The sequence below is a fragment of the Gobio gobio genome (assembly GCF_949357685.1).
Source record: "Gobio gobio genome assembly, chromosome: 15".
Taxonomy (NCBI): Eukaryota; Metazoa; Chordata; class Actinopteri; order Cypriniformes; family Gobionidae; genus Gobio; species Gobio gobio.
The window spans coordinates 37,692,440-37,898,429 of record NC_137108.1 but is presented as its reverse complement, the minus strand read 5'-3'; the positions used below and the strand labels follow the sequence as shown (position 1 = coordinate 37,898,429).

General features: G+C 38.3%; 7 protein-coding genes across 17 annotated transcripts; 2 read left to right on the top strand and 5 right to left on the bottom strand.

Moving 5' to 3' along the window:
* Window positions 1–9,557: 9,557 nt before the first annotated feature.
* prune (prune exopolyphosphatase) lies at window positions 9,558–32,860 on the bottom strand. Its single transcript, XM_079837405.1, has 8 exons — window positions 32,680–32,860; window positions 21,931–22,035; window positions 21,584–21,786; window positions 17,372–17,556; window positions 16,990–17,148; window positions 16,782–16,876; window positions 14,860–15,018; window positions 9,558–11,763 (listed from the first exon to the last, which is right to left on the bottom strand). The coding sequence occupies exons 1-8, from the start codon at window positions 32,716–32,718 to the stop codon at window positions 11,353–11,355; spliced, it is 1,356 nt and encodes a 451-aa protein (XP_079693531.1). The 5' UTR covers window positions 32,719–32,860; the 3' UTR covers window positions 9,558–11,352.
* Window positions 32,861–33,021: 161 nt separating this feature from the next.
* On the bottom strand, window positions 33,022–58,942 carry myo1eb (myosin IEb). The gene is made up of 27 exons (XM_079838050.1): window positions 58,578–58,942; window positions 57,268–57,405; window positions 53,283–53,372; window positions 52,854–52,948; window positions 52,661–52,748; window positions 51,108–51,197; window positions 48,645–48,776; window positions 48,267–48,401; window positions 48,031–48,163; window positions 47,709–47,905; window positions 46,394–46,474; window positions 46,221–46,307; window positions 46,050–46,136; window positions 45,793–45,960; window positions 43,656–43,741; window positions 43,261–43,342; window positions 42,800–43,005; window positions 39,308–39,452; window positions 38,111–38,225; window positions 37,720–37,889; window positions 37,403–37,548; window positions 37,088–37,234; window positions 36,810–36,967; window positions 34,880–34,954; window positions 34,596–34,788; window positions 33,966–34,141; window positions 33,022–33,871 (listed from the first exon to the last, which is right to left on the bottom strand). Exons 1-27 carry the CDS (start codon window positions 58,578–58,580, stop codon window positions 33,795–33,797), a joined length of 3,300 nt encoding a protein of 1,099 aa, XP_079694176.1. The 5' UTR covers window positions 58,581–58,942; the 3' UTR covers window positions 33,022–33,794.
* A 1,274-nt stretch (window positions 58,943–60,216) lies between these two features.
* On the bottom strand, window positions 60,217–86,104 carry pi4kb (phosphatidylinositol 4-kinase, catalytic, beta). Of its 2 annotated transcripts, XM_079837905.1 has the most exons (12): window positions 85,960–86,104; window positions 82,465–83,489; window positions 72,463–72,507; window positions 68,795–69,022; window positions 68,445–68,672; window positions 68,237–68,346; window positions 66,562–66,666; window positions 66,345–66,468; window positions 65,489–65,754; window positions 65,267–65,399; window positions 62,200–62,320; window positions 60,217–62,094 (listed from the first exon to the last, which is right to left on the bottom strand). In XM_079837905.1, exons 2-12 carry the CDS (start codon window positions 83,482–83,484, stop codon window positions 61,913–61,915), a joined length of 2,562 nt encoding a protein of 853 aa, XP_079694031.1. In that variant the 5' UTR covers window positions 83,485–83,489; window positions 85,960–86,104; the 3' UTR covers window positions 60,217–61,912. The 2 variants fall into 2 exon arrangements, with proteins under 2 accessions (XP_079694031.1, XP_079694032.1); XM_079837906.1 differs by lacking the exon at window positions 72,463–72,507.
* Window positions 86,105–86,486: 382 nt separating this feature from the next.
* selenbp1 (selenium binding protein 1) lies at window positions 86,487–96,024 on the bottom strand. Of its 2 annotated transcripts, none has more exons than XM_079836894.1 (12): window positions 95,767–96,024; window positions 94,651–94,707; window positions 94,003–94,115; window positions 93,722–93,907; window positions 90,489–90,609; window positions 90,233–90,415; window positions 89,980–90,161; window positions 89,756–89,834; window positions 88,696–88,817; window positions 88,490–88,582; window positions 88,157–88,275; window positions 86,487–87,329 (listed from the first exon to the last, which is right to left on the bottom strand). In XM_079836894.1, exons 1-12 carry the CDS (start codon window positions 95,768–95,770, stop codon window positions 87,167–87,169), a joined length of 1,422 nt encoding a protein of 473 aa, XP_079693020.1. In that variant the 5' UTR covers window positions 95,771–96,024; the 3' UTR covers window positions 86,487–87,166. The 2 variants fall into 2 exon arrangements, with proteins under 2 accessions (XP_079693020.1, XP_079693021.1); XM_079836895.1 differs by lacking the exon at window positions 95,767–96,024 and adding an exon at window positions 94,950–94,984 and having other exon boundaries at window positions 94,651–94,860.
* A 321-nt stretch (window positions 96,025–96,345) lies between these two features.
* On the bottom strand, window positions 96,346–109,893 carry pogzb (pogo transposable element derived with ZNF domain b). Of its 7 annotated transcripts, none has more exons than XM_079836887.1 (21): window positions 109,741–109,861; window positions 109,139–109,239; window positions 108,871–108,983; window positions 108,595–108,711; window positions 108,072–108,241; window positions 107,875–107,983; window positions 107,532–107,783; window positions 106,477–106,656; window positions 106,270–106,370; window positions 105,906–106,189; window positions 105,582–105,736; window positions 104,337–104,437; window positions 104,094–104,240; window positions 103,724–103,858; window positions 103,436–103,635; window positions 103,202–103,342; window positions 103,029–103,079; window positions 102,834–102,946; window positions 99,909–101,561; window positions 99,636–99,669; window positions 96,346–99,462 (listed from the first exon to the last, which is right to left on the bottom strand). In XM_079836887.1, the coding sequence occupies exons 3-21, from the start codon at window positions 108,977–108,979 to the stop codon at window positions 97,647–97,649; spliced, it is 5,868 nt and encodes a 1,955-aa protein (XP_079693013.1). In that variant the 5' UTR covers window positions 108,980–108,983; window positions 109,139–109,239; window positions 109,741–109,861; the 3' UTR covers window positions 96,346–97,646. The 7 variants fall into 7 exon arrangements, with proteins under 7 accessions (XP_079693013.1, XP_079693016.1, XP_079693015.1 ...); XM_079836890.1 differs by having other exon boundaries at window positions 96,346–99,429; XM_079836889.1 differs by having other exon boundaries at window positions 109,162–109,239; window positions 109,741–109,851.
* Window positions 109,894–110,479: 586 nt separating this feature from the next.
* On the top strand, window positions 110,480–120,113 carry LOC307138479 (retinol dehydrogenase 12). Of its 2 annotated transcripts, XM_079836795.1 has the most exons (8): window positions 110,480–110,839; window positions 110,950–111,019; window positions 111,739–111,873; window positions 111,945–112,136; window positions 116,576–116,737; window positions 117,222–117,341; window positions 117,753–117,969; window positions 119,244–120,100. In XM_079836795.1, the coding sequence occupies exons 1-8, from the start codon at window positions 110,795–110,797 to the stop codon at window positions 119,371–119,373; spliced, it is 1,071 nt and encodes a 356-aa protein (XP_079692921.1). In that variant the 5' UTR covers window positions 110,480–110,794; the 3' UTR covers window positions 119,374–120,100. The 2 variants fall into 2 exon arrangements, with proteins under 2 accessions (XP_079692921.1, XP_079692922.1); XM_079836796.1 differs by lacking the exon at window positions 111,945–112,136 and having other exon boundaries at window positions 110,568–110,839; window positions 119,244–120,113.
* Window positions 120,114–149,891: 29,778 nt separating this feature from the next.
* plekho1b (pleckstrin homology domain containing, family O member 1b) lies at window positions 149,892–179,470 on the top strand. Of its 2 annotated transcripts, XM_079836542.1 has the most exons (7): window positions 149,924–150,339; window positions 151,350–151,496; window positions 151,653–151,757; window positions 163,674–163,814; window positions 170,060–170,164; window positions 174,382–174,483; window positions 175,059–179,464. In XM_079836542.1, the coding sequence occupies exons 1-7, from the start codon at window positions 150,313–150,315 to the stop codon at window positions 175,722–175,724; spliced, it is 1,293 nt and encodes a 430-aa protein (XP_079692668.1). In that variant the 5' UTR covers window positions 149,924–150,312; the 3' UTR covers window positions 175,725–179,464. The 2 variants fall into 2 exon arrangements, with proteins under 2 accessions (XP_079692669.1, XP_079692668.1); XM_079836543.1 differs by lacking the exon at window positions 151,653–151,757 and having other exon boundaries at window positions 149,892–150,339; window positions 175,059–179,470.
* Window positions 179,471–205,990: the final 26,520 nt, after the last annotated feature.

The following is a 205,990-nucleotide window of genomic DNA, read 5'->3' as shown; positions in this document are numbered from 1 at the left end:
CTGTGTGGTTATACCACTGCGTTCTCTTGCGAGCAGACGTTGGATGTTTTGTTGGAATCTTCCCTTGCTCGATGTCCGCTGCAGCTCTAAGCACCACCTACTGGATTCTGTAGGCTTGAAATAGGGTTTAACTTGAAAACTGGTTGGCTCAGCACCACGTTGTGCCAGTGTCTCTGCTCCTGAGATGATAACGGCAAATGATGTTTATATATCTGCCCGCACAGACGTTTTCCTCCTGCTTCTCTCTCCTCTTGGCTCCTCCTCCCCGATCACTGTTGGGACCTTTCTGCAATGGCTCGCATGCACCCACGTCGCTCTCTCCGCTTCTTTGACGGCAGTGTCGTCAGAAGCCTGACAAAAGGCCCTAGCCACCTTTCCGCCTTCCAGCTTTTCGTACTCAGGTCCTGTTTTACCACGTGATCTCCTGGCTTGATGTTGTGCAAGGGAGTCTCAGCCGGTTTTCCCCTGTAGCAGTTTTCGCCTGCACACATACACCAGACAACAGAGAAGACATTTCTTTGCAATAATTCACAATTCTATTGATGCAAGCTATTGTTTACCCCCTTCCATTCCCATGAATGGTTGTCTTCCAAAAAAAATGTCTCAAACGGGCTCAGATTTACTCAAGGCCTTTTCTCGTTTTCATGTATTTCAATATGCATCAAAATGCGAAATTTTCAGCAAATATTGTAACCCCCTTATAAACTTCATTCATTTGAGTACCATTACCATTACCATTCCCCCTTTGGCTGCAGGCTCGCCCATGCAGCCATTTATCATAATCATTGAAAATATTGTTGGGGTAAACAAGGCTTGCCATCACTTCTTGTCTAGACGCCATTTTGCACATTCACACATCATTCATAAGTTTCCAGCCACGTCTCCACAGGTGCTTCTCCGCTGCTGTGGCAAATGCCTGCATACTCTGAAAGGAAATCAAACCATTTTTGTTAGTTTCAGATAATAAAATACATTCTGGTTCCTTTGACTGCTGTGCTGCCGCGGCCTTCGCAGCCGCATCTGCTCTCATGGTTTTCTGTTGAAATAAACTCTTTGTTGTTAGTTACGCTGCGCATTTAAGTCTTAACTTGAAAGTTTCCCATAAACATACTGAAAATATCCAATAAAAATGGAAGACAAATCCGTATTTCATCTCTGTAAGCCGGGCTAAGTCAGTAATCAGTGTCACTGCTCTCCCATCATGTTAGGGGTGTGTGATACCTCCAAAATCCAAACATTCCAACTTTCTGCTATCAACCGTTTGACGACACACACATCCCTAGGTCAGACCCACAGTCACCCCTCAGAGACTAAACACTTTAGAAAACATATATGAAAAACAAACAATCAGTGGTTCTTTTGATTAATCAAAATCATAACAGACCTTTTTGGCATTCACTCAAACTCAAACTAAACAATACAAATAAGTAAGATAGATAATAATCCATCTTAGCGCTTTAAATCTCTACATAAAACATCCTTCAGTTTACATTTTGTGCTTTGCCCACAGTTTCTCACTGTGCATCACATTCTTATCAACCTTCCTTCAGTCAGTCATTTCAACACAATTCTTCACAAACTACCCTACTTACTATTTCCAACAGAACCATTTTCACTCATCATAGCCCACCTCATATTTAACCATTAACAAATATAAATCTAAATTTGTTAATGTTAAATATACTTCATCAAAATGACAAAATTATCAATTTGTATTACGTTCAATCAGCTCGTTCACTCATCTTTATCTCGTGACATCATACTTAATCATACTCAATACCCAATTCTTGATCAAAATCTTTTCAGCTCCTGTTATCAATAAACAAAATTAATTAATTAATCAATTAGGATTTCTTTTAAAGTACCCTTTTCTCCATGCCCTGTCCATTAAAACTCCTCTTATATCATGTAATTTGGCAGTGATTCTTATCATCAAACTTGCCACATCAATTTCTTTAACGCTGGTTAAAACCAGTCTCTATTTTAAAAAGCATTCGTATTTCAATATCCATTTTAGCCTAATTTGACTTTGATTGTTCACAATCCCTGTCAGAAATCCTAATTTTTATTTTTATTTTCTATTTATTTTTTTGTTTCCTGTATGAATCAAAATATGTCTAGAAGTTATCTAGATATTCTTTTAGAAGTTATCTTTTTGGTTCGCCCTCCGGCCTTTCATAAATATGAGTGAGTCTCTAGATCATTTGGATAGTGACTTCGGTTAAATTGTCACTTTGTCTCTTAATTAATCCAAAGATAAATTAAAATAGTCTTCATCCATGACAAATTTGGTCATAATTACTAGTGACAGACAGAGCTGGATGTCCAATCCACTTAAAGCTCGTCCCATGTTCTGATCATCTTTTCATCAGATTCACTCAGAATAATCAACTTCCTCTAAAGTTTTTTTTTGTTTTGTTTAGCTTAACTCATCTGTAATGATAAAGACACTAATTCCAGAGGTTACTGACACACTACACTCAATCATGACACATAAATATGAACTGCTCATTCTCAAGATGTGCTTTTACATGGTCTCTTAACCAGTTTCAAATATGTTCGTTCATTAGTTGTTTATTTTTAGAAAAGTCAGCTGGGTTGTTTTGTTCTGATATCATTGTTTTTGTGTAGTCTCAGCTTTAACTGAGCAATAACAGATATAGTACAATCCCTGTTTCCAGCCTCTCTCTCTCTCTCTCTCACCCAGATAATCTTTTTAACAGTCTTCTAAGACTTTAACTATAATGTTAAATTCATTAACCCTTAAATCATTAATCCTTCACAAAGTTTAGAAATTTCATAGTGTAACTTATTGTTTCAAGTTATCTTTAGTTTAGATTTCTTTGTTATTCAGACCTTCTCTTTAAACTTCAAAAGCCATCCTCATCTTAAAGCCATCACCATGTCTCCAAATTATCCTCTGCCATCCTAATGACCTGCAGGATTAAGACTATGATAGAGACATATTAGTTCAATATCATACAGTTTTACTAATCCAAATAAATTTTGTTCTGCTCCACAAAGTTATCAATCACAATCACAGCATGGTCTCAGCTGGCTCTTGAATGCCGATCTCATTCATAGCTCTTTTCCTTCAGGGTGTTTCCTGGCTCTCAATTTATGCGGTATTTGGTGAGCGGTATAGAGGGGCCAATATTAGGGCAGGGGCTGCTGTGTCCAGTCTTGACCTTGGCCCTTACGAAACACAGCTTCCCCCCCCAACAGAGATGCTGCTGGCCTCACAGACATCTGCCTCACCTCTCATACACACCTCACATAAAACCCCCTCCTCCTTTTTTTTTTTTTTTTTTTTTTTTTGGTAGGGGGTCCAAGGCGACTTATCGTGATTCCCCTGGCTTGGGTTGCTATCCTGTCAGGCCGTAGGAAGTCTTACCCGTCATCGGGAACAACCACATCGTGCTCAACCTCGTCATCGCTTTGAGATCTTTGACCCTAAACAGGATCCGATATTTTCTAGAGCCTTTCGGAAAGTGCATTCAAGAGTCATCAGAGCCATCTGGTCTGCTTTCAAATTAGCAAAAACATGGAGACAGGTTAATTATAACACAACTTAATCACTAAAATCCATCATACTTCTTCAAAGACGCAACCTAACAGTGCGTGGATTACACTCAGTGAATTTAGCCAAAACAACTCTCCATTCCATTTAATGTTCTGCTACATCTGTGACTAAGGCCATCAGTTCTGTACATGGTGAAGGCTAAGAGTAGACAGAAGTTACTGGTCATATCATACATTAATCAAAATTTCAGTTCAATTTCCGTCTTATTGCCCTCTTGATGGCACCTTTTTTATATCTTAACAAATAACTGTCTATTGTGTTCACATAATGCCCTGTGCTTTTACTCATCAATATCTTCTATCATCTGTGGCACAGGCTCAGATATCAGCTTTGAGCTGGTCTGGGATGAGAGAGAGAGACTCTGAGGCCTTCAGGGCTGGTACACTACATTTTCATAAACCTTTCACTCCTCACACTAGCTCAGCGTAAGATCTGGCTTTGTTTTCAAATAAATGAGACATTTTCCTTTTAACTCTATCCTTAGACAGAAATCACATTTTCAAATGATCATAACTTTATATTTGTCTCTTGCCCCCAAAATGAATTCAGAAACTTTAATTTCCACTCAGATTGAGTCTCTGTTACTCAAATTAGGCCACGTGGTGGCCGGATTGAGATTACAAATGGTTTATTTCAGATCAGCACAATCTTATCTTTTGAAACCAAAACATCAATTTCTAGGGTTTTCAACATTTTAACACCTATAGTTATTTCAACAACCCAGTATTCAGTCAAATCATCATTATCAGAGTTTTGCAAAGGTGAGAAGAGCAAGAACATATTTATTATATCTTTTTCATTTAACTCGGTTAATCAGGATTTATATATTTTATATATCTTTTACAACATGTTTTATCATCTTTAACTTTAATTTTAACCTCATATTAAAATTATCTCAAATCCTTCCTTCAATTTATCAAGCTTATTATTTTCTCATTTTCTTAGTGTAAATCTCTGTTTTATTCTTTTTTTTTTTTTTTTTTTTTTTTTTTACTGATTTCATTTACAGAATTTAGTCTGGTGGCCTGATTTGCCACACTTTTTTACACCTTATGGGTGTTCAGACACAGTTACGCGCAAAATCAATGGCCCAGCTGAGCACAATTAAAACGCTCTCATCTTTAGCTTATGGAGCAACGTTCAGCAACCTGTGTGCTCCAAAAGTGGCAGTCTGTCTGAGAACAGAGCTCGCTCGAGGTCCAATAAAACAGACAATGGCTTGCAATTTATGGTGCTTTATCAAAGTTTATCTGCTTTTTTTTTCACCAACATTATTTTTAGTTACTCAAATTATATATCTCCCTTCGGGTATGGCACCTCCCCCATTTTATAAATTAATGAATACGCACAAACATCTACAAATTTGAATTCTCTTGTTCTCTCTTTGTTTGTAGCTAGTTAACTTCCAATTACAATAAAAACATTTCTGCCCATTATCTTCATCAGTCCAGCAAATTTCTTTGAAGTCAGGGTTTCAGAGCGGAGCTGCTTACAGCATTTGCTCTTGTTCATCTTACAATCTTTATACCGACTAATCAAATTACTGATCATATCACTCAAATTGTTAGCTAAAATTTAGTCAAAGTTCATACTCACCAGCGATCTTTAAACAGCTGTGGCATTTTAATTTCTCCGTTTCATTTCTCCACAGTCAAGGCCTCTCACACCCAGCATTTCGGTGTCTGCTCACAGTTCTCACACACGTTCTCACAACAGCCCATCGATTTATCCTTTTCCTTCAACTGACTCTTTCACAGTCCCAGTCCGGTCACTCAGCGGTGACACTCAAATCATGACATTTAATGAACTTCGTATACGTTGCATGCATTTCTGGCCATATAATTTTCTCATTTGATAAAATACCGGTGTCTCATATTCAGCTAGCTTGCTTTGGATTTCCCCATATTGGCAGTCTGATTCTGTGTCTTTTTCGCGCGCGCGCTATTAATCTGTTGGACGTCTCCGTACAGATCTGATCTCTTCACCCAAGATCAGCCGGGCGGACACTCGCAATAGTGCCCTTTTCGGGACTGCACACAACTCAGTCCCCGGACCGCACACAACTCAGTCCCCGGACCGCACACAACTCAGTCCCCGGACCGCACACAACTCAGTCCTCCAATTCGCCCACGTGATTTCAGTTTCTATCCCATAAACATATCAACCACGTTGCATTCGTCACAGAGTCAGACTCCCCCTATGGTTTATCCCTATCAATTCAATTTTCAATTTAACCAAATTCTAAAAAATAAAATAAAATTCCCCCTGAATTTTTTTTTTTTTTTTTTTTTTTTTTTTTTTAAGTTTGTCTCTTACCAGAAGCGCCCCGTTGCCATCGGATTCGTTTTCTCTGATTCCAGTGGCTGGACCCTCCGGACACCCCAGAGCAGTCAGGCCCTTCTCCCTCAATCCTACGGGGTAAGGCTGTGACTCTAAGTCCAGGATGATCATTCACCGATCTGCTCTCGGGGTCCAGAAGGCACATCCAAGGAATCCCAAACTTCTGACACCAACTGTAATGGCAAAAATTAATTCATCGACATCACTAATAAGAGACAAACCATAATCCAATTGTCTTTATAAAGATTTATTTTCCTTGCAAGGAAGAGCCACGGTCAAACGCAGCCGCTCGAGGCTACCTTGAGTGTGAACTGGAGACACAAAGAAGCCACAAGCTTCTTATACCCCCAATGTCTAAATAACCCCCTCAGTAATTTCCCATACATCTGGCGAAACCCACTGAAGGTTTCGCCTTGAGCAATTAAAAGCAAGAAACACAATGGTCCTTCATCTGTAACAACAGACAGAGTATCACCTACTCTTAATCAGCATATCTATTCAAACGCATAGATGCTAGTCAGGAATTCCAATTCCAGGAGCCATGAAAGATAAAAGGGACAATGTATGGCCTCCACAGGTGAGGCCTCTTTGATCTGACTTATTTAAAACACAATAGAGAAAACAGGTCTGGAAGATTAAATCTTCTGTGATTAAATTTTTCCCCAACAGGTACATACACTACTAACAGTTTGGGGGTTTTGAAAAAAAAAATTAAGACTTATACTCACGTTTACATGGTTACAAAAACACTATTTTAAACAAATGCTGTTCTTTAGAACTTTCTATTCATCAAAGAGTCCTGAAAAAAAGTATCACGGTTTCCATAGAAATATTAAAGGAGTGATGAATTGAGAAATCAACTTTCCCTTGAGCCTTCGATATATAAAAGTTCATTGTGATATAAGAATATCCTGTAAGTTTCAGAGATGAAACGTCCTTGTTAGTCAAAGAAAAGCCTTGGCCCAGAACACCAGGCCCAGAAAACGAGAGATCTCAGAATATGTCGTCCACTGACGTCATAGAATGCAGAAGCACCGCCTCAAGCCCGCCGACTGACTCGTGGAGCTAAACGGGTCGCGCAACAGAGCAATAAACATGACGGTTCCAGCTCACGTGCGTAAGACATTGCGCGTTTGTTCGCTTAACCCTCTGGGGTTCTTCATTTATGGGTCACACTCAGGACCTCCGGGTCAAAAATGACCCATTATGACCCATTTTTTCCCATTGAATATAATAAAAAAAAAAAAATAAAAAAAAAAATATATATATATATATATATATATATATATATATATATATATATATATATATATATATATATATATATATATAATGAAACTTGAAACTTGGTGACTTTATTGGTACTTGGTATATAAACACCCAAAAACATTGGGGACAGGATTTGAAAAGTCTAAGTGGTCGTAAAAAAAAAAAAAAATCACACTCATAGGAAACCCCCATAGGAAATGAATGGGAAATTCGTTTTTTTGTGCATACAATCTACAAATCAGCCAGGATGCAGAAAAAAAGGGCTCAACAGTGAAGGGGGTGAATCTCTAAAACATCAAGAGTGCAAAACAGACAAAAAAACTCACACACACTTATACACACAAAAACACATGCACACAAATTAACGCGTGCCATTCCAAAAGCTAATTGTGTGTGTGTGTGTGTGAGTTTTTTTGTGTTTTGCACTCTTGATGTTTTAGAGATTCACCCCTTCACTGTTGAGTCCTTTTTTCTGCATCATGGCTGATTTGTAGATTGTATGCACAAAAAAACTCTGCATTTTCATATTTTTGCCAATTCCCCATTCATTTCCTATGGGGGTCATTTTTGACCCGAAGGTCCTGAGTGTGACTATTATTTTTACGACCACTTAGACTTTTCAAATCCTGTCCCCAATTTTTTTGGGTGTTCATATACCAAGTACCAATAAAGTCTCCAAAAAAAATTCGGGTCAGAAATGACCGAAGAACCCCAGAGGGTTAATTTCACCACAGAATCGATTGTAAACAATATAGAGGTCGAGACTGGATTTGCAGACATATTGAGATTAAAACACAATGCTGTGCCTTCTATATTGGATCCAACAGGATCGGTGCAACACACTTATGTGAGTAAAACATGTTTTTTTTATACGTGTTAGTATTGCATTGTTACAGATCGTTTGATATCTATTGATTACATACCTTAGCACGCTGTCACAGGCTGGAGGTGGTGTTATTGGTTCATTCGTGATCAGACTTGTTACGCCAGTGCTTGCAAAGCCCAACGTCCCGGGGCTATGTATGTGTTTTTCAGACGGGCTACCAAAACGTATCACCGGCCTGACGACGGGCTATCTTAAATAGTGAAATAACATTCCTTTCTTGCGCGCGTACCGTACAAAAAGAGGGTGAAATATGAGGACGTTACCCATGTCCTCACTTTTGAAATGCTTATAAATCATACAGAATGAGGGTTTTTTTTTCACAGAAAGTAAACTGCACAGTCTCCTGTGATGGGTAGGTTTAGGGGAAGGGGCAGTGTAGGGGGATAGAAAATATGGTTTGTACAGTAGAAAAACCATTACGCCTATGGAATGTCCCCACATTTCACAAAAACTCCCCTGTGTGTGTGTGTACGGGTCGCAGTTATCCACCGATCGGGCGGGCCAAGTAATACAAAAATAACATTCCAATCAATCTTGGGTGGATGAGAGATGAATTATTGTGTTTGTTTGATAAAGGCATTTTGTGAGTCCTGTGAGCGTTTCCCTAGACGCTTTCAAAAAAATCCCCACATGTACTGAGGGAACTGAAGCTCATTAAATATGCAAATATTATCCAATCCTAGCCGTGGGAGTTTACTTCCAAGTCTTCAGTGCGGTACGCCCATCAAAACAGAGCGTTTTTCAGAGAGCCTCAAAACCATGGCAGAAAGTAGCCTATTACTTATTCATTATGATGTTTTTGAATGTAAAAACCATGCAAACATCATAAGTTGACCTCAGACAACAGTATAAAAAAAATGTAAAAAGCCAGTTCATGACCCCTTTAAGCAGCACAACGGTTTTCAACATTGATAATAATAAGAAACGTTACTCTAAAAAATCATGTGACACTGAAGACTGCTGAAAATTCAGCTTTGCCATCACAGGAATAAATTACATTTTAAAACATTAAAGCTGCAGTCCGTAACTTTTTTCGCGCGCTAGCGGTTAATAAACAGAACTGCATTCGGCTTGCGGAAGAACATTGCAGCCGGAGCTACTTCTCTCTGTTTATGTCTATGGCGAGTCACGCAGGGACTGTGCTCCTCCACAGCGTATCCTACCAGACCGGTCTGAAATAGTCCCAATATAAACACTTATTATAAGTGTACCATAATGATTCAGGTTAAGACAAAAACATGGTTTGGAAAATGGATTCATGTTGTACATCCTCATTGTATAATTTTTGTAAATCTTAAACACAAAAAGAGTTACCGTCAGCAGCTTTAAAGTAGAAAATATTTATATTGTAATCAATATTCAGTTTTTACTGAATTTTGTATCAACTAAATGCAGCCTTGGTGACAATTAAGAAAAAAAAAATTGACTGCAATGTACAGTAACTATGCCTTTTTATAAATAAAGCTCAAAAACCAAATATAGAACAATATGAAACTGTTTTATTGATATGGAGTAAAGGAATACTTGAAATAAAAAAGGCCTTGGCAATAAAATACTTGACAGAGGATGTGCTCTTGAATATCCTGCTTCACAACCATAGCACATTAATACATTGACATTAAACCAACATTTCATACAACATTATTATGATATTGGCATTATTCATTGTGCTTAATTCTCCTGAGGCAGCATGCAGCAATCCTCACCATGTCAAATCTCACCAAACTATCAGGCAGGGTTCATTCACAACACCTCAAAATACCATCTAATATTTCAAGTCCAATATTAACTGATTATTTTGTTTAACGGTTTTATTTTTGTATGTGTGAAGTCCTGACTCATGACTAGTTATTTTACTTCTATGGGAAAAAAAACATTGTTATAAAACTGTCCAATAAAACATGTAATTATAGAAGATTCATCCAATTAGGCCTTTGAAATGCCTTTTGTATTTACTAACATAATGAGAACTATAATTTTAATGCTAGTCCAGTACGAATTGATCTTTAGATTCCAATTATGAATGCCAGACGGCGACAGATCTCTAATAACTGTTAATAAGCTGAAGGCCATATAACAAATCAAAAGGACAGTTCATGATAACCATTTTTAACCCAACTCAAAACCTAAATCATCAAATAAATTATATAATATAAGATCATTGAAAATCAACAAAATACTGAAGTTCTACATTTTAAAACTCAAGTGATCAAATGCTTAAACATGCCTCAAACACAAATACAACCGAGGTCTTTGGTAGGTAATGGTTAAATGTCAAGAGTAAAATACAGGTGCCCTGATTCTAACCAGGAGCAGGTCAGTCAACACCTATAACATGCAAAAGGCCACAGAGGGGTTACACTCACTTTTCATTTACCAACAATCACTCTTTTACAATATTAAAGGGGAATCATGACAAGATGTGCTAATCCAACGCATCTTCATTTACATTTCCTGCTGCGCAAGATCAAACGAAAAGTGTTTCAATCATCAATTTAAGATCAGGAAATGCTTATATATGCACATTGGAAGCCTAGCAGACAAGCAGGCAGCACTGTGAACAGTAGTATCTAGATGAGATTAAAACTTCTCTTGCCTGCCAGGCTAACACTGCATTTTAAGTGCATTTTCCATTCGCTTCTACAAATCAAGGGACAAGTCCAAATCATTTTAATGCGGGAACCAATGCCATGCTACAGACATGGTCTGCAGACAAGTTGAAAATAACTTCTTTAATACTACAAAGAATGACGTTTGTTAGTGGCACCAAAAGCAGTGATAACTAGCATGTTATAATGACTTTTTGTATAACGGAAATTAATTCGGAACTAGTTAATTCTATCAATTGTCAGTCGCTAGCTGGCACAGGGTGCAATTTTAGATCTGAATAAGTTCATATTTACCTGGAAATAGAGTGGACCACACACAGTCAATGGCTTTGAATCAGACTTCTGAGTAATTTAGAAGATCAAATGTGACTGCTACTGCGACCAATAAATAAACTAAACCTGAAATTTTACTTTATGACACCCAAACTTTAAAAATCTTACATATGATGCATTTATGTAATGCTCGATTTGAATCATCATGTACCAGAGTCCTTAGAAAGTCAAAACAATTGTCTCTTCAGACCTTATCGTACCTTTGTGAGTTAACCAGATAAAAAAAGTGCCATTATTTTCTCACGCCCTGATGCACCGCATCCTCTTGAAGATGCAGAAGCACTTTTCTTCTCCAGCTCTAATCCAAGACTCTCTTGAACAACAGATCTTCATCATTGTCCCTCAGGAGACGTGTCCTCCATGCTGGCCATCTTGCTAACTTTCTCCACCAAAACCTCAGGGCTGATTTTTGGTAGGCCATTATCCAAGGGACAACCCTCGACCAGACTGTTCATTGGCGTTGGAGGAAATTGAGTATCGTCCTCAATCCCAGCATCCTCAGCACATTGCTGTGAGTCACTCTGGTCCTGATTGTAATCATCGTCCAGATCTAGGTCCTCTAAGTTCCCAGTCTGAGCCACTTTCCTTTCCCTCTCCTTCAGGAAGTCTGTGATTATGGGCATAACCTTCTTGCGGGACACCAATGTGTTACCCTGTATATAGGCTTTCACATCCGGATATGGACTGCTCATTGGCTTAAGGTCCAGACTGGGGGATTTGGCTTTTTCTAGTGCTTTACTCATCTATGAAAAAAAAACAAAAAGAAGATATCATTTAGAACAGATCCTCACCTTATTTTATACACAACCTTTCCAAAGTTTGGGGTCTGTAAGATTTTGTAATGTTTTGTAAAGTTTGATTGACAGCCGATCTGACCAATCACATCGCAGAATCTGTCGTTTAGTCCAACAAGGCAGTCAGGAGAGTTAGTAGATTAACGTTGGTGGACTTGAACTTGGAAAAACGGTGTGTACTGACTAGGGATGCACCGATTTGAAAATTTTGGCCGATACCGATAACCGATAATTCTTTATATTTGAAAGCCGATACCCGATATATTGGCCGATAAATCTAAATACAAATTTTAATAAACTTTGAGAGCCTGATTACAAAAACAAAAGGCTCACCATTAAAAGCCATGTCCCAAACACTTCAACATAAATCAAACCTATACAGTACAGTAGCCTATTTGAACCAGTGCAAGATTCCTTACCTTTTCAAATTAATTTTACACTCCTATGGCCAACTTACTTTATAAAAAAAAAAAATGGTAACACTTTACAATAAAGTTTACACAAGGTTTTGCACATAACTGTATTTTCCTTTTCGAAGTGATTCCAATCATATTTAGAGCAATTCAAAACCCATCATGGTGGACAGCGCGTCTGTCTCAGCTGAAGGAAATAATACATTATCTATCGGCTTGACTATATCGGTCAAATTTTCTTATCGGACCGATAACGATAACATAGAAAATAATAATTTATCGGCCGATAACGATATGTTGCCGATCGTGCAGCCCTAGTACTGACGTCTTTCCGCGGTTGAAACAACATTTCTTTTAGTGTTCAGTCATGTTTATTTCGTGCTTAAAGGTCCCATGGCATGGCATTTTTCTATTATTTTATAGTGTTTTCTGAGGTGTACTTATATTATTAGTATGATTTTTACATCATGAAATGTCATAATTTAGAAATAAAAGGCATTTTTTCTATACTGCTGTTTGCCCTGTGGCTGAATGCCCTGCTTCAAGAGGCGTGTCTGCTGTGAGACTTCAGTAAAAACGCCCACTGTTGTGATTGGCTGACATCTTTGCATTTTAAATGAGCGGAGGGGGCGTGGTTTAACGAGGCACGAGCAGGCACGAGTCTGCCAGAGAGACGGATGGACCTGTGTTCACTTCTCATCAGTTCTCTCAGCATGTCTCAGTTCAGGGTGAACTGTTGTAGTTACTAGAATATACTTCAGGTTATTAGTTTATTTCTAGTCGGAGGGGCTGTCACTCATGTCAGAAAGTTAGTAACTTCAGTAAATTATGGATCAGCGCTGACTCGAGACGCGAACCGTTTAGAACGATTCAGTCCGATTTGGTGAACTGGTTCGGTTCACTAAAAAGAACCGATTCAAAAGAATGATTCGTTCGCGAACCGGACATCACGGAGACGAAGCGATTGCTAACAGAGTTATTTATAGTAACTACTGAGTTATGAGAGCGCTGTCTGTCAGCGCGAGTTTATTGTGTTTGTATCTGAGAGTTCTGAATAAACACGAGTCCCAGTCAAGCCGAGTCCGACTTCATCATTATTCTACCAACTTTGTAACACATGCAATGTACCATTACAGCGAGATGAACGAGTTAGTAAGTTTGATTAAAGCATTATTTCTACATATGTTCCAATCATATGAAAAGCGTCAGTGACGCGCATTGAGTAACGTTACACAGCGCAAACAAAGACACAACAGCAGTAATCGAATGTAATCCAGTTTATTGTGGGGAAAGCTGGCTAGCCTAGCCGGATACCCTCACGCTTACCCCCCTTCTGCTTAATCTCACGCCGCGTTTGGTGCCTCCGCTGTGGGCCAGATGCAGTACTGGGGGTCGGGGATGTTGGAGGCCGAGCTTCGGCGTGTGTGAAGTTTATCTCTAAAGATGTGACTCTGCTGATGTTAAACAGAAAAGACTGTATGCACATTTTAGAACAGATAGACGCGACAAGGACGTACAAAAACACTGACTCACAAGATAGAAAACACGAAAACACTGTTCTGTCGGGAGAGAGAGAAGCCGCTGCGTGTCCACAAATAATAAATAATTAGCTACACATAAGAAATCAATGATCACAGATCAGAAGGAACTGAAGAAAGACTTCTGTTTTCATTTGTACATCCAAACACCGAGAAACTGCCAGCATTCACTCGTTCACAACCCATGATCTCTCGAGCGCTTGCATGGGCGCGCCAGATTCTCTGGGTGGAGGAAAGGGAGGTAACCGTTCCTGCTTGGACGTCAAACCAGGAGACTTCAGGATTGGCTCGTCTGGCCTGTCATTTTCTCAAAGGCAGAGAAAGACAGCCAGAACTCGGTTTTACACCGATCAACATTTCTATCCACTTGGGGACAATATTCAGGCTAGGGGAACTCCTATTAATGTTGAAATACCTCATAAAATGAAAATTTCATGCCATGGGACCTTTAAGAATAAACTACAAGGAAGAGATAATCGGTTCACGAGCAGCTTTAACTGAGGTGCTACAGCGATCACGACACATTAAAGAGCCACAAAACGGTATTTATTGTTTAAATTTTTTTTTTTTAAATGACAATTTCAAAGTTTAGACTTTGTTTCATATCAAAAGTAGCTTGCTCTGTCCTGTCTGTCGGCGTGTTGTCAGTGTCCTCTTTGCTCCGCGATGTATTTTCTCTACGTGAGAAAGTGTGTGGTGTGAGAACGCCATGGCTTGTCGGACATAGCAACAGTAACTAAAGGGGGCGGGTCTTTGCGAATGGTCAATTCAGAATAACTTTTCTATTTTAATATATTTTAAAATGTAATTTATTCCTGTGATGGCAAAGCTGAATGTTCAGCATCATTACTCCAGTCTTCAGTGTAACATGATCTTTCAGAAATCATTCTAATGTGCTGATTTGGTGCTCAAGAATGTTTTTGTTTTTTTTATCAATGTTGAAAATAGTTGTGCTAATTAATATTTTTTGTGGAAAGCTTTTTTCCCCCAGGATTCTTTGATGAATTGAAAGTTCAAAAGAACATCATTTATTATATGCAGAGTAAACTATAAGAAAAACATTTGAAGGTTGATTTCCCTAAAAAGTTGAGTACCTCTTCTCTGTAGGCAGTGCTTGAACTGTAGACGGCTAGCTGTCGGAAGGGCTCCTTGTTGTCGTTGAAAGAGATTGTCATTGCGACCAGCAGGTTGTATCTGTGATTGTGGCAGAACTCACAGAGGTCCTGCTGTAGGCCACGCCTCTGAAGAAAAGCCTAAACATAGAACGGCTCTTTTAACATATGAGCATTACAAACACAAACTGATCTGGAGATACGCATTTTCAACGCCCAATATTTTTCCTCTGGTGTTTAGAGTTTTGATTCCTTTGAATTCCAACATATATCTTTTTATTTTATTTTATTGTATTAGTACTATGGTATTTTAATGAAATTATTTATGCCTGAAAAATATAATCTTTAAAATATGCATGTCAAACATTTCTTCTTAGGACACTTTTCTGATTCTTGTCAATCAACTGGACAAATATTTCTGAACAAGTTTAATGGCCACTCACATTATTTCTGACATTTAAAATAATAAAAGTAATAAACATTAAATTGATGGAATTATTACTTTGACGTAATAAAGTGAGATCAAAGTAAAGTGTAAAGAAAAATTAAAGTGTTATAATTAATATACTGGGACCAATTTTGTAACAAAACAACAACAACAAAAAACTGCAATTGACCCCAGTCTCCTGTACTGTGAACAAAGTTCTAACACACACGTGCCTTACTACTGTATGAGTACTAACAAGAGAACAGGAGAGTCTGTCACGGAGGCTAATGTCTGGTGTAATCAATGGGTGTGCTAGAGAGGCCGCCTAGCCCTGCGGTGAGTCTGGGTGTGTCTGACTTGGATTCGGTTGTGCTTCAGTATTAATGAGGAATTCACATGAGTCATGAGGATGGGCACATGAGCACATTTTGTGCCCACAACAAGAGCTCCTTACTTTTCAGAATCTACATATCCTCTTTGTGGAACCAAGTACTGAGGCTAAATGCATAGCACAAACACAAGATTCACTTCATTCAGGGAGCATGTCATTTGCATGTGATGTTCTAAATTTAAAGTCCTGCCAGGGTGTTTCAGAAATGCTGCAAGTATGTAATGAGATTCCAAACATAATATGTTATAGAGATTATACACCAATACAATCACCAATATGTATTTATGGATCAAAATAAAAGCCATTGCAATTAGCCAGAAGCATGAAACAATCAAAGGTTGCTATTTAAGTATTATATAATTTCAAGATGAAATCCAAAGATAATTTTAAGAACACAAAAAATACATCCTTCAACAAACAATTGTTCAGTATTGAATCTCATTTAATAGATAATAAAATAGACTAAGCTTCCTGTGAGTCATTTGTAATGTTCCATCACAACTTCTAAAAAGTGGGTTTATTTGTGCCTATTTAATATTGCAATTAAAAAAATAAATACTACATTTTATCTGTTTTAATAATTACAATATTATGCATAAAAGAACAAATGAAAATTCAATGGACATTACTTTAATTCATTAACTACAACAGTTAAAAAAGTTTGATAATTTATTTTACAGTGTCCTAGTTACATGTTATATGTAGTATTACTGTAGTAATAACTATACATTATGCATAATTACATGCAGCTTAAACTAAAAACCCTAATTCTAACCCTTACCTTATAGTTAGTAAGTACATGTAGTTAATTATTATTACTTAGCACTTAACACTGTAACAAGGACACTTTAAAGTAAAGTGTAACCAAAAGTTTTTGAACTTCTATGTAAGGGTGTAATTAAATCCTTTAAAAATCATAATACAAAATGGCAATTTGATGACATAATTTCAAGAAATATGCAAAGAAAGTGGCAAAATATCAGAATCTTTATATATCTGTAAACTGTATCATCCAAAAACGTCCAAATCAATACAGATTGTAGACGCTTTTAGTGGTCAAGTGAAAGATGTCATAACAGTACTGACCTCTAGTGTCATGTAAATGACACTGACAGCCAAGTTCAGATCCCCAGTGGATGCAGCTTTCATGTCTTTCAACAGCATCTGCTCCGTGGAGAGGCCTGAAATACAGAGCAGTATTGTAAGATTTATTTTGATGAACACATGCTTTAATGTTTTAATGAGTCTACAAGCAGTTTGTTTTATTAACCTACACAATGAAAGATTCTCTCACCTGACACGTCAAACTTGGCATTCTGTAGCGACTGAAACAGAGCGCCCCTCGGGGGCAGCTTTGGAAAACGTTTCTCCAAAAAGATGACATACTGGCTGTCCTTAGGGGTGACTTTACCTGCCTCAGGTGCCATGTTAACACAGTCAAGGATAATGGTACCTGTCAACACAAGGCAGTAAATACATTCTGTAAGTTAACAAGGTTTTATCTCACATCTCGATGATATTGCATGTACAAGTCAAATGTATCTGCTCCAGCTAAATGCCACTGAAGGCCATGCTGAGCCCATCTGATGTCTAACAGTGTCAAGCAGATTGAACAGCAGTCATGCTGTGAGAGCTCACATTCCTCTCTGTGTAAATCATGTCACCATGACACTCACCGAATAAAAGCTGAGCCACTTGTTGGTCGAGCACCTCAGGCGCTTTTTGGGCAATGAGCTCCGTCACCAAGGTGGCACATGAGCCCACGGTCTCCACGGTGATGGGGCAGGAGGGAGATGAGGGCTTCTGTAGGAGGTGATGGTCAATCACTTCTACAACTGCATCCTCCAGCTCACTGTCAGCACTAAAGAATAAAACTGATTTATTATAAAAGAACAGACCTTGGTTGATAGACCGAAATAATTTCTGAAATGTACAACATTTTTATTTTAGAATATATTTTATAATATTTATACATGATTGCATATTATAATATTTATTCACACACACACACACACACACACACACACACACACACACACACACACACACACACACACACACACACACACACACACACACACACACACACACACACACACACACACACACACACACACACACACACACACACACACACACACACACACACACACACACACACACACACATAAATATACATTTTAAATAAATATGAAAAATGTCTCACGGATCAGTTTGTATAATGCTTCTGTGGTCATAGGTTTGGTTCAATAAATACTTTTTATGTTGCTATTAGTGGTGTACTAATTAGATTAATTTGAGGTAGATATAAATAACCATTATTGTAACATCATTCTGATATTTATTTTTTGTTGCCATTTATTTACATACATTTAGCCATATGGTGCAGTAAAATGCACCACAATACTATTGCAATTAATTATTTGTGGTTATTATTTTTATTTGTATTATTAAAATACATGTATGGAGATATACAGCTATCATAAATATACCCGGTGCAATGCGGCAAGTGTTTTTTGCTAGTTTCAGCCTGACGCAGTTATCATTTTCACGTCCAGTGCCACGTTGTTTAAATAGCAAATGCACTGTTCGCCCATGGCTGAAAACGAGGCGTGTTTAGGTGCATTTTTGGCGTGTTGCTATTTTGAGGTAACTGAAAACGACTGCGCCATTGACCAACAAAAACCTGGTCTAAAGTCAATAGTACAGTATTTTTTGTGTTATTTAAAGGGAGCGTTAGTAAAATGCGCCTATAGGCGAGTACACAACACGCACACTCTGCTTATTACACACACAGGGATACACAGCAGCACATAAAGATTTTTAAATATAAATATATAAAACATTTGAAATATTAAAGAATTCCTCTCTGGAGAAGCGTTCAGTCTTTCGGATGTTAAATTCCGCCATATAAATAGCGAATCCGCCATGGTGCAAGCACAACTGGCTTTTAAAGGGAATGGGAGATGAGACTCTGATTCTTACGCCCAAAACACACCCATGACTCATTAAGAGGTACATCCCTTTTGGACCATGTGCCTGACACGTAGGCATGTGCCAGTATCAAATTTTCATGTTGTGATTAATTGCTGAAGCTTTTATCACAGTATACGGTATTATCACGATATTGAAATAAGTTGCAAAAAAAGTGTTGTCATGCTATAACAGGTTTAATAACTTTCTTATAACAAAAGAATCAAACATTTAAATACAATAAAGCAATACACAAAAATGTGTAAAGTAAACAAATATTTAAAACAGATTAAGTGCAAAAGAATGATAAAGAACAATAGGTAACACTTTACAATAATGTCTCACCAGTTAATGCATTAACATTAACAAAGAATGAATAGCTACATTTTTACAGAAGTTATTCTTCTTTGATAATGTTAGTTTAAAAAAGCAACTGTTAGTTATTGTAAGCTCAGGTTCATTAAAAATTACAGTTACAACTTTTGATTTTAATAATGTGTTATTAAATGCTAAAATGTACATTTAACTAAGATTAATACATGCTTTAGAAGTATTTTTCATTGTCAGTTTGTTAATGAACGAACTAATGTTAAATAATGGAGCCTTATTGTAAAGTGTGTGATTGAACAACAGTCAGAACATATTCAAACAATATCTAGGGCATGTAATTTAGTCCAGATTAAAATATAAACTGTTTAAGTTTGAAAATGAATAGCCTTAAGTCTTTAAGTATTAAAGGGGTGGTAAACCACGATTTCACTATTCTAACTTTAGCTAGCGTGTAATGTTGCTGCTTGAGCATAAACACCATCTGCAAAGTTACAACGTTCAAAGTTTAAAGCAAAGGGAGATATTTGCTTTTAAAGAAATCCATTTCTAAGGACTACAGCAAACGGCCAGCAGGCGACTACAGACATTCCTCCAGGGCTGGTGACATCACCAGCCCCAATATTTACATAAACCCCTCCTTCGAGAATATTAAATATGGGGGGTGAGGCTATTTTGTATCGCGGCGCTGTTGTGGTATAGTTAGGCTGGAGTGTTGTTGCCGCAATGCCGACGAAACGCTGTTATTTTCATCAGGATTGCAGGTCTGGGGTACTTACTTTGTTCAGCCTTCATAGGGACGGGGGTGCGTTGCAGAGCGTTTAACATACAGCATGTTATATGCACATTTGTGTTTGAGACTGAGGGGAACAGGCGCATGCGGGGCTCCCGCAGCAGATTTCACGGAGGAAAACTTCCACAAACTTCGCGAGTTCAATACAGGATATGCACAACGGCTTGACCTGAAAGCTGGATTTACAAACAGAAGCTGTTTACGGGCCACAACCTGTAAGTCTGATTTATTTTTCATCGATGTGTTTTCCTGTAATACATTGTACGTTGTAGCAAGGAAGATGACAACGCTGTTCTGCAAACCAGTCTGTTAAATGCTCATTCATACTTAACGTTATCCGACGAACACCTAACGTTACAAACACTAACGTTAAAATCTCAACAGCGAACTTGGCATTAGTGTAAATTATTCTTTGATTAGAGCTTTTAAGTATTGTTTATCTACAGGCATGCTAAACATGGTTCTGTGTGTGATTTGGCTACTAGCAAAGCCAATGTTTTGGGTTAATAGTTCTTGCGCCAGATATTTGGCTATAATCGTTCTAAAAACACAAAAGTAACAGTGCCATTCAGTAGCGATCACTATAGACCCGCAGTCTTTACTCTTGAGGAATGAACAGGTTCTGCTCGATCATCTTCACTAAAATGTTCTGGGTCTGATTCGGGCTCAGATTGGTATGGTTTTGACACCATTGTTTCTAATACTGACCAAAGCACAGCCTCCAGGTAAGGGGCGTGACGTTTCCGATAAACGTGCACTAGGCGGTTAGCGAATCAGAACACACTGGGCCAGCTAACCAATCTGAGCCCATCGCGTATTTTTGAGGGACTGGCTTCATACAACCCGGAAAGCATCAGACCGTTTTACAAGGAGGGACAGAGCAGTGTAGAATAAAGGTCAAATATATGAAAAATAATGCAATTTTTTTTTAAACGAAGCATGAACTCATGTTACAGTGCACCCCACAAACACAATCAAGCCTTCAAAAGAATGTGTTTTACCACCCCTTTAAGTATTAGGTTATGTGATGACGAGCACCGTATCGTTTTGTTTACGAGGGTTACCGGGGAAACGGCTGCATTTCTGCTGTTCCGTCAGCGCCCTCTGCTGTCAGAGAGTGAATGTGCACTTCAGCATGTCTCCTTCACTCATTCCACCATGTGCACGGCTCATGCACGGTCTGATTACATGTGCATTCCTCTTTGACGTTTAAACGGTTGATGGGTAAAGTATTCTTAAAATGCATTCTAAAAATCGGAATAATTCGTAATAAATAATTATTCATGGTATTTTGAAGTGCCCACGATAACAATCATGTTCATTATTGCGGTATATCGTATTACCGTTTACCGGCACATGTCTACTGACACGCCGGTTTTTTTTCCGTCATTAAACTAGCAAAAGTGGATTCGGACATGCCCTAAATGCACCTGCGCCACACGCTTCAGACCATGCGCTCAGATCGTTAAAATAGGGCCCATATACTGTTCAAGTTTAGGCAATTACGATTTTTCAATGGTTTTCTGTTATGCTCACCAAGGCAGCATTTGTTAGATCACAAATACAGTAAAAGAGTAATTTTGTGAAATATAATTTAAAGAACTATTTTCAGTTTGAAATTTAAAAAAATCTTACTGACCCCAAACTTTTGAACAGTAAATATGAAAATTCACTATACTGTATAGTTCAAGTTCATTAATTAGTTAAAATTTGACTCCTTTATCATTACTTTTTTTATGTGAAGATGGAACATGGTGTAATACATGCATTGAACAGAACAGAACATAACACTGACCTTGGCAGAACGTTGTGGTCAACCAGGGTCAGCGTCAGCTGTTTGTTCTTGTGCAGGCCGTGGAGGTCCACCTCGTCCCTGAAAAGCAGGTGGTCCTGCGACAGACCGGTTTCTCTCAGCAGAAAGATGCTGTCAGAGCGCAAGGGAAACTCAGCCCGTGGGATGTTGAGTACAGGCACCGGTAGCCTTTTACAATCAAGACTCTACAAAAGGTCAACAATAATGATGAGCAAAACAATAATCCTCAACCTCCAGTACAGAATTATCACGTCTATTATCTCCGCCACAATTCTCAAGCTTTCCAAGAACACCACAGTATACAGTTTGTTAGGTTGGCCGTTGCATACCTTTGAAAGAAAGTAGGCGAAGGTCAGGGCTGATACCATGGAGTCCATATCACAAGCCTCATTTCCCATTACGACATGCAGCCCTGGGCTGTTCTTACTACAACCCTGAGAATGAAGGAGAATAATGTCACAGGCTAGTGGACAAATATAGGACAAGAATTCATAACATATAACTGCAAGCCTAGATCTTCATAATGAGGCTTTGGTGGCCTCTATTAAACTGGAGGCTGAAATACAAACCCGAAATGTCAGTGGTTTCTGTGACTACCTACTGTGTATGCACAAATATTTACAGCAAGTAAACTACACGACAAGCTGAAAATGCATCCAATAGGCTGTGAAGACTTCCAGCTCCATTCAGAGCTTCGTCTGACAAACAATATTGAACTTATGACCCACAAGTCACTCTTTATCACTGACAGCCGGTGTACGGTGTGGTGCAATGTGTCAAAGATAAAGCACATTCTGTGGCTTCTCAACAGATATAGCAGCAGTGTATTCCTTAACAGTTGATAACATGGACAATGACAAAAAAACATCTTATTTTATACTTAATATTTGTTGGTAAAAAAGATAGCTCACCCAAAAATGACAATTCTATCATTTACTCAACTTTTTGTTCCAATCCTGCATGATTTTCTTTCTTCCCTTTTGTTTATTATCAAGAAATGACAAAAAAAGAAGCACAACTTAAGTAGCCCGTACAACTTATGTACAATACTCCGAAATAGTTTATTTGTGTGAGGAACAGACCTGAAATGCAAGTCTTTCTTCCAAGTCTAATCTTCTTCTCTGCCATAGCTTTCAATTATCATTTGCGCTTTAACAAATGTCAAATGGCTGTAGATTTAGCATGTCTTGTAATCGATTACATTGCAAGTATGAAGATAACAACAGAATCAGCTGTCAGTTTTGTATTTGAGTCGCTAAATACAGTTACGTTAACACACAGTTCAGTTATCTTCAGAAAGCACATTCACACTCTCGGAAAACCTGCGCCGTGTGAAGGCAACAGGACTGGGCAACTAGTTGTCAGCCACATCATAATAATAATAATTTGTTACATTTATATAGCGCTTTTCTAGGCACTCAAAGCGCTTTACATGGAAGGGGGGAATCTCCTCAACCACCACCAATGTGCAGCATCCACCTCAGGGCTCGACATTAACGCTTGTCCGCTTGTCCGGGACAAGTGGATTTTTTGAAGGGGCAAGTGAAAGAGAATTTTACTTGCCCGAGGGACAAGTAGCCTGATAAAACTTCATTAACAAAAATAACTAGGGAATCACCCAAATGCAATAATGATTCTGCATTCATTGCTGTAAGTGGCGATTGACAGTGAATGATAATAATGTATAATGAACTGACGGTAACTAACACTGTTTACGCTCGCGCTGCCTCTCGAGGAGAAATCGAGACAAATGTGCACCGCTCACACAGAGAAACTCAGTTAACACACTGCAGTAAAAATGTAGAAATGTGGAGTTTATTTATATTTATAACATGATACAGTTGCAACGTCACATTACCAAGAGTGCTGTTTTCCTGAATAACATCACGACTGAAAAGGACACTGATTTCAAATGACAGCTCCATAAACAATGATTAACATTAAGTCACTTACATTTTAGATGCAATATTGAGTGTTTTTGTTCTATTTCAGCAGCGAAAATAGTTCCAAAAGATCACAGCAGAACGCGTATCACAGCAACAGCGTGTTAGTGAATGATTCAGCGTTTTGAATGAATTGATAGAATCGAAGATTCAATGAACTATTCGTAAACGATTGCCTCATTCTTGAATGAATCAGCGTTTGATCGAATCGACTCAATGACTCACTCATTCAGACGGTCACCTGCTGCCACCTACTGGTGGTTTAGTTTCATCTTTCCAACATTTCTTATTTGTATATTCAAAAAATATTTAAAACAATCTCATAACATTATTTAATGCAGTTGTAATTTTTCAGTGTAAATTATTTAATTGGTAACTGTTTAATTGGTGACTGGTAACAGCCAGTGTCGTCTTCTAATTTAATTTATTGATCCAATTTAAGAATATAAAAGGAAATCTGAATCATAGCCTATATTTAAAAAGATTAAGGGAAAAATGCCCTTTATAAAAGGTAAAAATATCACAAATATGCATATGTCAAAGCTGATTGAACACTGGTGAGAATATTGCTACAGAATAAATTTTATTTACAACACACAAAAAAAAAAAATAATAATAAATTTCCGGACAAGCACATTTTTTACTCGGACAAGTGGATGACAGATTTACTTGTCCAAAGGACAAGCACGTGAACATGCTTAATGTCGAGCCCTGCACCTGGATGATGCGACGGCAGCCATATTGCGCCAGTACGCCCACCACACACCAGCTGATTGGTGGAGAGGAGACAGAGATGATACCAATCGTGTATATATATATATATTATATATATATATGATGGACAGAGGCCAATGGGCAAATTTTTAATGACCACAGAGAGTCAGGACCTCGGTTTAACGTCTCATTAAAGGACGGGCAAGTACAGTGCAAGAGAGCCGCTCTGCGCTTCACAAACATGGGTCTACCATGAGTTGCAGGTTTTCATGTGGGGTTTTGCTAACTTTTATGGAGATATGAGCTGCGTGTCATAGGAAGGTTTTAGATCCAATAACTTTTCTCCCTTCAGTTTTGTGTTTTTGAGACTCAAATGTTCCACTTCCCATCCAGATATAAAAGCTGCTGACAGTTAAAGGATTAGTTCACTTCAAAATGAAAATTTCCTGATATTTTACTCACCCCCATGCAGGGGCGTAAATCGCGGGGGGGACGGGGGGGACAGGACCCCCCCAATCTGAGGGCTGTCCCCCCCTGAAAACCATGCTGAGTATTGTAAATAATATAATGATATATACTTAAAATAAATGTGTAAGTAGTAAAACAATACAAACGCAAACGGGACAAAAAAAATGCGTTTTAAGTTTAGAAACATTTTGAGTCCCCCCTCCCCCTTACCCCACAGTGGTTTGATCCACCGCGCACCTCAACTAACGTTAAGGCCCATTTATACTTCTGCGTCGAGTGTACGCCGTAGTGTACGCCGTAGGCTACGCGCGTAGCCGACGCCGTCGTGAGCATTTATACTTCTGCGCTGTTGTCTGCGTCAATGTGCAATTCCACATGCAGACACTAGAAGGCAGTGTCCTCGGGCATGTTGGTGTAATCAAGACAACAGCCGAAGAAGAAGCAGCTTGATGTGTAGAATCTGTACATTCATGTCGGAATATCAGCAGCAGTGAGAGAGCGGCTTTTCTTGCAGCTTGAGTTGTTGTATCTAATACAAATTAAGCATCTCTAGTTGATTAGTAAAGTTAAATAAGGCGATCTGGCGCTGGAATGCATTTGTGAAACCATGCGGAGCTCGTGGCCGCTGTTTTCAGCAGCGGTGGCTCAGCAAGCGATTGTTGTTGCGGAGACTTCATTCACGAAATATACCCGAATGTGTCCCTGTTCTTGATATACAATTACTGATTAACATCTTTGGGTTTTAATGAGAAAATAAATAAACTATACTCAGCGGATCTATGTATTTATTTACTACCATAAAGAATCGCTGGACTGCAAAATAGTGTGTTATAGCAGACGTAAGGAACTATCATCCAATTTCTGGACACACACACACACTCCTATCGCAGATTTTTTATTTATTTATTGACCTGAGGGAAGGGTTCTGGCAGACCAATCACAGCGCTTGCGTTCCGCGTAGAATTGACGCGTTGTTACATTTTTGGAGAGGTGCGCGTCAGGCTACGGCGTAGGGTACGGCGTATCCAACGCGTCTATGCGTAGGGTACGCCGTACCCTCTGCGTGCACTCGACGCAGAAGTATAAATTGGCCTTTACCCATAGACCGTAGATAAAGTACCACACAATTTGGGGAGAGAACAAAGCTCTTCAGACAGCAGTTGTGAAACTCCAGTAAGCTGTTTTATTCACTTTAAACATCAGATGAAGTGATTATTTTCTCTTTAATACAGATTAGGCAAAACACTGTTAACAGCACTTGCCCACTGCGGCACTGCCCCGGGCCACCGTCGTTTTAATTTTTATAGTAATAAAATCATTTGACACAACTATTACAAACTGAACGTGTCTGCTCAATACAGCACGAGCCGAACGGGCAAACAGCTGACAGACAAGATGATCGCGGAAGATTTGGTTTCAAAGTAAAAATGTAAAAGCGCCTATTTAAGGGAGTGTGTCATTGTACTGTTTTGTAGTTGTGTTTTTCATTACGAATAATTGGCTAATGAACCCAAAATACAAGCAACCCGCCCCCGAATTGGCGCTCATTCTAAACCTAAAGGTTTTGCTCAATATGAAGTGGCAGATCAGAGGGCTTGCTGCAGTTGAATATCTAAAGATCTGAATATCATAGTATAAAATACTTTGTGGAGGACGCAAGATAATTTAATATTTATAATATGACTGCGTGGTGAACCTTAATCGTATTTAAACAACTATCACTTTGTGTTGTTGGTCAGATAAAATGAAAGAGAAAAGAAAAATGGACATTACATAATTTTTCAGTGCACCAAAACGCCAAGTAGCCTAAGTAGGAAATGTTTTTTGTTTTTTGTGGTACACATATCCTTATAAGAAACGATTTTGGCTGTATTATTTGTGTCCCCTTCAAAATTTGCTCTTGAGAAATTTCATGTTTATTGTCCCCCCCAACTGTTAGATGAAATTTACGCCCCTGCCCCCATGTCATCCAAGGTGTTCATGTCTTTCTTCAGTCAAAAAGAAATTGAAAGTTTTTTGAGGAAAACATTCCAGGATTTTTCTCCACATAATAGACTTCAATGGCAACCAAAATGTTGAAGGTACAAATCAATGAAGTTTCAAAGCGCTTTGAAGGGCTTCAGAGGCTCTGCACGATCCCAGAAAATGAATATGCTCTTATCTAGCGAAAACATCGGCCATTTAAAAAAATAAATAAATAAAAAATTAGGTATACACAGGTATATAAAAAATTAATATATATATATATATATATATATATATATATATATATATATATATATATATATATATATATATATATATATATATATATATATATATATATATATATATATATATATATATATATATATATATATATATATATATATATATACATACACACTTTTTAACCTAAATTACTCATCTTGTGCTGCTCTGCGGCACGCCAGTGATTTGCGTAATCATGCCGGAAAGGTCACACTAGACATAGGCGGAAGTACCGCCTAGTGCTGGGCGGTATACCGGTTCATACCGAATACCGGTATTTATTTTTTTTATGATATGAATTTTGATGATACCGCAATACCGGTATATGTCGCTTAAACAACGTTCGGAACGCGGCGCAGCGCGTCATTGTTTGAGAGGGGACCCATTTCATTGATGCACTGTAGTAAGAGCAGTCAGAGCACAGTTGAGATCGCATTACAGCACAGCCTATGGCTGTATCCTATACTCTCATTCACTATTCCCTACGTTATCACTTTATTTGAAGGAGTGAATGAAAACGTGCGTGAAGTCGGACAACCGTTGTGTGTACATCGGCTGTACACTCGTTATTGCGGTGCAATGGGATAGAATGAGTGCACTCAATAACGTCCACTAGGGTTTCAGACACCACTAAAAAGCGCTGTGCCCTCCAAATAATGCTATATTTGAGGTTATGGGAGCGATGTCGGATTCAGCCCTTGATTATAGTTGAGAATTCAAACTACACGCGGCGCGCCAGAGAGAGCGGTTTCTGCACGGAGCGCTGCGATGAGTTTAACAACGCTCACCACATGGGTCATATAGCACTGATATAGACCGGAGCGAGCGCGTTTAAATTTTTTATGGACATATTTCATAAACTCTAGTGCTCTAGACATGAACTAGAAGCGTGTATGCGCGCATATTTCATCACGTCTTATTAAAATGAAATGTATGCACTGATTACACTGATAACCTATGTCTGATCACGAACGCGCTGACACGATGGATTATTCTGCTACACAAAAGACAATGATGTACGTTAAGTTAATAAATAAACTGACAATTCAAAGAAGAATGGGCCAAAAAGTAACTGCTTTATTCTTTCTGTGTTAAACTGATGTGTGTCATTCGTTCAGAGAGTCCTCTTAAGTGTATTGCAAATATCCGCGTTTCTCCTCGTTTTGGCAGTTTGTTGTTACAGAGGGTTAGATTTTTAAAATGCTTAAGGTGCCCTCAACTCAACTTTTAATATTCAGGTGTCTGTAAGTATGATTCTGAGCGTGTTGCAGGTCTGTGTTTTATTGGTTGTTGTCTCTCCACAGCATCATTTTGTAAACCTGTAGACCTATTAACTCTAGTGTGGATTTTTTCTACAATATTCACACGTCATGACAGTAAAACAGGGCAGTCTAATCAATCTGCTGCAGTATTTCCTCTCTCACTCAGGAGAAAATGTGATTAACACCCTGTCATGCATAGGGGAAAAAATACCGTCATATACCGTGAAACCGATATAATTTAGAAAAATACCGTGATAAACATTTTTGGTCATACCGCCCAGCACTAGTACCGCCCCAAGAGAACGCGCGAGGACTAATACAAACGCGCTTCACCAAAAACACTCCATCTTCAACTTCAAAATCGTCCGACATCGTTGTTTTACCTTTTTTTGCGAAAGGACGTTTATATTAGTCTTCACATGTGCGCTTTGTAAACGGGGGGCGGTACTTCTGCCTACGTCTAGCGTGACCTTTCCGACGTGATTACTTAATCACTGGCTCAAGCAGAGCAGCATAGGATGAGCAATTTAGGTTAAAATGTATATACATTTTTATTTTTGAAAATGACTGATGTTTCGCTAGATAAGGCCCTATTCCTTGTCTGGGATCGTGAAGAGCCTCTGAAGCACTTCGAAACTGCATTGATTTGGACCTTCAACATTTTGGATGCCATTGAAGTCTATAATGTGGAATGTTTTCCTCAAAAAACTTAATTTCCTTTCGACTGAAGAAAGAAAAACACAAACATCTTGGATGAGTAAAATATCAGGAAATGTTCATTTGAAGTGAACTTTAATGAAGTTTTGACGGCTGAACTCGCGGCCTGATTGGACTCTTGTCGAATCAAAAGTGCTAAGACTTTTCAGTTTTATGGACATAGCCATATTTGATGTTAGAAAATACACATTTGACTACCGTTGCACATTCATACAGACAGTATTCAGGAAGCTACTGAAAGTTGCTTTGTGAATGGGCCATTTCGAGACTCACACTTGTAAGTAAATGCAGTTGTCAATCCCAAACACTAATAGTGTGAACGTAGACATGCAGAAGTGCAAATAGGATTTGAGAGATATTGTGGAGGACTTAAATAGCCTAATAAATAACCTAACAACCTAAATTTCAGTGTTGTTCCTAACATTATATAGACTGGGTAAAACCAGCCTGATCTGCCGTCGATTTGATTTCGCCCTGCAACTACTTAATTTCTACTGCTTTTGTTACACTTTTGCAGGAAACAATCACAGCCTGGCTTATCCACCTGGCGCGCTATTGGCGGGTTTAACACGATGACGGATAGAGAAGCGATGGGCCGTTGATCAAGGACTATCCAATTGCGTACAGAGTCATTTAATTTATGCTCGTTTATCACGCCTCTTGTACAGTAGAAAATACAGAGCAGATTCCCCAGACCAATGTTCAATCTTAAATTGAGCTTGGTCTGGTGACAGCCAGAAAAAAAATATATAGTTAAATAAAACTAAAACCATAAAACATTTTTATAAATGAAATTTAATCAATTTTAAATAAAAGTTGAAACTGAAATTGATGTGCTTTATGTGCTAAAATAAAACAAAAACTGAAATAAAAATGAATAATAACTATATAGACATACTATTAAAAAATAATAAAAATGTATGATAAAATTACTAAAACTTTAAAAAGAAAATCAAAAATATAAAAACTAATAGTATCTCAATGATACTAAAAAAAACACTGGCTTCAAAAGACAGAAGGAGTCTACACTACTGTTCAAAAGTTTGAGGTCTGTAAAAGTTTGTTTTTGAAAAAAGTTTCTTATGCTAAGGCTGCATTTATTGATTTATTATATTATACATTTATATGAAAATACAGGGGAAATAAATTGTGAAATATTACTACAATTTAAAATATTTGTTTTGTATTTTCGCAATTTCCAGTCTTCAAATGGTTCTTCAAAAAAACGATCCAATATGCTGATTTCGTGCTCAAGAAAAATGTCTTATTACTAATAATGTTGAAAACAGATGTGCTGAATATTTGTAGGGAAAGTTGGGAAACCAAACTATTTTTTTGGAATGAAAAGTTTAAAAGAACAGCTTTAAAGGTGAACTATGTAGGATTTTTGCAGTAAAATATCCAGAAACCACTAGGCCAGTGTTATATATTTTGTTCAGTTGAGTACTTAGAATATCCCAAATGTTTTAAACTATTTGTAAATCGTGAGAAAATTGCTATTTTAACCAAGGAACCGGGACGTGTGAGCTATGCTTGTGAGGGAGTCGCCTGTCGATTGCGTCATATCTGCGTCACCCTCGGTCTCCGGTTTTATTCAGTGAAACACTTTACTCTCACTGCAGTGTGAACAAGTGTCATAGCAGCCGCCGAGCGAACGTCATAACTTCCTTTTCAACACACTCAGATATATCTAATACGATAAACAGAGTTGGGTTACCTCAGACTCATGACTGGAAAAGAGGAAGTAGCGCCGGCAACCGTGTCATAATAAAAGTCCCGCCAGCGACTATGCCATAATAACAGTCCCGCTCTTCAATCGCTCCTGCGGCCTTGCTCAGCTCCACAACACTCGCTCCTGCTCTACTTCAGACTACAGTAATGTTAATAATCACATCCATGAACATGATTTCTGCTCGAGTCCTATCCTGATTATTTTCCACCGGCTGTGAGGTGAAGACCACATGTCCCGAGATTCTGCGCTCAAACGTGCCGTCATCAAACTACGCCTTTGTTTTGAACAGGCGACCTCTAGTGGACGGAAAAGTTACATAGTGTAGCTTTAACTGTAAAAAGCATCTTCGCCAAATACAATGATTACTTTCTAAAATAAAAAATACTGACCCCACAATTTTGAACAACAGTGTAGTTATGGACTACAGTTATGTTATTTAAAATATGCTTTCAATTTTTGGAGCTTGAGAACCCTCAACTCTATATCGAAGTCTATTTGCTGGACCACTTGTGAGACGAAGAGCTATTTTAATAGAATAACACTGAATGCATCACCCTAGATTCAATAAAGCCTTTTATCTCTCCCCGTGATGACTTCTCTTCCAGCGTTAATTAGCATTTGTCCTTCTCCATTGCTCCAGCCGAATACAGAAGCCATCTGTGACGTTAGCATTAAATGATGTACTCTGATCTGGGCAACCAGCTGGGGTTTGTTTTAAATACTGAACTACGGACTGTCAACACAGACTGACTGAGCTCACAGCTGGCGCAGACCAGGGGTGAGGCTTGTTTAGGGTGAGCTTTTGCCAAGCTCTCTCTCGCTCATGTGATAATCATCACCAAAAACCTTGTTAAATGGGGAAGTGCAGGAAAAACATGCTTATTCAGGCCCTTATGTGCATGGCCGGTGGGACAGCGCAGGAAGTTAGTCACCGCAATGTGAAATGGACCACGGGATGGTGAGTAAACAGTACAGAACCTGTCGGTCTTGGGGCACTGTGGAAAGAACTCTAGTGTGCACACTATTTGCAACCTCATGCTTCAATGCAGACAAAAAGCACTTTAACCACAGGTGCAACCGTATATTTCTTCAATCATTGACTGAATTAGTTAAAGAACCCATCTCTGCTTGCTTCCATGAGCCGAGAGTCTCAAGGTAAACACAGGACTTCATATTATCTGCCCAGCAGTTGGCGAGCGCTGGTGTCAGGGTGTTTGGGTTTAAAACAACAGTGTTTAGGGTAGAGAGATGCACTGCTGTTGGACAGATGCTGTCAGGATCATATGCAATGGACAGCAGGTGTTATTGTCTCAGCAAACAGGGCGACCTTCAATCTCGAAACTGAGCACATTGAGCTGTAAAACTAGAAAAGTGGGAATTGTTCTTATTGACTAAACACACTGCCAGAGTATAGTCAACATACTTCAGATGAATTTGCACCAAACAGACCTAAACTGACTTTTTTTTTAAACTGCTAAGCATGGCAAAACTGTGTGTGTGTGTGTGTGTGTGCGCATATATACAACTTTGGGAAAAATTAAGAGACCACTTAACATTGAGAAATCAATGTTAAGTGGTCTCAATTTTTTCCAGAGCTGTATATATTATATACACAAATATGACAGTTAACTCTTTACGTATAAAAAAATACTATAATATAACTTGTTAATATTATAAAAAATAATACATGTAAACAAACAGACTTGTGTGCTTTCTTTCTTTCTCTCAATGCATGTGCTCGTTTCTGTCATTGGCGCATGCGGCCAGGGACAAGCACGCGCGTCATACAATATGACTTGTGTCAATATCAAGTGTACATCAAACAAAGCATACATTATTTTTCACACCAAGCTATCATATACGCCAAAACACACTCATGTTTGTGAACGTCTCAACACAGAAAGTGCAAGAACTGGCCACATTTTAAGTGGGTAAAATGGTAGTAGCCAAGCCAACATACCACGCGCAACCCTAAGCGTACAGTAGTCTTACCTTAATCACATCTCTACAGCTCCGTAAATATGCCTCCATTGTTACACGGAGCCCGAAAGTGTTTACGTAACGGAATATCCTAACGGAGTATAAAATGCCCTCCAGTGCCTCTGAAATGTGAAGTGTCTCTGCGGTTCACTGTGTGCAAGTTGCCACTCGGAATTCAGAGGTTTGTGAGAGCAGACGTAATGCACGTCTCCTCGAATTACGTCTTGACGTCACACTGTGTGCTGGAAAGTGTAGTTCTGCGGAGTCACGAAAGACCCTAAAATGAGTGGGCGTTTGTAGTTTTTAGTCCATGTGTGTTACCTTTGAGACCAAGGATAGACTAGTATACTTATAAACGTTGACACAATTATTTTATCCATTTTTAAATTTTTACATTACAGTTTCTCTTTGAAGAAAATAAACCAAAAATGTATCAAAGTCCTTTGCTCTAACACCTGCAACTTACAAGTAGTAGCACATTATGGCTCACGACTGTGATGTAAATTAAAAGCAATAAATAAATAAATACAACGGCAATGAATTCTTTAATATGTCCCACTCCATCTTAGTGCATTATTAGGAAATGTGTCTATGAGGGAAAATGTGATTGCCAAATGAACTAACATAATACTGTTCATGATGCGCATAGTGGAAAAATGTACCAAAAAATTGTTCCATTTTATTTTTGTACTCCGAGTATCTGAAAACAGCTTTTTTGATTTTATACAATTGCACAATATCGGTAAAAAAAGAAAGACGTAGAATTTGGATCTTTAAAAATACAACTTAAGTAAAATACAGTACATTAAAATATTGATTTACCCATTCTATTCTCCAAACACGCATTTAAAAACCTATGGTGAAACAAAGGTATAGTTTTTCTTCTACGTTTGTGTCTAAAATCACTTTCTATAAAAAATTAATCACATAAAAGTTCATCAGGGGTCTAAAGAAAGATCTTACTGAATATTAACACATTTTTGTCAGAATGGCACCTTTTCGCAGTGAACATCCATGCACTTGGGGATATGACTTGGCAAACAAGCTGCTTTGATATAATGCTGATGCTTTGTTCTTCTTGATCTAATTTCTGCAACGAATCACATTTTGTCCAATAGCATGCCAGTTCAGATCTTCTCAACGTAGTTGCCAGGAAACATGCCTTCCTTTCCTCGAAGACGGCCACTCCACCAACCTGAGGGGTCTGTTCAGACAAGCACATCTTGGGTTAGTGCAGAATTCACTTACTCAGTATAGTCTGTATAAAGATCACTTTTAATGGTATAAAAATAGATTACCTTCACTTAGGATTTCTATGATTTCATCTGCTTGAAAGCTGAGCTCATCTGTGTCTTGAGCATCATAAGCGTAGAGTGCTCTGCATTGTGGGGTGCGAGGTTTGGGTTTGGGTTTGGGTTTGGGTCGCCCTGACCCTGGGAGAGGCTTGTGCTCTTTCGAACGTCTGCGATGCATCCTGAGAGAAAAGAGAGTTTATTTTCTTTGAAAGACTGAAATAACCAGAAACAAAAACCCTGGTAAACTAAATATTAATACATTTCCAATACCCCAAAACTAACTAAATATATTAACATATATTAATATATTTATATAAAACTATATTTTTAGTTTAAGGTATCTCTAATAAAACTAAATACTAAAATTCTAAATGACAAACTGAAAATAGAAATAAAAAAATAAAATAAAAAAATAATTAACCTAATTGACAATTGATTTGCCCAAAACAAGTTTGAGTTACAATTATTAACATAACTGTGTCATATACACAATTGTCTGTCATGTACTGATCTGTGAAAACTAGTTCCATCTGAACAGGTTTTAAGATTGTAAAGTCTTCAGTTAGTATGGTTAAAATACTGATAATGGCTTTTTATCTGAACTTCCTGCTGTCATATGATCCATCATCTCACCCTGCCACGCCTTGATCAGGAACTTTCATAAAGCCCATATCGGTGTAGATCTGGCTCTCGCACTGACTGCGGCGAGATCCCTGGAGTCGGGGAAGAGTGGGCTGATCCATACTGGACTGCTGACGGAGCAGAGAGTTCCTAATGGTGGTCTGCCCTTTGGTTCCTCTGCCTCGACCATCAGACTTGGGAGCTTCTGAAAATCACAAGCCATAAAAACATTTTAAAACCATTTCTAAAACAGTTCAGTAGCATTTCTTGTGAAATACATAAAACTGTGGTCTTACCACGTGAATACTGGCCTTCATTGCGATTCTGGTTTCCTATGTACCTGCTCTTTCGGTTGTCACGCCGAGTGGGTCCTGTAGAATTGATAAATGTGTTACCAAAAATGTAGCACAGTTTCCCACAAAAATATTAAGCAACACAACTGTTTTCAATGTTTTCTGAAGGATTATGTGACACTGAAGACTGAAAATTCAGCTTTGACATCACAGAAATAATTGACATCTTAAAATATACATATATTAAAATAGAAAACAGTTATTTTAAATTGAAATAATACTTCACAATATCACTGTTTTACTGTATTTTTGATCTAATAAATGTAGCCTTGGTGAGCATAAAGGACTGTTCACACCGGGGCGATTTTCGCGTGCGTTTATCGCCGATGTTTAACGATGTTTGTGACTAATGCCGCCTTCACGTGCTATCGGAAATGTGATAATTCCCACTTCTGAAGTCGTGATTACGAGTTCATCGCATTCAAATTTTGAAGTGGGAGGGCGTTCATGTGCAATTTTTACGTAGGAAACTCATATTTACGATAATTCCGATAGCACGTGAAGGCAGCATAAACAAAGGGCGCCAATGTGAGTGTGCACACCAACACGCAAAACACCAGGCATAAAAGCGTAATTTAAAAAAAAAAACGCCTTGGGTTCGTTTTTTTGTTTCAAAAACTTGCCAACCAATGAGATCGGCGCTTTTGTTCACATGCCTGGAGCTGCTGAAGTTACAGTAAAACACAACTCAAAGGGGGTGCTCGCGAGCACCATTCTGAGACCTAAAATGACAAATGGGACACCCTACAGTCTCGTGGACTTAATGGACACACGCACACACAGGCCATTGTAAGTCCACAAGACCGAAAGTGCACATGAAGTGTGCCATTTGGGACGGGGCCAAAGAAGAGGAGCTGCTAATGCTGCTTGCCAGTTAGCAAAAAGTGTGTGAATGGTTTTGGCAAGGTCTCTCTTCTTCTTCTGTGTGACAAGTGAGTGTCAGAAGCGTAAAGTGGCGCAGCCCCACCTTGTGTTCCGGGAGCGCCATCTACTGAATTTGCACGTTCACTCATCGCCAGTGAAAATCGATTGGAGAAACGCTGGCGATAAGAACGCGCGATAAGCGCCCCGGTGTGCACAGGCCTTAAGAGACGTTTTTCAGAAACATTTCAAAATCATACCAACCCAAATATAATCGATTATAGCCTACTGACGTTTCTCTGACATCATACGCATAAAATGGGGGAGGGAGACTAAACACAAAAGCGAGTAATAAAAAAATGCACCTACTATTTTAACATTTACAGCATGTGCGTGCATTTGCGTGCGTGCAAGGCTGTGAGGCTGCATGCGCGTGTGCGAGCGTTATTGTAACTTAAGTAGGCCTACATTACTTTCATGCGATTTTAGTATTTACTACTGTTTGTTAGTTTTAAATGGTCCTGTTGTCTGCTGTGTTTGATGTTTGCTCCATCAGGAAGTGCACTTTCTTGGTGCAGATCAAATAAAAAGGGAGTTCATATATATCTGACTGCTTGTAGTCTTTGACAAAAATGGATGCAATGCATCATGATATCGAATCGTTGACATGATAATCGTCATCGAATTGAATCATGAGACCAGTGACGATTTACACCCCTACCTTCTGTTGAACACAAAAGAAGATATTTTGAAGAATATGGGTAACCAAACAGTTGATGGGCACCATTGACTTATAGTTTGTGAGAAAAAAACACTATGGAAGTCAATGGGGCCCATTAATGTTTGGTTACCCATATTCTTCAAAATATCTTCTTTTGTGTTCAGCAGAAGGAATAAAATCCATACAAGGGTGAATACATTATTTTTCATTTTAGGGTGAACTATTCCTTTACCCATGGTCCTATAATCCCCTAAAACTAGTTTTACTAAAATACATAATTTCAACACTCACTTGCGTTTTTAGGCAGACCGGGGCCAATACTGACAGTCAAGGCCTTGCTGCTCGGCTTGAGAACTGCATCGTCCCCCTGACCCATCTGAAACTGGATCTGTCGAGAGCCAGCAGATGCAAACGGGCCCCATCCCCCTTTCTTTACCTTAAATTCGAGTCTGAGAGAGAAAATTTTTGAATGTTAGAATTACAAGACCAACATATGCGCATGATACTTTTTCTGAGTATGATGTAATACAGCACATGATACATTTCACAGTGAGTGAAACATTGCTCACAGGTTGTTGAACTTGAGCGGCAACTTTTTCTGTGTTTTTTCCTCGTAGCGCTTGTACAGCAGACTGAGGAACTCCGTTTTAAAGACAGACTGCAGCACACTATCATATTGATCCTCGTGCAGTATGAAGAGGTCATCCTGTAGTGTGCTGAGGAAAGAGATCCACCCATCATCATTATGCAATTCACAAAAATGACAAAAACTTGCTTAAATGCTTGCTGAAGTACTTTAGTGTTAGAACAATTTTCATTCTGCTGTAATGTAGGGAGAACATTCAAGTCATAAAGGTTATCATGCATTTTGCATGATAAAGTACCTAAGAGAGACAGACTGGATCTTCTCCACCTCAATCTTCCTCTTCAAGACCTCCTGGATCTGGCCTTTCTCAGGACCCTGTTTCACCTTCTCGCGTCCAATCAGATAGAGGAACTTAGGGGTGAGAATGAGGTCACGCTTGACGTTCTGTGGGTGTTGAAACAGCATTTGAGCATGTGATCACATGAAATATGTCAGATGTGCAGAACGAAACATCTGTTGTGGAGCAGCTTAAGTAATCTAGTACAAAACACTACTTGACAGTTACAGGGGAAGTGACCCATGAGTTGCAGTATCAAAGGGGATTTTGAGTCACACCTTAAATCTGCGGTCGTATTTGACCACCACGTCAGCAAAGTCAATCCTCTCCCTACGACCCACAAACTGCCGAATCTCCGGATGGTTGTCTGTGCCGATGTAGTCTCCCATGAAATTACGGTTCAGACTGTTCTTTCGTCTCTCCTTCTTGTTCAACAGGAGGTCAGAGGCTGGAATCAATAAAGCAGTAAAGTGATTTAATTTGAATTTCATCTGATTGTATTCCCAAGGCCTTATAGTTTATTTGAGGCTTTTATTGATTGATACAGAAGAAAGAAGAGCAATGGGATCCAGACAGAATTTACACAAACTTGGCCGTCTTTATACATCAACAAATGTCTAAATTATTATTATGCAGATATCAAAGTGAGGAATTTGAGTTAGCGCTTACCTTCCTCTCGCATGCGGACATACTTGCGCACAGCGATGTGTTTGCGCCAGGCTTGTTGAATTACCCGAGCATATCCATTGTATTTTCTTTCCCTCATCTCCTCCAGCAGAAACAACTGAAAATCGAGATGTCATACTTATTTTTCATAGTCATCATCGTGTTTTCAGAATATCAACAAAATGCAAAGACAAGCCACGAAATGACCAAAATAACTGAGAAGTGTGTGTGAACATACAAAATATCCTGTATAAACAATGTTTTGGAAAAATACGAAGCCATTTGAACAACAGCTGAAGAATATTCACTTAATACGACTGAATTACGTTTAATCTTTTGCACAACGGCAAAGGAATGCATTTAAGTAGCTAAACTGAAGTAATTCAATTTGTCCATGATGAATATAAACAGACCCACCTCTGAAAAAAAGGAGTTACAATGGCAACACAGGAAGATAACATGGTTCCAAATGGTAATGTAATTAATTGGATTATTATATGGTGGAGGGGTATCCAAAACTTTTTCCATAAGGCCAAATACAAGTTAGAAAGAGCTTTAAAGTATGGACTTTCTTTATATTATTGACTAAACAATTGGTTTGTCCCATGTGTAAAATGTGTTTTACTAATAAATGTCAGATATTCCAAGAGATGACAGAAAATTTACATTTTCAGTATAAGAAAATTGTAAGTAAGTTCTTTGAGTAAAATTATACCACAAAAGACCATTTTGCAAAAACAAAGCAACAAACAAACAAGCTAACAAATGTATCTAATGAGGGAGAATGCCCTGGGACCCGGCTAAACAGTTCACACTTCAACCCCCCAATGTTCAAACCAAAACTACACCCTTGATTCATATGCATGCAAATGCGAGAGACAGGAAAAACATGCTCAAGCGAAGAAGTTTAGCATTTTTTTAGCAGTTTTTGTTGAACTCTGCCCTGTGAAATCGTATCACGTGAAGACATGTAACCAGTAGAGGACTGATATGCCACAGCGTGACATTTTAGCCGAATTAAAATAATGAAATTTAAAATTTGCAGGATTGCAGTATATCGCATATTTTAAAAATGTTTTATGTATCATATGTTGAATTATGTAGAAGTAATCTGCAGAGTGTAATATCATTTTGCAACCGCTGCAGTGTCAGTAGAAATTTGCATGCTCATATTCTAATGTGACACGGGATAATACATACAGATTCCGGGGCCTTGATGAAGATTTTGGTCTTGCCAAGCTGGTACTGGTCAGAGTCCATGTTGACAGATTTTAAAAGGTGCAGGGCACCCTGTTTCTCATCTCCGCTCCACTTGGGCCATGTTTCTTTGGTCAAGATGGCATATCTGAGAAAATATAATAGAACAGTTCAATACAGTCAAACCAAAATTTATTCAGACACCAGATATAATTTTTTACTAGTGGGTGCAGGACACCATTTTGCGATCCTCACTTACATAAATTAACTATAAAGTAAACTGTGACATATACCAAACAATTCTTCAAACCGTGGACTACCAGTAAAACTGATACAAATTTGGGACCAAAATTATTTAAACACTTTGACCTGACCATGTTTTGCTTAATGGTCCCATGACATTAAAAGTTCACTTTATGAGGTTTTTTAACATTAATATGAGTTCCCCTAGCCTGTATATGGTCCCCAAGTGGCTAGAAATTTCGATAGGCGTAAACCAAGTTCTGGGTATCCTGCTCTGCCTTTGAGAAAATGAAAGCTCAGACGAGCCGATCTGGAATCGTCCCTGTATGCCGTCATACAGGGAAAGGTTACCTCCCCTTCCTCTGCTTTGCCCGCCCATAGAATTTAGAGAAAATGGAAAATTCAAACAGACTTTCTTTCTAAATCGTTTAATACTGTTTATGCATCCGTGAATCAAGCCAGTGACTAAGCGATCAACTTCACATCGTTTCTGTTAGTAGCATGAAACAAATCTGTTATTTAAATTTTGATTAGACGCTAGATTAGCGATCAAAGAACACTCTCTTTATAATGTTCGGAGCTGTCAATCACACATTGCGAGTGTATCTGCACACTTGCCCAAACTGCTGTTATAACGAATGACACTGTTATGCTGCACAATGAAGCTCTTACTGTATTCATGTCAATATTGTGTTTGCTGTTAGTTGTGGTGAAAGCATTTTGTGAGAGAAATAGCGCTGCAATGACGAGATCAATGCATTCAAGATATAAACAGACTGTCTGTGTACTCAAATGCTCATCACTGCAGCTTTTCATGTGATGGGAAAATATCTAAAAATAATGCTATAATCAACACTTTCACGATTCGTTCATCTCGACAGCTGTAATAGTAAAAAAAAAAAAAGTAGTAAAAGTATTCGAGAGGGGTTCAAATGTTACAAAGTTCGTAGAATAAGGAGGAAGAAAACAGGGTCGGCGTGACTGGGACTCGTGTTTATTCAGAACTCTCAGATACAAAAAAAATAAACTCACACTCTCAACAACTCAGTAAATCTTCTCAGCAATCTTTCTCCAGCTGTCTTTCTGGTCTACAAGTGCCCAGTCCGTCTCTCTGGCCCTGTCCCAAATGGCACCCTAAACCCTCACGGTCTTCCTCTGAGTCCACACATTTACGACGTAATGCCGCTTTGACTGCCGGGAAGAAGTCCGCTGCGTAGCTCGCACCAGTGCGGGCTCGGCAGAAGTGCGCATCGAGGGCGCATATCGACCTAAAAGGGGGCACTCGCGAGCACCCTTCTGAGCCCTAAAATGACAAATGGGACACGCTGCGGTCTCGTGGACTTAACGGACACGCGCACGCAGTGGCCATTGTAAGTGCAAAAGACTGAAAGTGCACATGAAGTGTGCCATTTGGTAGGGCTGCTCGATTATGGAAAAAAATCATAATCACGATTATTTTGGTCAATATTGAAATCACGATTATGTAACGATTATTTGGGAATGTGTTGCATTTATTAAAAATACACCTTTCAACAATTCAATTGAAATTGTAACATTTGTTGTACTTTTTGAACTATTAAAATAAATAATATAACATATATTCAAATCAAAAGTATAAAAGTATTCACGTAAAAATGATAACCACAAATAAATAAGATTAACAATATGGTTCGGCTAGATATGCTTTTCAGGTATGTCTAACATTAGTTTTCAGGTACAGAAATGTATCAAATGTAAAATAACATTGCATATTTAAGTGCATAAATTAAAGATGAATCCTATTAAACTTACAAAAGCTATTCAATCAAGAGCGGTGAGTGATGTCCTTGTCTTTTGTTGTTTGACATTAAACAGACGGCAGTAAAGGCTACTGCCTCTTTAAGACCTAATGATACTGCCCCTTTAAGACCTAAAGCTCGGATATGCGTCGTCTTTCTCGACTGTATAAAGTTCACTTAAGGCATATACAGACTATGTCTGCTAGGATACTCATCAAGATGGACATGTTGACATACGTTTTGTGTGAGTTTGTCCGTTCAAGAGCAAGACTTGAAAGAGAACTCAATATTTGCGCGCTGTGAGACGTGTGAGACGCACATTTTCTCACAGCGCGCGCGTCTTCTCATTCGCGTCTTCTGGCACTAAACCTGGGTGAAGACGGCGAAATGGCAGCACTCGCATGCATTGAACAAAGTATACAAAGAGAGAATTATTTGAAAAATATGAAGGAAAAAAAGGACGTTTACACGGCATCCCTGCTCTCGTCAGTTTTTGTTTCTATATTAGATTGTCATAGATCACTCTGTGTTTAATTTTCAAGTGGTTAAACAAATTCGTGATGTTCCCTTGCGTTGCAGCCACTACCATGTAGCAAATCTTGCACGTAGCATGTTTCTGCTCGTCGTCTGATTCCTCGAAGCCAAAGTGTTCCCAGACAACGGAGTTGGTTTTGCCTTTTTTGCTCACCAAACGCTGCTGTAACTGCCCTCCTTCTGCCATCTTTACTCGCGCCGAGTTTTTACATTCCAGCGGATGATATGCACACGTGACTCACGAACTGAGAGAGATTGTGGCTTCGGGAGGGGCGGATGTGCGCGTGCGCGTTTCATTCAGAACGCAAGACAAAATAAGAGTGTTCTTGCAAAACTGAACATGGCAAAATAATAGTTTTTTCTCGAAATCGAAATTCGATTAATTGCACAGCCCTACCATTTGGGACAGGGCCTCTCTTGCAGTGCCTGCAGACCCCGCTAAATCACGCCCCCTCCGCCACAAACTCTAATACTCATTTCAAATGCAAAGATGTCCACCAATCACAACAGTGGGCGTTTTCACTGCAGTCTCACAGCAGACACACCCCTTCAAACAGAGCATTCAAGCCAGAGGGCTAATATCAGTATAGAAAAAAATGCCTTTTATTTCTAAATTATGACATTTTATGATGTAAAAATCATACTAACAATATAAAAGTACACCTCAGGAAACATTATAAAATAATTTTTAAAAAAATCCATGCCATGGGACATTTAAGTGTTTTTTCTTGAATTGCTAATTTGACCCTTTGGTTAACCCAAATTGGTATTATCTAATTGTGTCCTTAAATTTAACAGCTGATTGGTTGATTGCAATCCATTACATACCGTTCTAACATTGATATCTGACATTATCAAGATGAATTTGTTCTGACACATTTTAACTCTGAGTTCTTGTTCATTTGGTGTCTTGACAGGCATTATTAATTGGTGATTTTACCTTTGCAAGAATTTCTTGAAGACACGTCGGAAGGCGTAGCCGGCCCTGCGCACACGGATGTTCTCTCGCAGTCCCAGATATTCCACCTGGTGTTTGACACGGCTTTCCTCCCAGTCGCGAGGCTTTTTGGTCTCGTTGGGCTTGATGCATCGAATATAGTGAGGGGTGCATTTCATTAACGTCTGGACAAGATTATTTGCTTGTTTCTGAAAGGGGAGAAGACAGAAAATGAACAATAGCATTACATAAATGTATGAGCATAATGCAACATTCATATATAGCACAAAACTGTAGGTTTACACACTGGCTCCAAAACACTCGCCAGGCACAAAATGCAAGTAAAGTTGTCCAGTAATTTTGTTAGGAACTGAAACATAATACATGGTTTAAATCAAATTGTAGGAATGTTTCTAGTTCAGTTAAGTGTGCATTTCTCTATTTTCTAAATCAGTTTATTTCACCTTAATCTTTGAACCTGCAGTTGTGGGACGGCCTCTTTTCTCAGCCTCAAGGTTCTCTGGGAACAGATCTTTGATGAAGGCGCTATGCAGATGAGCAGAAAAAGGGATTAACCAAACATCTCTGAAACCATAATACCGTTTATCTTTTAGCAGCACATGGAAGACATAATCAGAGCTGACTCTATCGAAGTAATACACAACAGAATATCTCTCACAAGAAGAAAAACAACTCCTCATCCTCCATAAAAATGCTACACCATATTGATTTTATGATTTATTTATACGACTTATTTCATTACGGAATTACAGCTGAATTGCATCGGTGCATGAGTGCATTTAGAGGCTTTTAAAAAGCTTCAGCTGACATGGGCTGAAATAGCCAAATAACCACTTACAACTCACTGCTCTGCATGAGCTCGATGATGTCACTGAACAGCACATCCCTGTTCCTCTCACAGAAGCCGCTCACATCATAAGACACCTGGAAATAAGGGCTCTCATTACTCACACCAGGAAGACAATCAATATCAGTGTGAATCTACTGGCTGAAAGCACTCCCTAAAACGCATCTATATTCAGTTATTTTTCAATCCACCCATTCTCCAAACTGCTTTTCCTCTGTTAATGTGCAGGGACAAAGAACTTGATAAATTATTGCTGTTATGGAAATTATCAAGACAAACTGATTTGAAATAATATAGATTCAATCAGTACATTTAATTAGTAAAAAGACACAGCTATGAGATACACACACACTGCATCCACAGGGGGGCAGTGTTGTAGCCACACTAAAGGTCTACATGAGTCCGCTTCGATCCGAAACACCTGAGGTCTGACCCAAGAGGTTTCGGGTCCAAAAATTTGTTTTGTGCATTTAAAGATGCAGTCCGTAAGTTTTGCCTCTTTGTCGCCATCTCTGTTTGAAACCTGCAATAGCAGTTAGTTGTGGAATTATCTTTACGTGGGTTGTGCATCGTCCCGCCTCCTCAGCGTGGATGAATCTAATGTTTTGAGTAATATGTATAGGCTGTCACTGCACCGATGTGGACACTATACTTCAGAGATACGTCTGAGTAGGAAGTATGACCAAAATAATAAGTTTCAACAGGAAAATTTCATCTGTGAGTAAATGAGTATGTAACATGTCTGCCAGTTTTGTTCTGAATGACTGAGAAAAAAAGCATTACAATAAATCACGCTACCAACAGTGATTAAATCCAACAATCGCTTAGTTCAGATCCCATCAAACTGTGCAAATTATTATTATTATACTTTTTTCTCAAATTGTTAAATGTTAACAACACCATCATTGCGTGACTATGAGTATTTAGTGTGTATTAGCATAATGTGTAGATTTTAATTTCCATACGGTCTAGTCTTATTGACTACGTGCGAATCTCCAGTTGTCACGGATTGTCGTTTGGACCTTTCTGGATTACAATCCGCCATCAAAATTATGTTAAATTATTCCAGTTGCTGTGAGAAAAGGCTATAAATGATCCACCACCTGCAGCATCCTCACATGCGTTACTACTACTAGCCGGACTCCTTCTTTATGTATACAGACGTGACGTAATGACGCAAAGACATGCTTGAATTTCCTGCTGAAATCCACCATACAACTCAAATTATAACACATTATTACAAGCTTACCGTTCTGAATCGGGCTAAGGTAAAGGGATAGTTTTGAACACTGGCTGGTTATGTACTTGCTCAAAATTAGATTTTTAATCTAGTTACGGAATGCAGCTTTAACAATACTTTAATATTTAAAACAAATATTAAATAATTATATGACTACATTATTATCCCCCTTCCTCTCTGCTTTCTGTCAGTCTTCACTTATATGTGCAAAATTACTACACTGGAAAAATGCTTATTTCTTATTTTTATTTTTTATTTTTTGTATTGTTTTTAGTATAAATATCAAAAATTTCTTAAATGAAGATGCATTTACTAGATAAGTAAATTGACAAGATTTTTTTCTTGTTTTCTGGCAAATAAAAGCAAAATTAAGTTTGCTTAATTTTTTTTGTTTTTGCTTAAAACAAGCACAATTGTCTGCCAATGGGGTAAGAAAAATAACCTTGTTTCAGTTTGAAATCTGTTTGGGACAGAAACAAGATAATTTTTCTTACCCCATTGGCAGATAATTTTGCTTGATTTAAGCAAAAACTCTTTTCATTTGGATTTTCCCCCCAGAAAACATCTTGATTTAAGAATTTTTAGATATTCGGACTGGATACAAAGTAAGTGGATACAGAGTAAGTGCAGGGATTTGCTTATAAATATTAACTTCAATATAAATTTCCTTGACATTTGGAGTGCAACATAAATATTGTGAGCAGTTTATCTAACCGGGTCTGACTTTTAAATTTTATTTAAATTTTATCTATTTCTGTCTGGCATTTTATACAGTTTGATTATGTATACCATTTATTCCTGAGATTGATATTTTGCTAAAGATGTTTGCTAAATAGACATTTACCAATTTATAGAGCTCTACTTGAACATTTGAAAAGTGTCTCTTACCTTGCCTGCGTAGTGGTGCACTATAAAACCTTTGTTCCAGCTGTTGAAATGCTCATGAGTGCCAATTTGTGACTGCAGTTTTTGCAGCAGAGTCTGGTCTGCACCCTCTCCTTTTGCATGCATGGTGGCACACACATCATCCAAGATGCTCATGATGCCAATTGGATTCTGGGTTATTAAGGTGCCCATTAGATGCCATTAGTAGAATGGGTGTTATGCATGACAACCATTTTGACACAGAAAATGTGTAAACTCACCACTTTGGACTCAATTAAATCACATACAACTTTGTTGTTAAAGTACTCAATGGGGGTCCATTTGATTCCCTCCTGCACGTACTCTTCCTGCAAAAGAGATAGTGGAAAACATCAGCAAACACTTCCATAGAGGCCTATTCGTATTGGCTTATTAAAAGTCATCATTCTCACCTGCTCCGCTTTTAGTGTGAGCTCGATAAAAATCTGCTGCAGTTTTTCATTCACAAAGTTAATGCAGAATTGTTCAAATCCATTTTTCTGGAGAGGAAAAGGCATAAGATTATTTAAAATGAATATGAGAAGAAAAAAAAAGAAATGCATTTAGAAAATACAACTAAATTCACCTGAAAGATTTCAAAGCCATAGATGTCCAGAACTCCAATGTTTAAATCCTCACGGTCTTTCTGCATTGCCTTGTTTATGGCCTGAAAATGCAAGCAGAAACAAATTTAATTGAATTTTTCATTATCCCAATGTCCATACTATCCATCCTAAATAGTATGTGAGATCAGATTAGTGTATCCCAAAGCATAGTATGTTGAAAAGAGTATGTCAAAAGTCCCCAGATGGACTACTATTTCCGGTAGATTTTCGAAGTGTGGATCTGTGCACACTATAATGGCTAATATTCCCCACAACCCATTGCGCTTTAGAGGAGGATTCGGTTCAGAACTACAAACATGACATGAGTAACTACAAAACATGGCGGATATGAGCGACCGACAGTGAGAGGTTTAGATAAAGGTTTTGAGGGACTAATAAAGTTTAATCTATCTATGCATTATTATGAGGAGAGTTCACCGCATGAAAGACCCGCGACTGGAGATAAACGTGCTACTGCATTTCTCTCTGATAAGGTAGGAAATTAAATTGAAATGAAATAGAGAGGATTTTAACTGTGACAAGATGATTGACAGGCCAGTTTAAGGTGACAGAATGCGTGTCAGGATGCAACAGAGAGCAAAGATGCAATTGTATGACGTGAAAGTATGTCCCCCAAAGCTTGTCTACTCTTTTGCTACACATTCAAAAGTATGTACTTTTTCTTCACAAAAAGAGTACATACTTTTAGGGCACTTCTGAAAAGTTTGGGGTCAGTATAATATTTTAGTGTTTTTAAAAAGAAGTCTTTTACACTCACCAAGGCTGCATTTATTTGATCAAACATACAGTAGAACTGAGAAATATAACAATCGAAAACTACCATTTTATATTTTACTATATTTTAAAATGTAATTTATTCCTGTGATGGTAAAGCTGAATTTTGAGCAGCCATTACTCCAAGTCTTCAGTGTCACATGATCTCTCAGAAATAATTATAATATGCTGATTTGATTCTCATTAAAAATATTTCTTATTTTTATCAATGTTAAAAATAGATGCTGCTTAATATTTTGTTTTCAGATTCTTTGATGAATAGAAAGTAAAAAAAAAAAAACTGCATATATTTGAAATAGAAATCTACTGTAACATTTTTAATGTTGTCACTGTCACTTATCATTTCAATATCAATTTAATGCAGCTTTCCTTGCTAAATAAAAGTATTAATTTCTTTCAACAAAAAACTCCTACCCCAAACTTTTGAACAATATATACACCACACGTGGGAACACAAAACACACACTTTTTTGGGGGGTAATTTGAATCTAACTGACTTACATCAACCAAGTAGTCAAAGAGTCTAGAATACAGTGCTTTAGACAGGGCGTCTCGAGTGAAGGAGGCCTGCTCCGTGTTTAGGGTGACAGAAATAGTCTCCGTCTTGCCACCCCACTTGCTGTCCATGATGCGACTGGTCAATTTGCTCTTTAGACCATCCTGATTGATTCCCAAAAGGTACGACGGGAATGCCAGGACTGCAGCAGAATGAGAAAGTGAATTCATTACATTAGGTAAGATATTTATCCATATACAAGAATTTCTTGTTTTGTACTTCTCACTTGGAATCGGATACACAGATGTGCTAAATGAATAAACTCACAGTCTTCACTCTCCACCATAGCATAGTTGCCCTCCTCTCTGAAAGCGATGTTTCCAAGATGGAGGATTGCCGCCACAATCTGCAGCACAGTATCCTGGGCATCCACAGATAGGCCGACCACAGACATGGCTGCCTAAAAATGTTATATGTATAATTTATCATTATGAGCTAGTATATTTTGAATGGCAGGAACACAACCAGATGGTTTGTATTAGGATATAAAGCTTTACACCCACCATTGTGTCTCCAAACTCCTTCTTGTCATTGACGTCCTCCACAGTGTAGGTGCTGGACTGGTTTAAGTAGAAGTAGTAATCAGGGGTTGTGACGCCCAAATTCTCTCTCTGATCCTTGGTGGCTCCTTGCAAGAGCTGACACGGAAACATCGGAGATAAAGTGGTATCAACAACATACAGGACTTTTATGCAATTTAAAAACTCTAATCTTAAATACCGCCCTGATTAAGTAGCATAAGCTACTAGTATGACACAATACAATTGGCCTTCAAATCATTCTGTCCTAACATGACACACAACAATGTGCCAACTTGCATTACACATCATTCCCTGAAATGACCTTTTCTTGGACTTGTTTCCATGAGTTCACTGATTTACCTGGTAGTATATATGGAAATTCCTTTCCCCATGGTTCTGAGACACTACTCTGGATTTTTCTAGTAGGAAGTTAGAGATCTTTCCACCATCAGGTTCTCCTCCTCGGCTGAACTGTATTTCAAAGTATTTTCCCTGAGGTAGGAAATAAACATACAGTATCATGCAGTGTGAACTCAAAGCTTGTACACTGACATTATTACATATAATGAGATTTGACATACAGTACCACTGCAGAAAAGGGAATGAGCAGTAAAGCCTACTGAACTACAAATTCACAGTCTACCCACACACACACAAACTGCACTCCTGCAAACAAATCGTGCAACAGCCAACAACAAGCTATAACATGTTGAGAACCAGCATGCCCCAAATGGCATTCTTAAAACTAGATAGCATACCGATTCCAGACTGAACAGCGGAGAGGCTAACATGCTCCTTTTAAAAAGATTAATAACTATTATTTTATTTTATTAAAATTTCAATATCTTATCATTTGCAATTTTATATATATATATATATATATATATATATATATATATATATATATATATATATATATATATATATATATATATATATATATATATATAAATAAAAATAATAATAATGATTATATGTACTTTTAAAATGAAAGACAAATACATTTTACTCTTTAAAATTATATTTACATATTATACAGGTGCTGGTCATATAATTAGAATATCATCAAAACGTTTATTTATTTCAAAATTCCATTCAAAAAGTGAAACTTGTATATTATATTCATTCATTACACACAGACTGATATATTTCAAATGTTTATTTCTTTTAATTTTGATGATTATAACTGACAACTAAGGAAAATCCGAAATTCACTATCTCAGAAAATTAGAATATTGTGAAAAGGTTCAATATTAAAGACACCTGGTGCCACACTCTAATCAGCTAATTAACTCAAAACACCTGCAAAGGCCTTTAAATGGTCTCTCAGTTTAGTTCTGTAGGCTACACAATCATGGGGAAGACTGCTGACTTGACAGTTGTCCAAAAGACGACCATTGACACCTTGTACAAGAGGGCAAGACACAAAAGGTCATTGCAAAAGAGGCTGGCTGTTCACAGGGCTCTGTGTCCATGCACATTACTAGAGAGGCGAAGGGAAGGAAAAGATGTGGTAGAAAAAAGTGTACAAGCAATAGGGATAACCGCACCCTGGAGAGGATTGTGAAACAAAACCCATTCAAAAATGTGGGGGAGATTCACATAGAGTGGACTGCAGCTGGAGGCAGTGCATCAAGAATCACTACACACAGACGTATGCAAGACAGGGGTTTCAGCTGTCGCACTCCTTGTGTCAAGCCACTCTTGAACAACAGACAGCGTCGGAAGCGTCTCGCCTGGGCTAAAGACAAAAAGGACTGGACTGCTGCTGAGTGGTCCAAAGTTATGTTCTCTGATGAAAGTAAATTTTGCATTTCCTTTGGAAATCAGGGTCCCAGAGTCTGGAGGAAGAGAGGAGAGGCACACAATCCACGTTGCTTGAGGTCCAGTGTAAAGTTTCCACAGTCAGTGATGGTTTGGGGTGCCATGTCATCTGCTGGTGTTGGTCCACTGTGTTTTCTGAGGTCCAAGGTCAACGCAGCCGTATACCAGGAAGTTTTAGAGCACTTCATGCTTCCTGCTGCTGACCAACTTAATGGAGATGCAGATTTCATTTTCCAACAGGACTTTGCACCTGCACACAGTGCCAAGGCAACCAGTACCTGGTTTAAGGACCATGGTATCCCTGTTCTTAATTGGCCAGCAAACTCGCCTGACCTTAACCCCATAGAAAATCTATGAGGTATTGTGAAGAGGAGGATGCGATATGCCAGACCCAACAATGCAGAAGAGCTGAAGGCCACTATCAGAGCAACCTGGGCTCTCATAACACCCGAGCAGTGCCACAGACTGATCGACTCCACGTCACGCCGCATTGCTGCAGTAAGTCAGGCAAAAGGAGCCCCAACTAAGTATTGAGTGCTGTACATGCTCATACTTTTTCAGTTGGCCAAGATTTCTAAAAATCCTTTCTTTGTATTGGTCTCAAGTAATATTCTAATTTTCTGAGATACAGAATTTGGGATTTTCCTTAGTTGTCAGTTATAATCACCAAAATTACAAAAAATAAACATTTGAAATATATCAGTCAGTTTCACTTTTTGAATGGAATTAGTGAAATAAATCAACTTTTTGATGATATTCTAATTATATGACCAGTACCTGTATATATTATTTTTATGTATATATTATTTTTATGTGTGTATATATATATATATATATATATATATATATACACACATACATACACACACACAATATATACACACAATTATTATTTTATTATTAAATACACATACATATATCCTACACACACACACTTATACACATTAATTGTTTGCGTGTGTGTATCAGTCTGAGACTAATCATTGCAGCAAGACTTACAAAGCGACTGGAGTTGTTGTTGCGGGAGGTTTTGGCATTCCCAAAAGCCTCCAGGAGGGGGTTAGACTGGAGAATGATGTCTTTAACATGCTAAACAATGAAAGAGGAAACAACATGACATCACAGACAGTTAAAGTATGCACACTAAACACTGTTCATTTGTTTAAACTATGAAAAGCAGTTTAAATTATTATTTTTTTACAGTTCCTGATTTCTTCCATTTACTTAGTCAGACCTGGTAACAAAATGTTCAATGTCACAGAGTAACAAAGAGATCACTGTTTTTGATCTCGGATAACCGACTAGTTGATTTCAAGGGTGCAATGTTTCACATACAATGAGCACAAAATGTGGGAAATAATAACAAAAGAAACAACCACACCCATGAGTTCACATGAGCCATGTTCAGACGGCCAGCGGAAATTAGATTTTTTGCATATCCAGATGGGTTTTTCAAAGTCTGGACTGCAAAACACACATGAAATCAGATTTGAAAGGCGATTCCAATCCAATTTTTTCAGATGCGGCTCAGTCTGGATGCTCTGGCTGCTCAAACTGTTTTTTTGTCACTCTTAACGTGACACACAGCAATAATGTCAAAACTGGTGATGGAAATGCAGGAAGTATTCAGATGGTGTTAAAAAATTCATAATTTTGACTTGACAGGGCACTTATTTGGAGAGCGAGATGATTCATTTTTTCTGCATCTGTTTTGAAAGCCTTGTCACATACGTGGCTACACTTACGTCGTTACCAAAGCAACCCATGTAGATAGGTTGGTTATGTCTAGACACAAATCTTATTTGATCACTTGCAATTAATAGTGCACACAGTCTGACTGAAAAGATCTGATTAGAGAAAAAATCTGATTAGCCTACAGTCTGAACATAACCATAGATTTTGGGTTGAGTTCAATCTGGCTCACTTTAGGCAAATGGTCATCTAGCCCAGGGATTCACTAACTTTTTTGTTAGCCACACCTGTTTGACCTAATGGCTCGTTTCCTCCGAGCAGTACAGTACAGTACAGTACTGGACAGATCCGGCTTGCGTTTCCACCGTCAACAGTACCCTTACTTGATAGGTGTGGTGTATATCAGAAAGTAGCGATTGACAACATTCTCTCGCGAAGAACAAGCAAGCGACACAGTAAACAACAATGAAGGACATACAGCAGATCTTGTTCTTACTTCTCGGCATGTGGCTGTTTATCACAAGACAAAAAAACATTGTGTTGCAACGGTATTGTGTTTTAACTGTATATTAAAACATGGTGCCTCTTGTGTCGTCATTCCCCTTGTAGCACACACAAGTGACAATTCTCCACCCTTTAGGTACTGGACTACTGTGCTGTACGGTACGGTATTTGGTACCACTCCCAACTTCTGGCCATCGAAATGGAAATAATTGCGTACTGTACTGTTGTGTACCATACCACTCAGTGGAAACAAGCCATAAAATATTTACTTGAAGTACCCCCATGAGATTTTAAGTTAATTTAGCAACACACCAGAAACCCTAGTTAAACCCTGATATAGCAGATGATAAACTCACCTGAACTTTAGGCCCGCCTCCTGAGACTTTCGAGATGTAGCTCATAATGTACTTGGCTGCCACTGTCTTTCCTGCTCCACTCTCTCCGCTGTATCACAGACACATTCAGATCACATATAATGCAAACATTTGATGCCACACAAATACTTTAAGGGTGCCTCATGGTGAGGGCGTCAGATCCTTGATCCCTGACCTGATAATGACACACTGGTTCTCTGAGTCAATCATCATGTTGCGGTACACATTGTCAGCCAGAGCATAGATGTGGGGGGGATTCTCATACTGTGCCTGGGAATGACAGAATACATGTGCAGTTTAATACGGCTGTCTTGGAAAATTAAAAGTCACATTTGCATGAAATTGAGGCAATGATATTATCTGTAACCAGTAACACTTTCTGATTTGCATATGTGCTTTCTATGATTTGGCCATCCATGGGAAGATACAGATAATAAATACAGATCCGTAGGCAGTCTTTGGAAGCACAATGGCAAGACTGGACATGTAATGGCATTTCTCTACTCCGTCTGGCCATGTATAAATGTCTTATCCTGCAGAAATGATTATTTATCTGAACTTTAATTCCATTCCGTACTCATGTATTTAGGTATGCTGTACTTACGGCTCCCTGATACAGTTCAATCTCACGGTCTGTGAAATACGGCAGCTGTTTAAAGGGGTTCACTGATATCAGCACAGGACCAATGTATGTCTGAAGAGTTGTGGTTAGGGCAAAAACAGAGGCTGGTAGGTTGAAAAAAAGACGTGAGATGAGCTATTAGAAGTTTGGTTCTCTTAAATGCATATCGATGACATACGGAGAGCAGGGAAAAGGGACAGATGTGTCCAAATCAGATATACATGTATATATTATACACATATATATATATATATATATATATATATACAGTGAGGAAAATAAGTATTTGAACACCCTGCTATTTTGCAAGTTCTCCCACTTGGAAATCATGGAGGGGTCTGAAATTGTCATCGTAGGTGCATGTCCATTGTGAGAGACATAATCTAAAAAAAAAATTCCAGTAATCACAATATATGATTTTTTAACTATTTATTTGTATGATACAGCTGCAAATAAGTATTTGAACACCTGTCTATCAGCTAGAATTCTGACCCTCAAAGACCTGTTAGTCTGCCTTTAAAATGTCCACCTCCACTCCATTTATTATCCTAAATTAGATGCACCTGTTTGAGGTCGTTAGCTGCATAAAGACACCTGTCCACCCCATACAATCAGTAAGAATCCAACTACTAACATGGCCAAGACCAAAGAGCTGTCCAAAGACACTAGAGACAAAATTGTACACCTCCACAAGGCTGGAAAGGGCTTCGGGGAAATTGCCAAGCAGCTTGGTGAAAAAAGGTCCACTGTTGGAGCAATCATTAGAAAATGGAAGAAGCTAAACATGACTGTCAATCTCCCTCGGACTGGGGCTCCATGCAAGATCTCACCTCTTGGGGTCTCAATGATCCTAAGAAAGGTGAGAAATCAGCCCAGAACTACACCGGAGGAGCTGGTCAATGACCTGAAAAGAGCTGGGAGTCTGGGACCACCGTTTCCAAGGTTTGAAATCATGCATGGCACGGAAGGTTCCCCTGCTTAAACCAACACATGTCCAGGCCCGTCTTAAGTTTGCCAATGACCATTTGGATGATCCAGAGGAGTCACGGGAGAAAGTCATGTGGTCAGATGAGACCAAAATAGAACTTTTTGGTCATAATTCCACTAAACGTGTTTGGAGGAAGAAGAATGATGAGTACCATCCCAAGAACACCATCCCTACTGTGAAGCATGGGGGTGGTAGCATCATGCTTTGGGGGTGTTTTTCTGCACATGGGACAGGGCGACTGCACTGTATAAAGGAGAGGATGACCGGGGCCATGTATTGCGAGATTTTGGGGAACAACCTCCTTCCCTCAGTTAGAGCATTGAAGATGGGTTGAGGCTGGGTCTTCCAACAAGACAATGACTCGAAGCACACAGCCAGGATAACCAAGAAGTGGCTCTGTAAGAAGCATATCAAGGTTCTGGCATGGCCTAGCCAGTCTCCAGACCTAAACCCAATAGAGAATCTTTGGAGGGAGCTCAAACTCCGTGTTTCTCAGCGACAGGCCAGAAACCTGACTGATCTAGAGAAGATCTGTGTAGAGGAGTGGGCCAAAATCCCTCCTGCAGTGTGTGCAAACCTGGTGAAAAACTACAGGAAACGTTTGACCTCTGTAATTGCAAACAAAGGCTACTGTACCAAATATTAACAATGATTTTCTCAGGTGTTCAAATACTTATTTGTAGCTGTATCATACAAATAAATAGTTGATAGTTGACAACATTGTGATTTCTGGATTTTTTTTTTTAGATTATGTCTTTCACAGTGGACATGCACCTACGATGACAATTTCAGACCCCTCCATGATTTCTAAGTGGGAGAACTTGCAAAATAGCAAAATTACACTGATATTTACATTTTCTGAGGAAAACATAAGTGATTGCATGCGCAAAACTCACCACCACAATGTTAAGGTACTGTGGGCGGTTGCCAGGGTGTTGCTATGCAGTTGCTAGGGCGTTCTGGGTGGTTGCTAAGTGTTCGCTTTTTGGTGCAAGTCAAATGAGCCTACCCCCAAATCCCTGTAATATTCAGATATGATATACCTGACTCCCTAAATAAAGTCTGTTTTGCTAACAAGGCTGCATTTATTTGATCAAAAATACAGTAAAAACAACAATATTGTAAATGTTGTAAATTGTTACAATTTAAAATAAGTTTTTAGTTTTAATATATTTTTACATTTAATTATTCCTGTGATGGCAAAGCTGAATTTTCAGCAGTCATTACTCCATTAAAGGTCCCATGGCATGAATTTTTCATTTTATGAGGTATTTCAACATTAATATGAGTTCCCCTAGCCTGAATATTGTCCCCAAGTGGATAGAAATGTTGATCGGTGTAAAACCGAGTTCTGGCTGTCTTTCTCTGCCTTTGAGAAAATGACAGGCCAGACGAGCCAATCCTGAAGTCTCCTGGTTTGACGTCCAAGCAGGAACGGTTTCCTCCCTTTCCTCCGCCCAGAGAATCTGTCACGCCCATGCAAACGCTCGAGAGATCATTACTTGTGAACGAGTGAATGCTGGCAGTTTCTCAGTGTTTGGATGTACAAATGAAAACAGAAGTCTTTTTTCAGTTCCTTCTGATCTGTGATCAGTGATTTCTTATGTGTAGCTAATTATTTCTTATTCGTGCACACACTGCGGCTTCTCTCTCTCCCGACAGAACGGTGTTTTCGTGTTTTCTATCTTGTGAGTCAGTGTTTTTGTACGTCCTCGTCGCGTCTATCGGTTCTAAAATGTGCATACAGTCGGGAGTTTCTGCTTAACATTGGCAGAGCCACATCTTTAGAGATAAACCTCACGCACGCCGAAGCTCGGCCTTCAACATCCCCGACCCCCAGTACTGCATCTGGCCCACAGCGGAGGCACCAAACGCGGCGTGAGATTAAGCAGAAGGTGGGTAAGCGTGAGGGTATCCGGCTAGGCTAGCCAGCTTTCCCCACAATAAACTGGATTACATTCGATTACTGCTGTTGTGTCTTTGTTTGCGCTGTGTAAGTTACTCAATGCTTTGACGCTTTTCATATGATTGGAACATATCTATAAATAATGCTTTAATCAAACTTACTAACTCGTTCATCTCGCTGTAATGGTACATTGCATGTGTTGATGAAGACGGACTCGGTGTGACTGGGACTCGTGTTTATTCAGAACTCTCAGATACAAACACAATAAACTCGCGCTGACAGACAGCGCTCTCATAACTCTGTAGGTACTATAAATAACTTTGTTAGCAATCGCTCCGTCTCCGTGATGTCCGGTTCGCGAACGAATCATTCTTTTGAATCGGTTCATTTTAGTGAACCGAACAAGTTCACCAAATCGGACTGAATCGTTCTAAACGGTTCGCGTCTCGAGTCAGCGCTGATCCATAATTTACTAAAGTTACTAACTTTCTGACATGAGTGACAGCCCCTCCGACTAGAAATAAACTAATAACCTGAAGTATATTCTAGTAACTACAACAGTTCACCCTGAACTGAGACATGCTGAGAGAACTGATGAGAAGTGAACTCAGGTCCATCCGTCTCTCTGGCAGCAGCTCGTGCGTCGTAGACCTCGTTAAACCACGCCCCCTCCCCCTGTCAGCCAATCACAACAGTGGGCGTTTTTACTGAAGTCTCACAGCAGACACGCCTCTTGAAACAGGGCAGTCAGCCACAGGGCAAACAGCAGTATAGACAAAATGCCTTTTATTTCTAAATTATGACATTTTATGATGTAAAAATCATACTAACAATATAAGTACACCTCAGGAAACACTATAAAATAATAGAAAAATGCCATGCCATGGGACCTTTAATGTTACAATCCCTTTTGTAACATTATTAATGTATTTATTGTTACTTTATAAATATAATGCATCACTGCTGAATTAAAAAAATATATTTAAAAAAAATCTTACTGAACTTTAGAAAGTTTGTGTATATTGATGCATACCACACCGAATAATTCTTGTACATTACAGACATAAGGATACAAAAATGTAGTCATCCATGTATCTTTTCTTGAGGTTATCTGTGATGGCTTCTTCACTGATCTTGGAGAGGAGGACCATGTCGTCCACACCACTGACCTTCACATTCTGGGTCTGCCAGTGATATTTCTCTTTGCTCCCCTGTGCGAGATAGAAAGAGGACAGGTTATTTATTCAAACACATCTCTATGGTCACCTGTGATCGAATGTTGACACACTGTTGGGTAAATAAAGCTTCATATGCATCTTACAACTTTAAACATTTGCATCTCACTGCATTAGACAGAAGAGCTGGTGTTCAGCAGAATTTATAAGTTAACAAGTTAATTAAAGAGTTAATAAGTGTAAGAATATACTGATTAACTGAGAGCCAGTGGTAACCATGCACACAGGAGGAAATTACATTTATAAAATGCTTTCTATTATGAGTGCTTTTATAAGACTTATGAAATGTTAAAACCTATGACACTTTGACAAAACTGGACTATGACAAAAACAAAACTACTGCCTTTGAGCTCCTGTATAGATTCGATTTACAAGAATATTATTAAGTCAGACATATGCAGTCCAGGTCTACAACAAAACAAAGTATGTAAACCACATTTCTACTCACCCCCAGGCAATATACTTTTGGTAAATGCTTAGTCAGGTGATTAAGAATTAAGTATGACAATTAAAATAAAGGAGTATCTCCTCCCTTCTCAAGTTATAAACAGTAAATCTGAGATTATGTGTGCTCCCCTCCCAGAATCTGAATAGAAAAATTAAAATCCACAAATGTTATTTTCAGGGATTTTTTAAATATTGTTTTTGAACTCAAATTACTCTAAAGTTAATTAATTTTTATGATTTTGTCCCCCCTCACCCACTGACATTTTCATCATTTGATTTGTATAAATAAACTGGAACGATTTCCTTTTTTTTTCCTCCAATGAATCCTGGGATTTTATGAAGTTGTGCTTCAGATTTCCTTGATAGAGATTTTTTCTTTGATAGTGTAGCAAAACTTTATCCACCTAATATCCTAAATGTATTTCAAAAGTTATTCCGGGCACATTGGGCCATATCCTCATGATTTGGGATTCACTTTGGCATGAAAAAAAAAAATAATGGCAAAATAATGGCGTAAATGTCTTATAAATAATCATTTGTTTTGTCGAATCATTGTTGTTGTTGTAGTAGCCATACCTACATATCGAACAATTACAACTTTGTTAACACGATTCAGAGCAAGCTGCAGCTCTTAATTTATTAACTCTAGCTACCTTAACAGTAATTTTAATAAGTAAATTCGAGATGTTAAAAGCACTTACCATGATAAATTAGAGGTACTTCCTGTATCACACCCTTGATACCCTGTGTGGACTCCTCGAGGAACTCTTGCAAGCTTCAGGTGAAACTCCAGGATTTAACTAGTCGTCCATTTGTTATTCCATCTATAACCTCCGATACAATTTAATATACAAAAGCACAAAAGCGTAAACCACTCTGGATATAGTGTTTCATGTATCGGAAACACTGTAAAACGATTAAATAATTGGCTACACGGGTGTTGTCCATGCAGCAGCAAGTGTAGGCAGGTATCGGAGTTTTTTTCCTTCTTTCGGTTGCGGAAGGAATCGCAGATAGCCTACTCGCATATAACGGCGCCACCCCACGATCCTGAACGGATTTACCTGCGCAACAGGTAATCACAGCACAATACAAGCACAGGAAAATCAGCCTCTGGGCCAGCCCAGGGAAGTAGGTGAGGTGAAACTATTGTAGCGGCTTTCAAAATGTTATTTATAACACGGATCAATTTCTAACTACAACCCTGTTAAGTAAGACATTATTTCGGAGATATCCAACATCCTTTAACCCGATGAAACCCATCATTTTTTTGGTTTACATCACCCCTTAAAAGCGTTTCAGTTAACAGTTTCGACCAAAACTCTAAAAAGTAATTCAGGGGACCTGTTACCACAACTTAAATGCATGGTTCCAAGTTGCAAACATTATTTTGTGTGAGTTATATCGTCATATCGTCTGTAGTGTGTGTGTGTGTATATATATATATATATATATATATATATATATATATATATATATATATATATATATATATATATATATATATATATATATATATATATATATATAAATAAATAATTTGTAGTAACTTAATGAAATTGTCTTGATAACTTAGAAATAGGCAGTGGATTTCTAGTTCCTAGCATGCTTTGCTTAGGAATGGATAAGGAAAATAAATGTTGAAATGTACTTGTTTTTAGTAAAGGGAAAACTGTTTGTGTTTATTGCTGTTATGTCTGACATTTAAAAGAGTTTCTGTAATGTTGAAGTTTCTGTGGTTACCATTGTGTTGAAGAGACAACATGAAGGTAAACACAACATTGACTCAGTAAGCAATGTCTGCGCAAATGCCAGTGACTAGTAATAGCTTGTACATTAAAAATGTTACGTAAGTTGTTAGCATGTGCTTTGATAACTGTTGATTTGAACTGAAATGGAATACATTTATTGGTTCCAGGGCTACAACTCTGGTAGTTGGAGTAATTTTGGAGTCAACTTAAAATTAAAAGTTCCTCTAGCTTGTTGGTTAAATGTAAATTCACTCAAAGTTGTCATAACTCAAATTATGCAAACTGTTGTTAATTTTTGTTGTTGAGCCAACACATTTTTTCCCCCGAATCAATTAAATCGCATCTAACATGTTTTAGTTTACGTGTGTCTAATATATATATATATATATCATTATTTATACAAAAACTTTTATGTTAATGAGATTAAACGATTTGACAGCGCAATTTTTTTTGTTAAGGATCCAAATAGACATACACAACACCAGAACTTAAAATAGTGACATGTAGGATTTGTGATATTCATAATGTGCAATAATAAATAAATAATAATATCAACTACTTGGTCTCAAAAGAATGTTTGAAAATATACAATTTGTGTAACGGGAACATTTAATTTATTATACAAAGGAACATTCACAAGGAAGGTTATTCACATGATCTTAATAGCTGGTCCGTTTTACAAGTTTCAAAGGAAAGTTTGACGTTGAAACAATAGAAGTATAAAATATTAAAGAGAAAAGACAAGCTGTTGAAAACGTACACATCGTCTAAATTGCCCTCGCCCAGGCAAACAAATGAAGGGAAATTGTGGCTTCCGCTGAGAGGATGAATTAAAACTATTAAGAGAAGCACTGATGTCACAGGGAAAGAAGACGAGGCTCAACACACGCCCCAGTTTCTATGAAATTAAAGAATAATATTAATAATAAAAACCTAAAAAAAATCTAGAATTTTTACGCAGGGAATTTTACACCTGTACATGTGTAGGAAATAAAAACAAAGAATTAATGTGTTGATTTCTCTCGCTTTTTTTATAGCCCTTTCCATTTCTCCTGTGCAACAGATCTGAACTTCTCGCTGTTAAAAAAGAAAAAGGAAAAAACTCCAGTGGCTCACAGTCACACATTTAAACATGGCTGCCCACCTCAGAATGAGGTCAGCTGTAAGAATGCACATTATAAATTCAGGTTAGCTGTACAAACTAGCTTGCATTGTAACTTGTGCCAAACAAAATGACAAAAATGAAATGAAATCCACAGAGAACATGTTATTTCATACATGTCATGTAAGTATATGAAATATTTGTAAAAGGGCAATAAATAGTGTTCATATCTCTCAATCCACCATATTTCAGTATAGAAACTCACAACAGTTTCTTTATACATTTATTTTGACCTAGAAAATAGACCAGGATATTTGAATTAAGTCCTAATTATTTTATATTAGCTTTTGTATCAATCAAAGATTAATACTCTCATATGATTGGCAAAGCCACTGGTCTGTGTCTTTGGTGTTTTGAAGTTTAACAAATCCATAATGAGTTTAAAAGCTTCATTAACCCTGTTATGGGCAAAGCACTCTCCATAGGGTCGAATGAGAGCCCTCAAGCAAATGTCTCATGGCTCTTTGTGTGGCACTGAGCTGAAGATCTCTTAAACGGTTAATGTAACACTGACTTCACAAAGCTGAAAAATGCAGCAATGTTTACCACCTGATTCCCTCAATTTACAATGCAATTTACAGGCGTGGATACAACATTCTCCTGTTTCCCGTCCCATTGTATGTGTGTGTGTTGAAATTCTGTCAAAGTATACAGCATAAGTGGTAATGCAACAACAAAAGCTGCTGCTGCTGATGATGATGATGATGATATTGGGTGTTGAAGTCAGTCAGTCAGTACACAGGTGAGAGTAAAACCAGAAGTCACAAAGCAGCTTAGTGTTTAAATGAGGCACTGGAAAGCTGGATAAAATTCAACTCTGGGCATCCAGAGTCCTGCACGATGACATGACAAAACAGAAAAGGGAAAGTTTAAACAAAAGTAAAGGCTGTTGAAAAAAGATGACAAGGTTACTTCACAGCTAAAGACCTCTTCAGTCAGGGTAAAAAAAAAACAAAACAAAAAAAAAAAAAAACACATCCATCTTTAACGCTAATCAGTCTGAAGGGTGCAGAAACCCAGGGTGGTTATGGGAAGCGGGCATTGGGAGTGGTTTTTAAAGTGGTGCAGCCTTTTATTTTCTCCAGTTTTAGCTCTCTAGTCTCTATGCACCCCAGGTCGCTGCTCACATGATGCCATTGGTGAAATACTGGAAGCCGTCGTACAGCTTAGTAGTGATGGAACGCATGGAGCCGTCCACCATCTGCTCCACCAACACCTGCAGCTGCTCCTCCGTCAGGTTCATGTGGAAACGCTCCTTCAGGTTACGGATGGTGCTGGAGCCGTGGAAGCAGGGAAGCTGAGAACCTGCGGAAACATACAAACCGTTCTGTAACAAAAGCTGCGCGATAACGTGTCATCGGATGATAATAGAAAGATGCTCCATCCCCTGAGGCTTCAGACTAACAGTACCTTGCTGCATGATTTCTACAATCTGGATGACCTTCTCCATGTGCTTGCGTGCAGCGATGAGGCCTTGGAGCATAAGCATCTTGTAATAGTTGAACATGTCTCCATCCAGACCTCCCATTACCTAAAACAAGAGATGCGCTGATATTACAATTCTGGACGATATATTGAAATATTAACAGTGTTATTGAATTAATAAAGTTTTAAAGAGCGTTAGATGACAGTATAAGTAACCTAAATGTAAAAATAGTGGAAATATAAAAAATCTAGACGCACTAGCCTGGATGCCAGCCGAACTTAGCCCCGCCCACAATTTTTACTCGGGCAGTTCGGTCTGGACTTGATCGGTAGAGAAGTAATTATGTCCGAACAGAAACTGTTTGGACCAATGAAATTGTCAGGGCGGGCTTTAGACGATGATGGACAGATGATAAACAGTAATGTAATCATCCACATCATCAAAGGCGCTTGGGTTGAATTTGTTCTAATCCTAAACGGAGAACTATGCATTCACCTTTACTATTTCTCTCAGAAATGATGATCGTGTTGGTAAGTACTCTGTGTATCCTTAAATTCTTTTTTTACAACACCGGCAAAGATCGTTTACACTCATCTTATTCTTCTAACGTGACTTACTCCAGCGTGCGTGCAGACAGGGTTGCCAAGTTTTTACAACAAAACCCGCCCAATTGCTAACGTTCCTCAAAACTAGCCAAAAATAAGCCCAATAGCTTTCTGGGGGGGTTCTCCGGGGAAAAACAGATATTTAGGGGGTAAAATATGTGTTATTTTGGTAGGGCTGCCTGCTAAAATTCGCATTCCTGGGTCTGTATATCACATAATTGGGGTCGCTTCAACCCACGGATTTGGCAACACAGTGCAGTTGAGTTCTGTTGACATTTGACAACTAACGTTATGCGTCGCTCCGTTGCTCTGATTGGTTGTAGGTCTATCTAATTGAGGTCTTTCCTGGTTTGTTTGAAACACGCCCCATAATCACAGCCCAACGGAGCAGTATATTCTGACTAGAATTGAGTATGACGACGTCAGGCTATAGACGCACCCTAGCGGCAGAAAATTTATTTTGCCGCGAGTGTAGTCTAGCAACTCTCGGTAGACCTGAGAGCTGGAAAAACCAAACTTGGTTAGGCCAATCACAGCGTGTAGAGTCGGTGGGCGGGCTTAACATAATGACGGCACATCACGGCAGAGTTGCGGAGGTTCTGCGTGCTACTCGTAAACAAAGCTGACGAACAGCTGTCTTTTGAATCGGCTTTGGCCGTGACTCTGGAAGACTTGGAGTTAAGCTTTTCTTTGAGAAAAGAACAAAGAACGGCACTGAAGTCCTTCTTAAGAAAAGAAGATATGTTCGAAGTTTTGCCGACCGGATACGGCGAAAGTCTATCAACTAACGTTCGCTCGGCTTCAACTTTCTTCGCTCTGGTTGGTTGTGGCGCTCATGGCGCTATCCAATTGTGTGCAGAGGGAATTTGAAAGACAACCGTTTATCCCACCCCTCGGATTGAGCCCTGTCAATGGTGAGTTTCCAGACCCAACATCTTGATGTGGGTCTGGCTTGTCAGGCTAGTGGAAATATGCATGCAAAATGAAATGTACAATACAAAAATCTGCATCACGGTTGGTCAGTGACTAGGGATGCCACAATTCTCAATATTGAACCGTTCGGTACGGCATTCACGGTTCAGTACGCGCTTGTGAATTGCGTTTTCCTCGGTTTTGCATTTAATTATTTTTCAACAAATTCTATCATTTGCCTCCATCCCAATATACTGAACAACGCAACATACATTCACATCACACGTTAGTGGTAGAGTTATACTCACGGAACACTATAGTTATTCACAATCATCAAAGTTCATTATTTGCATGCGTTTTAAATCCTTCATTCGTGTGCATTTGCACTGTTTTAACATGCGCTTCTCCGAGCGCGCGCACTAAACGCCTGTCAAACACGTGATTACTGGACTAAGTAGTCTGTCTTACTGTGCTAATACTGTCATACACACAAGTTTAACAAACACAGTCGGTTATGTCTAAAGTGAAAGTAAAATCGGCGTGTCTGTATCAGATGCACGCAGGTCTTAAATTGACAGCAGCGCAGCCTCATAGTGAACACGCTGTCCTTAAAGGGACAGTTCACCTCTAAAATGATGTAATTATTTACCCACTCTAATATTGTTCCAAACCTGTATTAATTTCTCGATGACAGAATTTTCATTTTTGAGTGAACTATCCCTTTAATGTTAATACAACAACAAAAGACAAAGAGAAAATCCCTCACTGCTCTTGACTGAAGAACTTTAATACAGTAGCTTTAATAAGAATCAATGTATATTTTATAGTGAAGTCTATGTAGTGTTTTATTTTTACATTTATTCATTAAATTTCATACTTAAATACTGCTGTACAGCTCTGAGCTGCCAGTGTAAATCTTTATATACATTTATTTTATATTATACAATACACTAGGAATGTGTACATGGGTTTTTTTTAAGTAAAGTTTTAAGTTTAAGTAAGGTTTTTCAACTCTAAGTAAAATAAAGAAAGAGTATTGCAATAAAAAAATAGTATTTTTTCTCCTAACCTCTTGCTGTTCCTGTCGCTTAAGAATAGAATAACAAAAAACTGATGTGACAAGCCATCAGAACCAAACCGAACCGAAAACCGTGGTTAAAAACCAAGGTATGTATTGAACCGTGGACTAACTGTATTGTTGCATCTCTATCAGTGACCATCCTGAAGAGAAGAGTTGACAAAGGAGCGGAGGGCAATACTGACAAGCCAACCGTAGAGGAATCCAAGCAACCACCGCAACCGCAATGTTCACGTGGTTTCTTTTTCTTATAAGGCTATGTCATACTTGTTTTACACTTCTCATGTGTATTGAATGTTAAATAATGATAATTTTTCTACTAAGGCCCTGTCCCAAATGGCACATTTTATATCCACTTTGCATAAAACCTAGAGCAAAGTCATCATCCTTCTCCAAAATTAGGACACGAGTACTACATCAATGATAACTATTTCCTATATAAACATAGCTACTTACATCAACAAATTCACTAGTTAGTTTGAAGGCAGATGTCTCGAAGCCTAGGTTTCGTGGAGAGCTGGAAAGGATGAAGCCAAAGTCGATGTGAATGATGTGGCCCTCAGAGTCCAGCAGGATATTTCCATTGTGCCTGGAAAACATGAGTTGTTACAACTTATCTACATTATTTGATTCCCAACATGATTCAGCAATGGTTTTGCCATCCATGGTCTCTCTCACCTGTCCTTGACCTGCAGCAGATAGCAGATGAGACAGTAGCCGGCGCAGCTCTGAACAAAGTTGCGCTGAGCAGTAAGGAATTCCTCTGTAGTGTAGTTTCCGTGCTCTTGCCGGAAGTAGTCGAGCAATAAAAGCTGACTCTGTTTCTTCACCTGGTGAATGGACACAGCGTTGACCACTGGCTCAATCATGCCACTGTCTGAAGAGATGACCAGGATCTTGTAGGGCTTGATCCACAAGGGAACCCGTTCTTGCTCCCAAATAATCTGGAAGAGCACAAAGATGGTGAGAAGATTCATTATAGCAACACTGCCTCAGCAGACAGCACTTGAATAAACACTTTTGTAAATTGTAAAAAGTTTACACTTTTATTCAGCAAGGATGCATTAAATTGATCAAAAGTGTCAGTAAAAGACATTTACAATGTTACAAAATACTTGAACTTGTAATCAGTTTTTCACACAAAAATATTAAGCAGAACAATTGTTAACATTTTATAATAAGAATTTTTCTTATTTGTATATCAGAATGATTTCTGAACAACACTGAAGACATATTCTGATATAACTAAAGATGCACCAATATTAAAATTCTGGGCAATAACTATAAACCGCTATTTTTTGAAAATGCTCTGGCTGTTAACCAATTTTGTTTAAATTTGTAAAAAGAAAAAAAAAATGCCATGAGTGAATTTGACCATTATAACATTCTAATGAAAAGTGTAAAAATGGAGAATTTTTTTTGTTTAAATGTAAAATAGGGGAAATGAGCAAGCACAATTACATTTATTGGCCAAAAACCAATATGATACCGATATATTGTGCATCTTTGAAAGACAAAATACAAAGAGTGCAACCTGCAGTTGTTGCAGAACTTGATAAGCGAGAAGCTCTTGTCTCAGGTCATCGCCACATTTCACAATAACAGAAAGTAGACGCCAGTTGGGCAGGTGGCCATAGGGGGAGCCCTCCCTGATCCGTCTATTGAACAGCACAGGAAAGACAAAATCAGACTCAACAAATTAAGAAACCAACGAAAGAAACCAACCCTGGTGGAGAATATTGTACACATACCTCACTTTCTCCTGCCACGGTTCCTTTAAGGCTACAGCTGAGGGATCCTCTGGGTCCCTCCTAAATGTTGTGGGGGTGTGGGCGAGTTGCTCGGATAGTCGTCGTCTGAAATAATGAAAACATTTCAGTTAAATTAGAATTTGTCTTTCTTAATACCAATTCACACTGCATCCACAGACGTCGGCCTAACAGATGTTGGCCCCAACCCTAATGCGGACAATCAGTAGATTACAGTATGTCACTTCTCAGATATTCCACAACCCGATAATAGGGTTGGGCGATGTCCCCTAAATTGGCAGTTGACGATTTTTACAGTAAAACATTGCAATGGTTGATGATATCGTTTTTTTAAGGAAGGTAATTTACTACATCTCTTTACATAAATACTATTTTCTACTTAAAACTATAATTTTGTTATTTTACTAACCCAAATAATGACTCATCTGCTAGGTTGCACGTGAGGGGAAAAAAGTAGCTTCCTTCCACTTAAGAAGAGTTGTGCTCTTTTTATTTTAATATATCTCTTTAAATAAATACTTTTTCTACTTTAAAAATATAATTTCGTTATTTTACTAACCCAGTGTTTTGTATGTGAATGCTGTTTCACGTGAATATTACCACAGGAGGGAAGCACAAAGCTTTGTTTAGCCTACAAAGGAAATAAATTAGCACATTCTTTTGCGATCTGGTCACCCGATTTTCCATGAATTTTAACAATAGGCCTAGTCCATTTTATCCCAATGGACATGGACATCTTGTTTCCTTTCCCAAATCTTCACTCGCGCTGCACCCATTTTCGCAGGGGATTATAAACATTTCTTCCTTTTGTTTGCTTATAATTAAGTCTATTATAACTATTCACATCCTTTATTGTGGGAAAGTATAAAAAACACTGTAGGACGAATACCTTTTTCAAATTTTATTTAACAGTTTGTTCTTGTTATTAAACTTGGTAAGGCGCGTCAAGTTTATTTGAATAGCGCATTTCACACACACACACACACACACACCGTTTAGTTTAGTTTTCTCTGGCAGTGAATAATCAAACATTGCCTAAATGTCTTGACCCTGTCGAAGATAAAATTAGAAATAGTATGAATCAATTTTTTTTACTAATATTTAATTTTCTTATATTCTTTCGGGAAGGCCTACCATTATTTACTGATTATCGTTTAGATGTTTTATAGGCTGTAGTGTGTTAATAATAAACATGCATGCTTATGAAATGGATATTTCAGTCTCAAATAATTTCAAAATGTAAGCTATATATATCTGGCATAGACTACAGTATTTAAAATAGCATATGCATTAGTTATATTCTCAATTTAATTTACAGAGCAATCCCTGCTGAGTTTTTAGTTTAACTATAGAAGAGGATTAGTGCGTGTCGCAGTCACAACAGACTCGAAACGGGGGGCGTGGCATCACGATGGTGGCGCTCCATCGTGATGTCGATCAGCCATTACGATGGATGATGATATCGTCCATCGGCACAACCCTACCCAATAAGCGCCGATTCAACATGTTCAATCGATGAAAACAAGCTCTGACATACGCCAACAGCGGTAACACACTATTCCGACAAAACCAGATGTAGTGTCTGTTGCCGTCTGTCGGTGCAATGTGAATTGGCTTTTACTGTATGCAACCTCACATACACCGGCTCCAAATGTACCTGATATCTCCAGCTGCAATAAAAATAGGTTCTTTGCTCTCCTGGCTAGTTATGCTATCTACTGAGAATTGGGAGATGTTGTCACAGCTGTTGGTGTGGATCTCTGGAAGCTTAAGAAAAAGGGGGAAAAAAACAACATTTCAGCTCTCAGAGGATAAAGACCACAAATTTGTAAGAGGTTGTTTTGATCGCTGCACTTTCCGAGTACCTCCACTTGCAACTCTCCAATGTCATCTACAGACCATGCCTCATCATCGTTATCATAATTGGGAACCGTGGAGAAGCTACTGGCACGCTGGTCCGGTGTGATGCCACAATCCGGAAGATTCTCTACGGATCGCGTACTGCGGATCCGTGTTTCCGGGATCCTCACAGGCACACTTGACGTCTCAAAGTTTTCACATTCCAGAACTTCTACATAGATTAAGTAAGGTGCCTGAAGAAGCAGATAGAGGCAGTTAGCACTGAAATTAGGAACGAGTCTTTCAAAACCCAATAGAACAAAACAAAGATACTCAGTCTGGATTCATATCCACATCGATCTGAGAAACATCTCACCTTATCCTTTGAGTTGAGCACGACGGCCTGCGTGTGGGGCACGCGCACCACGTGGTGGTCAAAGGCAGCTGTGGGCAACCAGACCCGGGCAGGCAGCTTGTGGTTGAGTAGGGACAGCTCTGAGATGAGCCTCTGGGTCTTCTGTTCTTTAGTGGGCAGAGTGGCCAGTCTCTTCCCGATCCCCATCAGAGACTTAATGAACTCCCTCTGAGGGGTCAGACGCACAGGCTGAGAGCGGAAGGAAGATTGAGAGAATAAAGAAAAGATGAGGGGAAAAGAGAGATACATCACTGTAGCACACATAATGAAACATATGCAAACAGATTTAGGCATTTGCAGAGGAATTATTCTACCAAAAAGGGTTGTATAATATACCGGTACAAATTTTTTTAAATGGTTTAAAAAGTACCACTGATTTACAATGGTATGATACCAATACATCACATTTTTTGTTAATGTACTGATATTCAGCACAGTTTGTCTATTCAGACAGTGTGATGGGAAGGAAAAAACCAAGTTAAAATGTGATGTCGTTTTATCCCATTTCATAATACTTCTATCCCAGCTAAATGGCATCTGTAAATATTTCAATTATTATTGGTATACAATTATTAATGTAAACATGTGAATCACTCTCAGTCTGATTTAGTATCAGCTGGTATCTTACCAAAGCCTAAAATTTGGTTTAGAGTCAGTCAACTGTACAACCTAACAATACCAATCACTTAATTTCTATGGATGTATGAGTTATTGCATTTTATTAATCAGCGCAGGAATGTGTGGAGCAGTGCTCAAAACTGCTAAAAATCTGCATGCATGATCGGAACAGCATTCTAAACTTAAAAGTGAAGCATGGGCGTAAAAACAAATCAGAAATGGTAAGAGAGAGTGTTTTAGCAACAGCTGACCACAGGGTAGAGCAAGTGAGTCATGAATGAATAACATCACCTGAAATGAGGAAAAAGTATTAACATAAAAACATAACATCATCAAAGGACAGGAAAATGTGGAGAAAGACTCATCAAACTCCTCCACATGTGCAACCTATGGTTTATAGATGTCAAATAATAATGTAATCCATGTAGAAGGGGTTAAAGAAACAAAATGACAAGGTCATAAAATAATTTTTTCATACAACTAATACCACTTAATCCTTTGCAAATATGCAAAAGAAAACCCGAAGCACCCATGGAAAGGATTCAATCCACCAAATTAAAACACTTTACAGAGAACCCTCCTTTGCCCAGGTTTACAAAGTCTCTGTAAGAAACCACAGGTCTTGTAGTTGATCACAGAACCCAAAACAAATTGAATTGTCCCATCTTTATTGACTTTATTAGTCAAAAATATATACACTTATACATTGATTGATTAAATAAGAGAATGAGGGGAAAATGTCACATCCAAATAATTACAACTAAAACTGAAAAGAACAACCACACAAAGAACAAGTGTTTGCAAGTATGCCATCAGTTCACAAATGAAGACGTATTGTTCATATGCAACATGCAATAGGCATTTCCCCAAATTAGGTAAAATTGGTGTCTCTTTATTTTAGTTTTGTTTGATATTGTACAACCCCAAATCAGAAAAAGTTGGGACAGTATGGAAAACGCAAATTATAAAAAAAAAAAAGAAGTGATTTCTAAATTTACTTTGACTTGTATTTCATTGCAGACAATATGAACACAAAATATTTCATGTTTTGTCTGGTCAACTTCATGTCATTTGTAAATATGAATCCTTTCCTGTCATTCAGACCTGCAACACATTTTAAAAAAAGTTGGGACAGGAGCAATTTAGGGCTAGTAATGAGGTAAAATGGTTAAATAATGATGTAATTTGAAACAAGTGATGTCAACAGGTGATTTTGAACATTGTAATTATGATTTGGTACAAAAGCAGCATCCAAGAAAGGTCTAATCCTTTTGGAGCAAAGATGGGACGAGGATCGCCAGTTTGCCAACAAATACGTGAGAAAATTATTGAAATGTTTAAAAACAATGTTCCTCAAAGAAAGATAGGAAGAGATTTGGATATTTCATTCAACAGTGCATACCAGGATTAAAAGATTCAAGGAATCTGGAGGAATTTCAGTGCGTAAAGGACAAGGGCGCAAGCCTAAGCTGAACAACTGTGATCTCCGATCCCTCAGGCGGCACTGCATCAAGAATCGTCATTCATCTAGAAGCAATATCACCACATGGGCTCAGGACTACTTTGGCAAACCTTTGTCAAGTACCACAATACGTAGTTACATCCACAAATGCCAGTTAAAACTGTTCTGTGCCAAAAGGAAGCCCTATGTTAACAGTGTCCAGAATCGCCGTCGACTTCTCTGGGCTCGGAGGCATCTGGGATGGACAATCACACAGTGGAAACGTGTACTGTGGTCAGATGAATCAGTATTTGAGGTATTTTTTGGGAGGAATGGACGCCGTGTGCTCCAGACCAAAGAAGAAAAGGATCATCCAGACTGTTACCAGCAACGAGTCCAAAAGCCAGGGTCTGTCATGGTATGGGGTTGTGTCAGTGCCCTTGGCAAAGGTAACTTGCACTTCTGTGAAGGCACCATTAATGCTGAAAAGTACATAGAGATTTTGGAGCATAATATGCTGCCTTCAAGAAGACATCTTTTCCAGGGACGTCCTTGCATTTTTCAACAAGAAAATGCAAAACCACATTCTGCACACATTACAAAGTCCTGGCTGCGGAGGAAGAGGGTACGGGTACTTGACTGGCCTGCCTGCAGTCCCGACCTGTCTCCAATAAAGAATGTGTGGCGCATTTTGAAGCGCAAAATGCGACAACGAAGACCCCGTACTGTTGCCCACCTTAAGACTTGTTTGCAGGAAGAATGGGACAAAATTACAACTGAAACACTTCATCACTTGGTGTCTTCAGTCCCTAAACGTCTCTTAAGTGTTGTGAAAAGGAATGGCAACATTACAAAGTGGTAAATGCTTTACTGTCCCAACTTTTTTTTTAAATGTGTTGCAGGTCTGAATGACAGGAAAGGATGCATATTTACAAATGACATGAAGTTGACCAGACAAAACATGAAATATTTTTTGTTCATATTGTCTGCAATGAAATACAAGTCAAAGTAAATTTAGAAATCACTTCTTTTTTTTTTTTGCGTTTTCCATACTGTCCCGAATTTTTCTGATTTGGGGTTGTATGTAACATCTAATCAAAAGTAGCTAGTTATTACATTGCAGTGATGACTCCATTCAACATTGTTCCCAAACGTTATTGTAATAAAAAATAATTTTAAAATATTTATTTTAAAAAAAAAAAAAGAGAGAAATCTGGTTTTATACTCTAATAAGACACCAAATGTCCCAAATTTTGGTAACAGGGTTGCAAAAAACAATATTTAAAAAAATAATAATAATCATTGCACTACAATAAAATAACAGTTAAATAAAAATAAAATAGAGATTTAACTCCAGAGGTTTAGAACCTCATTGAAAAAAGGGGGGAAAATATCCCTATGTTCATGTAAAGTGCCAATATTATGCGCAGTTTGTGATGTTTGATGGCATGATTGCAAATCTTGAAGGTACACATTTGAAGGAATCTGTGGAGTCAACCCCGCCTGCAAACAGACACAGCCATCATCCCACTACGCACAGAGGAGCGTTATTAGACGGTGAGAGACTTACTGTACCAGCCTCTAGCTCGAGACTGTCGGAGCTGGAGCTCAGATCCTGGGAATAGGGAGGGATGGGGGGGGAGTTACAGTGCAAGAGCAGGGGAGGGTGGAGGGGGGTCAGAACAAGACAAAAACACATCTCAAGGTTACACTCATCCCATCTGTTTGAGCAGCCGGGCCTGGCCATGACTCTGCAGGCCTGAAAAATGTACTGTGTCATATTTATCTCTGGCTGCTGATGTGACTGGGCCTTATCTCTGAGAGCTGCTCCGATCAAACCCATGTAAAAGCACCACGATTGGTGGTGAGGACAATCTGAAGGATTACAGGAGGCACTCAAACATATACACACTCCTCCGACAAGGCCACGGCTTACAGCTGGATTCGTTTTATCATCTACAAATTAACATAAAACTGGCATGATTCAGAAGACGGACCATAAAGCCTTATCATGTATTGCCAAGCAAACACTCCCCATGATCCTTGATCATACCGGTTACTATTTCCCCAAAAAGCTGTTGATCACAGCCAATCAGAAGATATGTGAATGAGAAGCAGCAGTTTTCACAGTGGGTGTGGCAAGGCCACGGGAATAACTGTCATTAGTTGTGGCTGGTTTGGACATGAAAATGAAAGAGCATTAAATCGCATGTTAATTTTTCACACCACGCCTGGTTAAAACGCAGAGCTAAGCATGAAAACTTTTACTAATATACTACTAACATTAAAACTACTATTATCCTATGGTGAATTATCCAAATTGTAATAGTACTATATTATTATAACATGCATATATTATTGCGGACAAAAATGAGTGGTAGACTGGAGTCTGTGGACCTGATACACAGATAAACACGTTGTGCTAACGGCACTATTCATTATTGCATTAACCACCAGACTGCATAAATTAATCATGCTTTTACTCACATGAGACAGGCCATGTGCTCCTATTCACTAACACTCAACAAGAGCTAAGAAACCACAAACATAAAATGGATTACTTCCTCCAAGATACTGAAGCAGTAAATCAAAAAAGTCTGTGTGTTATAGTGGTTTGGCCGATGTAAAGGTGTTTTGACCAAAAAAAATGTCAAACAGGGTTAAAATGTTCAATGCTTAATAGCATAATATAAACCAAATACAAACTAATAAAATATTTTAATATATGATACATAACTGTTCAAATGTTTGAGGTCCGTAAGATTTATTTAATCAAACATTTAGTAAAAACAGTAAAAAAAAATGTAATACAACATTACAATTTGAAATAATCGTTCTCTATTTAAAAATATATTGCTGTATATAAGCTGAATTTTTAGAGAATTTTTTTTTTTTGGAGCAAAACAGCTGCTTAATACACTATTGTTGCCAAAAGTATTGGGACACCCCTCCAAATCATTGAATTCAGTTGTTCCAATCACTTCCATTGCCAAAGGTGTATAAAATCGCAGCAGCTCGAATTCTTACTAGAACCAGGAAGTATGACCATATTAGCCCAGTTCTGTCAACACTGCACTGGCTGCCTATTAAACATCGCATACATTTTAAAATCTTGCTTATTACTTACAAAGCACTAAATGGTTTAGCTCCCCAATACTTGAGCGAGCTTTTAACATATTATACTCCATCACGTCTCCTACTGCAGTCTCAAAATTCTGGCCAGTTGATCATACCGAGAATATCCAAATCAACTGCAGGCGGTCGATCCTTTTCCTATTTAGCACCTAAACTCTGGAACAGTCTTCCTAACATTGTACGGGAAGCAGACACACTCTGTCAGTTTAAATCTAGACTAAAAACACATCTCTTTTCTGTGGCATACACATAAAACACTTCTTCAATTAAATGATTGTTAGGCTGCATTAACTAGGTCAGCCGGAACCGGGAACACTTCCCATAACACCTGATGTACTCGTTACATCATCAGAAGAATTGCATCTACGCTAATGATAGTCTCTCCGTTTTATCCGAGGTTTACTGCAGTCGGCCGGATCCGGGCCGTATCCAGATCAGATGGTGGACCTGCACCCAGAGAAGGCCAACACATGACCCTGAAGTGTCTGCCCCAACCGTGTCAATTAGACTCCCCCTGAAATTGCTTAATCGACACGGCATCCTCAATAAACCCGCCTCCGGTGTGATGACTCCAATTGTTTGAATATGACAATTTAATAATACTTAAATCGATATGTCATCCTCAATAAACCCGTCTCCAGCGTGTTGCCTCCGATCTTTCGAATATTCCGATCTATTATGACCTCTGACCTGTAAAGTTTCCAGAATAATAATCATACACTGCTAGTTAATTGGCCAGAGGAGAACTGGCACCCCGACTGAGCCTGGTTTCTCCCAAGGTTTATTTTTCTCCATTTGGTCACCTGATGGGGTTTTGGTTTCCTTGCCACTGTTGCCTCTGGCTTGGCGTGCTCAGTTGGGGACACTAAATCTTTCTAAATTTTTCAACTAAATATCCAAATAAATATAATTATTAAACTAAATTAACCATATAAACTAAATTACTGAACTAAGTACTGATCTAAAGGCCACACTGTCACTGTATGATAATTTAAATGAACTGATGACATAACCGTTTTCTCCAGAATGGCTAGACGGCTGAATAAAATTATGCTGCATTATTTTCCTGTTTAACACTGTAAAGCTGCTTTGAAACAATCTGCATTGTTAAAAGCGCTATATAAATAAAGTTGACTTGACTTAAAATCAAGCACCTAGGCATGCAGACTGCCTCTACAAACATTTGGGAAAGAATGGGTCACTCTCAGGAGCACAGTGAATTCAAGCGTGGTACCGTGATAGGTTGCCACCTGTGCAATAAGTCCATTCATTAAATTTCCTCACTACTAAAAATTCTGTTAGTGGTATTATAACAAAGTGGAAGCAATTGGGAACAACTTGCAACTTGTAAAATCCAAAATCCACAGTGCGTAGAAGTTGCTAAATTGTAGTCAATAGCTACAGACCTCCAAACTTCGTGTGTCCTTCAGATTAGCTCAAGAACAGTGCGTAGAGAGCTTCATGGAATGGGTTTCCATGGCCGAGCAGCTGCATCCAAGCCTTACATCACCAAGTGTAATGCAAAGCGGCGGATGCAGTGGTGTAAACACGCCGCCACTGAATGAATCACGCTTCTCTGTCTGGCAATCTGATGGACGAGTCTGGGTTTGGCAGTTGCCGGGAGAACGGTACTTGCCTGAATGCATTGTGCCAAGTGTAAAGTTCGGTGGAGAGGGGGGATTATGGTGTGGTGTTGTTTTTCAGGGTTTGGGTTTGGGCCCCTTAGTTCCAGTGAAAGGAACCGTTAATGCTTCAGCATACCAAGACATTTTGGGCAATTTCATGCTCACAACTTTATGGGAACAGTTTGGAGACTGCCCCTTTCGTGTTTCAACATGACTGTGCACCAGTGCACAAAGCAAGGTCCATAAAGACATGGATGAGCGCGTTTGGTGTGGAGGAACTTGACTGGCCTGGACAGAGTCCTGACCTCAACCCGATAGAACACCTTTGGGATGAATTAGAGTGGAGACTGCGAGCCAAGCCTTCTCATCCAACATCAGTGTCTGACCTAACAAATGTTCTTCTAGAAGAATGGTAAAAATTCCCATAAACACACTCCTAAACCTTGTGGAAAGCCTTCCCAGAAGAGTTGAAGCTGCATAGAGCGGGCCAACTCCATATAAACCCTATGGATTAAGAATGGGATATAATTAAAGTTCATGTGCATGTCAAGGCAGGCGTCCCAAAACTTTTGCCAATATAGTGTATATTAATAATTTGTGGAAATGATAAATAGAATGTTCATAAGAACAGCATGCATTTAAACTATATATATATCTTTTGTAACAATGTAAAAGTCTTTACTATCAATTTTGATCAATTTAATGCGTCCTTGTTGAGTAGATGTATTCGATTCTTTCCCCAAAAAATTCTTCCTGACCTCAACCGTTTGACCACATTGGTTCTTACTAGTGCAGCACTGGTCTTTGCTGCACTAGTAAGAAATGTAAATACAGATCCACACTACTCAGCTGGGTGCACTAAAAGTGTAAGCACAGTGAGCACTGGAGCCTGACAACCCCCTAAAGCAGAACATCCTGCAACTGAGGAAAGCATGACTCTTCCCCTTCCTCTCTGCCATCTGAAAAAAAGATACCAGAGCATCTGAGCTTGATCTGCCAGGCTTCTTCCCCCACATCATATGACCACTGGACACCTAAGCTGCTTGCCGCCCACCTGAAACTCAACGGATCTGCAATCGTAATTACAAACCTGCATTGGACACCAATAAACACTTTGCGTTCAACTTGCATGGACCGAACTCTGTTCTCCAGGGTCATGTAACAGCTGTCATGTCTCAGTTCTCGGGGAGTGCCAAACAGCGGCCTTGCTTCAACTATTATGGAGAAACAAAGCAGCTGTCATGTTTAATCGTACTGTACCTCATCCAGCAAACAGTCACTTTACACTTCGGTCTTGTTTACAAGATGTGGTCAAGCGTCCTGTGTAGGCAACTCTTGGGGGGGGGGAGAATCAAGGTTACAGAGTGACACTTACAATAGAATTAAATGCAGTGTTGGGGAGTAACTAGTTACATGTAACTAGATTGTGTAATTTAATTACAAATTAGTAGGATATGTTGAATAATATCAACTTGTTGCTTTGCACAATATATTAACGTTTCTGATGTGCACAATAACTCCTGCCATTTAAAGGCCGTTGAGTAAAGCAATGCTATTCTGATGCTTTTGATTGGTTCTCGCACCACGTCTACCAATTACATCAATCCACATTGCCGCCGGAAGTTTTAGGCTACAACCTGTCGGAGAGTTGCCACTATGGCAAGTGATAAAAATGTGGGACCCACTTTATATTAGGTGGCCTTAACTACTATGTACTAACATTTTAATTACTAATTTGATACAATGCACCTATTGCGTACTTACATTTTTAAAAATACCTGCATGTAATTACATCTGTAATTAATTTCTGTAGTTACATTTGTAAGTACACTGCTGACCTTTCCCTTACACCTAACCCTACCCTTAAACTTACTCATACACCACACCTGTCCCTAACTTTACCCGTATCCCACCTCAATATCAGCAAAAGTGTTTTGCAATACAATATGAACACAGTACATTGTACTTATTTTTTTGATGTAAGTACATAGTAGTTAAGGCCACTAATATAAAGTGGGGCAAAAATGTGTTCCAGCATTGGAAAATAGAAAAGTAATCAAATGTCAGTTACATTACTTTAATAAAGGATTTCAAATAGTTACACTATTTATTACATTTAAATAGGGTAACCTGTAATATGTAACCTATTACATTTCCAAAGTAACATTCCCGACAGATTAAATGGTGTCATTTTTTGGGGGGGAGGAGTAAAAAGGAAATGTGATATGTGAACTAAGGTTATCATTTTATTAAAGCACTTACTTATTATTCAATTTAAACTAGTGATTTATTCAAGCTGTGAAGTTGTTCTTGTCATTTTTAGGATCATTTTAGGGGTTTGGCTATTATATTGTCATGCCAACAAAGTTATGAAAATTGATATAACTTGAGGTTATATTATTATTACAGAGTATTTTAATCTTCACAAATTGGCCCTATTTATTTCCATTGTAAATGCCTCACCGTAACCCATTTTCTGCTCCGTGTGCTGGTTAAATTGGCATGGAGAAAGAGTTGTCAGTGACCACACAGGGGTCCAAATTCCACATGATGACACACAGTGGACTTTCTCTCATGGAAAATCTCTATCCTGAAAAGCTTTTAAAAAGAGGGAGATAAGAGTTGTTTTGTCTTTCTAAAATAAATCTTCACTGTTTTGATAAAGAAAATCCAGCAGACTGAAATATTTACATGATTAGGTTGACAAAACGGCAGGTTAAATGTGCAAATAAATCACAGTGGAGCTGATTACCTTATCAGAGCAGCTTGCATGGGCTATGAGATAAGGCTCAACACCCGTTCCACCAATAGAAGAGTAAGCAAGACGCACAGCTAAAAGGTCAACGACCCAAAAAAAAGCCGTTTTTTTTAAATGCACATTTGTGCCCAATACAGCATTTCTGGAATTTCCATTTACATCGGTCAGCTGTTCTCTCTCAAAGAAAGGCCATCATGCCTTTGAGCAGCTCTATTCTGATTAATGTTTTTTTCAGGCTTAGTGCAATTCACATTAGACACCTACACAGCACTTCACAAGGTGGAGATAAAACCACAAAGTGGCATTCCTACGTTAACACCTTCAGCTTCAAAAGAAGTGTGTAAACAGAATGGAAGACTTGTGGAGCAACGTATTTCATAATCGCTGATCTTTACTCTTTACTCCATTTACCAGTGGAGCGGCTCACTGCCATGTGAATGGCAACATCGCAGTTGCCATAGCAGCACATGCTGCACCAAGATCACGTTCGACGAAGAAGGAAGGGAAAACTATGCTGCAGGAAGATAAAAGAGGAAGGCGAGTGATCATGTGCACATCACTGAACGTCAGAACAGAGGGCGTGCTGTGTGACAAGGCTAAAAGAGAGCTCTAAAGTTACACATCAGAACAGAACTTGATCCATGGTAGGTTATTACATAACGTTCTGCAATAGTTTCACTGACACAATATAATGGTCGGGAAATACAAACGACAATGGGCAGGACTATACTAACAAACAGTTTTCCATCTAGAAAGGTGAAAAGCACTTAAGCCATAAGCTCAGATGTTACTATAAACTAGACATTGACATATTGGCAAGACCAACTAAATTAGGTAATTTTGTCAAATGGGTTGATGGTTGGGAAGGACAAGCTAAGGGATTTTAGTACACATGGTTGCAAAAATCACACTGATACACTAGGGAATTATCTACATATTAAACTTCCTCTCAAGTACAAAAACCCATAAACCCTTATCAGAAAATAATTATAGTGTATTATGGTGCATTGCTACATTGTAATTACTCTCCCCTCCCTTTGACCACACCGATTAGCCAACTATTAAGGGGGGAAAAGATAAATGCACAATCTGAACTTCTAAGTCATCACAAGTCTTCGTGTTTGACAGAGAAAATCTACTTTATATAATATTGCATTAGGGTAAAAACCATATACTCTACTAATACTAATGATTGATACACTACCATTTGGGGTTACTACGTTTTTTTTTATTTTTTAAATTTACGTTTTTTTGTAAAGAAATTAATACTTTTATATTCAGCAAGGGTGCATTAAATTAATTAAAAGTGACAGTAAAGACATTTACATAATATTATAAAGATTTATATTTCAGATGAATGCCTTTCTTTTGAACTTTCTATTCATCAAAGAATCCTGAAAAAAGTTTCACGGTTACCACAAAAATATTAAGCGGCAACTGTTTTCAACATAAATAATAATAAATGTTTCTTGAGCAGCATATTAGAATGATTTCCGAAGGATCATGTGAAAGTGAAACTGAAGATTGGAGTAATAATGTCTGCTGAAAATTCAGCTTTTTGCGTTTTTATCTTTTATCAAAACTGAAAAGTTATTTTATATTGTAATAATATTTCATACTACTGTTTTTCTTTTTCACACAATTTACTTATCTGTATACTGCTGTTTTCACTGTCCTCAAAACGGCTTGAAAGATTTCCCTGTTCTATGAAGTCCCTCCTTCAGAAATACGTTACGAGTTCTGATTGTGCCAGCGGTTCCCGTGTTGTGATTCGACAGCAGCTTAGGGCACGCAGAGCGCACGTTACCGGAAAGGTCACGCCTCTCACCATAACGGGGATGCATGCGCTCAATGATCTCTAAGTACAGCGTCCCTGGGAAAGCCAAACAAAGGTGACTTGACTCCGGGATGAAAATAACAGCGTCTCGACGACATGGCAACAAACAAACTATACGAACGCAACACTTCCTATTCTCCACGCGGGAGCAACAAGACCACGCCCCCTTTTTCGTGTGTTCTTGTGGGCGGAGGTTAGTCGACATTCTGCTCTACTGACGTAATTAAAGCAGGAAATACCAGGATGTAGTCCTAACCAGCCGTTCGCTGTAGGCTTTGAAAGGGAACTTCTGTTAAATAAAATATCTCGCTTGGCATTGAACTTTGAGCTTTATAATTTTACAGCTATTATAAATGCTCTAACAGCAACATTACACACTAACTAAAGTGTGAAAAATGGGATCACGAAGAACAGGACCTTTAATAGGTGCATTTTGGTCTATACTTGTTCATTTGATTAAATTAAAGTTTTTAAAGTATGTAAATTTTAGCGGCATCTAGCTGTGAGGTTGTGAATTGCAACCGCTCACCTCTCCCTTTCGAAGCACATAGAGAAGATACAGTGGCCAACACAGGACAAAGATGTTTCCGTCTGAGACAGCAGAGAGTAGCTAGCGCTCTGTAGAGCAGTTTGTCTGTTTAGGGCTACTGTAGAAACATGGCAGTGCAAAATGGTGACTTCACTGTAAGTGGACCTGCGGTGCATGTATATAGAAATGGCTCATTCTAAGGTAATGAAAACATAACGGCTCATTATGAAAAGTCTTTATAATATACATAACTATGTTTTCAGTGTTGTATATTGCATGTCTGTCAATAGAGCCTCATAAATACTACACACTGCACCTTCAAATCAATCAACAGTAATTCACTTGACTAGCAGTTCATCTACCCGCAGCTGTCAATGAAGACATTTTGCACATGCTTTGAGTAAATACAGTGTTTAAGCAATTTGTCTTTATCTAGGTCTCATCTGCTATCATTAAAATTTACTGTCGGCACCCTGGAATCTCCCATGATAAAATAATTATCCGATGCATATGGTACAAACAGGATCTGATCTGTCTGCCACACTGACCTCGGATCTAATCCTGGAGCTGTGATTCGACGTGCCACTTACTAGCAGCATGAAAGGTGATTTGTTAGCGGCATGACATTTAGCCCTGAGGACTATTATCATGACTATGCAAATGAACACAAATATCTTCACAGAAGAGCTGCATCATTCTTCTGGAAATCAGCCAGCAGTGGTAGTTAATTATTTTCTGAGAGCTATTAATCTCCCTGTTGGCTTCTGCCCTCACTGGGATTAGCACTGAAAAATGTATATTCTTAGCTGCCACGTGGCAGACCAACTCAAACACAGCAAGACGACAGCTCTGTTTCAAAACCTAGTGAGCGACCAACCTAGTAGACAGCATTTTAGAGTCTGGATGATACGGAAGTAGTGACAGATCATTTTCTTCAAAATTGTGACGTACATCTGAGTAAAAAAAGGAAAAGGTAGGGTGGGGACTTGTTTTAATCCATCAATTGTTGATTGGATGAAAGCAGCTCTGAATGTGAGCTTGCAGTTGATTGTGAAAAAGGGAGGGGGAATAAAATGATTGTCAAAGTCTGTTGTTTCACCGGAAAATCAAGCGATGACATTGATTAAAAATTAAACATTGCATCGTTTTAATTTCATGCCAACTTTAAGGCATTCCAGGCGTACTCCTGACACCAAGTCTATTCTGAAAAGGCTGCCTTCAAAAAATTGTAAGTCATCATAACAATATCAGTGAAATTATATATCAATATTAATTTAGCAACTTAACTTTTACATAAAGAGTGTTATTTGTCTATATTGTTACCTATGAAGATCAGTCATTTTTTTAGGTTCTATTTAAGCTAGGATGCTCCCTAGGAAGAAAGCTAACATTGTGTTTAAAATAGTAGCTCATCCATCTGTCATTAAAGTAACTGCATGAAATTCTAATTTTTTTTTTTTTACAGAGCTTGTCTGAATGTCAGCTTCACAACATGTGGCACATCGACACACCTTTTCCAGCGCAGCCATAGAAACCACACAAATCTGAGCTGTTTGCCTTCCTTATTTGCATGAAACAGCTGAGAAACACCATCTGTGGGAGGTGGAAGTGACAGCCAGAGACGAATCAACTAAAGCTTACATGTAACTAACTAGGTAAGCAAGCATGTGACATCACCGGTGTCTCACCTCATCCTGGCTGGTCTCTACTTTGGGGTTGCTGGCGGTTCGCTTCAGGTTGCTGCTGAGGCTGATGCTGACCGTGGCGTCAGATTTGGAGCGTTGGTGGGTGCGTTTGGAGGGCGAGAGGCTGTGTTCGCTCATGCCCTGACCGTGGTGGAGGGGTGGGGGGCAGGAAGGGGGAGGCTGCGGCACCTCCCTGCGGATGCGCTGGCTGGAGGGCTTGAGCTCGTCTGACAGGATGAGTTTGCGCAGTTTGGTGCCACGGGAGTAGCGCTGCGTGGAGATGTGCATGTCAGAGGAGTAGGCCCCCAGCAGCCAGGCGCACTGCAGGGAGAAATTTATGCTCTGCCGGCAGCGGTGCACCACATAGGGCTTGATGGCGTCGCCCACATCCTCGTCCATGTGGATGTACATATTGAGCAACTGGGGCAGGTAGAAGTCTACTTCGTCGTTACGGAAGCTGAAGAGCCTGTTGCCTATGTAGGCTTGCACGCCGGGCTCCTTGGAATTGTAAAGATAGGAGATGGCCATGGAGATGTCAAACAGCTTGGACTCGAAGAGCCGCAGGAGCCAGGACTGCTTGGAAGAGTTGTTCTTCTGACGCCGCCGCACGCTCTTCACGGGCTCCACTTCCTCCGTGGTGATCTTGGGAACTTTTTCTCCATCAGTGGACTCGGGGTGCGCTGTACCGTTCACCAAAACGGGCTCTGAAGTGGCTGAAGATCCTTCTCCATCAGGCTTCAGGAACTTCACCTTTTGAAGCACCTCCTGGCAGGCTTTTATAGCCACCTCAGTATCAATGACCAGGCTGAGTTCGCCCACTCCCTCTGATATGACATCTAGAGTGGGGCTGGAGGTGGGCAGGCCCTCGCTGGTGCTCGGGCTGGAGCTGGTGAGGGGACGAGGGCCAGAAGAGGGAGACGAGGGCAGGGACAGCGAGGAGGTAGTGGAGGTGGAGGAGGTGGATGGGCTCTTCTGTAGCTCCTCAAGCCGGGCGGGAGAGAGCTCCAGCTCTGTGTCACCCATGGCCACTGCAAAACACAGAGAGACACACAATCAGCAAGCTTGACAAAGCAGGAAACATGCTGTAATGTGACGTTGGTGTGTGAAATAGGAAATTTAGCAGGAAAAAATGTGGGGCAGGACATGATCTTATCCATCAAGGTTTGATAGGATCATGTGAAATGTTATATCATGGTATATTGATTCAGTTTTACCAGACTGCATTTGTCCCTTAGTTATGTCAGCAAAAATATTATTAGTGGCCGAAAAATATATTACCTACACTACCATTCAAAAGGGGTCAATATGTTTTTTTTGTTTGTTTGTTCTTTAAAGAAATCAATTATTTTATCCAGCAAATATGCATTAAATTGATGAAAAGGGACAGTAAACGTTAACAAAACAGATAACATTTCCTTTTCAAATAAATGCTGCTCTTTTAAGCTTTCTTGTCATCAAATAATCCGGAAAAATTGTATCACAGTTTCAACAAAAACATGAAGCAGCACAACTGTTTTGAACATTGCAAATAAAATAAATGTTTCTTAAGCACCAAATCAGCATATTAGAATGATTTCTGAAAGACTGGAGTAATGATGCTGAACATTCAGCTTTGACATCACAGAAATAAATTACATTTTAAAATATAATAATTATATTTTTTTCTTTACAATATTACTGTTTTTACTGTATTTTTGGTGATGCATGCAGGCATGCAGCCTTGGTGAACATAGAAGAGGCTTTCTTTCTGAACCCAAATTTTAGGTGTACATTTTGATGAAAGAAAACTGAAGTTTTGATCAATATATGACCACAAATCCTCTAAACATCCATAATAAGGAACGGTCTTTACTAACAGCCACTTCCTCAGGGTCACGGCGTCCAACTGATCCACAGCTACGCGGGACAGCGCCATAATCCGTCTCCAGCAGATTACCTCACCATTACCAGCAGGCCAATATCAGATAAAGTGAAGCATCAGTCTCAGATTCCACAAAGCTGCTACATTGCAACCCATTGTGCTCATTCTGTCAGAAAGATGCAGTTCACCAGAAAAGGTTGTGAACCTAATGCAGATGTGCCCCTGGTTCTACTTTCATGTTGTTAGTGGTAATGATGGAAAGTCCTCAAATTAACAATGGAAATTCAGATGAGTTAGATTGGTTAGTTTAGCTAGATGAAAGTGAAATCAGCATGAGCTAAAGTGGCCGTTCTTAGATCACTGAAATGTAAGACCAGGAACTATAACAGAACAACTGAAAACTGATTCTGAAAGTGATGAGATTAAAGCTCATGTCAACTGGTGGAGACTTGAGTCAGCTTTGAGGAAGATGCCAGCTCTCCTCTCACATATCACACGCTGAATCCAACTCCGGCAGATAGTTTACTCTGAACTGAGCTTGTGTGTTGTTCTAGCTTGACAGCTCTTTCTCCAAGTTAAATTCTGCACAACTGAAAGGGGAAAAAAACACTGTTCTACAACAAGCCTAAAGTGAGTTGAAACACTGATTCACGCAATCGAATCACAAGCACAGGCCTATTTCTGGTGTTAAGTATCAAAACGTTTCACTGAACCTCTCCGATTGCAATGGAAAGAGTACATTCAATCAGCCTTTGCCCTGAAATGTGAGAGCAAGACAGTGTGAAACAGAGAGGAACACAAAACATGTAGATCATGAATGATCAGTCTCAAGAGTCTTTTTCTGCCAACACCCACAACACTTTCCACAATCAAAGCCATTATCGAACTATTTGATGAAACCCTTGAGTAACTAGATTACAATAATGTAACAGCGTAAATAAACCATGAAATCTAACATTCTTCAGATCAAACACACTGGAGCAAAATCAACAAACTTAAAGCCAAGTCAATAAAGGCAATGGGTAGCGATAATTTGGATAGACGTGATGCATTTTATTTGGCTCGATCAGGACATAAAGATCTAGATAAACTGATATTATAATGGGGAACTAGTTAATCAAATGGCCATCAAAACAGTATCAATGTTATTTCCTTTCGTAGTTGTAAGTCTAAAGCCAAGCACATCAAGGTAAATATGCGCAGTTAGGGGAGCCAAACCTCGTAATAACGCCCATATTTACACTCTGATACATTTTATAATCATAACATTACCCGTTTGTTTTCTTACCTCAGACGTTAAATGCAAGCAATCTATCAGTCAGATGACTTTTGCACTGAAGTTAGCATCTGAGCATGTTTAGCTGAGCCCTTTAAGAGACACGTCAACTACTTTTCTCTTCTAGTGCTCTCAAGCTCAATTTTGATGAAAAACAGTGTAACAGTAAGTGTGCTAGACTAGAGAATAACTTAATAATTACATTATAGCATTGCTCAACTGTTATTAAGGCCTGCAAGGATAAGCCTCATAAAAACACAAACGGATGCTACTTAGCCAAGCAGCTAACGCAACGTCTCTACTTTAAAACGTTCTTTTACTTTTGAACCGACCCAATGGATCATTCATTCATTTGACTTACCTCAAAATATCCGGGTGAAGGTTTAAATAATCGGTTTATCTGTGTTTTAACAGCCCCATTTGGGAGGTGCGCTTCTCCTGTTGCTGAATAGCCGGTGTTGTTCGCTAAGAAAGTGAGTGGGGAGATGACACACACAGGGGCTGCCCACATCAACTGCCTGATTCCAGCATACACACACTTACATCCTGTGTCTCAAAACACAAGATAGCATTCCCGGCCGTATACGCAATGCCCACAAATGTTAGCTAGGTAGGAAGCTCTCTAGGTTTTGAGACACAGGTAAAGAGTGTGATAAATATTTTACATGCTTGTTCTTTTTTTTTTTTTAATGATATTAATGCATTTTTGACAGAGTAAAAACATGTTGAAACGTTAACCTAAATATTTATAATAAAGAACAAATAATACTAATAATGATAATATATTAATTATACTTTATATATATAATGTAATTATTGTATAAATAATAAATAGTAAAATATAAATACATTTTCACTAGCACAATCATTACTACTGCAGATTTCATTTGGTTTGTTAGATTATTTCTTGTTGTAATGTATTTATTCACATCACAGTACTTTGTTAAAAAAAAGTGTGCTTGTGTACAAAGTAATATTCTGTAGACTTGGAGAGATACTTTTTCATACTTGTATAGTATGAATAGCAATAAACCTAACTAAACTAGCTGACATAACTCCTTGAAAATAGTTTCCGCTGTTGTATTTATTCTCTTTCTCAGCACATTGATGAAAAATATGTAAAAATATGTAATATGTAAAAATATTCAAATTTGTTATTAAATGTCCATATTGAGTTTCTAAAACACTGAAAACCAAAATACTACATAATTGCTTTATGTTAGAACAGGTGAGCTTGTCCTCTCTCTATGCACTTGCATCACGTGTTTAAAATCTGCTTTGCAATTCTAATGACTTGGAAAGCGCTTACAACAACAAATGACAAGGCCTTTGAGTTCATTGGGATACATAATATGTATTTAAAAAAAAATAGTAGAAACAGCACAAAGACAATCAAAATAAGTTTTTCACGACATAATTCACTCTTGGAATCACTAATAGACACATAATATGATTAAGGATTTGGGCCATACATAGACTAAACACGATCATAATAATGATGATATATCTCCACTCCATTGTGAGAATAATAATTTGCTCCATGGAACATGATGGCTTGGCCCCAATTATTATAACCAGATATCAGAAGTGCAGTCTCCACCAGGATATCTGAGCTCATGAGCAAGTGCAGGACCTTCTGGCTCTGCTCCGAAATCCACAAGGAAATTCTCATTGAGCTTCAGGCCGCCTTTATTGGTGTCCACATCAATCTGCATCATGACTGACCCTTCCCTAAAGTGAAATAAGAGTCAGAGGTTATTTCTAAAAAAGCCTATACTAACCCATTATACAGAATAAAAATAAATAAATAAAAAGTAATTGTGAGTTTTTATCTCACAATTCGTACTTTATTTCTCAGAAATGTTAGATAAAAAGTATCAATTACCTTAAAAAAAAATGTATTCCATGGCAGAAACAGACTTTCATACCTACCTATATTTATATTTCATCTCTCAGAATTGCAAGTTTACATCTAAAAAAAGTTATAAAGTCAGAATTCCGAGATATAAAGTCACCACTCTGGGAGATAAGATATTAATATAGGTATGAAAGCCTATTTTCGGCACAGAATAAAATAAAAATAAAAAAGGTAATTGCAACTTTTTATCTCACAATTCTGAGAAATAAACTCGCAATTCTGACTTTATAACTTGCAACTCTGATTTTTTTCTCTCAATTGCGTGTTTATATCTCAAAAGTTATAAAGTCAGAATTCCAAGATATAAACTCACAATTGAGAGTTAGAAAGTCTTAATTGTGAGATATAAAAGGTCACAATTCTGAGAGATAAAACATTAATATAGGTATGAAAGCTTGTTTTCGCCATGGAATAAAAAAAATGTAAAAAGGTAATTGCAACTTTTTATCTCACAATTCTGAGAAATAAACTGAGATGTAAACTCACAATTGTAAATTATAAAGTTGGAATTGCGGGTTTATATCTCAAAATTGTGAGAAAAATACATTTTTTTATTCCGGGGCAAAAACAAGCTTTTATACTGATACTTGACACAAAACACTCAAATAACATTTCTAAAAAATATTTTTTTTTGTCTCACTTGACAAGGTCAGGGTAGAACTGCTTGTCCCAGGCACTGTATAAAGAAGTGGTGACATACAGTCGTTTTCCATCCAAGCTCAGCTGGAGCATCTGAGGGCCTCCCTGTACCCGCTTTCCCTGATGAGGAAAAGAACATTTAACCTCCAGCAAATGATGTGCTCTAATTGCTCTGTTTAGCTCTGTATGACCTAATGATTTGGAGGACAATAAGCTGGGTCATCTATCAATTAGTTAGTTGCCAGCAGCTTTAGGCTGTTTTCCGCTGCATAAATGGCTAACTCAAATGTGTACACAGAGCTCACATGAATCATTCTTGGAAATGAAAAGGTACCTTCAGTATCCGTGGGGTTGGCTGGCTGTCCAGTTCTTTGTCCTCCAAAACTTTCACTGGTCCATCTTTCAAAATACTGCCTCCAAGGAAGACCTCAAAAATGCATTTGATGAATTAAAAATGCAAGTTCTGCCGTTTCAACATATTTATTGTTTCTATAAATGTAAACAAATGCGTATTGATCGTGCTAATTGAAGTTGTCTTACCTGACCAACCATACGTGGATTCCTCCTGTCAGTGACATCATATTGACGAATATCTCCATGCAACCAGTTACTGAAGTAAAGGAAGCGATCATCCAATGAGATCAAGATATCAGTAATGAGACCTATGCCAAAAAAAAAAATCCATGAGTAATGAGGTCTTTTACTTTATATCAACTTTTTGACATTATAGCACATTGTCAAACTGAAAAATCCAAAAGGGGGAAAACATGGAGTGAAAAAAAAAAAGTTTTACTGAATGCATTTTCATATATTAAATGTTTAATGCAATTTAACTTTTACAAAATTTTACATTATTACAATTTCATTCTTTCAAAAAAAATGAGTGCAAAATTGAGAAATAAATCCCATAAAATATATATTAAAAAAAGAAATAAGGGTTTATTCATCCTACATTACACTAAAATATATAGATTATTTAAATATTTTCACTTTTTGCCATTATAGCAGATTGTTCAACTGGGGTCCAAGGAAAACCAAAATCCAAGAATTTTAATTATGTTAGATATCAGGGCTGTTAGATATCAATGTTTAATACAATATCTTTTTTTAAAAACATTTACAAAATAAGTTAAGATAATGAATAACTATAATCATAACTATTTTATTGACAGCCCTAGTTTTTAACAGTCAGATATAAAGGTTGATAAATCTTACATCAAATTAACAACATGAAGAAAAAAAAACACACAAATGAATCCAGACAATATTTTAATAATTTATTTAGACTTTAGTACAATGACAAATAAAAGCCAAATATTTAATTTATGTTATGTGTATAATAATCACACTTAATATTTTTTTCTTTTGGGTCTTTAAACACAAAAACATAGTCGCCTTTGTTTTTTTAAAGGGAGTCCTTTGCAAGGGGATCATCATATTTTGGGATTATTGATCTACTAAAGCATTTTTTTTCTCTTTCTGAATATCACATTAAGCATATAATATTTTTTTTTACTTGTTCCTTCCCTGAGTATTTCCATTAATTAAAAAAACGTAACAAAAAAAATTATACTAAAAGTACATTTCTAAAACCACTTACCTGGCATTTCAGGAAGAGCCCAACCTTCCACTTTTTTACTAGGAACTTTGATGACTTTCTCTGCAGCCCAGTCCCCTTTCTGTGAAACACAATTTGAAGCTAAAAACATGAATTGCCTAAAAACTGAAAAAGAAAAGAAGCCTTTACAAAGGCTTTCCTGTTTTTAGCCTTTGTAAAAAGGCTAGAAAAGATTTTAACAGTGAAAGGGCTTTTTATGTACTTGCCGGAGTCTTGTAGAAGCGGTAGACAGTGCTCTGAAGTGCACAGCCCACAAATCCTTCAGCCGCAGCAGGGTCGTGTAGGAATCGGATCTCTAGAGGAATAGCACCCTCTTCCCCTAGATCCAAAGTCTGAATCCGCTTGTGTGTGGTCCAGTCCCACACATGGAGGCGCTGCCCATAGTGACCTGCAAACAGATATGATCATCACTGCCAGTCGGCTGCAATGCATCAAACATACTGTTGAAAGTGCACATACCAGCCTTGACATCTGCAGGGTTGAAGCCATTTCCCAAAGCTTTGGGTGCTCCCCACTCAGTGCTGATCATGACATTGTGGCGAGGCTGGTACCAGAAGTCATAACCAAATGGTGCTGCATCACCTGGCTGTTCCCAGTTGCCAACGACTTCAAAAGTCTCGCCATCCAGCAACACAAAACCACCTAACAATGAACACAAACAAAAAGTAAGCCTAGTGTGTATTGTAAATACACTGAGGTAAACACAGCATCTTACCCTTGCCATTGCCAGAGGGATCGCCCATGGTACTTATCATAATTTGTCCACTGCCTAAGCAGTGAGAAGTGTGGGGGTTGGCAAGGCCGCATTTCCAGAACAGATCTGTGGGCTCGACTGTCTGGAGGAGGACAGAGATGTAAAGAAGTCACGGGTTTGGCAAGAGCAAAACATTCTCAGAGTCAACAGTCGTGCATGATGTTAAACATTGTATTGTAGATGTTAAACCAAAATTACTTTGGACCTCAATCAATAAAGGCATCAGAACATGTCGTCATGATGATGTCATGCTTCTCAAATAAAATTAAAACCGTTAAAATGCACTCAAGTTTGCTGTTGTACTACAAAACTTTCTTCTTAACTGATGTTCTGTGGGTAAACAGATGAATAAAGTCATATACACCTAAAATGGCTTGAGGGTGAGTCAATTATGGGATATATAAAATTATTGGGTGACCTATCGCTTTAAGGTTTAAATTATGTAATTAATTACTCACCCTCAGGTCGGTCCAAACCCGCAAGACCTTTGTTCATCTTCGGAACACAAATTAAGATATTTTTTATGAAATCCAAGAGCTCTCGGACCCCTCCATAGACAACTATTTAGTTAACACTTTCAAGGCCCAGAAAGTAGTGATGTGTCGTTCATGAACGATTCGTTCATTTTGAACAAATCTTTAATATGACTCGAGAACAATGGGTTGTCTCAGAGAGCGATTCGTTCAAAACTGATTAGTTCACCAGTCTCGAGTCTTCGGGTTTGAGTCATTCGTTCATCAAGTCCCAGACAAATAGGCAAGGCTATGCAGTCACCGGAAACAGAAAAGATTAGTTCATCTCTCGAGTCTTCTCGTTCAAGTCCCCATAGGCTGAATGCAGAAACAGTTCATCTCTCGAGTCTCGTTCTTTTGTCACGTGACGTGACAGCTGTGTTTGATACAGAAATTAGTTAATTCCTTTACAGTCTATGGTTAATTCACAACCTTCCTTACAAGGCATAACAAATGTTTATTGCACATATCTTCTGATGATTTTATAATAATAAATATAATTACAACATGCAGTCAATAATACGACTGTAATATTGTATATGTTGCAAGACACTGAACAAGGAAGCGGTCACGTGAAAAAAGAACGAACGACTTGAACGAGAAGACTCGAGAGATTAACTAATCTTTTCTGTTTCCGGTGACTGCATAGCCGTGCATATGAGGCTGGGACTTGATGAACGAATGACTCAAACCCGAAGACTCGAGAGGTGAACTAATCAATTCTGTTTCCGGGCGCATGTATTGCATTTGAGGCTGTCACAGCCCAGATCAGACATGATGAAGGAACGGCTCATACCTAAGACACGAGAGGTGAACTAAACTTTCCAGGGAACAGACGTGATTAAATGTGAAGTTACAAAAGAAAGAACGATTTGGATCGGGAGGTGAGGTGAACAAACAGACTGCATACATAGACTGAAGCAAGCAAAGCAATTAATGAATCATTTATTTCTCAAAGTTTGGCCATGGCTGCATTAGCTTATAGTTAATTTTTTTTCCAAAAGTACTAAATGTGTTGAAAAATGTAGTATGTAACATTTTAATTAGATTCTGTTGAAATGAACTAAATGACTTGAAAAAAGATTTGTGCATTTTTGCTGAACAAGATTCAAAGATCCGAGTCAGTAAAATGATCCAAACTTCCCATTACTAAAGCCTTGATCTCTCGAGGACAAACAAATATGGCGCTCGCATGGGCGTGCCAAATTCTCTGGGCGGAGGAAAGGGAGGTAACCGTTCCTGTTATGACATCATAACAGGAAAATTCAAGATCAGCTTGTCTGAGCTGTCATTTTCTCAAAGGCAGAGAAAGACGGTTTACACCGATCAAAATTTCTAGCCACTTGGGGACAATGTTTAGGCTAGGGGAACTCATAAAATGAAAATTTCATGCCATGGGACCTTTAAAGGAGAACCATGTAACATTTTTTCAGTAAAATATCCAAAAACCACTAGGCCAGTGTTATACATTTTGTTCAGTTGAGTACTTACAATATCCCAAATGTTTCTAACTATTTGTAAATAGTGAGAAAATTGCCATTTTAACCAAGGAACCGGAACATGTGAGGGAGTCGCCTGTCAATGGCATCATATCTGCGTTACCCTCTGTTTCCGGTTTTATTTTGCAGAAACGCTTTACTCTTACTGCAGTGTGCCGCCGAGTGAACACACAGAGTAACGTCATAACATAATTTTCAACACACTCAGATGTATCTAATATGATAATCAGAGCTGCGTCACCTCATAGTCATGACCGGAAAAGCGGAAGTAACGCCGGCGACTGTGGTATAATAAAAGTCCCGCTGCTTGCGAGGTGTGTGTTGCGTTCATCTTATTAACAATCTTTCCAGCGGCCTTGCTCAGCTCCACAACACTTGGTCCTGCTCTGCTTCATACTACAGTAATGTTAATAATCGCATCCATGAACATGATTTCTGCCCGAGTCCTATCCCGATTCTTTTCCACTGGCTGTGAGGTGAAGACCATATGTCCCAAGATTCTGCTCTCAAACTTGGGGTCATCAAACTACGCCTTGGTTTTGAATAGGTGACTTCTAGTGAACGGAAAAGTTACATAGTGCACCTTTAAAAACATCATTAAAGTAGTCCATGTGACTCCAGTGGTTCAACCTTGATTTTATGAAGGCGACGAGAATACTTTTTGTGTGCAAAAACAACTTTTGTTATTTTAGTTCGTTTTTTTGCGCACAAAAACTATTTTTTTCGTCGCTTCATAAAATTCTTACGGGTTTGGAACGACATGAGGGTGAGTAATTAATGACGGAATTGTCATTTATGGGTGAACTAACCCTTTAATAGAGCTTTTAAATCAAGTTAATATCAATTCACTAAAATGTTTTGTTTGATGTTCACCCAAGTGGTTCATCGTTAGATTGTAACATCCATTGGTTAAACATCATTTCATGATACAAATTTGCTGGTCTGAGTTTACCAAACTTGAAGTATGAAGTACTTTAGCAAGCAGTAAAAGATCAAAATCGCAAGTATATTGCCCTTCTGGAGCAATTCTCGTTTCGGGGCACAAGAGAGGAACAGTTTAAGTAACTTTTAATTAACTCTGCAGTTCATGAATTTACTCCCTCATATTACTAACCCACACGTTTACAAAAAAGTTAACACCATCAAAATATGGGTACTCCTATATAGACAGACTCTTGTGAACCTTGTGAAGCTGTGGGGCCCGAGGATCCGTCCCTACATCAACGACGTAGATACGGGAGGAGATCAGGGAAGGTAGAATGAGGCGATTGCGCCTTTTGGAGGCATCATCATAACAACTGCTACAGGCATTCCAACCAGAATGATGTAATTCATCCTTCAGATTGGGCATGGGCAACCTGTGAATCACCTAGACCATCATAAAATGGAGAAAATGTTACTAAAGTAACAGTTATACAGGAGATTATTAAAGTAAATGTGTTGTTGCAAACATTTTTCTTTTACCTTGCAAAAATTGGGAGATTGTGGATTGATATCAACAGTTGCAAGATAGTCCGGTTTCTGGATATCTGTGTTGCGATAAATGCATGGCAGGTAGACTATCTCTTCTCGAGGACCTGTTGGAAGAAGTTTAGAGTTTAAACATTTATTGATCTTTGCTCCCTATAATTTATTAATTAATTTCCTAAAGGGTGTACTATTTGTGTCTGAAACATTTAAAGTGCAGTAAAGAGTTTAGCAAAAATAACAGATTTATTCAATTTCTAAAATGTATGTGATTATGGTGTGCATATAGCCAGTTGTGTAGACGTTAATAAAACACAATCTGGTAGGCCTAAGTAGCAAATGTATTTATTGTTATTTTATCATGAGATTTTGCCTGACTTCTGGCCATTGCTGTATGCCTTCTAGCCACAACATGACAACAGAAGGAAAACTAAACAATATCAGAACAATGCCAATCTGCAAGTAAGAGGGACCTCTGGTGGTAGGGAGGAGGATCAGATGTTCACATGTTTTTGTTTTTTTACAGTCTATGGTTCAGTAAATCTCTAGTACAAAGGTCACCACTACCTTGTAGTGACTTGCAACTATGAATTACCAATTTATTTAATTACACAACACGTTGTATTATGCTTTAAAGCAGCTCACCTTTCATAGCGTCCAGGGGGGTTTTATATCCCGGTCCACATCCTGAACAAGTTGAAGCTGCAAACGGACATCAAATGTCATATCTCAAAATATCACAATGCGAGTTACACTCAAACTATCAAATATTAAAGCAGGACAGACTCATGCAGTCAGAATCAACGCAATCTGAGAAGTATCATAAACCCAGCTTGGCTTGTCATAGCATTTCATCTGTAATATAAATCGAGAGATTGAATGAAAGCATGAAGTTTCTTTTTGTATATTATTGCAGAGTAGGTTTTGTGAGGATATTTGCCTACATAGTGCACCATCATACAGCCTAAGTGTGAGTCCCAAGTTACTGTGTACAAGTAAACTATTTTATAAGTAGTAGATAAAGTAGACAAACACACAAACCAACTAGAACAGATGGGCAATGTCACAATCTAGGAGACAACGTGTCTTGCCAAGAATTGTTCAACATCCTTCCACTGATACAAATGTTTATGGGTTAAGTGAAGGTCAGCCTCCTCACCATCTCATTTTGTGGAAATAAAACAAAGCTGTGAATTTTAAGTCACACACACGAAAGAAAAAAACTTTCGTAAAGGTCTGTATTAAATTGTAATTTCCCTGTGAAGATCTAATGCAGTATTGTTATGAATAGTCTAATGCATCAATAAGAAATGCATGAAATCTATACGTTTTTTCTTATTTGTAACAAACACTTCTGTATTGCATTGTACTGCACGACATTTAGTAAAACTTGAGTAAAGAACTGCAATAAAAGCATGTTTGCCGTAAATTAAGCAATGACGCTGAAAAAGTTTAGACGTTAATGCGCCGCAGCATCTGCACTGATAAAAACAAAAACAATGCCTGAATTTATTATTGTTATAAATGGCTAAAAATGTTGAAACGCAAATTTAGTGCACTCTGAATCTACAATATCGCACGAATTGTAATTTAATGATTTTGACAGGTAGCCAGGCCTAGAACTAAAGAATCTCAAGCAACACTTTCTTCCAAACTGAAGCAATTGAGTAATAGAGAGGAGGAAAAAAATGTCGCATGCTTCAAATAACGTGGAATCAACAATTCTGCAATAGTCAAACTTGCATTCGAAGTGAAACTTACCCATGCTGCTGCTTGCACAGGCGGAAACTCACTGACTCAAAGGGCGTCGGAAGTGCAGAAAGATTTTAAATAGCGGTTGGATTAACTCATTCAGGGATAACTCCACTGGGACTGTGAGATGATCCTGAAAACCCACACCCAGATATTCAATTGAAGAATAAAAATAACAAATGTCGTTTGCAACCTCGGTTCCTGGAAATCAGCCAGCAGACAGGAAACACGGCCCCTTTCTATGGTGACCTATTTGCTCTATTGAATAACTCACACGAGTTTAAGTAGGCTACATTGATAAAACAACTCTGCAGCAATATTTAACACGGCCGAAAACAAATCAAAATATTATAAAAGCTACTTAAATGTCCCAATTGAACCAAATCCTAATCCTGTCCTAATCTAAGCCTTGTCTGTGAAACCAGGCCTAAATTTCCAAACAAAACACTAAACGTAAACATATAAAGCAAATGTGAATAATCAATGTTTGAAATGCCATTATACATTTTTTGCATTTAAATTATTGAATGATTTGACTTTAATTTGATGGATGAACATTACAAACATTTCCCAGAATGGTTTAAATGTAGAATTCAAGGTTTATTTCCAATTTATCTGAAAACAATTTGGTAGAAAAATTGTGGTGCTGTATCCCACAAAATATGAAAACCTTTTATAGAAATAAGCAGGGAAGCATGGCAAAAAAGAGTGGGCTTTATGCAGACTGAGTTTATTTAAAGTTTAATCATGAGGAATTGTCAAACACGTAACATCTTCTATCTTAAATTATCCATGTTTGATCAGTCTTCTTTACAGTTTAATCAAAATAACACATCCAAAAAGACCCCAGTTATATGAACTCCCACTTACCTTTGTAATCAGACTATGTTTACATAAAGACTCACCATTTAATACATGTATATTACATACAAAATTGTTGCAGAAAACAGAGATGAATTCAAAGTAAGTACCTTTACAAACATGGAAGGGCACCAATAAAGTGCTACAGAACATCTTTGAATTGAATGTCAATGGATGTCACCTGGAGTGTACTTACACAATCCGGTGGGTGCTACGGTAAATTCAGATGCTGAAAGTAATACTGAATATACATTCACCGATCCCACTCCATTCACTGCTGCTGCAATACCAATGCTAAGACTTTTCAGCGTCTATCATGGTTAATACGGTCTGTAAGGTAGATAAATAACCAAAATGGAAGAACTTTAGAGTCTGTTGCCAACCAACATTGCAATCTAGACTTTAGTGCAGCCACATAAGGTAATTGTGTTGCATCTTAAACAGACACAAGCTATGGAATAAAAGTTGTACTGTTCGGTAATTGCCCATCCAAATGCAAGAGCTATAATAAATTATCACTACATTAAACCATTTGACTTAGTACTATTAGAAATACTATTTGCTTGATTTTTTATTTCAAGGGTAACATTTCTTTTAACCACCTGCCACTGTGGGCATCAATCTGGCTTGATGACATTTATCTCATTACAGTTTCAGAATGACTGAAACATAAGCAGATGTAAAAACACTGATTCACTTTCAGAGGATGTAGAATCTAAACACATCTGTCCATAGACAAAGAAAAAGCCTAACACGGTGGAAGATATTAGATTGTTTTATACTAGTGAATAAACAAAAGGAACAAACAGTAGAAAACTTAGCAAAAGTCATGCAACGTTTCATCTGTATATCTATACAGTATTTAGAATAATAAAAAAAGATTTCAAAATGTTTTCTCCATTTTCACTCCACCACATGATAAGTTGTAAATTAAATATCCACAGTCACATTCAGCCCAAATAGGTATGTCTGACCCCAAATTCTTCTGTTTAAGTTCAACTTCACGATGTCTCTTTGTAGATCAAATATCACCTGTTTGCAGAGTCCGTTTGGCAAGCGCTGGTATCCAGACCGGATTCTGATAAATTATCTTGTTCGGAGTTGTGTGAAGGGGTCTCAGATTCAGGGGATGAATGTGAGAAATCTGTCGACTCGCTTGCAATTTCCAAACATTCATCAGTTTTTTCCTTTTGTTGTTCTGCCTGTTTAATCTCAATTGGTGTTGCGTCTTCATCCTTCATTTGATCGACTTCATTTTCTGCATCGTCTTGGTCCAGTGTCAGATCAATTTTCTCAGTTACCTGGCTCACTTTGTCTACAGTATGCGTGTCCATTGGCTCTTCTTCTTCTTCGGACTCAAGATCCACTACTTCAGGTCCAAGCATGGCCTCCGACAGCATGTTTAACAGCTCCAGAGGAGTACCAGGCAAATTTGTATGCTCTTCCTGATCAGGAAGCAGACGGGCCAAGCAGAACGAGTGCTGAATAAATTCAGGCCTACCAGAGAAGAAAGACATGGCCTCTTCCAACCAAGATACGAGAAGCTGGACAAGGTCTTCAGACTTAACCCCAGATGCACCATCACTAGGTTGTTGTGCCCAACGAGCAAGAAATAACCGTTGCAGCACAGGGCGAACACACATCTCTAGAGGTTGATGTCGGCCAGTACACCCAGCTGGAACGGTGGCAAGGAAGGCTTTGGTGCTACTGATTGTGGATATGACGTTCTCAGATGTTTGGCTATGATGGCTATCCATAACCAGCAGGGCTCCGTTCTCATTCTGGGAGTCCAGATGCTGCTTCCACACTTTGTTGGCCCAAACGTCTAGCTGTTCCGTTGCGCTGAAACCTTCTTCTTTGGCCATAAGTAGGATTGAGTCTGGGCTTCTGCTCAGCATGCTTGTGGCATGACTTGTGAAGAGAGCTGCAGGTAGCATTGTGCCGTTTGCAAGCATTGTAAGGTAAATTCTTACAAAAGGCTTCCCAGAACCAGTAAACTGAAAAGCAGTCTCTCTGCTTATTCTGGTATTCTCCTTCAGCATGTTGAAGTCCACAAAAACAGAAAGCTGGTCCATAGCACCAATGGCACACTGTGGGACATTGTTTACCTTCATTTGACTGTGCACCAACTCTGAGAAGTTACGACAGTTTTCCTCCATGGCATTAGGGAGTTCCCGATGTACTGTGAAAGAGGTATCCAAGCCCAATTTGTGCTGCATCATGAAGCTCACGGCCCACTCGTAAGAAATACGGAAAGAACCGCTCTCATTGGTTTGGCTTTGGAGCTCCGAAGCTTTTTCAAACAGTTTTGCCTCACTGATAGGACGCTGCTGTTCCCGTTGGGTCAGGACCCATTCCACTAGACGATCAACGGCCTCTCCACAGCTGCTGCTGCTGCATTCATTTAATTGATGCTCTTTGGCTTGAAGCCAGGACTTAATGAGCTGAGGTTTGGTGTCCATTTCTTTAGCTGCTTTCTGGATCCCAGAGCACAGTGCAAGGAGTAGTATTCGACGCTGATGAATAGACAGAGTCTCCTCTCTGTTTTTCACAGGTTGTGAAAGCGCATTGGTTACCGTTCCCTCTACGTTATGTTTAGCCACTGTTTGATGTGGCACGTCCTCATCGCTTTCAGTCGTCTCAGAGACTGAGTCAGTGTCTTCCTCTTCTAGAGGGGCCATTTCCTGGTCCACGTCTTCATCTACACTAGCATTGGCACCATGTGATAAAGTTTTGACGTCCACTGAAGATCTGTGCAGGCCTCTTTCCATCATTTCAGTTCTATATTTAAGTCCAGGCTCTGTGCCTTCCCTGGAAGGGAAATAGTGCGTCACTTTCCAGGGTCTGTATAACATGAAAAATTTTGAAACTTAAAATTGGCTAATTAATTACTATACACTTACATTCAAATTTCAAGTTTTAGAATGTATCTATTGCAGGTTGCAATTTTGTTGCAAAACAACTGTTTGAGTTAGAAAGTATTTCACAAAACAACTTTGGTTTTCTAACATACATACCTCTTAGAATCAATGAATCCAACTTTAGCATTACCTGTACAGGGGGAAAAAAAGAACATGAATTATAATAATCAAGGACAATCAAATGTAAACAGTGTTTGTTGTTATCTTCCATGTTAAAATATGTAATCCAATGCATTATCACTTTAATGCATGCCAATTAAAAAGCTGTATGAAAACTGTATTCTTTAATTTTGTGCAACATCTGAGTAGAAAACAAACATTCAGGAATACATTGATTAATATTTAGTGTCAGTATTTGAGCTTTATAACCTTGATAATTAGGTGAGAAACCATGGAAGTCCCAGAAGCAGCAAGAACGTTTGCACAGATTCACACGGCATGCTGTGCAGCCATATACACTCTCATGACGCTCGTTTTTCAGGTTGCAAACTTTACATCTCCTTGTCTTACGGGTAATTTTGGCTAATCGATGTCGGACCCCTTCTTGAGTCTCCAGCTTTTCTTTTTTTACAGTCGGTTGCTCAAGCATGCTATCGTGGACTTGGTTCTGGCGAGCATATCTTTGGGCACACTTGGCCAGCTGGTACCCCAGACGTTTACGGTAGATGGCCTGGGAAAAGTGCCCCCCCAGAAACCACCCAGGTGGGTTGTCTTTGCGGGTCTCTCGTAGGACAATGAAAGAGTTGATGATGCTCAAGTTGACAAGGAACCAGAAGAGACGCCGCCAATTGGTGTCAAGAACCAGCCCGCCAAGTTGGTTGCATGTCAGCAGCTGATTACAGATGTCAACACCACGCATGTTGTCCTGGAGCAACTTAAAGGCCTGGGGTCTTTCAATGGTGCAAAGCTCACCAATCTTAGTGGGAGATCTCCTCCACACCACGTCTGGCTGGCCTGCATCAGCATTTGTGGAGAGACACACCAGCTGCTTGTTATCTTTCCATCTGGTGGCAAGGAGTGGGGCAAGTTCATACTGCCGGAAATCACCTGGATTGTTCAGTGGAGGTTCATCCCAAAACTCCTTGGGCAAAATTGAGCTTTGGGGCAGGACAGAGCTAGAGCAATATATACCAATGTCATACAGCTCCCTCATGAGTGGTACAGACACTAGTGAGCTGGACAAGAAAATGTGGTGATGTTTACCCTCAAGGTCCTCTATGAGTTGCGGTACAACTGATTTCCCCAAGTCTTTGTTTTTCTCCTGTCGTGTTAAGACCAGCAGTTTATGGCAGTAGCCTGACTTTGAGTCACACAGTAGCCATATCCTCGGCTGAGAATTTCTACTCTTCTCCTGAGCGATTCCTTTGTCATGACTTGGTAGAAAAGCTTGATCGACTGTCAGACACTTGTTTGGCCTGTAGGCATCCCGCATGCTTGTCTGCAGGATGCTCAGCATTGGCTGAAAAAATGACAACTTGTCGGCACTCTGGTTGTCGTTCTCCAAAAGCATGCTGCTCATTCGGATATGAGTGCTGATCTGCTTGAAGCGTTTGACAGACATGGTTCTGTAAAAGAGCTCACATATTCTGGAGCCATAGCGGCCATGGTGATGGTCCCAGGACCAGTACAACTCTGGTTCCACCTGACCTTGAAGCCCCATGAGGATAGAGAGACCAAAGAAGCCTTTGACTTCCTCAATGGACACCGAGTTCCAGGAAGGATCCCCTTGCCCCAAAGAGCAGCAATAAGTAGCATATGAATTGGTCTCAAAAACGATCTGCTCAAATAGGATGTCGGGAAAAAGAAGCTGGAAGTAGTCGAGGACATCGTTATTTCTGGCCATTATATGCTGTGGGCCACAACTGTCCATGAATTCTGGCACAGTTCCTTCCTCTTTGGGCACAATCCACTGCTTCATGGACAACCAGTCAGGCTGTGTCCCAACTTCACTAGCTTCATCCCCTTGTGGACCCTCCACCTCCTCCTCAACCTGGCAGAACTCAATATCTGTCTCCAAACACTCTGTAGGGGAGGGGAGGGATTATAGGAACACAGAGTTAGTCTTCTCCTTGGAGTCTCTACCATCACCAATAATCCATTTTATAACACCATGCTCAATGTATATGTGGTTCTGATAGGTCAGTTAGCTTTTGAAAAAAGAAAACAATAAGCAGCTCAGAAGCAGCAGATAATTTCCCGATGGATAGTCCTTGTCGTTATTCATTTGTCATGTTTCTAAATTAATCCATTTTAGGGTTTTTTTTTTGTACTCCTCCTGATATTCTCCAGTTCAGGTGGTGTGCAGTAGGTTTTGTGTAAATATTCATTCACTCATCCAGAGTGCTCTTGCAAAGGCTTGCCAGTAAGTCCTGCAAAGTCACACCAAGTACAAAAGGCCCCCAATTGTCCATTTTGACAATGGACAGCTTGAGCTCATACCCCACATGTGTGATTGCTGTGTATCACATACTGCAGGCTATTACTCAAGACTTTGCAAATGTTCTAAGCAAATCTGTAATGTTTGAGTTTAGCTACGTAAGCATGAAAAAAAAAAAGCATCCTTCTTTATTGGAGGTGTCTTTCAACTGGATAAATAACATTCAATCTGTGAAAATATATACAGTGCTAAGCAGGGTGTGTCAGTCAAACTTCAAATTTAACAGTTTGCATATTTACAATGTTGAGATTCTCTGATGTAACGTCTGCTGTCAAAGAGTTTGATTCAATTACAAAGTTCTGAACAAACTAGTGTATTTACTACATGCTGTTTAATTAAGTCTGTAGATGTGGCATAAGACTAAAACTTGTTGCATGTGTAAATATAAGATGTCGTAAATTTACTGAAAAGACTAATCCGGCAGTTATACAGCAATTTAACTGGTCTTACACTGTGAATAAAACTTGTATTATTTTGATATTACAAAAGAATCTTACAGACCCATTATTATGGGATTATTTATTTATTCCCCAAAAAAAGTTTACACATGCATTAAACTCTTGACAAGCATTAATTGTGTACCCGGTTGTTAAGTAAATGTAATTTACTGTTATAAATTGTACTGACAAGATTCAAGTAGCAGTGTGTGTGTCATGATACTATTAATTTAGTTCCAAGGTATTAGTGTCTACACTGTATTAGTACTATAATCATGCAATTAATGACACCTACAATAGAGTTGGATGCCTTCTAACTACAGGATTTAGAAAGCAGAGAAAGAAAAACAAGCATGCAGTAAGACATAATTTCTAAAGACTCAGGAAAAACACATTTATATTGAGTTGGAGAACACCCACCTTTACGAGTGAAGATGCAGTGGGAGTGATTAGAGAACTTGATGAGATGTTTGGCCATCATGTTCCCCAGAGCAGTGGAGTACTCACAACCCGCACAGCTCAGCTTCACACCACTACAAAAGAGCAGCAAATTACCTGTAAAGTACCGTTTCAGGTTTTGTAAAATAGAACTTGATTGAAACAATAATATATTACCTCGGCGGCCCCTTTTTAGAAGCTTTTGGGACTCTTCCAGGAACGTGATTGCTGAAATAAAATAAAAAATCTTTACAATCAGTATATTGTCAAATTGACTACCTGGCATACCAAACTAAACTTCAAACTCCAATTTCAAGTGGCACAGTTTTTTCATTGATGACTTGACTTACTTGATCATGTGGTTTGCATAAGCACGAGAACAGCAAGTGCTGTAGAAGCAGAGTGAGCAGTGAACATAAGTAGGGTAGTGATTTGCAAAGTCTGGAATGTCAAAAGTGCACTCCACACACTTATGTCTGCCCAGTAGCGCCCTGGAGAGAGAAAGACCAAAAGTACATACTTCAAAGTTCTGATATCCAGTCTAAATGGTTCAAAGAATCCGTTAAAATGCAACATAAGCTTACCTCTGCTCTTGGAACTTGGACAAGAAGTCAAACGTCTTGCTGACCTGTTTCTTCCCAGGTCCGTGTCGTTGTGATTGCTGGTCACCACTACAAGTTGATGTTTGTGAACTGTTAACACTATTCTTCTGAAGGTTACTGGATTCTTTTGAAGATGCCTGACCTGGTGACTTTTTCGTCCCAACATATGCCCTAATGGTCACCTAGAGATAAGAAGATGACATATAAAACAATATATATTTTTTGCTAAATTTGAACCTACTCTCAAACAAACAGCCAAACCAATTTTACTTTTGTCCCAGGCTGGAGTCCTTCCAATTCACGAGGCTTCCGGAAAGTCCTGTGGTGATTGATTTTATGCTCGACTTTGTCTTTTGTGAACAAGAACTGTAGACGGCATTTGTTACAGTGGTAAACTGTTGACTTCTGGAGAGAACAAAAGAACAGTCACATGATGGTTCAAAATATATGTCTGTTGAATCAAGCAATAATGGATAAAGGAGCACATGCACATCTTTCTCTGCAAAATATTCAAACAATGCATGGACCCCTTCTTCTAAGGGTGAAAATCAGCAGAATATTTAATTTACCAGTAAGACTTTGCAAAAGTAGTAAATAGTAGCAATTATTATTGTAATTTATTCTCATAACTTATGCTCACCTGATGACGAATATAGTGCTGCTGGTAACTGGTGGAATGCTTGAAAACTTTGAGGCAGTACTGGCACAGAAGGTGGCGGGTATCCTCATGCCAGGTACGAAAGTGGTTAAACACATCCGAGTATAAGGAGGAGCGGTATTCACACACCTGAAAGTGTCATGGCATTATAGACTCTGAGACACTCCTACTATTATAGATAAAATGGGTAATAAGGTTCATCCAGGTCAATTTCACTTAATTTACCTGGCACACATAAGGCATCTCTCCAGGTTTGTGGGTGTTCTTCATGTGCTGCAGGAACACTGGCTCACTCTCAAAGGACCACTCACATATCTTACACTTGGCTGAACAGAAAGCAGAACCACCACTAAATTGACAACTTACTGCAGTTTACAATCACTTTACAAACCAGCAACAAAGTCAGGGCAAACATGCACCATCTGAGTTAAATGTGTTTTAACATAAAAAAAAAACCATAAAAACATTTGTTGCCCCAGTAACCTCTTCATGTTTGAATTTAGTCAAATATACTAGTGCACATGGCAAGAGTGTCTGTTGAAAAAAACTGTATCTGCATAGGCTCTAACTAGCATAACCAGTCTTGCAAGCTCATTGTTTGTTTTTTGGCGGCCAACTAAATACGGACTAAATTATTTCTTCGGGACAATTGTGGGATGACAAGCTTTAAAAAAGCTTTATCTGTGTCCGTATGACCTGATTCACTGGAAAGCTGCTAATGTTTCTTATTCATAAGAATATTATAGTATAAGAAATTAACAGTTGAAAAAAAAATGGTGGGAAACACAAATGTGAAATCCAAATTTGTGAGGATTAGGAGCATTTGCATAGATTTAATTGATGAAAATACAACATCACAGCCCATCTACATGTTTAACTGTAATAACATATGGACCAAATGTTGTAAACATCTAGAGATAATTCTGGGTAAGAAACAAATACAGTTGTATCTAAACATTAATGTACACTACCGTGTCAGTGAGATTTAAAAAAAAGAAAATAATACTTATATTCAGCAAGCATGCATTAAATTGATCAGAAGTAAAAGACTTTACATTGTTACAAAAGATTTATATTTCAGGTAAATGGTGTTCTTTTAAACTTGCTTGAAAATATTACACGAAAATATTAAGCAGCACAACCGTTTCAACTGTGATAATAATAAATGTTTCTTGACCATCAAATCAGAATGATTTCAGAAGTAGTAATGGAGTAATGGCTGCTGAAAATTCAACTTTGCCATCACAGAAATACATTACATTTTATATGTATTACAATATGAAACAGTTGTTTTAAATTGTAATATTTCACAATACTGTTTTTATTGTATTTTTTATTTGAATAAATGCAGACTTCTTTTTAAAAAATATATTTTTTAAATATCACACAGAGCGCTAACGTTTGAACAATAGTGTATACTTCAAAGATAAATATTAATATTTGAAGCATTAAATTGGAAACATTTCTTACTAGATGACTCAATGGAAGTGTGGACGCTCTCCAGGTGGCATTGAAGGCGAAATGGTGTGGGAAAGCGGCGGAAACAGTGCTGGCAGGACGTGTGCGTGTCCATCTCCCCATTTTGCTGCTCCAACTCAACATGGTACCTCATATGGTTCATAAGCCTGCAAGGAGAATAAGCACTTACTAAATGCAGCATTCTAGTATATGAATGAAAACCTCTTCTGTCCAAGTTCAGAAGAAGTACAGGGAAATGTCAAAAATAAATCATCATCTGCAACTAGACAAATATATCCTTAATTCCTACCCTAACTTGACTGTCCATCAACGTACCTAACATTATTCTTTAATCTCTTGTTACAGGAAAGGCATTTGAAAGATAATGGTTCCTTTGAGTTGTCCATTGGTACATAGACTCGATTCCCCTCAAATGTGCCGTAGTAGAAATCATCCACCAGCATGACAAGTCTGGGTGGAGCATCTCCAGTCTTTGTAGGTGGGCTATCCAGCTTGACACTAGGCACAACAGAGGGGCTCTTAGGTGGCGTGGCTGGCGTGTTCACAACAGTTGCTGTACTGCTTGTGTCGGCCTTCTGGACAAGACCTGGGCAGCAAAACTAAAGGGGGAATTAGATTAAATGATCGCTTTTTATGTGACTAGACACATAAGTACTATTTGCAAAAATGTTATACTTACACACATATGACTCCGTAGAGCTTCAATCATTTTAAACTGAGCTCCACAACGAGGACACATATGAGAGATTGTTGATGGTGTTGTATGGGTAATAGGGATCGCTACAAAGAAATAAACGAGTTTGTTAATGCATCAGTTTCATACTGGAGTAAAGCCATGCTGATAAATTCCAAAGATGCAGTACAAAGAACAGAACAACAAACTTACTTTGGACAACATTTTGTGTCATGATAGGAACAGCAGAGGAAACAATAGGGCCGTTATTGGTTTTTTGATTGCTCATGACAACAAATGTCTGTGCTTGAGCCCCACCAGGAAGGTTAACAGATTTCACAAGGCTCATTATGTTTTGCATGTCCAAGGGTCCATTTCCTGGCTTTATTGTCACTGTAAATAGAAATAAATCCAATTTTAAAACAGATCATTGAAGTTCTGGATGCTGATTGCTCAGTACAGTGTTCCAGCTGTAATAAATACTCATTTACGTGATTGTATCTTGTAGCAAAATGATGGTGCTTAATGAATTTGTGCAATATTTTTTTAAATCAAAATTTGTCCCTAGTTTTTCAATTATTTTTTCATATCTTCACTGTTTCTTAACGGTCACCGTCCCGCTAGTGGATTTATTGCCTTTTTTAATATCACATATTTTAGTAATCATCATAAATTAGGTATCATTTGAAAGCTTAGGAACTCAAAATTCATTGGACGTTGTGTTTAAGTACCAAGGAAACGTTACTTTTTACTTAAATTCTTTTAGTGGGCTCCTCCCCTAGTGGGCGGTGTCAGGTTTCATATTACAAAATATATATTTTTACTTTATAAATCAAAACCTTTTCCAATCTTGACAAAAACCCATATCGTCCGAAAGGTCTGAGCCTCAAGGTACCATATTTGGTAACATATTTGTAATAGAAGTGATATTTAGACATAAATGTATTAATTTGTTACAGGAGAACGCATCAAAAATAAAATAAAATCAATGTGGGTGACACCCGGTGGCTATTTTTGCTACAATGCACATTTTTGGTTGATACTTTAATTTGTACTTTAAAGTGCTTTCAGTATCGTCTTTAAAACAAGACCAAACATATGTCTATATTCCAAAGCATTCTTAAATTACAACCATTTAAGTTTGGATCTTCTTGGTTTCTAAAAAAGGGGGTTGACTGTTAAGGGGTAAAATCTTTGTCTAAAAGAACAAAAATAGAGTTTAGTTCTGTAATGAATAGAGAGATCCGTTCTCAACAGGAGCATCTTACCGATTTTAGTTGTGGTTCGTGCTGTGGAGGGCTGTGTAATGGTTGTAGAGGACATGGTGGCCAGAGAATTGATCGCAGGTGGGGCGACCGCTGTTGTGGTACGAATAGTGAGAGTAGCAGGGATCTGCATTGTGCTAAACGTGTTAGGTGTTTGGATCCTGTTTGCGACTGGCGCTCCGGTCCTTATTTGAGCTGGCTGGGTAATTATTTGGGTTGTTCCAACAGCTGGTTTAAAAATTTGTGTCCCAGGTGCTGAAAAGACATACAAATTAAACATCATTAAATCAATGCTAATCAAAACCTGTAAAACTAAAACAGAAGTTTGAGGCGCACTTCGACATACCTTGGACTAAAGTAATGGGTCGAACAGTCTGGCCTTGTTGGACATTCAGCACCAAACTCATTGGGCTCTGGCCAGGCTGGCCAGGGTGGATATTATGCACAGGAAGACCCTGTATCATACCAATAGGAAACATTTTGATTAACAAATTTTAAGGTAACCAGAAATAAGCTGGGATCTATGAGGTGGGATGGCAGCACCTGTGTGGTGAAGTAAAACGGCTGGCTGTTGGTGGCATTGCCAATAGATGTGCCAGGCAAGAGGACCTGCGACAGAGCCACAGTGCCCAGCCCTCCTCCTCCTGATGTTAAAAAGACCTGCTGCCCTTGCACAGCTTTAGGAATATCCGCAGTAACCATGCGTTGAGTCACTGAAAGAATAAATAACCAGTTAAAGGAGTAGTGCAGCTAAAATGTCAAATGCTGTCATCAAGATGGCACTGGTGTACCATTTGGTAGTTTATACAACTTTTGTGCTAACACATCATACAACCCATTTTAATGATAATTTTTATGATGCGTTTTTTTTGTCTTGACAGCCCCAGTTGTGATTGACTTTCGTTAAATGAAAAAGAGCAGCCAAGAAAGCATTTATAATTTGTGTGTTTTCAACAGAACGGAGCATGTCATGCGGGTTTGAAACAACATGAGGATGAGTAAATAAATGACAGAATATTCCTTTCTTCCAAGCAAAATAACTGATCATAAGGAACAGGACACTCACATGCATTTGTGATCAGCGGAACCGTGTTTGCTGTATTTATTACGGGTGGTAGGCTTGGTATCACCACGGTCTTAGGCTCAGCTGGAATATCAATCACTGTGGCAGGAGTGGAAGACACTAAACAGTGGAGAAGGACAGGTTTTGGTTAGCATAAAGATATTAAAAGAATTATTCAAATACAAATATTTCTTAATTACACAAAGAGTCTCTATAATATTTGATCTAAGCATACATTTAACTATAAAAAATACAGGAAGAATATATACAATTACACACCAGTGGGAGTACTGCTTTCAGCATTTCCCACTGAATCATCCATTGAATTTTGCTGTTGCCATGGTTCCAGCTCCTCCTCCTCACACTCCATAAACAAATCCGCGTCCATGTTTCTGAAATATAAAATGTTTATTGAGCTAAACGGTTAACATGCCTTTTACATAGGGGGAAGAATTATATGTTATTGCTGCCCATGGTATTCAGTGTATTAATAAATCATAAGTCGGAAAATGTTAGGGGTTTATTTTAGATTTGACAGGTGAATGACATGTTTGAAGTGTAGACCCTCACAATATTCACCGGGCTCTGACAGCATTCAGGTCCGACCAGTTTCAACGTCAAGGGTGGCGTTTACAAAACCGCCTCATCCTGCAATTTACATAAATAAATGAGTGAGTGAGTAAAACACATTTTTGGCTCACATATATTATATATAAATATCCTGTATTAAAATGAGTTGGATATTCAGTGCGCTACCGTATCACTTCGGGAAAGCCCTTAATAAATTGTCTAAGTACGCGCAATGTGATTCCATCCAACTGAAAGAGGCGACGAGAAAAGTAGTTCCTGTGCCCTTACATCCAATGCGTGAGACTGGATGATTTGACAGACCTACATAAAAGCATGAGCCTTAGATATGCGTACAATAACAATAAATGCGGATAAAATCTAAAGTAGGTTGGAACGAGAATCAGTCAGAAGGATGTTTATTACAAATACTCGGTCACAAATGATGCAGCTACCCCCTCGCGCGCGCTAAGTGCGCACTCCGCATACTGTCCCCTGCGCACATAATGAACGACGGTCATCTAATGCGTGGATTAAAGCGCGCATACAACGAATATGGTCGAATTTATAAATAATACTTACCGGATTATAGTCTATATGGAAATATGTTGAATGTGATATATTGAAAGCACACAAAGCCTGCCGGTACGTCACAGACGAGACGAATAAATGCGCTAAATGGGCAGAGGCTCCTGCTCTTTCTGCGGCAGCGATTGGTTGATGCGTGCAAAACGCCACTTCCTGTTTTGGATTCGGACCTCTGATTGGCTGTAATCTCTGAAATAAGGAGGAGTGGTTACTGGAACAAGAAAATGGCTTCCTTCCTTGCAACGACAACATTTTACACTATCTAACCAACTGCTGGCTAATAGTGACAAGCAGATAGTGTTGGGATTTTATTTTACACATTGCTGGTGTTTTGTGGATAAACTGTTAAGACCATCATAGACTGGTCTTTTTTAACTCAATTCATGATTTTCAATTATTGATCACTTAAAATATATCCCATATAAAAATATTAGCTAAAAATATAAATGTATTATCCTCTTACATATACAAACAAAGCCCTGATAAATAGGATAGGAACTAAAAAAATAGTAACGTTACTTTTTCAGAACCGGTTCCATTTTTAAAAGATACTGGAAACAAATGATGAGATTCGGTTTCATTAACGGTTCTCAAAAGCGCGTCCTTCCCGCCAGTGTGGACGGAACATCACATTGCAGTGTTTACCACAGTACTATTCCGATTCACTGCAAAGTCGCTACTGAATTATACAGCACGAAAAACCAGTGGCGATGTCCGATTCACAAACAAACGACTCTTTTGAGTCGGTTCTTTTTAGTGCAACATAAACAGACAGCGCGACCGGTGTAGTTCTACTACCGAACAAATGACTCGTCTGAACCGATTCTTTTTAGTGAATCAAAAACATACTCGGAAGGAGCGCTTATCCGACTGAACCAATAACTTTATTGTTTGATGTTATACTTTATTTTAACATCAACATCAATTTCATAATACCCACCGCAAAATGTCCCAGGCCTATTGTACTCTCAGACTGGAATATTATTAAAACCACATCTGACTACTAATATTTATACGAGAAACTGATGCTGAGATACGTTTCATAACAATGAAATCTTCTGCTAAAGCAGCCTGTTGGCGAAGCGGACAGCAGGTAGGCCACTAAGCTGTTGGTGTTGTTGCTTAAGACCTATATATAGCATTCTGCACAGGACACAACATCCTGGGTTATTCTTCATTTTGTTCACCTGCTACATGAGATAGCCTATGATGGATCGAGTCACACCATCTGATCGAGTGAACTATGGCGCTGTCCTCGCGCTGGCGGTGATCAGTAAGTTTGACTTAATAATCTTTATTTAAAATAAGGTCTCTCTCTCTCTCTCTCTCTCTCTCTCTCTCTCTCTCTCTCTCTCTCTCTCTCTCTCTCTCTCTCTCTCTCTCTCTCTCTCTCTCTCTCTCTCTCTCTCTCTCTCTCAAGAAGACAAGAAGAAACGTTTTTTCATTCATTTTTAAATTGTGAAAGATTGATTCCACTTTTTAATACACTGGAAAGATGGTGTTTACACCAGTTCGTTTTATATATGGTCCTAATACCTATCAAATAAGAAAGACATTCTCATTTTATTTAATTTTTTATTTGGTGAAGCAAAATTGGCTATATGGTTATCACGCAAAAGTTGGACAAATTAAATATTGTTTAATTGGTTATAATAAATTGATTGAGAATATAGAAATTTTTAAATTCAAGTGTTTTTAAAGTTCTGTTTTTTCTTCTTCTAAGAATTGTTTCTGTTGATTCAGTAGATTATTTATTGTATATTAAAGAAGAATTTAAAAGTCAAAAGTCTCTCTCTCTCTCTCTCTCTCTCTCTCTCTCTCTCTCTCAATTTTTGAAAGAAATTAATTGAATGAAGACTGAAGTAATAATTGTAATTGTAATAATTTTTCAGAATACAGTTTTCACTGTATTTTTTATCAAATAAATGCAACCTTGGTGAACATAAGAGACTTTCATTAAGTATTGTGTATGTAAAACCATCTCTCATACAGGCTTTATGCTGCTACGAAAATGGATAGCTGGTGGTGTCTGCAAAAGCTGTGCTCGTTTGGATGGAAAGACAGTTGTGATCACTGGTGCCAACACTGGGATTGGCAGGGAAACTGCAAAAGAAATGGCTCGTAGAGGTATGGCACACCTGAGTCCTCATCTATTATTCCCTTACTTTCAGTGTATAAGTATATATGTGTGTACATAGGGGCTCGGGTAATGATGGCCTGTCGGGACTTGACACGTGCTGAGAACGCTGCGGAATATATTCGTCGCTCCACAGGAAATGGCAATGTAGTCATCAGACACTTAAATCTAGCCTCTCTCTATTCCGTCCGAGAATTTGCCAAAGAGTTCATGTCCACAGAAGAACGACTGGATATACTCATCAACAATGCAGGTGAGTAAGATTTCACAAGAATGAAGGAAGCAATACAGAGATTTTAAAGGGGACCTATTTTGGCCTTTTTTACCAGATGTAAAAAGTCTCATTTGTCGGTGAAGTTTCAGCTCAAAATACCCCAAATGTAAATGCCCATTTTTGAGTGGAAGAAAAAACATGCTGTTTTTGTGCATGTATCTTTAAATGCAAATTAGCTGCTCCTCCTCACCCCCCTTTCCAGAAGAGAGGGGAGCCTTTACAGCTCTTGCCTCCGAAACATCTGTTTGGTTTTGATTATCATCTCTATTTTGGTCAAGTGACATCTCAGTTCTTCATCATCATGAAAGTGTATTATCTGCATGCATTTTAAAGCCATATTAGTCTAAACATCTGATATATGGTACACGCACACAGAAAGCTGGATGCCAGACGGAGCGTCCTGTGAGTTTTAAACTAAGTTCTCTTTCATGTGTTATTGCGCTCAAATACACACAAGCTTATGTCAAAAACACACAAAGTTCACATAAACACAGTAGTTATGTCTGCAAACGTAAACAGCAAGTAAAGAAATCACATGTGTATATTACATTATGTTTCTGCTTTGGAGCCAAGAGCATCTCTTCACTCCTACAAGCCTGAATTCTGAAGTCCTCTCTTCAGTCTTCGAGACGAGCGGTTCTCCAGGGTGCTGGTGTGACAGCGCATTCCAGCGATCTCACATTGCCTGCCTGCTGATCTGTGCAGTGATCTGCAACAGCTGTGTGTGTTTTCCCTGGGCGCTTCGGCACTCTGCAGAGCTTTCCTCTCACAAAAAGAGCTTGCGTGTGGCACGTCTTTTTCAAGGCGGTTCGCCCGTGCACTTCTGGGTGCGATCGATCTCCGTTGCTGTCTATGGACACATTCACTGCTCGACGTGTTTGGGCTTCAGCACGTTCGGGCAGTGTTTGTGGATGTGTCATGTTCCCACTGCGGGAACGTGACCATCGCGATGTCGCGGTCGAGACTCAGTGATCTCTGTGAGGAGAGAGAGTCCCCTCTGCCACACCCCAATCTACCGTCTCCGAGAGAGGTGGTACTTTGGCTGTTCGCCAGGGTGACCTGAGGGCGGTGCCGTGGTATTAAGAACCCCAACGATCATTCCTCGGGCCATGCCCCCCTCTCGCACATCGCTTCCCGCGAGTGCTGGACTGAAGCAGCAGGACCGTCTCTGACGCCCCGTTCGTTTCGTTCACACTCCAGAAAGCAACGAGATGTCGATCGCCGCATCTCAAGGTGGGCTAGAGTCCTTTGGGGATAACGGTACTCTGGCACGCTCCGGGTCCTAGTAACTCGGGCCTGCCTTCAGATGCTGACCCCGTGGTCGAACCTCAGTTTTCTACGGGCTGGTGTGCCCTTAGAACGAGTTTCCAGGCATGTTGTTGTGTCAACGGATGCCGCCGCCACGGGTTGGGGTGCCATGAGCAATGGACATGCTGCCGCGGGCTCCTCGACAGGACCCCAGCGCCGCCTGCATGTCAATTGCCTCGAGTTGCTGGCAGTACGGTTCGCCCTTCACCGCTTCCGAGCGTTGCTGAAGGGTCAACACGTACTAGTCCTGTCAGACAACACGGCCACAGTAGCGTACATCAACCACCAGGGCTGTCTACGCTCCCGCCGTATGTCTCAACTCGCCCGCCATCTCGTTCTATGGAGTCAGAAGCACCTGAGGTCCTTTCGTGCTGTCCATATCCCGGGAAAACTGAACCGTGCAGCCGACGCGCTCTAACGGTCTCAGCCACTTCCTGGAGAATGGAATCCCCAGAGGGTCCAGCTGATTTGGGAACAGTTCGGCGACGCACAGGTAGATCTGTTTGCCTCCCACGACTCTTCCCATTACAGCCTGTTCTATTCCCTGACCGAGGGCATGCTCGGCACGGATGCACTGGCGCACAGCTGGCCACGGGGCCTACACAAGTATGCGTTCCCCCCAGTGCGCCTTCTCGCACGAGTACTGTGCAAGATCAGGGAGGACAAGGAGCAGGTCATGTTGGTCGCCCCATACTGGCACGACCAGACCTGGTTCTCGGAACTCTTACTCCTTGCGACAGCCCCTCCCTGGCCTATCCCTCGGAGGAAAGACCTTCTCACTCAGAGACGGGGCACCCTCTGGCACCCGCGTCCCGATCTCTGGAACCTCCACGTGTGGCTCCTGGACGGGACATGGCAGGTTTGAGTACTCTACCACCTCCGGTGGTGGCTACCATCACTTCCGCTAGGGCAGAGTCCACTCTGCATGCCTATGCGTTGAAGTGGAACCTCTTCGTCACCTGGTGTTCTTCCCGCCAAGAAGACCCCTGGAAATGCCCAATCGCGTCCGTGCTCTCGTTCCTCCAAGAAGGGTTGGAGCGAAGGCTGTCTCCCTCCTCCACCCTTAAAGTTTATGTGGCCGCAATATCTGCCCACCACGATCACTTGGGGGACAAAAAGGTAAGTCAGCACGACCTGGTCATCAGGTTCCTGAGGGGAGCCAGGAGACTAAATCCTCCTCGCTCTCCCCTCGTACCCTCTTGGGACCTCTCAGTAGTCTTAGGTGCTCTGCAAAGGTCCCCCTTGAGCCTTTGCGGTCAGTAGATCTTAAGTTCTTGTCTATGAAGACAGCGCTCCTGACCGCACTGGCCTCCATCAAGAGGGTAGGGGACCTGCAGGCATTTTCGGTTGATGGAGCGTGCCTGGAGTTCGGGCCGGCTAACTCTCACGTGATCCTGAGACCCCGGCCCGGATATGTGCCCAAGGTTCCCACCACTCCGTTCAGAGACCAGGTGGTGAACCTGCAAGCGCTTCCTGTGGAGGGGGCAGACCCAGCCTTGGCATTGCTCTGTCCAGTACGCGCTCTCCGCGCTTACGTAGGACCTCAGGACGTTTCAGGACCTCAGACCAGCTCTTTGTATGTAATGGTGGAGAGCGGAAGGGAAGAGCTCTCTCGAAACAGGTTGTCTCACTGGATAGTGGACACCATTGTTTTGGATTACCAGCAGCAAGGTCGACCATGTCCCCTTGGGGTTAGGGCTCACTCCACCCGGAGTGTGGCCGCCTCTTGGGCTCTAGCGCATGGCGCCTCGCTAACAGACATCTGCAGAGCTGCAGGCTGGGCGACACCTATCACATTCGCCAGATTCTCTATCTCTGAGTGGAGCGTGTGTCCGACTATGTACTCGCCTCTACTATTGGCCGGTAATGGACTAGGCTCAGGTGTCTTCGCTTGCTCGCCATTCCACTCCACGGACTGGATACGTGCGATATATTCCTCAGGTGAGCTTCCAGAAAGCCCTGAGCTCCTCCAGCACTGTCGACGCCCTCTCGAGCCCAGACCCTCGTGTACGGCCAGGTGCCCTGTGTGCATGGTTCCCCTCCGGCGACCCCTACACGTGTATTTCCACCGTAAGCCTCCTCAGTGAGCAGGTGTCTTTCCCTTGGCAAGTCCCTACCACCCCTGGGGTTAAAAATCCACCTTCGGCTGGTACCCCAGAGTTTCCCATATGCAGCCCTTAGCGGGTCATATGTGTACTCTCTAAGTCCTCCCTACGGGTAGGCATTTTGGCATATCTCCACTGGAATATGCTTCCCAGTGTACCTTGGTATTCCTGTGATAAGTGGGAGTCCTTCGTCTGTACTAGTCTTACGACAGGGAACTCACACTTACGCAGGGCACTGGAAGACAGCCGAGTGGCGTCACTGTATTGGGACCCCCATTCGTTAGTCACTAACGTTACGTCGTAGTGACTGAACGAAAGGGAACGTCTCGGTTACATATGTAACCATCGTTCCCTGAGGAGGGAAAAGAGACGTAACGTCCCTTTGCCACATCCGCTGTACTGCTGGAACAGCCGGGAGTTCAGTCTTGGCTCCGCAGCACATAACATAATGCGATGTTGCCAGCGTACTTCCTTATATACCCACACGGTGGGGCGGAGTTACGGATGCAAATTCCGCATGCCCATGGCATTGGCACTGCCATTGGGAGTTGTTAAATTCTCGAAGATGATTGGCTTCTAAGCGAAACCCCCATTCGTTAGTCACTAACTTTACGTTTCTGTTCCCTCCTCAGGGAACGAGGGTTACATACGTAACCGAGACGTTACTAGATCAGGCCATAAACAGAGAGGTGGTTTCCACTGCGTTACCTGATTTGCCCACAGGTTTAGGGATGGGGTAAGGGGAAGGGGATAATTTTCATTGCATGATTTATAAACACCCATCAGTTTGACAACACCCACAAATTTAGAAACACCCACTTTTGTTCCGCAGAGACCCCATACTTGCTTGTTCTGAGACACTGCTTATGATTTATGGGGATTACAAAAAGAGGAGTGGGTGGATTTTTACCATTTTACCATACGGTTGTGTTCACACTGCCGACACACATTTATGTTCAAACACCATGTAAAAGTGAAACTTTTTTTCTTTTCTTTTTCTGACAGGTGTGATGATGTGTCCAAAGTTGATCACAGAGGATGGCTTTGAGACACAGCTGGCTGTCAATCACTTGGGACATTTTCTTCTGACAAATCTACTATTAGGAATGCTAAAGAGATCCTCCCCCAGCCGCGTAGTGAATGTGTCCAGTGTTGCACATATTGGTGGTAATTTTCAAAAAATGAGTTATATTATGATCACCAAGGCTGCATTAATTTGATTAAAAATACAGAAAAAAACAGCAATATTGTGAAATATTTTATCTCTCACATATATATTCTGTTTTCTATTTTAATATATTTTAAAATGTAATTAATTCCTGTGATGCAAAGCTGAATTTTCAGCATCATTACTCACTCTTCAGTGTCACATGATCTTTCAGAAATCATTCTAATATGCTGATTTGGTGATCAATAAACATTCTTATTATTATCAATGTTGAAAACAGTTGTGCGGATTTTTGTGGAAACTTTTGTTAAAATCAGGATTCTTTGATTAATAGAAAGTTCAATTTAACTAATTCTTGCTGAAAAAAAAAGTATTTATTTCTTTACAAATTAAAATCTTCTGAACAGTAGTGTAGATGTTAAAGTAAAATACGAAAATCCCTTTTAGTCCAATAAATATTCATATTTGTCACTGTTTTCCTAGGTAAGATTGAATTTGATGACCTTTTCTTTGACAAAAGGCCTTACAGTCCTTTGGTCAGCTATAAACAGAGTAAGCTGGCCAATGTGCTTTTCTCCAAAGAGCTTGCACGAAGAATGAAAGGTAAGATACTACTACAGTTTTTGGTATTGCAAACCTAACAAACAAGACAGAAAAAACTGTATTCTATGTTTTATTGTTCCGTCATTGTTTATTTTGTCACATACTGTTTCAATGGCCATGTTTAATCAAGTTTGCAAGCAGTTCATATGCAAATAAAGCAATTGACCCCTCCCCCGCCCCCCTTTAGTTAGCACAAAATAAACATGCGTGAACATCAGAATGTATGTTGTTTTAACCACGGAAATACGTCAATACACACCATCATGTCCATCGATGTTAATCTACTAACTGGCGGATTCAGCATTATGATTGGCCAGATTGCCTGTCAATCAAACACCCGGCAAAGGGTTAATTACATGAATACTTTTTTGTTGTTCATATTGCTTTATATATAAATGGATTCTTCCATAGGTACAGGAGTTTCCTCATACTGCCTGCATCCAGGAGTGATTCGAACAGAGCTGAATCGCCATATTCTGTTATGGTACCCCATGATGAAAACTATACTTTCTCTGCCCATGAATATACTTTCTATGCTGCTGATGAAAACTCCCTGGCAGGGTGCACAGACCTCTATCTACTGTGCTGTCACTGAAGGCTTAGAGAGGAAGTCTGGCTGCTACTTCAGGTAAACGTAATACTTTGTCAATTGATAAAGCATTGATCATTTTGTTCAAACACAGTTTACAAGCAAAAAAGTCACAAATAAATGCAGGACCCTGGTGTGCATCCACCCTGGCCCATATGCACGTGCATGCATACCCTGCATTCCTAGATGCTACTCCACTGGTCCAGCCCTATATTTTTTTGGGTGCTTCTCGAACGGAAACCTACATCCTAGTGAGGCTTCCTCCAGTCCTTCAAAGGCTTGTATGATGGAGTCCTCCTCAGCATTAAAGTCTAGAATGAGACAGTCTAGTAAGTGCACATATATTCCCCGCCCCACAGTCACAGCACAAAAATACTATTAAAATTTAAATTGAGCTTTGTATTAAAAATCTTTATATTAACGGACTTTCTATTAATGCAATACAGTGAATTACATCCATCTGTGGTCTCCCAATGTCTTACATAATTGGCAGTGTAGTGTTAAGGGATTAATTTACACCAGAACAAAAGATACATGCCTTTATCTCCGAAAACATCATTTTTGTATTTCTTTGTGTTTTCCCATATTTATACTCCTGAGGAACAATCATTGCTGGACAATTTCATGCTCCTAGTCACCCTGATGTGCTAAAAAACATAAATATGAATGGCAATATACTTCAGAGATATTTTACTCATAAGAATTTCTAGGGGTGCCAATAATTGAGGCCAACATGCATTGAAGAAAAACATTTATTTCATGAGACCCCTCCTCTCCTTTCAATTGTTTTCCTTTAATGAAAGGTTAGACTATGTTTTTTTTTTTTTTTTTTTTTTTTTGAATGAATGAAAGATCAAAAGGCTTACATTTACTCATATTTACCAAGGATGCCAATATTAGTGGAGGGCACTGTATTTGCGTTGAAAAGTGTAATTCGGCAATTTCTCTCGAAAAAAAAATCCTGTCGTCACTGGCACGCAATGAAATCTGTGGTAGGCAAGGCCGAGAAGGACCCATCTGTTGTATCGTTCATTTCATAGGAAATTAAGAATGCATTTGGAGGCCGCATTTGAAGGAGCCTTTGAATTGGGGCAGCCTTTGTCGTGCCACAGTGACGCAATCGGCCTTCGAAGGATGCAGCCTCTGAATTGGGACGCAGCTTAGGACAGAGCCTTCCGTTTGAGAAGCACCCCGAAGTTTCACTCAGATATACATCACAATAGGAAAGAAAAGACTGTTTCATGTCGACTTTTGAAGACTTGGCAAGATAACTAGATAAACTCTGACTGTTTCTGTACATCTGTTTTGTGCAGTGATTGTGCTGAAAAAGACCCTGCTCCAGAAGGAAAAGATGATGCAGTGGCAAGAAGGTTGTGGGAGGAAAGTTCTCTACTGGTCGGACTAAACAGCACTGACACTCCTGATTGCAAGCGCTCCTCCTAGTGGTGAATAATGTGACCCAAAACTTACTAGTGAGGTAGCAGAACCACAGATAGGAAGTCGTGGCAGAGCTAGTGCCAAGGCAAATTACATGATTTGTATTGAGAGATGCATATTTGCCAGCATTGGGGGGGTTTTTATTCATGGAACAGGATTTTCAAGAAAAAAGCAAAAGTTGTGTGGCTGTGTTTTCTTTGGAATTGATCACATTCTTATAAATTAAAAGTGGACCGCTTTAGGGAAAAAGCAAGAAGCACATCATGCTCTGTTTGATACTATCCAACAATGAGTTATGCATTTTAAAAATCTTTATGGTGCCCGCCCAGCACATTCTAGCTCATTTCACCTTGTGCATATAATATCAAAACAAACTCACATAAGATTCTTTAAAGAGAAACTAGAAGTGCATTGTGTCCAGTATTACATACCTAAATTATGTATATAGATTATATTTATTATAATTGATATAGGCCTATAACTTAACCACTAGATGGCGTTAAATATGTGTTTTTGGAAACATGGCATGCTATGCATTTCCCTCTACTCAAATTATGAAGCAACAAGCCTGCATCCTTCCGCAATAGAACACTGCAGGACAGTTGAAAACTAAAGGAAAATATGGTTTGGAAAGAAGCAGACCCTGGATCACATGATCACCCTGTGATATGGTTGTAGGTTACAGTTGCAATTATGTAACAAGGACACTAAAATCAATATAAAACAGTCTGCTATTTTTTCTCTTTATTGAATTTTGCATTCCGATATCTCTCCCCCTGATATATATATATACACATTGATCAGGCATAACATTATGACCACTGACAGGTGAAGTGAATAACACTGATTAACTCTTCATCACCTGTTAGTGGGTTGGGTATATTTGGCAGGAAGTGAACAGCAAAATAAAGCGAGCTTTGGTGAGAACTAAACAAATATTGAATTACTACAGTAGTAATTTCACGCTAAAAATTACATCAAAAGTGGAAAACGTTGGTCAAAAATGTACATTTACACAAACTGACCATCAACCACAACTTTCAGACGGCATATTTCTTTTTCTAGCTCAACTTGGAACACATAGGATTGTGAGACATCAAAGGCAGAGATTGAATCCTCTATTGACAAAAATAGATCCGATGAAGGTCTCTCAGGAGGCAGGAAGTGAAGCTAACATTGGATTCGGTCATGCCTTGATGCCTTCCTACCTTGACATGTGTCCTCTGAAGGCAGCATTTTGCAGTTGTCAGATGCAGCCTTTGCTCTCAAAGTTGATGTGTTAGAAGCAGGAAAAATGGGCAAGTGTAAGGATTTGAGTGAGTTTGACAAGGGCCAAATTGTGATGGCTAAACGACTGGGTCAGAGCATCTCCAAAACTGCAGCTCTTGTGGGGTGTTCCCGGTCTGCAGTGGTCAGTATCTATCAAAAGTGGTCCAAGGAAGGAACAGTGTAGAGTCGGCGACAGGGTCATGGGTGGGTATGGGAGGCCAAGGCTCATTGATGCACATGGGGAGCGAAGGCTGGCCCATGTGGTCCGATCAAACAGATGAGCTATAGCTCAAATTGCTCAAGAAGTTAATGCTGGTTCTGATAGAAAGGTGTCAGAATACACAGTGCATCACATTTTGTTGCGTATGGGGCTTTATAGCCGCAGACCAGTCAGGGTGCCCATGCTGACCCCTGTTCACCACCAAAAGCACCAACGATGGGCACGTGAGCATCAGAACTGGACCATGGAACAATGGAAGAAGGTGGTCTGATGAATCACGTTTTCTTTTACATCACATGGATGGCCGGGTGCTTTGCTTACCTGGGGAACACATGGCACCAGGATGCTCTATGGGAAGAAGGCAAGCCGGCGGAGGCAGTGTGATGCTTTGGGCAATGTTCTGCTGGGAAACCTTGGGTCCTGCCATTCATGTGGATGTTACTTTGACACGTACCACCTACCTACGCATTGTTGCAGACCATGTAGACCCTTTCATGGAAACAGTATTCTCTTACAACAGGATAATGCGCCCTGCCACAAAGCAAAAATTGTTCAGGAATGGTTTGAGGAGCACAACGAGTTTGAGGTGTTGACTTGGCCTCCAAATTCCCCAGATCTGAAATATTAGGGACCACAACTGTTTTCAACATTGAAAATAATAAGAAATGTCTCTTGAGCACCAAATCAGCATAATGACAGCAGAATGACTGATTATCATGATTTCACACAATGTCCAAGATATGCACTGAAGACTGCTGCTGAAAATTCAGCTTTACCATCACAGGAATAAATTACTTTTTAAAATATATTAAAATAAAAAAAGAAAGTTATTATATATCACAATATAAAATTTGTCTTTATTATGGTTTTACTGTATTTTTTTATGAAATAAATGACCGCAAACCCAACATTTTTAATTAACAATGTATGTGAAATAAAAATGTGAAAAAAGTGCTGCATAATATATATATATATATATATATATATATATATATATATATATATATATATATATATATATATATATATATATATATATATATATATATATATATATATATATATATATATATATAAAAGGAAACAATTGCCAGATTGATACAATTTGCTGATGAGTTTCCTGCCAGCAAATAACAAATCTTACTCTTCAATTGAGCCTCTGTCCCTGAGGAAGTTTCCTCCAGGGAATCATTTGTGTGTGAAAATGGCTTCCAAACAGCCGAGTGATTTTCCTGTATTCAATTCTTTGTATGCTCATTACTGATAATAAGTGATTGGTAATAATAACGTGTGTAGTGTGACAGATAGTGGCACACAGAACCACTTTTGCACCTCGACAGGACAAAGATGTTTCATGTAAACATAATTAGTAAAGAAGAAATGAATCAATGATTTCAAGGCATGACACAACACCCTCTGTCATTTCTGAGTGCCTTGCAACAGAGAATAAAGATGAAATCCAATTAAAAACCTATCGCTGGGCCAAGCAAACCATTTAACTCCCAGCGCAATTTAGCTTGTAGCATTAGCACATCATTTATGGTCGACACAGAGCATACTTCTCTAAATTCATTCCATCATATCCAGCACCACAATGCTTGTGAAGAGCTGAACCCAATCAATGAGAGCTTTGCGTGTGTGGCCCCTGTGGGCCATGCCCGGCGCCTGCTTGTCTCCGCCGGCCTCATACAAGAGCATTTAACAGAGATGTGCTGATTCTCTTGTACATTATTATAAGAACAGAAAAAGCAGCTTTAAACTAATACCTATTGCTCATATGAACAAAATAACTTGTGTCACGAATCAACATCATCTTTCAGACTTGAATAATCATAATGTGCCGATATCATCAGATGCGGATGTACTACAGCGTGACATTCCTGCAGGTATGTCAGGAGTATAATTTACATGTAACCAATATGAATTTTGTATTCAAATGTGTGGTATGTCGTTGAGCTTATTTTTAGGGGAATTTTAGCAACGGCTCTCGTATCTGAAGCCATATTGTATGGAAGGCACAAAAAATATAAATATAAGTAAAAATATAAAAAAGGTCATTGTGACTTTTTAATCACACAATTCTGACTTTTTCCCTCACAATTGCGAGTTTACATCTTGCAAGGTAAATTCAGAATTCCTAGAAAAAAGTCGGAACTGCAAAATATAGACTCGCAATAAAAAAAATTAAAAAAAAGAGTTTAAATTGTAAGAAAAAGTCAATTCTTAACACAATTTTTTATTCTGTGGCAGAAATAAGCTTCCGTAATATTGGCCAGAAAAACATAAAGAAATACAAATGTACAACTTCACCCTCATGGGACAGTTCACCCTCATGTCGTTCCAAACCTGCATGACTATCCCTCTTTAAGTGAGTCAAAACTGCGATGAACAATTTAGACGTAAGCGAGTGTTTTTATCAAAGTACGTCATCCAGACCATCTCTATTTGTTTTGCCCCAGGGGTTAAAGTTGTGCTCAACCCCCTATCCATTATGCCTTGATGAGGCTTTTGGGAGGATTTGTGGGAAACGGGAGGGCTGTAGTAGAACCTCAATGGAGACCAGCTGAGCTCTGAAAAGATCATAAAAGCTTCATCGTTGTGAGTCCCAGTGTGGTTGGCTCCAAGAGCTAAGGGGTCGCGGCAACTGTTGACCCATTCGGTTGACTCGACTGTTAGGGGCCCCATTAAAGTCAGCCCTTCACTAGCTCTGAGGGAATCTGATTCAGATCAACTGCCATGTTTTTCTGGCCAACTTAGTGCTGGAATGCAGCAGACCCAATAATAATGGTACATGAAGAGGACTTTCATTTAAAAGAATGGACTAGTGTATAGGACTCCATTCCAGGCAAGCCAGTCTGATTTGCAGTCCCTTAGGGGTTATTGTCAGTCTTGGTCTCTCTGTTATTTATGGTCTCCCTGTACACACACACACACACACACACACGCATCGACGCACGCGTACACACACGCACACACACCCTCTACAGCTATTTGAATCATGGGGTGCTGGCAAAAAGGGATCGACTAACAGAAACAGCCTAGGGACATGAGGGAGGCATAACATGAAGAATATCACTCTTTTGCTCACAGATTAACAGTTTTTATCTTGAGAGATAATCAGTTCAGTGATAACTGCCATGCATAACAGTCCATTGAAACCTGAGAGCTCATCTTCCTGATCTTGGATTCGGCTACAGTAAACATGCTGCAACTGTGAGAGAAGGTGGAGGTTATGGCAGGGCAGTGGACCAGGGGCGAGAACAGGTGAGGGAGAGTGAAATCTGAGACCACCAGTTATCACCAACAGCTGATGGGATACTGCAGTCGTCCACAGGCTGCTTACTCAGCACGGCACCCCCTACAAACACACCTGCTTAGGGACCTGTGAGGATACTGATGTGTGTGTGTGATTGTGTGTGCGTGTTTGTACTTGTTTCACTATGGTTGTCAGGGCAAAAATCTCTGTCCTCACATAAACTTCACTCACATAAAAATTTTAAAGGGGTCATGAACTGCATTGTTCTATAATGTTTCCTGTGGTGCACTTATAATGTTAGTATGATTTTTACATAAAAATGGTCATAATTTAGAAATAAAAGGCATTTTTCTTTTCCTGATTTTAGGCCTCTGATTTGAACGCTCTGTTTTAAGGGGCGTGTCTGCTGTGAAACTTCAGTGTAAACACCCACTGTTGTGATTGGCTAACATCTTTGCATATGGAATAGCTAATAATGCAAAATTGAGACATTTTCATTGCTGAAAAAAAAACACATTCCCTTTGGAAGGTAATGTTATTTGTTGTCCATCCTGTATTGTTGTTCTCTCCTCATCATCTCACTAACACGCCAGTGGGCGGGGCCAAAGTTGCAATGATGAAGTAGGCATTGATTTGGGAAGGAAGGAAGTTTTCAGTTCTGAAACTTATAAACTTAGGATATTCTTATGACCTCTTATATGTCAAAAGCTCAAGAAAATGTTGATTTCTCAGTTCATGAACCCTTTAATGGCTCGTTTCCACTGAGCGGTACGTTTCGGTACGGTACGGTACGCATTTATTTGCGTTTCCACTGTGCCGAACCGTACCGTACCACTTTTTTTGGTACCCTTCCGTTGTGGTCCCTAGCACAGTGGTACGGTACTAAAGGGTGGAGCTAGACTCACTGCAGAACGCTGATTGGTTGACAGAGAATCGTCACTTGCGTGTGCGACATTCGCACTTGTCACTTGCGCATGCTTTCCGTCATATACCCCGCCTATCAAGTGATGTTGATTACTACTTTCCGGCATACACCACGCCTATCAAAAAGGGTACTGTTGGCAGTGGAAACGCTCGCCAAATTCATGGTTTACCGACCCGAACCATACCGTACCGTACCGTACCGCTAAGTGGAAACGAGCCATAAAATTGACAACATTTAATGTAATGTGACAAAATGTATGCAATGAATGCAATGTATGTTGCTATGGATAAAATGCCAAATGCATAAAGTAAAACAAATATTTGCAGTGGGATGGGAGGTTCTCATTATGCAAACAAGCTTGATTGTGTGTCTGTTTGCATACAGTGGATATAAAGTCTCTAAACAAGATAAATCATATCAGCACGTTTTTCCAAGTTTTTAATAGTTTTTTTCTGAAACTTGGCTTTCAGTGGCATTGCATAGGTGATTTTGATATTAAACATGCAAAAATTCTGAAATTATTTATCTAATTCATTTAATTTGTTAACGTCACAAAAACCAGCCGTTTCAACAGAGACTTAATTACACTTTATTTTGATGGTCCCCTTCTACTAACTATAACTTTCCAACTACGTGTCAACTAACTTTCATTAGATTATTAGTAGCTGTTAGGGTTATATTTTAGGGTTCAGGTAAGTAGAATAAGTTTACCTAGCTGCAGAATTACTTATAGTCAGTAGAATGTCCGTTGGGGAGCATCAGAATAAAGTGTTAGCAGATAATAAGCAGACAGTCTACTAATACTCGAATGACTGGTATAGTTGACATGTAGTTGCAAAGTTACTTATAGTTAGTAGAATGTCTAAAGTGGCCCATCAAAAGAAAGTGTTACCAGAATTTTTTTATCCACTGTACTATCGATTGAATTGCACAATATGGTCAAATATTTGAAATACTACTATATGCTGATATATAAACTGATAAATCTGAAAACTTCCAGCTGAGAGGCATCTTCCTCAAACGTCCTTCTTCCTTGCTGTTCCTTGTGAGGATAGGTTACACAGAACAAGAGTGTAATCATACCAAGCATGCCCTGAATCTGCAGTGGTCTGATGGGAGTTTAAGCTAGGCTCTTTAGAGGAAGACGGGACAACAGGACTGCTGTGTAATTAAGGCTGATCTCAAACGGCAGCTTGCAGCTGCTTGGGTACAGTAATCGCTGCAGACTGCTTTCTACTTAACTATACAGACAGATACATGCTCACACAAATAAAGTGTGAGTGATACAGAAACAGCTGGCTGCTTTTATAAATGCGGGTCAGTAAGCCTTGACACACATACACATAGGTTTCATGGTATCTTGTGATTTTGAACTTTGAGACCTTCCTTGATGAAACTACAGATGTCCCAAACCAGCTGTCTAGAATCAGGCACATGGCAACTTGGCAAGTTTAAGACACACTGGACTCACAAGACAGAATATCACATGTGTTTTTGAACGATATCATCACTTTTACTATTCAGCTATTCATAATAAATATAACATAGAAGGTTGGAGTGGGTATGATTTTTTTTAATGCTTTGAAAAATGCCTATGCTCACCAATTCTAAATTTATTTGATCAAAATACAGTAAAAAAAAAAAAAAAAAAAACCACTAATATCATGAAGTATTTTTTTCTTTCTTTTTAAAAAAATAAAATGAAATCGGTTTAATATTTTAACATATTTTAAAATGTAATTCATTCCCGTGATGGTAAAGTTTATTTTTTTTAAAGCATTATTACTCCAGTCTGCAGTGTCATATGATCCTTCAGAAATCATAATATGCTAATTTGGTTCTCAAGAAACATTTTTGAAAACAGTTGTTGAAACAGTGACAGTTTTTTATATATTTGCACTGTGACATTTTCATGATAATTAAGTAAATTTTCCTTTCAAATTCTTACTCTGTAACAATTTTTTTTAAAATTCAGTACAGTTTTATAATATTATACTTAACAAAGGTCCTTTACAATTAAAATAATTGAATCTTATTTTTTAACATTATGTTAACATTTTTTTTTGCATTTCTGAGACATGTTTGTGAAATTCACCTTTCTATTGTTGTTTTGGTGAGTGATCTTCATTTATACCGGCTTGGTAGCTTTATTTTTCCCGGCATTATGATCAATACTGATGCATTTTTAATCCTATCCATTTAGACCTAATCAACCCCACAGACATCTTTCAAATGGAACAGGAAGTAAACCTCCTGACTGTAAATCTACATTCCTTTATTGTGATAATTACAGGAGAACAATCCTGTCAAATAGTATTGTAACCAATCACTACTAGTAACTTCGCCAATTAACTACTAATATCAGTGCTGTGGCTTTTTCTCAATTAGAGCTGTAGGTGGGAAAAAGTTATGCACCAATGTTCAACCATTAGGATCAGTTTAGCCCGAATTATGAAACTTAAGTGCATTTTTTCCCACAGCCTACCTCAAATCATGTGGATTGTTCAGGAGAGGAATGCCATTACTTTTCTAAGTTATCAGATTTATTAATTTCACATTGTGGTCAGTAAAACAGGGGAAAAAAATTGTGTACACTTGCGCTGAAGAAAGCTACTGAGCCATATACTACCGGAATACTATATCCACTGACTGTAGCATTGCTAGCAACCAGCTAGCAACATGCTAACAGACTCAAAACACATTAGTAACCACACAGCTAACAAAAATATTATCTAAAAACATTTAGCTAACATTCTGATTAAGTTATGAACATGTTTGAATGTTCTCTGAATGTTCAAATACTTTTTTTTATGACGTTTTTTGTTTCTTGTTTATAGCTAATGTTTTGGGAGCATTCCATTTGATAATTTTCCCCACATTATGGGAATGTTTTGAACGTTCTCTTTGTTTCAACATTTTGAAACAAGTGGTAACATTTATAAGTTCCATGAATGTAAATAATGTCTAAAGTTTTGAGAACATTTTTAAAGACCAGATAACTTTGAACATGTTCTATTGGCGTTACTGGAATAATGTTTGTTCATAACTATGAGAGAACCTTGCCAGAATATTAGCCAAAGAATGTTCCCTGTTAGCTGACACAGGCAAACAGTACATTTTAGATAATCTAAAAAGCCATTCAGTTTTATTTCAGCTTTTTGTTGAAAAACTGAGGAAGATCTGTTTGCAAGCAACAGACTTATGAATCTGAGGCCTTCATTAATTTATGATTTTTTTTACATTTGTTAAGAATAAGAATTAGTACTGTACATACAAATTAAAACGAATGGTTAATCAACAAAGATATTTAAATCAAATCAAATTAAATAAAATTTCCTTTGTACCACACAATTAATTAGTTATATTCTTGACTACAAGTGCAAACTACAGTCACTAAAAATAGTGCATTTGTAATTACAAAGTGAATCAAAATAATGCTCTCTCATCCATATTTTTCCAGATTCATAAACAAAATCAATCTGAAATGTTACATTTTATGTTTCATGACAACATCAGATGAAAGTCACTGTGACATTGGTGCATGATCATAGGCCTTGTAATGAGTGAGAGAGAAGGCTGTATTGATCTCGAGAGCTTCGATTGTGTTATCTAACCTAATGTAGCCGGCAGACATTTTCAAGTGACCACACTGTGCTCTAAATGGAAAAACAAAAAAAAAAACTGTCTGTCTGTGATGGAGAAAGATCACATGGCACACAACAGCGCTGTGCTGCAGTGGAGCAGGTCAATATCTCAATCCCAGTGACCTGGTTTGAACTGACTAGACTTGGTGGTGCCTAATATTATTGTATAACTGGCAGAGTCAAGTTATGTTTTTTGTTTGGATATATGGCTTGTTGCCGTGACATGGCATTTTCACTGTCACACAAGATAAAAATCAATATAATTAGTATATTCATCATTTAAAATGCAGTAAATGGTTCAACATTTCTTTGTCTTACATGGACCTATTCATATAAAAACAAAAAAAAACAAAAAATTGAGCCAAATATCAAATTTGTCCTATAGTGTGACCGTCTCAGGCATGGCTCAATAAATTACAACTTTTATACATTAAAAAGAAAGGCATACCAATGTTAATAAATACCTCAGGCATAATTTTACAAGTGTCTATTTTAGTAAATGACAATATTCTTTTCATATTTCTAAAGATGTAGGAACATTTTGTCACTGAAAACCATGTCCTCATGGTGTGACACCATATCCGGATTTTAAATCAGGCAATTCTACTGACAAGTTTAATAGTTGAAGGACTCTGAAACGTCTATACAAGTTGTTTGTATTTCGAATCCCACTGTGTGACGGTTCTACGTCACTAGAAAATACATTTGCATAATGCTCGCCTATGTTGTCCGCCCACGAACAACTTGACCAGCCCTCAAACGTCATTTTACTGATGACTGCTTCTCAAATCTCTGAGTTCAACGTGGGATTCGCAAAACGCTTGCTCTTGAAAGATGGGTCAGTACCCAGTTTATTTGGACCAGCTTGCTCCTCAGAATCACAACCTGAATAATTATTGATGTATATATCTTCAAAATACGCAGTTTTGTGTTTTATATTGTGTAAGTTTCCAGCTAACTGGCTGACTCGCGTTATTACAGTCTTACTGAAATACTTCTGCTATGTACCTCTGGGCCACTATTACTTAAAACTGTCTTCTTACTACTTTGAGTAAAGATAAGGATTGAGCAAGATTTGTTTTACAAACGTTAATGTTACATCAGTCATTCACGTTAGTGCTGGGCTAACATAGGCACTTTTATTGATACAGTTCCCACATGTTTGCCACGGTTTGTTGATAGACACTTGTTAATGCGGATGGTGAGGAATTACAGTTGCAACATCTCATAATGTACCTCAAAATGAGTAGCGTATCACTGAGAAATGTCCTGCTCAAGTCATCCTTGCGATAGAGCTTCGGGTCGAATAACTAGTTTCATTGTTTCATCATCGGACTCGCGCTCGAATCAATATGGTAAAAAGGACGTCATTGTTTCTGTCTTTACAGTGTGTACAATCGCTGAGGACTGAGGAAGCCGTTAGGCCGTGTGTCCACCAAAGCGTTTTTTCATGCAGCTGGGTGGCGTATTCAATTGTTTTCAATGGGAGCGCCGCGTATTTAGAACGCCATGAGCGTAACGAGGTGCTGAGCGAGTGTTTCACGAGCGTTCAGTGTTTTTTACTGGTTGCCGAGAGTTGATTCAACTTTGAGTAAAACGCAGCGCTCATCACTGTCACTTTTCACCCAGCTATCCAATCACAGTGGAGGAGGGGCGGGACAAATACAACACTGACCAACCGCCACATTCTGCTTGTAGCTACTGTACAACGTCAACAGATGACAACAAGCAGTATAATAACGGAACAAAATAATTTAAAACAAGAGCCAGAGCAAATACTTCACATTGTATCAGCATTTTACATAGAATCAATACAGAAACAAACTATCTGTGAAATGAGGTACTAACACTTCCGCGGATATTCCGCATTATAACCATGAAAAAAACGCTGCACTGCCAAAACGCTCCCAAGCGCCCACAGCGAGACGTTTTCAGCAGAGCGCCTAGCGTTTTCAGCCGGCTAAAAACGCTTTGGTGGACACACGGCCTTATGGTAATGAGCGTTTAGCTTCCAAAACGCGCTGTTCGCGGTAGACCAATCACAACAGACAGGGTCATCTGGCCAATCAGAGCAGACTAATAGAGAGATTTATTCATTTGAGAGTCGTTTGAGAATCATTGAAAAATGTGGTGATGTGCAATCTATATTATGAGAATTTTTTTCCCTTTGATGCATGTAAACTTGTCGGAGATCTCCAAAACAAAATAGGAGCTTTTAAATAGCATAATAGGGTCACAGTATTTGAGCTATGTAAATAAATGAATGAACTGAAAATGATTGTAGAGTGTCTTGCTTATTGATATTGGGTTTGTTCAGAATCTCTGTGGGGGTCCCTGGATCTGTAAAGGTTAAACCCCCCTGCTCTAAATGCTATATTTTATTTCTGGTATATGATGGATTGGTCTAATGACAAGACAGGATCTCTAAAGGATGAGTGAGAGGACACCGCTCCCTTTTTAAAGCTTATAAATAATGTGCAACCCAATAAAAGATGCTTAAATAATGAATGAGGGCACTCAGATCACACATAAACCTCAGACCAACCTGAAATGCTAAAATACAGTCCTAAAATGACACTGTTGCACAGGATGCACTGTGGATTTCGATCCACATCCTCCTTAAAGCCTGAAGAAAATATAATAGAAAATGGAGACAAGCATAAAAAAGAAATCTGATGCGGATGTCATAAAATGTTAATAGACCCTTAAAAAAAAAAAATACAAATCAGTCTGTAATTCCGGCATGTGCTTATATGAAGAACATGTGATATTGTTTCAAAATTAAATCTGATGCTGATGTCATAAAATGTTGATAAACCGAAAAAACAGTTCTAAAAACAGTCCTGGAAGTGTGAAATATGATATTGTTTCTATAACACATGATCTGTTAAAGGTTCAATAATTCCTTGATGGTACACACTGTTCAGCGATGCAAAGCATTTTGAAATCTGGGTGGTAAGAGAGAGAATCAACACACCTGTGTGCATTTCTGCTATTTTCCTGAAACCACAATGAGACTTGGAAAATGAAACTGCTGCTATTCTTCTGTTGTTCTTAATTGCACAGAAATATTTTAAAGATAGCAGGCAGGAGAGAGTGTCACTAAAGGTCCCTGACGTTGATGTACTTTATAATTGATGGGTCTCCAGAGTTGAATTTCACAGCTAGCATTACAAGACCCGGTTGTATCTCCTTCAGGTATTGTCAGAGCAGAAGCAATCCATCTTTTGTCCAAAACATTCTCACTAAAATACTGGAAGCTTCTCTTGCACCAAAATTTAATTTGAACATTTATCATTAGAACATTTAATTGACAACAAATTTTGCTTGGTTTTGAACACTCTGATGCCTGATACCTGGACTGTCGTAATGTGACACTTTAAATTGCTAATGACACTTTGTACTCAGAAGTGCTCTTTGCAGGTTTTCGTATTACCTGGAATTAGGTATTACTGTAACGTGTCTTTCCCTGAGACTACAGATTGTGCAAAAGTTACTGAAAATCACAAACATTTTAAATTAGCATTTGTGGTAACACTTTAGAACAGGGATGGGCCACTGTCCTGTTTAGCTCAAACTGTAATCCAACACGCATATTTTTTATTCTTCTTTAATGAACTTGTAAGCCCCTATACACACATCTCACATGTGGGCTGCGTCCGAAAACCTAGGCAGCTGACTCATTGCCTCGCTGCCTTATCAGACAATTACTTTTAAGGCAGCGTTTGTGGATGAAGGCACCTCACAAAACTTATTTCGGACGGACTTCTCAGCAATGTTCCCTCTAATTTCTTTTCTCGCTGAGCAATACTTTTCTCTATTGGGCGGACAATTTAGTCACCTGAGCTAAAACATTTTTTACCTGTACAGCGTATGTAAACGTACATAAAAAAAGTGGTTTCATCAAGCAGCTATAACTTTTAACTTTAATGTGCCATTTGTATTTTATTTAACCGTTGATGTAACTTAGTGATATATTAAATAAAATACAATAAAAAATGGTTAATTCAGAAGTCACTAAATTAAGCACATTTTACAGTGCTGTTATAACTGTGGTCTTCTTTAACAAGAAATACTATTAAAATCTCCCCCAGGACAGTTCAATTCTTTATAATAAATTAATATAATAAATATAATTAATATAATATAATATAATAAAATTAATATAATATAATATAATATAATATAATATAATATAATATAATATAATATAATATAATATAATATAATATAATATAATATAATATAATATAAAATATAATTAATATAATATAATATAATATAATATAATATAATATAATATAATATAATATAATATAATATAATATAATATAATTAATATAATATAATATAATATAATATAAAATATAATTAATAATATAATATAATATAACATAACATAACATAACATAATATAATATAATATAATATAATATAATATAATATAATATAACATAACATAACATAACATAACATAATATAATATAATATAATATAATATAATATAATATAATATAATTAATATAACATAATATAATATAATATAATATAATATAATATAATATAATATAATATAATATAATATAATATAATATAATATAATATAATATAATATAATATAATATAATATAATATAATATAACATAATATAATATAAAATATAATTAATATAATATAATATAATATAATATAATATAATATAATATAATATAACATAACATAACATAACATAATATAATATAATATAATATAATATAATATAATATAATATAATATAATATAATATAATATAATTAATATAATTAATATAATATAATATAATATAATATAATATAATATAATTAATATAATATAATATGAAAATAATTAAGCGATTACACTGAGATGGTTCTTAATGTGTTTTTGTACAGTCATTTATTAGTGACACGCAGCACTAAACCATCTATATTAAATGTTTGTTTATTGCTTATTTATTTCCAAGATTTTCTATATCAGGGGTTTTCAAACATTTTAATGGCAAGGATCCCTAAACAATCCCCTTGTGAGATCAATTCTTTATTAGGCTTACACTATATTACAAGCCTATAATATAATATAAAAACTAATGGAAGTATTTAAACTTATAGTATATTATATCAGTTTAAATGCTTCAATTTAAAAAAAAAAAAAAAAAAAAAAAAAAAAAAGATCTGAAGTAATTAAATAGATCTAACAGCTAAATATGTTCAAGGGAACATGTGAACAATTTTATAGTTATCTAAACATCACTGAAACCCAAACCACACACACATCTATTTAAACTGATGTGTGTTACTTTGGTGTTTAGAGTTTGCACGCAACACTTGTGGTGGGTGTAACTGTAAATGCCTTTTTTGTTTCCATGCTGTGTCCATCATCTGTTATTTCCACCACTTAATCAAGCCACTCTTCTTTAAAACACGCTGAGGTTTTATTCCACGTCTTTGCGTTTCTCATTGCCTCTCATTTTGAGCTATTTGGACCGCAAACACGACTCACTGCTGCGTGCTCACACGTGACATCATTGTCTTTCTGGGTCATTCTTGGTATGCGGTAACATTTTGGCTTCATAAATGTTGGGGAAAAAAGTACATGATTTTCATGTTTTTACCAAAATAGTGACACGTTTAACTATCAGGAATACACATTGGTCAAGCTCAGGGACTTAAAAAAATAATAATTATGGGTAGATTCATTGTTCAGACACTGGCAGTGAAGGTGTTCCACCCTGTTAGGGACAAAATGTTAGTTATCACAAAATGTTAATAATGTAAATGTTAAACAATAATGAGTTTTTCTTGGATATATGTCCCTTATGCCATCATGGTATTGTTTTTATTCTTGAAACAATAACACAACTATTGTTGATGAATAGAATGTCTTGATTATTAAGAACAGGTACTTTTTGTACCCATTTTTGCCAACAGGATGGTAAATAATAAAAAAAAATGTGTTCAAAAAAATATTCTGTATATGTTGTTAATGCTCCTCACCTCTCAAAATAAGACATATGATACGTATGCAAAACATTTAACCTTGCTGTCAAATTATTATTTAAAAATGACCCGCCTAACAGGGTGGAACGGCGCCTAACCAAGTATAACAGGGTGGAACACCATAACAGTGGATGAGTTTTCCATCATTGTCCTGCATGATTTGCCATCAGTAATGTGTGGAACTGCACCTATATAATATTGTTTTATATATATAATATTTATATATACACATATATGTATATAGAATTTGCAATATACACTAAATACAATTTATTCTATTAGAATTTCCACCCTGTTAGGTTTATAGACCTAACAGGGTGGAATCTAACAGGGTGGAAAATTTTAAGATAAGTTAGCCATAGCTCTTGGACTGATCAACGTTTAGCTAGCTAACCTTCTACAGATAAACAGAACTTTTATAACCATGTCAGATATGTTTTTAATTTTTTTTGACCGGACAAACATTCTTCATAACAGAACCTAACAGGGTGGAACTTTTAGAGTGGGACAAGCAGGATAACTTAAAAAAAAAAAAAAAAAAATTCCAGCAGGAAAAATAAATGATTTCATTTCCTGAAAATGGTCTAAATGGAATTGTGGTCTTTTTTGGAAGTCGACAAATACATCCTAATAGGGTGGAAGATGACTTCAGGGACACGTTAATTAAGAAAATTGTACAAAAAATAACTAAAGTTTAACATGATTTATGTTTATGATTAGAGGCAGTTTAGCCTATTCTATAACATAATCTAAAAATATTTTGAGATTTTTATCATTAGTTCTTGTGGAAGTTGATTACTTTGCACTGAGGACATGATAAAATTGAATGCATATATCAATAAAAAGTAGTAGTAGTAAAAAATAGTATTTTTAATGTCTATTATATCTGTTATAAGTGATAAAGAAGACCTACATTTATAATTTAAGCCATTTCTTATAAATATGTGACTCATTTTATAAAATATATGAGTAAGTAAATCATAGGGACAGAAAAGTCACTGTATAACAGGAATGACCCTTCTATGAAACCTGTAAACCGCACCCACCGGTTCTAACACGATAGCGATGCTAACTCTAAAGCGGTAGAAAAGAGCACTGCAATTATTTCTCATTTAAACTACAATCAAATGGATTTCTCCCCACATTTCGTGTCTGTGTCTATCGTCTGCACGGCATTTTATACTTTTTGTGCGGCCGCGGCATGCGCAGCTTAGAGGGAACATTGCTAGCTACTCAGGCAGTGTAACAGTTTAAAGGAGCTGTATGTAGGACTGTGGCCAAAACTGGTACTGCAATCACTTTCAAATTACTGTTGAGCGGTGTATCCCCTCTCCCCCTCCCCCTGACTCGAGGCTGCTACACGGAGCTTTCAATGGCAAGTGACGAGTCGTACACAGTTAGTTTTTTTTTCTTTCTGTTAATTATGTTTATGCTTCAAGAGCGATGTTTTATGAAGTAATTATGAATGGCAAACATTTACTAATGGCGATTAGCCAAATATAATCGTAAATATGAACGCTCGTATGTGACAGTACATTCCCACATGAAAAAATACTATAGTATATTATAGTAAAATTACAGCAAAGCTAAATAACATTAGCAATGGTCATACAGGTCAACTTGCAGCATGTTTTGTCCACTATATATGCGAAGAACGAATGAGGAATAATTTTTACCGAGGTAACGTTAGGCTACTGTCTCAAATACGTTTTCACATTGCCATAATAGGCGTGCTAATGTTGTTTTCCTCAGCGTCCCAGCATAATGACAGAGAAACGGGCTCTGAGAATGCATTACTAATGTTAGCAATGGCGACTCGCCGTTTTTATTTACCAAACAATTCCTTAACGTTACCTTTTCAATTCAATGACCCACCTCCTCCATCTGCGCTAACCTAACTTTACTTTGCACGAACATGCATAACTTTGTTCGACTGTCATGAATATTTGAAATGTCCATTTACATTAAGTACAAGTTAGCCAAACATATGAACCTTACCTGTCCAGGAGAAAATTAGCAACGTTGGCATCAGTCTTCAAATTATTCTCCGTTTTCAGCCATCTCCATCTTTCAAAGGCATCTCTTATACAAATCCTTGTTTTATTTCGGACACTGTCACAACGTTTTTCTTATTCATAACGAGGTCGTTTAGGTTTCGTAAAGTTAGACATTGTTTATCCAAAAAGTTTATAGCTGCAGCTGTGTTAACTAGAGCAGAGCTGGCAACCCGAATGCAGAAACACTACTGACTTCGTGATTGGTAGATAGGTGGAGGGTGGCGCTTCAGGCCAAAACACAACATGTCAACATCAACATCAGTTGAGGGCTGCAACTTCACTTTTAAAATGACAATATCTTGGCCGGACAACTGTTGTCAGTGATATAAATATTTGAAATTAACATGATTTCTTAATGTCTAGTGACATATCAGGGCCATTTTATGATTAATTGAAATACATTTCTTACATACAGTTCCTTTAATGATCTACAGCAAAATAGAGAGAGCTTTGGTGAGAACTAAACAAATATTGAATTACTACAGTAGTAATTTCTCGCTAGAAATGACTTCAGAAGTGGAAAATGTTGGTAAACATTTTTACATTTACACACAGCTAACAACTTTCGGATGCCATCTTTTTTTTTTTTCAGCTCAACTGTCACAGACTGGAACGCACAGGATTGTGGGACATCAAAGGCAGCAAAAGATACATCTATGCTGCCTTCAAAACTCAATCGGATGAAGGTAGGCTATCTCAGGAGACAGGAAGTGAAGCTAACATTAGATTCGGATGTGCCTTGATGCATTCCTGCCTTGAAATGTGTCCTCCGAAGGCAGCATTTTGCATGGTTAACCCCATGTGTATACCTATTTTTGTAGTCCCCACTACAACAAAATATACAACGATTGTTCCTATTGTCACTCGAACAAGCTAATTCATAGGCTTGTTCGACTTGAAGCGGTGCTGCACAGACCGATTGGTGTATGACATCAAAGTACCGAGCGATAAGAGAGCAGACGCTCTGTATGCTTTTGAATAGCTCTTGCGGTACTTTGATATCATACACGATACACTGATTGGTCTGTGCAACACCGCTTCAAGTCGAACATGCCTAATATCTTCAGGATTAGTAAGCTACAGGCAGGTGAGTTTTTAATCAGGGTTGGAGCTAAATTCTGCAGGACAGTGGCACTCCAAGACCAAAGTTGCCTATCCCCGTTTTAGAATAATGGTCCGTCATTAACTATGCAGGAAAATTAGTAGTTCTTTAACACTTCACTGTAAACCCTAACGCTCTAAATAATTAATTGGTTTGAGTAGAGCCAACACAAATTAAACAAATTCGTTCAAACAAATTCAAAAAAACTTTTGAGTATTTAGAACTTTCTCTTTCTTTTGAGTTCTCAAAACTGACACATTTTAAGTAATCGGAGTCGTTTCATTGTTTTTGAGTTTTATGAACGATCCTTTTTCAATTTAAACTAAATTGAACTGAAACTGGGCTGGGATTTCTATTTCCCAGCATCCCCTTTGCAATGGCACTGTAAAGGGACGGTAAAAATTAAGAGTTATATTATGTTTTTTTTGTGTGCAAGATTAACGTTAAGCGTGAGATTTAGCAGGGTTTAATGTTTTTTTTATGTTAGTTTAGAAGAGTTTCCGTTATGTTTTTTTTTTTTAGGCTTACCATCATGGTGATGAGTGGAGCATGAGCTTTGTTTGAGAACAGATATACAGTATGTTAAATGTATTATATTGCTGTCCACATTCAGCAAGTGCTATGCTATTCTAATGTTCCCAAAGCATTGCGTAACCAATTATCAATGTGGCATTTATTGAATTAGCAAATTAAAGCTATCAGGTTTCCACTACTAAAAAAATTGAGATTACATGATGTTTTTAAGTTAAATGTATGAATTAGCTTACTCAAATATTTCAAGTTCAGTGCAATTAAACTATATGATTGATTTAAACTGTGAACCTGAATAAGTTGGCAAAACTCAAAAAGATTGAAGTAAATAATGACATCAACATTTTTAAGTTCAGAAATTCAAAGTTTAAGCAGACTTGTCAGATTTTTATTTTGTACTGGTATATTTTAAATGCTCTTAACTTGAAATATTTGAGGAAGATAACTCAGCCATTTAACTTAAAATTATCATGTAATCTCAATTTATATTTTTATATAAAATATATTTAGAAGTGAAAACATGGCTAGTTTTAACTGGCTAATTAAGTAAATGCTAACTTGCTTAATGGTAACACGTTAACAGCATTAAGCATAGCAATTGCTGAATGAGTGTACAGCAATATAGAATATTCGACATGCCTGTTCTCAAACCAAGCTCAGGCTCCAACTGTCACCATGATAACCCGCCAAAAAACCCAACATAACAGAAACTCTTCTAAATTAGCTAAACATTAAACACTAATAAATCTCCCACTCAAAAAACATTATATGACACTTCATTTTAGCATGCTGGGAAATAGAAATCCCAGCCCAGTTTCAAGTTAGTCTAAATGAAAAGAAACAAGATCATAAACCTCAAAACAATGCAACAATTCAGATTGCTTAACATGTGTCAGTTTTGTTAACTCAAAATAAAAAGAAAGTTCTATATACTCATAAAAGTTCATTTAATTAAACTAATTTGTTTAATTTAAGTTTACCCTACTCAAACCAATTAATTATTTTGAGCATTATTGTTTAGAGTGTAGTTAATAATAGGTGAAGTGTTAATATAGAACTACTCATTTGTCCTGCATTACATCATTCATCATTTGTTACATTTATATAGCGCTTTTCTAGGTACTCAGAGCGCTTAACATATAGGAGGAGGGAATCTCCTCAACCACCACCAATCCATACATCCTTATTAATGACGAACCATTATTCTAAAGTGTAACCGCATTTGTTATTTCATACAGCTTGCAGGCCCAAAAGAAAATCAACAAAAAAGTTGATTACAGATTAGATTACAATGTTTTAGTAAATAATTTTTTTCATTGTTTAAAGTCACAGAATGATTAAAATGCTGCATAATTTTATTTAGATTTAAGAGTAGCAATGTCTCAGGGTGCACAGAGCAGTAAATATGGTTTGCATAACTGGTTTGATATGAAGTCAAATACAGAAAGAATGCTCTGTACCTCTGAAAGAGCGCCTCAGCTTTTATAGCACAGTAGACCCCGTTATGCCCTCCCAAATCCACCTGCTTTCATTTATAATCCCAATCAAGCTGGGACATTTGCTCAAGAGTCCATTCTCCACGAGATTAGCATTGCATGACCCTCTGATGTAATGAATGGAGTGAAACAACATGCTGTTGTGGTACATTCTGGAACTAAATGTAGAAGCAGCTGCTCTTTTGTATATGCAACATCAGTCATATTGTTCCTTCTCTGTGCAATTTGGAATCCATTCAATCAATCAATTCAAGTGGCTGTCGGAAAAGAGAATATGAAACGGACTTAACCCTGGCCCTGGTTATGTTTTCGATAGTAAAGTGCTCCTGTGTTGCGGAGCATTTTAAAGTGGTGAAATCAGATCCTCTGTGTCTGATATTTCCTGAAAATGTCAGTGGGACAAGAAGTCTGAGAACGGATACAGTTCCACAACTCACTCTACACAAACATTTTACTACTTGGTCACTCAAAGGTTGATGAGTAGATTCATCAGTGTGAAGGAGATGAGGTTTCACTGAATGTTTCATTGACTAGTGTAGGGTAACAATACAAACGATAGAGAGCCAACAGTCTATCTGTGAACTGATGGGTATTTAGCTATCTTCTCAAGCAAATATGCAAATCAATGAATATAATCGTAAAGTACACAAATAAAACACAATGTTAATCACCTGTCTTTGTTATTTAAAAACAAATAAAGAATTTACATAGCATCACAATTATTACTGCACTTAGTTAGGGATTTGAACAAACCTTTAAAAAACAGAATCTTCAGCCCATAACTGTTGCAGAGTGGTGTGCTTTTACTTTTCAAAGCAAAAAATGCACATTGTCCTGTCCAAACTGAAACAACAAGATAATTAGGGTGGAGTAGCTTTTATTATTGCGGCTACGTTTCTGTCGAATCAGCCCCCGTGGAATGAGGATGTGGGATGGTGTCTTGATTGTCTGTTTGTGTCAGCACAGTGGAAATGCCACTTCAAATTTTAAGGCTTTATTCCACATTCCACATTCCACATTCACTCTGGGCCATAATAAACCTTCTAAAACCATCCCAAAGACTCTTGACTTCAAACTTAAGTATATGTTTCTTTCCTGTGCAAATAAGACGTGGTTAGAGTTACCAAACATTTAGCTTCATTTGGATGAAGATAACGTATGAGAACAACGTAAACACAGAAAAGGAACCCATTGTCGTCTCTTAAGCAAAAACACCAGCTCATCATACATATAACATTCTGTTATAATTTACTCACTCTCAAACCTAAAAAATGTTGGGTTATTTTGGCAATCCAGCACTGGGTCAAGAAGGGAAGAACCCAGAGCTGGGTTATTTTGACCCTACACGCAGTTTATACAGTTAAAGACACAATATGTCATTTTCGCCGCTAGAGGTCGCTTATTCAAAACAAAGGTGTAGCTGGATGACACCTTGATTTTGCGGAATCGCGGGAGTTGTTGTCTTCACCTCCACAGCCGATGGAAAAGAATCTGACGGGACTCGGGCAGAAATCATTTATAGATGAGCTTATGCATTAAAGATTTATTAACGTTACTGTAGTATGAAGCAGGGTGGGGCTGAAAGCCGCTGGAGCGGAACGAGGCAGCTGGTGCAATTGCTAATGAGAGACAAGCGGGACACATGGCTCGAGAGCGGTGGAGCCAGAGTCCTGCATGGGTCCGATTTTGTAAATCCGCACCCGCCCGTACCCGCAGTGCTTAAAACTGCATCCGACCCGCTTTCCGACAAGAGCACTAAATAAAATCTGCACCCGACCCGCTTAAAACAGAACCGACACCCGACCCGCACTAAAATCACTTTAGCCAAAATTTGTATTGCCAGCATACAGAAGTTATTACATGACCATTAACACAAGGACAACTTCAAAAACGCTTAATGTGAAAAACGCTTAATGTGGCTTAATGTTCTAAGTACCAACTCAGTAAACATAATACTAATAACGTACAAAAAACGAATAATGTACAAAAAAATGAGATGAGCCCAGAATATGAACGCAACGCGTTTAATTACACGTTAAGTGTTTTCCTCCCATAGAAAACCATTATAAGAAAACGCTTAACGTGGCTTAATGTACCAAGACAGTGTTGAGGCCAAACTCAGGAAACATAACAAAAATACTGTCCGATAGAACTGCTTGTGCTTGGTTTGTTACCACAGTTATCTGCGTGCTTCCTCAGCGATGAAGTTCCACATTTGCGGCTATCCTCATGATCCATCTTCTGCAGTGCAGGCAGATCGCACGCGCGCGGTTGTGATTCTTCTGGGAGGGCGCGCGCGCCACGTGGCCAGATGTAAACTTATATGGATTTGAAATTATTTTATCAACTTGAAATACAGGCAAGGAATATTTTTGTATATGCATATTTTTAGTAACACATCTACAATATACATGCATATATTTTTATATATAGGCCTATATTCGTTTGCACGTGACTGTTTAAAACCCTTGTTTAGACCCATATTTCTCCCTTGTCCGACCCGACCCGCACCCGTATCCGACACAGTTGGATGTTTTTCACACGTTTCAGCAATATTCGTGGCTCACCCGTCGGGTACCATAGGGCGGGTAAACGCTTTTATTATGCCGCAGACGACCGCTTCCGCTGCTTCTGGTACTGCGTATGTGGGGTAACGTAGCGCCGTTTTATCATATTAGTACATTTGGGTGTGTTGAAAGTTATGTTTTAATGCTGCTCTGTGCGTTTGCTCAGCGGCTACTATGAGACACTTGTTGCTCACTGCAGTAAGCTATAGCAATATTAGGCATGGTAAAACATGGTACTCACATAAATCAAGAAAACGAGATTTAAACAAGACTAACTGTGTTGAGCTAAATAACAATGATTCGTTTTCTGTCAGTTGCTCACCTGTCTAATCAAACACATAATATATTAAAGTGTCTTTGGTGTTTCCATAGTTTCTACAAAATAAAACTGGAAATCGAGGGTAACGCGGGTATGATGTCATTTGATAGGCAACACACGGACACTGTCCGTGTCCTGGTTAAAATTGCTTAATTCTCTGGATTTAAACATTCTTGGAAACATTTCGGATAAGTACACAAGTCAACAAAACATATAACATTGTTCTAGTGGTTTTTGTATATTTTAATAAAAAAATCTTACATATTGTGAAATAAAATTGTTTTTTTAACAGTGTAATGAACATTGTTGAATATATCATTTGAATATAACTGTTAAGACCAAATTTGTCTCATGTCATTCCAGTGTCTTTAACGGTATTTTGTGCTATTAATTGGTATCTTGTGGCTGAGGTCATATTGAAACATTTCTACTCCAAGCAGTATAGCAACATCTGGTCATTATACAGTTGGCTGCTTAGATCAATTTCTTATCAGCATCTGTCAAGTGATTCCACTAAGACTACATTACTACACACTCATCCGGTGGGCAAAGTACACAACTCCATTACTTGAGTAAAAGTACTACTGGTCAAATATTACTCCATAACAAGTGAAAGTTGTAAAAATAGATTTTTTACTTAAGTAAAAGTACAGAAGTACTTACATTTAAAAGCATCAAAAGTAAAAGTAAAGTATTTTATTATTGTTGCATTGTTGTATGAATGCACGCCGTGCCATCATAGTGGTTTGCTCCATCTGACATGCTAGCATATGACTACCTTGAACTCATTTAAATATTTGTTTAAAGGTTACAAAGCTCTTATCAAAGTCAAAATCATACTAGAAAAGAAAGGTTTCTACATTGTGTTTATTTTAAAAGATTATGCAAAAAAATTTCTGGATAACATTTCTCCCCAACATTTTTGTCACATTTTTATTCGTTGACGAAAATGTCAGTAGATTTTTGTCATTGTGGTTGCCATTCAAAACAGCTCATTTAGTTGTTGTCTCATTTTTGTCCGTGGAAAAATATAATTGATGAATATTGTGACAAATTGTTTGTCAACAAAATGAACACTGCTTCATACTGAAACTTTAGCTCTAAAAGCACAGATATTCAAGCTTTTACCAGAAATGAAAAGTTTGGACTTTGGTTGGACGGCGTGTTTTTGAAGGTGATATGGTTCGTTTTAGGCAAACAAAGCAAAAACACTTAAAACAAAACAAATATTTAATCTTTTCAGAAAACTGAAACTATGGCCATGGGTACGCACATTGCGCCGAGGAACAGCCTTCCATTTTGCCATCAACTGATGTGTTCAAAAAATGCTTGGAAATCATTGAACCCTAGAAGAGTGATTACCGATAGGCTATCTGTCACCTGTAGAAAAACCCAATCACGCTTTAAATAAGAAAAAAAATCAACCACTGACTTTCAAAGTTGCTACTTTGAGGACCTTGATAGAAATGTATTGGAGTGAAAGTACGATGTTTGTCATTCAAATGTAGTGAAGTTAAAGTCATACGTTTCCAGAAAAGATAATACTCAAGTAAAGTACAGATACTTAAAAAGTGTACTTAAGGACAGTACTCAGGGTAATGTACATCGTTACTGTCCACCTCAGTTTCTTCTCAAATCTGGAGACAGGTTAAATTCTTCTTCTACTCTCTATGGCTTTTTTGCTTTCTACATCAATGAAGATCAAGGTTTATTTAGGCATCTAACCCTTAAATATTAGCTGTTTAAAAGACACTCCCTTACAAATTTTGTCTGTATTAGGGCCTATACATTGATGGATAAACCAAGACCAGCTGTGCCCCCATAATCTACTGTACAAACGTCTGTTCATCTCCACCCAAGAATATCCAGGGGCTGGTAATAGTGGCCCATGTTGGGTCTCTTCCCACCATCACATCTGTTGGTCAATCCACTGATGTCCTACAAATCAATATAAAAACCAGCCAATAATACAAACTTAACCTTGAAACCAATATAGCTTTTAGCACTCAATGGCAAATGAGAAGGCTATTCTGAGAACTCACACTATTCTGAGAACTCTCTCCCTCTCTAAAGATAGATAGATAGATAGAGATAGAAACACGTATTGCCAAAAGATTTGGGACACCCCTCCAAATCATTGAATTCAGGTGTTCCAATCACTTCCATGGCCACAGGTAGAGAGCTTCATGGAATGGGTTGCCATGGACGAGCAGCTGCATCCAAGCGTTACATCACCAAGTGCAATGCAAAGCATCGGATGCAGTCGTGAAAGGAACTCTTAATGCTTCAGCATATCAAGACATTTTGGACAATTTCATGCTCACAACTTTGTGGGAAGTTTGGGGATGGCCCCTTCCTGTTCCAACATGACTGAGCACCAGTGCACAAAGCAAGGTCCATAAAGACATGGATGAGCGAGTTTGGTGTGGAGGAACTTGACTGGCCTCAACCCGATAGAACACCGTTGGGATGAATTAGAGCGGAGACTGAAAGCCAGCCAACATCAGTGCCTGACCTCATAAATGCACTTCTAGAAGTCAAAAAATCCCATAAACACAACCCTAAACCTTGTGGAAAGCCTTCCCAAAAGAGTTGAAGCGGTTATAGCCGTAAAGGGTGGGCCAACTCCATATTATTAAGAATGGGATATCATTAAATTTGATTAAATTTAAATGCATGTAAAGGCAGGCATCCCAAAACTATTGGCAATATATATATATATATATTGTAAATATATATAAACATTATACATAAAACTACAAATCACAACATAGAGGGCCAGAGCACTTAATAAAATGGTCTGAGTGTGTGTCAGAAGGGAAAAGACTTGAACTGATCAAGTATGATAAAATAAGATGCATCTTAGGAGTTAGGACAGAGATGATTAGCTGTACAATACGTCTAGCTCTTCACATGGACAATTTAACCAGATGAGAAAAGTGACCTCAAGCCTGGCTGTTTGCTGTTTCGGCAGCAGTTGAAAGCCTTCGAGAGGCAACTCTGTAAGCTGATTTCCGCTGCAGTTGCGCAAGAGCTCTATTTAAACTGGGACAGCGGCGCTGCTTAATTCTACTTCAGTGCTGGATTAGCGCGTGTCATTACAATGATGCCACTGTAAGATTACCTGGGTTTATAAAGACCAGCATTAACTAAAAAACGGGTGTTTATACTGTACATGCAAGGATTAGAAAACTATTACACATAAAATGGGTACATGCAGAAATATAGTTTATACTGTTGTGTTAAAAAGCATTACAAGAAAGAAAGAGATTGCACCATTTTATTGTTTTCAGCCCATTCCTAGATGGATTTGCTGAAAGCCTCTTGTTTTGGCCAAGCACAAGGGTTGTGTGGTGAATACTGATCTTAAGGAACAAACTCTTACAGCAATGCTTACAAAAAGGACATTCATTTAATGGCGAATGACAGCATTGAGAATTCAGCACATACTATAGTGAATAGTTTTTACACTTACAAGTCTCACCAACAAATAAATAACTATGAACATCCTGTCTTGTTTGACACAAGCTGCCTCAGCTTCCTTCCGTTGTGATACAGCTTTTAAATGCTCTTATTTCTCACTTAATGTGTGGAATTTTTATTAGGTGACTAACATAAATGGGTCAGGCTCTGTTTAATAGATAAACAGCCGGTCACTCTGTGCCTTGCGCCTGACAAACAGCAGCTCTGACCAACTGATATTGACCCCTTAAATGCCCTAAACTGTAATCTGTGATATGTTAACCATGTTCTCAGCTTGATTTAAATTTTGGATCATAATATCTCAGTCATATTTAAGGCTGTATAACATGTTAGTGTTTGCATTCGCAATTATATATAGAACGTTAATCCAGTTATTACCTTTTCAGGTAACCTAATTATCTCTCCTGGCTTAACGACAAAAACATTTAGCATTGGATTCTTTACTGTTGAAGAAATTAAGAAAATACTATAAGAACATAAGGGGCATTTCAGACCCAAGTTTATCAAAGCAGCATGCATTACTATTTTTAAACTCTTAAGAAGGACTATGATGGTTTTAAGACGACAGGTGGGACATGTTTGTATTGCTGCTGAGTTACATCACTTTAGGGGAGCCTTATCCCAACACTTCATGGGCTGCTAGCTGTTGAAACTGCAAAATGTTCTTTTTAGGTGAAAGAATTCATCATTTAACCTACCATATATTTTACATCAAATGGGATTAAAGAAATTAGAAATATGAATATATATAATCAATACATGTATTTATACGTATATAATAAATTGATACCTATGCAGTAAAGTTGCTTCAGTCATATTAAATCATGACTTATACAAGCATTAAACCAGTTAAATTAGATTTTATCAAATTTTTTATGTTACCTGGCATTTTATCAGTGTATTTATGGACTACTACATAAAACTGCTAAATAAAAATAAATAAATATTAAAATCAGCTCTGAAAACACTGAATGAAGAAACACATTTATGACTTATAAAACCAGTTAATTTAGATAACACAATATTTAGAAACACTCTGAATGTGAATAAAACGCTTCAAAATATACCATATGTCACGCTTTGAGTTTTTGTTTCATATGTGTAGTTATGTTCTAGTGTTTTGCCGTTTATGTGTCACAATTGACTGGTTGTTCTGTCCTTGTTTTTTTTATGAGTATTTCTGATAGTTTGAGTTTGTTATTAATAAAGACTGCTGCACTTAGATCCAGTTTTATCTCTGCTGCAACCAGGCTCGTGACAGAATGAAGGACTCCCGCTCCAAAGATTACAGCATTGCCCATTCCAATGGTCACAATGCTTCCAGTGAGTGATCTTCCTGAATCCGCTCCAGTGAGTAATGTTCCCGAGTCTGTTCCAGTGAGAAAAGTTTCCACTCCAAGGATTACAGCATTGCCATTTCCAATGGTCACAATGCTTCCTTCCTGAGTCTGTTTCAGTGAATAATTTTCCAGAGTGGCTCGTTTCCACTGAACGGGTTCAGTACAGTTCGGTACGGTAAGCAATTTTTGCCGTTTCCATTGTCAGAGGTTGTGAATGATACCCTAATTCCGATCCGTACCGTACCACTTTTGGCACCCTTCTGTTGGGGTACCTAAAACAGTAGTCCGATACAAAAGGGTGGAGCTAGACTCACTGCAGAACATTGATTGGTTGACAGAAAATTGTTGCATTGTTTGCGCATGTTTTTTGGCTGTGTTTTTCCATGCACCCTGCAGCCTTGGCTCAAACAGAACGTGTCTTCTTCTTGTGACAACAGCCACATGCCGAGAAGCAAGAACAAGATATGCTCTATGTCCTTCATTGTTGTTAAAGGATTAGTTCACTTTTAAATAAACTTTTGCTGATAATTTACTCACCCCCATGTCATCCAAGATGTCCATGTCTTTCTTTCTGCAGTCTAAAAGAAAGTAAGGTTTTTGGTGAAAACATTCCAGGATTTTTCTCCATATAATGGACTTCAATGGGCCCCAAACGGTTCAAGGTCCAAATGACAGTTTCAGTACAGCTTCAAAGGGCTTTAAACGATACCAGACGATGAATAAGGGTCTTATCTAGCGAAACAATCAGTTTCTGCGAGAAACCGAGCAGTATTTATGCTATTATTTTACCTCTTATCAGATGAACATGATCATCTCTGAGCTCAGCCATAACTTCCGCTAAGTGAGGTCAAAATGCGAGCGTCATAGATATATCGATCGTAGATGCCTCATTCTACTGATCCGTGCAAGCGCTAATGAGGAATCTACGTATACATCTATGACCACGCTAGTATTTTGACCTCACTTAGCAGAACTTATGGCGGAGCTCAGAAATGATCACGTTCGTTTGATAAGAGGTAAAATAATAGCATAAATACTGCCCGGTTTCTCGCAGAAACTGATCGTTTCGCTATAGATAAGACCCTTATTCATCGTCTGGTATCGTTTAAAGCCATTTGAAGCTGTACTGAAACTGTCGTTTGGACCTTGAACCGTTTGGAGGCCACTGAAGTCCATTATATGGAAAAAAACCTGGAATGTTTTCATCAAAAACCTTTGTTTCTTTTCGATTTTAGAAAGAAAGACATGGACATCTTGGATGACATGGGGGTGAGTAAATTATCAGCAAAAGTTTATTTAAAAGTGAACTTAACTGTATCGCTTTCTTCTTCTTTGTGCGAGAAGGACGTCGATCATTTCACCACGCCTATCAAGTAAGGGTGCTGTTGCCGGTGGAAAAGCAAGGCGGATCAGGGTTTACCGTCCTGAAACTGAGAGATGCCCGCTCTCCCAGACACGACCACGAAGGCCGAATTTCCGGTGCCTCCTTGGTTCCCTTTAAGCTGCCTGCTCTCCCATACACGGCCAAGGAGGCCGTCCCTGAGCTGTCTGCATCTCCCTGGCCTCCTGAACTGACAGCGCTGCCCTGGCCCCCTGAACTGCCGGCACCGCCCTGGAGGCGCCCTGTTCTGCCAAAGTCACCCCTTGTCTACTCCAGGATGCCAACCCTCCCACCCCTTGAATGTATTACGGAACGAGGACACGCCTTCCGGGAGGGGGAGGGTACTGCCACGTTTTGAGTTTGTTTTGATTCATGTGTGTATTTATGTTCTAGTGTTTTGCCATCTATGTGTCGCTCTTGACCGATTGTTCTGTCCTTGTTTTTGTATTCCTGAGAATTTTGAGTATTTCTGTTAGTTGGAGTTTGTCATTAATAAAGACTGCTGCATTTAGATCCAGTTTCATCTCTGCGCCAACCAGGCTCGTGACACCATAATTGCTCAGATGGAATTTTTTCACTTAATTGACAAGACAGATATGGTTAGTCGTTTTTCGCCTTAATCACAGTGTCATACATTTTTTATGCGAATTCATCAAATCCAGGAGGCAAATATTGCTCCATAATAAAAAGGTTAATTTTTGACACTGGTGATGAACTTAGTAGGCCTATAATTATTTCTTAATTACACATCATTGATATTTTGTAAATAATATGCTATATGCACAATATTTTAGCTAGCCCACAATATAGGTAAACACTGTGTTACACAATGTAAAATTATAGCAAAATATTGCACATTCCTTTTAGTACAGTGAGTCCCCCTCTGTCTTTGCAGTGACATCACTGTGGTGTCCATAGGTGGAGCTGTCGAGGACAAAGAGAGGGACCACACAGCCTTAAGTTCTCCAGCTCGCACAACTCCACGAAAGACACACATGACGGTAGGAGATCAACCCATACGAAACGATCATGATGTTGATGCCACCATCACAGACTTATATGCTGCTCTAGAAAGCACATTTCTCAGATTTGTCTGCGTGACCACAGAGAAAAATCTATTGGATGATATTCTGCGCGGATCTGGAGGACACCGAATGGGGAGTAAATAGAAAAGAGGCGTAAGAAACAAACGGGGGAGCGACTCATTCAGCACCGTGCTTTTCTTTGAGTGTAACGTTTCGAGTCCACACCGGGATTTTGTTTCGTTGTAGATAACACATTGTGCACGGAAGGATCTGTATATAGCGGAGGGAGAGTCGGAAAGCTCCGTTTTATTGAGCCATGAAGAAGAACAGTTCAACAAAGCGGGTAAGATATCGAGTCCACTCTATTGTCAGTGAGGAGCGCCGTGAGCCTTTGTGCACTAGTGTGAAACACTGCAGCACGAACACTTCAGTTTACTAATACACAATGTTTAAAAACATTTTCCAACGTAGCACATGCATTATAATTATTTTATTCTAGCTGTACATGTTAAAGTCGATATGATATTCTTCTGCACGCCCTTTTTGGAAGTAGTTGGCCAGGCTTAGCCTAGTGAAGGGAGTAAAGTTTTTTTTTTATTCTTCATTCAGAATAAATTATGTTAGGCTATATATGTAATATGTTATACATATATTATTATATGTATGCATTTTTCAAACAAATATAAATTATTAATAAATCATCCATTCTAAAAACCATAAAGAAAATTCCCAAGGGAACCCATGGCTTGAAAATGCTAATTCTCTTATGGGTTTTAGACCTACAAACTGAACACTTAACATGCACTATTAATGAGTTGATTAAATTACTGTCTAAAATGACTGAAAAGCATAATAAATGGCGCTTCCTATACCCAGAGTAGAATAGCAGGCAAAGATTGGGCATGTTTAATCTGAAGTAGAATATGCAGATTACATGCACCTGAGGAACATATTTGTCAGATTATGGATGTTTAGTTTGTTTTTGCATTCTTTGAGTTTAACATCAGAAAAAAGTGTTTTATTTCCATTATTTTGCATGTACACAGCCTTTTAACCTAATCAGTTCAGACAGCAAGATCCCAACTGTGTGTATGTGCTTGTGCTGTGTGAGAAAACTGAGTAAGGGCCAGGAATGTGATATGATCTACATGACAAAAGACAATGTCTTTAAGAAAGTCTCCCCCTTGCTAGAGATTACGATTGTCTCAAAAACTTGTGAACTGCCTTCCTAGACAGCATAATGTGCACAATAGACTTATGAAGGCCCCAAAAAATGCTTTGAAACAGACACCATAACTCACAGGGAACCTTAAGTCTCACTGGCATGCGTCTGTTCTCTCTCTGTAAACGCAGGGCCCTCAGGAAGCCAATCAACAGCCAGTGCAGCCTGACAAAACTGGCTGGATTCGCAAATTCTGTGGCAAAGGAATTTTCAGGGAAATTTGGAAAAACAGATTTGTTATACTGAAAGGAGACCAACTCTACATTTCTGAAAAAGAGGTACGTTTCGGACACAACTTTTTTTCCTGTTCATTCTTTTCTCCACATCATCATGATTTGACTGATGAGATGCTACTTGTGTAACATGCTTACAATGATTATTCAGTACTGCTTTCAGTATAGTGTGTGTGAGAAAGTGTGTAAAATGTGTTCCAGTTGCTTGGAGGCATGGACGAGTTACATGACATGCCCTCATCCTCGAAAACCATGAACAAAACTACACAACGTAAAAGAAAATATGATCCAGACTACAATATAAGGGTATACACTTCCAATGCAGATAAACATGGCTTGTACTGACCACAATGTATTAAAATTCAGGAGACAAGAAGAAACCCATCACTCAATGGTTTACTGATGATTACCGATGAAAGTAGGCAGATTACATAACTTTGAGCTCGTGCGTATAATGGGTCTGTGATCATTCATTTTTAAAACTAGAGAGTCAGGCTATTCGAATACATGCATTTAATATTAACAAATAATTGGATCACACAAATATCTAGTGTGATCCAATTCAAACCACATGAGGTTTATCTACTATCTTTTGCATAACATATGCAGAGGTAAAAAAAAATCATATTGATTGCCCTGATTATAATGATGAATGTTCTGGTGATGAACAATCTGTTGTGACATACAGGAAGTTAATTGCCACTAGTTCTTGTAATGAAATCACATGAGTTCCTCACAGGAGCAGCACAGAAATAAAGGGATAGTTCAGCCAAAAATAAAAGTTCTGTCATCATATGCTCATGTTATGTCTTTCGAAATCCGTATGGCTTTCTTTCAAAATCCGTATGGCTTGCTTTCTTCATTGGAAATGAGAAGTTTAGCACAATGAAAGTAGATGGGAAGCTTCAAAAAGGACAAACAAGCACCATAAAGATCATAAAATAAGTCCATACAACTCATTATACTTCTTCACTGTATGAAAAACAGCAGTTTGAACTTTCTACGCTATAAAAACTCCCTTTGTGAGAAAAAGTCTTCGCATGAGGGTGAGTAAATAACAGAATTGTGATTTTTGGGTGAACTATCTCCCTAATCCCCATCCCCATCTTCCAGTGCTTAACACCTTCATCCAATTGCAGACATTGTTCTGGAATTAAAGCCAGATGTGACGAAAGGCCGAACATGACGATGTAAACATTTAAACACTCAATTAGCAGACTGTCATTTCCAATGCAACACATACTGTTAGCATGTGCCTGACATTGTGCCTTCCATACAGTGGTTCCCCTCACTTCTGGATGAACAGTTTCCTCTGAGAGGTTTAACAAGTTCAGTAAGCATGAAGGAATAGGAAAATAAAGGGCCTTTATTCAGGAGCGAGGCTGATTTACTGCAGTGTGGGAGGACGAAGGGAAGGAAAGCAGGAATGAGGTTGAGTCATGGTCACGCAGAAAACTGTTTGCTGTGCTCAGCATCAGATCAAACAATGCCGAGGCAGCATATGGGCTCTGGCTCACAGCTCAGAGGGAGGATTGACCCTTTTAGTGCTTAACAGACTGAGGTTTCATCATGCTGTCGTCTAGATGTTTCTCTCCAGCTGTCTAGACAGACAACAGATTTTAATGATCTGATGCTGTTGTTTTGGTATCATGTTTCCAAATAGATAAATGCCAAAATGATCAGGCAATCTGAAAATCCCAACATGAGGAGTTAAATACGTTTCTAAAACATACTATATATAATATTATCTTTATGCTGTCTCCTAGGTGTTAAAGAAAGGAGAATATTTGAAAAAAAATTGTACTGAGTAGCTTTAATAATAGTTCTGTGATGACAACTCTCGGAGTGTTTGGCGTGGTAATGGATATGTCAATGTTGATATGTTTGGTGTTGGTGGAATAGATCGGCTATGCTGCGGCTGCAGACCAAGTGCATGATTTGCTACTGCCAATACATACACAATATTCACGCCACGCTGCTGCTGCTGCTGTAGCAAATCTATACAGGTGTAGCTGGGGAAGGTGGAGGGTTTCTGAAAGCGTGCTACAACTGCTGCAGCAAATGCTGACAAAGTATTTGAAGGTTGAGCAGCGAGCTCATTGGCAGGAACCAATCAGCTGTGCCCTATAGAGAATGACATGATTGCAAGAGTTAAGGATATATCAGTGTGCGCCATTTAGAGTTTCATGACTGCACCTGCATTTTTTTTCAATGAACAGGAATTAAGACTTCAGAAGTACCATAAAGCTAACAAAAAAAGGATTAATTGTAGACCACTCTCAAAAATGTATCATGGAAACTATAGCTTTTGCCAAAAACCAGTTAGCTTCAACAAGGCTGTAGTAACTTAATACAACTTTCCTTAGCAAAAAGTCAATAATCAATTATTTTATCCCTTAAAACTCCTATTTGATCACCAAAATGATACATTTAAACGTTTTTTCCTGTGAAAAAAAAGGTTGATGTAACTCTACACCCTTGTTCATTTATTACCTTCTATGAATATGCAAATTAGCCCCGTCTCCACTCACACCAGCTCAGAGATTGACTTGGCTAACTTTTACTCAAGTTACTGTAGTAAATGCCGCGCGCGCTTGTCGGCAGCGTTTTTTTCCGAGACGTTTTTCGGTGCGTCATGAGTGTTCACACCCACGCTATTTTCACTGGGGATGTGGCGAGTGAACGTGCACGTAGGGCTGCGGCACTTTACGCTTCTGACACTCGGTTTTCACGCCGAAGAAGAAGAGAGACAGTATGTACGTGCTTGCCAAAACCATTCACACACTTTTTGCTAACTGGTAATCTTCTTCTTTGCCTACTTACTTCTTCGTCGTATCAACATGTGCAGGGCTAGACCGTTTTGTGCTTGAGCGCCACCAAGTCGTGTTTTACTGTAACTTCAGTAGCTCCAGGCACGAGAACAAAAGCGCCAATCTCATTGGTCGGCCAGTTTTTAACGTGCCGCGTCAAAACAAAAAAATTTAACCCAAGGCGTTTTTTTCAAACGACGCTTTTACGCCTGCCGTTTTGCGCGTCGGTCAGAACACTCACATTGGCCCCCTTTGTTTAGTCATGAGGCGTTAAACGTCGGCGATAAACGTGCACGAAAATCGTCCCGGTGTGAACAGGCCCTTAGAAACCATTGACCGTCAGTGGAGAAAGACTTATAGTTAATCTTAAAGCTGCTGTCCGTAACTTTTTTTGTGTTCAAGATTTCCAAAAATTATATAATGAGAATGTACAACATGAATCCATTTTCCAAACCGTGTTTTTGTCTTACCCTGAATCATTATGGTACACTTATATTGAGTGTTTATATTGGGACTATTTCAGACCGGTCTGGTAGGAACCGCTGCGGAGGAGCACAGTCCCTGAATGACTCGCCATAGACATAAACAGAGAGAAGTAGCTCCGGCTGCAATGTTCTTCCACAAGACGAATGCAGTTCTGTTTATTAACCGCAAGAGCGCAAAAAGTTACAGACTGCAGCTTTAACATCATAATATACATCATATACATATATAACCCGCTATTGCTAAAAGTACCCGGTTTTTCATATCAGCAGAAAAATATACCGGGATAACATGGCTTCTCTTGAGACTCCATTGCTAAGCATTATAGTGATGATGATCTGCTAAAGCCCCCTCGTGATGTGATTGTTTACTAGGTTTGTGACGTCAGAAACCCCAACTATTGGTTCACTGCAGTTTCATCAGAAAATACTCAATGGTGTTGACAAATTCACATCAATGTGAATTTGCACATGGTTTGTCTTAAAGCATATTAAAAACTCCACTTACACATAAACAACATTAAAAACTTGATTTTCACCACAGGGTGTTTTTAAACTGACAGAGTTTCTGAAAGTGCCCATTTTAATATAGTAGTAACAGTAACTTTAGAAACTATGGTTACCATCTCTTAAAAAGTTTTGGGGATTTTATGATGAAATGTCAGTGATACATGCCTACGCAAAACTAGCTGCCATGCAACTATGGAGCTGTATTTTTTTAACTGCATTGATGTGTGGTTGCTTGGAGATTACTTAAAGTCACAATGAAACAGAAGTAGCGGCAAATCTTTTCTTCCATATTGTGACATCAAATATGAGTCCTTCTTCAATCAGTTTACGAGTTTACACTTACAAAATAAGTCAGATAGAATAAATGGAATGCGTATTTGGCGTGCTGTCTGAGGAGAGAGCTCTGAGCTCGGTATTTGGCCCGAACCCAGAGTACTCTCCCCGTAGTCCTGGCTGTGGTGTGGAACAAGCCAAGAGTGGGGAGTCAGGGTGGTGGAGGGATGCTGAAAACTGTTGAGGAATGTCGGTGGGTAGACTGTGTGTGTGTGTGTGTGTGTAATATATGTATATATATATAGGCTTCCTCTCATGCTGATATGATAGACGTGGTAATTGCTGATGACGAGTTGTTTTGGATAAATCATTTGAACTTGCTCCTCCCGAACTTGATTATTTTGGATGGAGTTATTGATTGGATGGAGGCAGATTCATATCCCATTCTATTCCGATGGGACTAGTTTTCTACATGACGTTTTTGAGTTCCAATTCTTATCACTCAACATCAGTGGTTTCATGTACCGTTTCGGACAGGACTAATATCTCCGTGGTGGAAGTGTGTGTTTTCTGCTGTGCTTGCGTACATCACATATGACGTATATGCCTTTTAATGGACCCACTTTATATTAGGTGGCCTTAACTACTATGTACTAACATTTTAATTAATAATTTGATACAATGCACTTATTGTGTACATACATGTTTTTACATTGTACTTACATTTTTAAAAATACCTGCATGTAATTACGTCTGTAATGAATTTCTGTAGTTACATTTGTAATTACACAGTTGACACTTCCCTAACACCTAACCCTACCCTTAAACTTACCCTTACCACCACACCTGTCCCTAACCTTACCCGTATCCCACCTCTAAATTGCAATACAATTTGAACACAGTAAGTACATTGTACTTATTTTTTGATGTAAGTACATAGTAGTTAAGGCCACCTAATATAAAGTGGGGCCCTTTTAACTTATTATTTACTGATATAATTTTTATTTAGGCTATTATAATAACCCTTTTAAATAAACTTAAGTAAATAACCTAATAACCTAACCCTAAGTGAGCAAAGAAATCTAGACTAGAAGTATCTTACTCTTACCTGATATTAAAGTGGGCAGTCTTTGCAGTTTCTGTGATTTGGCTCCATTTATTACTTTTATAGTTTATAGTCAAGTAAAATTTTTTTGTCGGATGCCATCCATATTGCAATTAAATGAAAGCTGGTAGCTTGAACACATGGTGAAAAGTTAGGATAATACAATATAGGCAGTCACAGACATTCACACTCGGATGGGATTAGATTTCTCAGAGGACCGCTGAGTTTGCCGAAAACCAGTAGATAATTTGCCCTGGCCATTTTCTAGAGGTTGTGTAAGAAAAATAGACTTGGCAGATTCAGAAGAGAATAAAATGGCAAAGTAGGTCTGTGAAACATGCATTTCTCTAACATCCTCTTGGAAAACTAGTCCCGTCCTTAAGAATGCAGTCGATAGAAAGAAAACGGCGAAGTTTAATCAGCATAAATTATTAGAGAAGTCCAGAATACGTCGCCAAATAGAAATCTGACATTTCACTGAAAGATTGAGTTATTACGTTTTAATGACTCGTTAACAATAGGATCAATAACATGCATTTAGAAAATACTGTAGATAGGACATTTTTTATTTCATACTGACTTTAACTCTTACCTCACCACTGTTGAGTAATCTCGTTTTTTACGTTATTACTGTTATAAGGTGGGGGGGGGGGGGGGGGGGGGGGGCTATTACGCATCTCCTGAACGAGTACAGTATCTACATATTAAAACAAAGGAAAAGAAGCAGAAACGAGCAATCTCATATGTAAGCAGATGCATATGAAAAATAATGCAATCATCAACAATAAACAGTATATACACAAAGCAGCCTATTGTTACAGAGTGAAATGTTGAACCAGGAAGTGGTTAGGACTGTGCAAGCTTAGGGGGTGTTGATGGACTCGATCTACCCCATCTGTATTTTGCTCATTGTACTGAATCTGATTCAGATGTAGCCTTTGACAAAAAACGGGATTTCCTCAGCTTTTTGCTCTAAATGTAGCTTTTTTTTATGACTTAACTTACCCACATTGATAAAAAAGGGAATGCATGAAGAAAGAATAAAATTGTTTTTTTGTGTTAAAAAGCAGAGGTTCTGTTCTTTCTTTTGATACATTGCATGTTCAGATATTCATACAACTAAATATTCTGGGGGCCGTAAGATTTTTGTGAAAATTATGAAAAACGCTGGCGGAGAACTTTTTAAAAATAAAACGCTGGTGGGGACAGAGTTCATGTCCAATGGCTTGTTGAAATCCCTAAACCAAAGTATGAGCACTTGTAATAGCAAGTACCACTAATAACCCACTGGCCATTCATTGTATGCGATTCTGCTTAAATCACATTGACATATTTCAGTCAGATGATGGTAGACTGAAGGGTGGCAGTAAGCTGAGAATGTGTCCTGCAAAACTCTCCCAGAACAGATGTCATGCGAGTGTTGTTTGGGGTCAGATTCCTGGGCATCGATGTGGCAGATGTAGGGAGGGAGCACAGATATTAGGAGAGCTTTGTCTTGCTCACCCTGGACTTCACATTCACACACTCAACCTGGTACATTTCTCTCTCACGGTTGCTTAAGACAGCCAATCAACAAACTCAGATTTTGCAGTTTCAATAAAGCTTAATTTCTTGTCTTTGTAAAAATGTTTCTTCCGCTTACCCTAAATGGCATCTATCAGAGCTTCCACATGAAAGATGATGATGATAAGAGCTGCCTGTGTCTTCTGTTTGCACAATCAGGCCCAAATAAGGAAGTTGTGGTCTTTGTCTTATATTGCTCTTCTGCTTTTTGGAGTCATATGTATAGATGGTAGACATGGGTGTAGTGGTCACAACCTGTTCTAGACTTGACACTTCCTCTTTTACAAAGTCCTTTTCTCCTTTGGTTTGCTTTTCTTTAAATGACTGCACTGAAAACATTGTCCTCCCATTTAATGATTCACAGTTAGCATCCACCCTAAAAAGAAACAGATCAGATCATGTTATATTGCATAAACAGTCCTAAGTTAATTGCTTGAATTAGTCCATGCATCCCATTTATCTAACTTCAGTTTACTAGTCATATTTGTACATATGCATTGCATTTCCTAATAAAGAGATGTGCAGATGTCAGATGGGCTGCATTATTTTTGCGGTGTGAATTGGTGCAAATAGAAAACGTCATGAAATGATGAGATCTTGCAGTGCAATAGTAGAAGTAATATGTCCACAGGCACGTCATTCATGTAAATACTCAAGGAAATATGTGAAGTTTTACTTTTACAATTGCGATCATCGTTCTCTAGGGTAATGGGGTGCAGTCGTTCAGCTACATTAACACAAGTGGAGTCGCAAATGAAATCGACGGATGAATCATTTCACACGTCAGGGCTTGGCAAGGCTCTGACTCACTTACTGGAAAGTGAGATTGGCGGAGGTTGTCATGCCCTGTATAGTCATCAAACCATTTCTTCTCCGGCTGGTTTCTTTAGGTGGTTTCTTTAAGGGATCTTGGTCACACTGTGTCAGTCTGTCAGATGATTATCACTGCAATCCAAGAATTTGAAAGGGCAGCAGGGAGAAATTCCTGTTGCAGGCCTAGAACAGTTTGTTAAATAGCATGAGGTAGTAGTAAAGGGTTAGTTTACCCAAAAATGAAAATTCGGTCATTAATTACTCACCCTCATGTAGTTCCAAACGTGCAAGACCTTCGTTCATCTTCAGAACACAAATGAAGATATTTTTGATGAAATCCAAGAGCTCTCTGACCCCTCCATAGACAGAAATTACCACTTTCAAGGCCCAGAAAGGTAGTCAAGACATCGTTAAAATAGTCCATGTGACTCTAGTGGTTCAACCTTAATATTATGAAGTGACGAGAATACTTTTTGTGCGCAAAAAACAAACAAAAATAATGACTTTATTCAACAATTTCTTCTCGTCTGTGTCATTCTCCTACACTGTTGACATAGTAAATACAGTGCAGCGCTTCCGGGTTCTACGTCAGAACGGCGACTTACCATTGGCCGATGCGGTTCACGCGAGCACGACACATGCATGTGATGCTAACGTAGGAGCTAGCCAATGGTGAGCCGGCGTTCTGCATCTTAATTTGTGTTCCGAAGTCGAACAAAGGTCTTACAGGTTTGGAACGACATGAGGGTGAGTAAATAAATGACAGAATTTTCATTTCTGGGTGAACTAACCCTTTAAAACTAAATGTTTAGGGAAAAATAAACATAATTGTTCAAAGTTATCCACCTTTTTCCTGAACACTGAAGTCTCACCCAAGTCATAGCAAAATGGTGTTCACTGGAACATTTTTGGTTTCCCAAAGAACCTTTCAGTGAACAATTCTTAAAAGAATCCTGTTTTTCTTAGAAAAGAAGAACTTTTTAATAATCTAAAGAACCTTTTGTGAATTGGAAAAGTTCCATGGATGTAAAAGTTTCTTCATGGAACCATCTATGCCAGTAAAGAACCTTTATTTATAAATGTAAACAATATTGGCAATTTTGTGTTTCGAGTCACCCCTTGAAAACAACTGTGCTAGAAGTCAGATGAAACATCTTCAATCTATATTTAGTTTGTTTGTACTTGCTGATGTCATCATGTCAAGTAGCTTCCCCTTCTCTCACCTGACCGAGCCAACATGCCGCATTTAACCCTGTGAGATCTCTCCTGCAGCTTTCATATCTTGAAGCAGCATTGGCTGTATCATTCACGTAGTTCCACTTAAACACTTTGCAATGAATTTTTCATGTGTGGGCCGATGGGACACATTGCCAGGGAGTATTCATTTCAAATTCCTCTTTAGGGTATTTGGCTTCTCTGATACAGCCTCTCATCTGCAATGTTTTGTGACCCTAATGGACGTTTATGAAAGGTTAGACCGGTTAATGGAGAAAGTAAATAGCTAAATTCAATGCAGACGGTTCTTTGAATGACAGTGAAACTTGAAACGATGACTGTTTGTCTCTGAATTGTCCACCTGGCCTCAAATCGAAACGAAAGGACACCTGAACAGTTAATGCTCTATAATACAGGTTATTTGTTGAATAACATGACTATGAATACACTCTGGAAACGATGCTGGTGAGCAAATGCTTCACATACAAAAAAAACAACAAACTTTAAAGGATTTTTTCCAGGTTCAATACAAGTTAAGCTCATTTGTTGACAAACAGAACATAATTTTGACTCATCTCTCAAAAAAAAAAAAAAGAAGACTTTTTAAGATAAATTAATACTTTTAATCAGAAAGGATGCATCAAATTGATCAAAAGTGAGAGCAAAGACGTTTACATTGTTAAAACATTCTCTTTATTCTACTCTAACTTTCTATTAATCAAAGAATCCTGACAAAATGGATTTCCAAAAAAATATTAAGCAGGACAATTGATGAAAATAAGAAATGTTTCTTGTGCACCAAATCAGCATATTCGAATGATTTCTGAAGGATCATGTGACACTGAAGACACTTTGGGGCTCTGACCCCAAACTTTTGAATGATAGAGAATATATATATATATATATATATATTTTTATTATAATAATGAACTAAAATATGTAAGTCTATGAAGAAATTTATTTCACTTCTTTAGTATATATATTTTTTATTTATTTTACATGTAATGTTGTTCATCATTCTTTTTATCTCTGATTTAATCTATTTCCTTCCTACATTGATTTTATTGAATATCTGGTTTCACTCTGAAACAGTTGTAACGATTGTTTTGTGGCAATATTTTAGAAAACATGCCCAATCATGCATCACCGTAAACATGAATGCATCAAAAGGATTTTCTGTGCTATTCAACAACACGCCACCGATGCCGTTTGTAGAGCTTACGTTTTTGAGCCCGGAACATTTCTCTATCATCACACACAACAAAAATATTGTTTACGGCTCCGGACAGCTTTAGTTACACAACAGAAAGCTTGATTACAGAGTACATTTAAGACAGCCTGGCAAGACTGTGTGAAATTATTCTCACAGTAGTACTTCTTTTGTTCCCTTCGTTCTCTGTTGAGTAAGTCAAACTATTTTCTCCAACTGCCTTGCTATTCACACTGCGTGCCTCCTCTTAAAAAGGATGCATCTTTTTAAGCAGCTTAATGTACACCGTATTAAATATAGATGCAGTTAAAAAGGGGCACTAATAAAAAAATTGGCTTGTTGCTGGAGCATCTGCCAGTTCCATTTTAAAGTGGTGCTTTCGAATGCTATGAAGTCCAAATAGAGCATAAAGACATGGTGTTACATTCATATACAAATCACTCAATTAGACTCAGGAGAGTTGTGCCTACTCAGTTTAAAGGAGCAAAGAGCAAAACAACAAAAGTAGTAGTCTATGGTAGTTCACATTCATTCAATGAATTTGACCACTGAAGTTTTTTGTTTCCAGTATGATCTCGGATTACAGACTCTGTGCCAGATGTGTTGTCAGATATATCGGGGTCATTTTACAGGCAATCCCGGTGAAATAAATGGTCCTTTTTACTCCAAATACATATTATCCACCTTTCTTCTATGCTCACTATATAGCCACTACAGCAAACTTCAGTCTAATCTTGAATCTAGTTGCATTTAGGAGTTTTTAATGTCCAGTATTGAGTGCAAATGTACTGTGCCCCGACTGTCCTCTCCTGGAAAAAAGGATGGGATCAGATTGCTAGTTAATTGCCGCCTTTGTACTGCTGGAACAGTAGATGCACTATTTGTACAGCCATTCCCTGTCGTGACACCCCATAGTGCACTGGGTGTGATGCCAATACTCTTAAGTACTGCACTGTAGAGCGGCTCTGTAGTACAGCACACAACCAGATGTGGCCTTGCATGGACAGAGCTTTTTTTGTCTTTAGAAGAGCACTAATGGAAATTGATTGTGACTTAATGAGATCGTTTGGCAGGTGATACCAAATCAGACCATGGTGTTCACTGTGAATCTGGGTTAAAAAGTTCTCTTCATCCATGCCCAATGATGTTTTCGAGCTACGTTTTGACGTCTGTCCCAGTTAAAAGTCAGATTGGTCATCCAGATGTCCTTAACTTTTGTGGCTTCATCAACTAGACTAAAACACTGAGCTCAAACATTGTATACTTTTAAAATGCTGTTCCATTTTTAAAGTAACTCAAACTGTAAATACTGTAGTAGAGGGATATACAATATAATCAGTATTTTGAGAAAATGATGCACCAAAATGGCAATGGCAATTGCCGAAACCAAAAGTAAAAATGCTCATTTTAAATTTGCATTTGTAAGCAAATTATATTCATATTTTGACGATTTATGAAACCTGTGGCAGAGTCTACAAAAACCACTCCACTACACGTACAGAGACAGTGTCACATCTATACAACTATACAAACAACATTTGTCAATTTATGATCCATTCATAATTATGAATTATTGACTGATCTGTGTCACTTAAAAATAAAATGAAATGTATAATAATAATAATGCTATTATTATTATTATTATTATTATTAGTGCTGTCAAACCGATTAATCGTTATTAATCGCATCTAACATAAACGTTTGTTTACACACACACACACACACACACACACACACACACACACACACACACACACACACACACACACACACACACACACACACACACACACACACACACACACACACACACACACACACACACACACACACACACACACACACACACACACACACACACATACATATAAATATGTATGTCTGTGTGTGTATGTAAACAGCCTTTTTGTAAGATGCGATCGCGATTAATCGATTTGACAGCACTTATTATTATTATTATTTAAAAACGACTAAATAAAAAAATATATATATTTAAATATAATAATAATAATAATACAAATTTAAAATAGTATTAATTAATAATAATGTTTTTAGTCATTACATGAAACATTTTAAAACTACTAAAATGGCTATTATAAAGATGGTTCTTCTGTGGAGAAAAAGCAAAACAAAACACCCTTTTAATTTATTTCAGAACAAATACATAAATATTGAGATATTTCTATCGTATATACATTTAAAGCACAATATTAAAACCGAATCTGTATTTTTTCCCCACAGGTCAAAGATGAGAAGAAAATCCAGGAGGTGGTGGATCTCACCGACTACGAAAGGTCTGAAGAACTTCGCAAGGCCAAAAGCAGGAGCAAAAAGAACCACAGCAAGTTCACGCTTCTGCGTTCACGGCAGCCAGGCAACACGGTCAGTCACTACAGGAAGTGGTTTTCACAGTAGAGGCTAATAGGTTTATGCCCCAGTCAGCACAGAAGCACTGCTGGGCTAGTTTATTAGTCAGTTTGCAGTCAAGCTGTGAGACAGCAATCACCTGTTGCAACTCAAAGATATGTGTCTCCACATACATTCACACATATTGGATCATACGGAGAATAAGCAGACTTAAAAAGGCACTCTTAACTGGTTATTCAGCCATACAGATAGTATTCAAACTGCTTCTGTAATCTGTTATATGAATAGGACAATTCAAGAGTCACACCTGTTTGTAAAAGCGGTTGTCAACACCAAACACTGACTTTTGTTAACATGTCTAAGACACGTTGACATTAGTCTAAGGAAATATTAGACAAGAAATCATACTTCAGCATAGTTGGCATGTTAGTCTCTAAGCACAAACTTTGACCGACCTCTGTGGTCATCCTATCCTGTGTAATTGGCTTTCAGTAAGAACAGCTCAGCTTATTGCTTTCACTAGCAAACCACAGGCCACCACAAATATCCTTTAGACCAACACAAATAGTACATCTTACCAATTAGGTTACAGCTCCAAGTTTCTAAAAGGTGAAGTGTATCTGTCCATCCATCCATCCATCCATCTATCTATCTGTAGTGCTATCTATCCATCCATTCATCCATCGCTAAATTAAATTTGAACTACAATTCACCATGCCACCTCAATTTAAAGTCCATTCAAATTGAGGAATTGAATTGGAATTAAAATAGCATTCTCAATTCAGTTCAGAATAAAACATTTCTGATCTCCTGGCTCAATGGCGCGAGTATCGGGGTGATTTGTCCAGACAATGGCAATGTAACCCGGTTGTATAATTGTAAGTAATTTTAATAAAATCATTTTTGTAAATCTGTTTGATGAAAAAAAATGAAACACTAAATTTTAATTTATAAAATTCTAAAATGCATTTGATCATTTATAGAAGTCTGTTTTAGTTATTGTTAGAGCTGCACAATTCATCTTTAAAAGATCGAGATCTCGATTCAAACACCCACGCTATCTTATTTGACAAGTATGATCAGAGCGAACATTCAGATCCGAGTTGGCGCTGACCCAGAGAGACCAGTTGTCATGTATAGGTATGAAACCGCTTCACAAAAAGTATTTTCAACCGCAGAGTATCATCATTTCTGTTTTACAATAATTCAAATTATCACAGTAGTACTTGGATAAAAGTTTATAGTTCGGATATGAACACTGATGTCTACTGTTAGCGATTACAATAGAGTAAATCACCATTTGAAAGTAACTTGACGCTTTAAACAAGATTGGTTATAACAAGTGACTGTTAAAAAAGACGTAGTTGTCATTGAATCATTCATTCAAGATATTTGTTTAAAAAACTGATTCATCCAGTAGTGAAACAAGTGAAGTCTTTATGAGTGTCATTGAATCATTGATTCAAACTGATTAAAAAATATATATATATAATAATTATTATTTGAATTCAGTTAAATAGTTTAAGCAGACTGCAGCAATTAACATTTTAGAACTTAAATTAGGTTTTTTTAGTTGCTGTTCAGAATTGTGAAGAAAAATTTGTGATTCTCAATTCATCCAGAATCGCGCAGCTCTATCTATTGTTGATTTAAAGCTTTTTCTGGCTGTCTAGACTCTGCAGCACATTTTCGGGATTTCTAACAGCTAGAAGAAACATAAGGGGTTACGTCTGACCAATCCTTTAAAATCCAGCACTGAGGCTAGGGGTTAATCCCTAGGAAATAAACATGGAGGGTTTTAGGAAATCCAGCAGCACCCATCCTCCCAAACACTCCTTCATACATAGAAACACACCACTACATGGTTAATAAGTCCCTCTGCCCCACACACAACAGCTGTTCCACATGCTGCTCAACAGGGGAGACACCCTAATGCATGATCTCATGAAAATCGTCATCTTTCTGCTTTTTTCTCTCGCCTGCCTTTTTTTGCACCCTTAAAAACTGGCTTCCACAAGTAAGATTAAACACCTAATTTTAATTATTACCAAAGAATCCAACAGTCTTTCAGGAACAGTATTCTTTGTGAACTTTTGTAGCATTATATTTTCCCCCAAGATCCACCTATGAAGCTAGTCATAGTTCCAATTATTTAAAATTACATTTTTGCAGTGCACCCTCCCTGGCACCAAGCTGAATTAACCTGTTTTTGCTGCTGTAAGCGTTCTCCTAGCAACCATCCAAAACACACTAAAACATTCTGAACACCTTCAAAAAAAAAAAAAAAAAAGCAACCAACCATCAGCATAGTGACGGCAAGTTTTGCACTAAAAAAGTACCTCCAATATAAACAAATCTTGTATTTTAGGTGTTTTTGCAACTTAAATATTTTGTTTTTAAAAGAAGTCTCGGTAACACTTTAGACATTCTGTTGACTAAAAGTAGCGTTTCACCTCAACTCACTCTCATTAGAGTATTAGTAGAGTATTATTAGACTGTCTTCTTAATATCTCCTAACACTTAACGGATTAGTTCACTTCAGAATTAAAATGTCCTGATTATTTACAAGGGCCGGTCCAAATACCATTTTTTGAGCTTCGAAGCTTCAGTAGTAGGGGCTCTTAGGAAGGAGGGGGCTGAACATACTTCTCTCTAATAAAGGCAGGAATCTCGAGAAGCGGTGCGTCTCACGCGGACAGGGCTTCTATGCTCTGAGAACGGACACTGCACTAGTGATACAAAACACAGGTCTGTTACGTCCCTGTAACAAGCTCCTATACTTCGCAGTAGATTAATTTATATTGATAATAATGGGCAGGCTAATAGGCTTGCTGCAATAGTTGTTGTTACCGGTGTTCAGGCATAACACTGGTTACATCACTTGCCCACCGCGGCTCCGCCCCATTGTCGTTTTGATATTTTATAGGTGTAAAACTCATTTAGTTCAGTTAGAGAACAGACACTACAATTAAAAACTGAACGACGTGCAGCGTGAGTCGAATGAGAGTCACATCACAAATCAGCTGCTGGAGTCAGATTTCATTCATCACGAGATGGAGGAGCTGAATGACAAGATGATCGCGGAAGATTTGGGTTCAAAGCGAAATGTAAAAGCACCTATTTAAGTGAGTTTGTCATTGTGCTGTTTTGTTGTTGTGTTTCTCATCGAGAATAATAGGCTAATGAACCCACCATTCAAGCAACCCGCGCCCGAATTGGTGCTAATTCTAAACCGAAAGTAAAATGCGCACGGCCGCACTGTCATTCGTACACAGCCGCACAGTGTACACGTAATGTGACAGCGAGGGAAAATTCTCTCACCGTCACATGCACATCCCTAACGGGTAAAAAGGCTAATACATTTTGATTATATTATTCTATATTCCACAATGTCAAGCGAACGCAGCTTAACCAAAAATGCAAGCTCAGGCACGCCCTTCTTCCAGACAGAGCCTTGCAGGGAACACTTAGGCTAAGAAGAAGCGAATATATGTATTAAGTATAACGAGGTTGGATCCCTATTCAACTGTCCATCCTATTAAAAACGGCTAGGCTATAAGATAATTGTAAAAAAAAAAAAAGGATTGTATTTCGACAGATTTTATAGTGTAAACATATTAAAGCACGATTGAGAACCGCTTTGAGGGGGATGCCAGGTGTGCAAAAAACAAAAACAAAACAAACAACAACGAATATTCGAATCCCAAATTTGAAAATCGAATACTAACCTACTGAATGAATATTCAAATATTCTAGTCCAGCCCTATTATTTACTCACCCCCAATGGCATCCAAGATGATTATGTCTTTCTGTCTTCAGTCAAAAAGAAATGAAGGTTTTTGAGGAAAACATTCCAGGATTTTTCTCCTTATATTGGACTTCAATGGGAACCAACGGGTTGAAGGTTCAAATGGTAGTTTCAATGCAGCTTCAAAGGGCTCTACACGATCCCAGCCAAGGAATAAGGGTCTTATCTAGCAAACAGTCTTTTTGTTTCAAATGTAACAATTTTTTTTTTTAAATGTATATAATTTTTAACCACCAATGCTCATCTTGATTACGTAATGTGTGGCGCATCGCAGAGCTAGTGGAAGACTAGCATAAGTGGTTAAAAAAGTATATACATTGTTATAATTTTTTTTTTTAAATGGCCGATCGTTTCGCTAGATAAGACCATTATTCCTCGTGTAGAGCCCTTTGAAGCTGCATTGAAACTACCATTTGAACCTTCAACCCATTGGTTCCCATTGGAGTCCACTATATGGAGAAAAATCCTGGAATGTTTTCCTCAAAAACCTTAATTTCTTTTCGACTAAAGAAAGAAAGACAAACATCTTGGATGACATGGGGTGAGTACATTTTCAGGACATTTTAATTCTGAAGTGAACTAATCCTTTAATGTGATGCTCCGCCAACATCTACTGACTATAAGGAATTTTGCAAGTACATGTCAACTTGTTCTACTAACCAAAACCCCTTATTCTACTAACCCTAACAGTCTACTAGTACTGAACTAATACTCTAATGAGAGTTAGTCGACATGTTGGTCAGGGTCGCCAACTCTCACGCATTTGGCGTGATACTCGCGCTTTCAGGCTCTGTCTCACGCTCTCCAACTTAATTTCATGCCAAATTGCCAAACCTGCTTTTGATATTAAACAAAGTCTAAGCTTTTACATTTTTGTAAGTTTTAAATCGAAATTGAAACAATAAATAGCGTTTTGGCGCTAATATGGCATAACAGTTAAAGCCAGAGTGTTGAAAACATGACATGCTTTCTCATCTCCCGGTTGCGCGCACGGTCACATGCTTCACGGAGCTCTCAATACTTCTAGCGCTGTGTCAATTCATTTGAATGGCTTGATACACAACAGCTCCACTTTACAGGTGTTTGCAGCAAGTTTTGGTAAACAGTACAGCATAGTGTGCATTGATTATTACGTCAACCATACAGGATCGTTTTATAATGGAGTGATGGAGATGCAACAATGTTAACATTAATGTTAATGTTTTTTATTGTATTTAGCCCTCAGGTATTCCTTACTAATTGCTCACACTCATACTCATGGATGGTCAAATGTGACCATACACCTTAACTATTTTTCAATTGAATAAATGTTCTATATTTTAGTTCAATAATATTTATTGAATATTTTGGTACTAAATACTATTTGTGCAATAATTATGTTCCATTAATGACCACTTAAAATATTTTTCTTCTAATATTTTTATTATTTATATTACAATTAGTATAGTAATTAAGGTTAAATTAGAGAATTCTTATTCAAAGAGGCAAATTAGAGTCATTTTGTGGCTCGAAAAATAATAATTTCCATTTGTAATGCCATGACCCACTGGTGCCTTTATGGCTCTTTAATCAATCTAATCTAGTTGCTCAAAAAAGTATTGCAGTTTTGCATTTGAATACATATTTAGATATGATCAAACACTAGATTTCTTTAAATGTCAAATTTTAAAATGTTAATAACGTACATATCCTTATTTCCTTATGTACAGTAGGCTATGAATTGATACTGAAATCGAAATCGATATATCGTCGTATACCGTCAGCCCCTCAACAACACCCCCCCCGATCTTCAAAGTTGGCAACCCTGATGTTGGTGCAATGTTACTTATAGTCAACAAAATATCTTTAGGAGACCATCAGAATACAGTGTAAGTGTATTCTCTTATGCTCACTTAGGCTGCGGTAGTTTGTATATGTTATATACACTTTTACCCGCGATCAGTGGTCAGACTGAAGAGACGTTTTTCTTTTTCACATGATATGTCCCCTTTAATTTTCAAAGTGATTGGTCAACAACAGTACACATACGTAGCATTGGGCACATAGCAGAGTCTTATCTACACAGCTGCAGCATCAACAGCAGGGCCGCCTGTCTGTCACAGCTTCACCAGACTGTGTTTGGAAGTCTTGCAGTGTTGTTGCCTAATATGGTGGTCTCTGCCTCACACTGTTGCTGCATCAGCTGTCCATAGACGGAGCCATATGGCTGTACCTGCTCATTTATGCTTGGCTCACTACATGTTTGTGTCCACCTAGCACAAGACCGAAGGAATTTTCACCATGTTTGTAGGTGTAAAATGAAGAGCCAGCAGGGTTCAGGACAACACTGGTCATATATCAAACTGTACAGTTATTCTATAAACTGCACTGGCCTGTATGACAGTTTGTATTTGGATAAATGGTCTTCTCAAACAGGACACGTTTTAAAGTATTTTTCATCCTCAACATGCAGGTTCCAAATCTGGTGTTTTTGGCCGTCAGTCCAGAAGAGAAGGAGTCATGGATCAATGCTTTAAATGCAGCGATCACCAGGGCCAAGAATCGCATATTGGATGAGGTAAGCTAGACAATCCTATGTCTTTGCATATTACAGTGCTGCCTACTATTATCTCTTTACCCACTATGATAAAAAAAAAGTTGCTAGCCAACGCCAGTATTTTTGATCATTTTCACAAAACTTTCACGGTTTTATTATAGCACTATGTTTTATTATAGCACTATTGATCAACACTTGAATGTGGGTTTCATAAAAAAAAAAAATTGGGCAAAAAGCTGACAAAATCATGTTTTTTTTCAAAGAAGAAGCATACGCAGTGCATTTATTGATTGTTTCTGCTTCTTTTCCCTCTGTGTTTTGATCTGGAGATTCTGTACTCTTTCAGAATGTGCATAATAGTGCCCCTTACCGTACAAAAATGAAAACATGGAAAGCTGGAAAATTCTGTCAATGGCAGGGAAAGAGTTAAGAAGTTTCAACCAGAGCACAAGTTAGCAATGCATTGACCATGCCATACTTCCATTTAGTGCGTTTCTTCACGTATGGTTAGGGATGTGAACAAGCTCCAGACCACAAGAAATAACTTTGCTGAATAATTCGCCCAACATCAATTGTGCTACAGGTATCAATGACAACTCCAACCGTGTGGTTTGTTGAAGAAATGTGTGCTATAGTTATAGTTGATTGACAATAGAGATTGGAATATCATAAAGTATGTATTCACCTAACAACCACCCAAAACACCCTATAGCAACCACATAGCAATGTGCTAATAACATTCTGAACACCTTTGTAAACACATAGTAATGCTCAGGCAACTACCCACAACACCCTAGAATGGTGGTTGCAAGGACTTTTTTTTTTACTTGGGCCAGTGAGCATTCACCTAGCAACCACCCAAAACAATGCCAGGCAACCACCCACAAGACCTTAGCAGTGATTAGCATGGGCAAGCGCCACTATTTTCTTCAAAAAATGTGAAAAACTGAAGACAGATTGTCATTCACAGGTCCTTGGAGAAGCCACTTTAATAAAAACTTCTAATTGCAAAGTTTCCTGCCGTCTCATTCCCTGATCTTTTCACAGTTTGTTTGCGAAAGGGATTTTCTCAATTTAAAAGCGGGTCTATAATCATGCTCGACACACAGTGGGAGAAAATGAATCACTCCACCAAAAATAGACGGCAGTCACGACTTTCAGCATTAAAGTGGCCATATCAGAGCCTATCTTCACCTTCAGCTTCCGCTAATGAACGAGATTCAATCTGGCCTAACCATCCATGCTGTCTGCTTTTTCCAGATCAACACATGACATGTCGTGGGGACCAGGTCATTGCTTAGGACCATAAACATACACGCAGGCAGTTGAGGACGCCTGACCGTGACACAGCACACTCAATGTACTAGAGTTTCACTTGAATAAATCAGGGAGAGCGTGTGCTTTCCCTTTCACATGCGAATGTGGTGTGATTCATACCCTACATCTAGCTGAGTTAAACAGGCGAGGTCTCCCATACCACTCAACAGGAGAGGAAACAGACTGAGTCAGCGCACGATAACAGCCGGTTATGTTGAGAATGCTTCTATTGAACCTTACTCACGACTGTTGTTATAGTCATTTAGTATATACTAGTTTAAAATTACAGAATGGTATCACATTAGTTCTTTTTAGGGTTGTCACGCCATACTACGACAAAATCTAACATCCTACCAAAGACAATATGAAATATTAGCAAATATTTCTGAAAATAAATAAATTAAAACAACAGAGGAAGAAAAAAAAAATGACCAAAAACAATTAAAAAAATAATTTTCATTTTGGAATGGGTAACCATTCAAGTTGATTCGATTCCAATTGACAAGCTTTCGATTCTATTTAATTTGTATGCATTTTGTTTAGAGGTTGAACTAATTTTTTAAAGTCGACATTTATGTGGTGAAAGTCGACATCGTCTAGTTGCTGATGACATCATTAATGGAGAACTTCGAGCTGAGACTCAAACACGGGTTGCCTTGTACACAGCTATGGCATTTGACACAGCGCTGCCCACAAGGCTATTGCTCCAGTTCTTTTGTCTTTGGGTCGTTATATTTCTCACATTTTTCGTCTCGTTCTAAATCATTAGTTTAGAACTGCGATTAAATTACGTGTACAATAAGCTGTTTAAAACGTGCAATTTTGAGCATCGGGATAGTATAATCAAACATATCTTATGGAGCGCTCTTGGAGTATGCATTTATTTGTAATTTTAATTGTTAAAAGTGGACTTCAAAGAGTTCTTATCCTGTTGCGTCCTCTATAGGCCATGAACAGCGACTAGTCGACGTCACGCTTAAAGGATTAGTTCACTTCAAAATGAAAATGTCCTGATATTTTACTCACCCACATCTCATCCAAGGTGTTTGTGTCTTTCTTTCTTCAGTCGAAAATAAATTACGTTTTTTGAGAAAAACATTTCAGGATTTTTCTCCACATAATAGACTTCAATGGCAACCAAAATGTTTAAGGTCCAAATCAATGCAGTTTCAAAGGGCTTCAGAGGCTCTTTGCAATCCCTGATGAGGAATAGAGTCTTATCTAGCGAAACGATGTCATTTTCAAAAAAAAATTATAAAAATGTATATACTTTTTAACCTAAATTGCTCATCTTGCGCTGCCGTGCAGCTCGCCACGGATTGTGTAATCACGCCGGAAAGGTCAAGCTAGACGTAGGCGGAAGTACCCCCCAAGCGAACTTGCGAGGACTAATACAAACACCCTTTACTGAAAACACTCCATCTTCAACTTCAAAATCGTCCAACTCGTTGGTTTACCTTTTTTTTGCTAAAGGATGTTTATATTAGTCTTCGCATGTGCACACAAGAGCAGAGCAAGATGAGCAATTTAGGTTAAAAAGTATATATATATATATATATATATATATATATATATATATATATATATAATTTTTTTTTTTTTTTTTTTTTTTAAATGACAGATCGTTTCGCTAGATAAGACCCTATGCCTCATCGGGGATTGCGAAGAGCCTCTGAAGCACTTAAAAGCCCTTTGAAACTGCATTCATTTGCACCTTTAACATTTTGGTTGCCATCGAAGTCTATGATGTGGAGAAAAATCCTGGAATGTTTTCCTAAAAAAAAAAAAAAGATTTATTTTCGACTGAAGAAAGAAAGACAAACATCTTGAATGAGATGGAGGTGAGTAAAATATCAGGAAATTTTCATTTTGAAATCAACTAATCCTTTAAAGCGTCATGGCAGAGCATTAAAGTCGACTAGTCTGTGCAACCCTTCATTTCGATAATAATTAATTTGTGATTATTTCACTTATAATTTAAACAGACATGTCATTTATTTGTGGTTGTGGAACTGAAAGCAGGTTCCACAGCAAGATGTGTCACTGATTCGACCGTCGTTTTGCACAATTTTTCATATATCAAATAAAAACAGATTAAAAGAGCGATCAATCTTGACATTTTAAGAATAAGTATCAGACGTATTCTTTTTTTGATCTGGATGGTTTGGTTTAGCTAAATTCAGTATATCAATGCACTGCTTATCTGTTGCCAAGCACTATGCTGCAAGTGTGGGAACTGTGTAGGCAGGTTTAGTGCCTACAGTAGGCAGCCTACTAGATAATGAGAATATGCATTCACTAGCCACAAACAACACCATGCACAAAATATATACTAGATCTTTAAGTATCCTGAGCTTAATTGTGCGAAACTCACCACCACAACTAGGGTACATGAGGCAATCACCATGCTGTTGCTAGATGAAGAAACAAGATGCTAGATGCTAAGAAACAAAAGGTAATCTTCTAAACAAATATGTTGTTTTGTTGTGTACCAACCCTCCCTTAGTCCATAAACCCTGACCAAACACAGTACAGATTAGACATACACTTCACTGGCCAACAAACACAAGCCATCTCGGAACACAAAGTCTCGGATGTTAGCAGCTTAAGCTTTCTCGTAAACAACAGAAGTGTGTTGACATGTTGTTATTTTTCAGTGTAACAAATTCTCAGATTATTCCCTCTAGCTTGTACAAGCATTTTGCCCAGAACTCAAACATTCATCCACTCTTCCAAATTGGTCGTGTGTCATTATTTGTACATCATAACAAACATATAATAAAGAGGCTCATTGATTGGCAGGTCAATATACTGCCCCTCGTCCAGCAGGATGGTGTGAAACATGTAGCTGCTGATAGTTTTCATGTGACTGATTTATTCAGTTGGGCTTTATTCCAGTGCTCTTTGTCTGAACCCTTTAGGTGACGGTGGAAGAGGACAGCTTGTTGGCCCATCCAACGCGCGACAGAGCTAAGATACCCCACACTCGCCGTCTGCCCACCCGCGGGCACATCATGGCTGTGGTAAGCAGTACATTTGCTCTGAATATCAACTCATTAAATGTGAACAGCCTGTTGGGAAAAGGCTGGAATGATACATATGATAGTATGTACTTTTTTTTTTCTAGTGACGAAATACTTTCTTCTTTATACTATGAGTTTTAATTTTTTCTACTTACAAAAACAAATATATACATATATACATTGCATTTATAATTCAAAATATACATATTACATTTATTATAATATATATTATAAAATAATTAAAATATATATATTTTTTTCATCAAATGTTTAACTTTCTTTACAAAAAGCTGAAAATTATACATAATTAAAATGACTTTTGCTGCAAAACGATGCATATATTGTAAAAGATTACTAAACGGTTTGTCATTTTAAACCCATTTTTGCTGATACAACCAAGACTATTACAATTCATAGTGAAAATTTGACATCCTTCTTGTTGAGCCCTGCTATTTAAAAACTCAGAGAACGTAAGCAGTGTGGAAATTCTTCTTCACCTTCAAATGTCATCACAATGAATCATTAGATTTTTGCAACAGAAAGACTTCTGTCTAAAATCTCCTCACCCTTTTCAGGCTTCTACCACAAACTCGGATGGCATGCTGACACTTGACCTCATCCAGGAAGAAGACGTCCTCACACCGCAGGGTCAGGACTCTCATGAGGATACCCTTGATAAAGCCGGCTCTCAGCGTACCCTAGATTCCCAGCGCTCCAACACGGACACCCTGAAGCTCTCAACATGTAACGAGACCCCCGGAAAGTCCCAGAGTCTGCCACGGAAAAGCGAGAGCGCCTTTGACTGGTCGGAAAACCATCGGACGCCCCAGCTCCGCAAAAAACCAACTACATCCGAGAAGAACCGCTGTGCTTCCATGGACGAGATCCTCACGCACTGCGAGACACGGGCCCTTCCACACTGCTCGACTTCAGCGCCGGTGCAGCCCATCGGCCAGCTCCAGGACCTCATCACCCAGAAGCTGGAGAGAACTCAAGAACTGCTGACAGAGGTGCGGGCACAGGGCAAGGGGAAGGGATCCCCAGCTGGAAAGAGCTCCAGCCCAGAAGGTCAACGGATGGAGGCGGAACGGCTTCTAGAGGAAGCAGCGTCCACTTGGGGGCAGGCACGTGACGTCCTTGAAGAAGTGAAAGAACTTAGAGCTTTATACAAGCAGCTCGACTCCGCCCCTTCCGCCACACTCAGTCCAACACAGAACGGCAAACTAAACAGCCCTCATTAAGCAAACCACCGGAAAAGCATGATGTGAGGACACACACAGAAAATCGTCTACGGTTTAATGCCGTCGTTTTTCAAAGGACTCTTCCTGTTCACTGCTTTAACATTGCTGGAATCAAATAACATGAGCTATACGTGTATGTATGAATTGTTAAAGAGCTTCCACTCCCTAATATCAGCGTCAGAGCAAAACCGGAGGACCGGAGGTTTTACCAAACACAAGCTGTTGCGCTATACCCTGCTGTATCATTTTTCACAGTGATGTCAACAGGGACAGTAAAAGCTCGGAGTCATCCCATCAGGGTAAGGCAGGGTGAGAAACACCAGACGGCGGTGATGTTGTTGTCATCACCAGCCTATCACAATGTGAATGTTTTCCTTCTGTTTCATAATACACTGGAGGAGCTTTGCTTCGAAATGTCTCAGACGCCCAGGTCTATTTTACCCCCGGGGTCATTTTTTGTATGTAATAATAATAATAATAATAATAATTCCCAGCACACTTGCTCTGCTGTTAACACAAACCAAGCTCATTATAAGATGCAATCAGGGTGCAGCCAAAGGCCATTGGCGGAAAGCTCACGGATAACGGAGCATGTAATGTGTCCGGCAGTGCTCTGTATCCCATCAGATGGGCTCTAATTGTGAACAAAGCCATGAACATGAACACAGATGACGTCTGGTGCCAGAGTTGCTGCGGAAAGTGGAGGAAGAAACAGCTGCCATTAAAAGACGAGACTCCATGCAGTAAAGGAAACGATTAATAATAATTACACATTTGCACTATGGAGAATGCTGTAAAACGAGAGTGACACTGGCAAGCTATCTTTTCAAACCTAAGAGGCAGAACAGACAATCTACTGTAGGCAGGGAAATATGGGTCGTGTAGCTCCAAGTCTTTACACCTAAGTGGTATTTCCGAAAATGTTGGTATCTTTCAAAATCAAATGCTGCCTTAGCATATTTTCATAAGGGCACATGCAAGCTGCATCAAACTCTTCAAAGACTCTGAACGCTTGTATATTTTGATTTACGAACAGTTCGCCTACAAGTTGCCTGCACCTCAAGAGAAGCTTTGGAAGCATGATTTTATTTTGCTTTGTTTGCAGGATTTTTATCTTTGGGGAACTATGCAAGGTTGCATGGGTGAATCTCACGAAACCGACGTGTCATATTTCACCCCAGAAATTACGTTTTGCTTAAAGGAAAATTAAGCTTGTTTTTCTATGGTTACTTTATTTTTATGACACATATACCCCTCAATATGTATCCCCTCCCTATTCTCATTACTGTAATGCAACAAATTGTCAAGCAAGTACGGTTGAACTTCCTTTTGCCATATTTGAGTGCTCTATGCATGTCCACTGATCAATGTTTATATGTGAATAAAAGCCTAAATTAAATCCGTTCATCATATAGAGCGATCGCGTCTCGTCAGAGGACTTGGATTAAACCGCTCGATTCATATGGATGTCTTTTACGATCTCTTTATGAACAATTGGACCATCAGTTTTGGGTGAATTGACGTTCAATGGAGGATTTCATTAAAAATATCTTAATTTGTAGACTGGGTAAACCCAGCCTGATCTGCCGGCGATTTGATTTTGCCCTGCAACTCAGTCTGGAAACCTGTACATTAATTTCTAATGCTTCTGTCACACTTTTGCGGGAACCAATCACAGACTGGCTTATCCACCTGACACGCTATTGGCGGGTTTAACACGATGACGATGAGCGATGGATTGATGCCCGTTGATCATACCACCATTCGTGGTCTGATTGGTTGAAGGACTATCCAATTGCGTACAGAGTCATTTAATTTATGCTCGTTTATCACGCCTCTTGCGCAGTAGAAAATACATAGCAGACTCCCCAGACCAATGTTAAATCTGTCTATCTTAAATTGAGCTTGGTCTGGTGATAGCCAGACAACTTAATTTGTGTTCTGAAGATAAATGATAGTCTTGACATGAGGGTGTGTAATTGATGATACAATTTTCACTTTTGCGTAAACTATCCCTTCAAACATCATAACATCCATTTATGCTGATAAAAAGCTTTAAAAATAACTTCACAATTTGAATATAATGAGAATTAATTACCAGAGAACAACTGAATTATAATAAGAACTTTGTAGGTATATGTGCATAATTGTCAAAGACAAAACGTCACAATTGAAAAAATAATAGTCTTATATAGTTCATAATTTTGTATTTTGGCGTGAAATGTGACTTGGGCATGTTTCATGAGATTCCCCCACATATAAGCTTGAAATAATCCACAGGCATCAGGATTCACTGGCAGAGTGCAGTACGATATTGCGTTAAACGACCAAAGGGTATGTCTTGCCAGTATAAAACACCTTGTTTTACAGTTAGTAGCTAAATAATGTGTTTGCACAATTCTATGGGTACAGGTCAACCTGTTCTGTTACGAAGACTTGATTATAAACAGTGTTATATTTTTTTGTACATTTTATTGTAAAGTGCTTTTTTGTAGAGAAAGACTTTTTTGAGGAGAGTTTTTGCTTTTAAAACGCTCGATTTAGAAAACCACTTCCCGGGAGACGCAACTCGACCGGACATTCCTCGCTTCTGGAATCTTGTCATAAAAAAAAACTGTAAATCTCCATTTCCAAAGGTAATAAAGCACAAAGCCTATGGCAGTCCTTAGCTTTTAAAAAAAGTACAGGTACATGATTCAGAGGTTTTATTCACCACCCCTCACATTTTAAGTTCTATTCCTATCATATTCTCGCCACACAGATGCCAAAGGTTTACTCGTATCTCAAACAGAGCAATGTTGTGTGATCTTTTCAGGTTTAATCAGATGAACTGGTTTTGTTTGGTCAGCTGGCTGTGTTATGATCTGATTTTTCTGACAGTGCCAGCGGAAGGTGAATCTAATTAACCGAGCATCTGTCAGGTAGCCAGGATCAGCAGGGCTCATATTAGATTACATCAAAACCAATCCTGACATCTTTCCTATATCCCACAGGTCCTGTCACATAGGATAACAGAAACCCAGCCAAATTACTCCTGTACTTTGATAGTCATGCATTAAATTGGTCATTTATGACACGTTTACTTTATGTTGACATCATACACCATGTGACTGGCTAGAGCTGATGTTTCCTTCATGCTTTTTTGAACTATTTATGTATGCCATAACATTGTTCATCCGTTTTTCTGAACTTGTGCAGATAAAATGTGAATGTGAATGAAGAGGAAAACCTCTCATTTGGTTCTTGACTGTGTTATTGTGGTCAGACTAGTAATTTTGCATAGGGATGTTGAATTTGTGTGAGATAGTGCGTCAGTGCTAGACTGCAACTGGAAAAAAGACTTATGCAATCAGAAAGGAACATATAATTGATTTTACCTACTTCAAATGACAGACTCTGGCTATTTTAAGGTTTGAAATGCACATTTATACAGAAGAAAATCTGAATGTTTTTTTTTTTCATCCTCACAAACACACTTTCTCAGATGGACATTTCATTACAAGCTGCTGGTAAACAACTCAGATACTCAATTGTCTTTTCTGCTCTTGCTGATCTCATTTATATGGAAAACTGTAAATCTCTGTGTACATTATTTCACGTTTCTGTAGCTAATTGTAAATGGGGGTCAGTTTGCAGTGAGCAGAACCCTGTAAGTGGGTGTTTGTAAGCTCAGGACCGGCGAATCTCTGATGTACTTGAGACACAACCACTTGTGCAATTAAAGTGATCCTCATGTAACGTCCCTGAATTCTGAGTGTTCATGTCATAACTACGGGGGACTTTTTTCCCCCGTCTCATTTAGAGGTTGATCGATTGATTGGTTTTGATCCATACCGATAGTTTTTCCTGATTGCGTCCATTGCTGGAGTGGCTTAGAAGGGTCCGCTGTTTATTATACCAGTAAAACTCTCCAGATTTTTTTACATTTAAATTGTATCTTTAGCGGTACAACGGCTTGTCACTGAGGCAGTACCCTTAAAAGAATATCTTTGTACCTTTTTTACACCTAAAAGGTTCATAGTAGTACCTATTGCTACTCCAAGGCACTAATATGGATCTTTTAAGGTTAAAAAGGGTACAAAGATTTGATTAGATACTGCCCCAGTCCCAAGCTGTTGTACCCCTACAATTTTTTCACATTTTTTTGAGAGTATGCAAGAGCAACCTCTAGAGGCAAAATAAAAACTATCACTGGCGCCTCGTGGAGTTTGTTTTGACGCCCGCACATTTAAAGCTAGTGACATGAGAAAGCAAACTATCGTCATGCAGCTGACAGAAACAAACAAATCAAAAACGCATTCGATTTCAGTTCTTTATCGTCATTGTAATACATATTTTGTTATTTTGATTAGATAATCATCAAGTGTTCTAAAATAGAAGCAAATAATGTGTGTGAGAGAGTATACATACAACATGCATATGTGTCTAATTTCAATACTATGGCCTTTGTGTAGATATTTGTAGATATGGCCATCTTTAAATATCTACACAAAGGCCATAGCACTGAAATTAGACATATGTATATTGTATGTATACTTTGGATTTATATGAAATGGTAACACTTTACAATAAGAGTCCATTGTAGCATTAACTAAGGTATTGTTTATTTGTTCATTTCAACATATATTTTTAAGTTTTATTTCTAAACATTAGTTAACACAATATGAACTAACATGAGGTATAATTATTATTAATTTTTTTTTATATTTTAAAAGTATTGTACATTTTCATGGTTCAGTACTGTACTAAAGTTCAGCACTATTTCATGCGTTATGTTTGTTCATTCAGTATCAATTTTTAAAACGATCGGTTATCGGCCAGCGTGGGCCAACCTAGTTATCGTTATCGGTAAAAAACACTATTGGTCGACCTCTAGTCTCATTTGCTATTAAATTAACAAGAATTGTTAATCAGAAATGAGCAGTTTTCATCTTATGCTGATAATCTCAAAATAGACAATGAATTGGCCTGGAAGGCATATCAGTCTATCACACTATAAGCAATCAATTTAATCCAAATGCTTATTTTCAATCCCTAAATAGATTCTTTATAGACTACTCTTCTTGTATTCAAGCCAACCTACAAAGGACTTTTTTTTTTAATGAATTATATATTAAATAAAAATGTAATTGAATGTTAATTTATTCTTTATTAATTAAATAATTAAATACTACTTGTAAATTAACCATAAATATTGAGTTACAACCACAGTACATGTGTGGTTTACACATTTACACTGAAATAAAGCAAGCAACAAGGAAAAGTCAATTGGTGCAAATACACTGTACTGAGGGAGCCGTAAGAACTAAACAAAACTCAGCAGATGCTGCGTGTGTCAAACCACATGTGGCCTGAAACACAAGCAGTCTGACAGACAGGAGACACTGATTGGCTATGAGCCAAGTAGGGTGTGTTGCCATGGCAGTATAGAAACGTTTCACCTGGTTAGGACTGTGTCAAGAGGTGTCAATGCATTCCTCACACCCCAAATGGAAATGAGAAGGTGTTACCAGGCTCTTCCTAATCAGGCCGTCTGTAGCTGTAGGATGAGCCCCAGGAGTGCTTCACCTCAGACTTGAATTTAAATAAACGTTAACTTAAATAATGATTAAAAAACAAGTTATTACTTAACTAAAAACAAGATTTTTTTTAATTTAGTCAAATTTGGTGAGTACTAAAATATCTAAAACGGAACCCCTGTGATGAAAATCAAGTTTTTAATGTTGTTTATATGTCTACGTGGTGTTTGCTTTTATTATTTTATGCTTTCAGCTTTTCAGTTTACTACAGTAACCAAAGTTACAGTAAAAGTTAATCATGTGGATCTGAGCTGGTGTGAGTGAGTGGAGGTGTGGATAATTAGCATATTCATGAATCCATGTATACTAAAGCCGCGTTTCCACCGCAGGAACTTTACCCAGGAACTAGGAACTTTGGGGTGGTACTCGGTGTGTTTCGACCGCAGGAACCAGGGTCTAAATGAAGTTCCGGGTAAATATTTCCCTCTCCAAACGGCCGTTGCTAGAGGTAGTACTTTTTCAAAGTTCCGGAAATTTCGGGGGTGGGACTTGGGCGCTGAACATGCTGATTGGTTGAGCTCCCGCAGCATTTTATTTCAACCAGCATTTTTAAAAGTCTTGCGAGGTTCGTTCAACATTCAGTAAATATCAGTCTTGCTCTTTCTGTCCGATGGCGCGCGTTGTCTCAGCAATCATACGGTCAATGTCCGTAATAGCTGATAATAACATACGTTGTCTTATTTTAAATCTAGTTTTACGAGCTTTCAGAATACACTTAAGTATCAGTGCTCGTCTCTTTTCCTCCGTTTTGTTAATTACATATTTTAGTAAACCACATAACTAGCAAAAGCAGCGCTGCTTGCATCTCCTCCATACTTGTTATTGTTGCAGACAGTGTCGCGCAAAAATGATGACTGTCCGTCGCTGACTGGGAGGAGCAGCCGCGCGCAGTCCCACGTCTCTAGACTAATTTGCCAAATCTTCACGGTGGAATTTCGGTGGAAACGGGGCTTAAATGAAGCAAGGGTGAAGCTACATTCAAGCTATTTTAAAGCTATTTTTCACAGGAAATGTTTAAATATGTAATATTGGTGATCAAAGAGTTTTAAGGGATTACATTTTTGACTAAAGGGTGACTTTAAATTATATAGACATTTAAAAACTAATAAAAATGGCAAAATAAAACTTTCTAAAAAACATCTAAAAATGAAAAATATAAAAAGACAATCCAAACGTATATTACTATGTCTAATATTAAAATAACACTGTCTCAGACAAATGTGACAATATGTCATGCTGTGCTGATGCATGTTGATTTTGCTCCTGTTATAGGTTTGTGAAAGCAGTTTACCGAAGTAAAATCCAGCTTAAACTAGTAGGTGTTTTTTGAAATATGGTAGCTGGTTTCTAGCTGGTCTAAACTGGCCCTTAGCAGGTTAATAGTTGCTCCAATAGCTGGTTGACAGCTAACATGTTCTAAAAACAGAATTTGAAGAGACTATAAGAAGTTAAAACAGAATTTACAGAGACTATAAGAAGTTATAAAATCTTCAGTTCCCAACATCACATTCAGAAAAACTGAAATACGGATCTGCTATTTGTGGTAACAAAATGCTTAGTGAACAATATCAGTGGACAAATTAATAATAAAGCCAATAGTATATCTTCATTTGTACAGTTTCACAACCAAAACCAGCACTTTGAAACTGGCAAGAAGGGTTTCCATGGAGACTTCCATGGGAAGGGATGCATTGGTGGTACCAAGCAATAATTAATCTCAAGGGTCCAGTAGGGCTGAACCCCACAGCTGTTGAGCTTGTCCATATGTTCCCATAAGACACTACAGGGGGGCTGTTGGAGGAGGACATCAACACACACACAGAGGAGATAACATCAGTGTCATTTTTTTTATGCTTTTTGTCTGATATAAGGGCTGTTTATAATTATATTATCTACGAAAAATTATTTGTGATCTTGAAAGATCAAATATGGACAGATATCCACTAACCTGTGACATCTGTCCTACAGAATTGAGCATTAATATAAAACCATAAGGTGGTAATGAATTAACGTAATTTGTTAAAATATTATATGAATGAGAACAAATTAGCTATAAAATGGTAAATTACAAAAAACAGCTCCCCCTTTCTGGAAGTAAAAGGTGGAGCTTGAAGGCCCAGCCACACCCTAATGTTTGGCTGGGTGTGCGTTGCATCCCAATGTCCATACTTTCCATCCTAATTATGTGATATTAGAATCTTTGCACCCTCTACTGCCCATTGCACTTTGGAGGAGGTTTAGGGTCAGAACTACAAACACAAATAAAAAGTGTTAAAAAACTACAAACATTGGCAGATGTGTGCGTCAGACATGTAACATTTTAGATTAAGGGGTTTGAGTAACTAATAAATCAACATGTAACCTGATGAACATATTTATTTAATCTTATCCATGTTATATTTCATCCTCACCAACAATGTGTGAGAAGAACTACTATAAAGATCAGTTTGACCATTAACTTTTAAATGCATAATTTTCCACAAGAATTTGGCTCCGTTGCAGTGAGCCCCACTTGCTGACAGGACGTCATATGCTTAATGTATTTTTCATACTTCTGTTTTTGTAAATCTATCTATGTGAAATGGAGGATAAGATGTATGAGGATACTTCCACATCATTAAATACATGTTATCTTTTATAGTACCGGACCATCATGTGATTTTGAGAGATGTTATAAAATAAATACATTGGCTGCTTAACAGGCAGCCTTATAAACATCCCTTTTTATATATGATCAAACAGGAAGATTGATGGTCTGTAAATGAGAAGGGTCAGCATTCAATCTTTGACAGCCAAATCTGTTGCTGTTTTCTAAACCAACAGTTTGTGGGCCCTGCAATGAGTTCAGTTTAGGTTATGCCCATAGACTGTAAAAAAAGGCACTTTGGTTATGCCTGGTTGACAACATTATTATTCATAGTATTCATGCAAAAGTATTATCATTCATACAGTTTAAGTACTTCATAGCTGTGCTACTTCAGAAAACAGAACAATTACCACTTGGACGCATGATGGGCAAGCTACAGAAAAAAATAATTAGCTAAAGTTAAAAACAATGACAGCTAGCAGATACTGCAACACACTGCCTGTTGTACTTCATATGTATTAGAATTAGAATAGTATGGAATATTAAAAATAACCGGCTGTAATTTGACCAAATTAATGTTATTACACATAGCCAATAAAATTAAAACCTGGGAAATAAACTAGTAGGCTACATTACCGATGCAGTGTGTCTGTGCTCTGAACGTAATCACATTGTATGGGAACGTCTTTCTACTTCTAACTTCGTGCTTTCGTGTAAGTTACTGCGTTCGTGTCTTGGCTTGAAATGTTTACCTGCAGTACATCAGGCTGCACGAGCTTGCAGCTGTTGTAGAACCTTTTTCATGGCTGGAAATTGGCAAACGCATTAGCAGATTGCAGGTTTAATTTTTTTTAAGCAAGACGCCGCTTCAAACGAATTAGTAGGTATACGAAAGGTAACGATGAAGACCGAAATGAATCATACAGTTTTGATATCCCGTGAACCCGATTCGTTTACAGCAATCGACTCTTAAGAATGAATCATTCGCGACTCGATTCAGATAATTTGATCACCAATGACAGATTCATTGAAATCAGTTCACTCGTAAAAGTGAATCATTCGCGAGTAGTTCTGCTAGCAGTCTAAAATATAAATATACCAATTATAACGTCCTGCCCAATATTCCACCTGGGACAGGGTTTTGTATATAAAATCGAATCTCTCAAATATTGCTACTTACTTTTGCTCCGCATTTTCAAGTTTTAGGATTGCCCAAGAAAGCAGTAGGCTATTTAATAAAACGACATGCATAAATTATATTTGTTTTACTGTTTTCTTATTTTGTCTGTTATTATATTATTTGTTTTCCTGTTTTCGTATATTGTCCACTAAACATTATTGGAAGCTTGAGAAAAACCAGAGGCTGTTTTAGCTAGCTCTGCATGAAATTCTAGTATTTAGCGCCATCTTGCGGAAAGATTCTTCCTTGACAGCCAACACAGGCATGCATTTAGCCATGGTTTTAGACACTTACAATTTTGATTTTACCTGATTATTTTTGATCAACACATTGAAAATTGTTTTTGAATACCTTGCATAACAGAATCCTTTCTTTGGGGCTAATGTACTTGGAACAAAGTGGACTCCATATGAAACCTGGGGCCTGTTTCAGAAAGGAGGTTCAACCAACTCTGAGTTTAAACCTGAACTCTGAGTTGACTTACTCTGAGATGGGAAACTCTGAGTTTTGGGTTTCAGAACAGCTGAATTGAGGTAGTTCAATCAACTCTGAGTAGTCTGACTCTGAGTTAAGCTCATGCACTCCAACTATGAAAAGCCACGATCAATGGAGCTCCGAAATTACGATTCACCATGGCAACAGCACCCAACAAAAAGATGTTTGCATACTTCCGGGTCAATACACAAGTATAATTCTTAATTATTTTAATTAAGTTAAATTTTCATGGTATCCAAAAGACAAACAAAGACTGTGACAGCAGCTAAAAATTTAAGAAAAAAAAAACAATTCAATCAGGAAAAGCTTTAAGCATAAAATGTTAATGGGTGTAGGTTTAATGACTTTACAAACATAAATATCATTCAGTGTCCAATGTGCAGCAGCTTTTCCCACATAGGGAAATTATACACTCATAGACATTGCTATTTGAGCAAATGGAGACACAAAAATATATATTTAATGTATTCTCTCATTCACTGCTATAAGAGTTAACCCAACTATGACGACTTCAGCTTCGGAAACCCAGAAATGTGAAAAGGGTCTATGCTCTTTCACATAATGAAATGTTCTCTGATCCCACCTGTTACATTTATTAATTAGAGTAACTTCTACTCAGGCCAGCCAAACTCCAGCGCCACTGACAGATGAAGAAGAGATGGAGGAAGAATATTAACATCCAACAGGAAAAAGAATAAAGTATTTGTAGGAAATAAAGATGACTATAAAAATGTAAATAAATGTATTTAACAGCTGTGGTGGTGGTTATGGCATATATCTCGTACTACCATCTGGCAGCATCCTTCAATTCAATACAATAATCCGTTTTCAGAAAGTGTGATGATGGGAATATGAGTGTCATCAATGAGTCCAACCACTGTAAATCCTAAAGGAAATTTAAATTATTAGGTTACTTCTAGAGGTTTATCAAGTGAACGTCAGGATCAAAAGGACATGCCATTTTTGTCACTTTGACAGTGTCCTCATGATGAAAATATGAGCAATGAATGAATGTTCCTGCAAAGAATGCTTTTCTTACTTTGTATTTTTGTCAAGTGGCAGATAATTTAATTTTAATTTAATTTAATACCCTGGTAACTGACTCTGAGTATAAGTGACCTCTCTTTTAGAAACCGGCTTGATTTACCCTGCTTTCTCGGGTTTGACATACCTCCCATTCTGAAACAGAAAACCCAGAGTTTCCCTTATTTCAGGGTTAACCTACTCAGAGTTTTCACTTAACCTCCTTTCTGAAACGGGCCCCTGTTCAGTCAGCATGCTAGTTTTGGTTGTTTGCAGCTAGGCCTATTTAAATGGTATCTATCACAGCCTAAAGTCATTGTTGGCAAGGGAAAGTGGTAACTTCAATATATTTGTCAGAACTTGTCCCGAAACAGGTTCACTGTGTAACTGCTCACAGCTATGAAACTTGAAAAGCAAATTGCTCGTTTTGTGGTGAACAATCCATCCGTGCAAGTCAATCCGCTTCAAAAAATTATTTGGCTTCGTAATCTTTAATCAAAATCTGAAAATGCTCCTCCCCTCTACATTGGTGGGCCTTTTTTGATGACGTCTCTTTGACGGCTTGGGCTTCGACGCCGACATGCCATCATTAAACACGCCCATTCAACTGACAGTCTGCTGCCCGCGAACAGAGATGAGGAGGAGGTGCGTTTTTTGAATGAAACGCCTATGTTTCTATATCCAATCAGGTTACCGGGAGGAAAAAACAAACCACGCCCTCTGTTCTGCTCATTTAGTATTCCGTTTCTCTCGTAAATACGTCAAATCACTGAAATAAAGTCGGTTGCAACTTCCGGTTCACTGGGACTTTAAAGGGTTAGTTCACCCAAAAATGAAAATTCTGTCATTAATTACTCACCCTTATGTCGTTCGAGACCCGTAAGACCTCCGTTCATATTCGGAACACAAATGAAGATATTTTTGTTGAAAGCTGATGGCTGAGAAAGGCTTCAGATAGGCCTCCATTGGCATTCAGTACACTTATACTCCCAAGACCGATAAAAGGCACTTAAAATGTCGTTACAAAGTCCATCTCACCACAGTGACTCTACAATAATCTTACGATGCGACGACAATAGTTTTTGTGCGCAAAAAAAATCAAAATAACACCTTTTTCCAACTTGTTATTGCCTTCCGCGTGTGCCTCCACGACGCATGCGCGAGAATATGATGTAGCGCCGGGGTTTGGGAATCCATGAAATGCACACTCTAACCCCATTTTGAGAACTACGCCGAGACCTAAAGCACGATCAATGTAGAATCCAACAGCTGAGATACGCGCGTCTTCGTCTGATTGTAAACAAATCACTTCTGGGTCATCTGTCCGAACGCCGGATCTGCGTCATATTCTCGCGCATGCGTCGTGGAGGCACACACGGAAGGCAGTAACAAGTTGGAAAAAGGTGTTATTTTGATTTTTTTTGCGCACAAAAACTATTGTCGTCGCATCGTAAGATTATTGTAGAGTCACTGTGGTGAGATGGACTTTGTAACGATGTTTTGAGTGCCTTTTATCCGTCTTGGGAGTATAAGTGTACTGAATGCCAATGGAGGCCTGTCTGAAGCCTTTCTCAGCCATCAGCTTTCAACAAAAATATCTTCATTTGTGTTCCGAATATGAACGGAGGTCTTACGGGTCTCGAACGACGTGAGGGTGAGTAATTAATGACAGAATTTTCATTTTTGGGTGAACTAACCCTTAAACAATAATGTTAATGTTTTTCTTGTATTTAGCCCTCAGGTATTCCTTACTAATTGGTCACACTCATACTGGTGGTCAAATGTGACCATACACCTGAACTATTTTTCAATTAAATAAATGTTCTATATTTTAGTTTAATAATATTTATTGAATATTTTGATCTTTTGGTACTAAATAGGCCTACTATTTGTGCAATAATGACCATTCAATGAATTAAATTATTTTTATTCAAATATTTTTCTTATTTATATTACAATTAGTGTAGTAATTAAGGTTAACATAGAGAATTCCAATGCAAAGAGGCAAATTAGTGATTATGTGGCTGGAAAAATAATAATTTTCATTTGTAATGCCATGGTTTGCCCAGTATAGGTGCCTATATGGCTCTTTAATAAACATACATGTATCTAATCTAGTTGCTCAAAAAAGTAGTGCAGATCATAACTTCTTAATTATTTTTAGGTTTTGCATTTGAATACATATTTAGATATGATCAAACACTAGATTTCTTTAAATGTGAAATTTTAAAACGTTAATAACTTACACCCTAATATTTTTAATGATACTTATATAAGCACTCACAAGTGAATATTAATGAATGCAAGCAAATATAATTTAACCCAAGAAAAGTTTAAAATAGTGCTAAAAAGACAAACTTATTTTGCCTTATATGTACAGTTGGCTATATACATAGAAATTGATAATGAATCAAGATCGAAATCGATATTTGTGCCACTCACAAACCCCAAATACACCCCCCCCCCTCCTATACCCCCCAACCCCCGCCACCACAAATTGGTTTCTAATCTGTGGGAAACACTGCCACTCTTTCACTTCAGCACATGCTCATATAGATAGCAAGACAAAAAGCACTAATTTCTCCCGTCTCCTCCACCATGTTCACACGGCTGCTCTGTCGGTGGGTGACTGAGGCTTTGCTGCTGCCCCTGAACTGGGTAAGTACAAACCTGTCACAGATATATGTGCATATTATAGGATGCCATTGTGTCTAATACATTTCTTATGCACAGCAAAATATTATAAATGTATAAATATATTTTTTTTTCAAAAACTTCTAAAAATGAAAAATATAAAAAGACAATCCAAACGTATAATAGTATGTCTAATATTAAAATAACACTGTCTCAGACAAATGTGACAATATGTCATGCTGTGCTGATGCATGTTGATTTTGCTCCTGTTATAGGTTTGTGAAAGCAGTTTACCGAATTAAAATCCAACTAGTAGCTGTTTTTTGAAATATGGTAGCTGGTTTCTAGCTGGTCTAAACTGGCCCTTAGCAGGTTAATAGTTGCTCCAATAGCTGGTTGACAGCTAACATGTTCTAAAAGAAGTGTCACTAATTGACGTCCAGCTCCCCCATTCTGGACGTAAAAGGTGGAGCTTGGAGGCCCAGCCACACCCTAACCCTACTTATAATAACCCTATCTCTCCCTGCGTAATAGTATGTGATATTAGAATCTGTGCACCCTCTACTGCCCATTGCACTTTGGAGGAGGTTTAGGGTCAGAACTACAAACACAAATAAAAAGTGTTAAAAAACTACAAACATGGCGGATGTGTGCATCAGACAGTTAACATTTTAGATTAAGGGCTTTGAGTAACTAATAATCAACATGTAACCTCATAAAAATATTTATTTAATCTTATCCATGTTACTATAAAGATCAGTTTGACCATTAACTTTTAAATGCATCATTTTCCACAAGAATTTGGCTCCGTTGCAGTGAGCCCCACTTGCTGGCAGGACGTAATGTATTTTTCATACTTCTGTCTTTGTAAATCTAGCTTTGTGAAATGGAGGATAAGATGTATGAGGATACTTCCACATCATTAAATACATATTATATTTTATAGTACCGGACCACCATGTGATTTTGAGAGATGTTATAAATACACTGACTGCTTAACAGGCAGCCCTATAAACATCCCTTATTATATATTATCAAACAGGAAGATTGATGGTCTGTAAATGAGAAGGGTCAGCATTCAATCTTTGACAGCCAAATCTAAACCAACAGTTTGTGGGCCCTGCAATGAGTTCAGTTTAGGTTATGCCCATAGACTGTAAAAAAAATGTCCTTGAAAGACACTTTGTTTATGCCTGGTTGACAACTAGCATTATTATTCATAGTATTCATGCAAAAGTATTATTATTCATACAGTTTAAGTAAGAGACTGAAGTCATTGTTGGCAAGGGAAACTTCAATATATTTGTCAGAACTTGTCCCGAAACAGGTTCACTGTGTAACTGCTCACAGCTATGAAACTTGAAAAGCAAATAGATTGCATCCAGATTATTTAAAACAAACATTTGAACAATGCAGTGTATTTGGGAAAGAGGAAGATGAAAAGAGAATAAGAAAAAGCATCCTATCTTACATTAAAAATGTAAGAAAATCCCTTTTAAAAATAGAATAGAAAAAAAGAAAAGAAATTGCCTTAGAAGAATCTTCTCTGAGATTGTGAAAACAATACTTACCCTACAATGTTATACATTTGCTAAAAAGCCATCTGAGCCTTCTCACTTTCACAGATTCCTTTGTTTTCATTCCAACGGGCGATTCTAATGTTTGTGTTAAGACAGTAATGTTCAGTCCATAAAAGTGTGAAAGCTCATTTAAATCAAGCAGAACATGTCAAAATGAAACTGCTGATGAATGTCTATACATGTCTGGATTTGTCAGTAGCCTCTGTGAACCTCATGGCTTCATATTCTTTTAGTGGTACAAAAGCTCTTGAGACTAACAATAAACATAAAAACTGAAATTGCGAAATTTTCAAATATGCTCTTCATACTAGTTTAATACTTTTGGCCTGAATTATTATGTAGCCTAGCTGAAAATAAATGACCCGTGTAGCAATACTTGTGCTGTCACTCAGGAGTTTTCCCGTAACCATTTCAAGCCCTTCCCAGTCTTGTCTCCCACTCTTTCACTTCAGCACATGCTCATATATATAGATAGCAAGACAAAAAGCACTCATTTCTCCCGTCTCCTCCACCATGTTCACACGGCTGCTCTGTCTGTGGGTGACTGGGGCTTTGCTGCTGCCCCTGAACTGGGGTAAGTAAACCTGTCACAGACATATGTGCATGTTATAGGATGCCATTGGGTCTAATACATTTCTTATGCACAGCAAAATATGTCTTTCCCTTTGTAGCTCTTCAAACTTTATTTGTTTTCCTTTCCAAATGGATTTGCCTTAAGCCTACTTGGGTTTATTTAGCAGAAACGTAGCCCACCGAAGAAATGTCAGAATGCATTTACACTGTTTTACTGTTTCTCTCAGCAATTTGTGGAACAAAAATGTGACTGTCATCATGACTGAGAAATGATCTGTTGTCACATTGCAGGAACTAACACTGCTTACCTAGCCTTCAAAAGTGTGATCAAAAGTGAGAGGAAAGACATTGTTACAATTTTTTTTTATTTCAAATAAATTGCTTTTGTTTTGAACTTACAGTTCATTCTATTTAAGGAGCGTAAAAAAAGTATCACATTTTCCACAAATATTAAGTAGCAACACTTTTTACAATGGTAATAAGAATGTTTTTTTCTTGAGCACCAAAGGATTTCTGAAGGATCATGTGACATTGAAGATGCTGAAAATTCAGCTTTGCCATAACAGAAATATATTACATTTTTAAAATATATTAAGATCGGGTGTTTTAAATTGTAATAATATTTCACAATATTACTGTTTTACTGTATTTTTGATCTAATGCAGCTGACTAAGGCCCCGATCACACAGAACGCATTTTTCAGGTTCGAAAACGCGAGGCGCACCGCACTGCCTTTTTTGGTTGATGTTTTTTCATTTAGAAAATAGCAGTGCACTGCGGTTTTTCGAATCAGCTGCCATGTTAGCTTAAAAAATGTCATCCAAAAAAGGCAGTGCGGTGCGCCTCGCGTTTTCGAACGCGTTCTGTGTGATTGGGGCCTTAGTCAGCATAAGAGACTTTTTCAAAAATATTTAAAAAACCTTACTGACCCCAAACTTTTAAACAGTACAGCAATATAATAAAATATTAATTTTTTTATCTACAGTTGCTTCTGATGTTATAAAAAAAATGCACTGTGTAAATTTAGTTGATGCCCATCGGAGGGGTAACGTAAAAGCCAGCATAGGGTCTTATCTGAAGTGGGGGGCATGGCTGGCATGGTTCACATAGATGGCATTTGCTGGGAATTTCCACTGCAATATTGCGAACATTATCTTCATCCTAAAGAATTCTGAAAGAATTTGAGAATGCTTGAACCCTGTTCTTGGCACATCCAGAACAGAACTGAAGCCAATATGCCAACAGCACTCAACAGCAGTGCCTAAGCATAAACATGATATTAAAAGGGATAGAAAAACCCCACAATTATGTAATTGTTTATTTATTATTCCCAACCTGTATGACGTTCTGGGGGAAGTTTTCATGAGGGTTTCATTTTTGGTTTAACTATTCTTTAAAAGATGTTAACAAAGACAGTTGTTGCATCACATTTTTTTAAGTGTATTGCATGGCCTCTGATTTAATCAAGAAAACATGAAGAAACACATCTTCACATTAATCTTACACTCAACAAACTATAGCCCCAAGGTAGTGTGTCTCAATAACAAAAGAAAGCATGGGAGGGAGGGAAAAAAAGGATAGGATTTGAGGGGGGAAAGCTTTAAGGTTAGAGCACATCTATATTGTGTTTCTGCCTGTTGTAAAATGTCGGCAAAAATGAGCCTGCCAAATCAATAGAGTTTGCCAAGGCTAGTCTAATTTGTTTCTGGTACAGATGTCTTAAAGAGGTCTCTTCTATGGGACCTTGTAAAGTAGAGTTCCACTAATGTCACTATAACAAAACCCATTCAAGCGTGGTGCCATTTGTCCTTCCAGGAATAATTTAGTCTTTTTTAAAATGAAATTACTGACAGATTGTTCGATAGCAAAGTATTAGCTTGAAAATAGGGCTGTCGTTTTAACGCTTTAGTTTTATAAAAGTTTTATAACAATTTAATAATTAATTTGAAAATAAAAGAATCAAGTACAATCAATGTGAATATAGTCATCTATGTTAACAGTTAACCACACAAGTATCGAGCGCAATATTACACGAGTGCTTTTTTTACCCCGAATATCACAAGTTCAAATGTGATATTGATTTTATACAACAGTTCAATAAATAAGTTAACATAGTGTTATATTTTACACACAATATTGTTTTTGCTCATTTTTTCAACAAAGATATTACCTATAAACCCAGAGCAGAACTGTTGTGCATCTCCGAGCAACACACTGGGCCCTATGTTCTGAGCACATGGTCTGAAACGCGTGGCGCACCTGCACTTAGGGCATGTCCGAATCCACTTTTGCTAGATTAACAATGGAAAAAATGGTCGGTGCGCCAGACGCATGGTCCAAAAGGGCTGTAGTCTCTTAATGAGTCATGGGTGTGTTTTGGGCGTAACGTGCAACAAACCAATCAGAGTCTAATCTCCCATTCCCTTTTAAAGCCAGTTGCTTGCACCATGGCGGATTCGCTATTTTCATGGCAGAATCTGTGAGCCAAAAGACTGAACGCTTCTCCAGAGAGGAATCCATTTTTTTTTATATATGGCAGGTTTGTGTGCTGCTGCGCATCCCTGTGTGTGTAATAAGCAGCGTGTACGTGTGTTGTGGAGTCTGTTATTGGATAGTATCAATAGTTTGACCCAAAATGAAAATTCTGTTTATTTACATTTAGTCACCCTCGTGTCGTATCAAACCTCATTTTGTTTCTTTTGCGGAACATAAAAGATATTTTGAAGTATTTTGAAGAACTAAATAAATAAATACAATGGAAAAGAATGTTCGAATTAGAATGACCTATATATTTATTTATTAGCACAGAAAAGTCTATATACGAAAGTCCATTTTATCTTCATCTACAGTAAGAGGTCAAAACAGGACAAATTTTTTTTGTTTGTTTTTTTTATCTTGAGGATGACCTTTACAATAGAGACTCCACAGGCTGCTGATGGAACTCATCAGTCCGCTGTTTTGTTATCTGACTCTCATTCTCTCTCTCACTGAGCCTATCTTTGGAATTAATAATTGCATCACTTCAACACATGCCCAGAGTAGACAAATCATAACTTTTCCATTCTTGGCTGAAGTTAAAGATGATATCAACACAATAAATAATAATAGTTACCCAACACTCAAATAGTTTTAATGAAGAAAGTTGCAATGGTAATAACATAATTCAAATTGATGATGTACACCGATCAGGCATAACATTATCCTTATATTATGTTGGCCCTCCTTTTGCTGCCAAAACATCCCACAGCTGCTCGATTGAATTGAGATCTGGGGAATTTGGAGGCCAAGTCAACACCTCAAACTTGTTCTTGTGCTCCTCAAACCATTCCTGAACCATCGTTTTCTCTAAACGATGATCTGGAGTCAGAAATCTCCACATCAGCAGCATTTAATACACCAAACTTTATTTTACAGCTTTATTCCTATGCTTTACATAGGGATGGATCAGGAGAGTAAATGTTGAAATTAAGTGTGTTTATTGTGTGTTTTAGTAAAGGGAAAGACCGGTTAACGTTTGATGTTCAATTATATTTGACATTTAAAAGAGTTTATGTTATGTCAATTTTTGAGGTTACCAGTAGTCCTGTTGGGCTGTGGGTGGCTACAAAACTAAATATATGATTTTCACACGCTCCAGATTACCACTTAATGATTTTATGATTAATACTTATGATGTTACTCAGCGTGAGAGGGTTACATCCTTCAAATATATTGGTTACTGGCTTGATGATAAATTGACTTATAGTACTCATATTGTTAGGCTTTTATTTTCGTTAAAAAAACATTTTTTCTTCTGTTGCCCGAAAACGATTAGTGGAAAGTACCTTTTTGCTCTGTAAGCATGGAATGACTCTGGAATGAGCTTCAAGGTATACATATTAAATATTTGTATAGTTTTTTTAGATATAGATGTGTTTTTGCTTGATGAATTTAACTCATCAGTGCAGTTAACGCAGTTTAAGTTCAAATAAATCAGTTCAAATGTGTGGAAATAGGTGTCATAAATGTATTAAGTTAGAGAAACAAGCTATTTTTTTTGAGTGTGATGATATACAACAATTTATTCCTAAAAAATATGAAAATGTATCTAGCTGTATTTATGGAGTGATAAAAGAGAAATCAAAAATACCCTCAGTAAATAAAAACCCTTAACTCTAATATGTCAAAAAAAGTAGTGCATATTTAATTAGATACTGCCTCATTTGCATATTTAAACATAACATTTCAGAAAGCTTGTAAAACATTTTTCTTTGCAATTCTTAATGTAATCAATCAACTGGGGAATTATTGTGATATCTAGTTAATTTTTTACCCTATTCACCTGGGTTGTCTTGCCTTAAAGCTGAATTAAGATTTCTAAGAGTATGAAAATAAGAACATTTCTAAGAATATTTCTAAACTTTATAATTTATCTTTGTCCCATTACATAGTTAACTAAAACTAAAACCATAAAACACTTCAAACTAAAATAAAATACTAAAACAAATATTAAAATTGCCCCATTGAAACGATCTACTGTAACAAGGTTTATTTTGCCGGTTAACTGTACATTATGCCTTACATACATGCTTATTGTTGTACGATTTATTCAAAAGAACCAGAAATGCATTGCAAAGAATTAAAGCTCTTTCGATAGAATTTTCTTAATAAAATAGAAATGATTTTGTTAAATTCTCTCAGGTACTGTATTTGCCAACGAAGAGGATGAAGACATCACACCAACACCAGACTACGACTTTAACGCGACGCTCGACTACTACTATGTCAGTAAGTTCCCTTTATATTCTTGACTACTGGTGAGTGCATTTAGCCAACAGCAGCCCTGAAGTCTTCCGAGCTCATTTTCAATACGATCTGAGAGCGTTAGTCTGTGGTGTGATTCCAGATTTGGACAGCCTGACAAACAATGTTGCCATGGATGACGGCAAATACAGTATTATGAAATATCTGACCAGCACTCAATGCCATGATTTTGACCAATCAGAATCGAGCGTTCCAGAGGTCTGTGTAATAAAAAAATTATAGATAATGTTGACCAATATTTAGATGCTGTTTTAGCAAACTCATAGCCTGGATGCCAGCCGAACTTAGCCCCGCCCACAACATTTGAGGTCGGGAAGTTCGGTCTGGAGGACTTTATCCGTTTTGGAGCAACGATGGAGCTGTTCGGACCAATCAAATTGTCTGGGCGGGCTTTATACGATGATGGACAGATGCTCAAAAGTAACATAATGCACGTCACCAAAGAGCGCTTGGGTTTGAATTTGTTTACTAAACGGAAAACTTATTCATATATGCATTCATATTTACTTTTTCTCTCAAAAACGATGATTGTGTTGCACTCCGTGTATCCTTAAATTATTTTTTACAACACCGCCAAAGATCGTTTACACTCATCTTCTACTTCTTCCAGCGTGCGTGCAGCTGAGTTCTGTCGACAACTATTCGTCGCTCCATTGATTGGTTGTAGGTCTATCCAATTGAGTGCAGAGGCATTTTCTTTCCTGGTTCGGTTGAAACACGCCCTCATAATCACAGCCCAATGGAGCAGTATCAGACTCATATTCTGACTATAACCGAGTATGACGACGTCAGAGCAAACTCACATTTGGTCTCGATTCTGGCATGTAACCTTTGGTTTTTATGATCCAGTCGTACAATTACATTTCCCCCGTATAAAACGTGTACTTTTATCAAATTAAAATTGGTTGCAAAAAATAGCAAAATCATTTTTATGGCTTGTTTCCATTTCAGGCGAAAGTATTAATTATGATGTGTATGCAGTTCTCAACAATCCTCGAAATCAAGGGAATAAGGTACAGTGGCATAAACCCTCTATTAATGTTTTCCAGGCATCACATTTCTAAAAGCCCATTAACCACCTTCTTCTTTATTTGGTTCATGTGACAATTGAATTGAATAGAATTTAACTGGCTATGATTGTTATTGCATTAAGTGAAGGAATTAATAATTAAACAAACACATAAAAGGAAGGATGACAGGAAAGATGCAACGATTTACCAGGGCAAAAATTAGTCAGTAAACTTTAGAACATTTCTTGAACAAGCGACTACTTGATTGCTTTGTTTTACCAAGAATGCTGCAGGCCAAATAGGAAATCAAAGAGCAAGCTGTCTTGATTGGGAGAAAATATTCTTACTGGCTGCTTAATGAACACGTGCTGTTTTTTTTAGGATTCAGTGTCAGTGTATAGACATTATGGAATAACAGCAGGGTTGCTGGTGCTGCAAATCTGCCAGCAAACATGAAAATGACAGTTGGCAATGGACCAAAAAAGTGAGTTGAAACAACCAATCACAAGTGCACTGCAAAAGTTTAATTAATTATTCATCATCTCTCCATTTGATTCTTATAGAAAATTCACAATGTTGTTTACAAATGCATTGTTCATGCACAGATTCTATATTAGTCAATGTTATCTATCACAGCAGTGTGATAATTTATTATCACGTTATATGTCAGTGTCACAGTATTTTTTTTTGCGTGTCTTGTTTTATTATTCAAAGATATTATGCTGATGATGTCATCTAAGAGGAAGGACTGGATCACCCTCTCGCTGTCTGCACACTGTGGCATCAATATTGACATTTTCACTGAATTAAAGTCTGGAGCTTTGAAAAAAAAAAAAAAATCCTTTTACTAAAAATATCTTGTTGTTGAAACTTTTATATCTAACTTGAAATGACCACAGATTGTACACTGTTTTACATGCTTTTCTATAACAAATGTAACCTTTATTCCCACACTTTCACGCTTTTGCAGAAAATGTTGAAATAAATCATTTTTAATATATGGTGGTCTGATTTACATGTCTACAACTTCCAGCGCTAAGTGTGAACTTTATTGAGACCTATATATTTCACAAATTCTTAAAGAGGTAGCTACTATGATTTTAAGAACAAAATAGGGAGGCTAAAATCGCTGAATACTGGATAAGAGCAGATGTTGTTAGTATTCCGATTTACATTTGAAAATCACGTTTCACGATTCATAAATCAACACCATTGCTGAGTAATTTTTCAAAAACGCGGTTTGAAATCGCTGGTGTTTCTGATTTCACAAACTACCTTGTAAACCAATCAAGTCTATGTCGGTGGGCTTTTGCATATCATTAACTATGACCGCTCTGAGGGGATTCGCACGAGGAAGGGCAATGGACTCTGGATGGTGGAAGGGAGAATGCCATGGGGAGATGATTCGTATGGCGACAATGATAAAGACATGGATTATCAGGAAGGAAGGAAAACAGAAACAAAAAATTCTAAAAATGTAAACACTAGCAGGAGGAAAGATTGCATGCTCAGAAATCGGCGATAAAACTAGAGGGGTCATTTCAGGAGTACCTCTTAAAGGTCCCATGGCGTGGATTTTTAAAATTATTTTATAATGTTTCCTGAGGTGTAATGTTTTCTGAGTCCCAGTCACGCCGACCCTGTCTTCTTCCTCCTTATTCTACGAACTTTGTAACATGTGGAACCCCTCTCGAATACTTTTACTAAGGTTTTTTACCATTACAGCTGTAGTACATTATTTTTATATCTTTTCCTATCACATGAAAGGCTGCAGTGACGATCATTGAGTACGCATGCAGTCTGTTGATCGCGTGAATGCAGTGATCTCGTCATTGCAACGCTATTTCTCTCACGAAATGCTTTCACCACAACTAACAGCAAACACGACATCGATATGAATTCGTTGTGCAGCATAACAGTGTCATTCGTTATAACAGCAGTTTGGGCAAGTGTGCAGATACACTCGCAACGTGTGATTCAGAGCTCCGAACATTATAAAGAGAGTGTTCTTTGATCGCTAATCTAGCATCTAATCACAATTAAAATAACAGATTTATTTCATGCTACTAAGAGAAACGATGTGAAGTTGATCGTTTAGTCACTGGCTTGATTCACGGATGCATAAACGATTTATAAAGAAAGTCTGTGTGAACTTGAATATTTAGCAGAATCACAGATCAGGCATTAATGAACACTGTTACTCACTGTTTGTGGCGGTGCTGTCGAATCCATATCGTAAAAGCCTGTGCTGACATTGCGAAACGGAATCCATTTTCTCCCAATTCTCTGGGCGGGAAAAGCAGAGGAAGGTGCGGTAACGTTTCCCCGTATGACGACATAAAGGGAAGATTCCAGATCGACTCGTCTGAGCTTTCATTTTCTCAAAGGCAGAGCAGGACACCCAGAACACGGTTTACACATATAAAAATTTCTAGCCACTTGGGGACCATATACAGGCTAGGGGAACTCATATTAATGTTAAAATGAATTTTTCATGCCATGGGACCTTTAAAGCTACAAATATATTATTTTTCCGCTGCTAGGGGTCGCTAACCCCAATAACAAAGGCGTAGATTGATGACGCAGTGAATGAGTGTGGAATCATGGAACTTATCATCATACCGATGGATCTAATAATGTTTATGGGGAAATAATGTTTATGGATGAGTGCATGGGTGTCGAAAGCAAAAAAAAAAAAAATATTGTGGATGTGTCTGTCCTCTCACAGAAAATTTTTACTGGAGTAGAGGCCATTTACATTAAGTACAAATATATCACCTTGTTTACTAAACGTCTGGTTGGGGCAGGCAAAATGACGGAAAACACAGAATCATTCGCAGCAACAATAGTGAAGGGGTAAGACGCATGGCCTCAAGTTCTAACGCAAATTGACCCGAGGTTTGAATCCGCCTTTTGCCGAACTCGGTCTACTCCCTTTTCCCATCACATATCAGATCGGAAAGGCATTTATTTTCAATAAAAATTAAGAAAATATTAGAAAAGTGAAAATAAAGTGTCTAACGTGTTTAAAGGGTTAGTTCACCCAAAAATGAAAATTCTGTCATTAATGACTTACCCTCATGTCGTTCGACACCTGTAAGACCAAATTAAGATATTTTTGTTGAAATCCGATGGCTCAGAAAGGCCTCCATTGGCAGCAATGTAGTTTGCACTCACCCATAAACCCATAGACCCATAAAAGGTACTAAAGACGTTGTTACAAAGTCCATCTCACTACAGTGGTTCTACAATAATTTCATAAAGCGAAGAGAATAGTTTTTGTGCGCAAAAAAATAAAAGAAATAAAAAACTTTATTCAACAGGTGCTTGTCTTCCTGAGGCCAGACGGTGTTTATCAGTTAGGGGTAGGTAAACATGTGCTCAATTAGAGACGATAAAAGTGATGGGGTCCAATATCATTGGTCTTAAAAAGTGAGTGGGTCTTGTTCCGACGCCCGTGGATGAGTGAATGAATTCCTGTTTTTAACATGACTGTGTGAAGTAGGGCACGATTAATTATAAGAGACAGATCAGCGCCACACGCGAATTCCGGGGGATATAAAGAAATGAGGACATTTCGTTTTACCGAACTAACCGCAAGTGCTGAATTACTACTCATACAGGTCATGTTATTTGACAAATTAAAATGAGGAAACGCAACGCTGTTTCACTTGGTCTACACTATCTAAACTGCATTTGAGTGTGTTGAAAGTTATAATGTTATTCTGTGTGTTAGTTTGTTGGCTGTATGAGACTAGCAGTAAGCTACATCAACATTAGAACAGCATATGCCTACTAATGATATTCTAATATTTCATTGTGTTAAGCTACATAACATTGATTCGTTTTATGTAAATTTGCTCACCTGTCTAATAAAGCACATGCAAGAACGGCATCTCTGTCAAGTCGAAGTTTGTTGCGAAGCTCTCGCCATCTCGAAGCTTAAACGCCACGTCAATACTGGTCCTCATTTTGTTCCAAAGTCTGCTTGCCATGGTCCATAATGTTTGAATGAAACTACAACAGCGTGCCGCATGGCGTTATGCAGTTGTCCACGTCCGTTGCCATTACTTCTACGGCAGTAAAAGCGGAAACCGAGGGTAACGCGGGTATGACGCCATTGACAGGCGACTCCCTCACACACCCTGGTTCCTTGGTTAAAATTGAAATATTCTCACGATTTGCAAATAGTTGGAAACATATGGGATACTGTAAGTACTCAACTGAACAAAATATATAACACTGGCGTAGTGGTTTTGGGTTATTTTACTGCAAAAATCCTACATATTGCACCTTTAATGTAAATGGACGACTTTAAAGGAAGCTTGAATGGAGGCACAGTCATCTCTGCTAGAAGATTGCAAATGTGGAAAGACAATAAAAGATGCGATAGTACTAAGCGTGATGATTTATTTCGAAGGGAGTAGCCCACTCTAACGATAGGGGTAAATCTAGTTTTTATAAGCTTTTCGGTTCGAGAGTACATACCTCCACCTTTGAGATGTTTTAAATGCCAGAGAATGGTTCATATGGCAAATCTGTGTAAAGGGAAAATGTGTTGTGCGAAGTGCGGAGGAGAACACATTATGACAAGTGTGAAGAGAGAGCAGAGATTAAATGCTGTAACTGTGGGGGAGGACATAGTGCAGCGTACGCAGGATGCCCTGTACAACAAGAAGCTCAGGAAATACAAAAAGTAAGGACAAAGAGAATCATTTAGCAAGAAATCAGTGTAGATTCTTATATCCAGAAAAATGTAAATCCTGCAAGGAATCAGGGGCGCCGCTAGCAATTTTGGGCCCAATGAAAGAATATGATGTTGGGCCCTCTACCACACCAACCTAGCTATCCAAAATTTTTGTCTGCAATTTAATAATACTGACCAATTAAGCTCCGCTCGCTCAACCCAGAATGCCCCAATTGGCTGATGAAACATTGATTCAAATTAAGATACAATTTATACAAAACAAGACTTAATGAAGTGGTCACAATCATGTCTGATCAACTCCATTCATCTTATGATGTGTCCTATCTCACTCATGCTGTTCACTTTTCATAATCAACATAGATTGACAGATTGACAACATAGACATAAAAAACAACATTATAATATTTAAACATAAATATAAAAATAAATACCTTAATGGCTGCAACAATTATAGCACAGAGAATTTTCATGTCGGAGTGGGATTTGAGTGAACGTAGTTTTACCGGTGAGCGTGAGCGGTTCATGAGTGGAGCGCTTTGCTGGATTTTGCCGGAAATGCCATCATTTTTTTATATTTGTAACTCTTTGGTAGATCATACATTTATAATACATTACTACTAGTGCTGTTACTACTAATAAAACCGATCTCTGGGGGTCCCAAAAGTGTGTGGGCCCTTAGAATCGTCCTAACTTTCTCCCCCTTAGCGGCGCCCCTGAAGGAATGAATCAGATCTGTATGATAAATAAAATAGATTTTGTGGCATTAATTTGTGCTGTAATAAATGGTACATCACAAGTAGAGAGGAAGTCGGATAAGATAAAGAATATTGTAGGATGTGCTAACAAATTCCTAAAGGTAACAGGAGTTTCAGATGAGGAAGTCCATGGGATTTTGAAAACGAAACAAGACATCATTTGTATTCAAGAAACGTGGTTAAATAGCTCCTTGGATTTTAAGATCAATGTATATGTAGTAGAGAGGAAGGATAGAGGAAATGGAAGAGGTGGAGGGTGTGCATCATTTATCAAAGAAGGTATAGCATACAAAAAAATATGAGTACTGTGATGAGTGTGATGTTTTAGAAACAGTAGAGCATGTGTTTTTTAAGTGTAGTAAATATCATGATTATCATAATAGTCTTTTTTTCTTTTTTTAAGCAATATAAAGAATAGACCAGTGAGTGTAGTGGACCTCTTAGGAAAGGGTTTGAGAGATAATCAGACATATATAGCGGTTTTAACCTTTTTAAAATGTACAGGATTAGAGCATAGGATATAGACTTAGTGGTGCTTTTACTCATCTCGGAGAGTGTGGAGCCCATTGTGGAAGCTGGAGGAGCTGAACATGCAGCGCCAGCTAAAGCATGGGCTCTGATCCTCTGGGGTGGGTGGGGATTTATACAGATACATCACCCATATAAATTATACAGTAGGTGGCAGTAATACTCCAAAGGAGTGAACGGCCATATAACAAGAAGGATCTCTGAGGATCTCTGAGCTGGTGTGAGTGGAGGTGGGGCTAATTAGCATATTCATCCACGTACACTAAAACATTATTCTAAAATGGCCCCATTGTCTAATGGGGTTCCGCAAGGATCCATTCTAGGCCCAATTTTGATTCTATTAAATATGCTACCGTTAGGTTCTATATTTCATAAGCATGGAGTATCTTTTCATTGTTACGCAGAGTCGCAGACGACACTCAAGTGTACCTTTGCGGAAACAGGACAAAAGTTAATTTGAGTCACTATTGAGATGTTTACATGAAGTTAAATCTTGGATGTCACATAATTTTCTGAATTTGAATGAAAGCAAAAACTGAAATAATCTGGTTTGGGTCCCCTGACACTCAAAACTCTTTTGACTTGGGCGAGCTAGCCCCTTTCTGTAAATCTGTAGTGAAGAACCTTGGTGTCCAATTTGATAGTTCTTTGAAATTTGATAAACAGATCAATTCAGTGGTCAAATCTTGTTTCTTCTATTTAAGATCAATAGCGATGGTTAAACCATTTTTGTGCTCCAGTGATTTTGAAAGGATTATGCAGCTGCTATTCTTTTAAAAGGTACTCGTGAAAAAAACACAAAAAACCCAGCATGTAACATCGATTTTAGCCTCACTTCATTGGCTGCCTGTGCAGTACAGAATTGATTTTAAATTATTGATTATTTTATATAAAGCATTGCAAAACTTTGTCCCACCATAATTAGTGCACCTCCTTCATAAACCATCTAGGTCTCTCAGATCATCAAATCAGATGATCCTAGACATTTGAAGGACCATATTGAAACTGAGCAGCTCCAAGGCGCTGGAATATTCTACCTATACATTTTCGACTTGCTCCTTCTTTAGGTCATTTTAAACGAAACATGAAATTACATTTACTTAAATTAGCATTTGGTTCAGTAGGCTAATTAGCAAGAGGCTCTAAAAGGATGTTGTTAGACATTGTTTGTCTGAAAGTACATTTTATTTGTGCAATTTTATTATGAACAAACAAACTAAATGAAGCAAGGGTGCAGGCGAGTTACATTCAAGCTATTTTAAGGTATGAAGACAAGCTTTTTTTCCCACAGGAAAAAACATTTAAATATGTCATTTTGGTGATCAAATGTGAGTTTTAAGGGATAAAATGATTGACTACGGGGGACTTTAATCATTTAGCAGGCGCTTTTATCCAAAACGATGTACAAATGAGGAGAACAATAGAAGCAATCATACCAACAATAGGGCAACAACATGCAAGTGCTGTGCTCAGTTAGTCTAGAACAGTACTATTAAAATAGATATATAAAACTATAATAGAATTGTAAGTGGTAGTTTTAACAGGTCAAGTGGCACATTTTTCGAACATTTCTAAAGACTCAGCAGCTCGGGTTGAGTCAGGCAGGTTATTCTACCAGCTTGGAATAGTCAAGGTAATGGTTTGTGAAAGTAATTTTGTGCCTCTTTGGGATGGCATCACAAGGAGCTGTTCACTTGCAAAATGCAGGCTTCTGGAGGGCACATACATCTGAATTAGTTTAAATATGGGATTGCAGAGCCAGTGGACATTCTGTAGGCAAACATTAGTGCCTTGAATTTGATATGAGCGGCTATTGGCAACCAGTGCAAATTGATGAAGAGAGATGTGATGTGCACTCTCTTTGGCTCATTAAAGACCACTCTCGCTGCATTCTGGATCAGTTGCAGAGGTTTGACAGTACATGTTGGAAGGTCTGAGAGCATTATACGAGTCCAGGTCTGGATAGAACAAGAACTTGGACAAGGAATTGTGTATAGCATTTTCCGATAGGATGGGACTGGTCCTCCTAATGTTGTATTAGGCAAATCTGCAAGACCGGGCAGTTCTAGCTATGTGTTCTGTAAAGCTTAACAGGCAGGCTGAGATGCGAGCAGCTATCATCTGGCTGAAATGAGAAGTAGAGTTGTGCTTCATCAGCATAGCAGTGATAGGAAAAGACATGTTTCTGAATGACAGATCCAAGTGATGTCATGTAGATGGAGAAGAGAAGTGGTCCAAACACTGAGCCCTGAGGCACCCCAATAGCTAGATGTTGTGACTTAAACACCTCACCCCTCCAAGACACCCAGACGGATCTACCTGAGAGGCAAGATAGTGGTGCGGTTCATGAAATGCCTATAGTCATGAGGGTTGACAGGAGGATCTGGTGGTTAACTGTGTCAAAAGCAGCAGACAGATTCAGCAAGTTGAGGTCTGTATTTAATGTAATTAAAGTAATGTATTTAACTAGCCTAGAAATCTAGACGCACCCTAGCGGCAGCAAATGTAATTTGCAGCCAGGGTAGTCTAGCAACTCTCCGTTGGCTTGCGAGCTGGAAAAACCAACCTCTGGTCAGGCCAATCACATCATGTATAGAGTCGGTGGGCGGGCTTAACATAATGACGGCAGAGTTCAAATCGGCTTTAGCCGCAACTCTGGAAGACTTGGAGTTAAGCTTTTCTTTGAGAAAAGAACACGGAACGGCACTGAAGTAATTCTTAAGAAAGGAAGATGTGTTAGGAGTTTTGCCAACCGGATACGGTGAAAGTTTAATCTATCAACTAGCTCCGCTTCACCTTCTGCGTTGCCCT

Excerpts from the sequence above, each read along its gene's own strand:
- prune (XM_079837405.1), bottom strand. The coding sequence starts at position 32,718 with ATGGAGGCATATTTACGGAGCTGTAGAGATGTGATTAAG. Across the intron at positions 22,036-32,679 it reads GCTGTAGAGATGTGATTAAG|GGTTGTAGTAAGAACAGCCC; the intron begins GTAAGACTACTG and ends CTTCATTCTCAG. Across the intron at positions 16,877-16,989 it reads TGCCAAGTTTGACGTGTCAG|GCCTCTCCACGGAGCAGATG; the intron begins GTGAGAGAATCT and ends TCTGTATTTCAG.
- myo1eb (XM_079838050.1), bottom strand. Across the intron at positions 37,890-38,110 it reads TGTCCGCATGCGAGAGGAAG|CCTCTGACCTCCTGTTGAAC; the intron begins GTAAGCGCTAAC and ends TATTGATTCCAG. Across the intron at positions 34,789-34,879 it reads TGAAGGCCAGTATTCACGTG|AAGCTCCCAAGTCTGATGGT; the intron begins GTAAGACCACAG and ends TGTGATTTTCAG.
- pi4kb (XM_079837905.1), bottom strand. The coding sequence starts at position 83,484 with ATGGGTGACACAGAGCTGGAGCTCTCTCCCGCCCGGCTTGAGGAGCTA. Across the intron at positions 68,347-68,444 it reads TTGGAGAGTTGCAAGTGGAG|CTTCCAGAGATCCACACCAA; the intron begins GTACTCGGAAAG and ends CTTTTTCTTAAG. Across the intron at positions 66,667-68,236 it reads ATTGCAGCTGGAGATATCAG|ACGACGACTATCCGAGCAAC; the intron begins GTACATTTGGAG and ends TCATTATTTCAG.
- selenbp1 (XM_079836894.1), bottom strand. Across the intron at positions 93,908-94,002 it reads AATCTCCCAATTTTTGCAAG|GTGATTCACAGGTTGCCCAT; the intron begins GTAAAAGAAAAA and ends ATGATGGTCTAG. Across the intron at positions 90,416-90,488 it reads TCCCTCTGGCAATGGCAAGG|GTGGTTTTGTGTTGCTGGAT; the intron begins GTAAGATGCTGT and ends GTTCATTGTTAG.
- pogzb (XM_079836887.1), bottom strand. The coding sequence starts at position 108,979 with ATGGACGCGGATTTGTTTATGGAGTGTGAGGAGGAGGAGCTGGAACCA. Across the intron at positions 104,438-105,581 it reads CACTTCCATTGAGTCATCTA|CCAAGTGTAAGATATGTGAG; the intron begins GTAAGAAATGTT and ends CTTTCTGTTCAG. Across the intron at positions 99,670-99,908 it reads TTTCTCACCTAATTATCAAG|GTAATGCTAAAGTTGGATTC; the intron begins GTTATAAAGCTC and ends CCCCCTGTACAG.
- LOC307138479 (XM_079836795.1), top strand. The coding sequence starts at position 110,795 with ATGAAATCTTCTGCTAAAGCAGCCTGTTGGCGAAGCGGACAGCAG. Across the intron at positions 111,020-111,738 it reads CCTCGCGCTGGCGGTGATCA|GCTTTATGCTGCTACGAAAA; the intron begins GTAAGTTTGACT and ends TCTCTCATACAG. Across the intron at positions 117,342-117,752 it reads GCTTGCACGAAGAATGAAAG|GTACAGGAGTTTCCTCATAC; the intron begins GTAAGATACTAC and ends ATTCTTCCATAG.
- plekho1b (XM_079836542.1), top strand. The coding sequence starts at position 150,313 with ATGAAGAAGAACAGTTCAACAAAGCGG. Across the intron at positions 151,497-151,652 it reads TCTACATTTCTGAAAAAGAG|TTGCTTGGAGGCATGGACGA; the intron begins GTACGTTTCGGA and ends AATGTGTTCCAG. Across the intron at positions 151,758-163,673 it reads ATCCAGACTACAATATAAGG|GTCAAAGATGAGAAGAAAAT; the intron begins GTATACACTTCC and ends TTTTCCCCACAG.